The 258,328-nt window shown below is 42.3% G+C and overlaps 1 protein-coding gene across 3 annotated transcripts; it reads left to right on the forward strand.

The window, feature by feature from the left end:
• Positions 1-40,710: 40,710 nt before the first annotated feature.
• LOC140211990 (casein kinase I) lies at positions 40,711-232,150 on the forward strand. Of its 3 annotated transcripts, XM_072282315.1 has the most exons (13): positions 40,711-40,852; positions 88,617-89,039; positions 128,460-128,500; positions 144,818-144,887; positions 164,024-164,175; positions 180,119-180,353; positions 184,484-184,569; positions 196,639-196,723; positions 199,665-199,813; positions 211,032-211,130; positions 212,431-212,541; positions 215,429-215,535; positions 229,137-232,150. In XM_072282315.1, the coding sequence occupies exons 2-13, from the start codon at positions 88,844-88,846 to the stop codon at positions 229,189-229,191; spliced, it is 1,386 nt and encodes a 461-aa protein (XP_072138416.1). In that variant the 5' UTR covers positions 40,711-40,852; positions 88,617-88,843; the 3' UTR covers positions 229,192-232,150. The 3 variants fall into 3 exon arrangements, with proteins under 3 accessions (XP_072138416.1, XP_072138417.1, XP_072138418.1); XM_072282316.1 differs by lacking the exon at positions 212,431-212,541 and having other exon boundaries at positions 40,713-40,852; XM_072282317.1 differs by lacking the exons at positions 40,711-40,852; positions 88,617-89,039 and adding an exon at positions 99,960-100,080.
• The last annotated feature ends 26,178 nt before the right edge of the window (positions 232,151-258,328 follow it).

Below are 258,328 nucleotides of genomic sequence, written 5' to 3' on the forward strand. Positions count from 1 at the left end.
ACTTCAGGTCTTGGACCTTAAGCTGGGATAATTTCCTAATAAGAATTCCTGAATCATTCCTAGAGTAGTGATCCAGAACTAGAATCAGGTTTATTATTGCTGCTTTATACAATATGACTTGAAATTTGTTGATCTTGTGCCACTAGTATTTCACTGCAAAGCTGGGAGATCCCACTTACCATTAAAAGGTCTCGTAGTCCAATTCTTTGTCACTGAAAAGTGCCACCCGTACAGGAGCAAGGTCATTATTCAGTGGGTAGCACCTACTTAGTACGAGTGCAATCACTCGAGTTGAGTATGACGTTCTCCTAAGGGGTTGTCTGTTAGTGGGTCCTCAGGTGGTTGTAGAGGCCAGTTGGGATCCACATATTCTGTTGCATTGTGGGCAAGTGGTTGGGTCTTTTGGTTGTTTGGTGTCTCCCTTCACAACCGCCGCTTGTTCTCAGTGGCACAGGGGAGGTTCAGCTCATGTAGCTCAGCTCCCTCTTGAACAGATTTCCTCTGGGTTTTTCTATTGAGTGCAATGTCTTCTCAGTTTTTAGATGTAATAACCATATAACCATAAAACAATTTCAGCACGGAAACAGGCCATCTCGGCCCTTCCAGTCCGTGCCAAACGCTACTCTCACCTAGTAATGTTGAATTTCTTCAGGCTGATTTTGATGTTCTCATTTTCTTTGCCCACCAGGGGCTCACTGACTTCCTTCGACCGGGAGTAAAGTATCTGGTTGAGGAGACGTGAGCTTGGCATCCAGGTGACATGACTTATCTATTGCAGTTGGCGTTGCTTTATCGTGGTGGGGATGCTGTTCACATTGGCCTCCTCCTGTGTGCTGGTGTTGGTGTGTCTGTCCTTCCACCTGAGCCTCAAAATCTTTTGTAAGGTTTTTTGGTGGTGTTGTTCCAGAGCGTTCCAGGTGTCTGCTGCAGGTGGTCCATGGTTCAGCTCCCCGTTGGAAGGAAGACTGCTCTACAGATCAAAAGTTTTGTTTCAACCTTTTGTGATCTTCAAAGACTCTTTCCTTTAACCTTGCATAGGCCCCACCAGCATTACTCAGGGGGTGGTTGATCTCTGAGCCAATGTCTGCTTTTGAGGAGTGAATGCTGCCTTGGTAGGGAACATGGTTTACATTTTCATGGGCAATATTGTTGACTTTTATGGAGGGCTGGATAAATGGCTGGTTGGGCAGTGGCCGATATAGGACCTGTGTCTTTTTTATATTGAAAACAAGACCAAGGGCTCTATATGCCTTGTCAAAGGCACTCAGGATACATTGGAAGTCTTCTTCGACTAAGCTGTGGTGGCATTTGTTATCCACATACTGAAGCTCCATGATAGTGCTGGTGATTACCTTGTTCTTGGCCTCGAACAGGTTGAGGTTGAAAAGCCTGTTGTTCATTCTACACATAATTAAGATTCCCTGTGGCGGGTCTTGGCCAATGAGTTGAAGGGTGTCAGCCATAAAGATGGCAGATAGGGTGGGTGTAATGATGCAGACCTGCTTCACCTGTCCTGACAGTGAAGGCAAACACGAGGAAATCTGCAGATGCTGGAGTTTCAAGCAATATACATAAAAGTTGCTGGTGAACGCAACCGGCCAGGCAGCATCTCTAGGCAGAGGTTCAGTCGACGTTTCGGGCTGAGACCCTTCGTCAGGATGGAAGTGACAGTGAAGGGTTCGGATTCAGCACCACTATTGCTAAGTACTGTGGCTGACATGTCATCATGTAGTAGCCTTAGTATTCGTAAGGACTTGTCAGGACAGCCATGTCTTGATAGTATATGCCAGCGAGCTTGGCAGTCTACTGTATCAAATGCCTATGTCAAGTATATGAAAGCCAAGTATAAGGGTTGGATTTGTTCATGGCATTTTCCTGTAATAGGTGTGCTGTGAGGATCATGTCTGCTGTATCTCTAATTTGGCAGAAGCAACACTACGATTCAGGGAGTAAGTCTTCAGATAGCAGAAGGGGTCTGTTGTCAGAAATATGGGCAAGCACTTTGCCTGCTGTTGACAGAAGGGAGATGCCTCTGTAACTGCCGCAATCTGCCTTATCACCCTTCTCGAATATGGTGAGCATCCCTGAGCTCAAGGAGCTGTTGTTCCTTTTCCCAGACCTTCAGAAGCAAGGCTTGTATGTGGTGCAGGAGTATTGGACCACCTTCTTTGAGGATATCTGCTGAGATCCCATCACGACCAGTGGTTTTTGTTACTTTTCAGGCATCACGGACCTCTTTGATCCCGGGAGCTTCCCCCTATGTCTTCTCTCTGGAGGATTTGGCTAGCAACACCTAGTTCAGCAATGCTGTCGTAGTTAAGGAGTTCTCGAAAGTGTTCTCTCCATCAATTGTTTATATCCTTCTGACCCTTTAGCAAGTTCCTCCTGTCTTTTTTTAGCTTAGGGGAGATAATCTGGTGGAACATGGACCACACACTGCCTTGGTAGCACTGAAGCAGCCTTCTGTGTTAGCAGAGTCTCTCAGTCTCTGGATTTCTGGGTTTTCTCAGTCCACCAAGAATTCATTAGCTCCCTCACCCTGCACTGGACATTTGACTTGGCTCTGAAGTAAGCTTCTGTTTTGGCCTTGTTGCCAATGTCACTCTGCCAGGCACAAAAGGCTTTCCTTTTCTTGGAGATGAGCTGCTCTATCTCCATGTCATTATCATCAAACCAATCCTAATGTTTTCTGGACTTGTACCCGAGGATGGTTTTGCAGGCATTGAGGATAGTGGTTTTAAGCAGACCCAAATGTTCTTCGATATCCTTTGGATACTTCCATTGGAAGTTTTCCCCAAATGGGGCCTGAAGGCGCTATTGGGTGGCAGCATCAAGCAAGCTCTTGAGATTCTTACTGAAGGTGAGACACATCAGATACTTTTGAGTTAGGACTTCAGAGACTCTCACATGATCCCAATGAGAAGGTGTGAGGAAGTGAGTTTAGAGTGGAAGAGGGGAAAGGAGGATGGAGAGAGCAGGGAAGGACTGAAGATGGAGAATGAGGAAGATGCATTCAGAATCCCAAAAGGGCAGAGAGTAGACTTTGAAAAGGGGGCTTTATTGGATGCACGGTTGACGTGCAGGGTGTGCTTTTATTAAGCTAGCCGCTGCGTATTGTGAGTAAAGTCTGCAGTGAAGAAGGGAGCAACAAGAGTTGGACTCGCTCACAGTCCCCGGAGAGGGCAGAAAGCACAGGCAAGACCTGCCTTAAAACAACACCACCGGCTTCCCGGGATGGACACGAGGACTTTGTGTAACTAATGCCAAGTAAGTGGAGCTGAAAGGTACCCACCCTGGTGCAGGCTGACATGTGCATGTCTGTGTGATGCATAAAATGACTTCCTTGCATTTAAATTCTTGAGAATATTTATTTGAGCTCCCTCGCTGCCACAGTAGGATTCTGTTTGTATCTCCAGGCAAGGAATCCAGGCCTCTGCTGATTAGTGCAGTAACCTGACCACTGTGCTACCATTTCTGTGTCAGTGCTGATGATTAATGAATATTAGTCGAGATGCTTGAAGCCTCCTGTGCTGTCCTTCATAGAGTCTTTAGGATCCTTTACAGTCTGCTTAGTGGAAAAGCAGTGATCTCATCTAATAGACAGCCACTATCTCCCCAACACTCTGCAAATAGAGATTCATCTATCCCCTAAATGCAAGGTTCAAATGCCTCAACTCACCCGGAAAATTCTGGCCCTATCATAACCTTAACAGCCCCATCCCTGCCTCTCTGTAACATACATAGACAGACACAGCTGTCAAACTGGGCTGGGCCTCGAATAAGCAATTAGCCCAATCAACTGAATCAAAAATAGGCAGTGATGTAAAGTGGGATGGTGTCTCCCTTATGAAACCCCACTGACTTCGTTGGCTGCATAAGTCTAGGGAAGACACACTCTGGTCCTGCTGAAACCATGAGACTGAGACCTGGTTTGTGTGGCCACTGTGTAACTTGCTACCCTGTTATAACTCAGTGCCAAGAAACAATAGACAGCACACTGCATACGATTAAAGGAATTATATTTATGAATCTTAACGTAACTAAAGGGTTAGTAAAGAAAAAAAACAAAAGGGTCTATTATAATTAAACAGTCAAATATGCACAAGCTGGGGCTCAACTCTTCCCAAAACTCATATTCACCAATCCTTAGTCGATCTTGGCACCTGGCTCTGTCGAATCACGGTCCCCCACCGGGTCGAATTCCACAACTGATTCTCTCCAGCGTCTTCCCTCTTCATCTCCTGCCGAACAAAGGACCCAGCTCCCATTCCAAAGCACCCATAACCCAAACACTGCTTCTACAGAAAGACTATTACGTAAGCAGTGAAACCTTTCCCAGGGTGTTACACATACTTTGCACCATCAAGCACAGTCCGATTCTGCTCCGCTGGTGCCTGAGCTGACAAATTCATCCAGAACTGGACCTAGTTTAAGAGCAGTAAAAGTAAATTACATTGGAAAACCAAAGTTCAAAGTAAATTTATTATCAGATTTACTTATTATTTACTTTACTTATTATTTATTATCAAATTTATATGGTATGTCACCATATAAATCCTGAGATTAACTTTCTTGTGTGTATACTCAATAAATCCAGTATAGAATAGTAACCATAATACAATCAATGAAAGACTTGGGCATTCAACCAGTGTGCAAATAACAAAAATAAATAATAATAATAAAAAAATAAGCAATAAATATTGAGAGCATGAGATGACGAGTCCTTGAAAGTGAGTCCATAGGTTGTGGAAACAATTCAGTGAGGGGAAAGTGAAGATGAATGAAGTTATCTCCACTGGTTCCAGATCCTGATGGTTGAGGGGTAATAACTATTCCTGAACCTGATGGTGTGAGTCCTGAGGTTCCTGTACCTGATGGCAACAGTGAGAAGAGAGCCTGACGATGTGGTGAGGGTCCCTGGTGATGGATGCTGCTTTCCTGCAACAACATTTTGTGTAGATGTGCACGATGAGGCTCCGGAGGGTTACTGTGCTGTGGAAGACGTCCTGCCTTGTCCCTGTGCCAAAGACGCGGCGCCCCAGTGGCCTCAATGACTACAGACCGGTGACATTGACTTCCCACATCATGAAGACCCTGGAGAGACTTGTTCTGGAGCTGCTCCGGCCTATGGTCAGGCCACACTTAGATCCCCTCCAGTTTGCCTACCAGCCCCGACTAGGAGTTGAGGATGCCATTGTCTACCTGCTGAACCGTGTCTACGCCCACCTGGACAAGCCAGCGAGCACTGTGAGGGTCATGTTTTTTGACTTCTCCAGTGTGTTCGACACCATCCGCCCTGCTCTGCTTGGGGAGAAGCTGACAGCGGTGCAGGTGGATGCTTTCCTGGTGTTTTGGATTCTTGATTACCTGACTGGCAGAGCACAATACGTGTGCTTGCAACACTGTGTGTCCGACAGAGTGATCAGCAGCACTGGGGCTCCACAGGGGACTGTCTTGTCTTCCTTTCTCTTCACCATTTACACCTCGGACTTCAACTACTGCACAGAGTCTTGTCATCTTCAGAAGTTTTCAGATGACTCTGCCATAGTTGGATGCATCAGCAAGGGAGATGAGGCTGAGAACAGGGCTACGGTAGGAAACTTTGTCACATGGTGTGAGCAGAATTATCTGCAGCTTAATGTGAAAAAGACTAAGGAGCTGGTGGTAGGCCCGAGGAGAGCTAAGGCACCGGTGATCCCTGTTTCCATCCAGGGGGTCAGTGTGGACATGATGGAGGATTACAAATACCTGGGGATATGAATTGACAATGAACTGGACTGGTCAAAGAACACTGAGGCTGTCTACAAGAAGGGTCAGAGCCGTCTATATTTCCTGAGGAGACTGAGGTCCTTTAACATCTGATGATGCTGAGGATGTTCTACGAGTCTGTGGTGGCCAGTGCAATCATGTTTGCTGTTGTGTGCTGGGGCAGCAGGCTGAGGGTAGCAGACACCAACAGAATCAACAAACTCATTCGTAAGGCCAGTGATGTTGTGGGGATGAAACTGGACTCTCTGACGGTGGTGCCTGAAAAGAGGATGCTGTCCAAGTTGCATGCCATCTTGGACAATGTCTCCCATCCACTACATAATGTACTGGCCATCCACTACATAATGTACTGGGTGGGCACAGGAGTACATTCAGCCAGAGGCTCATTCCACCGAGATGCAACACAGAGCGTCATAGGAAGTCATTCCTGCCTGTGGCCATCAAACTTTACAACTCCTCCCTTGGAGGGTCAGACACCCTGAGCCGATAGGCTGGTCCTGGACTCATTTCCTGGCATAATTTACATATTACTATTTAACTATTTATGGTATTATTACTATTTAATTATTTATGGTGCAACTGTAATGAAAACCAATTTCCCCCCGGGATCAATAAAGTATGACTATGACCATGACTATGGTGGGGAGGGCTTTACCCGTGATGGACTGGGCCGTATCCACTACTTTTTGCAGGATTTTCCATTCAAGGGCATTGTAATGCAGCCGGTCGATATACTCTCCACTACACATCTATAGAAGTTTGGCAACATTTTGGATGTCATGCAAAATCTTCACAAACTCCTAAGGAAGTGGAGACACTTTTGTGCTTTCTATGTAATTGAACTTACATGCTGGGTCCGGGACAGTCCTCTGAAAAAAACCAAGAACTTTATTCCATCTCTGTATTTCACAACAAACATTTGATGGTACCAGAATAGTGAAGCCAATTGCTGGTCCAAATGAAATATAAAATTATTCATTACAAACAAAGTAAAAAATTGATTGACACTGCAGTAGAATATAAATCAATTATGCTGTAAAATTTTTATAAGCTGGTTGTTGGTGCTGGACACACAAACTATTGGATTACTCTCAGTAATAACCCAGTACACTTTTAATTTGTTTTTTAGATGTTAGACAGTTGTTTAATAAGTTTTCTGGTGAACCAGCTGGGGATGAGGGTCAGGTTGGGGGTGGGAAATTGGGCCTTAATGAATTGATTTCAAGAGGTGTATGAGAACAGGTTTAAGATGAGCTGATCGAGGGCTGGAGTCTGAACTTTGAGTCCTAGTTTCAGTTCTTTGTTCACCCCTGTGCCTCAGTTGCCGGAGATGCTCTGGTGTTTATCGGCACACGAGGTGGAATCAAATTCTGGACGGAAGTCTTGGTTTTGCTTCAAGTGGAGTGCTTGTGGGACATCTTTTAACCATGTCAAAAGATGAGTCCTGGTGAGCTTAGGGGCAGCACAGAAACCGGGACCCTGGTGATTTTAAGGGAAGCACAGGCACCAGGAGTAAATAACCCAGATACCAAAACATTGGGATTCATTGGATTATTGAACTTTTACTGTATATTGAGGATACGGATGTCTGTACAGCGATCAGTTCTTCAAGAAAGTGAAAACCAAAATAAAAAACTGCAGATGCTGGAAATCTGAAATAAAATCAAAAATTCTGGAAACATTCGGAAGGTCAGACAGCATCAGTTGAAATAGTAACAATATTAACATTTCACGACTAGACTAGATGAAGGCTGTTGGATCTGAAACTTAAATCTGTAGTTAATTCCACCGATGCTGGCTGACTTGCAGAGTGATTCCAACATTTTCTGATTTTTTTAAAAATGCAGTTGTCAAACGCAATCATGGCACAGCTTAGAAGTGTTGTGAGGAAGACACCATAGATGAGCGGAAGTGCGGAGCCATATGACAGATTAAGTATTACACAGAAAGATGCAGCAATGAAAATCAAAATAAACCAGAGGGCACAATACCAAAATGAGATCTGGGGGTGTCTGCACGTCTTTGGAATGGGGTCAGATTGAGAAGGCAGACTGAAAAGCCTGATATTTATAGATAGTGGCATAGAGTGGAGTCATGGAGCACCACAGCACAGAAACAAGCCCTGCTCGTCTGAGCTGTACTGTAATTCTGCCTGGTCCCATCAACCCACAACTGACCGTACCCCTCCCATCCCCCTCCCATCCATGTAATTTCCAAACTTCTCTTAAATGTTGCAATTGAGCCCGTACCCACCACGTCTGCTGGCAGTTCATTCTACACTCGCACCACCCCCTGAGTGAGGAAGGTTCCCCCCCAGGGTCACCTTTCACCCTTAACTATAACCTCTAGTTCTAGTCTCATCCAACCACAGTGGAAAAAACCTGTTTGCATTTACTCTATCCATACCCCATGTAACTCTGGATACAAAGGAATACTTTCAAAGAGATTTTTCACAGTGCTCAGCAAAAGTATATTCCAGTCAAAAGTAAGTGTGGGGAGAGCCAGCCTTGGATAACTAAGGAAATAAAAGAGAGCATCAAATTAAAAGCTCATGTGTACAAAGTCGCAAAGAGTAGTGGGAGACTGGAGGATTGGGAAAACTTTAAAAAGCAACAGAGGACAACTAAACAAGAAATAAGGAAAGGGAAGATAGGTATGAAAGTAAATTAGCACAAAATATAAAAACAGATAGCAAAAGTTTTTATGAATATGTGAAAAATGGTGAAAGATTGCAGCATGCTGTTGTGCAGAGGGACTTGGGAGTGCTTGTTCATGAATCGCAAAAAGTTGGCTTACAGGTGCAACAATTTATTAAGAAGGCAAACAGAATGTTGGCCTTCATTGCTGGAGGGATTGAATTCAAGAGAAAGGAGGTCATGCTGCAACTATACAGGGTACTGGTGAGGCTGCACCTGGAGTACTGTGTGCAGTTCTGGTCTCCATACTTGAGGAAGGATATACTGGCTTTGGAGGCAGTGCAGAGGAGGTTCACCAGGTTGATTACAGAGATGAAGAGGTTAACCTATGAGGAGAGATTGAGTTGCCTGCGACTATATGCTCTGGAATTCGGAAGAATGAGAGGGGATCTTATAGAAACATACAAATTTTGAAAGGGGTAGATATGATAGAGGTAGGAAAGTTGTTTCCATTGGTAGGTGAGACTAGAACTAGGAGACATTGCCTCAAGATTCGGGGGAGAAGGTTTAGGACGGAAATGAGGAGAAACTGTTTTTCCCAGAGAGTGGTGAATCTGTGGAATTCTCTGCCCAGGGAAGCAGTTGAGGCTTCTTCACTAAATATATTTAAGATACAGTTAGATAGATTTTTACATAGTAGGGGAATTAAGGGTTATGGGGAAAAGGCAGGTAGGTGGAACTGAATTTACAGACAGATCAGCCACGATCTTATTGAATGGCAGGGCAGGCTCGATGGGCCGGATGGCCTACTCCTGCTCCTATTTCTTATGTTCTTATGTAAAAGGAAAAGGTCATGAACTGTAAAAGGTACAATCATATTAGATACGGAGAAATTTGAGGCCCCAGCGGCCTCAATGACTACAGACCGGTGGCATTGACTTCCCACATCATGAAGACCCTGGAGAGACTTGTTCTGGAACTGCTCCGGCCTATGGTCAGGCCACACTTAGATCCCTTCCAGTTCGCCTACCAGCCTTGACTAGGAATTGAGGATGCCATCGTCTACCTGCTGAACTGTGTCTATGCCCACCTGGACAAGCCAGCGAGCACTGTGAGGGTCATGTTTTTTGACTTCTCCAGTGCGTTCAACACCATCTGCCCTGCTCTGCTGGGGGAGAAACTGACAGCAATGCAGGTGGATGCTTCCCTGGTGTTTTGGATTCTTGATTACCTGACTGGCAGAGCACAATACGTGTGCTTGCAACACTGTGTGTCCGACAGAGTGATCAGCAGCACTGGGGCTCCACAGGGGACTGTCTTGTCTCCCTTTCTCTTCACCATTTACACCTCGGACTTCAACTACTGCACAGAGTCTTGTCATCTTCAGAAGTTTTCAGATGACTCTGCCATAGTTGGATGCATCAGCAAGGGAGATGAGGCTGAGAACAGGGCTACGGTAGGAAACTTTGTCACATGGTGTGAGCAGAATTATCTGCAGCTTACTGTGAAAAAGACTAAGGAGCTGGTGGTAGACCTGAGGAGAGCTAAGGTACCGGTGACCCCTGTTTCCATTCAGGGGGTCAGTGTGGACATGGTGGAGAATTACAAATACCTGGGGATACGAATTGACAATAAACTAGACTGGTCAAAGAACACTGAGGCTGTCTACAAGAAGGGTCAGAGCCATCTCTATTTCCTGAGGAGACTGAGGTCCTTTAACATCTGTCGGACGATGCTGAGGATGTTCTACGAGTCTGTGGTGGCCAGTGCTATCATGTTTGCAGTTGTGTGCTGGGGCAGCAGGCTGAGGGTAGCAGACACCAACAGAAACAACAAATTCATTCGTAAGGCCAGTGATGTTGTGGGGATGGAACTGGACTCTCTCAAGGTACTATCTGAAAAGAGGATGCTGTCTAAGTTGCATGCCATCTTGGTCAATGTCTCCCATCCACTACATAATGTACTGGGTGGGCACAGGAGTACAATCAGCCAGAGACTCATTCCACCGAGATGCAACACTGAGCGTCATAGGAAGTCATTCCTGCCTGTGGCTATCAAATTTTACAACTCCTCCCTTGGAGGGTCAGACACCCTGAGCCAATAGGCTGATCCTGGACTTATTTCATAATTTACTGGCATAATTTACATATTACTATTTAACTATTTATGGTTCTATTACTATTTATTATTTATGGTGCAACTGTAACAAAAACCAATTTCCCCTGGGATCTATAAAGTATGACTGTGACTATGACTATGACTAAATTGTTCAGAGACATACAGTACAGTGCATAAGTCTTAGACACATACTATATATACAGCTAGGGAGCAGAAGACATATGCACAGTACTGTACTATTACTGCAAAAAAAAACAAATTTCATGATGTGTCTGAGTGATAATAAACTTGATTCTGATATAGGTCTCTGTTATGGACTGGGAGTGGGGAAAGGGGCAGGAAGAGGGGAATCATGGTTTGGAAAGGGGGAAGGGAGAGTAAAACATCAGAGAGACATTATGTAATGATCAATGAACCAATTGCTTGGAATCAAATGGCCTTGCCTGGTATCTCAAGGCTGACCCATCTCCCGCCCCTGGCACTTCTTCTCTGCTTTCTGTCCCACACCTCTCCCATGGTGCTGCACCCTCACTATTCCCAACTTCCTTTGTTCCCACCAGACTTACAAACTCGCTCTCCATTCCACGTTGACAAAGACAGTACCGTGCAAAAGTCTTGGGCACCTTAGCTATATATGTATGTGCCTGAGACTTTTACCCAGTACTGTAGAATGAAGGCAAAAGAACCAAGAGCGGGCATAAAATAAAACTTTTTGATGAGAAAGTGGTTAGAATCTAGAATGTAATACAGAAATAGGATGGAGATTCAAAAGTGGCCATCAAAAGATACCTACGTGTCTCAAAGGAATGAATTTCTGGGGCTTTGGGCAGTCTGACAATCTACAGCTGGGCAACAGAGTGGTGCAGCTAGTACAGTTTCTACCCCGCAGCACCAAAGATATAGGTTCAATCCTGCCCTTGGGTGCTATCTGTGTGGAATTTCCACCTTCATAGAACATAGAACATAGAATAGTACAGCACAGTACAGGCCCTTCGGCCCACAATGTTGTGTTGACCCTTAAACCCTGCCTCTCATATAACCCCCCACCTTAAATTCCTCCATATTTCTCCCTGTGACTACCCGGGTATCCTCCCACATCCCAAAGACATGTGGGTTGGTAGATTAATTGGACACTGTAAGTTACCCCCAGTGTGTAGATGAAGGACGGAATCAGGGGAGAGTTGAAGAGAATGGGGAAGATTTAAAAAGAGTGTGTGGTGAAGAATTAGTGTGGAATGGGTGGTTAATGATATGAATAGCCTGAATGGGTCAAAGGGTCTACTTCTACACTGCTTGTCCGTATGGAAAATTTGATCAACACACATAAAAGTTGCTGGTGAACGCAGCAGGCCAGGCAGCATCTCTAGGAAGAGGTGCAGTCGACGTTTCAGGCCGAGACTCTTCGTCAGGACTAACTGAAGGAAGAGTGAGTAAGGGATTTGAAAGTTAGAGGGGGAGGGGGAGATCCAAAATGATAGGAGAAGACAGGAGGGGGAGGGATGGAGCCAAGATCTGGACAGGTGATAGGCAAAAGGGATACGAGAGGATCATGGGACAGGAGGTCCGGGAAGAAAGACAAGGGGGGGGGACCCAGAGGATGGGCAAGGGGTATATTCAGAGGGACAGAGGGTGAAAAAGGAGAGTGAGAGAAAGAATGTGTGTATAAAAATAAGTAACAGATGGGGTACGAGGGGGAGGTGGGGCATTAGCGGAAGTTAGGGAAGTCGATGTTCATGCCATCAGGTTGGAGGCTACCCAGACGGAATATAAGGTGTTGTTCCTCCAACCTGAGTGTGGCTTCATCTTTACAGTAGAGGAGGCCGTGGATAGACATGTCAGAATAGGAATGGCATGTGGAATTAAAATGTGTGGCTACTGGAAGTGGTTACTGGAAAATTTGATGATGTGACTAAATCTTCGAGAAAAACACATCTAACTCATGGAAAACACTATCTTAAAATTGACCTGTCTCTATTCCCCACCCCATGCAAAGAATTATGACAATTTTCAAACAAACTTTCAAAACTGAAAGCAAGCTGTGAACGGAGTCACACTAACCCAAGGGCACAATCCATGTGGTTTCTCCACAGACCTTCTGGGATATGAGTGCAGAATTTTCTCGTCAACATATAAGTGTTCACTGGAGTCACATCAACCAAGTTGACAGCAAGGATTAATTTAATCGAGCAGCTCCTGGTGATTGCAGGCTTATTTGGGTACAGGTGGTATCAGCAAGTGGCAGGGATTTGTGTCAATCCGTCGTCACATTTTGAATTATGGAAGTTGTACTTTGGGAGCAAGCCTTCAGAAAAATGCAGTGAAGCTGCAGATTGATTTCTTGCACAGGTGGGAATAAGCTTCTCGAGTGATTTCCAGGATGGGCTCTGTTCAGAGTCAGAGAGACGTTCATGTGAGTTGAACTTAGAGCTAAGAGTTTAAGTTATATTTCAACATTAGAATATGGTGGTCAAATCAGTAATAATGACTTGTAATAATATAGCATATAATTCTGTGACTTTGTGACATTTTTGTTATTATTTGTAGTGGTTTATGTTTTACTAGTTGTAGTGTTAATTCAGTTTTAACAAACTTTTAAAAGAGCTTTGGCTGTGCTGCTTTATGAACTTCAGCTGGTCTTACTCTACCTAGATGAGCTCAGGACAATAGGGAATAGATATAAGGAACAACTTGGTTGTTCCTCCATCGTCGTCGATGTAGGCCTTGACACCATTATGATGATGATGATTGTGTCGAGATTAAGTGAGGGAAAGTTGCACAGCGACAGCCTCTCTCTCTCTTCCCAATTCCCATCTGGATCCAGTGGCAAGACGAGAGTCTAGACGGCTGGAGATGGGACTAGGCACAGTGGATGACCAGGACGTCTTCTGTGCCTTGTCCTGCTCTACACATTCCACAACGCTTGCAGAGACCGCCTTCTTGACTGTTGGACCTACCATTGGTCTCGTCCGCTCAATCCGCCGGAGTCTGTCTTCACATGCTGGGATAGACAACTCCCTATCTCACCGAGGGATTGAGACCCGCCGGCTACCCTCACCTGGTTTAGCCGGCTTGTTGAAGCCGTTGCCAGGGGTGTGGCTGCTGTCACATGCAAACAGCTACGGGGTCACAGGTGAGAGCTGAGTGCCAGCTGGGGACCAAAGGTGGACTAACCGCCTGAAAAGGACGCAACATATTCCCCCACCAGAGGTGCTACCCCTCCCTGACACCCCATACAACTTATTAAAAGGACAAATGGCCTCCTTTGTCATAATTTTCCTGTGATCCTCAGTTTGGTTTAACATTAACACCAAAATGAACAGCTTCACTCACTTACCCCCATGTTTCAGTTGTTGGAGAGTTGTACATAATCTGTGGAAAGATGGAATGGATCCCAGTGTTCAGAAGGTAGGAACAATTTTCTGTGTCAACAAACCATGCCCCACCTTCGTCTTTCTCCACCGGAATCACAGCTTGAACAACTGAGTGAAAGAATCTCTGCTTTCCGCTGTCTGGTTACAGTGACTGACTGACTACAAATCAGGACCCCCAGTGGATTTCATAGTTCAGATATTAGCAACAGTAAGTATCCTTACTGTGCTAGATTATGTATGTGCCTAGATGTTAAATCATTAGATTCTCTGCTCTGTAATGAACTGTTAAATTTTAAAATGATAATCTATGTATATCACCTTGTGATGTTGTATAATGCCCCTGGTCTAAAGTCTGAAAGGTTTACCATTACTGCAAAGATCACTCAGCTTTGAAACAGGTTGGTCGCCTGAAATAACTTGTGCCAAAGATTGTCGTAACTCCCGCCCCTCTGAATCTCAACATAGTCTTTTTGAACAGTTCCTGATTTGCAAATAAACACCTTTATACAGTTTGAACTGGAATTTCAAATGTTTGAGAATTGTATTTTGAATTGTATTCAATTAGCTAGTGAATTCTGTATAGTGAAACCTCTCAGCCACCTACTGTTATGGTATTTAACGTACACACTGGGGTAAAGCAGACAGTGTCATTTGGATCCGACAGCTAGTATTCAGTCCTCTGTTCCACACATCTCCACAGCAACACGGTTGACAATGGGAAACCAAGGCTATTGGGAAGCACTAGAGATTTCCTTATTGTAGCTTTTTAATCAAACCTCCGTTGTCAACCCTACCTGGATACCCAGCCATGAAATGTAACTGTCCATGAAATCAGACCCTGTTTGCTTCTCTGCTTCTGCTGTTTGCATTTATTCATAATCCGTTCCTCTAATTACTATATCTAGCAAAATGTTGGCAAGTTTAAACACCTTGTGCTATAAATTTCCACCAGCACCAAACAGTACAAATTTCCCTGATAAAGACAAGAGATTCTGCAGATGCTGGAATTTGTTTTGCGGCTTTACGCAATGCCCCAGTCTAAAGTAAGAAAGATTTACCAGCATTGGGAAAATCAGACAGCTGTGAAACAGCTCAGTTGCCTGAAATAAATACAGCTAAGATTTGTCATAACTCTTGCTCTACCAAAAATCCACTGATAATTGTTTCTTAAACTTTTAAGTGTTTAATTAAAAAGTGGGCTTTTAAATTTTGAAAGGTGGAGAGAAATTCCACGAACAGGATCAAGTTGTGCTGTCTCTCAAATGATGGACATTACTCCTGTTGTCTAGTTGCTCTTCTGTTCATGAAGAAGCTTCTCCAATGGCCATTTACTGTAACGGTTTGGTGAGCTTGGATTGCGTTTGGAATGTTGGTACGTGTGATGTCTGCACTGTAGTCGCGGGAAGTGGCGCCACTTGAATTCATGCCTATGGCCTTCCACACTTTGAGTGGAGAGCTGCCAGGCAATAGCTTTCTCAGCAGGACTTTGGGAATCAGTCCAAGGAATGTGGATCTGCTGCCAGACAACTTCAGGAAAGAGTGAGGGGCAGCCAGTGAGCAGGGGAACCCTGTCTTCCACCGCAGACGAAGATAACAGAGTGAAAACCTGTACTCTTTCTCTTTCCCTCTGAAAGGAGACCAGCAAACATTCATTGTGATTATACTGTTTTCACAACAAATATATAATATCCCTGTATATTAAATTCTACTTCCTGGCAACTCATTGATTTAGCTTCTGTTGCATTGTAAATTCTACAGTTACAAATGCTTTATATAGTAAAAACTGAATTTTTGTTTTGAAATGTTTTCTTCCTCTCGGGGTATTTCAAGTGGGCAGATTTAAACTGGAACTCAGGACTAAGGTGTGGGCGGGAAGAGTTGCAGAGGGATGAATTTATATTTTGACGAGGAATGCAAGTGGGTGTCTGCGCATCCACATAATATAAGACCAGCACCTCCCAGTGCACTCTCATCAAATATATTTAACGTAAGTTCTCCTCGGCCAGCTCATCGATGCAGGGTGGGAAGCTGCTGCCACACAGTTCCCACTCACAACCTGGGTTCTATCCTGATCTCTGCCTGGAAGTCGAACGTTCTCCCATGTGGAATTCCTCTTGGTGCTTCACTTTTCTCTGACCTGCCAAGGGTGTTTGTGTTGGTAGGTTATATGGCCACAATAAATTGCTCCTGGTGTGTAGGTGGGTGGTACAATTGACGGGGATGCAGCGATATAGTTTATAGAGATAATTAGCGAGGAACAGGATGAGCTCTGTGAATTTGTATAGACTTAATAGGTCAACTAATAGGTCACTTGGAGTTTTGGGCCCCTTATTTAAGAAAGGAATTGCTGACATTGGAGAGGGTCACGAGAATGATTCCAGGAATGAAAGGTTTACAATATGAGGAGTGATTGATGGTTCTGGGCCTTTACTTCCTAGAATTTAAAAAAAAATGATGGGGGATCTCATTGAAAGCTAACAGAACTAAAAAGTCTAGATAGAATATCTGTGGAGAGGATGTTTCTTATGGTGGGGAAGTCTAGGACCAGAGGGTACAGCCTCAGAATAGAGGGATGTCCATTTAGAACGGAGATGAGGAGGAATTTCTTTAGCCAGAGGGTGGTGAATCTGTGAAATTCTTTGCCACAGGCAGCTGTGGAGGCCAGGTCATTAAGGCGGAGGCTGAGAGGTTCGTGATTAGTCAGGGAGAGAAAGGTTACAGGGAGAAGGCAGGAGGATGGGGTTGAGAGGAAGATGAATCAGTAACGATGAAACGGTGGAGCAGGCTCGATGGGCCAAATGGCTTAACGGTGCTCCTTTGCCTAATGGTCTAACTAGAAGGAAAAAAACATAGAAATAAAGAATACCTAGTGGTAAATAGGCAGTGCTTGCTATACATTTACTATTGTCTGTCCGCAGACTTGTGCAGTTTTCTGAGAGAACATTTACTATACAGCATGGTGCTGAGTTGCAACAGTGTGTTGGCTCCTCAACCAATCCTTGCTGAAGTATACTGAGGGTGAACTGGAAGATCTTAATTCAGTGTGGAATTATGAACAGAAGTGAAATGAAAAGGCAAAGAAAGGTGGGGGGGGGTTGTGAACAATGCAAGAGTAATAACATTTAAATGTATTTTTTTTACAAAACTGAAACTATAATTCAGAAAGAAGGAATATCTAAGTGCAATATAAATCCCTGATAATCTTGTACCCTGGGCATTTGGTAGTGCTGGACTGGGAGATGATTTGGACCCTTGGATGTTATTTCTCATAGAATTATACTTACTGCCCGTTACCCCGCTGGCATTGGGGGCAGCAATGATGGTCCTCCATCTCTGGTGGTGTTCAGGCCTTCCTTCATCATGTCAGGAGCTTCCTCTTGGTTTTCACTACTGCTGGCTGGAGGCTCAGGAATACCGTCACACTCAGATGTAGAAGGAATCTTCATTGTTCATACAGCGCAGAAACAGGCTCAACAGCCCAGCTTGTACATGCTGATTGAGGTTCCTTCCAGAACTGGAATCACTTGCTTACGCGCCTTCATTATTTTCCTGTCCATGTACCTGTGTGAATGCCTTTTACATGTTGTAATATTGTACTCACCCATCTCCTCTGGTAACTTTACCATGTACCCAAGTGGAAAAACCCACCCCTTGGGGTTCCCTTTAAATATTTTCCCTGTCGTCTACAACCCGTGTGCTCCAGTTTAGGACTCCTCTACCCTGGGGTGGCAGGCAGTCTTTCCTTCTACTAGCCTGCAGGTCACCCTTGAGCAGGGTGTAGTGCCCGCTTAGCCCATCACCCCTCCCCGCCCCCCCGGATCAGAGTCACGTGAAGCCATGGGAGCAGGTGGTGGATGGTTGTGTGAGCAGCTGGTGCACATCACAAGTCCTGGTTATGCGACCACTGACGCCAGGCAGACAATCTCTGAAGAGTATTGATAATGGCTGGGGGGAGGGGTGGTGTCACCTGTCTGGTAAAGACACTGCCAGGAAGAAGGCAATAGGCCAACCACTTCTGTAGAAAAGTTTGCCAGGATCAATCATGGTCATGAGACCATGATCACCCTTGTCATATGACATGGCATATGATGATGACAACCACCCTGGGGAAAAAGACTATGACTGTCCATCTTATGTTCCCCCATAATTTTAAATTCCTCTGTAATAAGATCACTCCTCAACCTCTCACACTCCAGGGGAAAAAAAATCAAGCTTATTGTGCCTCTCCTTGTAACTCAAGCCCTCCAGTCCTGGTAAAATTCTTGTTTAATTTTTTTGCGCCCTTTCCAGCTTAATGACATCCTTTCAGAGCCGGGCAGTCAGAACTGCACAGAATACTCCATCAGTTTTATATCAATACTCCACTACATTTTCCCAAGAACATGGAAATGATAATGTGTGTAACAGAAAAATAAAGCATAGTACGTTTAAAGGGAGTGTGGGGACCAGAGTTCCAGTGAGTGGAAAGGAATCATGTGGTGAACCAGATGCCAAAACGTATTTCTAAATAGTCCGAGTTGTACATCTCGTATATCTATAAGTAATCAATGTCTAAGTGGTTTGAGGGACTAGTAATTTCAGAATATAAGTATGACCCTTTAGAATGGAGATGAGAAGAATTTTTTTTCAGCCAGAGGGTGAATCAGTGGAATTCATTGCCACAGACAGCTGTGGAGGCCAAGTTATTGGGTACATGTAAACCAGAGCTTGATAGGTTCTTGATTAGTGAGGGTGTCTAAGTTACAGGGAGAAAGCGGGAGGATCGAGTTTAGAGGGGAAATAAACGAATCATGATGGAACAGCAGAGTAGAATAGATGGGCCGAATGGCCTAATTCTGCTCCTATGTCTTATGGTTGCTTCGCATCAGTGGCAATATCATTTAAACTTCACATAGCTGAATGCATGAAGCCCTGTTTTGTTTGGCCAGCTTAACTGGTTAGTTGGTGCTAAAACCGGCAACTTTACTTTCTTACCCCCGAGTGTTGAACTTTGAGCATGATGTGATTCTGCCATAGAGAAACTGTACCCACAACGTCCTGATTCCTGCATTTAATTTGTGTGTCTATGCTGCAGGATGCTGTCTGGTTCACACTAGATTAATAATGAACACAGACAGCCTCTCCACTTATTATCCAAGCAAAATCAGGGCCAATATATTTCAGAAAAATTATTCAGATGCTTGCAAATGCTTTTGTTTCTGGCATGTGGTGCCTCGGGAGTGAGGGGTGTTACATTGGCAGAATGAGTAGAATGCTGTGTGGGTTATCACGTAGGTGGAGTTTAATGCAAAAGACTGAAAATTCATCTTGAATTTGACGGGGACTGCAGCTTTAATTTACACTTCTGACTATTGTTTCCAGAGGTTGCATTATTATCCTGACACATGCCATGCTGCCTACCTGAAATTAGTCAGTCGTGATTTAGGTACTCACTTTGAGCAGAGCAGCAAAGAGCTTCTACTTCATTGGAAAGGAAAGTGAACATGTTATTCCCGATCGTGATTACCTCCATTAGGTAGCGTGGGTGTAAAGTGATTTCAGAAGTAAATTAACCTAATGTAATGCATTCGGTTCCTTTCAGCAATGCTGGAGATTGGCAGTGGGGGTGGGGTGGTAAGATATCATGTCAAACTCTGCCTGCAGATGGGAGCTGACGTTCCCTTTCCAATAGTAATGACTTTATTTTCTGAAAATGTGGGGATTAACAGTGTAGTGGTAATGTTGTCAAGCTAGTAAACTCTATAATTGATCAATGTTCCAGAGATTTTTGATTTTAGATCCTACTACAGCAATTGAAGAATAATCTGCAATTCAGTAATTTACCTATTCTGATGAAGATTGTCCAACTTGAAATGTTAAACAACTTCAACTGTACCTCTTCCTATAGATGCTGCCTGGCCTGCTGCATTCACCAGCAATTTTTATGTGTGTTCCTTGAAATTCCAGCATCTGCAGATTTCCTCATGCTTGCGTTGAAATGTTAAATCTGCTTCTCTTTCCACTGCTGAGTTTTCTGAGCATTTTCTGTTTTTATTTCTAAAACCTGAGGCCCCCTGTTGGTCAGTTTGACCATAGATGTTGCGTCCCAGCTGTCTACATGATACACGAGCCTGGCCAGTACGATATGGAGAGCGAGCTGTTGCCCATGCAATGGGCTCCCCCTCTCCACGCAGCTGATGAACCCAAAGGAACGGCAGAGACCGATACAGTTTGGCACCAGCAGTGTCACAGGAGTTGCCAGTCAGTGTTAATCTCAATGTAGGACTCCAGCTCTAGATTTTCCCTGGAGGTTTACTCCCAAAGCCTTCCTCTTGAGTGGAGGCTGCGGAGGTTTGAGAACAGTGTTTTCCCTCTAGATTAGCTGCCAACTATGGGTGACGTGCCCCATCTCCCCGAAGCGACTGGGTTTAGGCATCAGTTGCTCACCTTTGCCCCTCCTCCCCTCGGTAGAAACGGTTCCACCAGGGTTAGTAGCTAAGCCACATGTGAAGGCCAGGAGATTGACTTGGTTGTCAGAAGCTATCTGAGTTGCACGCCTTTGAGAGCATTTCATTGGTAGCGGGAACTTATCCCCACTACCCACCCCAGCTATGGCAACCTTGAAAAAACCTTATTTCAGCAACTGTAGTGCTTATAATATTGGTAATGAGCAATAATTGATGCTTTAAACCTGTCCAACCTTTAAGGGTTGCACCATATGACTAAATGTTTTCTGGTTTACAGGAGTACAGGAGTACATTCAGCCAGAGACTCATTCCACCGAGATGCAGCACAGAGCATCATAGGAAGTCATTCCTGCCTGTGGCCATCAAACTTTACAACTCCTCCCTTGGAGGGTCAGACACCCTGAGCCAATAGGCTGGTCCTGGACTTATTTCATAATTTACATATTACTATTTAACTATTTATGGCTCTATTACTATATTATTTATGGTGCAACTATAACGAAAACCAATTTCCCCTGGGATCAATAAAGTATGAGTATGACTATGACTATGTTTGCTACAATATATGTAGGAAGACAACATGGATAAAATATTGAATGGGATCCTTACGGTACACTGTGATGGATTTCATTAGAGGTAAAACTGCATTCTGCACGGACAATGACGATAGTGTAGCAAAGTGACAAAATTATTGAAGACATCGAGTGACAACATGAGTGTGTGAGTCTGAAGGATCTGTGCTTAATTACTGGCTAGCCTCTCACCTGATGACAAGTATATCGATTCCTCCTTCAGGTTAAAAAAAATTCTCTCCCTCTCTGCTCTTTTTTTATTCTCCACTCTGAACCCATACCTCACCTCACCTGCCTATCACCTCCCCCTGGGTCCTCTACTCCTTTTCTTTCTCCAATGGTTCTCTCTCCTCTCCTGTCAGATTCCTTCCTGTCCTGTCCTTCACACTTCCCACCCAACTGGCTTCACCTATCACCTTCTAGCCACCCTCCTCCTCCCACCTTTTTATTCTGGAACCTTCTACCTTCCTTTCCTGTCCTGATGAAGGGTCTCGGCCCAAAATGTCAGAGGTTTATTCATTTCCGGATGCTGCCTGACCTGCTGAGTTCCTCCTGTGTGTTACTTTGGTATATTCCCAGATTAATTGATGAACATATCCAGTCCAAGTTATTAATCTCGCTGAAGCCTCCTGTGGAAGTGGCTTCTAAAACTGAAAAGCTCTTTTGGCTGGCGTGTAGTGTTACTGTAAATGTGCAATGCTGACCGTAGTCAGGGGCAATGGTAGGAACTTGAGTATCAGGCCTGGTTCATGGGAGTGGTGCAAACAGGGAGAATCACTCAGCTCAATGTGTTAGGTCAGGGCAGCACATTCTTTCAGTACGTATGTAATAATTTTTGAGTATTTAGCCTTTGTACGTCAGAATCAGAACAGAATTATAATCAGGTTTGTTATCACTGTCATGAAATTTCTTGTTCTGCAGCAGAACAGTGCAAGAAAAAGTTTACTGTACATTACAAAATAGAAACTAGTGCAAAAGACAAATAACGAGGTAGCATTCACGGGTTCACGGACTGTTCAGAAACCTGATGGCAGAGAGCAAGAAGCAGTGTGGGTCTTCACGCTCCTGTATCCTCTCCCTGATGGTGGTAATGAAAAGAAGGCTTGGGCTGGTTGGTGAGGGTCTTCAATGAAGGATGTCCCCTTCCTGAGGCAATGCCTCTCAAAGATCCTCGACTGCAGGGAAGGTTGTGACCACGATGGAGCTGACTGAGTCTTCAACCTTTTGCAGACTCTTTTAACCCCGTGCACTGCAAGCCCCTCACCGGGCACTGATGTAACCAGCCAGAATGCTCTCCACCTGTTGAAATTTGCAAGAGTTTTTGGAGATATAGCAACTCTCCTTAAACTCCTCATGAAGTATCGTCACTGGTGTGCCTTCTTCATAATTGAATTATTGTGTCGGGCCCAAGATACATAATCTGACGTGTTGACGCCTAGGAACTTGAAACTGCTCACCCTTTCCACCACTGACCCCTCAATATGTGTTCTCCTGACTTCCCCTTCCTGAAGTCCACAATCAATTCCTTGGTCTTGCTGATATTGAGTGCAAGATTGTTGATGTGACACCACTCAAGCAGCCCATCTGTCTTGCTACTCTGTGCCTCCTCGTTGCCATCTGAGATTCTACCAACAACAGTGGTGTCATCGGTGAATTTATAGATGGCATTTGAGCTGTGTCTAGCCACACAGTCATGAGGGTAGAGAGGAGAGAGCAGTGAGCTAGGCACCTATGTTCCCTCTAAGCTGTGCGCGTGCGCATGCGCACACGTTTTTCAACCAGCGCACAAAGGAAATTAATGTGCGCACAAAAGGTTAGTTACCTAAAAATAATGTAGTAATTAATAATTATACTTACTGAAAATAATCTTTTAGCTAAATGTTTCTGTTAACTAGTTAGTCGGTTTTTCAAATACCACAATGTACGTCACTGTTACTCTGTGCAGTTTTATGTCAAATATTTTGTAAACCTACATAAACTGTGCCATGTGTGCATTCAGTGCACATATAGTTTTGTCACAGGAAAAATATTTGCAGAACCTAAGATTTTTGTGCACTGAGGCTCAGTGCCAGTGGTCACAGACCACAGCTACAGAGGCAGTTCAACACTGAGGTGAGTGCCAATGGTTGCAAACCATAGCTACAGGGGCAGTTCAACACTGAGACAAGTGTCAGTGGTCGCAGACCACAGCTACAGAAGCAGTTCAACACTGAGATGAGTGTCAGTCAGCAGGCCACAGCTACAGAGGCAGTTCAACACTGTGACGAGTGTCAGTGGTCGCAGATGACAGCTAGAGGCAGTTCAACACTGAGACGAGTGCCAATGGTCGCAGACCACAGCTACAGGGGCAGTTCAACACTGAGATGAGTGCCAATGGTCGCAGACCACAGCTACAGGGGCAGTTCAACACTGAGACGAGTGTCAGCGGTCACAGACCACAGCTAGAGGGGCAGTTCAACACTGAGGCAAATGCCGATGGTCGCAGACCACAGCTACAGAGGCAGTTCAACACTGAGATGAGTGTCAGTGGTCGCAGACGACAGCTACAGAGGCAGTTCAACACTGAGGCAAATGCTGATGGTCGCAGACCACAGCTACAGGGGCAGTTCAACACTGAGGTGAGTAAATCTGATGGAGTAGCGAGCTGAACACCGGTTTCTCCTTTGCCCTCGGCCTTGTCACCTTAATCTTTTTAACCTGACTTGCACTTAAATTGGTCAAACATTGGTTCATCTCTTGCTCTCAGGTGCAGGCCCTGCCATTCCAATCCAGCCCCAGGTGCGCTCCAGCAATGGCGGAAACATCAGTTCATTTTTCATTCTCGAGAGTCCAGTTTGCTGATTCCTTAGGATACCACAAAAACTCCAGGTGGTAAAGATGTCTTAAAAGCGCAACTCCTAAATGGAAATTACAGGCTGTGCGTTGCAGTGATCGTAGTCCAGAAACAGTGTAATTGATAGAATAGTTAGTAGCTTTGTTTGCTGCCTGTAAAGCGCACCGTGTTTCGCCAGCATCATCTTTACCCATCCCCACAGCTCTGTGGAAAAGTACTGAGATTGCATCCACTGTAGACCTGTTGTAGTGATCAATAAATTGCAGTGGGTTCAGGTCCTCGCTCAGGCGTGGTTAATTCTAGCCATGACGAAGCTCTCAGCACACTTCATTACTGTAGATATGAGTGCAACACACATCTACAAGAGTCTTTGAAGCACCTTACCCTGCTCTTCCTGAGCACTGCACTGGTATGACTGATGCTCTTTTGAAGCGTGTGGGAACCTCTGCAGTAAAGAGAGATTGAAGTTGTTTTTGAACACTCCAGCCAGTGAAACGGTTACAGTAAAAAATAACACACACTTAAGATTCCACATAATACTGAGAAGCAGCATTGTCAGAAGTCACTAGATGATTAATAAAATAGCCATTTCAAAACATATTGATTAATATCTAATACTGTACATCAATATGTATGGCTATGCAAGCTGCTAATTGCTTCATTGTGAATTAAGAAATTACCTCATTCAACATGGAAAAAAAGCTGAAAATGCTCAGCAGCTCAGGCAACATCTGTGGAAGGGTCTCCAACATGAAGCATTAACTCTGTTTCTCTTTCCATAGATGCAGCCTGACTTGTAGAGTGTTTCCAGCTTTTTCTGCTTTTATTTCAGATTTCCAGCATCTTCAGGTTTCTTTGATTTTCATGCTGCAACCCAAGTCTTTGCAGCTTTGCGAAGATTATAAAATAACTCCCTAAAAGAGGGGAGAGTAAGAAACAGTATCTTCTGCCTACCCCTTGAGATCTATATGCCAAATCAGCAGGGCAACATGTACGTTTGGTATGCCACATCTAGCTAAATGTAAATTGAAGAAGAAAGCCAATGCAAATTGAAAGCTAACGCCAATGGGAGTTGTACTTGTATGCCAAGTTCTCTATGGAAATGCTGTTTACCAGCAATGTTCCCGATGACTATGGGTATGATGCTACAGGGGTCTAGCATAAAACATAGAACAATACAGCACAATACAGACCCTTCAGCCGGTAAGATGCTGACCTTTTAACCTGCTCCAAGATCAATCTAACACTTCCCCCTTGCACAGCCCTCCATTTTGGTTTCATCCTTGTGACTATCTAAGAGTCTCTTAAATGTCTCCAAAGTATCTGCCTCTACCACCACCTGAAAGCAAGTTCCAGGTACCCATCACCCTCTGTGCAGAAAGCCTACCATTTACGTTCCACCAATCATCTTAAAATTATGCCCTCTGTAACTGGCACTGGGAAAATGCACTTGCTGTCCACTCTATGTATGCTTCTTGTTATCTTATACACCTCTGTCAAGTCACACTCCTCCTCCTTTGCATTAAAGAGAAAAACTCTAGCTAACTCAACCAGTCCCCAGCATCCTGGTAAATCTCCTCTGCACCCTCTCTAAAGATTTCACATTCTTCCTACAAAGAGGCAGCCGGAACTGAACACGATACTCCAAGCATGTGCATTGCCATCAGACGCCATTCTAGTTGCAATTGCTAAGGATAAGGGAAACCTCTGGATATCTGAGAAAATGTTTGGAACATTAATGTCGAGTTCAAAGAAAGAAAATATGCTTTCCTGAATCAAATACACTTGTAAGAAAATGAAAATAGCTGCCGCCAGTTGAAAGTAAAGTGGAGCCGTGATTAATTTCAGTAAGCAGGAGAAGTGCACTTGAGCTCTGGTCATTTCTGGGCACAATCTAAACCTGCAGGAGATTTCAACCTCACCTGCCACAGTATTGACTCCTCTTCATCTGCTGTTACAGGCTAAACCAGTGTGGTGAGGAGAAGGCCAGCGAAGAGTTTATTATTGGAGCATTAAACCCCAGACGGAGCATCTTTTCTAATCCATTACATCTGTTGTGTGCTCAAGTCTGCTGGAGATGCTTCTAGCTAAGGAGTAGGGAGGGGGTCGGCCACATCTTGGACAGCAGCCTCGAGAAACTTCTTATTTTATATACACACACTGACCAAAGGTGAAAATAAAAACCCTCAGATGAAGAGGAATCATCAGAAATGATGAAGTTTCACCACCAGTTCTTGGTGAGAAGACTATTTATACTAGTAGCAAACAACAAGCCTTGGTTGCCTTTTTCAGAGCTAATATCTGCTATTCCTAAGAGGTGAGCCATTCTACTGTCTCAAAACAATTATGACATCGAGTGCAGAACATACAAACAGAAGTCTGCTGAGTACCTCATGGAGAAGTAAATACAGAAAGCATACGTTATATTCTACAGGTGGAGGAAGGCATACATATTTCCTGTGTCTGCAATGGAAATAGCCAGAGCTAACATTAAGACCTAACTTTAAAGGAAGTGTATAAACATATGTTAAACGCATCGACTGTTCAGACACTGGATTGAACGAAGACACAGACCATAAGAATCATACACCAATTGAGAATGCATAAAAGGGGTCAGAGAATAGTGACTGAAGAAATTGCAAAGCAAGACTATGGAGGAACCACACACACAAAATGGTGGAGGAATTCAGTAGGTCAGGCAGCATCTATGGAAAGGAATAAAGAATCAAAGTTTCATTGACTCTTTGATGATCGGAATGCTGATCATCTGGTTGTCCTCCTCCTACCTGCATACAGGCAGAGGCTGAAGAGCACGGCACCAGAGGTAAGGATAACAAAAACGTGGTTGCTGGAAGCAGAGGAGCGGATATGGGATAGCTCCAAGTCTGTGGACTGGGCCATATTCCAGGACTCATCAGAGGATCTGAATGAAAATACCACAGTTGTCATGGACTTTATAAAAACACTCATGAATGAGTGTGCCTCCACAAAATTATCCAGAAGCCCTGGATGAGTCATAAGATCATAAGACATAGGAGAAGATTTAGGCTACTCGTACCATTGAGTCTGCTCCGCCAATCTATCATGGCCAATTTATTATCCCTCATAACCCTATTCTCCTGCCTTCTTCCCATAACATTTGACATCCTGACTAACCGAGAACTTAACAACCTCAGCTTTAAATATACTCAATGACTTGGCCTCCATACCCATTCATGGCAATGAATTCCACAGATTCACCACCCTCTGGCTAAATAAGTTCCTTCTCATCTCTGTTCTCAGTAGTTGTCCTTCTACTCTGAGGCTGTTCCCTCTGGCCCTCTGGTCACCCACTATAGGAAACATCCTCTCCACATCCACTCTGTCTAGGCCTTTCAGTATCAGATAGGCTTCAAAGAGATCCCCCTCATTCTTCTGAGCTCCAGTAGATACAGGCCCAGTGCCATCAAATTCTTCTCATAAGTTAACCCTTTCATTCTCAGATTCAGCCTCGTAAACCTCTTCTAGACCCTCTCAAATGCCAGCACATCTTTTCTTAGATAAAGGGACCAAAAACTACTCAAAATACTCCAGCTACAGTCTGATCAATGCTTTATCACCGCATCCTTGCTCTTATATTTTAGTCCTCTTGAAATGAATGCTATCATTCAGATTCACTTTATTGGCAGCATATGAACATACCAGAATGGATTGTGGTTCGGTGCCAAACATAGAACACAGGACAATACCACAGCTGACAACCCAATAGCAACTAATTTACAAGACAATAGTGCAAACAGCCTTGAGCAAATCAACAATTAGCAGAAAGGTCATGTAAAGAATAAATGTGAACATATGAACAGACTAAATAGGTATCAACAGAACAAGGAGAGCACGAAAGACCACTTAATAGATGGTGTACAGGGACAGTGAGGGTATTACACATGAATGAGCTTTGATGAGAAGCTGGATATGAACAGGAAAGAAGCTTCAGAGATGACGTGTAGTCACCGTGGTGATGGACTTGTAGCATTTCCCTGATGGCAATTTGGGGAATAGGTGAGTGCTAGGATGGGTGGAGTCAGCAGGAATTCTTTTTCAGCTTTGTTCTTCACTCTGGCAGCGAACAGGTCTTTTAATGTCGATAGCTGAAAGCCAGTGATCTTCCCCGCTGAGTGGACCTGGACTTGGAGAGGGAGGAGGTGGTGGGAACACCAAATGGTGGTAGAGGTGGCAAAACACACAAGATGGTGGAGGAACTCAGCAGCTCAGGCAGCATCTGTGCAAGTGACTAAGCAGTCGACATTTTGGACCAAGACCCTTCATCAGGACTGGAAAAAAAGATGAGAAGTCAGAGCAAAAGGTGAGGGCAGGGGAGGAAGAAGCACAAGGTGGTCGGTGATAGTTTAAACCAGGAGAGGGGGAGGGGTGAAGTAAAGAGCCGGGAAATTGATTGATGATATAGATAAAGGGCTGGAGAAGGGGGACTGATAGGAAAGGGTAGAAGACGAGGGAAGAAAGGGAAGGAGGAGCACCAGAGGGAGGTGATGGGCAGGTAAGGAGAAAAGGTGACAGAGGGAAACAGGGGTGGGGAATGATGAGGTGGGGGGGGGCAATTACCAGAAATTAGAGAAATCAATGTTCATGCCATTAGGTTGGAGGCTACCCAGATGGAATATAGGGTGTTGCTCCTCCAACCCAAGTGTGGCCTCATCACGGCAGCAGAGGAGGCCATGGACTGATATGTCGGAATGGGAATGGAAATGGAAATAAAATGGGTGGTTAGTGGGAGACCCTGCTTTTTCTGGTGGATGGAACATAGGTGCCCAGCGAAGCGGTCTCCCGGTCGGGTGTCACCAATATACAGTAGATGACCCCAACAGAGTCACAGGTGAAGTGTCACCTCATCTTGAAGGACTGTTTGAGATCCTGAATGGTAGTGAGGGAGGAGGTGTGGCACTTTTTCCCACTTGAAGGATAAGCACCAGGTGGGGAGGGAGTCGGGTAGGGAGCGATCACTGTGGAAAGTGGAAATGGGGGGGGGAGGGGAAGATGTGCTTGGTGGTAGGATCCCATTGGAGATGGTGTAAGTTATGGAGAATTATGTGCTTGTCATGGAGGCTAGAGGGTAGTAGGTGAGGACAAGTGGAACCCAATCCCTGGTTTGACAGTGGGAGGATAGGGTGAGGGCAGCATTGATGCTGGAAGAAAGAAAGCCCATTTCTTTGAAGAAGGAGGACAGCTCTTTAGATCTAGAATGAAAAATCTTATTCTGAGAGCAGATGTAGTGGAGGAAATTGAGAGAAGGGATGGCATTTTTACAAGTGACAGAGTGATAGGAGGTATAGTCCAGGTAGCTGTGAGAATCAGTGGGATTATAAAAGTTATCAGTAGATAGACGGTCTCCAGAGATAGAGACAGAGCAATCGAGAAGGGGGAGGAAGCTGCCGGAAATGGACCAAGTAAATTTGAGAACAGGGTGGTAGTTGGAGGCAAAGTTGATGAAGTCAATGAGCTCAGCTTGCGTGTAGGAAGCAGCACCAATACAATCATCGATGTAGTGTAGAAAATGCTGAGTTCCTCCAGCATTTTGTGTGTTTTGCCTCGGAATTCCAGCGTCTGCAGATTTTCTCGTGCTGGTGATAGAGGTGGTCATAACATTGCATTTGCCTTCCTTATCACTGACTCATCCTGCAAGTTGACCTTAGGGAATCCTGCACGAGGACTCCTTTGCGCCTCTGAGTTTTGAATTTTCTCCCCATTTAGAAAATAGTCTACACTTTTATTTCTTCTACCAAAGTGTATGACCATACACTTCCCTACACTGTATTCCATATACCACCTCATTACCCATTCTCTCAATCAGTCCAAGTCCTTCTGAAGACCCCCCTACTTCCTCAGCAAAGAAAAATGAAATAGACAAGTACAGCCCAGCTCCTGTGTTTTTCTTTCGATTAGTTTCTGGAATTATAAAGCATAACAGAGGTGAGGAGGTTTTAAAACAAACCCGAGAAGACTACCTACCTATTGAAGTACAGAATATTTTTCTTCAGAAGGGGAGAGAGAAAGACAGATACGTTTGAGTTAAAGAAAAGAGCAGTGCGTTTTTCTTCGGAAGAGAAGAGAAACATCTGAGTTAAAAATACAGCACAACACATTTTTATTCAGAAGGGTAGAGAGACATTTGAGTTTTTAAAAAGTCAGAAAAATGGACATTATTAACAAGCAATGAGTAAGGCCACAATGTTCATAAACAGTGAGTACCAGGTGATAATAATAATAATTTTTTAAAAAGCTGGCTAAAAAGGTAGATGCATTTGATTGCAGAAAAGATAACTGGATGAGGTACACTGGAATGAATTGAACAGTATTTTGAAGCAAATGAAATAGCAGATGAAAACCGAATGCTAGTGTTGCTGAGTGCAATGAGTGAAAAAGCACACAGTTTGCTTAGAAGTTAAACTGCTCCAACCAAACCAGCCAAAATGAGCTTATCTTATATCATGAATGTAATGCAGGAACATTTAGAACTGAAACCATTGCTGAACGCTTTAGGTTTCATAATTGGAATCAACAAAGGGGGGTGGGTCTATTTCAGCTTATTGGCTGAAATGAAGAAATTGTCTGAGCATTGTCAGTTCAGCGATGGGCTTAATGATGCACTGAAAGATCATGTAGTTTGTGGAATCTTACAAGAAAGCATTCAAAAATGGCTCCTAACTAAAATGCAATTCAAATTTAAAACAGCAGTTGAAATTGCTGTATTAATAGAAACAGCAGTCAGAGACACAATTATGCTGCAGTCCAGAATGAAAGTGAACATGAACAAAATTGCAACATCATAAGCAGAAACCAGCCTGGCTGAACAAATTGCGTTACTGTTGTGGCAGGGGCTCACATACACCAGATCAATGCAGATTTAAAGGCAAGCTTGCAGAAAATACAACAAAGTAGGACACATACAAACAGCATGTCAGGTAGGCAAAAATAAATGGACCGCAAAGGAAGAGTAAAAGATAAAAAGTCAAGATGCAGTTTCAAAAACAGCATTAATCTGCATGCTGTTGATGAAAAATCAGACAATGACACATGACTGGGTAGCCTTGAGATTTACAATATGAAAACTAACAATAAACAGGCAAGATGGCTTACGCCAGAAGTGAACGGTAAATTAACTAAAATGGAATTGGACACTGGCTTGGTTGTTTCAATCATTCCACAAAATGAGTTTGAACACTATTTCAACTGAAGACTGCATATATCCAACTAAGAACTTATACTGAAGAAAAGATAACTCCTGTGGAATGTTATTCATAGAAGTGAAAGACAACAATCAACAAGCTACATTGGGTGTGTATGTGGTAAAAACAGGAGGGCCAGCATTGCGGGGCTGTGATTGGCCGAGACAACTCAACTTGATTGGAGAGCCATCCACCATTTGCATGCCACATCCCCTGCGACCGAAAGCAAATTAAGGAAGGTACTGGATGATGCCACAGCAGCACGCACAAAGCGCTGGAGGAACTCAGCAGGTTGGGCAGCATCCGTGGAAACGAACAGTGAACGTTTCGGGCTGAGACCTTATGTCAGGACTGAAGGGGGGGGGCAGGGACCATATAAAGAAGGTTGGGGGAGGGTGGGAAGGAGAAGGCCGGTAGGTGCCAGGTGAAAAACCAGTAAGGGGAAAGATCAAGGGGTGGGGGAGGGGAAGTAGGGAGGGGATAGGCAGGAAAAGTGAAGAAGGAACAGGGGAAAGCACGGGTAGTAGAAGAGCCTCATTACCCATTGTGCTTTCTCCTATTCCTTCTTCACCCTTCCTGCCTATTCCTTCCCCCACCCCTTGATCTTTCCCCTTACTGGTTCTTCACCTGGCCGCTGGCACCAACCAGCCTTCTCCTTCCCACCCTCCCCCCACCTTCTTTATAGGGCCCCTGCTCACTCCCTCTTCAGTCCTGACGAAGGGTCTCAGCCCGAAACGTTGACTGTTTGTTTCCACGGATGCTGCCCGACCTGCTGAGTTCCTCCAGCGTTTTGTGCGTGCTGCTTTGACTCCAGCATCTGCAGAATATTTTGTGCTTGTGATGCCACAGCAGTGTTCAAGGATGGAATTGGGAAACGCAAACATGTCAAGGGTGAAATAGTGTTAAAACTGCCACACCCAAGTTTTACAAAGCCTATCGAGCTCCTTATACCATCCGTAATAAAGTAGCCAGTGAACTAGTCACATGGGGGCTGAAGGAATTCTTTCCAGCGTTGAGTGGAGGCCATGGGCAATACCAGTGTAGCCTAGCAGGATGGGTCTGTCAGCATCAACCCAGTACTGAAAGTAGATCAATACCCTCTGCCCAGGATAGAGCATATCTTTGCAAACATTTCTGGAGAGCAACACCAGCAAAGTGTCTTAGCTCAGAAATCCTACAGATGGACATGGAAGAAGATTCCAAAATGTTTCTCGCCATAAACACTAACAAAGGGTTTTGTCACTATAACAGGCTTATTTTTGAAGCAACATCTGCACCTGCACTCTGGCAGAAAGCTATGGACTCAGGCACTCAGTGTTACATGAGTGATCTCATTGCTACCAGTGAGGAACATCTCCAAAATCTCCAGACAGTGTTAAAAAGATTAGAATATTATGGGCTCAGAGAACAATGCAACAGGTGTAAATTCTTCAAACCACACATTTCTTACTGTGGTCACACCTTTGACACACATACAGTATATATAACACGAGGGCTGAGAAAACTCAAGCAGTGCTGGATGCCTCAAGGCCAAAGGGTGTATCACAGTTGCGGTCTTTTCCAGGATTTCTCAATTACTATAACAAGTTCCTGCCTAACCTGGCTACTGTGCTCCACCCCTCGAACTCATTCTACAGATCAGGAAGAAATAGCAATGAACAAAAGGAAAAGGAAGTGATGACGTCAGACACTGTACTCACACATTATGATCCACATCATCCAGTAAAGCTCGCCTGTGATGCCTTGCCTTACGGTGTAAGTGCAGCCATGTCATGAGTCATGGGAGTGAACGCCCCATAGGTTTTGCATCACATTCCCTTATTACTGCAGAGAAACATTACGTACAGATTGATAGATAGAGGTCTGGTTTGGGGTGTAAAATGTTTCAACTAGTACTTGCGTGGGAGAGAGTTTACCCTCATTACTGGTCATCAAACACTGGTGCCCATTTTCAATCCACAGAAGGGTGTTCCACTAACAGCAGTAGCATGAATACAGAGATGGGCTCCATTTCTTGAAGGATACAATTACAAGATCAAATTCAAGATAACAACTAATCATTGAAATGCTGATGGATTGTCCTGTTTAACCTTGGAAAGGAAATACCTGAAAAATTTACAAAAGAGGACACTTCTCTTGATATGTTCTCCCTTTTATGGCAGAGATGATCCAAAGGGAAACCAGAAAAGACCCCACATTGTCACAGGTCTAAATGGCAACCAAAAATGGCTGGAATGAACAGCAGAAATCCCAGTTTCCCCATTTTTACCAGTGCCGGAATGGTCTTGCCCTTGATGGAGGTTGCCTTATGTGGGGATTGAGAGTTGTTGTACCATCCAAGCTGAGAGCTAAAACATTTGAGGAGCTACAGTACATGCCGGTCATCTGCACATGGTCAAAATGAAAGCACTAGCTCCAAGATTTGTCCGGTGGCAGATCGAGCAGCTCAAGCAGCTCGCTGTGCACCGTCAGGATGCCAACACAATCAGAAGATGCCAAGGGCAGTGCCCCTCCATCCCTGGGAATGGCCTGAATTGCCCTGGTAGACGTTTCATGTGGATTTTACCAGATACCATTGATGGGCACAAATTTCTTGGTAGTGGTGGATGCAGCTACAAAGTGTTCCTCCACTACAGCCACACACTCTTGATGTGTTGAGAAGCCTTTTCACAAGGACTGGTGTTCCAGAACACTTAGTCAATGACAAAGGACCACAGTTTGTGGCAGAACAGCTTCAGTCATTCCTGAAAATAAATGGAATATGACATATTGCATCTGCACCATACCACCCAGTTACAAATGGCTTAGTGGAAAGGTTTGTCCAGAGTCTAAAGAAAGCATTACGAGCAATGTCAGTAGAACACACTATACTGATTCAGAAGCTCACCAATTTCCACCTTGTATATTGCAATGTAGCACACTCCACAACCAATATCTCACCAGCTATGCTGTTCCTGGGTCACCCCTTCTGCTCACACTTGGATCTCCTCAAACCCAATCTCAGAAGGAGTATGCAGCACAAACAGCTGAGACAAATTGAGGATCCTCAAGCCAGGAGGTTGAGCATTTCACTCCTGGACAAGCAGTTATGGTGAGGGACAACAAGATGATCAAAAGTAGGTATTCAGAAAGACTAAGGACAGAACTGGACCACTCTCCTACACAGCGAAGATTGCATCTGATATCATCTAGAGATGACAGATCTATCAACTGAGGAAAGCAGGGTCAATTGTTGGAGAAGAAAGATGGCCAGAGCTGTCAGAACCACTTCCTGCAATTCCAGAGTCAACTCCTAGAACCACCACAGAGGAGGCCCCAGAACGTAAGATTGTTTCACAGCCACAAGTCTCACCCGCCAAACCGAGTGACCCCTCTGGTCAGGAAAGATGTTATCCCACAAGAGTAAGAAATCCAGCACAGTGATTAAATCTCTAGGCCTGAATGGGACAATTTAAAATTTACTATGCTGTGGATGTCTATATAGTAGGTGTATTTTATATATGTATAAATGTTGATTAGAGAGCAATATGTTACATATTTGAGTTGAAATACATTCTAGATTGAGCTGGAGTTTATAGCTAAACGGGGAGGAGTGTAATGTATTCAATAGTTCAGTAATATTTGAGTAATATTGTAAACACATTGTTTAGGCATTCTTTGTTCATTTACATAATTCATTAGGGGTTATATGTAAGAAGTACATGAATGGCATATGTCATTATGACATAATGTCATATATGAGAGCCTCACTAAAAAGAAAATATAAACTAAGTAGACAAGTTCAGCTCGGCTCCTGTGTTTTTCTTTCGGTTAGTTCCTGGAGTTACAAAATATAACAAAAGGCCTTCTGAAAATCCAAGTAAGCAACATCCACTGACTCTCCTTTGACTATCCTGCCTGATATTTCCTACAGAATTCCAGGCAAGATTTCCCCTTAAGCAAACCATGCTGACTTTGGCCTGCTTTATTTGTGCCTCCAAGTACCCCCAAACCTCATCCTTAATAATGAAATACAACACCCCTCCAACCACTGAGGATAGGCTAACTGGTCTATAATTTCCTTCCTTCTGCCTCCGTCCCTTCTTAAAGAAAATTTGCAATTTTCCAGTTCTCTGGAACTATTCCAGATCTAGCAATCCTTGAAAGATCATTATTAATGCCGCTACATCTCTTCAGCTACCTCTTTCAGAACCCTGGGGTGTAGTCTATTTGGTCCAGGCGATGTATCTACCTTCAGACCTATCAGCTTCCTTCTCCAAGTAGCTTCTCCTTAGTAATAACAACTACACTCACTTCTGCCCCCTTGGACTTCTGGCAAACTACTAATGTCTTCCATAGGGAAGGCTGATGCAAAATACTTATTAAGTTCATCCACCATTTCTTTGTCCCCATTACTACCTCTCCAGCATCATTTTCTAGCGGTCCAGTATCTACTCTTGACTTTCTTTTACTCTTCATATGTCTGGAAAAAACTTTTGGTACCCTCTGATATTTTAGGCTTGCTTACCTTCACAATTCATCTTTTCTCTCCTTATAGCTTTGTTTAGTTGCCTTCTGTTGATTTTTAAAGCTTCCCAATCCTTTAATCATTTTTTTTGCTATATTATATGCCCTCAGTTTCACTTTTATGCTGTCATTGACTTCCCTTGTCACTCGTGGTTGCCTCGTCCTCCCATTAGAATACTTGTTCTTCTTTAGGATGTATCTATCCTGTGCCTTTGGACTGCCTCCTGAAACTCCAGCCATTACTGCTCTGTTATCATCCCTGCTAGAGTCCCCATCCAATCCATTTTGGCCAGCTCCTCTCACATGCCTCTGTAATTTCCTTTATCCACAGTAATAATTGATACGCCTGACTTTATATTCTCCTGCTCAAACTGCAGAGTGAATTCTATCATATTTTGATTGCTGCCTCCCAAGGTTTCCTTTACCTTAAGCTCACTAATCATATCTGGTTCATTTACACAACACCCGTCCAGGAATGTCTTTCCCCCTCGTGAGTTCAACCACAAACTGCTCTAAAAAGCCATCTCATAGGCATTCTACAAATTCCTTCTCTTGGGACGCAGCATCAACCTGATTTTCCCAATATATTGTACCAGCGTATTGGGTTTAGTGACCAAGGAAAGTACAACAGGTCCAGGTATGACTTTCAAAAAGACATCTCTCAAGCATGAATTGCAAGTCCAGTCCATACTTGAATCACTGAAGGATGCTTGACAGCTGTGACAGGGCTTGAATGCTATTACTTCTTACAACGTAAAACAAGTGACACAGGTGACAACAGGGTTTCGCTCCCAGATGAGCTCAATGCCTTTCATGCTCACTTTGACCATCAAAACCTTCACAAGCTTCTCCAGCCCCCAAAGACCTTGTGATTTCAGACTCTGAGACTGATATGAGACCATCCTTCAGGAGAGTGAACCCATGGAGGGCATCTGACCAGATATTGTACATGGCTGACTACTGTAGACTCGGGCAAATCAACTGCCTGGAGTATTTACTGTCATCTTTAACCCCTCGCTTCGGCAGTCTGAGGTACCCACCTGATTCAAACAGGCTTCAATCATACTGGAGCCCAAGAGGAGTGTGGAGACCTGTCTCAATGACTGTCATCCAGCAGCACTTACAGTACATCTACTTCGTGATGAAGTGCTTTGAGAGGTTGGTCATGAAACATCAAATCCAGCCTGAGGAGTGACCTGGATCTGCTCCAATTTGCCTGCTGTCACAACAGGTCAACAGCAGATGCTATTTTATTGACTCTTCACTTATCCCTGGAACATCCGCACATAAAAGATGCATACATGAGGATGTTTTTCATTGACTCCAGCTCAGCATTCAACACTATCATCCTCTCAAAACTAATCAATAAGCTCCAAGACCTTGGTCTCAATACCTCCCTGTGCAACTGGATCTTCAATTTCCTAATTTGCAGACCCCAGTCAGTTTGGATTGGCAACATCTCCTCCACAATCACCACAAAGCTGTGTGCTTAGCCCTGTTCTACTTGCTTTATACTTATGACTGTGAGCCTAAAGTAGTTCCAAAGCCATATTCAAGTTTGCTGATGACACCACTGTTGTTGGTCGAATCAAAGGTAGTGATTTAGGAGGGAGATAAAAATCTGGCCGAATGTACCACAACAACAATCTCTCATTCAATGTCAATAAAACTAAAATGCTTATTGACCATAGGAGGAAGAAACCAGAGGTCCATGAGCTAGTCATCATCAGGAGAGGGTCAGTAACTTTAAATTCCTCGGTGTTATCATTTCAGAGGATTTATCATTACAGGTGCCATTACAAAGAAGTGACAAAGAGCCTCTACTTTCTTCGTTGTTTGTGCAGATTCGTCATTTCATGTAAAACTTTGATGAGCTTCTGTAGATGCACAGTGGAGAGCATCCTGACAGGTCGGATCACGGCCTGGTATGGAAACACCAATGTCCATGAATGGAAAAGCCTACAAAATGTAGTGGATACGGCCCAGTCCATCACAGGAAAACCCTCCCCACCACTGAGCACATCTACAAGAAAGCAGCATCCATCATCAAGGACCCCCACCATCCAGGCTGTGCTCTGTTCTCAATGCTGTCATCGCAAAGGAAGTACAGGAGCTTTAGGTCCCACACCACCAGGTTCAGCAACAGCTATTACCCTTCAATTATCAGGCTCCTGAACCAGCATGGATAACTTCACTCACCTCAACACTGAACTGATTCCACAATCTATGGGCTCACTTTCAAGTTCTCTACAACTAGCATTTTCAGTTTTATTTACTAATTTATTATTGTTACTTTTTTGTGTTTGCAGTTTTGTCTTCTTTTGTACACTGGTTGTTTGTTCATCTTTATTGTGTTTCTTTGCGTCTACTGTGAATGCCTGCAAGAAAACGAATCTCAGTGTAGTATTTCATGACGTACAGTTTATGCACTGTGAGAATAAATTTACTTTAAATGCCTGGAGTGAAACGGGGACACCTCTTTTTCCCTTATTAGGGAGAGAGAGAGCCTGTGGTATGTCGAATACCAGGTGAACGAGTAGTCTTCGGGGTACTGCAAGTCTGTGTCTTTAGTGATGCTTTGCTGCATGCTTGAGTGCTCGGTGGAGGGTGCAGATGCTTTTTTGCTGGAGGGAAGGGGGAGGGTCGTCGTTTTGCTGCTGCTTACGCGTGAGGGGGGAATTTGGGGTTCCAACATTTAACTGTCATTCATTCTTTAAGGCACTCCTCTGTTTTTGTGGATGTTTGCGAAGAAAAAGAATTTCAGGATGTATATTGTATGTATTTCCCTGACATTAGAAAACAATCTCTTAAAGCAACACTCCAGGCATGGAAATTGTCTACAAGGTAATTCCAACAGGTCTATATGGATTATTATGAAAAAGGAATGAATACCATTTGGCAATCATTCAGAGCTGTTAAAAATCGCTCCTCCTGAAAGCATGCAAGGAATAATGCACCAGTTCACTTTTCCAGCTTCAAATGGCGAAGCGTGTCAGATCAAGAACCATTTGTCAGAAACACAAAATTTAGGGCCCTCAGCCAAAAAGTTGACAGATACGTTGCAAACAAATCTACTCTTATTTTTTTAAACTCCAGCAGATACAAGCCCTCCTCCTAAGATAACCCACCCAATCTGTAACTGGAGTCCAAGCAACAATGCTTGCTTGTCATAGCCTGACAAAATGAGAAAGATCCATTTTTTCTCAATGTTTTCTTTCAATTCTGTTTGCAATTATCAACCAAATAGTTAGCAAATTACTCATTGCAACCACAGCCTAGTCTTTTGCAAAATATGAAATACGACACTGGGATCCTTCTGCGTCTCAAGAACTTTGTGATCTGTCCAGTTAGATGCTTTCGAAAAAGTTCTCCTAAAAGGACAATTTCATATTTTGCCACTTTGTATTTAATTTTTCTGGGGTGTACGGTGTGTCCAGGGAGGAGTAGCACCTCTGGTGAAGGGGCTTGTCGTGTCCAGTCTGTGGCAGCTCACTCACCTCTCAGCTCCAAGTAACTGTTTGTACACGACAGCGGCCATATCAACTGCTTCGACAGGTGGGCTAAACCAGGTGAAGTTAGCCAACGGCGTCATATCCCAGTGAGACAGGGACATGCCCGCCCTAGCATGAGAAGTCAGACTGGGTGGATGCAATCTACAGTGAGATCCAACAGTTAGGAAGGTGGTACTGCCAAGCTCCATGGAGAGTGAAGAGCATGACAAGGCACAGAGACATCATAGTCATCCACTGCTACCAAGGTAGATCCCAGTTTGTGGCACTTGTTCATACCACTGGACTCGGACTTCTGAGGTCGGGGGAGTGGAAGTGCCCCAGTACAATGGCTTTTCCATTTTAAAAACTTTACCACACAGGTTTCCTGTCATCGTCGGACATGATGGATAACCTCCACCATTTCATTTGCTAGATTTCTGTCTCTTCCCTCATAGCCTCATTATGCTCTCAATGTCAGTTACATCTTTATGTGAGGAGACCTGAACTTTATTAACCAAAACCAGATAGACTTTTTGCCATTAGAGTTCCTCCTTGATATTAATTGATATCCTCATGTTGTTGACCCAGAATGTCCATAATTAACATCATAATTTATGGTGTAAATGTTAGTTGTACATTAAAAGAAAAGCTGAGGTAGGTGGAGAGTGAGTTCTATTGAAGGAAGCCTCCATGCCAGCAAATCAACTTCTGCTTCTTGTAAAATTTAATGGTGTGTCGTTCTACCTATTGATATGGAGTGTGGAGCAACGAGACAGGATCCCCTCCTCCTTCCCTTTCTCCTATGGTCCACTCTCCTCTCCAACCCTTTATCTTTCCTGCCCACCTGGCTTCACCCATCACCTTCTAGCTATTTCCCCACCTCCCCATTTCATTCTGGCATTTTCCTTCTTCCTTTCCAATCCTGAAGAAGGATCTTGGCCCAAAACTTCGATTGTTTATTCATTTTCATAGATGCTGCATAGTTCCTCCAGCATTTTGTGTGGGTTGCTTAGGAAATATACACATTAGTTGCCCCCCTCACCAAACTCAAATATCAAAATGTCTAATGCTTTACAGACGGTCAACTATGCACATACATACATTACAATGGCAATGATATCCTGACAAACCTTCCATGTTAACCTGTGCCTGTCCCAAAGGTCTCAATTTAGCAATTAGATATTTCCTTTGCACTTCATAGAAACTGCATTCAAACAATGTATGCTGCACCGTCTTCACTAGTGCACTACCCACAAATGTCTGTATCATGCATATTAATTCAGAACAAGGAATTAATCAACTTATTATTTCCAATATGTAAATGTTTAAGTATAACTGTTCTCTGCTTTTATACCCATCTCCCAGTTGAATCCCCACCATTCTGAATTTTATATAAATACTTTCTTTGCATTATCCAAACTTTGCTGCCACAGCGATCAAATTGACATTTTAATTATGGCTTTCAACTCCTCTTTATGCAAAGGCACCACATTTATATCCTTAATTTTCAGTGATTGATTGCCTAGTATGTCCGCCACTTTGTTTCCTTTAACCCCAAACTTAGACAGAACCAACACAGATCTGGACAAGCCTAGACCCGGCAGCATTACCAGATGGTGTCCGATCTCAAGAAGAACGTCTCACTTACAAACCAACAAGTCAAGGTAGACTTTGGTGACTTATGACGCCATGAAGTGATGTGACGTCACTGAACACGGGGACTCTGATCCGGAAGCGGTTGCGTCCCAGCGGTCGGTATAGCAGAGCCACTTCCGGTTTGACTGCTTTGGTTTTTGCTTTTCTTCCGGAGGAGGAAAAAACAGAAAAAGCGGAGGGAAAGATCGGCGGAGAGCGGCAGGCGGCAGACCCGGCCCCACAGTACCGTTCACGGTGAGAGCCCGCCGATCGCAGCACGGCCCGGGAGGGAACGCGATGCGGACAGTATTGGGAGCAGGCGGGTGTGGGAGGGACACGGGGACGGGGAGTCCGGGTTGAGGAGTGAGGTTGGTGGGGGAAAAGGAAAGGGGGAGAAGCAGCGGCGGCGGCGAAGGAGAGGCGAGCGGATTCGGGGTAGGAGGTGGAGGAGATGGGGTATGTGACAGGAGAAGGAGTAGGAGGCGAGGGAGAGGGAGGACGGGTGTAGGAGAGGGGTTGGTGGCTGGAGACGAGGAGGAGAGGGGAAACGGTGGCTGGGAGAGGGGGAAGAGAGCAGGAGAAGGAAGCGGTGGGGAGAGAAGGGCGGGTTCAGGCGGAGGAGGAACGGGGTACGGGCAAGAGAAGGAGGGGTGGGTAGGGGTATGGGGGCAGGTGGTGGGGGAGAGGGGGCGGGGGTGAAGGAGAGGAAGGACAGTCAGGAGGCGGAGGTGGTGTGGGGTGAAGGGGGCAGGAGGAGGCCGTAGGGGTAAGGGGGCAGGGGGGCAGGGGGTGGAGAGGAGCGGGAGGAGGAGAGAGGTACGGAATCGGAGTGGGGAGAGAGATTGGGTAATAGCAGAGGGAGAGAAAGTTGAACAGTGCTGTGTGGGGAGCATCTGTGGGATGGTATGGGTGGGTATAAAGCGAGGAGACAATATGGAATGAGAAGGGGAGTGAAGAAATGAGAATGGCAAGGTGGTGGAGAAGGGTGTAGCGGAGGTGGGCTAGTTTAATAATGGACTGCTGGAGGAGAGTATATGGATGAGGAGGGTGCTGTTGGGACATGGCGAGCTGAATGAATAGGGTGGAACATAAGTTTGGGGTGTGTGAGGGAATGGGGGTGTTTAAGAGGTGAGTGGCTTGTCCAGAGTGGTGGACAGCATTAGGATGGTGGTGGCAGGTTGCAATTTGTGGGAGGGAGGGGCAGGTGGAGGAAGTGTGGATGTGAGATGCTGGCAGAGGTGGAGGAGGAGCTGGTTGGGCTGCTGGAGGTGTAGGGTAGGCAGTGGAGGACTGTCGTGGGGCCGGTGGAAGAGAAAATGAAGATGGGATATGAGCAAGTGGTGGTGTGGGGAGAAAAGGAGGTTGGAAAGGGAGCAGGGAGAGGAGAGCAAAGCATAATAGAAAGAGAGATGGAAGGAAAGGTATGTGGATTCTGGCAGCAAGGAAGGAGAAGGACACAGAACTGAAATGAAGATGGGGGAGGGAGAGGAGATGAATCAGGAATGATTTGCCTGACGACTAAATGCTCTTATGTTATGTAAATGAGCTTATGACAGGGCTGTAGAAATAAATTGGACTGTGAATAGAGAGCAAAGAGAGTTGGAATGGGCTGTGATGGGTGAGGGGTGTTTGGGTGCAGTAGGGTGAAGGGAACAATGTGCAAGTGAGTTGGCTCGCCTGAGAGAGGGCAGATGGCGTGCGGGTGGTCTGGGAATAGGGATGGAAAATGGTTGGAAGCACAGAGTGTTCAGGTTGGGGAAATGTCTGCGATGAGGATGGTAATGTTGAAGCAATGAAAATGGTGATCTTGAGCAACACATACACAAAATGCCGGAGGAACTCAGCAGGTCAGCAGCATCTATGCAAATTAATAAATAACAGTCAATGTTTCGGGCCAAGATCCTCCTTCAGGACTGGAAAGGAAAGGGAATGGTGCCAGACTAAAAAGGTGGGGGGGGGAGGGATGGGGGACAAGCTAGAAGATAAGTGATGCCAGGTGTGTGAGGGAGACTGCTTTCCGCAGGGATCACTTCCTCCAAGATTCCCTTGTCCATTCGTTCTTAACCCTGCAAGTGACAAAAATGCTACACCTGCCCATTCACCTCCTTTCAGGGCCCCAAACAATTCTTCCAGATGAGGCAAAAATTCACCTGCGAATCTGCTGGGGTCGTCTGTTGTATCCGGTATTCCCGATGTAGCCTCTACATTATTGAGACCCAATGCAAATTAGGGGACCACTTTGTTGAGCACCTCTGCTCCATTTGCTAAAAGTGGAATTCCCCAGTGGCCAACCATTTTAATTCTTATCCCTATTCTTGTTCCGACACATCAGTGCATGACTTCCTCTTCTTCCACGACGAGGCAGCTCTCAGGGTGGAGGACCAACACCTCGTATTCTGTCATGTTCACCTCATATCCTCCAACCTGATGGCATGAACATTGATTTCTCCTTCTGGTAAAATGTTTTTCCCCTCCCTTCTATTCTCCACTCTGGCCTGTTACCTTTTCTCTTCATCTGCTTCTTCCCTCCCTCCTGGGTCCATTCCCTTTTTCCTATATGGTCCACCTCCCCTCTTCTCTTCTCAGATTCCTTCCTCTCCACCCTTTATTATTTCCACTCACCTGGCTTCACCTATCACTTTCCAGTATCCTCCTTTTCCCCCCACTTTTTTATTCCAGTGTCTTCCTCCTTCCTTTCCAATCCTGAAGAAGGGTCTTGGCCCAAAATGTCGACTTGTTTATTTGTTTCCGTAGATGCTGCCTGACCTGGTGAGTTCCTCCAGAGTTCTGTGTGTTGCTCTGCATTCCGGCATCGGCAGAATCTCTTGTGTTTAGGTGTCGTTAACTTGCAATGCAGCTTCTTTCAAACCAACCGGATTGGAACCTAATGGGCATGATGTGCCGTGTTTAAAGTTTTGTATTTACAAAAAGAACACTAAATTGATTTGAAACCATTTCGGGAAACGTGAGAAGTATGAAGTGAGCTGCTTCATGGTCTTTGATTCTTTTATTTAACTGAGGCTGGGGAGGCGCTCCGCAGCAGGGTCCTGCTGTTCTTGTCTCTTTGATGTGCGTGTTGGAAAGTGGGCTGTTCTTTGGTACAAGATGCATTGGCATTTAACTGGCAGCACCAAAGGTATGTTTTCTTCACACTGCTAGTGGTGAGCTGGCTGTCAGTGATTTGATGGGGCGATTAGAGGATATACTGTATAGTCAGCCTAGCTATATATGACATTTGCAGAGTACTGTAGTAATTTTATGTATTGCACTGTACTGCTGCTGCAAAAAAAGCAAATTTCGTGATGTGTGAGTGATGATAAACCTGATTCTGATGTGGGTCTGTATTGTGGACTGAGAGTGGGAAGTGGGGAAATCATGGTTGGAAAAAGGGGAAGGAAGAGGGCAGGGAGCGGAGTGCACCAGAGAGACATTCTGGAATGATCAATAAACCAATGGTTTAGACTCAAACGACCTTGCCTCGTGCCTCCGGGCTGGGCATGTCTCTGCCACCAGTCCCCCACCCTTCCCGCGGCGCTCCACCCTCACCATTCCCAACATCCTTTGCTCCCGCCAGATTTGCAAACTTGCTGTCCGCTCTACATTGACAAATACAGCACTGTGCAAAAGTCTTAGGCACCCTGGCTCTCTATATATACTAAGACTTCTGTACAATACTGTAGATGTAACAGCAGGGGGGTTTCATTTAAGGTTTATTCTGATTTAAACACTAAATAAAATTCTTTTTCAAGGTGAAACGGTTCAGAATTTGAAAAGTACAATTCCTTACGGTGATTCAGAAGGAGATCACATCAGCTCTCACAGGATCAATCCTGTTAGTCCTAGTCCCCCTCTAACTCTCTGTAAAGTAGAGCTCATTTTCCCTCATACATGGCTGTCAATATTCCTTTGATTCATTTTTCTGTTAGGCCATGCTGAGGGGTAGTTTACACTCACTAATTAACGTCTCTGGGATGTGGGAGGAAAGTGGAGGGCCCAGGGGAAGCCCATGTGGTTATGAAAAACATGCAAATGCCGTACTGATAGAATCTGGAGCAGAGAGGCAGGAGCACTCTGCTCCCTGTGCCATCCAAATTACTAAGCTTGAGTAGATAGGTTTCTGTCAGAGATTCGTTTAAGTGCTTGACAAGGTTGGTCTGATGGGTTTATGGAGAAAATTGAGAAGAGGATATGTATACCAGCAGAGATCATTTGAGCTCAGGGACCTTTTGTAGGATAGTGAGTGATGGATTTTAGCAGCTAAACGGAATTTGTAAATACTAAATTTGTAAATTGAAAACATTCCAAAAAATCTTTAAGGTTCAAAGTCACCATTTATAACCATGAGATTTATTTGCTTGCGGCCATACCCAATAAATCCAATAATGATAATAGAATCACCAATTGGGTGGACATCCAGTGTGCAAAAGATAACAATATGCAAATGCAAAAAGAAAGAAAAATAATAATGAAGCAATAAATATTGAGAACATGAGATGAAGAGTCCCTTGAAAGTGAGTCCATAAGCTGTGGGAACATTCCAGTGATGGGGCAAGTGATTTTTGAGTGAAGTTATCTCCTCTGTTTCAAGAGCCTGGAGGCCGAGGTGTAATAACTATTCCTGAACCTGGTAATGAGAGTCCTGAGGCTCCTGTACCTGCACCAGCAGCGAGAAGAGAGCATGTCCTGGGTGGTGGGGGTCCTTGCTGATGGAATCTGCTTTCCTGCGACAACACTCGGTGTAGATGTGCATTGTGGTGGGGAGGGCTTTAAACATGATGGATTGGACTGTATCCACTACTTTTTGTAGGATTTTCCATTCAGGGGCATTGGTGTTTTCATTCCAGGCTGTGAGACAGCCAGTCAATATATTCTTCACAAGTGTTTCGAGGTTTTAGATTTGGGCTGAAACTCTTCATCACGAATCCTGATGAAGGGCCTCGTCCTGAAATGTTGACTGTTCATTCATTTCCATAATGCTGTTTGACCTGCTGAGTTCCTCTAGCATTCTGTGTTTTGCTCTGGGTTTCCAGCAAATGCAGAACATCTCTGTCCTAAAAAATTTACTACCATTTCCATTCTATTCTATTATCTTGAAGGTGAGTCTTGCCAAGTGTTAGTAGTTAATGTTGATTGTTTGAGTTGTAAATTGAGTTTTGACTAATTGCTCATAATTACTTCCCACTCAATCTTTAGATCCAACTGCCCCGCCTTACATTTTTAGAAGTAGTTATATGCAGTCTAGTCAAGATTGATGACAGCATTGGAAAATGGAACTTTATTTAATAATCACAGGGATATGTTATATTCTTCCTGAGCATTTAATTATAGCAATTTGTAGGCCTTTCTTTCACTCCACAACTTCTTTAATCAGAACAGGTTCTTTTATTTCCTTTAGCTGGTGATTAGAAAGTCTGGTTGGTGGTAGATGATATGACATTTCCAGTAGGTGGCTGGAAGAGATTCTTGTATGTCACCTGTTTCCCACGAATTTGAGCTCAACAACCTGTATCCACATTGTGTATCTAAGGCTTGAGGAGTTCACATATGTGTTTTAATCAATGTGTGAGGAATGGTTCTTTTAAGGATGTTGCTAGACTTCCATGCATGGGCTTGCTGCTCGTTGCACACCCCAGTGCCTTGTTTGCTGAAGCAGAGCACGGCAACGGATATCAGAGGACTGGCAGTCGTGGCCAGGTTGGCTTCAATGGCGGTGTGTGGGCATGGGGAAAGGCAAGCTTACAGACGGGTGGCAGACATCGTTGTGTGCACATGGCTGCCTAATCAAGTTTTAAGCAGACTGGTGATTAGGTTGATAAGATGTTCTGGCAGTGTTAGCAAGATGTAAGGGATGTGATTAAGGGGCTTGCTGCTCTGGACTGAGTTAAATTCTGCTGATAGCTCTCTGAAGAACTTTTAGCTCAGATTGTTATAAAGACACATTTATGTAGTGCCATGCAAGCTATGGGGATGTATGTATTTGTGCACATCTCATTTCATATCTTTACTTTAACCTCCAACTTTATATTTTATCTAATTCTTTATGCTTTGTAATGGTTGATTTTGTATTTTGTTGCATGACGCACCAGCATAGCAAATTCCTGTGATGAATAACGTTGATCGTTGAGGTGGCACGATGCTACTTATTGCTGTGGATCTGTCTCTAGCTTGCTGTCATGAACGCTGGACCACTTAAAGTCAGGAGTTCTCTGGAGTTATAATTCAGTATTAATTATACATTTATCAAGTTGATAGTGATTTGTTCTCTCTGGTGAAATGGAATGACAGTATCTCTGCCAGGACTGTTCTGTACCTTGACTGTACCACAATTTGGACTAACACTGGATCTATTTAAAATAGCAAAATTAACCAAAGTCAGCATGGTCATTTTACTAAGGTCAGAATTTTCTTCATTATTTGGGTGCAAAATATATTTGCCAACTTCTTGGAAGAACTTCAGGTGATTGGTGAGTTGCATGGCATGATTTTATGGGATGTGGCTAGAATGGCTCAGAGCACAAGATTGAGTTGGTATGATGCAACTTCACATGATTTGCTCACGTTGTTTCCTCTGCATTTGCTATGTGTAGGACAGTTTTATATATGGCATGGAGTTATACAGAACAGAAACAGGCTCTTCAGCTCAACTCACCAAGATGCCTTCCTGAGCCTAGTCGCTTGTGCCCGCGTTTGATCTATGTCCGTCTAACCTTTCCAACATTTGTACTTGTCTAAATGCCACTGGGTGGTGCACATTACTGTGGCTAAACTTGACCATGATTGTGCTTGGTTTGTGTTAGCTTGTGGAGATGTGGTGAAGGTTGTGGCTTAAAATCACGTCACTGTTACTCTGCAGATTTACATAATACTTGGGTTTCTGATTGTCACTTGCTTCTGGTCACTGTGTCTGCCTGCGGACTTGTAGCGTCATAGAGAGCTATGGCACAAAAACAGGCCTTTTGACCCATCTAGTCTGTGCCAGACTATTCTGTCTACTCCCATTGACTTGCACCTGGATCGTAGCCTTCCATACCCCTCCCATCCATGTATTTATCCAAACTTCTCTTAACTGTTGAAATTGAACCCGCATCCATCACTTCCGCTGGAAGCTCATTCCACACTTGCCACGCTCTGAGTGAAGTTCCCCTTAAACTTTTTCACCTTTCACCCTTAACCCATGATGTCAAGTTCTAGTGTCACCCAACCTCAGTGGAAAAAGCCTCCTTGCATTTACTCAATCTATACCCTTCATAATCTTGCAGATATCCATCAAATCTCCTCTTATTCTCCTATGCTCCATTAAGTAAAGTTCTAACCAATACAACCCTTCCCTATAACTCGATTCGCAAGACTCAGAAACATCCTTGTAAATTTTCTCTAGACTTTCAATCTTAATGATATCTTTCCTGTAGGTAGCTGACCAGAACTATACAGAATAATCAAATTAGGCCTCAGTAATGTCTTGTATAACTTCAGCATAACATCCCAATTCCTGTACTCAGTATTTTGATCTCACAAAGGCCACTTCTGAGTACCAGGTTTCCCGTGAGAAGGAAGCATGCAGACTTAAGCCTCCACTATAAAACAGAAGTTGTTTCTTCTGTAGGTTTCTCACAGAAGTGGCCTGAAGATTCATCCTGACTTCAAAGTTGAAATTAAATTTATGATGAAAGTACATATATGTCATCACATACAGCCCTGAGCTTTGTTTCCTCGCGGGCTACTCGGTAAATCCAAGGACCATGATAGAATCAATGAAAACCGCGCCGAACAGGGCAGACAAACAACCAGTGTGCAAAAGGCAACTGTGCAAATACAAAAAAAGAAAAAAAATTAATATGAAGAGCTCCAGGATAATCAAGCAACACTTATTTTAATGATATAGTAGCTGGAGGTTTTGCTTACAGTTTTGATCTTCTTACCTAAGAAAAGATTTGCTTGTTATCATTTTGCACTTTATTGTTTACCTGCAGTGCATTTTTTGGTAGCTGTTACACTTTATTCTGTATGTTATAGTTTTACTTTTTCTATCTCAATGCACTGTATAATGAATTGATCTGTATGAATAGTACACAAGGCAAGCTTCTCACTGTATGTCAGTGCAGGTGACAGTAATAACCAATACTCATACCAATTTACTTGTCATAGGAGGAGGGAAGTAGAGGTCCTCTGGACCGGTTGCAGGGAGGCTAGCTTTGCAGTGTGAGGAGAGGTGGAGTAGACTGTGACTGTTAGGTAGTATTTAGTGAAATGAGAAGAGGTCTCACCAGCGGTGCGGCAGGTGCTGGCTGTTCTTTCCTTCCACGTCCTAAAGCAGACTTCTATGAGTATAGCCCTGGTATGGATGTGTGGAAGGGGAATAACTGTAGGATGGGGAAGGGGTGGTGGTAGGAGAGGGGAAGTATTTTATTTATTTTTATCTGGGGATACAGCATGGTAACAGGCCCTTCTGCCCTAAGGAGCTTGCACCACTGATTTACACTTGTGTGACTGATTAAGCTACTAACCCATACGTCTTTAGGTTGGAGCACCAGGAGAACACCCTCGTGGTCACGGGGGACAAGCATGCAAACTCCTTATAGACAGCGTTGGAATTGAACCTGGGCCGCCGGTGCTGTCATAGCATTCCATTAATCACTGTGCTGCTGTGATGGGCATGGATGACAGAGAAATAAGTACAGGAGTGGAATTGATGGGAGCTAGCATAGACTTGATCTGCAGAATGGTCACCAGTGCCAGCTATAAATATGAGAAGAGTGTAGTTCTTACAGAGCTGGATACAGGAAAGCTGATGGCCCTGGCTGAGGAGTTCAGGTCTGGGACACAGTCTCAGCATGAAGGGTAGACCATCTTGGATTCTGGTGGGTCTCTGAAGCCTTCTGTCCCAGAGGCTGTGGAGGCTCGGTTGTTGTGTACATTCAAAACTCAGGTCAGTGAATTTGTAAATGTTAAAGGAATCAATAGTTATGGGAATCGTTCTGGAAAGTGGCGCTGAGGTTGTGATCTTTACAAATGGCAGAGCAAGCTTGAAAGGTCCTGTGACCTTATCCTGACAACACAGGGGTGTCATAGTTTCTCAGCAGAAATAATGCCTGAGTCACTTTTCAAGGCTTTGCCCTGTGAGGGACCACCAATGCACAGGATGGTTGTATTTAACAAAGCTGACACTGCTCCTTTGAAGGTGCCCAAGATGATGTGGACGAGGAAGAACAGTCAATTTGAATTTCAGAAAGCTTTTGACAAGGTTTCAGTGATAGTTAATAGCTGAAATAAAATGTCACAGGGAAGTCCAAGTGTAGTGTAAGATTGGACTTTGGTTTAAAAACAGGAAACTGAGAAATCAAGTAGATGCCCGAGGGATCAATTACTGGATCCTCTATTTATTATTGACCCAGCGGCAGTGACTCTTCTATTGAATATAAAAGCTTCCTGGTTAACTGTTGAGAAACCAGAGCCGAACTAGCCTGCAGTGAGCTTCTGTTAGCATGGATATTCATTCCAACCTACATAACATGAGTGCTTGGTGTCATGTTGTGGGTCTGTGAGTCAATGGATCTTGTCTTCTTGAGGTAACCTGATGCCAGTCTGAGATTTCTCCCACAGCTGGTATTGATTGAATCCAGTAAGGAATGTCAAATATGTTCACAACTAGGAATGGTAATTCTGAGCGATAGATCAGATATTTGAAAGATTGCCCACTTGCCTTAGTTGGCCATACTGCTGGTACTGAAGTAAGGAATGATCTGGTGTTGATGGCAGTAAGTGAGGGAGAAGGCTTAAAGGGGTTGTGCTGGGCAAGTGTTTTATGTAGTGAGTGTTATGTTCCTTGAGAGATAGCGGTAAATAAGAAAAAATATTGGCATTTAAAAGCTTTTCGACAGACAAGAATAAGCAGGGGAAGAAGAGATATGGATCATGGGTAGGCAGAAGAGACCTAGTTTAATATGGCAGTGCCTTTGCAAAGACATCGTGGACTGAAGAGCTTATTTCTGTGCTCTCTGTTCCATGTTCTTATGCCATAATGTAGTAGTAGTACGATCACTTGAGTCTGATATTCTCCTGAGGTGTTGTTCCCTTAATGGAGAATGCTGTGCGTGACTTTATTTAATGTGGGCAGCCACCATGGTCCTTGACAGATTGGGGTTAGGTTTCAGTGGCGTGGGATGTAAGACCACTGGGAACCCTTCACTACTGCAGCCTTTCTTCCCCTTCACTGCATTGTGTGTGTCACCATCTTCCACCAGCTCCATTGTTAATGAAGTCTTGGTTGAATCGCTGTTTGTCTGGAGCATCCCCCTTGACCTTACTGCTATAGGTGACCCTACCAGGTGCTAAGCACCAGATGGCTAAACTCCAGATGCCATCGCTCTCAAAGTGTCCTCTTTAGGGGTACAGATGGATCTTTTGTGACAGATTTTAATTTCTCTCCTGTGTCCAACATTACTGCCATGTCTTGAGAGTTTCGATATTGTAAACAGCAGGTTGCTGAATCCTAGTGAGAGAAGGAAAGTGTCATAATTCATTCAGGAATGAACTTTGACATTCACAATGAGTTATTACATTCTAAATTAATCCAAGAACAGGCAAGTGTGAGCGAAAGTGCTGACAACAGGAAAACAATTTGAAAGCACCAAATATCTTTGCTAAAAGATTTGTAGTCTAATACAAGCTCCAGATCTCACGCTGATAGAGACTGCGGTCAACAAACTGATGTGAGAATGCTGCTGATGAAGCCACGTGCGCTGCTTTCTGAGCACAAGTGATGGATCTGCTCAGTAGTCACCCAAATGCGTTGCGTGCGGTTCATTGGGAAGCACTTTCAGCTCATGGTTAGTTCTAGGCTTGAATCGAGCAAAGGCTGACACTTCAGTACTGAGGGAACACAGATCGGGTGAGAGGACACTGAAGACCTCTCCCCTCCCTCAATGTGAATGACCATACAGCATTGTTTTGAAAAGACTAGGGAAGTTCCTTATTGGCCAGTATTTATTCCTCAAGCACCGTCAACAAAATGGATTATCCAATTACATTTTTCTGTTTTCTTCCTTTCGTCTTTGATTTTTACTTATTTCATGTTAAAGATGTTTTATATTCGTAATTAATTTTTTAAAATTTTAAATGTGATTGCACAAATTTTGGACCCATTTTAAGGCACTATCATCAGAAAAGTGAAATGAATTTCTTGTTTCAAGTATGTGAGAATGTATTAATTGTTTAGAAAGGACTTGGATACTGAGCCTTCTTGATCCGGACAAGCTTGCCTTTCTCTTCCTTACAAAATATATCTGATTATATATTTGGTTAATAATGTGTGTAAACATTTCTTAACTGTGTTTTCATTAAAATTAATGTGAAACTGTGCCAGTTGCTCTAAATTTTTTGAAAAATATGGTGCATTACTGTATATATAAAAGGAATGGATATGAAGGACAAACAACAGGAATTCTGCAGATGCTGGAAATTCAAGCAACACACATAAAAGTTGCTGGTGAACGCAGCAGGCCAGGCAGCATCTCTAGGAAGAGGTGCAGTCGACGTTTCAGGCCGAGACCCTTCGTCAGGACTAACTGAAGGAAGAGTGAGTAAGGGATTTGAAAGTTGGAGGGGGAGGGGGAGATCCAAAATGATAGGAGAAGACAGGAGGGGGAGGGATAGAGCCAAGGGCTGGACAGGTGATTGGCAAAAGGGATACGAGAGGATCATGGGACAGGAGGTCCGGGAAGAAAGACAGGGGGGGGGGAACCCAGAGGATGGGCAAGGGGTATATTCTGAGGGACAGAGGGAGAAAAAGGAGAGTGAGAAAAAGAATGTGTGTATAAAAATAAGTAACAGATGGGGTACGAGGGGGAGGTGGGGCATTAGCGGAAGTTAGAGAAGTCGATGTTCACGCCATCAAGTTGGAGGCCACCCAGACGGAATATAAGGTGTTGTTCCTCCAACCTGAGTGTGGCTTCATCTTTACAGTAGAGGAGGCCGTGGACAGATACGTCAGAATGGGAATGGGATGTGGAACCAAAATGTGTGGCCACTGGGAGATCCTGCTCTCTCTGGCGGACAGAGCGTAGATGTTCAGCAAAGCAGTCTCCCAGTCTGCGTCGGGTCTCGCCAATATATAAAAGGCCACATCGGGAGCACTGGACGCAGTATATCACCCCAGCCGACTCACAGGTGAAGTGTTGCCTCACCTGGAAGGACTGTTTGGGGTCCTGAATGGTGGTAAGGGAGGAAGTGTAAGGGCATGTGTAGCACTTGTTCTGCTTACACGGATAAGTGCCAGGTGGGAGATCAGTGGGGAGGGATGGGGGCGAGGAATGGACAAGGGAGTTGCGTAGGGAGCGGTCCCTGTGGAATGCAGAGGGGGGGGGAGGGAAAGATGTGCTTAGTGGTGGAATCCCGTTGGAGGTGGCGGAAGTTACGGAGAATAATATGTTGGACCCGGAGGCTGGTGGGGTGGTAGGTGAGGACCAGGGGAACCCTATTCCTAGTGGGGTGGCGGGAGGATGGAGTGAGAGCAGATGCACGTGAAATGGGGGAGATGTGTTTAAGAGCAGAGTTGATAGTGGAGGAAGGGAAGCCCCTTTCTTTAAAAAAGGAAGACATCTCCCTCGTCCTAGAATGAAAGGCCTCATCCTGAGAGCAGATGCGGCGGAGACAGAGGAATTGTGAGAAGGGGATGGCGTTTTTGCAAGAGACAGGGTGAGAAGAGGAATAGTCCAGATAGCTGTGAGAGTCAGTAGGCTTATAGTAGACATCAGTGGATAAGCTGTCTCCAGAGACAGAGACAGAAAGATCTAGAAAGGGCAGGGAGGTGTCGGAAATGGACCAGGTAAACTTGAGAGCAGGGTGAAAGTTGGAGGCAAAGTTAATAAAGTCAACGAGCTCTGCATGCGTGCAGGAAGCAGCGCCAATGCAGTCGTCGATGTAGCAAAGGAAAAGTGGGGGGCAGATACCAGAATAGGCACGGAACATAGATTGTTCCACAAAGCCAACAAAAGGGCAGGCATAGCTAGGACCCATACGGGTGCCCATAGCTACACCTTTAGTTTGGAGGAAGTGGGAGGAGCCAAAGGAGAAATTATTAAGAGTAAGGACTAATTCCGCTAGAGGTAAGAGGTTTTAGTTTAAAAAAAAATTGGTAAGCTCTTGCTTCCCTCCCTGTGCCGTCCCCTTCAGGATAAATGCAAGTAGTTTTGTGTAAACCGTCGTAGTTATGGAGGAGCCTCCTAATAGTGAAGGTGAGTAATGTGTAATTGATTAAATATTAAAAGGTATGAAGGGAGGGGAATTTTAGGGGAATTTTGACCTTGCTCTTTGTAATTATCTTAAAGGTGAACCAGACTCTGATTGCTCAGCAGGTGCCTCGAAGCCCGCTAACATTGCACAGTAGTGTATGCCCAGTCTGAGGAATAGGTCTAATTATTTACCTTGGTTCTTCTGCTCTTTTGAATGAAGTTCCCTTGCTGTGGTTTTTGCATCTAGTAAGTAGCTGTAAATCCTTGTCGATTGGTAACTGAGCATGGCCTTGTGTCTGTTATGGGGAGTTAGTCATTCACACTACGGACTGTGCTCGAAGACCATGTTGGTCTATGTATTTCTGTGTCTGTTGCTGCAATAGGGAGGATATTGCACTTCTCATTTCTCTTCTTCCTTGTTAAAATACATTGGCCTTCCCTGTAATTTCACTGTCATTCTGATTTAAATGAGAACCAAGATGTGGCCGGCATTTTCTATTTTTGCTGTTGAAACTGCCGAAGCAAAGGAAGAATGAAAAACAAAAACGTTGCTTATTTTGGGGTTATAAAATTTTTGGGGTTGTCTCCCTACATAAATAGAAGCTGCCTTCACTTACGCATGGCTTTTTACTGCCGGGATTTCAGTCATTAGAGTATAGATGAATGAGAAGGGATCTCATAGAAACATTTTGAATGTTGAAAGGGTTGGACAGAGTAGATGTGGAAAGCTTGTTTCCCTTGGTGGGTGAGTCCAGGACAAAGGGCCATAGTCTTAGAATTAGAGGGTACCCAGTTAAAACAGAGATGAGGAGAAATTTTTTTAGCCAGAGGGTCATGGATTTTTGGAATTCGTTGCTACATGCAGCTGTGGAGGCCCGATCATTGAGGGTGTTTGAGGAGGAGATTGACGGGTATCTAATTAGTCAGGGTATCAAGGGATATGGGGAAAAAGCCGGAAATTGGAACTAGATGGGTGAATAGTTTAGCTCATGGGGGAACTGCGGAGCAGACTCGATGGGCCGAATGGCCTACTTCTGCTCCTTTCTCTTGTGATTACAGAAAGGCATCGGATGAAAATTACTGATTTGCAATCACTTCCTTCAACTTTTGAGTGTTTTGCTGTCTGAAATTTTTAATATTTATTGAGCTGTGGGATGTTAGCTTAGTGAGTCTTTTCTCACTATGAACATGGTGTTAGGAGTGGAGAACAAAGCTTGCTGCTCTGCCCTCAGGTAATATCTGTCAGCCACCGTGTCTCAGGAGTGAGTGTGAATTTTCCCACTTCTCACACCAGTCATTTGGCTGCCCCTTTCTGAGCAAGACTTGTCAGTTTCTTTTGGTTGTGAAAATTTGTGTACCTGGTTAAAAGATCTAAAACTAAACCACAGGGGGATTTCTCATCTTGTATTTGGTTTTTAAGTCTTCTTATGCCTTTGCCTGCAGAATTGTGTTTTTCTCTGCTCTCCTTGCTGGCACCCACTCTTTGATTTGGGATCATTTGGAACTCTGTTCAAAGTGCGTATATGTATCCAAGCTGGCTGGTGGTGTAGTGGCATCAGCACCGGACTTTAAGGCGAATGGTCCCAAGTTCGAATCCGGCCGGCTCCATGCTAGATTGAGCGAGCAACTCGACCTCGTTAAATGCTACGGAAATGGCAAAAATACAGCCCATTGCGCCACAAGGTGTGAAAAGGAACAACGAAAACGTATGTCACCATAAACTACCCTAAGATTCATTTTCTTGCAGGCATTCACAGTAGAACAAAGAAATACAATAGAATAAATGTAAGAACTATGCACAATCAAAGACAGGCAACCAGTGTGTGAAAGAACACAAATCATGCAGACATAATAAATAATATTTAGAACATATGTAGAATCTTTGAAGGCACGTTAGCGAAGTGGTTAGCACAACACTTTACAGTATAGGTGATCAAGGGTCAATAGCCACTGCTGCCTATAAGGAGTTTGTACGTTCTCCCCGTGACTGCGTGAGTTTCCTCTGGGTGCTCTGGTTTCCTCCCACAGTCTAAAGACGGACTGGGTTGGTGGGTTAATTGGTCATTGTAAATTGTCCTATGATTAGGTCAGAATTAAGCTGGGGGTTTGCTGGCCAGCGTGGTTCAAAGGGCTGGAAGGTCCTGTTCCACACTGTATCTCAATACATAAATGAGTCCGTAGGTTCCCTGTATCAGAACTTGTGCAAGATCTGTTCACCCTCCACCTGCTGTCTTGCATTGGCTCTTGGTTCTGCATTGTGCATTTTCATATTCTTGTTTCTGATACCATAGATCTTTAAACTGGTTGGTAAAGTGATCGTAAGTGCATGCAGCTTGACTTCCTTTATTTATTGAGAGAATATAACAGCATAGAGGTTATGTTTGAATTATATGCAGTGTTTATATAAAACTTGCACAAAATGCTGGAGGAACTCAGCAAGTCAGGTAGTATCTGGTGGGCAATATGGAGGAGAATAAAGAGTCGACCTTTCAGACTGAGACTCTTTATTAGATCTAGGTCTGAAATGTCGACTGTCTACTCTCCTCCAAGATGCCCCCTGACCTTCTGAGTTCCTCCAGCATTTTGTGTGTGTTGCTCAAGATTTCCAGCATCTGTAGATTCTCTTGTGTTCTGTATTATATACAGTTTTTGTCACCATATAGGAAAGATGTCAATGCACTGTAAAGATTGGAATGGAGGAGGCTGAGGATGGACTTGTAGAGATTTGCAACATGAGGGATATAGATAAGGTGGATGATCAGTCTTTCCCAGGAAAGGGAAGTCTAAAACTAGAGTGCACAGATTTAAGGTGAGAGGGGAGAAGGTTTCAAGGGAATTGAATTTTTTATTGTTGTCACAGATGGTGAAAAGCTGGTCTTGTATACTGTTTAGACAAGTTTAATCATTACACAGTGCATTGAGATCATACAGGTAAAAATAACTGAATGCAGAATAAAGTGCAGTGTAAGTAGACACGGTGCAGGATCATAAAGTAGATTGCGAGGTCAAGAGCTCATCTTGCCGTACTTGGGAACTTTTCAGTAGTTGTTTGACAGCCAGGTAGATAGTACATGCTTTCAGTCTTTTGTATTCTCTGCTCAGTGGGAGAGGGGGAAAACAGAAGTGTAAGGTGGGCTGGCAGCATTCCTCGCTCAAAGACCCCTCCCACCTTGCAATTCTCTTTGAGACAGCAAGAGAACGATGGAGTCCATTGAACGGAGGCTTGTTGATGTGATGTGTTGAGCTGTGCCTATAACTCTCTGCAGTTTCTTCTGGTCTCGGGCAGAACACTGTGGGCACGCCAAGCCATTTTGCATCCAGATAGGATGCTTTCTATGGGGTATCAATAAAAATTCGTAAAGGTTGACAGGAAATGAACACCAAATTGCTTTAACCTCTTGGGGAAGTAGATGCATTGGTGAGCTGTTTTGCACTGATTGGATCAGGACAGGCTCTTGGTTATGTTCACTTCTAGGAACTAGAAGCTCTCATTATAACACTGATGTAGACAGGACCAGTCACAACACGTTGGAGGAACTCAGCAGGTCGGGCAGCATCCGTGGAAACGATCAGTCAATGTTTCGACCCGGAACCCTTCGTCAGGACTGAAGAGGGAAGGGGCAGAGACCCTATAAAGAAGGTGGGGGGAGGGTGGGAAGGAGAAGGCTGCTTAGATTCCAGGTGAAAAACCAGTAAGGGGAAAGATAAAGGGGTGGGGCAGGGGAAGCAGGGAGGTGATAGGCAGGAAAGATGAAGAAGGAATAGGGGAAAACACAATGGGTAGTAGAAGGAGACGGAACCATGAGGGAGGTGATAGGCAGCTGGGGAAGGGGGCTGAGTGAAATAGGGGTAGGGGAAGGGAGAGGGAGGGAATTACCGGAAGTTGGAGAATTCAGTGTTCATACCAAGGGGCTGGAGACTACCTAGACGGTTGACTGATCATTTCCATGGATGCTGCCCTACCTGCTGAGTTCCTCTATGTTGTGAGTTTTGCTTTGACCCCAGCATCTGCAGAGTATATTGTGTTTAGACAGGACCATGTGTATCGCATCTCTCCCCACCTCCCCCACTGAAGTCAAAGATTGGCTGACATTGAGGAAATGTCATGACACCATATTACTAAGCGTTCTCTCTTGTCTCTCATTGTTGGAGATGTGGCCCACTGTGATGGTATCATCTGCAAACTTATAAATCAGGAGTGTAGGAGAATGAGGCGGGATCTCATTGAAACCTACTAAATATTGAAAGGCCTAGATAGGTGGACACAGATGTTTCCAACAGTGGGAGAGTCTCGTTCCAGTGGGCATAGCCTCAATAGAAGACGTTCCTTTAGAATGGAAATGAGGAATCTTTTTAGCCAGAGGGTGGTGGTGAATGTGTGGAGTTCATTCCCACTGCTGTGGAGGCTAAGCCATTGGGTATATATAAAGTGGAGGTTGATACATTTTTCATTAGTAAGGATGTCAAAGGTTACAGGGAGAAGGCCGGAGAGTGTGATTGAGAGGGAAAAATCAGCCATGATGAAATGCTGGCGCAGACTCAATGGGCCGAATGTTCTTGTGATAGTCGATGTCAGAGCCCTTGGCCGGTGATCATTAAGGCATGTTACCTTGTTTTTCTTAGGTATTCTGTTGCCTTAAAGCAAGTGGGAGCCTCAAGCTTTTCACATAGGGTCGTGGAAATACGGAGCAAGTTGCCAAAATAAACAGTAGAGGCTGTTACAATTGCAACATTTAACAAGCATTTGGACAGCTTCATGGATTAGAAAGATTGAAAGGGTTATTGGCCAAGTGTAGGCAAGTTCCAGGCGAAATCAGCTTAAGGGCCTTCTTCAGTGCTATATACTCTATGCCTCTGTGGCCCTTTTATTAAGTATACTTGCTCATTAATGCAAATATCTATCAGCCAGTCATGTGGCAGCAGCTCAATGCATAAAAGCATGCAGACATGGTCAGACCAAACTTCAGAATGGGGAAGTGCCTTTGATTGTGAAATGATTATTGGTGCCAGACAGGGTGGTTTGAGTATCTCACTATGCTGATCTCCTAGGATTTACATGCACAACAGTTTCTAGAGTTTACAAAGAATAATTAAGTTCAAGTTTAATTATCATTCAACCATACATGAATAGAGCCAAACGAAACAGTTTTCCTCCAGGGCCAAGGTGCAAAATACATTACAAGTAGCACGCAGCTTGCTGTAAATAGCACATGTGGTTGCGATTTCAGAAAGACATACAACCATAAAGAAAAAAAATATAGCCCAAATCCCTGAGAGGGATGACTGTCGATTGTCCTGACCCAGCTTGTTCTGCCACCGAGTGAACACTGGAGGGCAGCACTGAGAGGAGGGGCCGGCCCCCAACCCAGCATGATTCCAGTGTGCCCAGGACAGGTCCCTGCTCTCTTCCCTGGGTAGCTGTAAAAGGCTGATATGTCCTAGGCAACCTTGCCATCAAGTACTCCCCACCATTTGGGTCTCGCCCCCATTTCATTGCTACCATCAAACAGGATGTACAGACCCTGAACACTAGCCTTCGAACTCTGGCCTCATTGATTCACATAGCTTAGGGATCACTGTCGCTTGTTCGTCTTGTCCACATGGACCTCTGATCCCAGAACCCACTGATGACTTGCTGACATAGGGAAGGGGTGGGGGCACTATCCCTCATCCTCATTGATCCACTGACATGACATCTGACCAAAGATGCCCATGTCGGTAGCCTTTGAATGTGGAGTGGAGGCCTGGATTATGGGCTGACCTCTAATTCCCCCAAATCCCTAAACCCTAACCTGACCCCTAACGCCACGCATGACTCTTTAACTTTAATTGTTTTTTAACACACTAGGACTGCAGTCTTAGTTCTCTTTTTTCCTCTCTTTATTGTTTTGTATAATTTATATTCTGTGATCTCTGTAGCTCCATGCGCATGATGTACTTGTGCACATGACAATAAGCTTGAACATAAATATGAGGGGTAATTCGATAGGCTGGTCTTGTTTTCTTTGCAATGGAGGGCACTGAGAGGAAACAAATTTGAGTGTAAAAGCGTTGAGGGACCTAGGTGGCATTTAGAAGGACCAGCTTCCCCTGGTTGAGGGACAAGAGGTTGGGAACATTAATTCAGAGTAATTGGTTGAAGGATTGGAAGTGTGGTCAGGGATTTGAACCCTGAGGGTCGAAGTGGAATGTGTGTGGCAGAAGAAGCCACATTACATTCCTATCTGCAAGTATATTTCAAGGGATGTGATTAAGCGCTAGGTTGTAGGAATAGGTTGGTTGGCTCTTTTTTAAAAAACGTACTATACGGCCAAATAATCATCTTGTGTGTTGTTAGCTTTCCAGTATTTAGGGTGAGGTAATATTTGGCAATGCCAGTATTTATTGTTCATCCCTTGCCAGGTTTGAAGTTAACCATTCCATTCCTGGTTAAGGTGCTCTCAGTTGGGTAAATAGTTTAAAAGTTTAGTTCAAGCAACTTTGAAGGATGGTGTTGATAGGAAATCTGCAGGTGATATATCCATATGCCTGATGCTCTTGTCTGATTTGGAGTGGTTGACTTTACAGGAATGTAAGAGTAGTCTGTGCATGCAACTATGCATGTATGCATTTTTCAAAGGTGGTGGGGGGGTGGTTAAGAGTTACCGGATAAAACCTCTTCTGGGTTGGAAACTATACAGCCATGAATGAGTGGTGGAGCAGACAGTGCTAAATGGCCCTTTATTTTGTGGTCTTTGGATATTAGGACTTTTCCCTGGCTGATTTTAACTCTTGAAATGGAAGCAAGTGGAGTGTATTCCATTGCATTCCTGACTTAGTCATTAATGAGAAAGGAATAGTTTTGGGGTGTCAGATTTCGGGTCACTTGTTGCAGGCTGGTCATAGGTTCCTGGCCAGTGGCAATTGGAAACAGTAGTGCTAATGCTCACAAAATGCTGGCCGGCTCAGCCTGAAACATCAACTGTTCCCCTCCATAGATGCTTCCTGACTTGCTGAGTTCCTCCATTTTGTGAGTGTTGCTCAAGATTTCTAGCATCTGCAGAACCTCTTGTATCTATATAGCAATGTTAATGCTATAGAGTTTCAAAGGTAGACATTTAGAGTGCTTTTTGGATTGGAGATGGTCATTGTCTAGCACTGTGTGATGCATATGTTTTTGCCACATAAATAGCTAAATGTCAAGTCAAGTCGTCACTTTTATTGACATTTCAACCATAGCTGCTGGTACAGAACATAGTAAAAATGAGATAACGTTTTCCAGGACCATGGTGCTACATGAAACAATACAAAAACTACACTGAACTACGTAAGAAAAAACACAAAAACTACCCTAGACTACAGACCTATCCAGGACTGCATAAAGTGCACAAAACAGTGCAGGCACTACAATAAATAATAATAAATAATAAACAAGACAATAGGCATAGTAGAGGGTCTGGTAGGTTGGTGTCAAGCCAGGCTCTGGGTATTGAGGAGTCTGATGGCTTGGAGGAAGAAACTGTTACATAGTCTGGTCGTGAGAGCCCGAATGCTTCGGTGCCTTTTTCCAGATGGCAGGGGGGAGAAGAGTTTATATGAGGATGCGTGGGATCCTTCATAATGCTGTTTGCTTTGTGGATGCGGCGTGTGGTGTAAATGTCTGTAGTGGCGGGAAGAGAGACCCCGATGATCTTCTCAGCTGATCTCACTATCCTCTGCAGGGTCTTGCGATCTGAGATGGTACAATTTCTGAACCAGGCCGTGGTGCAGCTGCTCAGGATGCTCTTGATGCATCCTCTGTAGAATGTGGTGAGGATGGGCGGTGGGAGATAGACTTTTCTCAGCCTTCGCAGAAAGTAGAGACGCTGCTGGGCTTTCTTTGCTATGGAGCTTTGCTATGTTTATGTCTTCTACTGGGTAGAGAGTATCTGTTTCAGGAATCAGGGTTATGGTCAACATTGCGTGCCTAACATCAAAATGTGTAATTAGGATCCCGATGGGCATCAGTCTGAGAACTAATAATTGCAATTGTTTGTTTATTGTTGGTCCCTTCCTATTTTGTTGAGGTGCCTGCTGAAGGTGGTTGAAGGCTCAGAAATGCACAGGAGGATAAGTATTGCTGCTGCCTGATGAGGGTTTTCTGATAAGCTTTAGGTCTTGATCTCCAACATCCTGCAATTGTTCAAAGCATCCATAGAGGGAAATGGAGAGTTGACATTCAGGTTGAGACCCTTCAGAATTACACTGACTGTCCACTTCCTTCCATAGACACTACCTGACCCGCTGAGTTATTTCAGCTTGTGTGTGCTCAGCATCTGTGGTCTCTTGTCTCAATTGGTCAAAGGTTGTGGCTGGGTTATTTAAACATAACACCTACATGATTTCAAACATTATCATGTATGTCCCCTGAGGTTTTACCATGGTTCCTTGAAGCCACACTGGTTAAATGTTATCCAAGGCACTCACACTTGCCTCACCTGTGATCCACCTATTTTGACCATATTTGTGCTGAAATTCTGATGGTATGGAGCTGTAGTCTTCGTGGAACCTAAACTGTACATTAGGGAGCTCAGCGTTACAACAAAATGTTGCCTGTTAGCATTTAGGCATTCTGTGACATAACCCATCAAGAAACAACACTGGAAGAACTTGGAGGCAAGTGGTGGATGTCATTATCTTTGGTCAAGAGGACTGTAGTGTCTTGATCCAAAATGTCAACATAGATCTTTTGCCTCCAAAATGCTGCTCAAGCCACTAAATTCTTCCAGAGCCAGGCAATTGTCATGTAGATTCCAGTTTGCTGATTGTACAGGAACAACTTGGTTAGTAATGTGGCTTGTTCTGATGTGCGCTACGTGTCATGGGCTTTGCCGCACTGTTTCTTGACTTGTGGGGAGATTTGAATTGGCTTAAGACTGGTTTCTGTGATGGTTGGGATCTCAGCGAGAAACTGAGATGGAATATCCACCAGCCACTTCTGGCTGAACAAGGTTGAACATCCATTACCCTTTGCCCTTTGCACATTAGGTCCTGTCATAGTTGAGGAACCCTTTCTTCTCATGGGATGTTTAATGGTCCAGCATCTTTTACAGCTGACTGTGGTAGGACTGTAGAGCAATGATCTAATCTTTTGGTTGTGAATCACCTAGCTCTACTACTTGCTGATTGTGATGTTTAGCATATCATTTAACTCTAGCAGTTTTGCCAAGTTGACTTTTTTTATGTGTGACTGGTGCTGTTCTGGACGTGCCTTTCCATAGTCCTTATTGAGTAAGGATTGATCCCTTCTGTGATTGTAGTTGACAAGCTAGGAAATATATCAGGTCTCGAGTTTGCTGCTGATGCGATGCCCAGCTTAGAGCTATCTGGTCAGCTCTGAGTCTTTGGCACAGCGGTAATGCGCATAACACAAATAATCGGAATTATTGTTACTGACTTGTACGAAAGCAAGAATATCCAATCGGTCCTGTCATGGACAGATGCATTTTCAGTAGGTAGGTTAGTTGAGTTGATTCATCCCTTCCTGATTCATTCATTCCCTTCTTTCCCTCTCAACTGGATACAGACGTAATCTTGCAACTGTGACTTTCATGATTTGACTGGCTCACTCAGTGGTTGATGCTAGATTATGGTTTAAGAGATTTCACCTTTTTGAAGTGCTGCTCAACATGAGAATATAATTATAAAGTTGAGTCCTCCCATGTTTGACTTAATGCTGTGGAAATACATGCGGTCGAGATTTCTCAGATCACCCACTACATTCTTGTTTTATCTATTTTCTGTTTAAACATAATGGTGCAGATACACCTGGTCTTCTGGGCCGTTTTTGAGCATAGCGTTATACTTCATGATATTATTGAATCAGGTGGGATTTTACAACAACTTGTCAGTTTTGACACCTATTTTTGAAAAGACTGGAAGATATTTAGGGATGGACCATAAATGTCATCTTTGTAACCGTTAAGTGTTCCATATCATACGAATAAATATCAAAATTCTCCTCTGAAATTTACATAGAACTGCCAGATTCTACAGGAATCATCTGCAGGTGATAGAACCCCTGTACTCCCACTGACCTGTCCACAAGGCAGGTTCTGTCTTTTTGCATCATCTAGTTCCCATTACAAGTTAATTGTAAATGATTGGATTAATTAATTTTCCTGGCAGCCCATTCTGTACACTGAGAGGTGTGTGTGGGTTCTAACTGGCAACAATGCCCATTTCCCAATTCTTCTTAAAAACACTGGCACTCGTATGCTTTACTGAAATCCTCAATCACACGAGCACTTACTGTCCCTGTGAATTTGTGCGTGAAGGAGATGCAATTATCGGTGAATATTTAGCAAAGCATCAAATTTAGAGGACTTTAAAAAAAATTCCTCAAGATGTGCAGTGATGAATATGGTGACGCTGTTTTGCATGATAATATCTTTGGCTTGTGTATACGTCATTCCCCATGTATTGTTGGGTCTCCCCATGGGAAGTGTAAGTGTTTCTCAGAAATATCCTGGCTAGTCAGTGGTTCTTTAAACTGTTCAGTTCCAACTATCTTAACTTATTTTAGCATTGAGCTGTGGGGAACTGTTTGGAATGGAAACCCCTAGATATCCGAGAGGCATTGGAGAAACATCCGGCCGTCATCTGGCGGCCAGACGGTTCTGATGCTGTGATGGATGAGCTCGTCTGGCGATTCCCCTGTAAGCAGCTTCTGGACCAGCTGAAACCTAACCCGAGCCTTTAGCGAACACACCATCGGTTTCAGAACTGAAAGCAGAGCAGCTGTGCTCTTGGGAGAGATGACAGTTGAGCAACCCTGTTTATGCCGGAACTCTACAAATATTCCTATTGTGCTAGGCGTCATCACTACACAGAAGAATGCTGCCAGGATGCTCTGTGAAGCTCTCAATCTGGCTACTGCAAAGTGCAGGACAGTAGTCTAGAGGGTATTTTTCCCCAGCCCTTCATTTCTTTCACCTTTACATATTTCTTTCCTTCTTGATCTGTCAGACATTTTCTCTGATGTTTACTCCTGTTTTCTCTCAGTGCCCCCTCGTTCCCACCTTTCTCCCCTCTTCCCTTGAGGACCTTCCTTTTCCCCTCAAGGCAGGTCAACCACGGACCTCCTGCCCTCGAGGGGCGCCTCCATCCTTTCACTGCTCCTCACCCTCCTTTGTAATATGGTCCTTTCAGTTAGAAGCTCTTTGCCTCTGTACTGTTTATGAATTCAGGGTTACCTTCAGCATTTTTCTATTGGAACAGTCCATATTGGAAGATGCGTGTGTATATAAATCCCCAGTCTAGCTTATTTTGCACACCCTTTAAAAGACTCTTTGTTCCAAGCCTCTGAAGAAATTGCATTGCTCTTTGAGGTGAAAGAGTACTAGAGGCAGGTAAATTTAACAAGGATCTATATTTGAGAAGGTAAACTATGTGAATGGAGCAGAATAGTGGGCTGTTGGTTAGTGCTTGTACAGTATATGTTGTAGGCTGAATGATCAAGATCACCTCTGTTGGTTCCTGTGATTTCATAGCCAGGTTTTACCACTTCTGGTTTGAAAATGTCTTTATTATAAAAATGGCAGCTTATTTTCTTTAGACTGAGGTTTTGGAAAAGATCTTGGTCTTTGTTTAAAAACTGCAAAACTAAATGAATGTCTTAAGATGTTTTGGACTTGAGTTTTAATTTGTCCATCTTCATATTATTGTGCAGTCATTTCTTGTTTCTTGGAAGAAATCTTCATTTCAGGTTTTAGTGCAGACTGCTTTCCTTAATTTTGCTGTATTGGGTTTTAGTGAGATTTTAATTCTGATTTGGTTATTTGAAGTCTAAGCTGATTTGCCACTTATCTGTAAGTCAAAATAAAAATCTTAAATCTGAAAGTACTCAGCAGGTCAAACAGCAACAGAGATGTGTGTGTGTGTTTAATTTAAGATAGTGCAATTTGTAGACCTGAAATTGTAACTCCATAGATGTTATCTGACCTGCTGAGTGTTTTGACCACTTTATTTTTAACCATACTTCCTTGTGTTTGGTTATGCATCTCAGGGCATTTGAATAATGCATCACAAAATCATGTTCTTATTGTAGAATAGTAACACAAATTACTTAGTTCTGGTTTGCTTGAGTAAAGAAAATCTGATAGCATTAGCCTAGGCAATATGTGACCTCAGGTCTGTAATGCCCTCTGAAGCAGCCTTGCAGGGAAGGTTCAGAAGGCCGTAAAATGTTGGCCCTGCCGGTGGAACACAGGCCCTGGAAAAAGAATAATTTCAAATGAACTCTCAAAAAAAAATGTAGGAGGTGAAACCCTTGAAATCATTCAAGAAGCAACTAAGTGTGGAATGTCAGACACAAGTATAATTCTAAAAGTATGAATTTGGATGTAAAGGGTAGCCTCTTCATTTGAAATTACTTTGTGAATGCCTTTAGTTATGTTTTGTAACTCCAGAAACTAATTGTAAGAAAAACACAGGAGCTGGGATATTTGCCTACTTAGTTGATGTGGTTGTGTAATGGCGTATGCCATTCACTATAACCCATAATGATTTATGTAAATAAACAAAGAATGCTTAATCAAACAATATTTACAATATTACTCAAATATTACTGAAATATTAAATGCACTACACTCCTCCCTGCCTAGCTATAAACTCCAACTCAATGAAGAAGCAACTCAACTCAAATATGTCAAGTATTGCCCTCTAGTCATCTTATATACACAGTATACTGTAGCAGTGGTCCCCAACCACCGGGCCGTACTGGGCCGCGAGGAAATGATATGATTTGGTGATATGAGTCACCTGCACCTTTCCTCATTCCCTGCCAAGCCCACTGTTGATCCATTATGCACGGTAGGTCATTACCCACGCGTCATCCATGTCAACGCAGGAACAAGTTCAACTCCTTGAGCTTGCAAATGACGGTGGGCAGCAAAGTATGTTTGACATAACATCTCTGCCAATATTCTGGATCAAAGTCAAGGCTAAATATTCTGAGATAGCCACGAAAGCACTGAAAACGTTGCTTCCATATCCAACATTTTTCTGCGAAGCGGAGTTTTCTGCAATGAATGCAACGAAAACTAAATTGCGGAGTAGACTGGACATAAGGAACCCCGTTTGAGTATCGCTGTCTCTCATCACCCCTCGATAGGACCGTCTTGTTGCAGGAAAGCAAGTATTCAGCTCAGGGCTCCCACTGATTCAGCGATATTGGTGCGTTGCAATGATTTTATATGTTCATATAGGGAAAATATGTGCTGTGTGTTTAATATCCAAACGTTACATAAAATGTTATGATACTATTGACTTATAAAACCATATAACTATTACAGCATGGAAACAGGCCATCTCGGCCCTTCTAGTCCGTGCCGAACGCTACTCTCACCTAGTCCCACCGACCTGCACTCAGCCCATAACCCTCCATTCCTTTCCTGTCCATATACCTGTCCAATTTTTCTTTAAATGATAATATCGAACCTGCTTCTGCCACTTCTACTGGAAGTTCGTTCAACACTTCAAACTCCCCATCCTCCCCTGATAATTGACTTATCACTATATTCATGCGAGGAAAATATGCGCTGTGTTTAATATTAAATTCATTAGATAAACCCTTTTAGAAACGAAATTGAGTGTATTAACCACCTACCACTTGTATTCCGGTCGTGATTAACATCCCTGCCCCCCCCCCGAACAGAGTTGCCAAAAACAATTTGCAGGAAAAAAATCGGCAGGTACACGCATGCGCACTGGTGCCCGCGCAAGGCTTCATGGTCATTGTAGTCTTTTCTGGGTAAACACAACGTATTTGACTGCTACTCTTGTCCGTTGGCAACCCTACCACCCCCCACCTCCCCCGGTCGGCCGGTCTGCAAGAATATTGTCAATATTAAACTGGTCCGCAGTGCAAAAAAAGGTTGGGGACCCCTGAACTATATAATATAATTACTATATAGAAATCCACAGCATAGTAAATTTTAAATTGTCCCATTCATGCCTAAAGATTTAATCATTGTGGAGGATTTCTTACTCTTGTGGGGCAGCGGCTTTCTTGACAACAGAGGTCACTTTGCTTGGCAGGTGAGACTTGTGGCTGTGAAACAATCTCAGGTTCTGGGGCCTCCTCCATGGTGGTTCTAGGAGTTGGCTCTGGGACTGCAGGAAGTGGTTCTGACAGCTCTGAACACCCTTCTTCAACAATTGACTCTGCTGTCCTCAACTGATCGATGTGCTTGATGACATCTGGAAATGACACAGTCTCCACTGTGTAGGAGAGTGGTCCAGTTCTGCTGTTAATCTTTCCAAGTACCTGCTTTTGATCACCTCTGTAGTCCCTCGTCAGGACTGCTTGTCCAGGCGTGAAACATCAACAGACATCCCACCTCTCCCGGAAGTTCCGGGAGTCTCCCGCATATTAATAGTGGCTCCCTGATGCCCGCAAATTATACACAATATCACGGAAATCAATTTTTTTGAGAGAAAGCAAGAGAGAGTGAGAGCAAGCAATCAAGTGAGCGAGAGAGAGAAAGCGAGCAAGAGCGCACGAGCGAGAGAGAGCGAGAGAAAGCAAGCGAGAGTGAAAGCAAGAGAGAGAGAGCGAGAGAGAGAGAGAGCTTGAGAGCGTGCGAGCGACCACGAGAGAGAGAGAGAGCGTGCGAGTGAGAGCACGCCATGGCAGAGAGTTCCAAAAAAAATATAAAACGTACGTCACCTCTGACTACACTAAAGTGTACCCCTGTCTAATAGGGGTCAAAGTAATGACAGTGTTGCTGGCTGCACTGTTTGCAACAGTGATTTTTCTATTGCCCATGGTGGGTTAAGACTGTAAAAGTCATGTTGAGGTGAGTTTAACAGGTGTCATTCATTCATTAGCATAGCTAACGTTATTTAAACTAGCTGGCTAGCTGCTAAGGAGCTACTCTATTGCAGACATCCCACCTCTCCCTGGAGTCTCCCGCAAATTGATGTGCTACCTCCCTGAAATGAGTTTTTGCAGGATGGGATGTCTGCATCAAGCCTCCTTGTTTGAGGACCCTTCAATTTGTCTCAGCTGTTTGTGCTGCATACTCCTTCTGAGATTGGGTTTGAAGAGATCCAAGTGTGAGCACAAAGGGCGACCCAGGAACAGCATAGCTGGTGAGTTGTTGGTTGTGGAGTGTGCTGCATTGCGATTTGCAAAGAGGAAATTGGTGAGCTTCTGAGTTAGTGTTTAGTGTAGTGTATTTTACTCACAATGCTTTCTTTAGACTGGACAAACCTTTCCACCAAGCCATTTGTAACTGGAAGTATGGTGCAGATGTAATGTGTCTTACTCCATTAATTTTCAGGAATGACTGAAACTGTTCCCCAACAAACTGGTCCATTGTCACTGAACTAACTGTTCTGGAACACCAGTTCTTGCAAAGAGGCTTCTCAATACATAAACTGTGTGAGGCTGTAGTGGAGGCCATTGGAAACACTTCTGGCAGCTTTGTAGCTGCATTCACCACTATCAAGAAATTTGTGCTCATGAATGGTCTGGCAAAATCCACGTGAATCCTCTGCCAGGGCAGTGCAGGCCATTCCCAGGGATGGAGAGGTGCTGCTGTTGGCACCTTCTGGATGTGTTGGCATCCCAAACAGTGTATGGCAAGCTGCTCAATCTGCTAGATAACTGGCATGTAGCTCCTCTAACATTTTCTCTCAGCTTGGATGGTGCAACCACTCTCAATCCCCATAAGGCAACCCTCATCAAAGTCAAGTTCATACCTGCGCTGGTACAAAGGGGGAACTAGAATTTTTGCTGCATATTCCAGTCATTTTGGTTTGTCTTGTAAACCTGAGACAGTGTGTGGTCTTTTCTGGGTTCCTGGAGAGTTTCAATTTGCATTAGGGAGAATATGTCAAGAGGAGTGTCCTTTTTTGTAAATATTTCTGGTATTTCTTTTTCCAAGGGTAAATGGGGCAATCCATCAGCACTTTCATGATCAGTTGCCCTCTTGAATTTGATTTTGTGATTGTGTCCTCCAAGAAACAGCCCACCTCTGCAGTTTTCCTGCTGCTGTTAGTAGAACACCCTTCATAGATTGAAGATAGACACCAGTGCTGGATGATCAGTAATCAAGGTAAACTCTCATCCATAATGGGTGACTTCAATCTACATGTAGATTGGGTGAACCAAATTGGTAAAGGTGCTGAGGAAGAGGATTTCTTGGAATGTATGCGGGATGGTTTTTTGAACCAACATGTCGAGGAACCAACTAGAGAGCAGGCTATTCTAGACTGGGTTTTGAGCAATGAGGAAGGGTTAATTAGCAATCTTGTCATGAGAGGCCCCTTGGGTAAGAGTGACCATAATATGGTGGAATTCTTCATTAAGATGGAGAGTGACATAGTTAATTCAGAAACAAAGGTTCTGAACTTAGAGGGGTAACTTTGAAGGTATGAGACGTGAATTAGCTAAGATAGACTGGCAAATGACACTTAAAGGATTGACGGTGGATATGCAATGGCAAGCATTTAAAGATTGCATGGATGAACTACAACAATTGTTCATCCCAGTTTGGCAAAAGAATAAATCAAGGAAGGTAGTGCACCCATGGCTGACAAGAGAAATTAGGGATAGTATCAATTCCAAAGAAGAAGCATACAAATTAGCCAGAAAAAGTGGCTCACCTGAGGACTGGGAGAAATTCAGAGTTCAGCAGAGGAGGACAAAGGGCTTAATTAGGAAGGGGAAAAAAGATTATGAGAGAAAACTGGCAGGGAACATAAAAACTGACTGTAAAAGCTTTTATAGATATGTAAAAAGGAAAAGACTGGCAAAGACAAATGTAGGTCCCCTACAGACAGAAACAGGTGAATTGATTATGGGGAGCAAGGACATGGCAGACCAATTGAATAATTACTTTGGTTCTGTCTTCACTAAGGAGGACATAAATAATCTTCCAGAAATAGTAGGGGACAGAGGGTCCAGTGAGATGGAGGAACTGAGCGAAATACATGTTAGTAGTGAAGTGGTGTTAGGTAAATTGGTTGGCAGACAGGAAGCAAAGAGTGGGAATAAACGGGACCTTTTCAGAATGGCAGGCAGTGACTAGTGGGGTACCGCAAGGCTCAGTGCTGGGACCCCAGTTGTTTACAATATATATTAATGACCACAGTAAGTGTAGTTTGGTTTAAAGAATTCCACTTGGCACATTGTTCTCTGAGCTCATAACCTTCTAACCTCTTTAGCACTGTCTTGAGATTTTGGAGATGTTCCTTGTCATCCTCACCAGTAATCCAGGTAACAGTGAGTTCTGGGACAACCTTCCAGCATTTGGTCAATTGCTTTCTGCCAAAGTGCAAGTACAAATGCTACTCCAAAAATAAGTCCGTTATAGCAATTAAAGCTCTTTGAGTGCTTAGGGTGAGAGACGCTTTGGACAATTCTTCCATCTCCTTGAATACTGGTGTGGCATCATCCAGAACCTTTCTTAATTTGTTTTCAGTTGACTCTATTGTAGCGGTATGGCATGCAAATCTGATCTCCAGTCAGAGTGTAGTTCTGAGGGAATTACACTCCACAATGCTGGCCCTCCTATTTTTACAACATATGAGTTCAATGTGGCTTGTTGGTTGTTGTATTTTACTGTTACAAATGTCATTTTCACAGGAATTATTTTTTCTCCAATATAAGCTTTTAGTTGGCTATCTGCAGGCTTCAGTTCAGTATCTTTGAATTGGCATTCAAACTCACGTGGAATGACTGAAACAGCCAAGCCAGTGGCCGATTCTATTTTAATTAATTTGCTGTTCACTTCTGGGGTAAGACATATTGCTTGTCTCTTGTTTTCACTTTATAAATCTTAAGGCTACTTAGTCCTGTGTCACCCTTATCATTATTAGATTTTTCATCAACAGCGTGCAGATTAGTGCTCTTTTTTTGAAACTTCAATTTGTCTTTATCTTTCTCTCTTCCCTGTGCGGTCCATTTACTTTTGTGTGCCCAACATGCTGTTCGTATGTGACCTACTTTGTTGCATTTTCTGCAAGTTTTGCCTTTAAATCTGCATTGGTCTGGTGTATGTGAGCCCCTGCCACAACGGTAACACAATTTGTTTGGCCAGGCAGGTTTCTGTTCAGACGTTCATGCTCGCTTTTGTTCCTGACTGCAACTCAATTGCGTATCTGGCTGATGTTACCATTGATACATTTAAAAAAGCAGTTAAAATTGCTGTGAGTTCTGCTTCAATTAGGAATTGTTTTTCAGTGGTTTCTTGTAAGATTACACACACTAAATAATATCTCAGTGCACCATTAATCCCATCACTGAACTAACAGGCTGGGACAATTTCTTCAATTCAGCCAGCCAATCTGAAATAGACTCCCCTTCCTTTTGATTCCACTTCCGAAACCTAAAGTGTTCTGCAATCAACAATGGTTCCAGTCCTAAATGATCCTGCATTACGTTTGCAATATAGCAAAGCTCATTTTGACTGGTTTGTTTGGAGCAGTTGAACTTCTAAGTAAACTATGCTTTTCCACCAATTGTACTCAGCAGCACTGGCACTCGTTTTTCATTGGCTATTTCATGTGCTTCAAAATACTGCTCAATTTGTTCAGTATACATCATCCAGTTATCTGTTGTGCACTTGAATGTGTTATTCTTTATGATGTAGCCAGCCATTTCTGCTTTATTTTTTATTGTTATCACCAAGTACTCACTGTTTATGAACCCTTGGCCATACTCGTTGTTTGTTAATTTCTTCCATTTTCTGCTTTTTGTTTTAAATACTCTAATGTGTCTCTGCCCTTCCAAGGGAATCAGCAGATCAGTAGTTGTCTTAGGTTTGTTTTAAAACTTCCTGGTTGTCACTGTTATGTTTAGTAACTCCAGAAACTAATTGAAAGAAAAACATAGGAGCTGGGATATTTGTCTACTTAGTTTATCCTTTTTTTATTGAGGTGCTCATATGACATGGTGGCGTAATGATGTACGCCATTCATGTAATTCATACATATAACCCGTAATGAATTATGTAAGCAAAGAATGCTTATTCAAAGAATATTACTCAAATATTACAGAAATATTAAGTACACTACATTTATGTTTGCAAAGGATGGAAGGTAGGTGTTATTTATACAGAACACTTTGCAAAAAGCAGAAGAAACTGGTGTTGGAAATCTAAAATAAAAACAAATTTCTGGGAATACATGGTAGATGGAAAGATGGAGATTGGTGTTTCAGTCTGATCACCCTCTTCCCTTGTGTTTAAATTGCATTTTTTTTCTTTGGATGTACTATAGTCTTTTTATAATAGTCACGCAGTCAGAAATAGAACAGAGTTAAAATTTTGCTGCATTGAAATTCTGTAAGTTACTTAACATTCATATATATATTCCTGTAGTTCTAGCTGTTATTTGTTGGAGTTACATTCATGATCACCATTTTAAATATTAAAATTGGGAAAGACTGTTTCTGATTCAGGTTAAATGGGTAAATTGGTTTATTGTCGCATGTACCTAGGAACAGTGGAAAAGCTCGTCTTACATACCAGATCAATTCATTATAACAGTGTGTAAATGTGCAGGTAAGGTGGAAGTCACACTGAGGTAGATAATGAGATTGAATATATCTTGTACAAGAGGACAGTTCAAGAGTCTGATAACAGCAGAATGGAAGCTGTCCTATAAGCTTTCAGGCTTCTACTATAACCATATAACAATTACAGCATGGAAACAGGCCATCTCGACCCTTCTAGTCCGTGCCGAACTCCTACTCTCACCTAGTCCCACCGACCTGCACTCAGTCCATAACCTTCCATTCCTTTCCTGTCCATATAGTTGTCCAATTTAACTTTAAACGACAACATTGAACCTGCCTCAACCACTTCTGCTGGAAGCTCGTTCCACACAGCCACAACTCTCTGAGTAAAGAGGTTCCCCCTCATGTTACCCCTAAACTTTTGCCCTTTAACTCTCAACTCATGTCCCCATGTTTGAATCTCCCCCACTCTCAATGGGAAAAGCCTCTCCACGTCAACTCTATCAATCCCCCTCATAATTTTAAACACCTCTATCAATTCCCCTGTCAACCTTCTACGCTCCAAAGAATAAAGACCTAACTTGTTCAACCTTTCTCTGTAACTTAGGAGATGAAACCCAGGCAACATTTTAGTAAACCTCCTCTGTACTCTCTCAATTTCATTGACTTCTTTCCTATAATTTGGTGACCAGAACTGTACACAAAACTCCAAATTTGCCCTTACTAATGCCTTATACAATTTCAACATTATATCCCAACTCCTATACTCAATGCTCTGATTTATAAAGGTCAGCATACCGAAAGCTTTCTTCACCCTATCCACATGAGATTCCACCTTCAGAGAACTATGCACCATTATTCCGAGATCCCTCTGTTCTAAAGCATTGTTCAATGCCCTACCATTTACCATGTATGTCCTATTTTGATTAGTCCTACTAAAATGTAGCACCTCACATTTTTCAGCATTAAACTCTATCTGCCATCTTTCAGCCCACTCTACTAACTGGCCTAAATCTCTCTGCAAGCTTTGAAAACCTACTTCATTATCCACAATGCCACCTATCTTAGTATCATCTGCATACTTACTAATCCAATTTACCACCCCATCATCCAGGTCATTAATATATATGACAAACAACATTGGACCCAGTACAGATCCCTGAGGCACACCACTACACACTGTCCTCCAATCTGACACACAGCTATCCACCACTACTCTCTGGCGTCTCCCATCTAGCCACTGCTGAATCCATTTTACTACTTCGATATTAATGCTTAACGATTGAACCTTCCTAACTAACCTTCCATGTGGAACCTTGTCAAAGGCCTTACTGAAGTCCATATAGATAACATCCACCACTTTACCCTGGTCAACTTTCTTAGTAACCTCATCAAAAAATTCAATAAGATTTGTCAAACATGACTTTCCACGCACAAATTCATGTTGACTGTTCCTAATCAGACCCTGTCTATCCAGATAATTATATATTCCATCTCTAAGAATACTTTCCATCAATTTACCCACCACTGACGTCAAACTCACAGGCTGATAATTGCTAGGTTTACTCTTAGAACCCTTTTTAAACATTGGAACCACATGAGCAATACGCCAATCCTCTGGCACCATCCCCGTTTCTAATGACATTTGAAATATTTCTGTCAGAGCCCCTGCTATTTCCACACTAACTTCTCTCAAGCTCCTAGGGAATATCTTGTCCGGACCCGGAGACTTATCCAGTTTTATATTCCTTAAAAGCGCCAGTACTTCCTCTTCTTTAATCGACATACTTTCCGTAACTACCCTTCTTCCTTTCAACCTAACAGGAACATAAAGATCCTGTGCCCTCAAAATTTCACCTTTAATTGACTTCCATTTCTCTATTACATCCTTCCCATAAAACAAATTGTCCCAATTCACTCCTAAATCCTTTCGCATCTCCTCAAAGTTAGCCTTTCTCCAATCAAAAATCTCAACCCTGGGTCCAGTCCTATCCTTCTCCGTAATTATATTGAAGCTATTGGTATTGTGATCACTGGACCCGAAGTGCTCCCCAACACATACCTTCGTCACCTCCCCTATCTCATTCCCTAACAGGAGATCCAACACTGCCCCTTCTCTAGTTGGTACCTCTATGTATTGCTGCAAAAAACTATCTTGCACGTATTTGACAAACTCCAGACCATCCAGTCCTTTTACAGAATGGGCTTCCCAGTCCATGTATGAAAAAATAAAATCTCCCACAATTGCAACCTTGTGCTTACTACAAATATCTGCTATCTCCTTACAAATTTGCTCCTCCAGTTCTTGGTCCCCATTAGGTGGTCTATAATACACCCCTGTAAGCATCACAACACCTTTCCTATTCCTCAATTCCACCCAAATAACCTCCTTGGATGAGTCCACTAATCTATCCTGCCAGAGGACCGCTGTTATATTTTCTCTGACAAGCAATGCAACACCTCCCCCTCTTGCCTCTCCTGTTCCATCAAACCCGAAGCAACGAAATCCTGGAATATTTAGTTGCCAATCACATCCCTCCTACTACCCGACTGAAGAACAGGGGTGAGAAGAGAATGTTGTATATGGGTGGGATCTTTGATTATGCTGGATGCTTTCCAGCACTGAAAGCTTTATATATTGGTGGAATCTTTCTTCTGTACTGCTCTTCATTACTAATCACCTCTGACCCCAGTCAGGTCAGCCCTCGATCCCCTGCAGTTTGCTTACCAGGAGCACATTGAAGTTGACGATGCTGTCATCTACCTGCTGAACAGAGCCTACTTCCATTTGATATGCAAGGCAGTACAGTAAGGATCATCTTTCTTGATTTCTCAAGTGCCTTCAATATCATACAGCCCTCCTTACTGGGGAAAGAGCTCCATTCAGTGCAGGTTGGCACTTCCATTGTATTCTGGATAACAGACTACCTAATTGGCAGACCACAGTTTGTGTGGCTTCAGAGCTGTATGTCAGACATGGCTATAAGCAGCACTGAAAACCTACAGGGGACTGTACTGGTTCCCTTCCTGTTTTATCCTGTATACCTCAGACTTCAGGTATAACACTGAGTCATGCCATCTGCAGAAATTCTCTGATGACTCAGCAATAGTTGAGTGTCTAAAGGGAGGACAGGGCCCTCGTGGAGGACCTTGTCAAATGGTGCAAGCTGAATCATCTGCAGCTCAACATTAGTATGACAAAGAAGTTGGTGATGGACTTTAGGAGGACGAAGCCTGCACTGTTCCCTATTACTATTGATGGTGAGGACCTACAAGTATCTTGGGGGTGCACTTGGATGACAGACTTGAATGGAGCGCCAACACAGAGGCTGTGTACAAGAAGAGCCAGAGTTGCCTCTACTTTCTGAGGAGATTGATGTCCTTTGAAGTATGCAGGCCTGTCCCTCACATGTCCTACCAGTCCGTTGTTGCCAGTACGATCTTCTATGCAGTGGTGTGCTGGGGCAATGGCATCAACCAATTATAGGAGTCAAGCTGAACACACTGGGGGCTGTAGTGGAACAAAGGACCCTACGAAAAATCCTGGCAATTCGGGACAATGTTTCTCACCCTCTGCATGCCACCTTGGCTGAACAGAGGAGCATTTTTAGTAATATACTAAGACAACTGTGCAGCTCCAAAGAGCGCTATACGAGGTTATTCTTACCCTCGGCCATTAGGCTCTGTACTGAGTCAGCCTATAGCCAGGGAAGTGATGACTGCTCCTGTTAGGCTGTTTGGGGTAACTTATTTTTTATTCTTTCTACCTCTCTTCTAATATTATTTCTGTGCACTTGTAATACTACTGTGACACTGTAATTCCCTTTGGGATCAATAAAGTATGTATCTAGCTAGTTTGACACCATCTCCCTGATTTCTTTTCAGATTGAGTTGATTTGTGTTTTTTCTCCCAAGTTCACACATTAGTTCGTGGCTTTGATTGGCATATGGCCTGCAGTATGGCAATTTTCGCCAGTACTCTTTGTACTTACCAACTAGCCTTTTTGGGGAAAAGTCATTTCAAAGGTAATGAAGCCTAATATCTGTCTGCCCAACTATCTCAATGTCTCAGTACTCATGATCATTGTTCCCAAATTCCCGAATTCCTTCCTTGTTGGTCTTTCTTATTAAACTTTCATTTAAATAATCAATTTATCAATGTAATTTATATGCTAGAGTCTATAAACTAAGCTGCAGTGTCTGTGAGATTATCTTACAGATGCCAGACTGATTCCCATGTGAGAACCATGTGTCAGTTTTAAAGATACTTGCTAACTTTTGGGTGATGTCCAAGTATGTTACCAATGCTGTCAATAGTTGGATGTTGTCAAGGCAGCTGAACTATATGGAAGAAATGTAGTAGCTAATAAGAGTTTCAAATTGATCACTGGGCCTTTCCAAAGTATTCAGCTGGCAGCTGTGGCCACTTTATAATGAGGGTGTTGGTTATGATGAATCTTGACATGCTTGCCTGTGTGTGGGTCTCGCCTTTCCTCATTCTATTCTCAAATCTCTCCCCTTCCTTTTTACAGTGAAAGCCCTTTGTCCAAATGTCATCTCTCTTAAACTAGTTTAAGATATGTTTTTTCAACAACTCTGACGTGTTTTATGTTGCTGCTCAGATGGTAGCAATGTTTGCTTCAGGCATCATCCTTGGTTTGAAACCCCACTCAGCTGATACTATAGTGCAGTATTCCAGCGGGGGGGTCTGCTGCCTACATTCATGGCTCCCCACTCTCCACTGTGTTCAGTATTGATGCAGTGCTACACCTCATCTCCAGCAAATGTCTCACTAGATTTACTGACAAATGGGGAGACTGTTCAACCTATGTTGCCTCCACTCCAGAGCCAAGGTCATCAAACTGCAGAAGCTGCTCATTGTTTGAGTGTATTTTGAGAGGGGCCTCCAAATCAGCTTCAGTTCTTTCACTGGAGCATCCAAGCATATGGGACTTCTATTTAACATCTGCAAAGCAAGTTCTACTGCAATCTTTCTATCTAACGCTGCCATTTGTCGAGGAAGGTTCATAGAAAATGTGGATCACTTCACCTATCTCTAGAGTGACCTCTCACTAAAGGTAGATGTTGGCAAAATTCACCATTGCTGATCTTGAACAAGCTGGAAATAATGAAAAGACTGTAGATCAAGAGGGCCAAGTTCATGGTCTACTAGGCAGTACCTGGCTTCCTACATGCTTCTGAGACATGGATTATTTACAACGCTGGAGTGCCATCGCCAATATTGAAAAGAGAATACATCCCTGCTTTACCAATCCACCAGAAAGGTAAATGAACCTCTCTTCCAAGCCACATCACCAACGTTGAGGTAATTGCAATCAAGATTGTTTAATATAATTTTCTAAGCGCAAACGTACAGGAGAACAAAATAATTCTTTCTCCAGATCTAATGCGACACAAAAAAACACCAAGTTAAAGAAGACAATAATAAACAATAAATATATAAGCTAGCTTGTATATTTTAATTGTATATCCATAAAGTGGCGTATGAGTGTCTGTACATAAGGTGACTGACAGGAAATGATAAAGTAGTGGTGATGTGGATTAGAGGGTGGAGGTGTTGAGCAGCCTTTCTGCTTGGGGGAAGTAACTGTTTTTGAGTCTGATGCTACATAGCCTCCTCTCTGATGGGACAGGACAAACAGTCCATGATCAGGGTGGGTGGGATCCTTCATGATGTTGCTGGCCTTTCTGTTTATATGTTCTTGGTGGTGGGTAAGCTGCTGCCGGTGATGCATTGGGCAGTTTTTGACTATCTGTCTATGTTCAAAGTTCTGTTGGGCAGCCCGTGTTGGTGGCTAGCTCTACGCAGGCTCTTTATTCTTTACATTTGCAGCAAGAAGTAGCAAGATGGATGGAGGAAAAGATTCAAGTGTATTCTTAAAGTCCTCTGGAAAAAGAATGAAATTCTCACTGAAGTCCAGGGTTATCAGGCCCATGACTCTTCAAAATGGAGCATCAGGATTGGTGATGACATTGATGACCTTGAGTTCAGTGCACCAGGAACCAAAATCAAGTTTGTCGTGTGCTAAAGCACATGTGTGCACAGGTGCAATGAAACACTTATGACAGCTTCACAGCCACATAGCAAAAGATTAGCAGCATTTACAAAAAAAAAGGAATTAAAAAAACAATCATACACAAATTTTCCAAGAACTTCTGTTCCGCCATCATCAGAGTTACAATTGGTCTTTGAATGCTTCCTTCCTCCTTTGGACTATTTATTTTTGTAATTCACACTAATTCTGTGTCTCGCAGTGTACTGTTGTGGCAAAACAACACATTGGTCATAAATCTGATTTTAAAAGAATACAGTTGGAACCAAAAAAATTCCATTTTAGTGCATAGTGTTCAAATTGGGCATTAGGTTGGTTCAAGAGCTAAATGGTTGTGGGAAAGTAGCAGTGTGGGACTTAAGGCTACTATACAGCCTGCCTTAGAGTGACTGTGAGAAGAGTGCATAACCTGTGTGCTGGGAGATCTTTACATGCCCTGAAACTTGGTATAAATGGTGAAAGGAGACTTTTCTGCCCTCCCACCACATGGACTAGACTATGGATCCCACATAGACCTTGACAGCGATCTTAAAGGCACCCCAGAACTGTTACCTCAGATTATGAAGAAGAGAAAGAAACAGAAGTGGGATTCTTTTTTAAATTTGGGTGTATGGTGAGGTGTTGTCATATAAAAGATTCCTTCTTGCTCTTTGAAGAAAAGCAGTGAAATTATGGAGAATAAAAAAAACTGCAGATGCTTGAAGGTGATAGAAAGAAAAATGCTGGACAGAAGGGTCACAACCTGAAGTGTGGACTATTTATTCCCCTCCATAGATGCTGCCTGACTTGCAGAGCTTCTTCAGCATTTTGTGTGTGTTGCTGATATTTCATGTCGAACGTCCTTTGTGAGAAGACTCTGATTCTGACCTGCTGAGTTCTTCTGTTATTTTCCAGTAGGAAATTTCCCTCCATTTCCTGGCCAAGATTTTATATATCAACCAATGTTGTAAAAATAGACTACTTTGCCATTAATTTTGTTGTCACGCCTAAACTACTTAGCCGTGTTTCCCACATAACAATAGTGTTGACAGTCCATTAGCTTTTCAGTGGCTGTGAAACGCTTTGGGATTCCCTGAGGTCATGATTGCATTGTATGAATATATCTCCTTGTGCCTTGTTCTGTGGCTGCTTCTCACTGTGCAGCTGGAGCACCAATTTATGTAATTGCTGTGCCTTTGGCCACAGAGGTTTTTATGTTGCGCTGTGCAGTGATGATCATCATCTGACTCTCATACCTCTGTAGCCTCCCTGTCCTCATAACTTTGGAGCTAATTTTTTCCTATGAGTCATTTAAGCATAACAGAAAAAGGTCAAATCTCTTTATAACAATATAACCATCCAGAGTGGAAGAGGATGGGCAATTCCCATGTCAATCAAACCTGGTCTCTGCTTAGCAGTTAGCAACTGAGCTTGATTTTGTGCTCAACTTAAATTGTAGCTACATATCTTCCAATCAGTCATTAATAAATTACTTTGCTGTTATTGGTAGAAGTGTCTGTCGTTTTGGTTGTATTTCCTCCATTTTGAGACTATTTTGTCTAAGTTGATGGCTGTTTTGCCTGTTCTGAGAACTCTGGGTGAATGATATGTTGTCAGTAGGCACTGTTAATAATGTTGTAGATATGCAGTAGATTCCAGTTACTTGGGCCGTCGGTTAATTGGGACGGCCATATACTTGGGACAGCTCTTAAAGAGCAAAAACTAAATTGAGAAAATAGCTGGGATTCCCTTCATTTATTTAGGATTTTATGCTACTTAATTGGGACAGGAGATTGTTGCCAAAGATTTTCTAACTAGCGTTAGTGAAGTACACTTGCGTAGCCTTAAGATAGGGGTCCCCAACCTTTTTTGCACTGCGGACCGATTGAATATTGACAATATTCTTGCGGACCGGCCGACCGGGGGGGGGGAGGGTTGCCAACGGACAAGAGTAGCCGTCAAATACGTTATGTTTACCCAGAGAAAGACGACGATGACCATGAAGCCTTGCGCAGGCGCCAGTGCGCATGCGTGTACCTGCCGATTTATTTCCCCGCAAATTGTTTCTGGCGATTCTGTCCGTGGGGGGGGGTGTGGTGGGGGTGTTGTTAATCACGACCGGAATATCGATGATAAGTGGCTAATACACTCAATTTTGTTTCTGAAAGGGTTTATCTAACGAATTTAATATTAAACACGCAGCGCCTACTTTCCTCGCATGAATATAGTGAGAAGACAGGGGAGCTTGAAGTAAGTGTTGAACAAACTTCCAGTAGAAGTGGTAGAGACAGGTTTGATATTATCATTTAAAGAAAAATTGGATAGGTATATGGACAGGAAAGGAATGGAGGGTTGTGGGCTGAGTGCAGGTCGGTGGGACTAGGTGAGAGTAGCGTTTGGCACGGACTAGAAGGGCTGGGATGGCCTGTTTCCGTGCTGTAATTGTTGTATGGTTATATAAGTAAGTCAATAGCATCATAACATTTTAAGTAACGTTTGGATATTAAGCACACAGCACGTATTTTCCCCGTACGAACATATAAAATCATTGCAACACACCAATATCGCTGAATCAGTGGGAGCCCTGGGCTTGTTTTCCTGCAACAACACGGTCCTATCGAGGAGTGATGGGAGACAGCGATACTCGAAGGGGGTTCCTTGTGTCCAGTCTATTCCGCAATTTAGTTTTCGTTGCATTCATTGCAGAAAACTTCACTTCGCAGAAATATGTTGGAAATGGAAGCAACTTTTTCAGTGCTTTCGTGGCTATCTCAGGATATTCAGCCTTGACTTTGATCCAGAATGCCGGCAGAGATGTTATGTCAAACATACTTTTCAGCCCGCCGTCATTTGCAAGCTCGAGGAGTTGATCTTCTTCCCGTGCTGACATGGATGACGCGTGCGTAATGACCTTGCGTGCATTCAAGCTCAACAGTGCGTGACAGGGAATGAGGAAAGGTGCAGCTGACTCATATCGCCAAATCATATCGTTTCCTCGGGGCCTGGTAGTGCATGCTTTGCGGCCCGGTGGTTGGGGACCGCTGCCATAAGACACCACACCGTGCTTAGAGCAGTCAGTTTCTAAATCGTTGCGTGTGCTTGTGTTCAAAAAACAGTGATTTTTGTCACTGATAATTGGTGAGAAATAAGTAGTAAGACATTTTGCTCGCTGCAGTTTCAAGCATTTAGGCTGGAAGTTAAAATGAATCAATTTCACTATTTCAACAAGTAGAATTACGAAGGTTTTGAAGATTCCTTGAATGTTACAATGAAAATGTAGATTTGCAGGATACAGTCATCTAAAGCATTATATGAGGAAAGTCCATTGCACCAGATGTCTGCGCTGGATGTGTTCATTTACAATCAATCATAAGAACAGGACAGATGAATTCCTCTGTCAATAACTATCAGAAACATGCACAGTTTTATTGTACTGTAGAGGTATTGGTAGTTTGTCAATTTGTTCTGTATTTCATTTAAGTACATGAATTGTTACCCAGTTAAACAGTAATTTGTCTTTTTAACTAGTTCCAAGGAACTTCAGATAATTGGGGCAGCCAATTAATTGGACCAAAATGTACTGATCTTGATGTGTCCCAATTAACTGGAATCCACTATATTTATATAGTTAAGCATTTTACAAAGAGCTAGAAGAACTCAGTGGGTCAGACAGCATCAGTTGAGGGATGTGGACAGCCAACATTTTGCTCGAGATCCTTCATCTAGTCTCGTGAATGATTTCAACTTAAAATGTCAACTCTCCCTTTCCCTCCATAGATGTGTGTTGCTTCATATTTCTAGCACCTGCAGTCTTGTGTCTCTATTCGAGCATTTTAACCTGCTCTTTTTTTTCAGTAAAATATTAGACCATAAAATGTAGGAGCAGAATTAGGCCATAAGCCGCATCGAGTCTGCTCCGCCACTTCATTGCTGATCCGTCTCCCTCTCAGCTCCAGTCTCCTGCCTTCTCTCCATATCCCTCCATGTCCTGACTAATCAAGAACCTATCAGCCTCTGCCTTAAATATACCCAATGACTTGGCCTCCACAGCTGCTGTGCAACAAATTTCACAGATTCACCACTCTCTGGCTGAAGGAATGCCCCCTCATCTCCCTTCTAAATGGATGCCCCTTCCATTCTGAGGCTGTGTCCTCTGGTCCTAAACTCCTCCACCATAGGAAATGTCCTCTCAACATCCACTCTATTGAAGCGTTTCAACATTTGATAAGTTTCAATGAGATCCCTCTGCCTCATTCTTCTGAATTCCTGTGAGGATAGGCCCGGAACCATCAATTCATCCTCATATGGTCACCCTTTCATTCCCGGAATTACTCTCAGGGACCTCCTTTGAAACATATCCAATGTCAGCACATCTTTGGATAAGGGGCCCAGAACTCCTCAGTACTCCAAGTGAGGCCTTAGCAGCACCTTGTATAGCCTCAACAATACATCCTTGCTTTCATATTCTCGTGCTCTCAATGACGCTAATATTGCATTCCTTACCACTGACACAACTTGCCAATTAACCTTTAAGGAATTTGGCATGAGGACTCCCAAGTCCCTTTGCAACTCAGATTTTTAAATTTCTTTCTCCATTTATAAAATAGTCTACGCTTTTATTTCTTATACCGAAGTGCACAACCATACACTTCCATCTGCCAATTCTTTGCCCATTCTCTTAATCTAAGTCCTTCTGCAGCCTCTCTGCTTCCTCAACACCACCTGCTCCTCCACCTATCTTCATATGCCCTGAAAACCTGGCCACAAGCCATCAATTTGGTCATCCGAATCATATAACCTAAAAAAAAAGCAGTCCTAACAGCATATTATTTGATATCTAGTTCAATTCAGTCACCCATACCTCTTTTGATCCAGTGATTATGCAAAATTTGGAGGTGAATTGCATTTAGATAGCACACAGTTAGCAGAATTCTGATTGATGCATCAATGTATCCTTTCTGCAAAACTCAATCTGTATTATTTGGAAATGTAAGACTTGATTTTGCAAGACTCAATTCAAAGAGGCTGCATTTGGAATAATTTTAGTTTGTATCCAAAGCAGTTGTAAGGTTTGCCAGCATACAAAATGCAGGTGAATTTCTGTGCTGGTTATATTGCTTGAATGCTAATAAGTTGTTGCCATTTAATTTGGCAAAGGTGTATGCATAGCCATACATTCCCAGTTCAGAGCTCTACATATGACCAGTGAAGGGATCATAAAATAGCTTCCTTAGGTTGTATAGTCATCTTATCTGCTGTCCTATTGTTGGAATTTGTATTCCCAGTGTAGTTTGGTACTGGGTAGTGGTGACCGGGGGGTGGGGGAGGTAGAAAGTTATTTTCCTAATTGCTGTCTTCATTTTGTTATCCTAATATTGCTGCATGTTTGGCTTTTGGCTGTTGTAGAGTGATAGGGCTGCAGTATAATACGGATGTAGGGCCTTTGGCCCGAGAATCTGTGGTGCCCACCCAGCTAATCCCAATTTCCTGTGTACCTTTGCATTCTGTCCAGAAGCAACAAAAACTATGAAGCAAGATTGCATTGGTTCTGGTTTTAATCCTGTGGGTGCTTAATGCCCCTAATGCAGCTGGTCCTCCATTGCTGTCTGTATAGAAGGACTCTGCATTTCTATGTCCATTACAATTGCTTTTTGACAGTCACAGCTGTTAGCCCTGAGCTGAACCCCTGAACCTGGAGGACCGGTGGACCACTCGTAATCTGGCTACTACCCTTTGACCTGTTTGGCATGGGTACCCTACCAAGAGCCGAGCACAAACCCCCTGACCCCAGTCAACATAGTTCTCTGGGTCATTGAGGCACGCAAGCCTCTTAAACCCTTCTACAAGGTTATGTTTCTTTTGGAGGAATCCTTTTGAATGCTATTAACAAATAACTGAGGAAATTGAGACAATGAAGTATGTGATAATTGTCTTAAAGACATCATCCTCCCTGTTATCAAGATTAGTCCTTGGAAAATTATGACTGTTCTGAATTATGAGGAATTTACTTAAATGGACTACAGAAGAGAATGGATGTTCAGGTAATTTTAGGCATGGTCTGCTGTTTAAAAATGTTCCTGTTGAAGCTTGAGTCAAAACATAGCAATACCAATGGGGAATTCTAATTGCAACGTAAGTAACAACGAAATGGGATTCTGGTTTAAAACTGTGTAGTTCAAAAATTTGAAACATTAAAAGGTTAGATGATCTAATCCAGTGGTATACCATCACCCCATTTTGAGCTCTGCCATGAGAAGAGATTGCTATGTGGACAGAATATTCAAGGTTGTGCTGAGAACAACATCCCTACTGACTCCTGGAAATCTCTGGCCCATGACCATTCAGCTTGGAGCAGGAGCATTTGCGAAGGTATTGAGAACTGAGCCCAAGGATCAGCAGCAATCTGCAATCCTAGGTGAGCAGCAGAAGATGCATACTATCCACCCACCTGCCCCTTCAACCTTCTGCCCCATCTGCAGCTCCACATTTTCCCCAGTGGCCAATTCAGAACTCTCAAAATTGCATTGGAAGCAAGTTGTTTTGGTCTTGATCCCAAGAGACTGCATAGTATTTCATAGAAAATGAGTCAAAAGCATTTTGAGACATCCCAAGGTTGTGAACGGTATTTAAATGAGATGTCTTTTGTCAAGTCAGGGAAGCCTTCCATTTAGTTTTGGAATGAAGAACACTCTTATTTCATTAAACATTACAAATAACAAATATGGAGAGGTTTACTGCTTAGTATGTCACTTGTGGTTTGAGAAGTATGAATAGATACTGAGGTTGCAGGTGAAGAACTTTAAAAGAAAACAATTCTAACATGCTTAGCAGACTGGCCTTGCTGAGGTATCTCTCTGGCAACCTCTGTTACTGACGTATTGGTAGAATGTGGCCACTTTAACTCCTCTGTCCTTTTAGAGGTCTCTCATGCAGGTGGTACAGGACCATCACCAAATCTGTATAATATTTCTGTTGTGAAGCGTGACTCACTATTTTTCAGTGGCCCTTAGCTGGCTTAAATTTGATTTGTATGGAGGTCATCAAAATAACATGCAAGTTATCAGAAATTGCAACGTTGCATATTGTGCCTGTCGAGCCGGCTGGTGGCATAGTGGCATCAGCGCCGGACTTCAGAGCGAAGGCTCCCAGGTTAGAATCCAGCCGGCTCCCCTGACACACTTTCCATCCGTGCTGGGTTGAGCGTCGAGCTAGCAACTCGACTTCGTAAAAAAGAAATTGCCTGCTACAGAAACATCAACAGCAAAGAGTTGATGGCCTATGTTCTCTCGTGAGTTTAAGGGCAATTTCTTCTTCTCCTATATTGTGCCTGTATCTGTTGCATTTCCTCAGAAATAGAACCTTTAAATCACTTTTTCCCTCTAAGTATTGAATTCCTCCGACACAGCAAAAATAGAAATCCTGATTTAAAGAAGTGTTAACCAAGTTTTGAAAGGCAGCATCTTGAGCAGGGTTGTTGGATATGACACAAGGTATCCCAGCAAAACTGGCCACTATCACTCAAAGATTGAAGTACTTTGAAAAGTTTAAATTAGTGGATAAATGGGAGAAAATCTATAGATTCAAATGATTGTCTTAACCACCTGATGAGCATAGCCAGCTTATTGGTTTCATCTCTATACACTTTTCCACTTTAAATATGGATAGTGTTGCTGCTTATTATATCATTTCTGGTGTGGGAAGTATCAATAGATACTGAGTTGCAGTTGAGAAACTTTATTTACAGCAACTTTTCCATTTCTCATATAATTCATGTGGAAATCATTAGGTTGTGATATGAATTTTCCTTGCTGTAGCTTTGGTATTAACCCACAGGTTGGTGGGTAGATTTTATCATTTTTATAACCTTTAACAGCTGAGGCTTGGGGGAGTGTTGTGGGAAGGTGTGGATACCAACTTGGAATTCAGTGGTAAAGCTTTGTTTTCAATTACTGGGGCAGTAGAGGGTCGAATACCCAATTTTTCCATCATGTGGTCAAAGCCATGCCCCAGAACCCAGCTCGAGGCATTTGTTATTTCAATCGTTTGGAATCCCTAACTGTCTCAAGACTTGTCACCTAACTGACGTTACTGGGGAATGATAATTCCAGAATGCTTGACAATTGGCAGACAATTTGCTCACATGTCCATTTCCTGTTATGGTGCAGTGCATCACAGAAGAAGGTAATTTGGCCCAGTGGGCCTTTCAATGGTCTTTATTAGAATTCACACTTAAAGAGCTGTAATATACAAGGCAATAGACCAATAAGTAGTGTGAGGAATCCTAACTCACTCCATTTTTTGGCTAGTATTGACACTGGGGCTGAATGAGGTCCTTCTGTGCTATAGATTTTCTTCTATGATGCTCTCTGAACTAATACTGAATATTAACATTGTTCCGGTCTCTAATTTGAGATTTGCGGTGAGCCTATAGTGGTATTTTAGTTGCTAACCCCATTGCTTTCTCCTTCATTCTACTTGAATAGGTCTGTTGTTATGGGAGAATGTCACATTCTAATCACTCTGGTAACAGGAGTTTCTTCCTGATTCTTAATGGGATTTCAAATTATCCTTGCGACAGGTCCAGAAGGAGGATCTCAGCCCAAAATGTCGACTGTCTATTCCTTTCCATAGAATCTACCTGACCTGCTGAGTTCCTCCAGCATTTGGTGTGTGTTGCTTGGATTTCCAGCATCTGTAGACATTCTCGTGTGTATATGTAGCTGGGGTGCCTAAGACTTGCACAGTACTGCAGTAATTTTATGTTTTGCAATGTAATGCTGCTGCAGAAAAGACAAATTTCATGACATGTGAGTGATGATAAACCTGATTCTGATGTGGGTCTCCACTGTGGACTGAGAGTGGGAAAGGGGGCAGGGAGAAGGGAATCATGGTTGGGAAAAGGGGAAGGGAGCAAGAAGTGCCAGAAGGACATTCTGTAATAATCAAAAAACCAGTTGTTTGTAATCAAATGACCTTGCCTGGTATTTCAGGACTGCGTGTGTCTGCACCCATGCCAACCCCTACCCCTGGCACGCCTTCTCTGTCACCTGTCCCACACCCCTCTGGTGGTGCTCCACTTTGACAAATGCGGTATATGTGCCTAAGACTTTGCACAATATTGTACAAGGGGTATGCAAATGTTGTTCTAGCAACGTGCATTGTCCAAATAGAATGCTTTAAATGTAGCTCTGATTTAGTAGTGTATTTGGATAAAGAATTGTGAACTCATTGGATTTTCTTTCGATTTCCAGGATTTATTTTCATGTCTTCAATGTGAATAGGAAGCACCCATGAAGACAGAAGCAATCAATTTGTTTTCTGACAGTAAGGGAATGGATGGCTATCGAATCTGAAGACAGCCATGCTATTCAATGACTGCCTTTGACTGCACTAAGGGACTCAGCATTGCCCACCAGTTTGGCAGCTTTAACACAAACGCTCTAGACTTCTGTCGTTGAGCTGTGACCCTCCTGCTGCTATGGAATCTAGTCGGGCAAGCAGAGAGCGAGAGAAGGAGAAAGCTGAAGAACCTCGACGGTCGAGTAAACAGTCTGGACGGAGTCCGTATGGCACTCGCCCTGGCTCTAACCAGTCGTCAGGGGTTCTTATGGTTGGACCAAATTTTAGGGTTGGCAAGAAGATTGGATGTGGCAATTTTGGAGAACTTCGATTAGGTAAGAACTTCATTGACTGTCTAGATATTCTCAGTTACTTTTACAATCGTGATTTGGTACTTGTGTTCAAAATCTTGGATAAACAGGCTGCCATTTGGGGCCTCAAGTCATTAGATTGCTTAACTTTTTAACACAAACTGTTTTAACAGGAATTTTAAACACTAGTTGAAAGAACTTGCACATTGATTTACTTTTGTGGCCCTTATTTCTATTTGAGATTTTTCTTTTTTAATATTCTCCTTCCTGTAATTTTTTATGTTGCATTACATCCATAACCAAGGAGAGATTACCAAGGGGATTGGAAATGACGGCTTCTGCCAGTGATGCCCTTGGAAATGTCCAAACCTGCACTGAGTGACTACTAAATTAGTCTACAAGCTGGTCCAGTCTTGCAATGCGGCTTCATTCCTGTGATGTGTGTGCATCTCTATCCCACCATCAGGGTAGAGCTTCCTCCCCAAGCACCACCGTGTGTTAAAAATGCTTCAGAAGCCCATTTCCAAAACTTTAGCACTAAATCGCCCTTCCTTAAATCTTTCTTATTTGGTATTTCCGTTCACTGTTCCAATGTAACTGCAAGAATTATTCAAGGACAGGAGCTATTCTTTGTAATATGACTACAATATCAGTTCTGGGTGAGTGCCTGTACTTCCTCCTCTGAATCAAAAAGTTATGGGCTCGTTCCCCACTTTTTCCTGGGGATATAGTATAAATGCTAAATTACTAGGCCAGCAGGCAGAGTTTGGGATCATTCATATGGAAATATAAATGTACATTCCTCCCTGGCAGCTGGGAATTTGTATTCAAGCAATTAAACTAAACCTCAGAGTTCAAAGCAACTAGATCTGTCAGTTTTACTGACATCCTGACCTGGTCTAGCCGGTGGGTAACTCCAGCTTAATCAGTATGATTTGACTCTTCCCAATTCAGGTTCACATGGTGATAGACAATAATTTTTAGCATTGACAGCATCTCATAAACGACCAAGTAAAAACATTAGCTGTTAAGGTGCTGAACTCAACTATGGTAAGGAAAGTTTAAGTCATCTAAAATGAAATGATGAGCCCTTGAAGAGCTGTAACTTACAAGGCTATAGACCAATAGATAGTGGAGTCTTAGAGCACAACAGCGTAGAAACAGGCCATTCAGCCCATCTAGTGTGCTGAACTTGCATCATTATTGCCCAACATGGGCACAATGGGGTGAATGGGCACCTTCTGTGCCACAGATTTCTTTGTGATTTGATTGACATTGCTCCTTTGAATAAATACTGATCTACATCTTGCCAATCTCTTGCAATCTATGGTATCTTATAATCATACCAAATACTTATTGTCCATGCCAACAGTGATTCCTGTCTATGTTAATCCCATTTGTCTGTATTAGAATTGTATCTCTACACCTTTCTTGGCTAAATACCTTTCAAACATTGTAATTGTATCTGTCTGTCCTACCACTTCTGGTAGCTTGGGCTGGATGACCACCACTGTGTGTGTATGAGATAGAGAAACTCCCTGACCTAACTGAGCATGACAGAACTTTTACATGTTAAACAACAAAGTTGTTATTTATAGTTGCAGTACCTTCATAATGCTTCTTTCCAGTTAGATGTAATTTTTCAAATCCCTGGATCTTTCCACCAACACACCCAAAACAAGTGTTAATTATTGTGGGGTCTGAGTCATATTCATGAATGGGGTCTTAATTGTATTCATGCACGCAAGTCAATTGGGTGTTTCCTGTTTTGAGCTGCATTTTAAACTTAATCTACGACCCATGTTCGGATCTGAAGGTTAATATTTCAAATCTCTTACTAACTCTTCCTTCAGTTAGTCCTGACGAAGGGTCTCGACCTGAAACGTCAACTGTACCTCTTCCTAGAGATGCTGCCTGGCCTGCTGCGTACACCAGCAACTTTGATGTGTGTTGCTTGAATTTCCAGCATCTGCAGAATTCCTGTTGTCTATGTGTGTTGCGTTAATATTTGCTATATTGCATCTCCAAAATACGCCCTAACAGTAGTCATTAGCAAAACTAAATCTGAGTAGACCTGTCTGTGTTGCACTGTTTCTGTGGTGCTGCTCCAGTGTAATAGCAGTGCCTGATTGCTGTCTGTCTTGCTTTTGCCTTCAATATTTGTAACTTCCTCCTATTTGTTAATAACTTCTGTTAATTTGAGGTGTTATGCTCTGTTAAATCCATTTTCGAAATGGAAATTGTTTTACCTGGACCTTAGGTACTGATCTTCCTTGTACCTCATATTTGAAGAATAGATTAAAAATATGTATTTGGAGGGGAAGGTTAACAAATGTATGAAGGAGAAAAGAACAGAAGATTGTTGAATGGCTAATGTGGAAGAGGGTGGGTGAGTTCTTGTGTGGAGCTGAAGTTCTGTGAGGCCAGTAGGTTGATTGGCCTGTTTCTGAGTAGTGCATTCGCTTTAATCCTAAGCAAACATTATTTGCCTCATTCAAGTCTGTAAAACGGCTTCATGAAATGGTGGAATGTTATTGACTCCTGTTTCTAATAGTTACTATATACTCAATTTCTATTCAAAGTCCAATTCTTCTTCCTTCAGCAGCTAAGAGACACACCTAGATTTTTAAAAGTCATAAATAATTGAATGCTTAGATCAAGATTCAAACCAGCTGTCATGTTATCTTGTTGCAGAATGCCAGCTCTCTTTTAGAATTTTTATTTCTATCCTTTGGCTTTGCTCCTGTCATGACAACAAACCTGTTTAGGAGCTGCATTCTAGCCTTTTCCATATGTTTCATGTATATCTTGCCTGGAGGTTTTGTACAAGCTTTGCATTTAGCTAGGCAAGGTATAATTTCCGTGGTTACTGAATGTCAAGTGTAAGTATGCAATATGTAACTGAAGGCTCGCCATTAACATCGAGCTGCGATTCGGTTGGAGCACTTCAGTACTTGGAGCAGGGGTTTAGATCTGGCTCCAGAGACCTGACTTCCATTGTAGACCCTGTTTTCCAGTGTAGCGTTGAGCAAGTGTAGCACAATCACAGCTGCAGTTATCCTGGGTGGGCTTTTAAAACAAAGAAAAATTACCAAAAAAAGAATTGCTCTTGCAGTCTTTGAGGAAAAGAAAAGCAGAAAGGTTGTACATAGGACATTACAGCACAGTCAGTGTAGGCCCTTTGGTCCACAATGTTGTGCTGACCCTCTATCCTACTCCAAGATCAATCCAACCCTTCCCTCTACATGGTGCTTCATTTTTCTATTGTCCATGTGCCTAAGTATTTTTTTAAAATGTCGCTAATAAATCTGCTTCTGCCACTACCCTTGGCATGGCATTGCACACACTCACCACTGTTTTTTTTAAAAGAGACTTACATCTAAGATTTCCCCCCCCCAATACTTTCTTCAATTCACCTTAAAATTAAGCCCCCTCACATTAGCCACGGTGAATGGGTTGTCCCATGTCGGTGAACTGCTCAACCCTGAGTTGGATTGTAAAAAGAATTCTAATGGAGGATCATTGTTTTCTTCAGACTGCCTGTTAACCCGAAAGCCCTTGCAGCCCTGGTGAACTGAGTGACTGCAGCCTATAGCGCATCCTCTGTGTGCGTGAGAACAGAGCTCTCAGGGCAAGAGATCGTGGTGCCCTGCGCAAGAGGTACAAAGACTAACTTAAGCAGTAGCTCTCTCAGACAAATATCGAGGTCAACGAGTGGCAGTAGCTGACACGTGACAGAGACTGCTGGAGCACACTAATCCATGGAGCAGCCAGGAATTTTGAGGAATCCAGAAGAGTGACTGCTGAAGAGAAGAGATGCAGGAAGGATCCTACTACCCAAGTGCCTGCATCCTACCTGTTCCCATGTCCCTACTGCACCAGAGTCTCTGCAGATCCAGAACTGACCTCTACAGTCACTAACGATCATGCTGTTGCTCCTGAGGACTCTTCTTCCCTTGTGATCTTCACAAGTGAAGAACCAGTTTTAATAGGGTGTCCAGGGAGGGGTAGCTCCTCTGGTGAAGGGGTTTGTTGTGTCCATTACAGGGTAGCTCGCTCATCTCAGTGCTCTCCTGTGATTCCAGATATCTGTTTGCATGCAAATGCAGCTACACCCTGATACAGCACTTCAACAGGCGGTCTGAAACAGGCTAGGGTAGCCAGCACCACCTACCCCTAGTGAGATAGGGACATACCTGTCCTAACATGTGAAGTCAGCTCCAGTGGATTGGATGGATGAAATCTATAGTGAGCTTCAACGGCCGGAAGTTGGCTCTGCAATGATCCATGGAGAGGGAAGGGCATGGCAAAGCACAGAAGTCATGGTCATCCAGTGCAACAAGGAAGACCACAGTTTATGACGCTTGTTCATACCACTGGAACAAGACTTCCAAGGTCGAGAGAGTGGCACTTGCCCCAGTGCAACAGCTTTTCCACTTTAAAAACTCTCCTGCACAGGTTTCCTGTCATTGTCAGGCATGATGGACGACAACCATTAGTCATTTCTGCCATGGGAAAATGTCTCTGGCTATCCACTCGATCGATACCTCATATCAGGAAGGACAGCAGAGCAGCAATGGCAGGAGTTTCTGCGAAAAATGAGGGAAGTGCAAGACATATATTCCAAATAAGAAGAAATTTTCGAATGGAAGAAGGAAACTACCATGGCTAACAAGTGAAGTCAGAGCCAAAGTGAAAGTAAAAGGGAGGACATACAAGGAAGCCAAAGCTAATGGGAAGATAGAGGATTGGGAAGCTTTTAAAAACTTGCAGAAGGAAACTAAGAAGGCCGTTAGGAAGGAAAAGATGAATTATGAAAGGAAGCTGGTGACTAATATCAAAGAAGATACTAAAAGCTTTTTTAAGTATATAAAGGGTAAAAGAGAGTTGAGGATAGATATAGGACCAATAGAAAATGACGCTGGAGATATTGTAATGAGAGACGCAGAGATGGCAGAGGAACTGAATGTGTATTTTGCATCAGTCTTCACAGTGGAAGACGTGTGCAGTATACTGGACATACAAAAGTATCAGGGAAGTGTCAGTGTGTGCAGTGAAAATTATGGCTGAGAACGTGCTCAGGAAGCTTAATGGACTGAGGGTGGATAAGTTTCCTGGACCTGATGGAATACACCCTCGGGTTCTGAAGGAAGTAGCTGGAGAAATTGCGGAGGCATTAACAATGATCTTTCAAGAATTGATAGATTCTGGCATTGTACCAGATGATTGGAAAATTGCAAATGTTACTCCGCTATTTAAGAAGGGTGGGAGGCAGCAGAAAGGTAACTATAGACCTGTTAGCCTGACATCAGTGGTTGGGAAGTTGTTAGAATTGATTGTTAGAGATGAAATTATGGAGTACCTGGAGGCACATGACAAGATAGGCCAAAGCCTTCATGGTTTCCTGACAAACCTATTGCAATTTTTTGAGGAAATTGCAAGCAGGATAGACAAAGGAGATGCAGTAGAGATGGTGTACTTGGATTTTCAGAAAGTCTTTGACAAGATGTCGAACATGAGGCTGCTTAGCAAGATAAGAGCCCATGGAATTACAGGGCAGTTACTAGCGTGTGTGGAGCATTGGCTGATTGGCAGAAAACAGTGGGAATAAAGGAATCTTATTCTGGTTGGCTACTGGTTACCACAGCGGTCAGTGTTGGGACTGCTGCTTTTTACAATGTATGTCAATGATTTGGACTATGGGATTAATGGATTTGTGGCTAAATTTGCTGATGATACAAAGATAGGTGGAGCAGTGGGTAGTATTGAGGAAACAGAGAGACTTAGTTTAGGGGAATGGGCAAAGAAGTGGCAAACGAAATACAATGTTGGCAAGTGTATGGTCATGCACTTTGGTGGAAGAAATAAACGGGCAGGCGATTAGTTAGATGGAGAGAGAATTCAAAATGCAGAGATGCAAAGGGACTTTGGAGTCCTTGTGCTGGATACCCTAAAGGTTAACCTCTAGGTTGAGTCGGTGGTGAAGAAGGCAAATGCAATGTTGGCATTCATTTCTAGAGGTATAGAATATAAGAGCAGGGATGTGATGTTGAGGATCTATAAGGCACTCGTGAGACCACACTTGGAGTATCATGTGCTGTTTTGGGCTCCTTATTTTAGAAAGGATATACTGACGCTGGAGAGGGTTCCGAGAAGATCCACAAGAATGATTCCAGGAATGAAAGGGTTTCTGTTTGAGGAATGTCTGGCAGCTCCTGGGCTGTATTCCCTGGAGTTCAGGAGAATGAGGAGGGATCTCATAGAAACATTCTGAACGTTAAAAGGCCTGAACGGATTAGATATGACAAAGCTATTTCCCATGGTAGGGGAGTCGAGGACAAGAGGGCACAACTTCAGGATCGAAGCATGTCCATTTAGAACAGAGATGAGGAGAAATTGCTTTAGTCAGAGGGTGGTAAGTCTGTGGAATTTGTTGCCACGAGCGGCTGTGGAGGTCAAGTCATTGGGCATTTGAGGCAGAGATAGATAGGTTCTTGATTAGCCAGGGCATCAAGGGCTATGGGGAAAAGGAACGGGAGTGGGGATGACTGGAAGAATTGGATCAACCCATGATTGAATGGCGAAGCATACTTGATGGGCCAAATGGCCTACTTCTGCTGCTATATCTTATGGTCTTGTATCATTTTCTCCACCTCTCTTCCTCTGCTCTAAAGAGAAAAGCCCTAACTCGCTCAACCTATCTTCATAAGAAAAGCTCTCTAATTCAGGCAGCATCCTGGTAAATCTCCTCTTCACCTCCTGTAAAGCTTTCACATCCTTCTGATTATGAGGTGACCAGAACTGAACAAAATATTCTAATTGTGGTCTAAACAAGGTTTTGTATAACTGCAACATCACATTGTGACTCTTAACTAGATGGTTTGACTGAAGGAAACTAATACACCATACACCACCCTTAACAGTCCTATCAATTTGTGTGACAACTTTGAGGGATCTATGAACTTGGACCCAAGTTTCTCCACGTTACTAAGAATCCTGCCATTAACCCTGTATTTTGTCCTGGTTCTGGCTGATATTTAAATTAAATATCCAAAAACAGTATACAGTAAAAGCCTGCTGCCTGACAGTTCAGAAGTTCTGATATTTGAGTGTTTGGCTCACCAGCTTCAAGATATTTTGCTTATGTTGGAAATCTTGAGCAACACACACTCAGAATCCTGGAGGAACTCAGCAAGTCTCCTGAGACCTCCTGAGTTCCTCCACCATTTCGTGTGTATGGCTCACTGGGTAACATTTTCTATTCTCCTTTCCAACTCAAGGAGACACTGATCCCTGCACTCCCTTCTGAGTTGCCAGAGTGTGTTGGAGGTATTAATGGATAGGAATAATATCCAGTAATCTGGAAAACATTGGTTCAGTGTTGCACCTTGACAGCACAGTGTATAACAGTTTCCATCATTTCTATCATTTACCCGTTGATTGAGAGTGGAGTGATCAGGCGGGGAGGTCAAGTGAAGCCTTCAGTAACATCCGGAGGTGAAAATATTTTAATCTAACAAAACAAAGAAAAAATAATTTTGATGTAGTGTAACCTGGCCAAAGATTGTGTACAAAGTTAATTATCACCCCATAAATGTGGTATCTGAAACTTTCGTACATTGGGTGAGTTAAACTTCAAAGTGCTTATTATTATCATCCAGTCTTGGTGCTTTGTTCTTGGTATAGGATTAATGTTGGTGAGGCTACGGTACCCATTCCTGAGTGTCTTGAGAATTGCTCCTGGAACTGCAGGGGTGTCTCCCAATGGTGTTGAGCAGGTATTTTCATTGTGACAGAAGTATATGCTGTGGTGAGGGTGCTGTCTATGTGAAGGAAACTCTAAGCTAATAAGTAATCAAGGGGATGGGAAGTGTCTGTGCACGTGGAGTTGCTATTTTATAGGCATTAGGAGGAGGAAGGTTGAGAGGTGATGTAATAGGTATCATCAGACGTTTTAGCTACATAGGGTAGATATGCAAAGAATACTGAGTTGAAAACTAAAAGATTCAAATATAAAGTAGTTACTGGTAAATCATATACAGAAAGTGGAATGAACTCCATAAGCAGCAATTGAGCTGATGATTTTTCATGTCTGGGCAGCTAGAAAAGAGGTACTTGAAGGTTATGGTGACAGTGAGATAGGAGGAGACTTGTGTGGAGTATAAATACCAGCTGAGCACTGTTGACCCTGTAATATAAGTGTTAATATTTTGTTTGCCTGTGCAATTTTTGTCCATATTCTCTCTTGCTCTACTGCAGATGGAAGCTCCAAGGGCACTGATTATCAAAGAGTGCTTATTTTTATGTGAACTTGATTATGTGGGGGCTTGTTGGATGCAGAGATGGAGATGACACAGTTTATCGAGGCTGTTTGAGAACAAAGAGGAAGCTTCCCGGTTGTTTTTTTCACCCACAACTCTGTCCTTCCCTTAAACTCACCTCCAATCTTAAGGTACAGGAAGAGGTTGTAGCACCATCAACGTGGGCAAGGAGCTGAACAGTGTACGAGTGATGGAAGTAAATGAATGGGGCATATAGTGTATGAATCTGTGCTGTGAGTGGTTCACAATGACCTGGCTGTGACATAAACCTAACAATGGATCAGAAGAAGACTGGGTTTGATAGAAGAAGACTGGGTTTGATAAAAGAAGGGCAAAAGTATTTGTGGAGGCTTGAGGCAATAATCAAATGGAGGCTGGAGAAACATGAGAAATATGAAACCTGAAAGAATTTGGCATAAAAGACTCCAGTTATATATATTTTTTCCTTATGACTTGTTTCTTTTTCAGTTTCAATGTCCTTTGCTGTACCGTGCCTCTTCTTTAAAAACCTAAAACTTCAGGGGGAAAAAAAGTCATGGTAAAATACAGAAAACAGAATGTAAAGTCAAAGTAACAAACACAAAATGCTGAGGGAGCTCAACAGGTCAGGCAGCATCGATGGAGGGGAATGAGAAGTCGATGTTTGGGGCTGAGACCCTTCATCTGGACTGGAAAGGAAGGGGAAGATGTCAGAGTAAGAAGATATGGGGAGAGGAAGGAGTACAAGCCAGAAGGTGATGGGTGAAGCCAGGTGAGGGGGAAAGTAAGTGGGTGGGGGAGGAGGGATGAAGTGAGAAGCTGAGAGGTAATAGGTGGAAAAGGCAAAGGGCTGAAGAAGAAGGAATCTAATAGAGAGTGCACCATGGGAGAAAGGGAAAGAGGAGGGGTACCAGAGGGAAGTTATAGACAGGTGAGGAGAAGAGAACGGGTTAGAGAGGGGTAATGGGGAATGGAAAAGAAGAGAACAGGAAGTGGGGAGAAATTACCCGAAGTCGGAGAGATCGAAGTTCATGCCATCAAATTGGAGGCTACCCAGACGGAATGAGATGTTGCTCCTCCAACCTGAGAGTGGCTCATCGTAGCAGTAGAGGAGGCTGTGGGCTGACCTGTCAGAATGGGAATGAGGAATGGAATTAAAATGGTCGGCCACAAGAAATCCTTCCTGTGAGGACAGAGGGGTGCTCAACAAAGCTATATCAGGTCTCACTGATACAGAGGAAGCCTCTTCAGGAACACTGTATATGGTAGATGACCCTGACAGACGTAAATGGGGAGTGATGCCTTACCTGGAAGGACTGTTTGGGGCCCTGAATAGTGGTGAGAGCAGGTGTAGTACTTGTTTAAGGTAGTACATTTTGACTATAGGGTCCTAGCATTTGTAAAGTGGAGGTCGAATATAGAATACAACAGTCTAGAGTTGTGGAGAGATACAGAATAGAAACGAGCCTTTTGTCCAACTGACCGTCACACAGACTGTCAGCCACCCATGTACAACAATCCTGTATTAATCACATTTTTAAAAAAAAACTTCCCATATTCTCCCCTCCAGTTCTCCCCCAGGTAAGATTCTACCACCTATCTACCTACTTGGGGCAATTTACAGAAGGCAATTAACCTACCAAGGTAGAGGAAACCTATCTAGTTAGAGACACCGACCACAACAACTCCACGCAGCCAGCATTCATTCACTGAAAGAGTGATGACTCAAAAATGCAAGATTATTGAACGAAAAGTTTAAAGATAAAGATTAGCTTTGTCATATGTACAGGTATCCCCCACTTTGCGAAAGTTTGCTTTACGCCACTTCGCTTTTACGAAAGACCTACGTTAGTACCTGTTTTCGCTAACCAAAAGAAATCCGAAGAGGATTTTTGCTTTTATGAAAAAAGGCGAAAAGCAAAAATAGCGTTCAGCGTTTGTTTTGCAGCAAACCGTTATAGAAGCAGCACGCACCCCGAGTAGCGGGACTGGCGAAAAGCGAAAATACCGTTCAGCGTTTGGTTTGCAGCAAGCCGTTATAGAGGCAGTGCGCATCGGGAGTGGCGTCGCCAAGCTTCTTCCCTGGGAACTACACGCAGTATCAAGCCGCCATAGCTTTGAACTGCGTGAGATTTTCGCTACGATTGACAGTGCTGCAATGATTGCAGAAAAGTATGACTTTAATTTTGAAAGGGCACATAGGTTTAGGGCAGGTTTGCAAGGTGTTTTGAGTGCTTACAAAGAACTGTGTGATAGAAAAATGTGTGAACCTTCCAGTGTGTTCGCTGTCTTCCTGATTCTGGTAGGTGAAAGTACATTGCACATACATTATTTGTACTTTATATAGGCTGTGTATGTATCATATAATTCCTGCTTTTACTATATGTTAGCATTATTTTAGGTTTTTTGTGTTATTTGGTATGATTTGGTAGGTTATTTTTTGGGTCTGGGAACGCTAAAAAATGTTTCCCATATAAATTAATGGTAATTGCTTCTTCACTTTATGCCATTTTGGTTTACGAAAGGTTTTATAGGAACGCTCTACTTTCGGATAGCAGGGGAAACCTGTACTTCAAAACATACTGTGAATGCATCGTTTGCGTCAATGACCAACAGCTCTGGATGTGCTGGACAAGTATTGCCGTACTTCCCACATGCAACATGGCATGCCCACAACGTACTAACATGTACTCCTTTGGAATGCGGGAGGAAACCCGGCAAAGTGACGGGAAGACACAAACAAATTGCTGGAGTCATGGGGAGAGGTAGCATAGCAGTTAATGTGACACTTTTATAGTTCAGGGTGTTCTGGAATTCTGAGTTCAATTCTAGCACCGTCTGTAAGGTGGTTGTCCATGGCCTTATGAGTTTCCTCCTATAGGCCAAAAGATATGCTAGTTGGTCGGTTAATTGGTCATTGTAAATTATCCTGTGATTAGGCTGGTGTTGCTGGGCAGTGTGGCTTGTGGGGCCGGAGGGATTTATTCTGTGCTCTATCTTTAAATAAGATAAATCATTCAAGCACCTTACAGATACCGGCAGTTAACACTGGTAAGAGCTGAGGCTGAAGCCTTACTTCACTACAGAAGCCAGTAAGGTCATTGGATTAAAATCTGCAGCGTTAACCTTCAGACATGGCCTAGCAAGCTCTTTAGTTGGATGGGCAATAAATTGTGCCCTCATCAGTAACTCTGTGATCTAGAAAATAAAAAAAAATCTTCCTCCCTGCTCCCTTCCCCCTGTTTTGTCCTGCTATTGTCAAGTGGTAGCAGATGTAGTATTATGTGGGCTGTGGGGGTGTGATGAGCTGCAAGTTTTATTCACACATATGTGATTGAATTGCAGTAAAATGGCACATCTTTTGCTACATGGGGAGTGTGCTGATTTACAGGGTTGCCATATAATGTGTTATATTTATTTATATCTTGAGTTATATTTTATTTGCCCTCTTCCTTAATCATTGACATGTTATAAATTAAATGCTGCCAGCATTAATTGTGGCTATCACCTCTCCATTAAGCGAGTGCTTACTGCGAGGGACAGTGTCAAGTGCTTTGTACAAGGCAGAACCTCCTGGTTGAAAACCTTTGCAATCTTTGAAGTACTACAAGCTTGACTCAGACTGTACTTAAAGAGGCAACATCAGGCATACACAGTAGCCTTTGTTATGCTGTTGTAGCTGCTCATTTCAAAGTTCAAAGTATAAACGTAAATATATTATCAAAGTTACATATATGTCACCATATACAACCCTGAGCTTTAGAGCTACACTATGAAAACCAACCCTACTTGGCAATAGTTTTTTTTGCTTATTTATGGAGATCTACAGATAAGCCTGAATGGAAAAGAACATTTAAAAAAAATCAATAAGTATATACCACTTGTCTGTTTTAATGGGCATCATATCAGCTATAAAATATACATTATTGGCAACACTCACAATATGCTGGAGGAACTCAGCAGGTCCGGCAGCATCCGTGGACACGATCAGTCGACGTTTCGGGCTGGAACCCTTCGTCAGGACTGTAGGGGGAAAGGGCAGAGGCCCTATAAAGAAGGTGGGGGGAGGGTGGGAAGGAGAAGGCTGGTAGGTTCCAGGTGAAAAACCAGTAAGGGGAAAGATAAAGGGGTGGGGGAAGGGAGGCAGGGAGGTGATAGGCAGGAAAGGTGAAGAAAGAATAAGGGAAAACACAACGGGTAGTAGAAGGAGGCAGAACCATGAGAGAGGTGATAGGCAGCTGGGGGAGGGGGCAGAGTGACATCGGGATAGAGGAAGGGAGGGGGAGGGAATTACCGGAAGTTGGAGAATTCTATGTTCATACCAAGGGGCTGGAGATTACCTAGATGGTATATGAGGTGTTGCTCCTCCAACCTGAGTTTAGCCTCATCATGGCAGTAGAGGAGGCCATGTATGGACATATCTGAATAGGAGTGGGAAGCAGAGTTGAAGTGGGTGGCTACTGGGAGATCCTGTCTGTTTTGGTGGACGGAGCGGAGGTGCTTGACGAAGCGGTCCCCCAATCTGCGTTGGGTTTCACCGATGTAGAGGCCGCAGCAGGAGCACCGGATGCAATGGATGACCCCAACAGACTCACAAGTGGAGTGTTGCCTCACTTGGAAGGACTGTTTGGGGCCCTGAATGGTGGCAAGAGAGGAGGTGTAGGGACAGGTGTAGCACTTGCGCTTACAGGGATAAGTGCCAGGTGGGAGATCCTTGGGGAGGGACATGTGGACCAGGGAGTCGCGGAGGGACCGATCCCTGCGGAAGGTGGAGAGGGAAGGATGTGCTTAGTGGTGGGGTCCTGTTGAAGGTGACGGACGATGTCCATACATGGCCTCCTCTACTGCCATAATGAGGCTAAACTCAGGGTGGAGGAGCAACACCTCATATACCGTCTAGGTAGTCTCCAGCCCCTTGGTATAAACATAGAATTCTCCAACTTCTGGTAATTCCCTCCCCCTATCCCTATGTCACTCTGCCCCCTCCCCCAGCTGCCTATCATCTCCCTCATGGTTCCGCCTCCTTCCACTACCCATTGTGTTTTCCCTATTCCTTCTTCACTTTTCCTGCCTGTCCCCTCCCCCACCCCTTTATCTTTCCCCTTACTGGTTTTTCACATGGAACCTACCAGCCTTCTCCTTCCCACCCTCCCCCCACCTTCTTTATAGGGCCTCTGCCCCTTCCCTCTACAGTCCTGATGAAGGGTTCCGGCCCGAAACGTCAACTGATCGTTTCCACGGATGCTGCCCAACCTGCTGAGTTCCTCCAGCGTGTTGTGAGTGTTGCTTTGACCCCAGCATCTGCAGATTATTTTCTGTATACAGTATTGGCATCTGGATGAAGGGTTGACCTGAAACATCAACTGAAGGGTCCTGAAGAAGGATCTCGGCCTGAAGTATTAGCTACTTACTCTTTTCTGTAGATGCTGCCTGGCCTGCTGAGTTCCTCCAGCATTTTGTGTGTGCTGCTTGGATTTCCAGCAACTACATATTTTTTCTTGTTTGTGCTGAAACATCATCTGTCCATTTTCCTGCACAGATGTTGCTTGGCCGACTGAGTTCCTCCAGCACCTTCTTTGTTACTCTAGAATCCAGCAAATGCAGACTCTCTTCTCTCTGTCTACTGCTGTTAAAGCCATTGTCTTGTGTGTGGGGTTGGGGGTGTATCTTTGTGTCATGCAACCTGCAGTTAAATTGGCCAATATAGAAAATGTCCAAAAATTTATGCCACTGAGGAAAACATGACCAAAGAAGAGACACCAAAAAGATAACATTGTAAGGAGATTTTTACCATTTGGCTGTAATTGCTTAACTGCCTCCCTTGTTACTTTGAGAAGGTGTATTAGGGCCAGAGGGGCAAACAATATTATGTACTTTTTGCCAAATAAATTGCAACAGTCATCTAAGAATCACAAAAGGTTGGTTCGCAGGTGCAGCAGACTATTAAAAAGGCAAATGTGATGTTGCTAGAGGGATTGAATTTAAGAGCAGAGAGATCATGCAACTGTACAGGGTACTGGTGAGGCTGCACCTACAGCCCTCTGTGCAGTTCTGGTCTCCTTACTTGGGGAAGGAGATACTGGCTTTGAAGGCAGTTCAAGGGAGGTTCACCAGGTTGATTCCAGAGGTGAGAGGGTTAGACTATGAGGAGGGATTAAGTTGCCTGGGATTCAGAAGAATGAGAGGAGATCTTATAGAAACATATAAAATTATGAAAGGGACAGATAAGGTAGAGGCAGGAAAGTTGTTTCCACTGATAGATGAGACTAGAACTAGGGGACATAGCTTCAAGATTGGCAGTTTTAAGACAGGATTTAGGTTGGAGATGAGGAAGAACTGCTTTTCCCAAAGGGTGGTGAATCTGTGGAATTCTCTGCCCAATGAAGCAGTGGAGGCTACCTCAGTAAATATATTTAAGACAAGGTTGGATAGATTTTTGCATAGTAGGGGAATTAAGAGTGATGGGGAAAAGGCAGATGGGTGAAGATGAGTCCATGGCCAGATCAGATATGATTTTATTGAATGGCAGAGCAGGCTCGACGGGCCAGATGGCCTACTCCTGCATCTATTTCTTGTGTTCTTATGTAAGTATAGTCATTGTTTTGGATTTTAAGGTTGGTTAACATAGTTGCCACATACGTAGTGATTTAAATAATTGCAGGTATCATTGCATGTAATCACTGCAATAACCAACACAATGAATCAGCTAGAGTACTGGGTGCATTGTGGTATATCAAGTAAATGTAAAGCTCCAGTAACACAAGAATTTCTGGCAGTGTGGTTAGAGGATGGATTGTTTTTATAGCATTACAGCTGCAAAATCTGTTCACTTTTAAGTTCAAAAATCAGATCTTCATTCCTTTCTTCCTTATACTTACCTGTTTTCCTGTTTTGAAGGTTTCAGTGCTCTTTGCTTTAATCCTTGCAGTAAAGGCTTACACCTTTATGCTATACAAATTTTTCCTTCTACATCTTGCATTGTCGAATGTCTCACAACAGCTGAAACTTGAGGAATAGTTAAAACTTTTCTCCAACGTGAAGGTCTTTTCATACACTGCTTGTTTAATATGTGCCTGAGTCTTACAAACTGCAGGCTGCCCCTTTACATTCTGATGGTTTAAAATATTCTTTCTCAGTGCCAGAACTCCAAAATAAATACCTGCTGTTATGTACCAGAGCTACTATCACACTGCAGAATCTCAATCACAGTCATTGGCTGCCAACAGCAACAATGATGAATGCGACTATGAACAAACTCTATCGTGGTTTCCACCATGTAGTGTAGAATATCCATTTTAAGAAGTTCAAAGTAAATTTTATTATCTGAGTGTATATATGTCGCTACATACATTCCTGAGATTCTTTTTCCTGTGAGCAAATCTATAGAAAGTAACTGTAAACTGGATCAATGAGTAGAGCATAGAAGTCAACAAAACTGTGCAAGTGCAAATATAAATTGTAATAAATAACGAGAGCTTGAAATAGCAAGATAGAGTCCTTAAAGTGGGATCATTTGTTGTGGGAACATCTCAGTTAATGAGTATAGTTATCCTCTTTTGTTCAAGAGCCTGATGGTTGAGGGGTAGTAACTGTGCTTGAACCTGGTGGTGCGAGTCCTGAGGCTCTTGTACCTCTACCTGATGGCAGCAGTAAGAAAGGAGCATGGCCTGGATGGTGAGGATCTTTAATAGATGGTGCTTTCGTATGACAGTGTTTCATATAGATGTGCTCAATGGTTGGGAGGGCTTTACCATTGATGTACTGGCCCAAGTAAGTACAGGTGCTGTCGTGCTTTCTTTGCAGTACATTTATGTGATGTGTCCTGGACAGACCCTTTGAGATGGTAGTGCCCAGGAATTTAAAGTTACTGACCCTCTTCTCCTCTGATTTTGCCGGTCTGTACTGACTGGGGTCTACAAGTGAGGAAATCAAGAATCCAATTGCACAAGGTGGTATTGAGGCCCAGATCTTGGAGCTTATGAGGGCATGATAAGTATTCAATTTTTTAAGCTGCTTAAAAATCCATTTTTGCCAAATATATAAATAAAAGTGTATGAAAGTTCAGTCACACTTTTAAGCAAGAATGGATGATATTTTGAGTGCAATCTAAACCTTTTTGACCAGGTTCGAAGGCCATTCAGGAACCTGGATGCATTCCTGGCATTGTATTTCTCTCTCTCTCTCTGACCTGTGATCCTTAAAGGCCTTGCCAACTAAAACAAAATCTCAGGTTTGAAATTTTTGATATGTCTCTTTTGTCAACAGCTTTTTAAGACAGGATTCCAATTTCATTACTCTAGCCGATGGCCTACTGGTTCATGGATGTTTTTCAGAGCATTCCTAATCTACATATTAATACACACTGACCTAGCAAGTCATTCCATGAAAACCCATCACTGCTCTAAGGGCAATCATGTCTTGGCTGTAAACACTGACTCAACTCCCTATTCTATCAGTTAATTTTTGAAATAAAATTGTACATAGGAGCATTTTATTGTATGCTGTCTTGTGTGGTATATGCATATGCAATTTTTACTGAATTGACATTTGGCTTATTGAAATGGTGTCAGAGTTGGTTATGCAGACACTAGCTTAATGAACTGAGTGACTGCAAAAATCACTTCTATAAGGCTGCACCCTTTGTGGGAGCTTCTGCCTTGCTGTGCTGTTGGATTTGGGGATACGTAGGTTCTGCAGCTGTTTAGTCACAGGGTAGAAGGCTGCCCTGGGTGAAGCAGAGGATATAGTGCTGGTGAAAGGAGGAAGGGATTAATTTGATTCAAAGCGTGCTCAGTCAGGGATACTAATGGACGAAAAATGTGGAGGCCAACTCGTGTGCACAAGTTCAAGGTAAATTCAAGAACTGAGTGATGTAATTGACAATTGGAAGTTGCAGAAAACAGGGAATTGCTTCATTTACTGACATTGTCTAATTTAGAGTGAAATGGACAGAAATGGATAAATGGGCAGCTGTGATGTAATATTAATCAGGAAATGCTGCTTGTACCATTGTATCAAGGGAAATAAATAATTGCCGCTTTTGTTTCTTTGTAGCAAGTTTAATGTATTGAAAATCAGGATGAAGTTAATTATCTTTGACGTACGCTGTGAAGTTTGTTTTGTGACAGCAGTACAGTGCAAGACATAGAAATTACTATCAGTTTAAAAAGTAAAAGGAAAGGTACGTCGCATCTGGAGTTTCTCAGGTTAGCAGATGATTTCCCTCTACACCTCTCTGACGTAGTGGGGGAACCGCGAACGAGGCAAGTTACAGCAGTGGTTTGCCATTGCCTTCTGCCGGGTGAGTTTCCAAAGAGATCACCAGCTCGTAACCCAGCACGGATGGAGAGCGTGCAGGGGAGCCGGCTGGATTCGAACTCGGGACCTTTCGTCCTGAAGTCCGACACTGATGCCACTACGCCATCCGCCGGGTCGCTTCAAAAGTAAATGGTGCAAAATATGAATGTTGAGTAGTGTCTGTTCAGAAATCAGATGCTGGAGGGGAAGAAGCTTTTCCTAAATCATTGAGTGTGGGTCTTCAGGCTCCTCTATCACTTCAGTAATATGAAGAGGAATGGTGAGGGTTTTGATGATTAAGGCACCGCTTCTTGACGCGACCTTTAATGGTGGGGAGGGTTGTGCCCTTGGTGGAGCTGGCTAAGTCTATAAATCTGTAGTCTTTTACGATCTTGTTCCTTGGATCCTCCATGCGTCTATATTGGTGACATACCAAATCTCCTCACAGTCCGAATGAAATAGAACTGCTGGCATGCTGCCTTTGCGATTAAATTAATATGTTGTATCCATGATGCCGAGGACTTGAAGCTGTTTCCACCACTGGCCCCGCAATAAGGACTGGTGGGTGTTCTCCTGACTTCCCCTTCCTGAAGTCCACAGTCAATTCCTTGAGCTTGCTGATATTGAGTGAGAGGTTATTGTTGTGACACTCAACCAGACGATTGTCTTACCCCTTTATGGCTCAGCACCATTTGAGGTTCTCCTAACAACAGAAGTTCAATAGGTTGAATAGGTACATTTAATGTCAGAGAAATGTATACAATACACATCTTAAGATTCTTTTTCTTTGCAAACATCCATGAAAGCAGAGGAGTGCCCCAAAGAATGAATGACAGTTAAACATTAGAACCCCAAAGCTCGCCCCCCCCAGCTCCCCCTCCCATGCACAAGCAGCAGCAAGGCAACGACCCCTCCCCTCCCACCAGCAAAAAAGCATTGGCGCCCTCCACCAAGCACTTAAGCGTGCAGCAAAGCATCAATAAAGACACAGACTTGCAGTACCCCAAAGACTAATCATTCACCCGGTAATTCGACATACCACAGGTTCTCGTTTGTTCTCTGTCTCTGTCTCTGTCTCTGTCTCTGTCTCTGTCTCTGTCTCTCTGTCTCTGTCTCTCGCGCTCTCTCTCTCTCCCCCCCACCTCCCTCCTCCTAATAAGGGGGAGAAAGGTGTCCTCGTTTCACAGCGAGAGGGGAGACATAACAAACAACTCACTGATTTGTGATGATAAAAGTCTCTTGTGTTGCTTCTTCTGATCTCTGTGCCCTGAGAGTTGGCCCTAGTGCTCAGGTCTCTGAACACAGCCCATGGCAACTAACCTGCTGCGCCCGATGTTCCGTGTTCTCCTGTGATGCCTCAGTCAAGGGCACTGGCCTTGAAGCAGTTCATCTCCAGAGCCATGAAAATCCGGCACCCTGAAGGCACACTAATCTTCCAGGCCACATCCTTGGGATATCAAAAAGCGGCCGGTTTTGAGGCCGTGAGAGCGTGTCCTATTCCTCAAAAGAACCAAGGTCAAGAGTGCAACTCCAGGTCAGGGTCTTCCCAAAGAACCTTAAAAAGGAAAGAAAAAGTGACAACAGTGGTGTCATTGACAAATTTATATATGGTGTTTAACCATAATTTATTTTAATTCCCCTTCAATTTCTCTATGCTTAAAAAAAAAGATGATGCAGCAATTTTTAAGACACCAGTGAACCTGTACCCAGATACTTTCTGAATGTTTTTGGAGCATCAGTTAACAACTCTTGCCAGCCAACAACCATTAATTGTGAAATAAAGAAAGGAAGCAACAAAAAAAAACTTTGTACCAGGTAAGTATTTAGACAAATTCAGTGAGTGGAGGGTGGTGACATGCTTCTGTTTGATTTTGGCTACAGCTCTGTAGTCTCTAGCTTTGATTGATAGCGTGATGACCTAATCGCCATCTTTCTGTCTTGAACACCTTTTGCCACTATTACCATCCACTGTAAAATTGACTCATTCTGCTCTCTTTGGATACTTATGCATGTAATTTATGTTGTCTTTTCTATAGTAAGTTGTGGACTTTAAAGATGAAAGATTGGCTTTATTTGTCACATGTATATCGAAACATACAGTGAAATGCGTTGTGCTTGGAGCAGACCACAAGGGTTGCCATGCTTCCTGTGCCAACATAACTTGCCCATAATTTACTCACCCTAAAGGCTGATTTATGCTTGTGCGTCAAATGTACGCTGTACTCTACGCCGAACCCTACGTCGTAGCCTAACGCGCATCTCTCCCAAAATGTAACTACGCGTCACAGCAACGCAGACTGAAACAACTGTGATTGGTCCACTTGGTAGCATCGCATTTCCTCCTATGCTGCAATAGCTTGCCATTGGGCGACTGAAGGGCAGGGAAGGAACTCTAGCTGCAATGCTTTCCATAAAGCTTTACAGACCTCCGAAATTATGGAGGACCCTGTGCTTGATGCCAGTTTGTAGCTAGCTGCTACAGCCTCTTGACTTTCACCTGAAGCTAAAACTCGAATGGTGATTGCCAGTCTCTGAGTATACTGTGCGTACACTGATGCGAAATAAGTGGTTGGAGACAATGAACCAAATTGTCAAATCTACTTGCCGACATCCGAAAATATTTGAAATGCATTTCCTCATCCATGTCTCTCAGTGGCCGGACAAGCACAGAAAATTCACCCTCCTTCAGTTTCAGTTGCCATTGTTTGAAGTTTGAGTTTCTTCATGTTGAGCTTCAACACGAAGAAGCTCAACACAGTGGCATAGAAACCCCACCGCCAAATAGCGTTTTGGCAGTGAATTGCAGAGCAATGCAGACACACCAAAGCACAAGTATAAATGCTCACAACGGTGTAGCTGACTTGCGTAGGCTACGGCGTAAGCTGGTACGCACAAGTATAAATCAGCCTTTACTGTACATCTTTGTAATGCGGGAGGAAGCCAGACCACCTGGTAAAAACCCACATGGTCACTGGGAGAGCATACAAACTCCTTACAGACGGCAGTGGGAATTGAACCTCAGTAACTGCCACTGTAATAGCGTTATGGTAACCGCGACACTACTGCGCCGACCCCTAGTCTTGCCAGCCAAAGGCAGGGCACCTATTCTGATGTAAAGAATGGAAGAAGACCCCTGTGCAGTCTGTGTAATATGCAGAATATCAAGTACAGCAGTTTAATGTTCAACTTGTTCGAGTGCCTCTGATATCGCAGCATTTGCTCCATAATTCATTGAAGCAGCAGCTTACATTACGCCACTCTGTGTTGAGCTTGATAAGCAGTGTCCGAATCTGAAGCAAGATACTACTGAGCAAAAGCTTATTATCCAGATCAAAGTACGTTCATGCTCCTGGTGTTATTGATATTTGCACTAAAATACCAACTTCATCCTCACAATTACAAGCCACTTAAGTCTGTGATCCAGAGGTGAATGGGTGATATACTAATTTGCTGCAACCTTTCATTTTCTGTGTAGTGTATTGAATGAGAACTGTTATGAAATTGTGCCCGAGCTTGTGATGCCTTGCATGCAGAGCAGTATAAAAATCGTGAATTATTTTCTTCTGGTTGACAAAGGAGAAAATACAATGAAGAGCTCCTCTCTTTCATATTGATTAAAGTTGCTGTAACTTTCATATGCATTGATTGCCCAGTAGTTACTGCCATTGTTTATCAGCCTTTGACTTTTGTCAAGTGTTCACACTCTACACTTCTAGCAGGGATCTCTGGAAGGATTTTTTTTCACTCAATCAATTGTATCAAGGCTTGACAGATGAACCAGTAGAATTTTTATGTTCAATATCTTGTATCAATTCCAATTACAAGATGGCAAAATATAGGCGAACACATTTGACAATGCATTGAGGCGTGATCAGAGTGTATGTGGTTGGTTAGATGAGGTATTGAATTAAAGCCCTTCCTGTCTTGTTGGGTGATTGAAAAATGATAACATGATCATTTTTAAAGGTCTGCCCTGATACGGTGGCTAGTATTTTCTCATTGACCAACATTACTAAGGCACCGTCTTTGGTCATTATCACATTCTTTTTTACGTGGCACCATGCTGAGTCCTAATTGGCTACAACCATCCTTCCACTACAGTTAGTTACATCTCCAGAGTACTCGAGGGCATCCAGAAACATTGAAAAAAGCAACAAAAATTCCAGATTTTGTTGTCTGCAATGAAATGGAGTGTTTGAATTTTTGTTGCCTTGAAAATAGCAGGTACTGATTCAAGAGATTCTACAGATGCTTAAGACCTTGAGTAATACATACAAAAATGCTGGAGAAACTCAGCAAGTCAGGCAGCATTTATGGAAGGAAATGTACAAGTTTCTGGCTTCCACACCTTCATTATAAATTGTCCTGTGATTAAGCTAGGATCAAATCTGGGGATTGCTGGGCACTGTGGCTTGAAGGGCTGGAAGGGCCTATTCTGTGCTGTACCTCAACAAGTAAAAGATCAGTCATAATGGAATGGCAGAGCGGACTGGTTGGGCTCAAGACAGATTGGAGAGTTTGTCTACTGAGGCCGTAGGGGTGGAACTGAGGAGTAAGAAAGAGGGGACTATGTTAATGGGATTATATTATGGATCACCCACTAGTCAGTAGAAGAGCAAATTCAGCTGTATTCATGTCCTTCTACAGATGCACAGTAGAGAGCATGCTAACATGCTGCATCACTGCATGGTACAGAAACTATACTGCAAAGGACAGAAAGGCTCTACAACAGGTAGTCAAAACTGCCCAATGCATCACCTCCCTTCAAGGACGTATATCCAGAAAGGTGCTGGAAAAGGGCCCGTATCATCATGAAGGATCCATCCACCCTGCTCATGGACGTTTTATCCCATACTCATCAGAAAGGCTATGTAGCATCTGTACCAGGACCTCCAGGCTCAAAAGCAGTCATTTTCTCCAAGCAGTAAAGCTGAATAACAACTCTATCCACTAAACCCCTCCCCAACACCCCACATCACCAGTACTTTTTCATTTTCTGTCAGTCACCTTATGTACAGACACTCATACGTCACTTTATGTACATACAATCAACCTATGTATATAAGCTATCTTATGTATTTATATTGTGTTTTTTATAATTATGTTCTTTATCTTATTATGTTTCCTTTTGTGCTGTACCAGCTCTGGAGTAGCAAGTACTTTGTCCTGTATACTTGTGTACTGGAAATGACATTAAACAATCATGAATCTTGAAATTTGTAGAGAGATCACAGTTGCAAGAAACATTGATGGTATCTGTTAGTCTTGTGAGACCGTGGATCTGCACCTGGAAAGTCTTGCTTCAGTCTGTGTTGGTAGAGCAGTGGCTGTAGAGGCCCACATGGGAGTGACAGTCTCGGCTGCAGTGACTGCAGTTGAAGGCACTGTCCTCCAGTGTTGTCTTGGTGCTGTTTTTTCAGTGAGTGTGCTTTTCTTCAGCAGCAAGCCTCAGCTTCTCTTCTCCTCTTTTTAGACCTCTGCGTAGCTCCAGCCTCCAGTGAGAGCGATCGCTTGTAATGTCCTCCCACCTCTCGACGTTCATGTTCAGTGACTTCATGTCTCTCTTGCAGACAGCTTTGAAATGAAGATGGGGCCGCCCTTGTGCTCTCTTGACGGAAGTCAGTTCCCCGTACAGCAGGTCTGACATGCGGTGTACATGGCCCATCCAGCGGAGACGGCGTTGTTGGAGTAGGGTGAAGAGGCTGGGTATCTGGGCGTGGGCCAGGACCTCATTGTTGGTGACTGGATCAATCCACTTGATGTCCAGGATGCATCTCAGGCTGCTAAGGTGGAAGGCGTTGAGACGCCGCTCTTGTCTGGAGTAGAGGCTCCAAGTCTGGCTGCCATAAAGCAGTGTGCTGAGGACGCAGGCCCAGTAGACTGCAACCTTGGTGTGTGTCGTCAGCTTTCTGTTCTCCCAGACTCTCTTTGTCAGCCTGGAGAATGCTGAGGGTGCTTGTCCAATCAGTCTGTTGATCTCGAGGTCTAGGGAGAGACTATCCATGATGGTGGAGCCAAGGTATGTAAACTCGTGAACTACCTCCAGCTCTAGGTTGTTGATGGTAATGGCAGGGGATTACTCAACGCCTTGGCCCAACACGTTGGTCGTCTTCAGGCTGATGGTCAAGCTGAAGTCCTGGCAGGCTCTTGAGAAGCTGTCCATGAGGCGTTGTAGTTGCCCTTCAGAGTGTGTTGCCAATGCCGCGTTGTCTGCAAACAACATGTCCCTGATGAGTACTTCATGACCTTGGTTTTTGCCCTCAGCTGAGACAGACTGAACAGCCTCTCTCTGATCTGGTGTGGAGGAAGACACCATCTGTTGATGTTCCAAAGACATGCTTCAGCATGACTGCGAAGAAGATGCTGAACAGAGTGGGGGCAAGCACACAGCCCTGCTTAACACCGCTGCGGATGTTGAAGGCCTCCGAAGAAAAACCGTCAAACTGAACGACGCCCTTCATGTCTGTGTGGAATGTCTGAACTCTCCTGAGGAGCCTCGGGGGACAACCAATCCTGGCAAGGATTTTGAACAGGCCATCTCTGCTCACGAAGTCGAAGGCCTTCGTGAGGTCAATGAAAGCAATGTAGAGTGGTTGTCTTTGCTCTCTGCATTTCTCTTGTAGCTGTCGAAGGGAGAAGATCATGTCGATTGTGGAGCATTCTGACCTGAAACTGCACTGAGACTCGGGATATACCCTTTCAGCTATTTTCTGCAGTCTGTTCAGGACCACGCGGGTGAAGGCCTTCACAATGATGCTCAGCAAGGAGATTCCCCTGTAGTTGTTACAGTCACTTCTGTCCCCTTAGTTCTTATATATGGTGACAATGTTGCAGTCTCTCATGTCTGGTGGCACTGCTCCCTCTATCCAGCACTGGCACAGTAGTTCATGCAGGTGGTTTAGCAGGACGCCCTTTGTGCATTTGATGGCCTCTGGTGGAATGCCATCCAATCCTGGTGCCTTCCCAGTGGGCAGACTGTCGATGACTTTATTCAGCCCTTCGGCAGTCGGCAATGCATCAAGTTCCTCCATGACAGGCAGGCATTCCACAGTGTCTAGCGTGCTGTCCGAGATGCTGTTTTCTCTGGAGAAGAGTTCAGAGTAAAGCCTGATTTATACTTCTGCGTCAATGCGTTGCCGCAAAGCCGACGCAGAAACCTACGCGAGAGCCTGTGTTGCTGTGACACGCACCTCTCCCAAAATGTAACCGCGTGTTGCGGCAACATAGACCATTAGAACTGTGATTGGTCCGCTTGGTAGCATCGTATTTCATCCTACGCTGCAATAGCTTCCCATTGGGCGACTGAAGGGCAGGGAAGGAACTCTGGCTGCAATGCTTTCCATAAGGCTTTACAGACCTCCGAAATTATGGAGGGCACATTTCACTTTTACAAAAAAAGACGCTCTCTTCTTGTTTACTCCGAGAAAGATTACCATGACCGTGAACACGAGGAAGTCTGCAAATGCTGGAATTTCAAGCAACACCGATAAAAATTGCTGGTGAACACAGCAGGCCAGGCAGCATCTGTAGGAAAAGGTACAGTCGACGTTTTGGGCTGAGACCCTTCGTCAGGACTAACTGAAAGAGCTAGTAAGAGATTTGCCTTTCAAAGAGATCACAGTTTCAAGAGACATAAAGTTGTGATAATAGGTGATATTTAGCTTTTCACATATTGACTGGGACTCCAATACTGTAAAGAGGCTGGATGGCATAGTTTGTCAAATCTGTTCAAGAAAGTTTCCTTAATCATTATATAGAGGTCTCGCCTAGAGAGGATGCATTACTGGATATCCTATTAGAGAATGAGCAAGCGGGTGACTGAAGTTTGTGTAGGGGAACACTTTACATCTAGTGATCATAATGCCATTAGTTTTAAGTTAATTATGAAGAAGAATATGTCTGGTCCTCGGGTTGAGATAGATCCTAAATTGGAGAAAGGCTGATTTTGATGGTATCAGAAAGGACCTGGCAAAGTAGATTGGGACAGGTTATTTTCTGGCGAAGATGTACTTGGTAGGTGGGAGGCCTTCAAAAGTGAACATTTGAGAGGATGGAGTTTGTATGTTCCTGTCAGAATAAAATGCAAGGAGAACAGGTTTAGGGGATCTTGGCTTTTGAACTTGTTGGAAAAAAATTCGCATGAAATCTTGGCTAGAGTTTGCCAGAAGGCATGTGGGAGACTCTGAAGTCAGCAGAAAGAAGATGTAACAAAAATTGAGCTTTTTTAGCCATCAGACTAAATGCTATGTTTGACGCGAGCCAAACACTACACATCAAAAACAAACTATCCCTCCCATGAAGCACGGTAGTGTCTGCATCATGCTGTCAGGATGCTTCACGGCCACAGGCCCTGGAAGGCTTGTGAAGGTAGAGGATAAAATGAATGCAGCAAAATACAGGGAAATCCGGAGGAAAACCTGATGCAGTCTGCAAGAGACCTGCGACTTGAGAGAAGATTTATTTTCCAACAAAACAATGACCCCAAGCATAAAGCAAAACTACACAGGACTGCCTCAAATACAACAAAGTTAATGTCCTGGGGAAGCCAAGTCAGAGTCCAGACCTTGATCCAATTGAGAATTTATGGCTGTACTTGAAAAGGGCTGTTCACTCATGATCCCTATGCAATCTGACAGAGCTTGAGCAGTTTTGTAAAGAAGAATGGGGAAAAATTGCAGTCTCTAGATGTGCAAAGCTGATAGAGACTCAAGGCTGTAATTGCTGCCGAAGGTGCATCTACTAAATACAATGCATCTACTAATGCAATTGATTATTTTGTGTTTAATAATTGTAATAAATTTAGCCCAGTTGTAGAAATTTGTTTTCACTTTGACATGAAAGAGTCTTTTCTGTTGATCAGTGTCAAGAAAGCCAAATTAAATCCATTGTGATTCAATGGTGTAAAACAATAGAACATATAAATTTCCAAGGGGAGTGAATACTTTTTATAGGCACTGTATATCTTTCCTGTAGGTGGATAACCAGAACTGCGCACAATATTCCAAATTAGGCCTCAACAACGTCTGATACAACTTCAATTTAACATCCCAAGTCTTCTACTCAGTACTTTAATTTTTGAAAGCCAATGTACCAAAAGTTCTCTTTCCAACTCTGTCTACCTGTGATGCCACTTTCAAGGAACTACGGATTTACATTTCCAGGTCCCTCTGTAGAATAGCTGGGATGTTGTGCTGGACAAGGATATTTGGACTCTGCCACAGGATATAGATAAGTTGAGTGAGTGGCTGGAAACTTGGCAAATGGAGTCTAATGTGGGAAAGCATGAGGTCTTGCATCTTGATAAGAGGAATCAAAAGGTAGATTATCTAAATGGAAGAGATTGCAAATGTGTGGGGTACAGAAGGATCCCAGTGCTGTTGTACATAAAACACAGCAGGTTACCGTGCAGCTGTAGCAAGTACTTGAGAAGGCAGATGGCATATTGGCATTTATTACAAAGGGCATGGAGTTTAGTGATAGACAGCAAGAGTCCATGGCACTGGTGAGGCCACACCAAGAGTACTGTGCAATTTTAGTCACCCTATTTAAGAAACAATATACTGTAATTGAAGGCTGTATTGAAGAGATTGCATCAGTTAATTATTCTGGTGAGAGAGTTGGCCTGTATATGAAGGTGGCTGTATAGGAAGTTAGAGCTGTATTATTTTGAGTTTAAAAGAATGAAGGCTGTTTTTATTGAAATATAGAATAATATTGCCAGTTGCTCTTTCAAATTTCAAATAATACAGGGTAGATATTGAGATGCTTCTATTAGTGAGGGCGTCAGCAGACACATATGGCATAAAACTAAAGAACAACTTTTCTGGGGGCAGTTAATCTCTGGAATTATCTATCCCACAGGTTGTAGAGGCTGAATCAGTCCAGGGTATTTGAAGAAGGGGTAGATAAATGTTTGAAAGATTAGAGAATTAAGGGTGGTGTGGTACTGGCACAGAAGAGAGAGTCATGATCATATTGAACGGTGGGCCAGGCTCGAAGGGTTAGCTGACCTAGTCTTACTGCAATGTTTTTTGATATTCTTTGGTACAAGATCTGATTTGATGTTCATTAGGTGCTTGACGACTGGATGACAACTTGTCGAAGATGCATTGAAAATCTTCGCTGTTGTTTATCCAGATAATTTAAACCAATTGTAATATGGCACTGAGTTGCCACATCTATATAACATCTGAGTTTGTACATCTGTTCCTCTAAGTACCAAGCATGCATTTTAATATATTAGTTGTGATGGCTGAACAAATGTTTTGTGTTGTAGCTGCCAGTCTGTGAGGTGTATTATCATTTATAAAAGAATTTGTTAATCCTAAATATTAGGGGTTAGTCAGGAGTAATGGAATTATGTGGATAGCCTGAATTATTCAGAAGTGAGAGCCAGTCTTCAAAACCTGTTGGAATGCAAATGACAAGCAGTAATGTTTTTAAATTAAAAAGGCAGCTATGTAAACAAACAGTCCTGTCTACAAAGCACAGGCTACTGGCTGACAGCAGGAGACTGGCTGCTTAAAAATATGGTTTGTAAACTGACGTGGTCTCACATTCATCAGCAAAATGTAAGACAATGGAATATGTTAATCAATGTACTAAAAGCCAGACATCAGATGCCTGCGGTTGAATTACTTTAGCATCAGTGTGACTGAGATCAGTAGGCAGTGCTTGTATCAAAATCATTTGGCATCTTGGCTTCTGATTGGGTGTAGATAATGGTTGTTACACAACAGAAAAAAAGCACCAGGCAATACTTTATACTTTATTGTCGCCAAACAATTGATACTAGAGCGTACAATCATCACAGCGATATTTGATTCTGCTCTTCGTGCTCCCTGGAGTACAAGTCGATAGTAGATATTAAAAATTTAAATTATAAATCATAAATAGAAAAATAGAAAAGGGAAAGTAAGGTAGTGCAAAAAAAACCGGGAGGCAGGTCTGGATATTGGAGCTAATAGCTAATAACTTAGCTATATTGTGTGGAAGTGGAATGAATATGATGTGCAGGTACTTTGTAACATTGACATATAATACCAGAGGTTCACAATGGTAATCTCTCTCAATTTTAGTTCCTGATCCTTAGGTTGCCAAATGGAGGGCAGCTGTTGAAGAATTGCGCATTTCCAAGGGCAAATGGTTACCCTCTCCCTTAGATTTTTTAAAACTCATTCCAGCTGAAGTGGCCAACATCCTCAAAATATTCATCAATAGTAATGGCATTGAGAAAGATGATTTAGAGAAGCTACACAAAAATTGTTACTAGTTTCAGTAAAAAGGCATATTTTAGATGTCTATCAATAGGCATGATCGCTGCATGTTGTGAGAATAGTTTGAATTTTTGGATAAATTCTGCTCTGTGGTATGCTTGTGGCTTCTGCATTGAATTTTTGGTGTTAGCTGCTAAGGTTTTGTGTGGAGATCCGTTGCCACCTTTGGTGGAATAAGGGGAAAAGAACTACTGCTTGAAGCAGGATAGCTTTGATCTCTCACTCAAGGGTTTCAAATTTATTCAGTTTTTTGGATTTGGGAATTACAGGCAAGGCTCTTCCAAATTATACTTGAGGTAGTAATGAACCACCACCTTGAACTGCTGTAGTCATCCACAGAAAGTATTTCCACAATATTATGGTTAGATATTCAAAAGTCAAAGTAAAATTTATTGTTGCCATACACCTACTTACAGGCATTTATAGGAAAATAGAGGCAAGAATTGTAAAAAAAAATAAATCCTTGGAAGTGAACCTGTAGGTCAGAGTTTGGAATCATTTCCAGTATTTAGACCCAGTGATGGTGCCAGTCAAAATGCTGTATGATTTAGAGGAGAGCAGTGGTGTTCCTCATGAATATATCCCCTTGGTAGTGGGGATTATAGGTTTAAGAGGTGGTGTTGGAACAACCTAACCAAGTAACTACAGTTTATTTTGTAGATAGTGCACACTGGACAATGTTCCCTCTAATTTTTAGTAGTCAGTGTGCCCAAAAATCTTACATTGTGCACATTTTTTTCCTGTGACAAAAGTATGTGCGCACTGAATGCACACATGGCACAGTTTATGTAGATTTACAAAATATTTGACATAAAACTGCACAGAATAACAACAAAATAACATACATATTTAAGTCACTCAGTTATTTTTTCTCTCTCCTGTCTTTGGCATTTACCCATTCTTTGTAAACTCGATCTAGACTAATAGAATTGTTTTAGGTAACTAACCTTTTGTGCACACATTAATTTTCTTTGTGCGCTGGTTGAAAAACATGTGCGCATGCGCGCAGCTTAGAGGGAACATAGGCTACAGCATGTACTGGTGATGGGGTGAGTTAATATTTAGGGTGTTGGATGGGCATTGGTCAATCAAGTTACTTTGCCCTGAATGCTGTTGTGTTTCAGAGTTGTTAGAGTCTTATTCATCCAGGCAAATGGATAATATTCCATCAGACCCCTGACTTTTAATTTCTAGATACTGGGTGAGTCATTCTCAGCAGTGTTTTATGGTTGATGTTCTTAAAGTTATTTTGGATAGAAAACGCAACACCAACACAAAAAAGGTGACATGGAGGTAAAGGATTGAATACAGAGCAATGGACCAATGCCATTAAGCAAGGGGTCCATGAACCCAGGTCGGGAACCCCTGCTCTACACTGAAATATCAGACACTCACAAATGAAGGGACATATAGGGGCCAAGGTTCCTGTCCAACCAGTTTCTTCAAAGATTCATTTATTATCAAAGCGTGTATCCGTATACAACAATGAAATTTGTCTTCTCCAGATAGCCAAGGAAACAAAGAAAGAACATGAAAGTTGTTCAGAGAGAAACTTCAAACCCACCCCTCTCTGCACAAAAAAGAACAGCATCCTGATCATCAACCCCCCCCAAATTCCCCTCCCCCCACACAAAATGGAAGAGGAACATCGCGCCCCCCCCCCCGAAAAACAACCAGTTATATTTGTTTCTAATTGATGATGGCCTGTTGGATAGAAAAGTACTTGATGATATATATAATCTCGACACATTCATTTGCACAATCTCTCTTTGGATTCTGGTTAATTGGGACACATCGGGACCAGTACAATTTGACCCAATTATGCAGCTGCCCAATTAGCTGAAGTTTCATGAAAATAGTTTTAAAAAGTATTTAAAAATAGCAAACTACCATTTAGCTGAATAACAATTAATTTAGAGATACAGCGCGGGTAGGCCCTTCCGTTTCTTTGAGCCACGCTGTCCCAGCAACCCTGACAAGTTCAATTAACCTAACCAGTCACAGGACAATTTACAATGATGAATTAACCTACTTAAGTACATCTTTGGACTGTGGGGAAAAAACCAGAGGTCCTGGAGCAAGTTCATGTATTCAATGGGGAGGACATACAGAGGCTCCTTATAGAATGGGTGTGGAATTGAACACTGAAACACACTGAGTTATAATAGCATCGCTTTATCCACTATGCTAATGTATTTAAATGAATTACAGAACATGACCTATACCTCTATAGTTTTATAAAACTGTGTATTAGTTTCTAGTAGTTATCAACAGAGGAATTCATCCAGTGTTTGCTGCTGTTTTCTTTTGATTAACTGTTATCAGCAAAATCAGCCTTCGTACAATGCTTTTGATGCTTGCATCTTCCAAATCTGCACTTTCATTGTAATGTTCAAGATCGTCGATACCTTCAAACTGTTCATAATTCCTAACTTGTTGAAGTAGTGAAATTGTTTCATTTTCATTCCCGGCCACTTTTGGCATCTCCAAGCCTGAATTCTTGAATCTGTAGTGAGCAAAACAGTTTCGGATTGTCTTGCTGTTTATTTCTCACCAACTCTCAGTGACAAATATCACTGTTTTTTGAACATAAACACACACAACTGATGTTATTTAAAAACTGTTTGCTTCTTAGTACAGTGTAGTGTCTAACATCCACACAAGCACACACAACTAATGCTAGTTAGAAATTGTTCAGCAATAGTCTCCTGTCCTAATTAAGCAGCACAGTGTCCCAAATAAATGAAGGGACTCCCAGCTAATTTTCTCAATTAGCTCTTCTGTTGTCCCAAATAAGCGGCTGCTCCAATTACCAATGACAATGCAATTACTGGAATCCACTGTATATGGGAAATTAATATTTGGGGAAAATGCAGAATGAAGAAATGCAAGTTGGAGGAAGAAAAAGCATTGAACAGAATTAGGACAGTATTTAAAGATCTTAGCTCTGATTGCAATGCATATAAGAAATCAAAGAAGCTGTTGCTATTTCCCCTCCTACCACCTCTGACACAAGCGTACTTATGCACAAGGACTAACGGAGACTTGCAAAAAGCAATATTCTTGGGCAATGTTAATTTTCGCATGGATCTGACAATCAAATTGGGGAAAGAATATCTTTGAGTATCAAGTCTTTTTACCTCTTGCTTCCTACCATCTGGGCATCCAAATAGGTGGAGCAGCAATTCACTTGTACCTCCAACTAAATGCACAGCATTCAGTGCTCTGCACTTGGAGAGGCTCAACACTGGGTGACACTTTTGTGGAACACCTCTGTGCCTACAGGGATGGGGCCAGAGTTTTCATTTGCCGGTCATTCTCCATTCCACTTTTACTCTTGTCCACAAACCCTATCTTCAAACTAGGCCTGTTACAGCTATCACAACTCAGCAATGGTTTTGGTCGTCTTCTTATCGTGTCCACGGGCAGTCTATACATGACCCAGCCAGAACTGGACACATTTTTGCGCCTTGTTGAATTCGGCAAGATTTGCAACAGTACAGGGTTTCTCTAGCGATGGGCATTGCAGGAGATGTTGCATAGTTTGTGGCTCAGTTCCACATTCACATGTTGTCAGGCTGGTTGTATATCCCTATTTGCTTAGTGACACCTTTGAACGACCTACACCAGTCCTAAGTCTGTTAAGGCACTTCCAAGTTGCCCAGTTGCAATTAGTTCCTGGTGGAAGGCTTTCATCCAGTGGAATTTCCATCGTTGGGGGTTGTTTGAGACTGGCGAGCTGGTCTTTCCACAAGGCGATGCGGGCTTCAGATGGGGTTGGTTGTAATGGAACAACACTGTTCATGAAGCTCTTCCTTGACTTTAGGCGGCTGGGTATAGGTGTATGACCATGTAGAGGGTGCCTCTCATATGATGTTTGACAGAGTTGTTCTTTCTTGCTGGCTACCGTTCTTGTATCAGGGGAAGCGATACCTGCCAGGATATATAGGCTGTTGGTGTTTGTTGGTTTTAAACAACCTGTGATAAGTCAGCAGCTTGTATTCAGAATGGCATCCATCTTTCCCATGCAGGACAGGCGTATTCCACCACGCGCAGCAAGTAGTGTATTCAACATTTTTGTACCATTGATTTAATGGTTTTGGTGATTTCAGCTAACTAGCCTTTCCAGTTCTGATGGAAAGGTAAACAGTGGGAAGTGGAATTAAAGTGGTTGGCCATTGGGTCCCACATTGGCATGTCTGTCTGTGGCCTCCTCCACTGCCACAATGCAGCCGAGGAGGGGCAACACTTAATATTCCATCTTGGTAGTCTCCAACGTGATGGCATAAGCCATCAATTCTCTAACTTCTGATAACCACTCCTTCTTTCTTCCTCCCTCCCCTGCCTCCATTCTCACCTCCTCATCCTCCCCATCCTTATGGCCCTGTTACCCTCTCTGTTCCCCCCCCCCCCCGACATTCACCTCTCATCTGGATTCACCAATCACCTGCCTGTTCCTGCTGTTCTCACTCCCTCTCCCTTTTTTTTTCTGGCTTCTGATCTCTTCCCAGTCCTGATGAAGGGTCTTGGCCTGAAATGTTAGCTGTTCATTCCCCTCTATAGATCCTGCCGAGTTCCTCCAGCATTCTGTGTGTTTTGCATTTCCAGCATCTGCAGATTTTCTTGTGTTAATGATTAGCAACGCAGCTTTGAAGGCCAACATGCTGCTCAACTCCAAGAGCTCTTGTACTAACTCTATGGATAAACTGGCATTCACCAGTTCCCAGCAATCCTACCCAATTTGGAATTAGACTGTTCCTACCACCCCCTAAACTGAGTCAGCTGAACCTAAGCTTTGCCAATCAGTTCATGTACATTGCTGGTGTCAGATCTCAATTTTATTGCATCCAGATGGCTTCAGAATAGTTTGTTTTAATTAAGAGTGCCTCAGTATATGTACACTAAGAAAAAGTACAGTGATCTGAAATCTATGTGCATTTGATTCTATGGTTGCAAAACAACTCTCAGCTGACTACCAGTCAAACCAGTACAAAACTGACAGCAAATGAATTGCCTTTGGTTTTGTGCAGCTTAAGTAGCTAAAGCTCGAGCAGGAGGTGCTTTCGCTAAATTGCAGGTGATATTGAATTAGGCTATAATCAGAATGTCAGCTGAGATAAAGGTGTTTTTGTCTTCAGGAGAATGATTGGTGTACTTAAACCAACTAAATGTGTGTTTAACGGCTCATTAACACTTACTGGGATCTTCTTGGCACATTCATGAATGCCTGACAGTATTGCCTGCAAAGTGATGAGGCATTAACAGTGGAGCAAGGCTGTCTCTCCCTCTCCCACCCCCCCACCCCCATTTTGAATGCTGCATATAGACTTGTTTTGCAAGTCTCATTTCCCTCACTTTTCCTTGACGTCTGTGGGTCAGGAAGTTGGACACGATGATACTTTGAGAGTCGTAAGAGCACAATGGTGTCATGTCCTGAATGCAACAAAATCCTTGGCAAGCTCTTTGCAATCAAGCTTCGCCTTTGTCATAGACCGTTAGACCAACACACAGAGATGGTCATGTCTGTGATGTAACTCGCTGATTCACAGGGTTTAAGCTACGTTCACAGGCCCCTCCAGCTGTGTTCATGGTTTTGTGATAGCTTATTCCAAATAAAATTTCTCTAAAATCATCTACATCTTCTTTTAAAACCAAATTTCCAGCTTAAAAACAAACTTGTGGTATTGGTTTATTATTGCATGTAGGATGATACCATGAAAAACTTGTCTTGTATTCTATTCTATTCATACAGACCAGATCATTACACAGTGCGATGAGGAAGAATAACAATTCAGCAGAGAATTTAGATTTAGAAGAGTAGAATTTTATAATAGAAGTAATGAGTAGATCTGCAGTGAGCAGCTTGCAGTGAGTGTGGAACGTGGGATGTTAAAACTTTTTTTTAGTAGCACATACGGTGAAATCAGATAAATAGAATGTAAAGATATTGAACAAAATAAATATCCATATCTGGGCTGGGGATATTATGATGGTCAGTCCTGTCAGACAGGGATATTAATAATGAAATGGTGGAAAGGACATTTTCTATCTGGTTAATATAAAAACCTGGTATTTCAATAGTAATGTGGCTATTGTTTACAACCAATGAATTAGTTTAACTGCAGTTAACATTGGCAAGAAAAAAAATAACAAGAATTCTGGAACCATGAATAATGACAAGCAGTTTTCCATTAGCTGCTAGTTTGACAAGACTTGTTAGCAAGAACAGCCAGGAGCATCATGTTTGTTAATATCTGTAGGACCATTGGATGAATGTTTAAAGCACAGCACAGTAGGCTAATCAAACATTGTTTACAACTTTTTTAGCATTGCAGGGTAGTGTTGCCTCGATGTGCCCAAGGTTGCTTCTTTGTACATTTTAATTGCTTCCGTTTGCAATATTTTGACACAAAAGGCCTTAAGTTATAATCATCTTTTGACATTTTTATAGTCATGGGATCGCATTGCAGAACTAAACTATTTGCACCTAAACTACAGTGTGTTTTTGTTCGGTGATTTTACGTTGGGTTGCTTTGAATGTTTAGTTTTTACAATATATTTTGTGCATATTAGGTAAAAGTGATGGTACAGTGTGCTGTAATTGTTGATGGTCACGTCTTATTGTCTAGTGAGAGGTATCTGCAGAAACTTTCCATTATGCATTCTGTCAGCAGAATCCAGCAACTACATAAATTCAATTACATGATTAACTGTAGGCGAGAAATGGTACAGAAATATTGGACAGCTGTTGCTTCAGTGTCAGCTACTTATAATTGTATTTCAGAATCAATCATTTGTGAAAGTTCTTGTAGGATGCAAGGAGGCTTTTTTTGGACCATAGACCATTGAGACTGAATGTCGGTTTTGGCAGCTTTTGTGGAGGCAGAAGGGTGGGAAACGATGATTAATGGTACAAGATTGAGGAGGGATGATAGGCAGGTGGAACCAGTTGAAGAGGGGATAGGAGACCTGTTAGGAAACGCGTGTGGGTGACAGCTGGATGGAGGAGAGAAATGAAATAAGCTGACAGGGTCCTGGAGGAGAGAAGTGAGTGAGAATATCTAGGTAGACCAGGAAGAAAGAGAATCAGTGAGTCATAGAGAAAGCAGTCCATGTAGCAAGGAGAAGGAGAGCATTGGTTACTTGAAATTGGAAGATTCAGTGTTCATGCCTTCAGCTTGTAAACTACCCAAGTGGTGTTTGCACCTGCGGCCTCTTGCCTCCATTTATCACGTTCCGGCCTCTACTTCCACCCTCCCCCCTGACTCCATCTGCTCCCCTTTCCTCTCTCCTGACCTGTTTCCATATAACATCCACTGCTACTGCCTCCCAAGTCCACCCCTCCCCATTTCGTCCCACTCTACCCCCTCTAAACCTGGTTCCAGCTGCCCATTATCTCCCTGACTGAGTTCCATCTATCCCCTGCCTTGTCCCCCATCCCCTCCCCCTCCCCCAAACTGGTAATCTTTTCTCCACATTCCCAGTTCTGATGCTGGACCCCAACCTGAAACACCGACAGGCCGCCTTGCAGCTTGTTTTTTGCTCTGGAAACTGTTTCATTTACTAGAAAACACACCTTTTTTAAAAGCCTATCAGGTCATTTCAAGAGTTCCTCTCTATGTAACCAGTCTTGTATATCATACTTTTAGATATATGATTGAAGACCCTCATGAGGATTTGTATCTTTTTCAATGATCGGACTGGGTCTATTGTCATTCACAATTTTTTTTAAAAAATGCTTAAATAGTGGCATTATTTTCATCTGGGTAATGTAAAGTAGGTCAATAGGAATCTGTAGCTACTTACTGATTTGAATATTGAGGCTTCTCAACGTTTACAAGGTAAATTGAAATGAGTGTTTTTCTGATTCATCTAGACTTTATATGGAAGAAAAGTAGCTCTCCAGAACTACATCTCCTTTTCTGCTCCCAAGGCATGCATACACGAATGCACAAACATACGTTTACCTAACTGGTTCATAAATGAATTAAATATTGTTTTTTTAATTTAACTAGTTAGAGTAGCAGTTAGCCTAACTGTTACAGCGGTAACAACCTGGGAGGGTTCAGTTCCGCTGCTGTCTGTAAGCAGTTGGTACATTTTCTCTCTGACCATGCAGGTTTCCTGCAGGTGATCTGGTTTCCTCCCACACTCCAAAGGATGTACGGATTTGAAGGGTACATGTTTGATTGGACGTTGCGGGCACTCTACCTAGAGGGCTTGTTAACATGCTGTACATCTAAAGAAATAAATTCAGACCCACTCCCATTGATGGATAACTTTTGGAGACTGATATTGCCATTGTGGATATTGTTTATTCATGCACAGGATGACTGGGCTCCATCTACCCATCACCTCTTCCTCATCTGGTTCCACTCATTGCTTGCCAACCCTGGCTGACAAAGGATCACAGGTTCAAATCTCTTCCCACAGATGCTGCCTGACCTGATGAGTTTTCCCACGAATTTCTGTTTTTGTTTGATTTCCAGCATCCATAGTGTTTTTTTTTACCATTTCACCTTTATTGCTCTTCCTTTATCTTTCTCTGTGATATTGGCCTCAACTTTTTTGTTGGTAAATGTCACAAGTTCCCAAGGGGTGCCAGCATATGTACTTATTTGCATATTGGCAAATGTAGAGCCTTCACAGAAAGACAGAGGTTTGAAAGTTCCTAAGCAGTACCAGGTAGCATGTCAGTTAATATATTTCACTGCTGGACCTGGTTCCACCTGGCTTTGGGTCTATGGAATGGCGCAACTTCACTGGGGATTATAGGGTTATGAAGCATACGAAAGGGAAGTCATGCTCCTTTTTCATTTGACTTTATTTAATGTTTTTAATTATTAGACTTTTGATGCTTTTAGCCAATAATTTTTAAACATTTATAATTTTGAAAAGGTTAAGTTATTTCATTTTTAGTATTCATAAATGTTTCTTGCATTCAGAAATGCATTAATACCCCTCACAGCTTTGACTTTTGGAAGTGGGATTTCCCTGCTATGTCTTTCAGTTGTCTTTAAGATGTTTCAGAGGTGGATAAAATACCAAGGAAGCTTTGCGCATTTGTATTCCAAGGATTGGTTAGTTTATAAGCCTGTATGAGGAATGCGGAGATTAGATTATTAAGTTACCGTGGGAATAATGAGGGCTAATTTCCAGTTTATGCTAGTGCACTGCATGTTTGGGTCACACAATGGTTCCATATTTGTGTTAAAAGAGAAATGGTTGAATAAGTTTAAGAAGTGCAATTTCCTAAATTCAGAATTAGGTTTATTAACACTCCCTTGTGTGACCTGGATAATGAGATAGTGTTCATGGACCATTCATAATTTTTGTGGAAGGGATTTTTGCTGTTTCTATGGGTCTTTTGGCTCCCTGAAGGTAGTAATGAGAAGAGAGCATGTAATGGATAAGAGGGTCCTTAATGGTAGATGTTGCTGCCTTAATGTACTACTCATAAAGATGTTCTTGATGGTGGGAAAAGTTTTGGCTGTGATGGAGCTGGCTAGGTTACTCCTCTGGACAATGGCTGCTTTTTTTTTCTGACTCTGCAGTTGTAGTCTTCAGTTATGTGCAGGATAAAGTTTCTTTGATATTGCCTATCAGGCACTTACAGGTCAGGTACAGACTGAAAACTCTTCTGCATTGCCTTCATGGTATTTTATCCAAGTTAGAAAAGATCTTGATATAGACTAATAGTGTGATGTTTCCTTCTCCCATGTTGACCTTTGTGTTTATGGGAAAACTGATACAACTTCAAATCCCAGTTAATGCCTCCTGTGGATTGGCCATCTGCATCATGATATATCAGGTTATTCTGGCCAGATTCCTTGAAGATCCCAGTGATGCCTGGGCACCTTTCATGTCATCCAGTCATATGATATTATACCTCTCAGACATGTCAAAATAATCATCTCCAGGCTTAATATCCTGGTAATGCACAGCCCTCTTAGTCATATACTGATTTGTTGGATCTGTAAGGTTAGAGTTAGCAAAGATGTCAGAATTCGTTTTATTTGTCACATATGCATCAAATCATCGAAATGTGCAGTGTTTTATGTCAACATCATACAGTCCGAGGATTGTGCTGCACAAAGTCTGAGATTGTCACCACACCCTTCTGGCGCCAACAAAGCATGCACACAACTCACTGACCCTATCAGTATGTCTTTGGAATGTGAGAGGAAATTGGGGCATGTGGAGGAAACCTATGCACTCAAGGGGGAGAACATACAAACTCGTTACCGACAACAGTAGGAGTTGAACTTGGAAGGGTGATCACCGGCACTGTAACACATTGCATTAACTGCTATGCTATTGCACTGACCACCGTCTTATTTCTTAAGTTTTAATACTTTGATGTAGATTGAGTCAAATAGTCACTCTGGCAATATTAATGAGACAAAATAGCCCCTCTTGCCCTATGAAGGAACATCAGTTTTACTGATTTTTTTTTTAGATGCATTGTTTTTAATACACTATCTCGTGACTATGCTAAATGTAGAGAAGTATATGTAAATGCATGTGTGTCTGAGAAGAATATTCTGAAAAAATGATTTTTTCTTTTTCAGGTAAAAATCTCTACACGAATGAGTATGTAGCAATCAAACTGGTAAGTGCACTTTTCTCCTAATGAACATTTTGGGATGTATTTTAACGGTTTAAAGTAGACACTGGTAGTTGGGGGATTTAAATTAATTCATATGTTGCTCTTGGGTTACCTTGAGGTCTCTGTGGGTTTTTGTGTTTAGTGATCTCGTTAACGCATGGCGTGTAGTGTTCTGCATTTTATAGTACATTCCTCTGTGAAATACCCCTAAAGATATTTGCTATGAATAAACAAATTAAATTATATGTTTAACTTCCTTTTTTGTCCTCATTTCTGGTGATAACCTTGTATTTTTTTGTCTTGGATTCTAAAAATTACAGCCTGGTAGCAATGGTCTCTTTACAACATTTACCTTTCTCTACCTGTGTATGATATTTGACAGTTCAGGAGCACTGTGGGTTCATACTGAAAGAATTTGTTTCCCTAGCATCCCTTTGCATTTCCTGCGGAGCCGGCCAAGGGCATCCCAAGTAGGGAATGTGACTGACATCCTTGAGCAGGATATCAATACTTCCCTATTGCTCTCGTCCTACAAAGTTCAAATTAAATTTGTTATCAAAGTAATACGGCACAAATGCAGAACCTTTTGGCTCAAAAGACTTTATAAGACACTGGCTGACCTCTGGAGTATTGTGAGCAGTTTTAGGCCTCTTATCTATAGAAATAATGTACTGACATTGGAGAATGTATTGGTTTATGAAGATGACCTCAAGAATGAAAGGGTTAATGCATGAGGAGCATTTGATGGCTCTGGGTCTGTATTCACTGGAGTTTAAAAGAATGGGGGTGGGGAAATTTCATTGAAACCTACTGGATAGTGAAAGACCAAGATGGAGAGGAATTGGAGAGGATGTTTCTGATAGTGGGAGGGTGTAGGGCCAGAGGGCATAGCCTCAGAATAGACAGACGAAGAGTGGTGCATCTGTGGAATTCATTGCCGCAAATGCAGTGGAGGCCAAGTTATTAGGTATACTTAAAGCAGAGGTTGATAGGTTCTCAACTAGTAAAGGTGTCAAAAGTTACAGAGAGAAGGCAGGAGTATGGGTTTGAGAGTATTGGTTTATTATAGTTACATGTACAGTGAAAAGATTGTTTATATAGATTAAATTATTACACAATGCAGGCAAAACAAAAACAAAGCAAAACAAAGTGTAAATGCTGGCAAAAATGTTCATTGCCAACAAACGATAAAATGCAAGATCATAACGAGACAGGTGTGAGGCCGAGAGTCCATCTTATTGTATAAGAGGTCCATTCAAGAGAGAAAATAGATCAAGCATGATCAAATGATGGAACAAACCCAATGGGCTGGAAGGCCTAATTCTGCTCCAATGTCTTGTAGAGTTTGCGCTAGCCATGAATCTCCTATTTTTATTCTTCCCTCACTTCCGTCTGTTCCACTCAGTTTTTATCACTCACCAACACAGTTCACAGTTCACCTACTAACCTGAACACCTTCGTGATGTGGGAGAAACTCCACTCTGCTAACTGCAGCACAATGATACCCGACAAGGTGCGTGAGCAGTTAGCTGGCTATGTGTTGATGTCCCTTATCCATAGCGTTGTCTTGGAATGTAACTACAGACAGCCGCCATGTTGGGTAAGGATTCCTTTCCTCAGAAATGCCCAACAGCCAAATTTCTCCATGTTTGTTTTCTATAGTAACCCATAACATTTCACTCTATACAATTGGTATAATTTAATTTAATTTCATTGACCACCTCACACCATGCAAACTGTGTGGGGAATTTGCGTAAAGTCATATTCCAAAAGTCTGATGATTTGTAACCTGGGTAGCCCTTGTTCCTGAGGATTTGTTGCAGAAGGTATAGAGAACTCTCAAATCACTTCTCTCTTTGAGGATAATATGGTTTTTTATCTTGTGGGTGAATAAAAATGATATGCATTATCCTAATGGAGTGCTTTGGGCAGTTGGTTCCCGACTAGAGAGAATGAAATTCCCTCAGGAGAGAGTGTAAAACAGATGCATTGATTTATTTTTCTTAATGGAGGGACAGGTAGTTTCACAGCCATGGTATTATTTTCAAAATACCCTCACTTTTATGAGCTAAACAAATGTAGCACTTAACCTTTCAGAAAAAGGCTCAGAAGTTCAAAAAAAACCTAAAATTAAATACTCAGCAGGCCAGCCAGCATCTGTGAAGAGAGAAATCGAGTTCATGTTTTTAGGTCATTAACATTTCTTTAGAAATGAGGAAAATGTGAAATAAACATGATTTGTGTTGCAGAGAATAGGCAGGTATGGAAAGAACAGGGGCAATGATGGTTGGTGTGGAGACCAAGGAAACTGAATGACACCAATAGTAGCCACAGCTGCTGAGAGGAGATGTGAAAGCTTGCTAATCACGGATGATTGGATTGGACAGGGTGCAAGTAGAAGGAGATGATTAAAACCATTTAGGGAAAGAGGGGGAAGACGTAAGAGCTTTGTTACAAAAAAATATTGTAGATGCTGCATTAAAAACAGTGCTTGAAATACTTACCACTCAGGTAGCACCTAAGGAGAGTTAACAATACAATTTGATCTTCTATAATCAGCAAAAGGCATCCAACAACTTTGTTCTTCATAAAATGCTGCAGGCTTTCCCCCTCCTTGTCTGTCAGCTTCTCGGGGTCAAAGACAATTTGCTTCTACTCCAGTACTGAGGATACCTGTGTACGAATTCTTTATTTATGAGATGGCTGTTGCTTTGCCAGCATGAAATCTTGGTCCAGTAGAAAGGGGGAGGAGTTCAAAGTGCACAGGTGTAAGTGGACACAATTTCACCTGCACACATTTATCTGCATGCTTGGATACGAAAGCACACTTGTCCAGACCCCTTTCCTCAGCAACCACACTATTAACACTTCCCACTCTTCCACTCCCTTCCCCAATTGCCTTCTCACTACTTGGTTAATCAGGGTGTGAAAGGTTATGGTGAGAAGGCAGGAGAATTGGATTGAAAGGGAAATGGATCAGCCATGATCAAATGGTGGAGCAGACTCGATGGTTCAAATGGTCTAATTCTGCTCCAGTGTTTTATGGTCTTTGTTAATTCCTGCATAGACTACTGAGTCAAACCAATTCAAAAGGAGATAAAGACCTGGCCAGAAGGAGCAACCTCAGAACTGCAGGACTGATTTGAAAACCCTGCCTACTGGCTACTTATGACCATCACATTAACATCAATGAATATGTGTGATCTGTGTCTGTGTATGTAGAGAAGTAAATTGAGGACAACATTATTATTAGACACATCTGTGAGGAAAATCAGAAACCATGGTTGACAGCAGAGGTCCGGGCACTGCTGGGATATTGGGATGCTGTGTTCAAATCAGTGGCTATGAGGACTCTCAGGTCACTCTCCTGTGTCCTCAGGGAAAGCAAAACAGGATTATTCACAGCGAATATGCATCTATTTCCGAGGTGCATGTGGCAGGGCATTCAGACTATAGTGGACTACAAGTCAGCTCTGTGATTTAATGGTAGTGACACCTCTCTTTCCTGAGAAGCTAAATGTCTTTTACACATGGTTTGATGCATAGAGCGATGTGCGGATGAGGAAGGCTCACCACTCCCCCCCCCCCCCCCCCCCCCCCGGAGGAGCAGGCATCCTGCTTGGCCACAGCTGATGTGAGGAAGACCCTAGCCAGAATCAAGCCCATGCAAAGATGCCTGATAATGTACCTGGTTGGGTGATGAGGAACTGTGCAGCTAACAGGTTCTAACAGACATCCTCAACATCTCTCTGGAACAGTCCGCTGACCCCTGCAGGCTTCAAGGCAGATACCATCATCCTGGCGCCCAAGAAGGCGACAGTAACCTGCTTTAATGACTACCATCCAATAGCACTGACCTCGACAACAATGAAGTGATTTGAGCAGCTGGTCATGAATTCCATTAAGTCCCCATCTTTTTGCTACATAGGGCCCTTTCTGGTTTGCTTATCGCTCAAATCTATCCACTGATGATGCCATAGCCTCTGCCCTCCACTCCATCCTATCTCACCTGGAAAATGGTGCCTCATATGTTAGGGTACTGTTTATCGACCAGCCTGATCATCTCTCAGAAGCTGGTGGGTAAACTGTCCTTGTTGGGTCTCAACACCTTTCTCTGTAATTAGAACTTGGACTTCTTGACAGAAGGGCCACTCTTATTCTGTGTTGGCAGCAACACCTCTAGCTTCATCATGCTGAATACTGGCACCCCCCAGGGCTATGTGCTCAGCCCGCTGTTGTTCATGATGCTGACGCGATTCACTGCCAACCAAATCATAAAGTTTGCAGCTGACACAACAGTGGTTGACCTCATCAACAGCAATGATGAGATGGCATACAGAGAGGAGGTAGAGCGGCTAATAGATTGTGAGCACAGCAACCTGGACTTGACCAAAGAAGTGATTGCAGACTTTAGCAACGTGCAAGCTGATCAGTGCTCACTGCACATAAACAGCTCCTCTGTGGAAAGAGTTAGGAGCGGCACGTTTCTGTGAGTGCACATAATGGATGATCTCACTTGGTCCCTCAACACTACCTCCTTAGTCAAGAAAGCACAGCTTTCGGCTCTTCACCTCCTGAAGAGATGGAGGCAAGCAAGGCTTCTCTTTCTCCTCCCCATTCCAATCAATTTTTACAGGAGCACCACTGAGACCAGTCCTATCACTCTCTGATATGGGCATTTCAAGCCATTTGACCGCAAGACCCTTCAAAGGGTTGCGAGGACTGCATTGGGATCTCTCTTCCACCCATCCAAGATACCAGGAGTGCTGCATACGCAGGAGCCTTAGTATTGGCAATGGTCCCTCCCATCAGTCCTAAATCTCTCTGTTTCCCTACCATCTGGCAGCCAGTACTGTAGCATTAGGACAAGGACTGCTCGGATGGGAAACAGTTTCTTCCCCCAGGCCCTGAGAGGACTGAGCTCCCTGTCATTACCCACGTCCCACCACATGTGAAGTGCCAGAGTGTTACACTGTTTACTTTTAAACTTATGGTGTAAATACTGCTCATTATTAATTTATTTTGTAGTAATATTATTTTGTTTAGTGTGAGTTATGCATACTATGTTGTGCATCTTGGTCCAGAGGAACGTTGTTTCATTTGGCAGTACACGTGGTATGATTGAAATGACAAACTTGAGTTTGAGCTTGAACGCACATAGCCTTCCATTTTTCCATTTGTCTCCATTTGTTTAGAAGAAGAAAAAACCTAGAAGAAAACCTACTGTGCAATACAGCCCCTTTGGCCCACAATGCTGTGCTGAACACATACTTTAGAGATTACCTAAGGTTATCCATAGCCCTCTATTTTTCTAAGCTCCATGTACCTGTCCAGGAGTCACTTAAAAGACCCTATTGTATCTGTCTCCACCACTGTCACCAGCAGCTCATTCCACACACTCCAAGCACCTTAAAACTGTGCCCTGTAGTGTTAGCCATTTCAGCTCTGGGAGAAAGCTTCTGGCCATCCACACGATCAACGCCTCTCATCATCTTGTACACCTCTATCAGGTCACCTCTCGTCCTCCGCCGCTCCAAGGAGAAAAGGCTGAGTTCACTCAACCTATTCTTATAAGGCACGTTCCCCAATCCAGGCAATATCGTTGTAAATCTCTTCTGCACCCTTTCTATAGCTTCCACGTCCTTCCTGTAGTGGGGTGACCAGAACTGAGCACAGTACTCCCAAGAGGGGTCTGACCAGGGTCCTATATAGCTGTAACATTACCTTTTGGCTCTTAAACTCAATCCCACGGTTGATGAAAGCCCATATGCCTTCTTAACAACAGAGTCAACCTGCGCGGCAGCTTTGAATGTCCTATGGACTCAAACTCCAAGATCCCTCCGATCCTCCACACTACCAAGAGACTTACCATTAATACTATATTTTGCCATCATGTTTGATCTACCAAAATGAGCCACCTCACACTTATCTGGGTTGAACTCCTTCTGCCACTTCTCAGCCCAGTTTTGCACCCTATCAATGTCCCGCTGTAACCTCTGACAACCCTTCACGCTATCTGCAACACCCTCAACCTTTGTGTCATCAGCAAATTTACTAACCCATCCCTCCACTTCCTCATCCAGGTCATTTATAAAAATCACAGAGAAAGGGTCCCAGAACAGATCCCTGAGGCACATCACTGGTCACCGACCTCCATGCAGAATATGACCTGTCTACAACCACTCTTTGCCTTCTATGGGCAAGCCATTTCTGGATCCACAAAGCAAGGTCCCCTTGCCTCCCTACTTTCTCAATAAGCCTCATGTGGGGTACCTTATCAAAGGCCGTGCTGAAATCCATACACACTACATGTACTGCTCTACTTTCATCAATGTCACATCCTCAAAAAAATTCAATCAGGCTCGTAAGGTGCGGACCTGCCTTTGACAAAGCCATGCTGACTATTCCTAATCATATTATGCCTCTCCAAATGTTCCTAAATCCTGCTGGTCAGGATCTTTTCCATCAACTTTCTAACCACTGAAGTAAGACTCACTGGTCTATAATTTCCTGGGCTGTCTCTACTCCCTTTCTTGAATAAGGGAACAACATCTGCAACCCTCCAATCCTCTAGAACCTCTTCCATCCTCATTGATTAAGTTAAGTGAATTTAATCCACGTTTTACTTGTAATATTGACTCTTGTGTTAAGGGTAACAAAACTAATTAGACTTTTATATTGCTGACTGGTAAACAAAATGCAACTGCAACATTATTTCTGACCATTAAAAGTAATCTCTAATTATTCTGCTGGTTCTCCAGGGGAGGAATGTTGCTTCTTTAGTAATAATAGGTGCCTAAGCTGTAATAAAAAAAACAGAAATCTATAAACCATTCAGAAATTTGCTACTTATATGTTCAAAGTCAAGAAATTTAAATCAACATCAAAGTTAACTTAGAAAATAAATTGACAGCAAAGCAAAATTATGAAAGGAAAATTATTGAAAGTACCTGAAGATCCATGTAGTTTGATCCATCAAATGTTATTCAGCTAAGATGAGCTATAAGTAACAATCAAAATGTTCCATTTAACTATCTTGGGGAAAATTTCTATTGGTGCATTGTTGTTGAAACTGAATATTTTCCATCCATCTGGAAAGGCAGTTGAAATCCTGGTTTAAGCCCTTCTATGAAAGAGAACAGCTTTCAATAAAGCAGCAGTTTGCCAAATATCCCTGCAAACCTACCCCTACATAGGTAGTTGAATTCTTCCCATCAAACTGAGACGCTAGATAGTCTGCCAGGAAGAATAGAGAGTTTCAACAGGGTGGTGGGTTTTTTTTTGCAGTTTAGTTGATTGAAGCAACAAATAGCTTCCAGTCTTTGAACTTTTGAGTAATGAATAAATTCTTTGCATCAACAAGTTGGAGGTAGTTTAATATCTCTGATTATTAATGAAAGGAAATCCCGGATGTTCCTCCCAAAATTCCATCTTTCTACCCATTTTAATTTTGCTCAATTCTCCTGCTTATTGCACAGGCCATTCTTCGCCACATAGCGTAGACATGTAGAAAGGTCGACTGTACTTTTTTCCATAGATGCTGCCTGGCCTGCTGAGTTCTTCCAGCAACTGGTATGTGTTGCTTGGATTTCCAGCATCTGCAGATTTTCTCTTGTTTGTAATCTTGTATTCTCACTGTAAGTTGACCCACATGCACGGAGTTTGCCTTTTACTGAGAGCCTTTCTGTGACTGGAAATTAGAGTTGCAGAACAAGAATCAGGCAAAATGAAGGACATACTTATCAAGAATTATTAGAAGTAGGGTAGCTTATATTTGGCTTCAATGGAGCAGAGTAGGAGGCCACAAAGATCAGACTGAGATGGAGACTTAATATGAGACATTAATATGAAATGTACTAAAACATATGAATTATAACAAATATTATAACGTCACACTTGGAGTATTGTGTGCACTTCCGGTTGCTTCATTACAGGAAGAATGTGGAGGCTTTGGAGAGAGTACAGAGGAGGTTTACCAGGATGCTGCCTGGATTAGAGAGCATGAGCTGTAGGAGAGGTTGGACAAACTTGGGTTCTATTTGATGGAATGTTGGAGGCTGGGGTGGGGGTGACCTGGTAGACGTTTATAAAATAATAAGAGCATATATAGGGTAGATGGTCAGAATCTTTCTCCCAGGCTAGAAATGTCAGTGCTGTCAGGGTTAGTGGTGGAAGCAGAGCCAATAGTGGAGTTGAACAAGTTTTAGATAAACACAAAAATATGCAGGGAATGAAGCGATATTGATCATGTACAAGTAGAAGAGTTTCAGTTTAATTTGGCATTTTGTTTGACAGAGACTTCATGGGTCATATGGTTGTTCCTCTGCTGTACTATCCTATGTTCTAATGTGACAAACTTGAAATTCATAGTGTTGCAGTAACTAGCTACACCTGCTTTCTCCACTGCTGAATAAACCACATTATGTGTATGGAATGCAGAACATTAGGCTGGAAGAAATGCAAGTAAATGGCATCTTCATTAATAGACTGGGACCATTAATGGTGTGAAGGGACAATGTAAAATAATAGGTGTTGCATCTCCTTATGGGAAAGTGCTCTGAAAGAGAGCAATTGGAGAAGGGAGAACAGACCAGGAAGTTTTAGGGAATAAACCCTCCCAAATACTGGAAGGAAGGCAACATGTATCCATTGGTGGATTCTTGCTGGAATTGGCAGATATTGAGAATGATCTATTGAATGTGGAGACTACGTGGGTGGAAGAAGGGTTCACTGTCTAGGAGAGGGGATGAGAGCAAAACTGTAGGAAAGGGAACGGAGGCCCCAGTTTAGAAAGGTACACAAATAACAGGACTGTTGTCATGGGTGACTTCAACTTCCCTCATACGGATTGACATGTCCTTAGTGTAAAATATTTAGATGAGATGGAATTTGTTAGATGTGTCCAGGAGTGATTCATTACACTATGTAGACATGCCAACTAGAGGAGAGGCTGTACTGGATCTGGTGCTAGGCAACAGACCAGGTCGGGTGTCAGTCCTCTCAGTGGGTGAGCATTTCAGAAACAATTCCCTGACCTTTACTGTAGTCTTGAACAGGGTTAGAAGCGGACAGTATGAGAAAGTATTTAATTGGGTGAAGGGAAATCATGATGCTATTAGACAGGAATTTGGGAGCATAAATTGGGAACAGATTCTCAGGGAAATGCACAATGAAAGTGTGAATGTTGTTTAGGGAGCACTTGCATGGGGTTCTGGTTAGCTTTGTGCCATTGAGACAACTAAGAGTGTAGGGTGAAGGAACCATGGTTGACAAAGATGTGAAACATTTTATCAAGAGGAAGAAAGAAGGTCTAGGAAGCAAGGATGAGACAGGGCTAGAGGGTAACAAGGTGGTCAAGAAAGTGCTGAAGAATTGATTTAGGAGAGATAAGAGGGGGCATGAGAAGTCCTAGGTGAGTAGGGTTAAGGAAAAGCCCAGATTGTTTTACACGTATGTGAAGAACAGGAACATGACTGGAGCGAAGATAGGACATATCAGGGTTAAGGGAGGAGACATGCCTGGAGTTGGGTGTGGGGTGGGGGTAAGTCCTGGGCTGACAGGATATACCCTAAGTTACTGTGGGAACTGAGGGAAGAAATTACTGTACCTTTGGCAATGATCTTTGTGTCCTCAATGGCCACAGGAGTAATACCAGATGACTGGAGAGTGTCAGAGTATTCCTTTGTTCTAGAAAAGAAGTAGGTGTAACCATGGGAATTATAGGCCTGTGAGTCCTACTTCAGTGGTGGGTAAATTATTGAAGAAGATTCTTAGAGACAAGACTTGCAAGCATTTGGAGAAGCATAGCCTAAATAGGGGAGTCAACATAGTTTTGTGAGGGGCAGGTCATGCCTCACGAGCCTGACTGTATTCTTCAAGGATGTGACAAAGCATATTGCTGAAGCTAGGGCAGTAGATGTGTATGTGGCTTTTAGTACGCTGTTTGATAAGGTTCTCCATGATAGGCTCATTCAGAAAGACAGGAGGCATGGGATCCAGGGAAGGTTGTGCGGATTTGGAACTGGCTTGTCCGCAGAAGGCAGAGGGTGGTTGTAGATGAGCATATTCTGCCTGGAGTTTGGTAATCAGTGGTGTTCCACAGGGATCTGTTCTGGGTCTCCTGCTCTGAGACTTTTATAAATTACTTGGATGAGGAAGTAGAAGGGTAGGTTTGTAAGTTTGCAGATGACATGAAGGTTTGTGGAGCCATGGATAGTCTCAGTTATCATAGGTCACATCGGAGCATTGAAAGATTGTAGAGCTGAGCAGAGAAGTGGCAAATGAAATTCAACCCAGAGAAGTGTGAAGTAATTCACTTAATTGCAATTTGAAGGCAGAATGAAAGGTTAATGGCAGGATTTAGTGTGGAGAAGCGGGGATCTTGGGGTTTACGTCCATAGATCCTGCAAAGTTGCCACACAAGTTAATAGGATGGTTAAGAAGGCATGTGATGTGTTGGCCTTCATTAGTTGGTAGGATTGAGTTCAAGAGCCACAAGGTAGTGTTTTAGCTGAATAAAACCCAGATTGTGTTCAGTTCTAGTCGCTTAATTGTAGAAAGGATGTAGGGGCTTTAGAGACAGTGCGGAGGAGATTTACCAGGATGCTGCCTGGACTAGAGGGCATGTCTTGTGAAGATGGGTTCAGTGAGCTAGGGCATTTCTCTTTAGAATGCAGGATGGTGAGGGTTGACTTGATAGAGGTGTATAAGATGATAAGTGTCTTAGAACGTGGATATCCAGACACTTTTTCTCAGTGTAGAAATGGCTAATACCAGGGGGCATAATTTTAAGGTGATTGGCAGGAAGTATGGTGGGGCTGTCAGAGGTAAGTTTTTTTTTAAACACGGAGTGGTGGGTGCATGAAACAATCTGCCAGGGGGTGGTATTAGAGGCAGATACACTAGAGAATTTAACAAACTCTTAGATATATGGATGATAGAAAAATGGAGGGTTATCTAGAAGAGTTAGATTGAACTTAGAGTAGGTTAAAAGGTCGGCAGAACATAGTGGGCTGAAGAGCTAGTACTGTGCTATAGTGTTCTACGTTAAGGATGAGAAAACATCTCAGAGCCACCTATATTCCTGGAGTGAAGGAGGCTGTGGGGTGATCTGATGGAAGTCTATAAGGTAATTAAAGATATAAATATAAGGCGGGAGGAGAAGATGGCGGCACAACGCAGTGCGCACAGCTCTCCGGTGAAATGATATCGTATTTGTAAGTAGGACACCGTGCACAATTCTGATTTGATGGAGACAGATGTGAGAAGCACAGAGGAACATCTGGAGAAATTTCTGAAATGCCCGGTTCGCTGCCGCTGCTACTGTGCGATTGAGAATCTCCGGAGGGAAGACCCCAAAATCCCCGGCTTTGCCTGCAGCTGGCAACCGAGGCTGGGGTTGAAGCGTTCGGCAGAGATGGTGCTCGGTACTCTGTGTCAGAGGACTGATCGGAGCTCAAAGTTTTCGGACAACTCAGAGTCGGACTGTGGTCGGGCATGGTAGGGAGAGTTTTCTTCCTTCTCCTGTGAAGGCGTGAGATGTGGGACTTTCGAGAGACTTTGAACTTTTTTACTGTGCCATGGCCTGTTCTTCATCAAGTTATGGTATTGTTGCACGGTTGTAACTATATGTTATAATTATGTGGTTTTTGTTAGTTTTTCAGTCTTGGTCTGTCCTGTGTTTCTGTGATATCACACCAGAGGAATATTGTATCGTTTCTTAATGCATGCATTACTAAATGACAATAAAAGAGGACTGTGTGTCCTCATAATCTAATAAAATAGGGCAGATAATTAAAATCTATTTCTCAATGTAGGAATACCTAGAGGACATAGGTTTAAGTTTTAGATGGGATCTTAGCAATAAATAGTTTTACAAAGTGGTTGCTATCTGAAACTTGCTGCCAGATGAGCCATGGAATCACATACAATTACCAGATTTAGACATTTAGACACTTCAGGCATAGAAAGATACAGATCTAATGTGGGCAATTAGGCTCAGTGTAGATGACAAAAAGGTTGGCATGGACATGCTGGGCTGAAGCGTCCGTTTCTATTCTCTACTACTCTATGCCTTGAGGACCTTGAAAGTTCTCCTAAAGCAGAAGGAATGCTATCTGACCGTGGCAGGGAGCTGCTGTGTAGTTCATTGTTTGTAATAAATTACTTGGAGAGCTTTAAATGCAATTGGGCAGTTGCCACTAATAACACTGAAGGGCAAATATTGAGGAGTAAGACAACATTAATTTAGATGCAGGTCGACCTTTTGGAGAGCAGTAACTTTAGTGCAATGTACTCAACATTAAATACATTGCAGAACCTAGAACTAAAATATTCAGTATTTTGAATGGGACATGTGGAGGAAAAAATAAAGCGGTTTCGTTTTGAAAGTACAGAACATTATTCATTAAACACTCACTCCAGACCATAACTATGAATTTATATTAAAAGTGAAAGAATTCCTTTTAGCAGTGGAGCAATAGATCAATCAATATTGTTTCAGGTTTTTGGATTTTGTCGAATTATTATTTTTCTTGTATTTTAACTTCCCTTTATAATCACCTATATATGTGTAGTTGTCAGTGAATTTTCCAGTAATTGTAGTATAGCTGCTTTTGTATTTTTCTAGAAGCTTGGTTTTTCTGCAGCAGCTGTCATGCCACTTGAATCTGACTAGTTTAGGTTAATAGTTATCGCTGGAATGTTGTTATCATGGCTAACTCAAACTGAAAAGATTTCTTTGTTCTCTGCTCATTTTGTTCTTCGTTCTTGTTGTTTAAGGCCACTTTATTAAGCGTTACAATTTTTTTCTCTCATTCCTGACTTCTAAAACACCAGGAATAGCAATCTTGACCTGGCGCTGCACTGTTAAAGCAAAATGTGTGGTTGATATTACAAAAATTCAATGCAGACCCTCAATAATTTCTCTTTTGAACCTTTCCACTTTCTACACATCAAGGAGTAGCCATGTTCATCTGTCTTTCATTGTGTGGAACAGTTCTTGTTTCAAGTCTCTTCAGGCAAAACCCCCAGCTTTCACCACTAAATGCTGCTGCTTACGCAGAACTTAACAATTTCATCATCTTTGTGAGTGACATCTACCCTATCTTAGAACCATAGAAAACTACAGCACAGAAAACAAGCCATTTGGCCCTTCTAGTCTGTGCAGAAACATTATTCGGCTAGTCCCATTGACCTGCACCCAGTCCATAACTCTCCAGTCCTCTCCCATCCATGTACCTATCCAATTTATTCTTAAAACTTAAGAGTGAGCCCACATTTACCACGTCAGATGGCAGCTCATTCCACACTCCCACCACTCTGAGTGAAGTTGTTCCCCCTAAACCTTTCCCCTTTCACCCTAAAGCCATGTCCTCTTGTATGTATCTCTTCTAATCTAAGTGGAAAGAGCCTATTTACATTTACTGTCTATACCCCTCATCATTTTGTAAACCTCTATCAAATCTCCCCTCATTCTTCTACACTCCAAGGAATAAAGTCCTAACCTGTTCAATCTTTCCCTGTAACTCAACTCCTGAAGACCCGACAACATCCTAGTAAATCTTCTCTGCTTTCAATCTTACTGATATCCTTCCTATAGTTAGGTGACCAGAACTGTACACAATACTCCAAATTTGGCCTCACCAATGTCTTATACAACCTCCCCATAACATCCCAACTCCTATACTCAATACTTTGATTTATGAATGCCAGGATGCCAAAAGCCTTCTTTACAACCCTGTCTACCTGTGACGTCACTTTCAGGGAATTATGTATCTGAACTCCCAGATCTCTTTGTTCCTCCGCACTCCTCAGTGCCCTACCATTTACTGTGCATGTCCTACCTTGATTTGTCCTTCCAAAATGCAACACCTCTCACTTATCTGCATTAAATTCCATCTGCCACTTTCTGGCCCACCCCTCCAGTTGATCCAGATCCCTCTGCAAGCTTTGAAAGCCTTCCTCGCTGTCCACACCACCTCCAATCTTAGTGTCATCAGCAAACTTGCTGATCCAATTTACCACATAATTATCTAGATCATTGAAATAGACAACAAAAACAACGGTCCCAGCACAGACCCTTGAGGCCATCACTAGTCACAGGCCTCCAGTCTGACAAGCGATCATCCACTACCACTCTCTGTCTTCTCCCACACAGCCAATTTCGAATCCAGTTTACAACCTCTCCATGGATACCTAGTGTCTGAACCTTCTGAACTAACCTCCCAAGTGGGACCTTGTCAAAGACCTTACTACATGAGCTACCCTCCAATCCTCCTTCTGTTACAGTTTATCAAACATCTAACTTTTCCAAAAACTTCTTATCCAAATCTACCTTAATGGTGATTGTTTTTAAGTTTGTGTCACTAGTTTCGGACCGAAGCTTCTCAAACTAAACACAGGATTTTATCAATGACAAGAGATCTTTAATTTTTCTTACTACTTGTGACAAGGTCTATAGTAGCCTTTTCCATAACACATTGTTTAATTTTTAAAAATAGCAGATACTAGAAAACTGAAGTAAATAAAAACACTCAATAGGTTAGAAAGTTAAACAGTGATAACATTTCAATCCGAGACCCGATACCAATCGTAAGGAAGATAAGAAGTGATTTAAAGTTTACGGAGCACAAACCTTCAGTCCACAGGAGTGTCCCTAAGCTTCCTGTTGCCTCAGTTCTGTTCTCCATCTCACCCCCACTCTGACCTTCTGCACTGGTTCAATGATATCTTCTAATTAACTGAAGTACTTCTCTTCCATTTCTGGATCTCTCAGTCTTTGAAGACAGACTTGTCACTTACATCTCCTGTAAACCAACTCTCACAGCCATGTGGACTATGCCTCCCACCTTGTCTGCTGTAAGGATACTTACCTCATTTTATTAGTTTCTTTGTCTCCATCACATCTTTTCTTCAGGTAAGAAAGCCCCATCTCGATGGATGGAACTTGGCTTCCATGGTTGATGGGGCGCTTACACCTGTTCTTTCATTTCATGCACATATACTCTGATAGCACCCCTCAGGCACAACAGGAATAAGGTTCCCTTCATCCTCATCTTTCGCCCCACTAGCCTCTGCATCCAACACAATACTCTGCCATTTCCATCAGGCGTATCACAATCTTACTACTTCCCCTCTCCTTCATACTTTCCACAGGGGATGCTCTCCAGGGGGCTCACTGGTCCTTTCATCCTTCAGTAGCCTCTTTCCATCCTCTGACACTTTGCCCTGCAACTGAAGGAGGTTTTTCACCTATCTTCTCAGTGTGAGGCATAGGTTGATGTGCAACTCTTCCATCCTGATCTGTCAATACTCATGATGTGCCCTCCTCCACACTGGTTAAACCAAACAAACTTTCTGCAGAGCACGTGTGATCTGTCCGCAATGGCCAGCCTGAGTTTCCAATTGCATGTTATTTTAGCTCTCCTTCCCACTCCCACACCGACCTGTCTGCCTTCTGTCTTCTCCATTGCTATGGAGAGGCCAGACAGGTGCAGTTTGGAAGAACCTCATTTACTCCCTGACTAGCTGACTAGCTTACAATATGTATATTGTATTTTCCAATTTCAGTTGACCTGCATCCTCGTTCTTCTACACACACTCACCTGCCCATCTGCCCATACCAGTCCCAATGTAGGACTGCCTTACGGATTCCAGCTCTGGATTTTTTTCTTGGGGTTCGCTTCCAGAGCCTTCCCCATGAGTGGGTATAGCCCCAAGGCAGTGGAGGTTTGAGATTAGAGTTTTCCTTCTCCTTGATGAGGTTCTGCCAACCATGCCTGATGTGTCTCTTGTGCCTGAAGCAGCTGTCTTTAAGGTGCCAGTCACCTGCCTTTGTCCCCTCTCCTGTCAGTAGAAACGATTTCACTGAACTTAGAAGCTAAGCCATGCATGAAGACCAGGAATTGGATTTATTGTCAGAGGCTATTTGAGATACAAGCCGCTGGGAGTTTTTAATAGGTACTGGGAAGCTTATCTACTCTACCAACCCAGGCTATAGCAACCATGTTTTAACTGAAATGTTAATTTTATACCTTTTGCCTCCATAGGTGCTGCTTGATCTGTGGAGTTGTTCCAGCATTTGATTTTGTTCATAATACCAACATAGTTTTATTCTTGTAAATGGATTCTTTTTCTAATGGGTCATTTGGGATGTTGTCATCATTGGTAAATCTGATATTAAAAAAAAAATCAAGTTCTATTTCTTGTGGATCTTTGTGGATTTAGTTCGCATGATTCTATTGTGTAGGTATCACTGGACCAGTTTGTAAGAACGTTTGTGGTAGCCTACAATAAATTTTGTTTTATGTTTTCTTTCAGGAACCTATTAAGTCCCGAGCGCCACAGCTTCATTTAGAATACAGGTTTTACAAACAACTCGGCAGCACAGGTAATGTGAGATTGATTATTTAGTTTGGGGCGGGGGGGACATCGACTCAGACCATGAGAGGCCTGTGTCGGGCATTTTCATGCCTTACAAGGCGCAGATTGGAAGTCTGTGTGGGGCGCCACTTCTCGCATAGACAGATTTAGTTTGTACTTGGAGGGAAATATTGGTGAATTCATTAAAGGTGTAAACAAAGGTGCAAACTCATTGGCAAGTGAACAGATAAAGCAATGCATTCCTGAATGATCTTACAAAAAATACCAGTTTGTTTTTAAATCTTAAACCTGTTCAGTCTTTTAGAGCACCAGCGATGTAGTAGACACAGTGGTCAAGTGATCAGTAATGTCCAATAATGCAGAGATGAGAGATGTAATCCTATTGTGGAAACTATAGCTCTATTAACCAGAGGATGGTGAATCTGTGGAACTCATTACCACAGACGGCTGTGGAGCCAAGTCATTGGGTATATTTAAACTGGAGGTTGATAGGTTCTTGTTTAGTAATGATCTCAAAGGTTATGGGGAGAGGACAGGAGAATGGGGTTGAGAAGGATAATAAATCAATCATGAGAAAACTCGGTGGGCTGATTGGGATAATTCTGCTCCTATGTCTTATGGTCTTGTATTCAACTTAAGAAAAGCAATTTAGAAATAGTTTTAATTATAGTGATATTAAAATTACTAGGTTGTCAAAATCCTATTAGGCTGCTTCATAACCATTCTGGATCATGTGGCCTAACACCTCCAGCAAAGTGATTGACTCAGCTGTCCACTGAAATGGCTTCTTGAGCCACGCAATCGTATCACGACGGCTACGTTAACGAAGTCGCATGAACAGAGTAGACCAGCTGGCATTGACTTCAGCACTGAGTAGCAGAATTGTATGAGGTCGGTTGATTTTGCAAGGTCCTCCTAGTGATCAGTTGCGGACTGGTGTTGGTTTAGGAGAGCGATATTACGGATTAGCCAAACAGCCCGTTGAAGTGGTACTTGGAAACATAGCACACACAATTTTTTGGCTATATCAGTCTTGTTCTACTTTGCAGTAATGAGGCAGTGCATATACAGGTGAGTGGAAGTAGTCCCAGGGGTTCTAAACATCATTGTGCATGAGGTCAAATGTGGGAAAAGCTACTTGCTGCAGAACACCACTTTCCTTCCCCTCTTAGCAGATGCGTCGGCACTCCTCCATGTTCAACAGTGCTGAGGAGGAGTACTGGTAGTAACAAGGGTGAAGTGTGTGTTTTCGGGAAATTCAGTCTCTGTTATTATGAGTAGCTTGGTGACACCACTTACTGATCAAGCAGATTGACTCCTGAAGGATAGATCTGCTGGATTGGATCTACAGTGTCAGGGAGCAAACTAACAGATGACCATTACACGCCCCTTGTGGAGACAAAGTCCTGTCTTCACATTGCCGTCATCCTCCATCGTGCTAGATGAGAGAGATGCAGAACAGATATCTAACTCAAAACCCAAGACGCAGATGTGACATGTACACCACCATAATTTATTGCCTATGTCCCACCATGTCCCTCATTCTGCACCACCACCTGTAGATCTCACCCAAATGACACTTTGCACTGACTTGGAGTTGTAGCATTGTTTTTGCATTGTTACTGCCTCCAATTCCTGTAAAGTCCCTACAGAATAGCATTATGGTAGAATCTTCACCATTCCTGGAAGGGTGACAATGGTTCAGGAGCATGACTCTCTACCACGTTCTAAAACAGGGGTTCCCAAACTGGAGGAGGGGTCTATGGTATAAAAAAGTTTGGGAACCCCTGCCTAAAGTATAATCAATTAATGAAATGCTGCCTTCTTGGTGACATCTGTTTCCGGAAAATAAATGCGTAATGGGCATCTCTCATGTCACTGTCATTTTTGATTTGGCATCGCATACAGGTTATTTTCTCTCAAATATTATTTGTATCATAATTTTTAAAAGTTGATGAAAATATGATGAGCCTACCACTCATTATTAAACCGTTTAAAGCTTTGGCTGCATTTTTTTTAAGACATGGGTCTTGAAAGGATAATTTAGCCGTTATCTGAGTGAGTTGTAAACAGGTCACAACATGTTATAAAGAGGGCTATTCATCATCTGAAACCATTAGAGTGTAATAGGTAGGCTTGAATAGGGGTAATAAAATCCTGCATCAAAATGATTGAGCCCACTGGGCATGATTATGTTTAATGTGTATTTATATGCAACACTTCAAATGCCAAGATTTCAACTGCAAGTCTTCAGACCCATATATGCCTGAATGTGTGTGGGTGTTGTATGTTTTGGCACCGTTTGAGATATGTTCATTGTGAATGTGCAGAAAACTAGTTGGAACCTCCCTTAATATTTAAGTTGTATTTCCTTAGAATATTAATATGATACTGATCCCACAGCATTGAATTGCAGTTTCTAATGCCAATAGATCCATTTCTCAATCATGTCTGAAATGTTTCCAATGGAATTTTTACTGAAATCTTGTAAATCTAATTGTTGAGTCAGTGTTTCACAGATGGAACAACTCTTTTTGACTTCATAGTTATTCAACATGTAGTAGCTGAAGTATTGTCCAAATATGGATAATGTTGTTCCATTGTTTTCTGGATGGGCTGAAAGGCCTGTATCCATGCTGTGTTGGTCTATGAACCCATTTCCTGTTGCTCAGTGACCCCAGAATATCCAAACTGCATTGGTGATATTCAAAATTGGCAATGCTATACTTTTTTTAAACACTTGGGAGGATGTTAAATGAGGTTAGATATATATAAAAAAATACAGTTTTATATTTCATGTTAGTTGTGCTCTTTCGGTACAGACAGACACCGCTCAATGCAAAATGAAACCAATAAAAATTGTGCATGAATTTTCTTTTAAAGTCATTTTATGTTGAGGAATATGCATCACTGACCAATAATGATGGAGATGAAGAACAAAATTGCTGACTTCCTGAGCAGTACATTGGACCAGCTGCATGGCTAGACAAGCCAGTTATGAGGTGGATATAGGAAAGCAATTGAGAACAATAGATCCGAAAGGGTAATAAATCTGAAAAATCTGAAATTGGCTATTTTGCCAGGAAAAATAGAGAACTGATTACCTAAATGGAGAGATTAGAGTTGTATCACAGAAGTCAAGTACCATAAGGAAAGGTACTGAATTTAGTTCTGAAAAGTTAACTGTTATTCTTTACTGCTAAGGGACTTAAATTCAGAAGTTCTGCTTCAGTTATATAGGGCATTAGTGACAACATCCTATTGTGTACTGTATGCATTTCCTTCAGGAAGAATGTAATGTTACCAACACATTTACATGGGAAAGTTCAGGGAAGCTTTACCAGATAATTTGTGGAATGAGTAGGTTATCATTTGAAGAAAGGTTAGACTAATGCGAGGAGACTTAATTGAAGCTTAGAAGATGTTTCTTCCTGTGGTAGAACAAAAAATTAGAGGTCACTGTTTAGAGTAACTTGTCACCCACTTACCACAACTATGGTGAAATTTTTGTATTTGGAGTAAGAAGCCTTTGTACCTCATTCTGAAAAAGCTGTGGAAGCAGAATAAATAATTTATTTAAACTGTTTCTTCATTAAGTGATTGAAATGTTGCCACAGGTAGAAGGGAGCAAAGAGTCGTGGTTACAATCATGAAATCCTATGAACAAAGTGACCACCTCCTCATTCATGTGTAGTGATTGCTGTAATTGAGAGTTGGATGTAAGCAAAAGTTTGCACATCCTAAAGGAACATTCAATATCCTGTGGATTTAGAGTGAATAAGAGCTTTGGTTATAGGGATAATCGTATTAAGCATGAGAGCATCAAGGTGATGGTAAAAGTTAAAGGTGTTGGACAGTACTCTAGCTGCAATGAAGACTGAAGAAACAATGATACTAGATGAAAGATCTCTGTAATGAATTGGGCATTTTCACTGACTTTGTGTCAAACATTCTTTGCTGTTGAATTGTGATATTCATATGTAAAACTTAAAAAAGGATTCCCCATCCATACTTGCCAGAAAATTTCATTCTTATAATGGAAGGTACCTTATAAAAACTGAATATGAAGATTAGTATGAATTTATATGAAGGTGTACTGTAAAATGACAGCCCAACATGATGGGAAAGGGATTTTTCTTTTTAATTTTCTCCTATTTTTAATACTCTGGTTTCTGACTTGGAGGTGGCGTAATCTTGAATCAAGAAAAGTTAACGTGTTAAAACTATATTGTACTCATTTGTTGATTAAGTGGGGATATTATCATCTTAAATATCAAACATCTATTCAGCTTAAAGTTTATGGTAAATATGTGGTTTAGAAATGGGTATTTTATGAAATGAACTTTTTAATTTGTGTTATCTTTTGGCATCTGAATTTTCACAATAACCCACTTCCACAATGATATTTGTCTGTGACCTTTCATTTTATTATGACCTGAAACTCAGTAAGATTCCCACGGTATGGTACCAGAGTCAGTATTGTCAGTACACTGTGCTGATTACATTGACCTTGTTTGAATCAACTAGGTTTTGAATGCTTTGGTAGAAATCCAACAAATGTCCATTTTCGTGGAATGGCTTTTACATTCACAGATAACATTGAGGATAACTGTTAGTGTGTTTTCTTCTCAGTTCTGATGAGTCTTCAACCTAAAATGTTTTACACAGATGTTGCCTGGCTTGCCACTTTCCTTGTTTCATTTTAAATTTCCAGCACTATAATTTTTTTTTGATTTTTCAGTACGTGTCTGGGTTGGTTGTGGAGGGGAGGAAGGACATTGAAATCCTGCCCAGAGACCACCACCTCATCAATTTATCAATTTATATCTATTCATGAAACACCTTGGATATTTCTAGGCAAGCATTGAATAGTTGCAACTGCACACAACACAAGCACAGTAAGGTGAATGTCTTTTTGATCTGTTTGTGGGTGTTAGTCGATAGACATTGCAATTCCCCTTTTTTAAAAAAAAAGTGGCATTACTCTTTCTCCTCAACAGCAAACAGGGCCTTGCTGAACAAGAGGTAAAAATAAATGTATTGATAAGTGCAGTCCAGTTGCTAGAGTCAACATGGACACCTGTAAGTCCTTGGACAACGTCCCACAGGGGAGACTGGTTCAACTGGTTAGAACCGTCGGGATCAAGGACTAATTGGAAATGGGATCTATAATTATTTCACAGTAGAAGACAAAGGATGATGGTGGATATTTGTTTTTGTGATTTGGAAGTCTGTGACCAGTGGTGTACACGGGGATCAATGCTGGAAATCTTATTCTGTTATAAATATTTACAATTTGGGTATTAGTATGAAAGTTGTGATTAGTAAGTTTGCAGGTGACACTCAAATTATTAGTGTTGTTGATTGGAGGATTATTGCATGGTCTAGGATGATATTGATCAGTTACTAAGATGGGCAAAGCAATGGCCAGTGGACTTTAATTCTGATTCGAAGTACATTTTATCAAAGTATATATACAGAAAATATATATGAAAATGTAGGTGGGTGGGTTAGTAAATTTGTGGATGACACCAAGATTGGTGGAGTTGTGGGTAGTGTAGAAGTCTGACAAAGAATACAGTGATCAGTTGATCAGTTATGGATATGGGAAAGAAATGGCAGATGGAGTTTAGCTCAGATTAATGTAAAGTGTTGAACCTTGGGCAAGTGCAAGGAGACAGTACGTTGTTAGGGTAAGATCCTTAACAATGTTGCTGAGCAGAGAGATATTAGGATCCTAGTTCATAGCTCCTTGAAAGTGACTACACAGGTTGATAAGGGGGTTAAGAAGGCTTATGGAATGCTTGCTTTTATTAGTTGAGGCATTGAGTTCAAAAGTCAGGAGTTTATGTTGTAACTTCATAAAACTCTGGTTAGGCCACACTTGGAGTGGTACATACAGTTCTGGTCGCCCCACTATAGGAAGGATGTTGAGGCTTTGGAGAGGGTGCAGAAGAGGTTTACCAGAATGCTACCTGGTTTAGAGGACACGTGGTTAGTAGGTTTAGTGTAGAGAAGTAGTTTATGGTTGGCATGAATACAGTACGCTGAACTGTATGCAAGTTCTATACTGTGTGACATTATAACTTCAAAAAGATGACACCCCCAACAGTGGAGCATTCCCTCAGTGCTCTATTGCCATGGAGCTGCAGAGAGCTGTAAACTCCAACAGCTCTGTTGTGAGTACTTGCCTCCCAGCATTGAGGACATCTTGACAATGTCTCAAGAAGCCGACATCCATCATTAAGGACCCTCGTCATCCAGGACATGCCCTCATCTCATTACTGCCATCAAGGAAGAGAGGTACGGGAGCCTGTAGACACATTCTTGACCTTTTAGGATTTCTGTACGGTCCATGAACACTAATTTCACTCTTTTTGCACTTTATTTTTTATATATATTTTTCACTCTTTTCACTGAAATTATACTATTTTCACTCTTTTTGCACTTTATTTTTTATATATATTTCTTATTGTAACGTTTTATGTACTGCTGCTGCAAAACAAATTTCATAACGTATGTCAGTGATAATAAACCTGGTCCTTATTCTGGAATTCCCTAATGGATTGAATTCATATGGAGTAGAATTTCAACCTGCAGCTTAGATGCCAAGTGAGCTGGTACTTTGGGTATTCCCAGGGAGCTGGGGCTAGTACTAATAGCGGGTGTACCACTGAGCGTTGACTGACTATGTTAACAAGCGTTGCCATTGAGTCAAGCCTGACACTACTGACAATTGTTATAATTTTAACAAGCCTATGCTGTTGACCAGTATCTTAGCATGTGCTGACCAAGCTACAACTACATCTTCCCCTTAATATATCCAGCTTTGTTTTTGAACATCTCCACGGTTTTGCTTTTTCATACCTCCCAGAAACTGTTCCAGCCTAAAGCACACTGAGTTCTCAGCGCTCTTTCAGACTGGTGTGCTTGAACGCGTCCAGCTTTTAAGCTACACACAGAATGCTGAAGGAACTCAACAGGTTGAGCAGCATGTATAGAAATGAATGAACAGTCAATGTTTTGGGCCGAGGCTCTTCTTCAGGACGTTCATTGTGTGTCTTGCCTTCCACTGCCAGCCCTGGCGTTCCCTCACTAATTCCTCTTTTAAACTCTGCTTTCCTTTTGAGTCTGTTCAGAATATGTCCCATCGCCCTTGATTTTGGTCACCTCTCCAATAAGTCTGGTTGGTGTCAAATTCCTTTTGATTATAGTCCTGTAAATCTGCTATAGACATATAGGTTTGTTTTCTTAACTTCTGTACTCGTTGCCAGCCGCCTCACACGAGAATGCTGTTGCCATCACTACTTGATTCCCAATGCTGTTCACACAGGATGGCTATTAATACAGCTTTATCACATATTAGCTTTGTAGTGAATGAGCCAAGTGGCTTTCATATTTTAAATTACTTTATCAAATATTACATTGTGTCAATGTCAGCTGCAATTTAGAACATTGTTCTGTCCAGAGCACCCTAAATTAAAACTGTAAACAAAGTAACAGATTCTTCCTAAATGTTAGCTCTTTCATATCTCCCAGAACCTCTTCCAGTCTGAAGCACATTGAATTCTTTGTGCTTCTCAGACTGGTGCTCTTGAACACTTCCTACATTTTCATGTCCTTGGACTTAAAATTGATTTAACAAGGTATAAGTGAAAGAATGCCTTTCTCATACATCTGGAACTTTATTGGTTCAATAATGTCCTGTACCTGGGGATGTACTTGCACATGTGCTGTGGCAGGTAGCGTTGGGGAAGAAGGTGGTCTGCAGAAAGACTTAGCCAGGTTAGAAGGATGGGCAAAGTGGCAGATGGAATATATTGTAGGCAAGTGTATGACCATGCACTTTGGTAGCAGGAACAAAAGTGTTGACTATTTTCAAAATTGGGGGAAAATTCAAAAATCAGGTGCAAATGGGACTTGGGCGTCCTCATGCAGGATTCCCTGAAGATTAATTTGCTGATTGAGTCTGTGGTGAGGAAGGCAAAGGCAATATTAGTATTAATTTTGAGAAGACTAGAATTTAAAAGCAAGGATGTAATGCTGAGGCTTTATAAAGCATTGGTCTACTGCATTTGGAGTATTGTGAGCAGTTTATGGCCTCTTATCTAAGAAAGGATGTGTTGGCATTGAAGAGAGTCCAGAGAAAGTTCACGAGAATGATTCTGAGAATGAAAGGGTTAACGTAAGAGAAGTGTTCGGCTCTGGGCCTGTAGTAGCCGGAGTTTAGAAGGTGGGGGGGGGTGGGGTGGAACACATTGTAAGGCTTAGATAGAGTGGATATGGAGAGGATGTTTCCAATAGAGGGAGAGTCTAGGACCAGAGGGCACAGCCTCAGAATAGAGGGTCGCCCCTATAGAACAGAGATGAGGAATTTCTTTATCCGGAGGGTTGTGTATCTGTGAAATTCAAAGGTCATGGGGAGAAGGCAGGAGAATGAGGTTGAGGGAGAGATATAGCAGTTAGCGTGACAGTATTACAGCTTGGAGCGTTGGAGTTCAATTCCAGTGTCATCGGTAAGGAGTCTGTACGTGTTCCCCGAGGTATGCATAGTTTCCTCTCACATTCCAAAGATCCATCGATTAGTTGGTTAATTGGTCATAGTAAATTGTCCCGTGATTGGGCTAGCGTTAAATCAAGGGATGCTGGGAGGTGTGGCTTGAAGGGCCTATTCTGCGCTGCAACTCCATAACAAAAAAAAGTATTTGCCGTGATGGAATGGTGGAGTTGATTTGATGGGCTGAATGGCCAAATTGTTCTCCTATGTCATATGGTCTTATGTTCAGTGGGTTTACTTTACTATCTTTTGGTGTCTAAGGCCAGCATTCTGCTTCATTCAATATTTTGTGGATGAATTGTTAATCCTTTCAGGCCCTCTGTCCAGATGAAAGATCTTGACCTGAAACATCGATCACACAAATTGCTGGAGGAACTCGGCAGGCCAGGCAGCATCTATGAAAAAAGTACAGTCGTTTCAGCCTGAAGCGTCGACTGTACTTTTTCATAGATGCTGCTTGGCCTGCTGAGTTCCTCCAGCATTTTGTGTGTGGTACTCAGATTTCTAGCACCTGCAGATTTTCTCTTGTTTGAAACGTTGATTGTCCACTTCCCTCCATGGGTACTGATACTTGCTGAGTTTTGTGTGTAGCTCTAGATTCAGCATCTGCAGTCTCTTGTATCCCCAAAGGTTGAGCATCATAGAGTTTTACATCATGGACACAGGCTCAACTTGTCCATGCTGACTAAGGTATCTATCCAAGCTAGTGCCATTTGGCTTATATCCCTCTAAACCTTTTCTTATGTATGTATCCTACCAATTTTTTTTTTTTTTTGGAACTGTAATTGTAACCACCTCTACCAATTCATCTGGCAGGTTATTCTACATAGCCAGCGCTGTCTGTGTGGAAAAAGGGAATTCCTGTCGTGTCCCTTTAAAATTTACCCCAAGTCCCAGCCTATTCAGCCTCTCTTTGTATCATAAGCCCTCCAGTTCTGGTAACAGCCTCGTGAATCTTTACACCATCCTTTCCAGTGCACTACCCAACTATGTATTTCAGTTTGGTTTTTTTTGTTGCTGTAGGGCTTTTTCCATTTAGGCTTTTGAAACAAACCATTTAAGAATCTCTGTTTATAAGTGAAGCTTAAATTGTTCTTGAAGCCAATCTACATTGCTGGTATTCAGCAGCCTTTTGCCAGTTCCCTTTTATACAGTGCTCTTCTTGGACTCAGTGAAGAAGATCTGCACAGATTTCAGCATACAGATTTGAAGTCAGCCCTAATATATTAGTTGGTAAATCCAATTATGTAGAAGCTTCAGTCAGAGGCTAAGTCTTGCCTCCAGTTTAGCTCGCTGTCAGAGAACCTTTCTGATATTCATAAGCTTTCAAAGGCTATTATAATAAAGACTAAATGCTATAAAATAATTTATTAAAATATATTAGAAGCTTTAAATTAAAAATTAAATTAGAAAAATATCTAAAATGGCTACACTTGCTTTTATACCTTAAATAGCTATTCTGCTCCATCGAAAGGAATGGTGAAGTTTCTCGTGAGCCACTTTTAAGCATAAATTGATGGGGATTCTTCATTGGAGATACCGCATTGCATTGTGGTCTGGAAAAAAAAATCCCCAATGAGCTGCCAGCAACTTGAACCCTTGCAAGGAAATCCCAAAGCTGCTTTCAGTTACAAAGGGAACGATCTGCAGTTACGAAAGTAATTGTTGAAACTTTGCTGAATTATCCCAGCCAAATCATTACCCTGTAATTGGGCTTTAGTTTTGACTTCAGAACAATAAGTATTCTCTTCCATCCTAGAACCATAAACGTCAATTTAATATTTCAAGAAAATATGTTTGGTGATAGGCTCCAGCTTGGAATTTAACTTGGGATTTATGGTGACCATCTGTTATCAAAGTGGGATGTACAACTGCATTAATATTTTGAGTGGTTAATATTCAGACCCAAAGGGCGGCAAACGGTACAGTATTTAGTGCATCTGCCTCAACTCCATGTACACAGGTTTGATTCTGATCTTGAGTACTATGTGTCAGTTCTGTGTGTTCTCCCCATAACTGCTCAAGTTTCCCCAGGGAACTCCAGTTTCCTCCCACATCACAAAACTGTGCTGGTTCATAGGAGCAGGAGTCAGCAATCTGGCCATCGAGCCAACTCTGCCATTCAGTAACATCATGGACTTAACTCCATCTACCTGCCTTTTCGCCTAGTACGCAAAAATCTATCTAACTGTGCTAGATGTATATTCAATGAGGTGCCAGCACATCTTTTCTCAAGTAGGTTAACTCGTTTCAATAATTTGCCGCTCAGTGTACAGAGGTGGGAAAGGAATCTAAGGGGAGCTGATGAGAACACGAGAAGAATAGTTGAAGGGAAATGAAACTGATGGGGTTGTCTTCCCGGAGGCTGCAGGGACACAGTGGACTGCTGTGTTCTGATAAGGAAGGGCTTTTTGCCACCTTTGCAAGAGTTATGCTAGAAACAATGTGGAATGGGTAAATCAGTATTTTTAAATTATTTATAGTACTTGCAAGCAACATGCACTTAATTCTATCATAATAGTCATAATTGATCTCCCTCTGGTTCTTCAGTGTTTTGTTCCTCCAAATGCCTTTTCAATGAGTATGAGTTTCTTTGAGTTTATTTTAGACCCGGAAAAATCTTGTCCATCGTGCGTAAGCATCACCTCCTGTGTCAGCAATCCCCATTAGGTGTTCTGTTGCATCCGTACCTTCCAAATTTATCTGAAAATATAAACGTGAACCTTGTATTCCATTCAGTCGATTTCCCAAAATTCTGCTTAAATGATGCAGAAATAGCATGATGATGTGGGTCTTTATTTAGTAACACTAAATACTGCTTGCATATTAACGCTGCTGTTAATAGTTTAGGTAAACACTTCCGACAGATAGTTTGTGAAACTAATTTTACAAACTACTGAACTAATTTTAGCAGACTTTTGTTTGCTCTGTCTCCTATATGATATCATTGTGCATCTATTATGGAGGTCAAACCATCTTAATTATAAAGAATACCATGATGCTAAAAATAAATAGAGCACTGGAAGAATTCAGCAGGTCAGTCAACATCTCTGGAAGCTTGAGGGGCAAGTCAACGTTTTGGGTTGAGACACTGCCTGAGGATTCTGATGGTATAGGATTAGCGATCTGACTCCCACTTCTGAACTTCCACTTTAGTGAAAAGTGAACAGTCCTGTCTGAGTTCAGGGAATGGCTTCTCATAGTTACCGTGTTCCAAATGTATAATCGTTCTCTGTATGAGACGTTGCGTGTTTTTCCACTGTGAAAATTACCATACTGAATAGCTTTCTGTGGAAGAGCTGAACGGCAAAGCCTAAAGGACCTGTTACTGCATTAGTCATACCCTCTTGATTTATCAGTAATTATACTTGCTGAACCACTAAGTTTTTCTGTTGTACACGTGACATGCTATTTGCAAGGTATGTCTCTGCCGCATTGAAGTTGAAATGGTGTGTAACAATATTTTGCAAATTGGCCAAGATAACACTTGACCTTCAAAAGGACTAAGCAGTTTGTTGTGTTACGTCAGAATGCAAGAGGAGATGCAAGAGATTCAGATGCTGGAACCTGGAGCAAGAACCAAACTCAGTGGGTGAGGTAGCATCTGCAGAGAGGCCTGGACAGTTGACCTTTCATTTTCTGATTACATTGCCTCCTGCCAGATTAAGTAAATGATCACGCTCTCTCAGCCAGTATTGCCACAGCCACTTGTGAAATTCCATGTTTGTTGACACATCTGTCACTTTCTCAATACCATCTCCATCCCCTTGCAATTTAATGCATTTGATTTCTAGCTTTGCTGCAAATCCACAGGCACTGCCTGAACTGCTGAATATTTACTGCAGTTTTAAAACTCAGATTTCCATTATCTGCATGCTTTTCTTTGTTTTTGCTCTATGACCATTTTGTTTTTGGCAGCCACTTATCAAAATTAGGGATATGCAAGAGACCAGAATTATAGGCAAGATTTAATTATTTGAGTATTAGAATTTAGGGGAATTATTCCTGAGATGGTTATGGGCCTTTTCTGCTTAAAAATGTTTGTGTCATGACTCAACAGGAGTAAGTTACCTGCAAGAATATTTCAAAACATAATTTATTTTAGCATCTTTCAAGCTGTGTACCTTGGGGTTTAAAATTTGGGTTCTGGATATCAGCAGATGCTTCTGTTCAAAAAGCCATCAGGGAAAACAACAGGAAGTACTTCAGACTGAAGTGATGGGCACCTGTTATCAGTACAATCTAAGAATCCGTGACAATAAGTAATGTACTATCACATGCCCCTATCCTAGTTGTGCATGGTGGCAAGTTGTGGCCAATTTAACAGACGACCTACATCTGGCAGTCTTGCTTCCTTCTCTGCTCTTACAATGTTGCTTTACCCGCTTGCACTGTTTCTCATGGGTGTACAGAATCATACAGCATGGGAACACTCTTTCGGCCCACTGTGTCTAAGTGAACTGTGGGTACCTATCTGTCTTTTCTCTGGTTCTCTGCCTGTAGCCTTCACTGTCCAGGCCATTGAGGTTTGCTAGACATTTCACAAATGCTGTTTGCAACTCTGCTTGCACCACTCTCTCAGGCAGTGCACTCTGGGTACTCCTCACTCTCTGAATGAAAAATGCCCCCCCCCCAAATTCTCTCTGAATCTCTTGTCCCTCATCTAAAATTCATGTCCTTTAGCTTTATTCAGCTGTGAGTGGAAAAGATTCCTGCAATCTATACCCCTCATAATTTTATGTATCTCAGTCATGTCTCCTCTTAACTACCTCTGCTCCATGGAGAATAGACTTATTTTCTTCAATGTCCCCTTGTAACTAAAATGTTCAATTCTAAAATTCAAAAGTTCAATGTAAATTTAGAATCAAAGTAAATATATGTCACCAGACACTACCCTGAGATTCACTTTCTTACAGGAATTCACAGTAAGTAAAAGAAACACAATAGAATTAATGAAAACTGCACACAAGTCAGACAAACAACCAAAGTGCAAAAGACAATAAACTGCAATTACAAAAGAAAAAGAAACAAAATAATAATAAGTAAACAATAGATATTGAGAACATGGAATGAAGAGTTCTTAAAAGTGAGCCCATAGGTGTAGGGTCAGTTCGTTGTTGGAGTGAGTGAAGTTATCTCCTCTGATTCAGGAGCCTGATGTTCTAGGAGTAATAACTGTTCCTGAAACTGGTGGTGCAGGTCCTGAGGCTCTTGTCCCTCCTTTCTGATGGCAGTGGTGAGAAGACAGCATGGCCTGGATGGTGGGGGTCCTTGATGATGAGTGCTGTTTTCCTGTGACGACACTCTTTGTAGACATGCTCAATTCTGGGAAACATCCTGTCCAATCTCCTCTGCTCTGCATGGTTTTGAAGTGAAGCTGGGAGATGGACAACCCACAAGAGTACAATCAGGTCTCCAAACATGGTATTTCTCCACTCAATGTCATACATGCATCAACATTTCAGAAGTGTCATCCAGTATGTACTGGTAAAATATATCCTATGTTTGTATTATCATTTCTGATAAAGTTACATTAGGAGTTTGTTTCTTTCCAATCCTGGACCATTTTAGTTCACAACTTATGATATCCCAGTATAAAATTAATATCATAATTTGGGTAGTTTAGATTAATCTGTATTCAAAGATTCTTAAAAATGCAGTACAGAAAGTTGTCTTGCTACTAAATTTGTATCATATTAAATTGGAAATATATTTGTGGAATGAAAAGATATTTCTGTGGAACTTAGTTGGCTGAAGGGTGGCTTCCAGAGCTCCACATATTTCAATGAGGGAATGTTCGCATAATATTGAATAGCTGAACTGTTCTACAAATTATCAGGAACAAAACACAGTCAAAACCATTTAAGTGTTAATAATTTCTATATTGGCCTTTCAAACCAAACAATATTCTTTTTGTTTTCCTTCTGGAAGTTTAATCCACTTACTGATCCCTGCCCAACAATTGCTTCTGAAGAGTCTTCTCAGTGACAACGGCATAGAAGAACTTCTCAAATTTGATATGTACTCAAGTGTGTGGATTCAGTGAGAAGGCGTAACCGGAATTTCTAAGAGATCCCAGAGTTGGATAGATTGCTGAATATTGTAAATGGCACGTTAAAATAGAAGGGATTCCAAATGCATACTGTAAATATGTCATTAATATGGGGAGCACTTTACAAAATGTGGTTTCAGAACTCAACAATGGCACTGTTATTATCAACTGTTGACTGTAAATAATCTTCCAGCCTTTGCTGCTGGACAATACTCCTGCCAATCCTGGAGTATTTTAGTTCCCTAGTAGATTTCTCTGTAGATTCATATTCATTTTAATTATCACATGGACATCAAAACAGACAGTGAGTGAAATGTGTTGTTTGCTGTAACAGCTAACACAACCTAAGGATGTGCTGGGGGCAGTCTGCAAGTGTTGTCACAAAGACAGAATGCACGGCAGAACACAGAACGCAAGAAATCAGAACACAAAAAGCAACAAAGCAAGGCCCAAGGCCCGTTGCTCCCTCTCACATACACAGTCCTTCAGCCCTCCAACAGGCCATCTCCAGCCTCCAGTGAAATCGTGGACTCTCAGACATTGAGCTTTGATTCCTCCAGTAGACTCTCAAACTTGGAGCTCCAGCCATCAGACCTCAACTTCTGGACTTCTGATCAACCTCCAGTATCAACACCAGGACTTGGCGCTGACGACGAGTGCAGCCCCTGGATGAGGGCCCTCTCAAACTAAGTGATATTTCCATCTAGTCTTGCCCCTGAAGTCCGATGGTCATGCTTCCTCAGAGCAGTCACTTGTGTTATCGCATTGATGCTATTTTGCTTTCTAAACTCCCCAAGGATTTTGCTGAATTTTAAAATGATGCAGAGACAATGAGTGAGGTATTAGAAGGCCTTGGTGGTGGAGGATTATTTTCAGCAAGGAAGTGTGTACTATGGCTGGTGAATTTTAGAACGAATTCTTGACCTTGATGCTTATGAACAGCATCTGGACCACAAGACCAGAAACGATATGGGCAATGTCTTCAAGGGATTTAAGTATTAGAATATAAGTTGAAGTAGTAGGTGGAGGAGCAATGCCGGTCAATTTCATGGTGCAACGTAGCACAAGAGAAATGGAAAAAGTTGAATATTGAGCATCTTTCAATATTTTAATTCAGTATTCATTTGTATCTTATCCATTTAACTTTTGAAGTCTCACTATTATTGGGAAGAAATATTGCTTGAGTGTTCTAACAGTAATTTTGAGATTTGGGTGATATTCCAAGCACGAATGCAATTTGTTATATTTCAGGATTAAGTTGCAATTTTTCTTCCATTCAGCTTCAAACTATTTATGTAAACCTGTCAGTGCCTATGATAGCAATGCCATTTGAACAATTAATAAGTAAAGTTACAAGTGATTGATGTCTTTGCTTAATTAAGCAATTTTTAAAAATTATTTTCTCTGGCCCTGGGGTTTGATTGGGCAATGTTTGTGTAGCAGTGAGACAGGAGCACGATTACTGAATTCTGCTATCTGTGGTAAGTGCTCAATAAAGAGGATGGGACATTATTAATCATTTCACTGAATATTTATTTATTGATTTTATTTAGAGATACAATGTGGAACAGGCCCTTCCAATGCAGTGAGCCATGCTACCCAGCAACCCACGTATTTAACCCTCGCCTAATCACGGGACAATTTACAATGACCAATTAACCTACTAACCAGTGCATCTTTGGACTGTGGGAGGAAAGCGGAGGAAACCCACACAATCACGGGGACAACATATAAAAAATCCTTACAGATGACGCTGGAATTGAGCTCTGAATTCCACACCGAGCTGTAATCGTGTCGCACCAACTGCTACACTACCGTAGCACCCAATATACATCAGGATTGTAGGCTGCAGTAGGTGCTTTGCTCATGCAGTCAATCAGCAAAACTTGTGATTAACCTAAGACAATTACTTAGCACACGGTCTGCTACTTGGAAGAACCTATTCCTGTTAGAGACCTTTTGTTGAATTTGCTGGATGTCTCCTCCCCATGGCTTTCTCTAAAGAGTTGTTGCCTTCACAGTGGCTGTAATTTCGTGATCTCTCTACTTTGCCCTCACCCTTACACCCACCAAAGAATCCCAGGCCACTTGCCAATGTGATACCTAAGCCTACTGAAAAATGCCAGCAGAACTTGCGGTCCTGCAAGCAGAGGTTGCCAGCCAGTGCGAAGGCTGGCAGATGGCTTCACTCCCAGCAAGGGACAGGCAAACAGCTCATAGAGGGTCATCATCTTAGCGTGTGTGAGCAACTCCGCCAGCCTTTGGACGAAAAGAAAGTAGCAAGTGCCTGACTGGCAGGTTGGACATCTTGGCCTGTTACATATTTTGTAGGCTGTTTTAATATGCAACGAAAGCCTAGCTGTTTATTGATAGAGGTATCAGCCAAATCCTGCTACCCACAGAGCAGCCTGCGCAATCAGCTAGCATAATAGTCAGCTTTCATGAATGCTGAATGCACAAGGATGCTGAAAGATTGCTGTCATGTCCCAGCCTGTTTACACAATCAGTAGCAGTGTCACCAGGACTGTGTACACTTCAACAGTTCACCAGAGGCTAATTTGAATTGATGCTTCACTTGGAATTAATCAGTCCTTTCACTCCAGTGAGGCTTCAGTTTTCAATGTGGCGTGCCAGCCGGCCTGTTATACACCCAACGTTGTTTGACCCAGTCACGGGTAGTGAAAGATACAGGGATGTTTGAATCTATCATCCTGCTTGCTTGCCAATTGCTAAGTCTGGGTATTGCTCTTATGTGATGGACCATCTGTAAAGGTTACCCCCCACACTTTGTCTTAAGGTTGGCACATGATGGATGGTGTTTACGTCCTGTTGGTAGTAAATGAGAAGTCCTTCCCAGTACTCCTGGCTGCTACAGAAAACGCTCTGATTTTAGTGTACCATGTCCGATGAGGTCCAGTCACTAGTGAATATAGGCAGCACTGATTACAAACTGCAGGAATTGATGGTGGCTCTGGCAACAACAGAGGATCAGATAGCTTGTGAGTACAGTTCATTGAGGCACATTGGGACTATATTTAACATTTTTCTACAAATGTGGTTGTCAGTGATGCAGGCTACTGTCACCATGCTGTATTTGCAAGAATAAAATGGGTTCACTTCCTGGGCTCAATATGCAGGAATGGAATCATGACCATTTGGCAACTTCTGCTATGAAATCATTTACCAATATTTGGTTTGGCAGACAGACTTTTGAAGATACCTTAGGGCAAATTAGCTTCTGAACCTTATGGTTTAGATTCATGTGAGCCATTTCCAGCAGGATTTAGTCCACCTGCCATTGCAAACCTCAGGATCTAAGGCACCAGGAGAAAGGGAAACATTAGGGAGATTAGAATAAGTTTCTCCCTGAAGGTATTCAAACTTTAGTCAAACTCCTCATGTGTGCCACAACTACTGTACAGAGAAAATGTGAGAATATCTCAAAATGGAAAAAATATGTTCTGAAATTAAAATTATTCTGTAAATCTGAATCGTTAAATGTTAAAATAATTTGAGAGCATTACTCTGTGCCCATTGGCAACTCAAGACAAACTGGATCAAATAATATTGCAAGTTTGCAACACAGGAAGCAATTTGGCTCATCAACTCTTGTCGGTGGCCGATGTTAATTAATTTTGACTGCTGGTGTCGTCACTGAGTGGCTCCCTGTTATGTTCAACCCTGCACTACTTCTGTCTTTCACTTTTTTCTAATATGTTTTATCCTGTTTATATTTACATCTACATTTTTGATGTTAATCGTCTTGTGTTTAAAATTAATTATTGATTAAGCTGACACCAAAGCAATGCCTACTATGTAATGGTTAAGAACCTTGAGTTTTTAAAGTTAACTGTATATTAGAATAAATTTCCCTGCTGTCGTCTTTTCAAAGTAAGATTGTTTCGAGCACTTAGAAGTATGATCCCTTCAAAAGTTCTTTTAAAATCCCTTCAAGAGTTGAAGAGATATACTTTGGAGGCTTTGGAGCGGAGCAGAGGAGGTTCACCGGGTTGATTCTAGCAATGGGAGGGTCAGCCTTTGAGGAGAGATTGAGTTGCCTGGGATTATACTCACTTCTATTCAGAAGACCGAAAAGGAATATTATAGAAACATATAAGATTATGTGAGAGAAAGATGTGATAGAAAGGTAAGTAGGAAAGTTGCCTCCACTGACAGGTGAGACTAGAACTAGGGGACGTCATCTCAAGATTTCAGAGATGAGATTTAGGATGAAGATGAGGGAAAAACTACTTTTCTCAGGGAGAATTGAATCTGTGGACTGCTCTACCCAGGAAAATAGGAGAGCCTACCTCATTAAATATATTTAAGGCAGAGTTAGATAGATTTTTGCATAACATGGGAATAAATGGTTGTGGGGAAAAGGCAGGTCGGTGGAGTGGAGTTCACAGCCAGGTCAGCCATGATTTTATTGAATAGTGGAGCAGACTCAATGGGCCAGATCCTGCTCCAATTATATTTCTTAAAAAAAGTCTCTTTGTATTTTTTTGGTAAATTGTGTTTTGTTTTCTTTCAGCTGAAGGAATTCCTCAGGTTTATTACTTTGGACCATGTAGTAAATATAATGCTATGGTACTGGAGCTGCTCGGACCAAGTCTGGAGGACCTCTTTGACATATGTGACCGAGCGTTTACACTGAAGACTGTGCTAATGATTGCCATTCAGCTGGTGAGTGTGATGCAAGTAATTCCTGAAATCTCTTGTTCCCTGGCCACACAAGGAATTAATACTTACAGTTTTAGATGTGGTTTAAATTATAAGATTTCGTTAATGGTAATGAACAAGATATTGTGTCTGCACTGTGCACTTGTGTAGAGGCGTGTGTGTGTGTTCCAATGCTCTGAAACAAAAAATATTGTCTGCAAAGTGTTTTTCAAGATTGTCTGTCTATTTATGCTGAGGTTCTGAATCAGGGTTCTGAGGCCATCATGTTTAAGCCTCTGGGATGATTACAATTCCTGTGTCTCATTGTTTGAAGAGACTGCAGATGCTGTCATCTTGAACAACTAGCAATGTGCTGGAGGAACTTGGCAAGTCGAACAATGTCAGTGAAGGGGTGGGGGAGATTGTCATTCACTGTTTTGACCTGAATCATCCACAGTTCCTTCCCACCCCCCTCCACCCCCACAGATGCTGCTCGACCCACTGAGTTCCTGCAGGTTTTATTTCCTGAAGACTGGTTCACATTTTAATTAATGTACAATTGTACTATTCATAATTTCATAACTCCAGAAGGATCCCTAACAGTCGCCTTCAGTGTATGACTTGTGGGAGCTGGTAAAATTGGCTTGGAGGATTGAGCAGAATATAGCGGTGATTGTTAATGCTTAAAATAAGCCCATAAGATACAGGAGCAGAATTAGGCCATTTGGCCCATCAAGTCTACTCCGTCAATTCATCATGGCTGATCCATTTCCCCCTCAGCTCTAATCTCCTGCCTTCTCCCCTTAACCCTTCATGCCCTGACTAATCAGGAACCTATCAACCTCTGCCTTAAATATACCCAATGACTTGGCCTCCCCAACCTCCTCTGGCAACAAATTCCACGGACTCACCACTGTCTGGCTAGAGAAATTCCTCCTTATCTCCATTCTAAATGGACATTCCCCGATTCTGAGGGTGTGCATTTCGGTCCTAGACTCCCCCACCATAGGAAATATCCTCTCCTCATCCACTGTATTGAGACCTTTCAATATTTCATAGGTTTCAATGAGATACCCTCCCCACACCCCCCAAACCAACATTCTTCTGAATTCTAGTGAGTACAGGACCAGAGCTATCCATCAGTCCTCATAAGATAATCCTTTCATTCCTGGAATCATTTTCATGAACCTCCTTTGTACCCTCTCCAATGTCAGCACATCACTTCTTAGATAACGGGGCCCAAACTGCTTATAATACTCTAAGTCAGGCCTTGTCAGTGCCTTATGTAGCCTCAGCATTACATTCTTTCTTTTATATTTTAGTCCTCTCAAAATGAATACTAACATTGCATTTGCCTTTCTTGCTACCAACTCAACTTAAAATTAAATTAACCTTTAGGGAATCCTTCAGGAGGACTCCCAAGTCCCTTTGCACCTCAGAGTTTTGAATTTTCTCCTGTTTTAGAAAATAGTTTATGCTTTTATTTCATCTACCAGGATGGCTCGGAGTGGGGAAAGAGGAAATCGTGCTGAGGCTATAGACTTCCAGTTACCTATAAAACTAGACATGGGTTTGGGCTGTGGGTGGCTGGGGAAATATCATTGAGAGGGTGGTTGTTTGCTTACTGTAGCGCATACAAGATTGTCCCTGTTTCAGTGAGTATCCTTATTAGCAAACTTTCTTTGAATAACATATTGACATTAGGTGAAAAAGCACGATTGTACGAAGTACATTTTAAGCAGGAGATCACAATCGCAAGCGAGATGCTGTCCATGTCCCTGTCTCTATTATGCAAGAGGTTTCTGCCCTCTCCTATCTTATTGCTGTATTGTACAGAGCAACTAGGGAAAGAAAATTAGATACAGATGTGGTCTTCTGATATTGAACATCCAGGTGATCACATTATTTACCATATAGTGGAGATGTATATCTGCAATTGGAAGCTAAGTGGCATTCCTTTGCACAAGCTTTGCAGAAAATACCGTGTGTGTACATAGGGTTTCATTTATTTAATGCGGGATTGTTTATAACCCCTATTTATGCCCAAGAATTTGAAAGTCCCAAAAGAGGAAAGATTTGCATTTGTGGTAAGTGAAAATCAATAAGAGCTAAGCAGTAGTTAATTCTTCTCCTGGAAGACTCTTGGTATTTGCTGATAAAGGAGTTTCAAGCTTGTACACCAAGGGGCATAATTAGCTGTCATTATTTATGTCTGTGAAATTTGAACTTCGAAACATCTGTGACAACACCAAACCAAGTGTTCCCTGAATTTCTCTGCTTTCATCACTTTTGGGTGAGGTATTCAGTCCTTGCTTTCAAAGTTAAAAACTTTCTATTGGACCAGACAAAACGTAAAAGCAAAATTTCACTAGCAAATGTGAAAGAGCCTTTTCCATTGCTTCTGCAACTGATGATGGTCACCACACTGATAACTGCAATGTTGTTGTCAAGGGTGGTGTTCATCTGATACAGTCTATAGATCAACCTTTCTTGATGTTACAGCTTGCTGCATAGGGAAATAACTTTATGCATACATTACTTTTTCTTATTTTTAATATTAGTAGTGTATTATAAATATTTCCATATTGTATTATTTTGTGTAGATTAATAATGTTAAAAATAATATGGGAAACTTTGCACAAATGAACACCATAATTATAATAATTTTGATTTCCTCATAAGTAAGATTAAACTCACTCATCTGCACAGTATCAACTAGGCTGTTACGGCACCACTTGTTCCTTGACTCATAAGATCAAATCACACACCACAGCAGAGTATTGCTTGCAACATGTTGTATCTTTTTTGGGTCACAAAGTTTCCCCACCTACAAACTGTCAACAATTATGGCAATAACCTAGCCCCAAGAAGACACTTCCCTTTGGGATATTGCTAATTGTGGAAAAGAGTTGGGCAATTCTTCCCCAACAATTGTGCCAGTTATGGAAAGTCTACAGCACCATTTTGATCTTTCACATCCATGTTCTCCAGAAATGCTTCATTATTGACAGCTCCATTGACTAAAGTGGTTATCCTTTCTTTAAGAATTTGTGGCATTGTTTACAAAAGATGAGGGAGCTTCCACTTGTCATTCCTCCCTCAACTAAGTAAGTCAGCTAATTGCTGTTCATGAAATTTTGCAAAATCTACAAACGTAATTGCACTTCATTGTTTGGTTAGGTGTGCAATACAGTGGATTCCAGTTAATTGGGGCATCTTATTTTTGACAACTCTTGAAGAGCAAAAACTGATTTATTAAATAGCCTTCGTTTATTTGGAACACTATGCCGCTTAACTGGAAAGGAAACTGTTGCTGAACAGTTTCTAACTTGCATCAGATGCATCCCCTTGTGTGGCCGTTAGACAAGACACTGTGATGAGAGCGAACAGTTTTTAATGGCATCAGTTGCATGTACTTGTGTTCAATAACCAGCAATTTTTGTCACTTATAGTTCATGAGAAATAAGGAGTAAGACAATTTGGAATCATTTTTGTTCATTACAATTTCAAGCATTCAGGCTTAGAGATGCCAGAAACGAGTGAAAATGGAACGATTTCACTACTTAAAGTTAGGAACTATGAAGGGTTTGAAGGTATCAACAATTATCTTGAATGTTAAATTGAAAATAAAGATTTGGAGGATGCAATTGTTGAAAATTGTATGAAGTCAATCTATTATCTACACTAGGTGTCTGCACTGATTTTGTTCATTTACGGTCAGTTAAAAGGACAGCAGTGTAATTCTTTCAAAAACTATAGGGAACTAATACAGTTTTATAGTCCTGTAAAGGTATGAATATAGTTCTAATATGTTCTGTATTTCATTTAAATACAGAAATTGTTACTCAGTTAAACTGTGGTTTGTCTTTTTTATACTTTTTTAACTAGTTCCATGAAACTTCAGCTAATTGGGGCAGCTGTTTAATTGTGCCAAAATGTACTTGTCCTGATGTGTCTCAATTAACTGTAATCCACTGTATTTGGAGTTAATCAGTATAAAACTGTTTTTGTCATTCTTGGGTCAATAGCTTTAATAAAGGCATCCGTTGGTCTTGCAAGACCATGGATCTGCGCCTGGAAAGTCTTCACTCTCCAGGGTGCAGGCCTGGGCAAGGTTGTATGGAAGACCAGCAGTTGCCCATGCTGCAAGTCTCCCCTTTCCACGACACCAATGTTATCCAAGGGAAGGGCATTAGGACCCATACAGCTTGGCACCAGTGTCGTCGCAGAGCAATGTGTGATTAAGTGCCTTGCTCAAGGACACAACACGTTCCCTCGGCTGGGGCTTGAACTCACGACCTTCAGGTCGCTAGTCCAATGCCTTAACCACTTGGCCACGTGCCCACAATAGCTTTATGTCACATTTATCTATATCTAAACCTGGATGAATGAAACTGCTGCAAGTAACTGTCACGTTTGGTCTGACTAAATCTTTAACTTCGAACTTTGGAGTTTTTCAGCTCCATTTTATGAGCAGATTGTAATTTTATCCACTACATTTGAATGCACAAACATAAGGGACTGGAAGAGATCCATCCAACCTACCCAGTACACGTAGCTGTAATACCAAAACTGGGGTCTCCATTGTATCCAGAGCACTGAAATCTGTGCTGGAGGTTGGAGTGAGTGTATAGAGACACAGCCCACTTCATCCATGCTAGCTTTTATACCCATCCTCACTAATCCCATTAGGCCTGCATCTCTCTACTCCTTTCCTATCCAAGTATCTGTTCAAATGTAATTTAAACATTGTCATTATAAGTGCTACCACTTCCCTTGGTAGCTCATTCTAGATGTCTACTACCCCCTGTGTGGAAGAATTTACCCTTCAGAGTCCCTTCAAATCTTTCTTCTCTCACTTTAAACCCATGCTATCTAGTTTTAGACCACGCTAACATGGGAGCGCACTAACACCTATGCCCCTCACGTCTTTAAAACGTCATCAGGTCACCTCTCATTCTCCTATGCTCTAGGGAAAGCAGTTCTCACCTATCCAGTCTCTCGTTATAATGCAAGTCCTCTAATCCAGGCAGCACCTCTTAAATCTTTTCTACACCCTATCTAGCTTAATCACATTCTTCCTGTAGCATAGCAAATAGAATGTGTGCGACACTCCAGTTGTCTAACTAGGTTTTTTACAACCAGCATGATGCCACAGTTTTTGCACTCAGTGCCACAGTCATGCCATGTGCCTTCTTCACCACCCTGTCTCCTGCATCTCCACTTTCAAAGAGCTATATACTTGTACCCTAAGTGTCTTTATTCAATAATACACCCCAGCACCTGCCATTCACTGTTTATGTCCTGTAAGGGTTAACGTCCCAAAATACATCACTGCACACTTGTCTGAGTTTGTCACAGCTGTGTGGCAAAGCTTACCCCTCAGATCTCCTTTAACTTTCTGTCCTCTCACTTTAAACCTGTGCCCTCTAGTTTTAGAACAACACACAAATGATTAAGGAACTCAGCAGGTCAGGTGGCATGATTGTTGATGTTTTGGGCCAAGACCCTTCATCAGGATTCACTCAGCTATTCACGTGTATCGTTGTTTTTAGAGAATTGTGAACTTGTATCCCAAGGTCTTTCTGTTACATAAACTCTCCCGAGATTCCTGCCATTTACTCCATATGTCCTGTTATTTGATATCCAAAGTGCATTATCTCTCACTTGTCTAGATTAAATACCATCTGCCACTGATCCACCCAATTTTCCAGCTAATCTATTTACCTCAACGTTCCTCACTATCTATTCTGTTAGTTTTTGTGTCAGCAGCTAGGGAAAGAGTAGGTTCCTTCAAGGATAAACAGGGATGCCTATGCGTGAGTCCCGCTTGGTGGTGCAGTAATATCAGTGTCGGACTCCAGAGCGAAGGCTCCTGAGTTTGAATCCAAGTCGGGTTGAGCAGTGAGCTAGCAACTCGGCCTTGTAAAAGCAAGAATAGCTTGCTACGGAAACACTGTCATGACAGGGCCCCGATAACTCCACTGCTGAGTTAAGAGCTATTCTTCTTCTTCTATGTGTGAAGCCAGCAGATACGAGTGAAGTCCTAAAGGAATACTTCTCATTAATGTTCACAGGGAAAATGATGTAGAAGATAGTGTTAGCAGATCCAAGATGGGCTTGGTGGTAAAAGGAAGAGGGTTGTGGTGGGGAACTGTTTTCCTGACTGGAAATATGTAACCAGTGGTTACATATTTCCAGTGCAGGAATGGGGGCTGTAACTTTTGTTGTTAGTGATATATATGTAACTGTCTTGAATGAGAATGTAATTGGTCCGATTAGAGTTAAATGTGCCACAGATCTACCCAACTTTCCTACTAATCTATTTATCTCAACCTTCCTCACTATCTACTTCCTTAATTTTCATGTCGGCAGCTGTTCCTTAGCATTTTTTCTAATAATTTCCCTACTGCTGATGTAAAGATAAATTTCCAATGGTTTCATGGCTTGTGCCTACTGTTCATTTTGAATATGTGAGCCTCAGCAATTAACTTCCTTGCTTCCCATCATATCCTGGAATAGGTTGTGTCAAACCGTTAATGTGTGCTAAAATCTTTAAAACAACTTCTTTTCTGGTGCAAAGATGTTTAGAAAGTCAGCACCTCCCTCTGCTAACCCTCCATCTTCCACAGCCTTCTCCCTGTTGAATAGCAATGAGAAGTATTCATTTAGGACTTCATTTGTATCCTGTGGTTCCACACATAATCATCCCTGTTTGTTCCTGAAGGGACCTGCTTTCCCTATCTGCCTTCTAATTTACTTATAAAAGTTGTTGGGTTTCTCCTTAGTCCTGCTTGGCAAGGCCATTTCAAAGATCCAAAGTGCCTTTATTATCAAAGAATGTATAAATTATCCAACCTTGAGACTTGTTTACTTACAGGCAGTTGCAAATGTCCCCATCTCTCCCTACTGACTTAAGATCTAACGTATATTGCATATAAATCTGCATTTGACACCAAATGCCTAAAAGTGACCTGATGACATGAACACTGATTTCTCTAACTTCTGGTAATATCTCCCCTCTTCCGCCTATTCCTTTTTCAATTCCCCATTCTGGCTCTCTTCTTAACCCTTCTCTTCTCCTCACCTGCCTATCACCCCTCTTTGGTCCCCTCCTACTTTCCTTCTCCCGTGGCCCATTTTCTTCTTCTATCAGATTCCTCCTTCAGCCCTTTACCTCTTCAACCTATCACCTCCCAGCTTTTCACTTCATCACCTCCCACCTCTTCACTTCATCACCTCCCACCTCAGGTCGTTTCATCTGTCACCTGCCATCTTGCACTCCTTCCCCTCCCCCCCCATCTTCTTCTGTCTCCTCCTTCTTCTCCAGTAATGATGAAGAGCCTCAGCCTGAAACATTCACTGTTTCTTGCTCTCCATAGATTCTGTGACCTCCAGCGTGTTGTGTAAATTCCAACTGAGATGCTTTATTTTTCAATTTTTTTTCAGTTAACCATTGTTCCCTAATCTTGCCCTCTTTGGATTTCCTGCTACAGGGTCTCACTGCCTTTAAACACTCCCATTTATCAGATGTCTTTCCTCTCTAGAAGCGGTTCCCAATCAACTTTTGTCAAATCCTGTCTTGCACTGTTGAAATCAGCCCACCTCAATTTACGCCCTAACTCTAGGACCAATCTCACCTTGGTCTTACGACTACCTTGAAACTTGATGAATTATGGTCAGCGTTCTTAATGGGTTTCTCTACAGACACTTCCACCACTTTGCATATTCATTCCCTAAGTTAGAATTGAATATAGCCCTTTCCCCAGTAGGACGCTACATACAGCTTCAAAAATCTCCTGGATGCATTTTACAAATACTACCTCATCTATGCCCCTTACACTAAGACAGTCCTGGTCAGTATTGGACATGGTAAAATCCTCCAGTATCACCACTCTGTTGCTTTTACACCCTATCATGATTTCCCTTCATTTCTGTTCTTATTCCTGTTGGCTGTTGGGAGACTTACAGCAATGGCTCCTTTCTTATTCAGCCTCATTGACTGAACCTTCCAGGATATCTTCTTGAGTGCTTAATTATCTTGCTGATGCTGTACAACACCCACACCCCTCTGTCACACCTGAAATTTATATATCCCAGAATATTCAGCTGCCAGTCTTGTCCTTCTCACAACCATGTTTCTGTGATTGCGACGTTATCATTATCCCATATGCAGTCATGGTGCCATTAACTTGGCTGCTGCTGTCATCTAAAAGGCACGCTCCCCCCATCCCACCCAACCATATCCAAAGTGGTATACCTGTTCTAGAGGAAAATAGCCACATGGATTGCTGCCTGCCTGTCTATTCCTCCTGGGGCTCACCTATCTACTCTGATTGAACCCGCAGTGTGACCATCTCAATGAAGCTCTTAGTCTGCATCCTTTATCCTCCTCAATGAATCCAGCTGACTGACACAGTTTGAGAGGAGCTACGGCTAGTCACACTTCGTGTGAACATTGTTGTTGTGACATTTGCTTTTTCACTGATCTCCCACATCTCATAGGAGGAGCAACTGTGTTGATCCTCTTTATTGACTGTCATTACTATCCCTTTGGTAACTATTGGGGAAAAGGAAAGACCTTGGCTTGCTTTATCAACTTTCACTCAGCTCTCCCATCAAAGCTCCTGCACTTTCAACCATTCTGCTTGACCTCAAGACAATAAGACGCAGGAGCAGAATTAGACCATTTGGGCCTTTCAGCTTGCTCTGGCATTCGAGCAAGGCTAATTTATTTTCCCTCTCAACCTCATTCTTCTGCTTTCTCCCCATAACCTTTGATGCCCTGAGTGAGTACTTGTCATCCTTCAATTTAAATATTCATGGCAATGAATTCCACAGATTTGCCATCCTTTGACTAAAGAAATCCCTCATAATCTCTTTTCTAAAGGGATGTCCTATTCTGAGATTGTGTCCTTTGGTCCTAGACTGTTCCATTATTGGAAGTACCCTCTACATGTCCACTCTGTGTAGGCCTTTCAATATCAGTGGATAACAATTTTTTTCAAGAGTTGCTTCCTCAGAAATGTTTTTGTTTATGATAAACCACTTGAAGCTAAACACATAATTTCAGATTACTTGCATCAGGTAGGAATTTGGAGAAAGAAGAAATTAACTTTTATTGAATATTGAATAATGCATAATTGTGCTGACGCTTTGCAATAGTTCAACTAAGCTAAAAATATTTTGTTGGTGATTTTCATTTGTACTCGGTGGTATGTGAGGCTTCTCGTTTAAGTGTCCCAACAATATTCAGCTAGCATTGATGGATTCTAGTTACCCTGTTTCTCCATCACTGCAATGCCCTAGTGAAACCTTCCACCTTGCTTGTCACTGACAGCGCCAAGATTTGCAGGGAAGAAGTCTAAATGGATATGCAGAAAATGAATCTTCAGTGACATGTTGTACTTCATGGTTTTGTATGCTTGAAGCACGTTGTCAACCAGCGGCACCACGTAGTTCGGTGCTCTGCAGTCGCCAAGAATATTTCCAATAACATCCTTGACTGCCTTTCATGTGATTCTGTCTGGTCTAACTGCAAGTTCTTCAAATTGCCTGTCATTGATGACCTGTTTGATTTGTGGACCAGCAGAAGTGCCTTCCTCGATCTTGGCATCAGTTATTCGTACTTGAATTATGAAATGAAATAAATATAGGCAATTAAAAAATGGTGCATGATAAGGAAATTTCATGGTGATTTTCATGATCAGCAGCCCAAAATCCGTAAGAAAGATCCAAAGGTAATCAGGAAGCAAAATCTTTGTTGTCGAGTGTTTTCAGTAGGTTTCAGTGAAATACTCCCTTCATTTTTCTAAACTCCCGCGAGTACATGCCATTTGACCTCAGTGACTAAACAGCAAAGTCAAAGATCATGGGAAATCTTTTTCCAACCACCGTAGATGATCAAAACTACCCCATCTTGGGTGATCCCTTAACACGTCCAGAAACTGGTAAATCTGCTCAACTGGCCAGAATTTACCAATTTGATTTATTCTGTGGGTTAAGAACCTTCTCCCATCAACCCCAATCTGACCTCATTAAACTATTTTTTTTTTAATTTGAGGAAGAAAACTTTAGTTACGGTATTAAGATTGCAACCCAAGATAGACTATTACAGAGTTTTACAATATCTCAATGGTGTCTGCAAAAAGATTCATAAATTGAAACCGTTATCTGGATAATCACTTCTCTGGTGCGTTTCTACAGTGCAATTTGTTCCTGCAGTATTTCAGTATTAAATACTCGAGTAGTCATTTTGTCAGCATGTGCAAGAAAAAGTGATATTTTTTTGGAACATGCAGACATTTATTGTATAAAATGCCAAATTGGAATGCACAGTCAAGGTTCTCGGATGTACAATTCAATTATGATTCTTATTAATGTGCATCCTGCCAGCTTTGAATATTGATCTGTTTGCTCTGATGTTTTCCTTTCTTCAGAGCCTCTGTTTGAACCTGTTGTCTGAATTTATTTCAAGCAATAACCTCTATAGCAAGCAGGAGATGAATTTCTTCTCATTTAGATGGTAATGAAAATTTGACAAATTGAAACACAGTGGGATAATCTGTGATGATGTCCCTGACAGCACAATGATTAGTTTGTTCCAGTTCAGATTTATTCAATTAAGCATTTGCACAAATCCTTTCTTAGCGTCCTTTTCAAGTGAGGATGAATGGAGGCATGTGTTTTTAATCTCTCAGTGTCATGAGCACAAGTGAGATTATTCTGGTTGTGGTTCGGCTTGAAACTTAACTGTTGCTTTTAAAATACAGATGCAAAATATTGTTGACATCTTAAACTTTTAAATAAGAGAAAAAATCCTATATGATCTTAGACTCAAGCACCACTTTTGGGGAGTGGGTTAATGCTTTAACTAACCTTTCACTGGATCCCCTCCAAGTCTTGACACCCTCTTTCAGACTGTGGAGCCAGTACCAATTGCCTGCCTTGGTTCACAATCTTCCAATCGTATTTTCTTCAAGCAAGATTACCCCCATCTGTGCTTAATTGTGCTTAATTGTGCTAATGTGACCTTCTCAGGGAATGAGTGGATTAACTACCAACTCGAGCACTGGTTCAATCAATTCCTTTAGGGTGGAGTTGTATCTTTTTTTTCTGATGGGGGCAAGGGTTATAAAAACACCCATCATTCAGTGAAGTGGAGTTACTGGAATAGTTTTGACCTGAGGTGATTGGAGAACAAGTGCTCAGATTTATCTTTTATTTGGATTAAGAACGGACAACTCTGAGTATAAAGATTATAACAGGCATAATTTTGTTTAGAAATGGGGTGGGGTCTTTAGATATTGATTTTTTGGAGCCCCTCCAGAGTTATGATGAGAGATTGGCATAACACTGGAAACTCAGCTGTTGCATCTGTTAAGAGTCCAGAGGAAGGTTTTGGAATTGGTTTATTACTGTCACATGTACTTAGATGCTTTTCTTACATGTTCTTCATGTAGATCAGATGTGATCAGATCACACAGTGAATTGAAGTAGAACAAGGTAAAACAATAACAATGCAGAATAAAGTGTAATAGTTACAGAGAAAATGCAGTTGTGAACTATAAGGTGTAAAATCATAGCGAGGTAGATTGTGAAGTCAAGTCCAACTTGTATAGGAAGGAGCTATTTAATAGTTTTACAACAGCAGAATAGAAGCTATCCTGGAGTCTGGTGGTATGTGCTTTCAGAATTTTGTATCTTCTGCCCGAAGGGAGAGGGGGAGCAGAAGAGAAAATGTTTAAGGTGGGTGAAGTCTTTGATTACGCTGGCTGTTGTACTGAGGCAGCAAGACGTACAGACAAAAGCTCAGAAGCTGTTAGTGAAATTGCAGGCAAAGTAAGTAAAGTTTATCTTTCTCTTTCCAGGCCTGGAGAGGTATACGCTTAACTCTCCGTGCTGAATTATAGCTATCTAATTTTTTCCCTTCACACTGTCTATCTTTGCCTCTCAGAAATTTCCTGCCTTATTCTCAACAGACTTGGATTACAAAGCTGTATTTCTTCATCTGAATCATTTACATGTAATAAAGCTGATGCACTGTTATAGATCGGAAGATGCTACTCATCGCATATTGTCAAACTGGGAATGTTCCCCCTTATCCTCATTGTGTCTCTAACCTCTACCCAGTTGCAGACCCTTCGAGCTCCACCCAGACAACCTATATACCATCTGGTGTCTATAATAGCACTCACAACTACTAATCCATGGCTTGATCTTTGCTGCTTCATTCCTATACTCCTGATGATCCTTCAACACTTAGGTTCCTATGTTGGTACTGAGAAGAAGTGGGTATTAAGTGGTGCGGGTGCGCTCTCAGTATCAAGGTGTTCTTCTGTTTCTGTGAATGCTGTGGACAAAAAGCCAAATGTTGGCAGTGCTCTATGCATTGCCTGCTAATCTCTGTGCTGCTCGTGCTCTGTGTTAGTCAGCCAGTAATACCAATTAACAATTCATGAGTGTGGTCTGCGTAGGTACAGCTTTAGAGACAGCACCAAAACAGGCACATCAGCCCACCTAGTTTGCAGCGACTATCAGCTACTCATAACCTCAGTGCACCTTTAGCTCAATATGGTCCTCATACGACAGGCCAGCAGCGCTGTTTCCTGCAGTTAAGAAGCTGCTCTGCACACAGTAACATTGACATACTGTATTGAGCATGAGCCATCTAAAGTTTGACGTACATTCACTGAAAAAGCAGTGACCTAGTTAACTGACTTGAAAGCAATTAATATCTAAATTCTTGTTTTGAACTCGTTTTGAGCACTTAATTGTTGCAATTTACTTAAATGGAAGAATAAAAATCTTGACATTCCATCTTTCTGGTTCTGAGGGAGGAGTAGAAAAAAGGAAAGTTAATATCGCCCTTGTAATGGCTTCAGGAAGTTTTTTGCAAAAGTAATTATATAAGTGAATTTATGCTGTGCATGCTGTCAATGACTTGGTTGTTGTTGTTAGGTGTATTATCTAAGGGATAAATGTTGAACGAGCTATTCCCTCTTCAGGCAATACTGTGATATTTGCATCCATCTAAAGGCGCAGGCAGACAGGTTTAGCAACTTAAGAAATTGCACCATTTTCTGTAGTGCAGTACTCCCTCAGTTTTGATCCTAACTACACTCTATTGTACGCAATCAAAGCTCTGAAGTGTGACTTCAATTCATAATGAACAGACCCTAAGAGTCAATACCATTGAGCCAAGGTTAACACCCCTGATATCTTCATAATACACTCGAGAATTCATGGATGACCTCAAGTGTTCTGGTAGCTGATGCTTATCTTGTAGGTTATTAATTCCTAACTAAATTTGAGATTTCTAGAGAGTTGCAATCATCTGGACATTGTGCTTTCTCTGGCAAAAGCTATTCCTTTCTCTAAATGTTAACCAGGCTAGATATTTAAACATTCTGTAAATTCTTCCTTTCTCCATTGCATGTCCTGCAATGCTTAGCTGTCAAATGGTCTTTACTTCCTCTTCCATCGCTCCACACCATAGTAAAGTGAGTGACCAGCTGCTCTGGGGTGTCACATTGCTGTAGTTTTTTTGACCATCTGGTATCGTTTAGGTGACCGGTGTCCATGTTCTGTCAGGTCCTGTTGGAACAAAAGCCCGGATCACTCATTCACTGAAAGCCAAGAGTGCATGGACAGTGTTCCCTTCACCTTGCCTTACATTACACAAAGATCTCTGTAAAATGTGTGCTTGATGCAATCACAGACCAGCTGCTTTGGGTAAAGTGTCATTTGCAAAGCCTTTGCGGTTGGGCAGTACTACTTCCAACAACTGAACCTAAGCTGATTCCGGGAAGCTGGTTTTTGCACTACGTTATGACCATGCACTGTATTGAAACTGCTCTGAATGGCTATTAACCCAGTTCACCTTCTGAAAGGTAGAACTTGTACCTAGAAGTACGAGAGATTCTGCAGATGTTGGAAATCTAGCCCAACACACAAAATGCTTGCGGAATTCAGCAGGTTAGGGAGTATCAATGGAAATGAATAAATAGTTGAAGTTTTGGGCTGAGACTCTTCTTCAAGACAGGAAAGGCAGTGGAAAGATGCCAGAATAAAAAGGTGGAGAGAGGGGCAGGAGAACTAGCTAGAAGGTGATAGGTGAAGGCAAGTGGGTGGGAAAGGTAAAGGGCTGGATAGTGATGTATTTCATAGGAGAGGAGACTGGACCAACGGAGAAAAGGAAGGAGTACTTGTATACTTCCAGTCTGCGCCTTGTAAGGCATGAAGATGCCCGACGCAGGCCTCTCATGGTCTGAGTCGATGTTCCCCCCATTTGTATACTGCTATTTGCAATTTCGGAACATCACAAAATGCATTGAGGTAGGTAATGTGAGAAACGTACAAATTGCTGATAGCAAGTTCCCATGAAGGGCAATAAAAATCAATTTTTGTGGTATTGCCTGAGAGCTTAAATGTTGCTAGGGTAATGGGGAGAAGTTCTGTGCATCTCCTCACATATGGCATAAGATTGTTTACAGCAACCTGAAATGAAAGAAAGGGTCTGGATCAACTGCAAGTCCATAAGATCACAAGTATTCAGTACTGTACTCCTTTAGTACAGCACTGGCATGTCAGCCTCGATATTAGAATCATAGAGAGATACAGCTGTGATCATTAAGTACCTCACCTTACACTACTCCCACCCTAACCCATTGAATTCTCCTGCATTCCCATCACCCTTTTCCAAGATTCTACACACACCTATACATTGGGAGCAATCTGCAGTGTCTAGCCTGCAGGTTTTAGAATGTGAGAGGAAGCTCCTGCAGTCTCAGGGATGGTGTGCAGACTCCAGGAGCCAGGTTTGAACTTGAGTTGCTGGACCCGTGAGTCGGCTGCTGCGCCACTGTTTCATATTTATGCTCCAGCTTGGATGATGAACTCCTACCTAACCCTCATTTAACTCTAGCAAATGATTCCCAAATTGGTGCTCTGGTACAGAGAGTGTACGTTAGCATAAAGGCAAATGTCATGAAGTCGCTGCCACAAGGTGAGTTTGAGGATGCCAGATATCATCACCAACTTTAAGGATGTTTTGTATTATCCCTGGCCTAATGAGGTCCTTTTCCTACTGAAAACACAATTAATAATACCTTTTTAAAAAGGGGAAGTGTTAAAGTGTCCAAAAATGAATGGGGAATAATCCTGAAGCTTTGAGAGCTGGCAATTGTGCTAAATGACTTCTGTTTGTGGTTTAAAAGTTCTGTGATTGTGTTGATTTTAATATGCCTGATAATTGCAGTTGTTCCCTCATTTAGTGCTTTCTGGGGTGTGTTTAGGCTAGGTATAGTGGAGAATAAATTCATCTTTAGGAGTAGCTATATTGTTTTTTAATCAGTAGTAACAATTAAGTTTCTTCATGTGTCAGCTATTGAAAGGAGAATTTATTCTGCTCTGAGTTCAAGCACTCTGTTGCTGAGATATGGCAATACCTTTGAAATACTGCTTTTTCAACTTCAGTGTTTTTCGCTTGTCAGTGTAACTAATTCAAATATGGCTAAAACTCAGAGTTCAGTTATGTAACTTGCTATTTCTATTCTCAGATGTAGATTACTCAAGCCCTACTTAATGTTGCATGGTAAAGTTGTAGATTAGCTCATATCTGTGAATTTCCTGTTTTTTTTAAGAGATGTGGCGCAGTAACAAGTTTATCTGGCCCAATGAGCCTCTGCTGCCCAGTTATACCATGTGACCAATTAACCTACTAACCCGTACGTCTTTGGAATGTGGGAGGAAACTGGAGCACCCAGAGGCAGCCCACGCCGTCACAGGGAGAACATACAAAGTCCTTACAGACAGTGGTGGGAATTGAACCCAGGTTACTGGCACTGTAACAGTGTTATGCAAACCACTATGCCACCGTGCTGCCCCAAGTCTTAAGGAGAGGGATTTCATAAAGTGAAATAGGGCCATGTTCCTTGTCATTAACACATCTCATCTCTTTTTGCAGCTTAACCGAATGGAGTATGTCCACTCAAAGAGCTTAATCTACAGAGATGTCAAGCCAGAAAACTTTCTAATTGGAAGGCAAGGCAATAAAAAGGATCACATAATCCACATAATAGACTTTGGTTTAGCCAAGGAGTATATTGATCCGGATACCAAAAAGCACATCCCCTACCGGGAGCACAAGAGCTTAACGGGCACGGCAAGATACATGTCCATCAACACTCACCTGGGCAAAGGTCTGTTTAGTCGCCTTGACATCATTTTGTTTGAATGGAACTTCTGATTTATTGTACCGTGGAATGTTAGTTTGTGGTAATTATGTGAGATATAAACACTGAATGTGGAGTAAATAGAAGAAAAAAAGGTATGACATGGAAATTAAATGTAACCTTTACAGTTTAAGTAAATGTAGCAATTTAAGTAACAATGAAGGATGCTTATCTAACTCATTTAATTCAACTTGGAATGTTTCTGTATTATATGAACAAACGGCTTTGTACGTAAAGCAAGCTCTCTTAGAGCTTCCATCTAATTAATTCCCAGTGATGTGATTTGAACATACTCATTGCAAAATCCAGGCTTTCTGCAGATGACGGTTATGGTCTGCTGAATGCAATTACTTTGAATGGTTTGCTGCTCCTGCTTTGTTCATTTTCCTGTCATTTCTCCTGAGAACAATAGCAGAATTAGAAGTAGTCTGCTGCTGTAATTGATTGCTCCAAGTGATGGCTCCTGTGATGTGTTGAGCTAGGTCCAGAACTCTGAAGTTTTTTGGGGACATATATAGAGTATAGAGTTGCCATACCAAGTCATCATACGTAAAGACAGAACGCTTTCTATGATACATCAGTAAAAATTGTTAGAGTTGACAGGGAAATGCCAGATTTCTTTAGCCTCCTGAAGAAGTCAAGGCATTGCTGAACTTTCTTGGCCATGACGTCAAGAGGGTTTGACTAGGAGGAATAAGTTGAACAGGACAGACATTAGTGAATATCCCCTCTTTTGAGATTATGATGGAAGGAAGGGCATCGATGAAGCAGCTGAAGATGTCTGGGCCTCGGACACAGTCCTGAGTAGCTCCTGCAGTGATGTACTGGCTGGGATGATTGACTGCCAACAACCACAACTGCTTGTGTCTTGCTTTGTGAGATATGATTGGAACCACAGGAGTACTTTTCCTCTGCTGATTGACTTCCATCTGTAATTGCATCTTGAATTCCAGCTGTCCATCTGGTGACGTACTCTATTGTGCTGTTGGGTAGGGAGTCCCAACATTTATAATGGTTGACAATGAAGGAAGTGTAGGGGGTGGTATTTCTATACTCCAGCAGCCCTTTCATCTTCTGTATTAGAAGTGTTGGGTTTCGGAGGTGCTGCTGCAGGTGGATGGTATGAATATTTAGGGTAATTGGTTGGGTTTCAGTCAAGCAGGCAGTGTCCTGGATGGTGTCAAACATCTTGTGGGTTGTTGAAGCTACATTTATTCAGGCAAGTGGAAAACTTTCCATCACTCTGCTGACGTGTCGTGTCATGTTGATGGTGGAAAAGCCTTAGGATGCCAGGAGGCATGTCTCTTGCTGAAAGGTACCCGGCCTCAGCCCTGCATTTGTAGCTACAGTATTTATGTGGCTGGTCCAGATGTGTTTCTGATTAATGGTGACCCCCAAAATATTGATGATGCAAAATGGTTTTGAGGCAGTCACATGCCTGATGAAGTCTTTTGTCTTTCTAATCAGCCCTCTCAACTTTTCATATTTGACCCCATCTGTTTCAGTCAACTAACTCTTGAATAATCACGGAGCAAAGAAAGAGCTTTCATTTTGTGCCCATAATTACAGACAGGAAGTGCTCTTTACAGTGTAGTTACTTCTGTAATTTAGGGGTGTGACTTGAACAAGTAATTCCCATTTCATAGGTTTCCTGGATTTTCAGAGGGTTGATCGATTTATTCTGTAAGAGTTGGGGATAAAAAGGAATTTCTAATGTTCCTTTAATGGAAAAAAAATTCTCTGAAACAAGTTGCTTTTTAAGATACGGCACCCAGTAGGCTTAATAGTGAACTTGCAATCCACAGAAGCAAACTACTGTCCTGGAATACCATCTTTTTAAAATAAGTCAAAATACAATCTGCTGGAGAAACTCTCGGTCAGACAGCATTTGTGGAGGGAAATGGTTAATCGATGTTTCAGGTCAAGACCCTTCATCTCGACTGAAAATGGAAGGAAAAGAGCTGGTGTAAGGAGATGAGGAGTGAGGTACGGGGTGAGAGTTGGCAAATGAAGTCAGGTGAGGGAGAGAAGGGTGGAGGTAACAATGGGAGCTGGGAGATAATAATTAGAAACATCTAAGGGAAGAAGGTGATTTGAATTTGATGGGAAAGGAAGGTGGAGCATGGAACCAAATAAGGTAGGGAAGATGCGTGGAAAGGAGCAGTAGGGGGAGGGGATGCAGAGAGCGCCGTATGATGTGTGTGCAGTTGATAAACAGATGGAAGAGAAGGAAACCAGGTGATAGGTTGGGGAGGTTTGCAAAGAAGGGTGTGTATAAGAAGACCTGAGTAGATCAGAAGGAGAAGGAGAGGACTCCTGGTTCCTTTGGTGTCACTAATCTTCTAGTATCCGCATAGTTTGAGGACTAATTAAAAAAAATCCTTGTGTTCCAACTGACCAAGCTACAGAGTACTGTCATTTACTGGTTTTAAGGGTTCTCTGTGCTGGGAGTCTCCTAATGATCTGTTAATCTTCTGCAATTCCTGGTACGTGGTTTTGGTGGGGTAGGAAATGTGATGCAAGACCCCCCCCCCCCCCCCCCACCATTATCTAGGTCTATTGGGAAAGGTTATCAAGTTCAAATTTATTGTCAATTCAACGGTAAGCCGCCGAACAAAACAACGTTCCTGTGGACCAAAGTGCAGACACAGTACCTATAACTCACAACATATAAAGTAATATTACCACAAATAAGTTAACAAATCTTAAGGTGCATTTGTGTGACAAGTTAAAAAGTAAACAGTATAAAGCTACTACGTGGTGAGACCTGGGTGGTGGCAGGGAGTTTAGTCTCACAGCCTCGGGGAAGAAGCTGCTTCCCATCCTAACAGTCCTTGTCCTAATGCTACGGGACCTCCTGCCTGATAGTAGCGGGTCAAAGATGTTATTAGACAGCTGGGAGGAATCATTGACAATGCTAAGGGCTCTGCGTATGCATCTCAGATGAGTGGAAGAAAGACCCAGATGATCTTCGCAGCACTTCTCACAGTCCTTTGGCCTTGCAATTCCTGTACCAGAGGGTGATGCAACTGGTCAGGCCACTAAATTGTTCTCCTGTCAAAATTGGATAGAATGGGGTGAGGTGGGGGCTAGTTTCGCTTGCCTCAATCTCAGCGGGAAGTGAAGAGCGCGGTATTTTCTTCACTAAAGAGGTGGTGTTGAGGGACCAACTGAGATCATCCATTAAGTACACTTCCAGAAACATGGCACTCCTAACTCTTTCCATGGAGGAGCCGTTTATGTGTAGTGAGGAGTGGTCAGCTTGAGCCTTCCTAAAGTCCACAATTAACTCTTTAGTCCTGCCCACATTGAGAGCCAAGTTGTCGTGCTCACACCATTCTACCAGCCTCTCTACCTCCTCTCTGTACGTTATCTTGTCGTTGCTGATGAGGCCAACTACTGTTGTCATCAGCGAACTTGATGGTTTGGTTGGAACTTGATCTAGCCATACAGTCATGTGTCTGTAATGTGAACAGCAGGGGGCTGAGCACACAGTCTGGGGTGCCGGGGGGGGGGGGGGTATATTGGGTGGTGCTGGTGCTCAGCATGATGGATCTAGAGGCATTGCCACCAACACAGACTGACTGTGGTCTTTCTGTCAAGTCAAAGATTCAGTTACAGAGAGGTGTTCAAACCCAACACAGCCAGTTTACCATATTTATGGAGGGGCATTGGGTGGGAAGCTGATGGGGTGTGAAATCATAGTTGTCTTTGTGGAGATCACTACAGCGCAGCTTAATGGAGATGGGAGGGTAAGGATAGCTGTGTGCAATTATGGATCCATTTTGAAATGGATTGAATGATTGAATAAGATTAAGTGTTCCCACTTGCAGATATGTTTTATTTCAATAATTGTCAGCTTTCAGAGAAACATTGGTATAATTGTAAAGTGCATTTTATAAATGACATCGAGGTGTATATTAAGTTTAAGATTGTAGTGCTTCATTTAGTTTTAATTAAGTTTGTCTTGTTTCCAACTTGTGTATTAGAATGTTAAATAATTTGTGATCTGCGTCACATTATGTACAGTTTTTATTACACTTCTCCCTCTTTAATGTATTAGCTCAATGGTAAGATTTATTCTCGTTTTCTCCTAGAGCAAAGCCGCAGGGATGACTTGGAGGCTCTAGGACACATGTTTCTGTATTTTCTACGAGGCAGCCTCCCCTGGCAGGGACTAAAGGTGAGGGGAATGTGAACCTTGCTGACTTCACTCAGAATTCACTGCCACAAATAAAGAATGACTTGTAAGAGCTAATCCACCACTTTTTCGAGATTTGAATGTAAATAAAGTCTCTGGTTAACACAATGTACAAGTTTAGAATTACCCTTAGACATCTCATAATTCTGATGATTAACAGGCATTCAGAAATTAGCACAAGAAATAGCATTCGTTTTGGCATTTAAATTGTGTTCTAACCTAGTACAACAAAATGGACCGTTTTGTCTGAATATTTGTAACAGCTGTGACTGAGGGCACAACTGGCTCAACATGTATTGTTTTTGAAGGATATCGACTATAAATTTCTATGTATTGCTGGAAAACACTTGAAGCTATCTCATTCCATAATTCCTAACCCATTCCTGTCTCAGGTGTTGTAATTTTTTAATTACACTGTATTAATGATTCTGGTTTTTATTCAGAATTTGATTCAAAATGTTAGGCTGACATGTTCTAATAAGCCCTGGCATTGTCCTTGATGAAACAGAGCTGGTACAGAAAGATGAAGAAACACATATCAAAGTTGCTGGTGAATGCAACAGGCCAGGCAGCATCTCTAGGAAGAGGAACAGTTGACGTTTCAGGCCGAGACCCTTCATCCTGAAACAGTTAGTCCTGACGAAGGGTCTCAGCCTGAAACGTCGACTCTACCTCTTCCTAGAGATGCTGCCTGGCCTGCTGTGTTCACCAGCAACTTTGATGTGTGTTGCTTGAATTTCCAGCATCTGCAGAATTCCTCGTGTTTGGTACAGAAAGATGGTGGTTTTTTCCTCTTTCTGGCTCTTTGCTAACTCGAAACTAATTCCAGTCCCCGATCTCCACATGTTTGCATTTATGTCGTTGCAAAGAATGGAATACTGTCTGCTACAAATAGTCACAGTGGCAAGATGTTTCATATCTAGAACATGAAATGCTTCTGAGTTTCAAATACCAATTCATAGAACATAGAACACTTCAGCACAGTACAGACCCTTTGGCCCACAGTGTGTGCTGATCTTTTAACCTACTCTAAGATCAATTTAACCCTTCCCCCTTCCAATTCAGAAAGTCTTTTACCTTGCTGTTTATTGATAATATTAAAGAGAGAGATTCTTTTGCCAAATGCATTCCCTTTGCCCTCTATATTCACTTGCCAGTGAACTCTGCAAATTAAATTAAAATTGATTTGTTTTTGCTCTTTCCCCTTGCTGGACGAAAGGTCTCAATGCGAAACATAAGCTACCGATTCCCCACTACGGAGGGAAATAGACAGTTGATGTTTTAGGTCAAGACCCTTCATCTGGAGTAAGAATGAAGGGGAAAGGGCTGGTGTACTGTTCTCCTTATGTGTGAAGTAGGAAGTGCACAATTCAGCTGTAAGCCCAGTTCCACTCAACTGAACACAGGAGTCAGGATATAGCGTCCAAGTTTTATTTGGGCAGCACACACACATACAATTGAGTAAGATTAAAAAGACGCTGATTTTGATGGTGCAAATGAAAGAAAGGCAACACAGGATTGTGTAATGTGCTTCGGTCTGGCTGAACAACTCCACCAAAACAAAGTGGCTATCCTCCTCACATGGTCCAACTGAATTTTAAATTTAAAGGGGGCAGTGCTATATTTTAAAATAAAACCCTGAACAGTTGTAATAAGGAGATGATGGGGGTGGGGGTAGGAGAGGGACCTTGCTGAGTTATGTTCCTCCAAGTAGTTTGTTTTCTGTTATAACTTGACGATTAGTATAATTGATAAGCAAACAGGAACATGAAAACACATGCACATTTGTAATTTCTGAAACCATTAGCATTATTCGTGAGTCCACAAAGTTCGTGATTTCTTGTTCTGGCATTTCCTGGCTTGCTGCTTTTCTGTTGTGACATGGAAACCTTTGAGTATTGGAGATGTATCAGTCTTGGGTCATGTTATATTTTATATTGTTGATTTAAAGTGAGCGTGTACAGCATTATAGATTGTCAATTGCATTCTCAATGAGTAGAGGAAGCAGTAATCTAAATGTTCCATTACATAGTCTAAATTATTGCTGATGTACTACTCCATGGATAAGCTCCCTCCGTTCTAATAGAACAGTGCCCTGGCATTTTAGCAATAATAGAACTTACTAGGGAGTCTTTCCATATGCTTCTGCACCTGTGCCCAGCCTTATTAGGAGTCCCCTGCCTTGCCATGTTTCTAACCATATGCTACCCTTGTGTCAAGCCTTGCTGGCAATTGTGAAACTGAGTAATCTCCGTTTGTTTATTTCTGTTATCTGGAGCCTGGCATCCTCACTCAATTCCAGACAAGTCCGTAACTCCAGTCATTATAGAAAAAGGACATCTTTTCAGAAAAGTAGATGTTATAAATGGGTGTTTTGCACATAATTTAAATTATTTACAGGCATTCAGTTGTTGTAAATTATTTGCATGGTGCAGTAAGAGGTATATGATATGAATGGAGGCATTCAGATTCTCGTGCAGTTTGTAATTGAAGTTGCATGTTAACACATGCTGGCAGTTAGTTCAGAACATATTGAATTTGGAGCATTTTGTGTTGCTAATGGTAGGGTTGCCCCAGGGTTGTAGGATGGAGTATTATTATCAAAGGGAGGAAGGAAGTTGTGGCTAAACAGCATAGCTGCTTCCAACTCTTCTGGTTCCCAGAACATGTATAATAAACCTTCCGTCTCTGACTGAGCTTCCTGGTTACCAAACCTTAATGTTACATCTTTTTTAAACAAGCTTTTGTTAACTTTTTTTTTCTGATAAAGTTCCTGTTTTATATTTACTACAAGGAATGCTGATGTAAAAGCCACATTCTACAGCATAATCAGTTATGAAGTTGTGATCTACCTAGCTTCTACATGTTATAAATCTAAAGGCAGTTATTTGTATACTGAATAATTTTCTGTATCTGCTTCAATTAATTGCTGCCCTTCCAAGTCTGGCACCTAAAGACTTCAGTATTATTTAACTCCCATGTTCTACATCATGGGAGAACAGTTAAAGTGTTTGAATTAGTTTCCGTGTTTCTGCTAGAAAGGTTTCAGGTGTTGAGACCAAGGGAAAAGAAATACTTGTGTTTTGTAGGAAATATAGTAAGCCTACATTTGTGTTGCCCATCCCTAAACTCAATCACAATCCCTAACTCCCCTTGAGAAGGGGTGTGAGCAGCATTTTAGAATTACTGCAGTTCTTCTGTTGAAAGTATACCCATAGTTCTGGTTGGCGTTGAGTTCCATGATTTCAACCCAATGAAGGGTCAACAACACAATTCCAGATAGTGATAAAGTACATTCTGGTGGAGAGCACGAAGATGCTAATAATCTCATAAGCATGTTGCCTTTGTCCTTGGTGATAGAGGTCACAGGCTTTGCTGGAAGCTGCTGTTGAAGTACCCAGAGTGAGTAAGTTTTGTAGATGGCACACATTGCAGCCACTGTATGCCAGTGGAGGAGGGAATGAATGAATAATTCATGGATCCAGTCAAGTGGACTACTTTCTCCTGCATGGATGATGTGAAACTATGGATTTCTCAACCACAGGAGATGGCAGGGGCAAAGTTACTAATGAAGGAAGTAGGATACAAGGGATAGCATGTGAGTGGCAATATGGTGTTGAGATAGAGTATCAGACATGATGGTGTTGAATGGCTTGCTGTTCTGTTACCTGCTATTGCCCATAAGGTCACAAGTTGTGGCAGTTGTCATTTCTGCTGCTGCTGATAGTGCATGGTGAATGTCCAGTTTTCAGCTTCCAATTCTCAATCCCATTCAGTACATTTGTAATACCAGTCCATGCATTGGACGGTGTTCTTTTAACAGATTGTCTTAACACACAGTCCATTGGCATACTGCTTCTGGAAGCTAAGCTTCTGAATTCATCGCTGCCTGACGTGTATTCATGGTCTCATTCCACTTAACTGAACTTTGAGTTCAGTTAATGATTTCGTTAATGCTTTGAGGTTCAAGGGAATTCCACTGGCAGGCTTCCTGTTGATCACACAGCCAGGGTGTTATATCCACTGCATCATCACTTATATGATATTCAAAGTGAAGCATCTCAGCTGGTGATGACTGCAGGTTCTGTTGGGAATGTCAGTTTGTCAGCTCTCAACACTTCTAGGTCAGCATGACTGCTGACGGATTGATGAGTCATAACTCATACCAGTATGTCATTATCACCTAACATCATCGAGATGTACCAACCTCAAACGTAGCTTGCTTCCTCAACCCCATCCTTAAGACAATGAAAACCAGTGAGTCATTAGCTATTTCACTTGAAGTGGAGTTCAATCAGAGCTAAGTAGAAAAGAAAACTTGTATTTATCCCGAGTCTATAAAAGTTCTGTGTGTTTTAAAACACTTTATAGATATTTTAAGCACTTGAAATTCCTGTTGAAATACAGGAAATAGAGCAGCTAGTATGCACACAGATGGCTCCTTTAAGCAACCAATAGTGATTTGGTTTGGGAAAGTACATTGTGATAGCTCTCCTTCGAAATTGAATGTGGGCTCTTTAGAGTCCATTTGAGAGAGTAAGGATGGATCAGTTTAACATCTCATCTGAACGACAACACCTCCAACAATGCCATACACCTGTCAGTGCTGTACTCATGGGTCACTTGTGTTCATTTTGAGCATTAAACATTGTTGTGGAGCTTCAACAAACAGTGGCAATGCAAGTTGTGCAGCAGTCTCTCCGTTCGTTCAATTGTGACCCTCAGTGCTGTCTGTTTATAGCTTGTACATTCTCCCTGTGATTAGGTGGGTTCCTCCTGGGTGCTCCAGTTTCTCTCTCATTCTAAAGGACTGCAGTTTGGGAAGTTAATTGAGAATAGCAGGTCTGTTAATGGACACGTGAGAAAGAAATAAGTGTGGTATGGCATTGTTCCAGTAACTGGTATAGGCTTGATGGTCTGAGTATCTTTTCATATAAAGAAACATAAAGCAGCTTTGCAGTTCTGATGAAGACCTCATAGACTGAGCCAAGGCTGCTAATGACCAAGAGCTAGATCTGCCCTGAGAAATGAATGGGTTGAATCATTTTGGATGTACACCAGTCTCCTTCTTCCCCGTGACCAATCTCAATAATATATAGTTACCTCCTTATTTAGCAGCTTCTGAAGCTCACTGAGAGTGACTGTTTTTCATAGTAGCCTCTCTTACAAATGCCGTTATTCTCCAGCAACTAAGTTTAGAGGGGCAGCCTGACCTAGGCAGTGTGACTGTGGTTTCATATTTCTTCCACTTTTTCCTTGATGGACTGCACTGAGCTCTGGAGTATCTGAGTGCCTTTGAGATGTACCCTTCCCCAGATTTATACTTCTCTATTATAATTTCCCTGAGTTGTCTTGAATCCTCTTTCGTCTTCATTTTGGTTTGGTCAGTTGAAAATCTATCATACTGTTGGACCTTACAGAGATGGGGGGATATTGATAACTGAATTCATTGAAAACAGGTGATTCTCCAATTTTCTACATCAACAAATTGGTAAGCTGGTAAGATAATATGTATATAGCACCTGAGGAAAGTTGGCGTAGTAATTACAAAGGGTAATTCAGCCTCACAATTTTGGTTTTTAATTTTTAGTAAATTGTTGACAGGCTTTGGAATTTTTCTTTTGACTTGACATGATGCACAATGTTTTGTAGATTAGCTCAAAAAATCATACTTCAGATTATTTTAAGTTTAGAAAATGAGATAGTAAAATGTGAAAATAGTTGTGGGGGCCGAATACCTTCTCAAGGCACTGTAAATGAGAATTTTGAGCACCCTGTCTGTTCTGTTATTACTCTCAAAGCTTGACCTGAAAGAGAATGTTCCCAGTGGTAATCTCTATCAAAGAAAAGTCTCTTATACATAAGCTTGCTTATCATATGACTGGTAAACACCAGCTGCTGAACGCCTTGAGCGTGGGCACACAACACTTTAATTTATTATTTCAAATTGTCAGGTTTATAATCCTGATTCTGCATTCACAGTTCACCTGCCTTAGTTGGAGCCCCACAGTGCAGTTATTTTCTATACTTGACCTGGTTGCTATGTGAAATCCACTGAAACAAATATAATTTTATTTTGGAATTTGCATGCAAAATATGGGTGTACGTGTTTGTAGAATATTTATTTCTAACACATTTTTTGCAAGATTCCTTTATAATTTCTGAGAGAGAACTGCTAGACTGAACCACACCCCAGTCATAGATGGTGAGATTGCAAACAGTAAAGGTCATATTAACACTGCCGGCTGCTCCACAGTTAACTAATAATCTCTCAGTGCAGGATCATTCAGCCTATTGATTCCACAGAATACTGAATGAGTTGTGGTGATGTAATTGCTTAACTAGAGCACATGCAATAAATATACCCCAAGAGTAAGTGGGAGAAAACAAGTGTGGGCAGTAAATTCAATTTACCAAGATGCTGTCTGAACTTTGTGTTTGGGTTTGAATGTGCTGTTGTGTGCTGGGGCAGCAGGCTGAGGGTAGCAGACACCAACAGAATCAACAAACTCATTCGTAAGGCCAGTGATGTTGTGGGGATGGAACTGGACTCTCTCACGGTGGTGTCTGAAAAGAGGATGCTGTCCAAGTTGCTTGCCATCTTGGACAATGTCTCCCATCCACTACATAATGTACTGGGTGGGCACAGGAGTACATTCAGCCAGAGACTCATTCCACCGAGATGCAGCACAGAGCGTCATAGGAAGTCATTCCTGCCTGTGGCCATCAAACTTTACAACTCCTCCCTTGGAGGGACAGACACCCTGAGCCAATAGGCTGGTCCTGAACTTATTTCCTGGCATGATTTACATATTACTATTTAATTATGGTTTTATATTGATATATTTATACTCTGTTCTTGGTTGGGACAACTGTAACGAAAATCAATTTCCCTTGGGACCAATAAAGTATGACTATGACTAAATAAATTAAGATATTAGTGAGTCTTTGTCACATAAACATCTGCTCAAGTGGTTAACTGGTTGGGTGCAAAAATTTTTACAACATTGATTTGTTTGAGTGTGAGGACATTTTGGATGTGGGTATTGGAATGTTTGTGAGAGAGACTTAAGTATGCGTTTAGGTTCTGTCTGATTTTAGCTTTGTTCTTCTGATTCTGGTTTGTGGCAATTCAACTCCTGATTCTGTTGTTGTGCTTGCTCCCAGTAACGTTTGATCAGGCAGATTAAGGATGGTAGCCTTGTGGTATGGGTTGTGTTATACTGAAATATAGTAGTGAGAGATGAGATTTCCCTGTGAGTCAATGTAATCAAAATAATCTCAGAGTTAAGCAGCGTGGTAACAAGTCTGCAGGTTTCCATCTGCTGAGTGTGCAACAACCATCAAGCACACATTTACACCAGTTCCATTTTACTCTCTCCGCAATCACACTTATGTCCTCCAGATTCCTCTTCTCATCTACATGAGAGGAGAAATTTACAGTGATCAATTTACTTACCAATCCTCATGTCTTTGGGAAGTGGGAACAAGCTGGAGTACCTGAGGAGTTCCCAACCAGTAACAGAGAGAATCGAGGTCAGGATTGAACATGGGTTACTGGAGCTATGAGCAGACATCCCACCTCTCCCGGAAGTTCCGGGAGTCTCTCGCATACTGATAGCAGCTCCCTGACGCCTGGAAATTATATACAATATCCCGGAAATCAAATTTTTGGAGAAGGGGAGGGTGGAAGGGCAGAAGAGGGGAACATCCTGATAGGTCTACTTAGCACGAAGAGAGGCCAATCAGTTTTCTCTGTGGGCAGGCTTTACAGTCGACCTCAAACATAATGACAGTGTTGCTGGCTGCATTGTTTGCAACAGTGACTTTTCTATTGCCCATGGTGGGTTAAAATGTAAAAGACATGTTGAGGTGAGTTTAACAGGTGTCATTTGTTCATTAGCATAGCTAACGTTATTTAAACTAGCTGGCTAGCTGCTAAGGAGCTACACTATTGATGTCGTACGTGATGAGGCGAAACTCCCTGTAGACTTGCTTAAAGTTGTAATAGAATAAACATGATAATATAATATAGGTACATATTTTAATGTCACATTTTCTGCATATACCCAACTTGGTTTACAGATGAGACAAAATCACTAAACAAAGTATCACATACGCCCTTGGAGGTCGACCTGGGGGTGGGGGGGGTGCTACCTCCCTGAAGTGAGTTTTTGCAGGGTGGGATGTCTGTATGAGGCAGCAGCTCCACAAGCTGCACCACTGTGTTGTGAAAGGCTGGTTAAAAAAATCACTACCTGTAATATTTATCCTTATTGAGTATTCCTTCATTTTACTGTAAAAGGTAGGAAGTAAGATTTCATACAATTTTCATACTCTATTTGGGGAGAATTGTAGACTGTGGGGTTCATGTTGGTTCTTGTACTGCTACACATAACTTTAGACAGGCTTGTTTGTCAGGGTGCTGGTGTACTAGAGATAGGGTGTGACCTGTTAGGATAATAATTAATATGATGCACCATTCACAATCCACGATCCCAAAGTGCTTTAGAGCCAGTGAAGCATATTGTGTTCTATTTTCTCTCGAAATGTTGGGAGCACAGCGATCTGGCACAGATACAGTGAACTGAATGACCTCTCTCACTAGTGTACCTTTTCTAAAGTGCTTCCACTGACAGCAGTATGGCAACGATCAGTAACGGCTTTTGCAGTAAATGGATAATGAAGGATGGAAACATTAATTTTCTGGAGCAAATTAGAAATAACCATAGGAAATGGGAGGAATTTGCACTTCACATCTGCCCTGCCATTGAGAATGATCATGGCTGATCCAGTCTCCATATCATATTTGTTCTTTTGCCATATCCTTTAATGATCTTTGCGTCTAGAAACTTTTATACTTTAACTACAGTATTTTCAGTGACTGAGCCTCCGCACCACTGACAAAAAGTCCACAGGTTTACCTACCATCTGAAGAAATTTCTCTTCATGTCGGTCCTAGGTTTGTTACCCCCATATCCTAAGATGGCGACAATTCGTTCAAGGCATTTGCACTCAGTAGAGACATCTGGAGGAAATCTGTGCAAGGGGGAGCTGTGCCACAGGAGAGCAATCTCTGCTGTGCTGCAGCAAACAAGAGGCAGCTGTGAAAGGAGACACTGAACAGCTGAAAGACCTAACCACTGACCACAGCCACCACTTACTCTTGCCCCCACTGAGAGAGAATATGTGGATCCTGGATCAGCCTCTACAGTCACCTCAGCACCCACCAATAGACAGCCCTTCATTCTCGACTCGAGAGATCGCACTACTGCTGCTACTGCTACAAGACAACTAGACTGAGGAAACATCCAGACTTTCTGGCTCTGACACGATTTTGTAGATTTCATAAGATCCCCTTTCATTCTTCTAACCTCTGGTATATACAGGCTTGGTCTTCCAATCTCGTACAATAGCCCTTGGAATCAGTCTGATGACCTTGTTGCATTCCCTCTGTGAATAAGTAATCTTCATGAGGTAAGCCCATCAAAACTGTACACACTAATCGAGATATGATCTCACCAAGGCTTCTTGTACTCAAAATCCCTCAATTTTGAAGGCCTACATACCATCTACTTTCTTTAACTCCTTTCTGCATTTGCTTTCATTGATGTCTAAGGACACCTAGGTCACTTTTTCAACACTTAGCCTTTCAGTTTTTTATGCCCAAGTGGATAACTTCACATTTATCTATGTTATTCCTGCATGTGCCTTGTTTTTTCCCCACTCACTCACCTGTCTAGATTGCTATGTATACTTGAGCCAGTGGATGTGTTATTACCATTGGATCCTGATGCTTTTGTGATCCAAAGGTTCTTCTGAAGTTAAGAATGAGGCATAAAAGTTACTTATGATCATTTTTAAGTGATTCAAGAGCAAAGACTAGAAAGAAAGAAGATGAAGGAAAGAGAAAGACTGGAAGTAGTGCGGTCTTCTCGTACCAGACTGATAACAAAAATTCCATTGATAACATTAACCAATCAGATAGCCAGATTCAAGTAATGTACCACCTGCCATTGAAACCAAGAAGTCTCCAGAAAAATATAGAGGGAACCGTTAACCACTGGATAACTCACTGAAAAGTTACATGTATATGGGTGATTACAAGCAAACTTATGAAAGTTAAACTACAAGAAAGATAACGGTTCTGCAGCCCATCTGACATTACCCTCACATCTGGTAGATTCAAAACTGGTCTGGAGCTAGGAAGCAAAGGTAATACTTGAGCTCTGCTTGAAGGCCAGTGACTAGTGATGTGCCACAGGGGTCAGTGTTGGGACCCTTGTTATTCATTACTTATATAAATGATATGGATGTGAATGCATGATGCTCAATCAGTAAGACTGCCAATGACACAAAATTAGGAGGTTTTGTTGAGAGTGAAGAACTTTATCATAGATTACAGAGGAACTTTGATCAGTTAGGGAAGTGGACTGAGGAGTGGCAAATCGATTTCAATGCAGGTAAGTGTTGAGGTGATGCATTTTGAGAAGTCTAACCAGCAGAGGACTTGTATTATGAATGGTGGACACGAGAGAGTGCAAAAGAACAGAGGGACTTGGGAATACAAGTGCATAATTTGTTGAACGAAGCTTCAGAGGTAGTCATGCCTGGGACATTATGTTGCTCTTATATAAATCATTGGTTAGGCCGCAGTTGAAGTACTGTGTACAGTTTTGATCACCCTGTTATAGGAAAGGTACAGTTAAACTGGAAAGTGTTGAAAAGATTTATGAGGATGTTGTCAGGGCTAGAGGGCCTGAGTTTTAGAGGGAGTTGGCCAGGCTTGGTCTTTATTCCTTGGAATGTAGGATAATAATGCATAACCTTATCGCAATGTTTAAATTTATGGAAGTGGACAGTAAGAGTCTTTTCCCCAGGGTAGGGGAGTCCATAACTAGGGAACATAGATTTAACATGAGAGTATTAAGGGGACCTGACAGGCAGTGTTTTCACAGAATGTGGTAGGTATGTGACTGAACTGCCAGCTGAAGTGGTTGAGGCAGGTACGTTAGCCTCATTTAAGCACTTGGATAGGGACATGAAGAGGAGGAGCTTTGAGGGATATGAGCGGAAGGCAGGAAATTGGAACTAGTTGGGTTGGCATGAACTAGTTGGTCTGAAGAGCCTGTATCTGTATTGCATTGCTCTGACTGACTCTAACAGCAAGGAATGCTTTAATCTAAAAGTAAACTCCTGTAGATGCTAGAAGTATGAAATAAAACAGAATGCTGGGGTACATAAGTCAGGTAGCATCTTTGGAGAGAGGGTTAGAGTTAACATTTCCTATCAATAACCTCTCGTGAGACTTGAGAAACATAACAGATAACAGAAACCTGAAATAGCGAGGAGAAGGGATGGAGTAAAGAAAGAGTAAGGTCTCTTGACAGTAGGCAGCAGGAGAATTTAAATTAATCTGGCACCAGCTAAAAGAGGATGGTAAAGACGAGTAAGTAACAAAAAACGTATCTGAGGCCCTTATAACTTGGAGAAAAATAAGGTGCAAGGCTGGTTTGGCTGATTAACTAATATCACTTGATGTGTACTATAATTTATTTTTAAAAGTTTGAACCAGTGATACCATAGACACTGTCAATGATTTCACTCTGTTGCTTCCATTCCCTCAAGGTATCCATTGGTTAGATTGTTCTGCTGGCTTTTAGATCTTGAATGCATGAAGGTTTAAAATTTGTTTCCCCAAGCAATGTTCATGAATATTTTATTATAGTTCTGCCTTGGAGAGATGTAAGAGCACTTGATACTCTTAACTCGATAGCCTCCAAATGCTTACATTTCTTTTCAGTATGTCTGCAAAAATATATGTGTAATGGCTTACAGGTAATATCTAAAGCAAATACCAAGATGTATTACTGATGCTATGCTGCACAATAATTGTCCTGATCTCTACTTAATCTGTATATGCAATCTTTGCCCAATGGAGTTTCCAGAACATGACTGGATTAACATTTTATTTGATTATGCCCAATTTAGTTTTCCAGTTTTATATGATCATCAGTCATATGAGCATAAATTGACTCTCTCTGGTTGCAGGCAGATACGTTGAAAGAACGCTATCAGAAAATTGGCGACACAAAGCGAAACACTCCCATTGAAGTTCTCTGTGAGAACTTTCCAGGTATGTTTTACTTGTGACTCAGTAAGTACCTGTTTAACTTGTAGACGTGTAGCTGCACAGTCATGGTTTATCACGTTGCTGTGTTTTCAGTTTCTTCAAATGATGGCACTTATAAAAAGCTCAGTATAATTTGATGCGTTTCTTTTATCTTTCTCCCCTCTTTAATAAAACATTTCCTGTTCAGTCCTCAATACTGCACTTCTCTAATTGCTATTATGACTGACAAAGTACTTTAACGTTGGACGTTGGGTGGCAGGGTGGAGATACATCTCTACCCAATGGAGGTGTAAGGCACTCCTTCCCTCTACCAGCCTGCAGGTCATCCTCGGGCAATGCGTATCACTTGCAGGTCATCCTCGGGCAATGTGCCCCCCCCACCAACCCCGATCAGGGTCATATGAAGCCGTGAGAGCAGGTGGTAGATGGTCATTTGAGCAGCTGGTGCATATCACAAGTCCTGGTTATGCGACCACTGACACCAGGCAGACAGTCTCTGAAGAGTATTTATAATGGCTGAGGTCACCCTTCTTGTAAGGACATGGGTCAGAAGAAGGAAATGCCAAGCCGCTTCTGTTGAAAGAAATTTGCCAAGAACAATCATGGTCATGGATAGAGAAAAGAATAAGAACAACAGCGTGAAGGGGGTCTTTGCTTCTCAGATTAAAGACAGATGGAAGACCACTATCACCCATGTTATATGACACTCCTCACGATGGTGAGTACTGGTCTGTACCACTTTTCATAAAACTATACACAGAAACACAGAAAACAGGGCAGGAGTGGGCTATTTGTCCCTTCTATTCAACACACCTGGCTGATCATCCAGTTCCCACCTTTTCCCCACTGCCCTTGATTGTTTTTAGCATTAAGAAATTTATTTTTTTCCTTCTTGAATATAATTATTGACTTAGTCAAAAATTCCACAGTTCACCTCCCTCTGAGTGAAGAAATTTCTCCTAATTTTGGTTATAAGTGATGTACCGTATACCACGAGGTTGTGACCCCTGGTTCTAGACCCCAGCCATCTGAAATGTCTTCTCTGTACCCAATATGTCTAGACCTGTGAGTAGTTCTTAGGTTTCTATGATAACCACTCTCACTCATTAACACATAGTGAATATTGCCCTTACCGACCTCGCATATTAGTCCTGCCATCTCAGGAATCAGTCTGGCAAACCTTTGTATTATCTACACTGCAAACACATCCTCACACACACAACATCAGATGGAGCCCCACTAGGTACTTGTATGTCTCAGCAAAAATATCCTTGTTCCTGTACTCAAATACTTCTTTGGTGTAGACCAACATACCAATACTTCCTGACTGCTTGCCTCATCTGAATACATGCTTGCTTTCAGCGACAGGAACTGGGGCATCCAGTCCTCATCTCATCTTTTCTCAGTCTTTACATCATCATTCTGTTTTAGAGTTAAAATGATAGCCTTACATTTAACTAACGTTCATCTGACAAACATTTACCCACTCTCCCTACTTTCCTAAGTCATATTGGAGGCTCCTTGCATTATTCTTACAGCTCATGTTTGGCCCCAGCTTTGTGCTATTTGTAAATAGCTGGTGTGAAGCTATGGTGTCACTGAAGAAGTGTATCCAGACCGTATCTCAGCTTGACTGAATTCTGTCCCCTGAATCTGCTGAGATCAGCACCAGAACAGGTCAGAAGCTAGGTGAAAAGGAACATGACTGGGACCATTGAAGTACTGATGTTGAAGTACTTTTTTTTAAAAGAGTTGGCACCCTTTCTGGTTTGAAGTTTAAACTCACTGCACATCGTCTGCTTCAAGGCCATTAAAATCTCAGCTCAGATTCGTGTCTAAAGAGAGTGGTACACTGTTCTACCACCACCATTGGCCACATCGCTATGTCCTATTTAGAGTGGCTGGTTATGTTAGTCCTTTTAGAAGACAATTGTAAACCTGATGCTCAAGGTTATAAAGATCTGTCTGCAGGAAGGAACATTTTTGATAACCTGCTGGTAGATTTGCAAAATTCCCTTTTGTGTGATTTGCAAGTACTGGGTTGTGTAGATACAGTGGAGAACAATATTTCAGATAAGCATTGTTGATTTGCATTATTAATAGCACCTCTAATTTGAAGCTTGGCAAACTGATAATTCATTTGTTAAGTTGCCTTGCAAGAATTCCTATATGGCTCTATTCAGTAGCTGTATACAGTAAATCTATTCAGTAACTGTAGACAGAGCTGTGCTCTTGGGTCCGGTACCATGCAGTATTTCTGCCAGTTGGATTTCAGCCCATTTCTTAAGGAAAAGAACACTGTTCCTATCAGGTCCTTTAGGTCATTACATAGTTGAGTGTATGTAATGAGGAAGCTATTTGGCCATCCAGGTGTTGTCTTGAGACAGTGCCTAATGAATGAGGGTTATTCTGTTCACAACAGTAGATTTCTCCCACACTAATTTCAGCACGTCTTGTCATTCAAACCTCTTTACTTTCCCCACCTCTGCCAAACTACCAACCCTGCGGTGCCATGGTTAAAAATTGGAGGAATTGGAGATATTTGTTTGTAAACTCAGAACAGCATTTTGTCTAAGTGTTAAATAGATACTTTGAAGGCTTCTTGGTTTAATTTGACATTCAACAGCTTCAGATAGACCCTGTTGCACTTTTGGACTGCTGGCAATAACAGGAATGAACTTGTACACCTCCTTTCGGCCCTTTCATTGTTTTGACTGTGTCCCAAATCACCATCTTTTTTTTTTTTGTCTTTCATCAGTGAATCACTTCTGATCTCGAGCTAAACATGAGCCTTTTATTTTGCACCATATGCTTCCTTCCATCCTTGTGCTTATCAAGCATTAAATTTGAAATTCTAGTTGTCATGAATGGTCATCGACATGAAGACTTGCCACACCCTCTCCATGGGACTGCTGTTTAAGTACCATGTCTGTTTTCTTTGCAGAGGAGATGGCAACGTACCTCCGCTACGTGAGGAGATTAGACTTCTTTGAGAAACCAGACTACCAGTATTTACGTACACTATTCACGGACCTTTTTGAAAGCAAGGGCTATGCATTTGATTACGCATACGACTGGGTTGGCAGGCAAATAGTAAGTATCGCAACCCATATCATGGTCTTGTAAATAGAGCATTAATCACTATTTCTGATAAAATATCGTGGAGATATGGATTCATTAAGCCCTCAGGAACAAAGTGTACAATTTTTAAAATAGTATTTTGGCAAAGTAACAATTTTTGCATTGAAATGAAAATTCGCTGTCATGATGATGACTCTTCAGAAATGCTTTACTTGTGAAATTAGTATTAGAGTCAGGAAAGATTAATGTCAGATTAATGTGTGCCAGCCTTTTCATAGATAGTTCTGAGATGATCAGTTTCTCGGTGATGCCAATGGGACAGTAAATATGGGTAGAACACATAGTGAACTCCACTGTCCCATCTCTGAATAGCTGAAGGAAAGTGTGAAAGTAATTGGCTTGTGACTGCAGTAAAAAGGCCTAACTCTAAATTACATTTCAGAACAAGAAAGGTATCTGCAGATACCCAAAACTAGATTAACTTCACAAAATTATAATACAGTATTATAAATAGTTGAAATCCAGTTCAGTAATTAAATAAGTTAAATTATGACAGATACAATCTTTTTAAACTGCAGATGCTGGAAATCTGAAATAAAAATAAAATGCTAGAAGCACTCAGCAGGTCAGACAGCATCTGTGAAAAGAGAAAACAGTGTATTGGGTCTGCATCCCTTTTATTAAAAAAGGCAAGTTGCAAGTTAGTTTTCAATGGTGTCACTATGCCACCTCCTTTCCGTCTCACGTTTCTATCCCATTTGTCAATTAATCACTTCTGATCTCCAGTTGATACTGGTGTCTTATTTTGTTCCGTGCCCCTCTCCTCCACTTTGTCTGAATCAAGGTGATAGAAAAACAAAAGAAAAGGAAAATACTGGAAAAATAAAGTAGGACAGGTAGCAGCTGTGGAAAGAGAAACAAAACTGAAGTTGAGGGTATTGTCTTATGCACAAGTACATATGTGCACAAGAGCAATAATGAACTTGTAGCAGCAACATGATCACAGACCATCATATAAGCAGTTGTTCACAAGGAAGGCATACTGTAAACATAAAATATACATAATGTTTACAAGAAAGAACAATCAGAACAAAAAATATTGAAGTCTGGTTTAGTGGAATATGATCAAAATTGTCATGGTATCACTAAACTGTAGTGGTTAGAGTTGTGCTGGGTTGGTTCAAGAATTGAATAGTGGTAGGGAAATAGTTGCTCTTGAACCTGGTGGGTGTGGGACTTCAGGCTTCAATACCCTTTGTCCGATGGTAGCTGCGAGATGAGAACGCGGCTGAATGAGGAACCACTCCTCAAACCTGAGAGAGGAGGGGAACCACATTTTTCTACATAGCAGTGAAGTGCAGATGAAACAAATCTCTGCCAATATCATGTGCCAGGTGGGATCAGATAACTTGTAACAGCTGTGTTGTTGATATACTTCTGGTACAGTGTGATGTGTCCAGCGGATCAACTATATATAAAGAGGAAAGAGGATAAAATGGCTGGCAAAAATGGTTCTCAAATGAATAGGAAGAAAGAACATGTTATCTAAAGTTGGATAGTTCAGTATTGAGTCTGGAAGGCTGTAGTCTGCCCAGCTGGAAGCTGAGGTATTGTTCCTCGAGTTTGCAATGGTTACAGCGGAAAAGGCCACAGACAAGAGAAGTCAGAGTAGGAGTTAAATGGTGAATGAAAGTGACAGGCAGGCAAAACCATAGGATCACCATTGCACACCGAGCATAGGTGCTCCAAAAATGTGTTCACCCGATCTGTATACAGTTTCTTCATTGTAGACGAGGCCACATTGCAAACAGTAAATGCAGAATTTTACAAAGTTCAAGTTTATCACAGCTTCACCTTGAGAGATTGTTTGGGTCACTGGATGGTGAGAAAGAAAGCGGTCAAAGGGCAAATGTTGCATTGCCTACAGTAGCACGCAAAAGTGCCAAACACCGGGGAGTGACAGAAGGGGTGGAAGAGCAGACAAGAGGGTTGTGAAGAGAATGATCCCTACAAATGCTGAAAGGAGAGTGGAGAGGAATATGTGTCTGGTGGTGGAATTGGAAGGGCTTGTTCCCTTGCTTGTATGACTTGACTTTATATAAAGAACATTTGAATGTGTATTGGAAATACTGTGACCTTCAAGGCTGCAGAACTAGTGGTAGAAGACAGGATTATGCTGGGTGGCTCTATTTCATCTGATGCAGACACAGGCAGTCTGCTGAGCTGGAAATAGTCTAAACCTTTATATACAGAAACGATCACTACAATTATTCTATTGACTAAAGTTTGTTATCTTGAAAAACAATGGAATTATGTTCATAAAATGAAACTAAGTTAAAATGTGGTATCAAATTTGTGAAATAATAAGATACCCAACCAAAACTATTTAAGTAGATTAAAAATTATGCAAAAAGGTAATTTATTTTGATGGAAACAAAATATTAAGAAGGGGAATAGGGATTGGAAAGCTGAAGATTCCAGAGAACAGAATTGTATTGAAACGCCAGGCAGGGAAGTCAACGTTAGGGCAAGAAGCTGCATGAAATTGGGACATTAGATCAATGACAATTTCACAGAAATTTTTCTGATTTACATGGGCACTTCTGAAGGTAGGAACATAGTAGGCATGGGATGGCATGAGAGAGTAGGAGATGTTTAGGCAAGCTTTCTTTTGAATAGCAGAAGTTGATAACCAAACTAGGAGAGCATTGGAATGATCACCTGGCAATAGCAGTGAGTATTGGCTCAGTCAGGGCTGGTACTGATGGTGGAAGGATAGTTTCAGGTGCAAGTTGGGTTTATCCCCACGTGGAAGTCGATGATGGGAAGGAAGGCAGTGGGGTAGGTCATGTGGGGTTTGACTTGTTGAGGAGAAAAGTGAAAGGACATCAATCGGTTTTCATTTGGAGTCGGAATCCTTTCAACATAGTTATGTCTATGTATGTATGATGTCTGATTGTCTGCTCCAGCTGTATGACTGTGTAGAATGAATGACAAAAGTTGTGGAGCTGAAAGGAAAAGAAATTGATGAGACCTGGACAATTTAAGTCAAAGAAAATTGCAGGGATTTTGAGTGTCTGTGAAAGCTTTAGTTAATTAATTTTTTTTGATGGTGCGTCATTTGAGGGCACACAAGAGTCAATAACATTTGTGTTCTGGAGCTATGCATTAGCAGATTTGTACGGCAGATTTTCCTCCCTAAAGGATGTTTTGGTGAATATCACCATTACTAATGCTTGCTTAAGTCCAGATTAATTTAGGTGACTAAGTTTAAATTCCCCAGCTGCAGTGTTTGGTTTTTGAGCTTGGAATTACTAACCCAGTAACGTATCCACTCTGCTGTTCATAATCCTTAGTGTCAGATGTACAGTCAGGCTTTATAAAATGGCTGGATGACATGCTAGAATAAGCAAGTGCCATTTTAACATGCAAAAATTGCAAAGTATTGGGTACTGAATGGGGAGAGTGCAGACTGAGCAGGCTAATACTGTGTTAGATGGTTTACTGTTCCTTATACTTCTATCGAAGGATGTGCTTATGTGCACACACCTGCCACACATGCATACTTTAAGGTAGGCTAAAAAAAAACCTCTATAAAGTTACTTTATTTGGGGCACTCCTGAATATAACATTTGCTATTAAGCCTCCAGCCATTCTACAGCATTAGTATTAGGTGCTAGAACTTTTCAGTAAAGTTTGTATCAAACCCAAACTCAACAACATAAACAACTTGTACATAATTTAATTAAACTTTGAATAGGTTTAGAATTAGCAGCTTAAGACTGCAAATTAAGGCTGGATTGAAGGCAGCACGTGTTTTTAATAATTGAAATCTGACTGGGACCGGATGTTTATAATTGGCACAGTTGGTGCCTTTGATATTAATCTATTGCTAACATCAAAAAGAAGCAAATCAGAATATTCAACATACTTACTGATTCAGAAGGAATGAAGAGAAGGTAGTTATTTTGCAGATGCTGAGATTTTTAAGCTCTAGTTCATTTTGGAAATGCAGAGTTGTTCAAGTGGCAGTGCTTTGAAGCATTTGATTATTTCATACTCTGCAGCCTCGATTGGATCAACAAATATATTTGCATGCATGAGATGGAGGATGAATGCTCGTTCACTTGCTGTGAGATGGTGGGAGATATGGTTTAAGTCTCCGTAATTAATACAGCAGGTTCCTAACTTAACTGAGAGGCATTTAGTGCAAGTTAGAGCTCTTCCAATGAAGAGGGATGGTGGAGGAATATTACAGTTTGTAGCAATTCATTTGAGTGCAATGTTAATGTTGGATCATGTAGAACTTGCAGAATGGAAATGGGGCATTTGTTCCAACAAGATCAAATGATTGCAATCACAAGCTAAAGTAGCTTTTTTCTTGGAATTATTGCTAACCACCTATTTATGGTTCCAAGCATACAATTTTTTTGTGATCCTGCCTTTTTCTAAAACACATACATTTAATTTGGGGCTCTCCTCCCGGGCCACCATCCTTCTGCCAGGACTTGCCTATGTTTCTCCAGGGAAACCTTTTTGTCCTGTGCTGGCACAGGCCTAAGCTGGCAGCAGCATCTTCCACTCTAGGTGGTGCTGGTGAGCTCTCTGTGGAGTTCAACAAGGCAGCAGGAACTTGTACAGACTTCCCTGCTCGTGAGCTGTCAGATCCATCTCCAGAACTCGGCCACCTGGCGTATGGACCTTTATATTTGACTTAACTTTGTAATCTTTTTATTGGTATTGATTTTTTTATAGTCTTGGTTTATTGTTGTCACATCCTGTACCAAGATACAGTGAAAAGCTTTTGATTGCATGCAATCTAGGCAGATCGTTTCAAACATAATAATATTGAAGTTGTAAAAAGAAAACAATGAAGAATATAATGCCATAGTTACAGAGACAGTGCACTGCAGGTGTGATGGTAATTAGATCCACTGTCTGCAAAGCCATAAATTCAAACGGAGGTTTTAAGCCGATCAGAATCAGGTTTATTATCACCGGCATGTGTCGTGAAATTTGTTAACTTAGCAGCAGTTCAATGCAATATAGAAGAAAAAAAATTATATAATAATAAATCAATCAATTACAGTATACGTATATTGAATAGGTTAAAAATTGTGCAAAAACCAAAACTAATATATATTTTAAAAAGTGAGGTAGTGTTCGAGGGTTCAATGTCCATTTAGAAATCGAATGGCAGAGGGGAAAAAGCTGTTCCTGAATCGCTGAGTGTGTGTGCCTTCAGACTTCTGTACCTCCTACCTGTTGGTAACATTGAGAAAAGGGCGCTGGAGGTCCTTAATAATGGACGCTGCCTTTCTGAGACACTTCTCCTTGAAGATATCTTGGGTACTTTGTCGGCTAGTACCCAAGAAGGAGCCGACTAAATTCTGCAGCTTCTTTCAGTCCTTTGCAGTAGCCTCCCCTTTCCAGGCAGTGATGCAGCCTGTCAGAATGCTCTCCACAGTACATCTATAGAAGTTTTTGAGTGTACTTTTTGACATACCAAATCTCTTAAAACTCCTAATGAAGTATAGTCGCTGTCGTGCCTTCTTTATAACTCCATCGAAGTGTTGGGACCAGGTTAGATCCTCAGAGATCTTGGCACCCAGGAACTTGAAGCTGCTCACTCTCTCCACTTCTGATCCCTCTATAAGAATTGGTGTGTGTTCCTTCGTCTTACCCTTCCTGAAGTTCACAATCAGCTCTTTCGTCTTACTGGCATTGATTGCAAGGTTGTTGCTGTGACATCACTCCACTAGTTGGCATATCTCACTCCTGTACGCCCTCTCGACACCACCTGAGATTCATTCTACCAACAATGGTTGTATCATCGCTAAATTTATAGATGGCATTTGAGCTATGCCTAGCCGCACAGTCATGTATATACAGAGAGTAGAGCAGTGGCCTAAGCACACACCCCTGAGGTGTGCCAGTGCTGATCATCAGCGAGGAGGATATGTTATCACCAACCCGCACAGACTGTGGTCTTCCAGTTAGGAAGCTGAGGATCCAATTGCAGAGGGGGGTGCAGAGGGGGGTACAGAGGCCCAGGTTTTGTAACTCTCAGTCAGGATTGTGGTCCAATAGAAGTATCGATGGGTACTTTCACTTAGGAGGTTATACTGCATCAACTTCCTCTCTGGACCACTGCAGGTTCAACCAAAGGTGTAATTGTTGGTCCTTTATGTCGTTTTTTTACAATCGCAAGACCCTGCTGGATATTAAGAACATCAAGTACTGCTGGTCTGCCTGATCAGTGAGTTGCTTGTTAGCAACGGAGTTGGGCTTGTGTACCGTGTAGTTGCTTGGATATCATGTACCGTTATGTGGAGTCAGTGCAAGGTCTATCAAACGGTGAAGATGATGATTTTGGATGTTTTTATTGTGATTGCAAGACCCTGGTGGGCATTGATAATGTAGAATGCTGCAAATCTGGTTCATTGGTAAGAGCAGTGGCAAGGGATCTGCTTTGCCTCAGTTGCTGTATGGACCAGGCCCTCATGCCGCAATAATGCCCATTGCAGTCGCACAGGAAAGGAGTGTGGGAGGAGCAGAGGCTTCTGTTGGTGCGCTGGGATCCGTACTGGGTTTGGGTTGGCCCCTCCTGTCAGTGCTCCCTTCAGTGTTCGCTTGGTGGAAGGCAAGCTAGACAAGGACAACATCTGACATACCATCAGTCTACAAGCCATGCCACTCAGGGACTTGAGCTATAATTCTTTTCTTGACTGTGTGTTTTCTACTATCATAATTATATGTGCTGTATCCTGCTGATACTGTTTGGCACCTTGGCCCTGGAGGAACACTGTTTCGTGTATCCATGTATGTTGAATGACAATTAAACTTGAATTTTAACTTCAAACACTAGCTTACTTCTCTGTCTAGACTCTGCGGCAAGGGCTAGTTGCCAATACCCATTGCTTACCCCTCTCCCTACCAAGGAGGAGATACTTCCAGCTAACTAAGTAGTCTAAACAGTCTATTTTATTTTTAATGGTGCACATTTAATTTTAGATAAGTAGTTCTTACCACGCATTTAAAACTAGAGTGTTTCTGATTTACAAAGGATTTCTGAATTGCAAAAGATTTATAAACTACAAAGGATTTTCAAACACAGGTACAATTCTTACAAACTAAAAGAACATACCAAGTGGTACAGATGAACGTGTCATCCATCATAGAAACCGAAGGTTGAGGAATAAATTCTATTTCTTCTTTCTGTCACCCTATTATCTTTCTGTTATTCACTTTGTCATTCCTAACTATCTTCAATAGTTTTTAACATTTAATTCAATAGTTCCATTTAATATCAGAGAATGTATACAATATACAGCCTGAAATTCTCACTCCCTGCAGATATCCTCGAAACAGAAGAAACCCCCAAAGAATAATTGACAGAAAAAACATAGGCACCCCAAAGCCCCCTGCCCCCTCCCATGGACAAGCAGCAGCATCAACCCTCCCCTCCCCCACTTATACTCGCATAAAGCATCAGCATACCCACCACGCAAACAGCAGCAAAACCCCCAGGGAGAGACCATGATCGACAGTACATCAGAAACTAACTATTCATTCCAACAATTCAATATTCCCTCAGGCTCTCTCTCACTAACAAGGGAGACACGTATGGCTCCTTCCACAGTAACGGGAGACAATCGTCACAATTTCCGCTGTTACCGTCAGTCTGAAGCATTGCTTTTTATTTTGAACTCCCTGAATTGAGAATTGGCAGCAAACTCTCCTTCACCATCAAGAGAGGGAAAGATTTATACTGTTTTCCTACGAGTTGACATTATCTGCATGTGTTGTTTGTCAGATAACTTTACTGGGACAAAGTAATTCACATAGATGGTCTAAAAAAAAGGGTTCCCAATCTTTTATGCCTAATCTTTTTTTATGCCGTGGACCCTTACCATTAACCAAAGAGTCCATGGACCCCAGGTTAGGAATCCCTGGTCTAAAAGCTTCTGGGGACAAAGATCTCAGACACCCAAAATTAATGCTTTGATGGTTTGCTCTCTGAGAACACAAGTATACCAACTATTGATCGATCAACTATACCTGTGACAAGTGACAAGATCAGTCTGGTCTGAATGCATCCTTGAACTTGGTCAGAATGGTGCAATGAGCTTAGCCAGAGTTGTCTGGTTTGATGTAGGCCAGTTAGCATAACCTCATTGCTTACAATGCAAAGCTGAGCAGGAATATTGGTGAGAAGTTTGTTTGTCAAAAAAGAACTCTGAACCTTTGGAAAGGTCAAGCCACTGTGCTGGAAAGCTGGGGTCAACAATAAGCCTCTCAGGTTCTGGAAAATATATGTCCATCACACAGGTAGACAAGTATAAGGCTCATGACGAGGTAGTCTGGGAACTCGAGTTCATCTTTTACCACATGAGTAGTCCATTCATGGGTCTGATAACAGTGGGGCAGAAGCTGTCCTTAAGTATTCATGAGTGCTTCCTTACTATTTTATTTAAGTTTACAATGACATCTCTGTTATGGGCCGAATCAAAGGTTGTGATGAATCTATATGTAGGAAGGAGGGAGATTGAGAATCTGGCTGAGTGGTGCCACAACAGCCTCTTACTCAACATCAGCAAGACCGGGGGCTGATTATTGACTCCAGGTGGAGGAAACCGGAGGTCCATAAGTCAGTCCTCATCAGGAGATCAGAGGTGGAGAGCGTCCTCGGTGTTATCATTCCAGACTATCTGTCCTGAGTCCAGCATGCAAGTGCCATTACAAAGAAGGCATGGCAGTGCCTCAACTTTGTTAGAAGTTTGCCAAGATTCAATCAGCAGTGTGTTATCTAGAACTTTGTCAGACTTCTATAGATGTGTGGTGAAGAGTATACTGACTAGTTGCATCATGGTCTGGTATGGAACACCAATTCCTTTGAATGGAAAAACCTACAAAAACTAGTGGACATGGCCCAGTCCATTACAGGTAAAGGAGCACATTATTGAGCACATTTGCAAAGAGCGCTGTTGCAAGAAAGCAGCATTCATTATCAAGAACCCCCACCATCCAGGCCATGCTCTCTTCGCACTGCTGCAATCAGGCAGAAGATGCAGGAGCCTCAAGTCCCACACCACCAGGTTCAGTTATTACACCTCAACCATCAGGCTCTTGAACCAGAAGGGATAACTTAATCACCCCAATATTGAACTAATTCCACAATCTGCGGACTCTCTTCTAAGGACTCTACAACTCGTGTTCTCAATATTTATTTCTTATTTATTATCATTTTTATATTTTGTTTTTGTATTTTCAGTTTGATTTTTTCCATATTGTTTATTTGTGCGTTTTTTATTGATTCTATTGTTTCTTTCTATTTACCGTGAATGCCCACAAGAAAATAAGTCTCATAGTATATAGTGACATATATGTACTTTGATAATAAATTTATTTTGAATTTTGATTATAATTTCCTTAAAAGTAATTGTAATTTTTAAAGTGGCCTCCGCTCAGGCTATCAATTTCATTGCCACTTTAACAAGCGGCAGGGCTTTGACAGTTGTCAAAGCTGCTCTGAGTGCAGCCAGTCTCCCATGGCAGACTACTCTGGGCAACACTGAACGAAGCAGTGTTGTCCAAACATGGCGGACGGCAAACTTGTCAACAGAAGATCCATCCCCTTATGTTGCAGAGCTGTGAGCGTATTATTCCTGGGTTGCACTTGGGTCCTGTTTTGGATGCCTGAAACAGGCAGTAAAACCTCTGAAATAAAAACAGAATAGAATGCAGAACAGTGCAGCTCATGAACAGGCAGTAATGTGCCAAATCGATTAAATTAGTAATCAAATAGCAGTAATAGAAGTACTGAGCAAGTCAGCCAACGTTAGTAGGTAGTGTGAGTGGGGTGGAGTTGGTGGAAATCAGTCATCGCTTTGGAACAAGATGATTCTGTCTGATCTGAGCATTTCCAGTATTTCCAATTTTTGATTAAGATTTCTAGTCTACACCCCAGCAAAAATAAAAGTTGAATTGATTATTGCAGTTCATAAGAACGGAAGCATGATGCTTAAAAGTTGGCCTTTGAAAGCAGCCTCCAGTAGGAAATTCTGTGATGTTTCGATCTCGGATTTATCATCTTCATTTACAGTTCTGGTTGTAAAATGGTGCAGGGTGATGCCACATACAGAATAAGACTTCATCTCATAAATTTCAAAGCTTTCATTGAACTTCTGTCATGTCACCACCAGTTTTAAATGGCAGGTCTGTCTTCTATGATGAAGCACTGGAGATTGTAGAAAGATACCTGTACTGCCACCTACTTTGTTTCTCAGTATGTTACAGGGTTTATGGATGTATTTTTCCTTAATATCAATACGGCCAAAAATTCTCACCTCTGTGGCTTTCAAATGCGTAGATTTTATGGTTTGTTCAGAAAAATGAGTTCCAGTCTCCTTTTGGATTAAGAATTTCTTAAAATAGTTTGACAAAAATGATCAAAATTCTCTGAAATAAAGTAAATGGAGTATAATCCCCAGATGTATTTGAATTAATTGAGCTCTATCATATAAAATAGATTTTAGTTGGCTTCCTAAGATAGAGCTGGAAGCTGTGTGCGTACGGATACTGGTGAATGTTCAGGTCTATGATTATAATCTTTGATTTTTCCCTTTAAGACAATTAAGTTTTACTGTAAATCCATTTGTGAAAAAAGCAGGAATGGTGAAGAGAACACAAGATGGGAAGGGAGGAGAGAGGAAATTATGTAGTGGAGCAGCTGGTAGTATCGCTGGGCTTACTCCTGCATTGATAAACCATGCTGTAAATTGCCCCAGATGGGAGAGCTGGGAGAAGTTGGCAGGTGTGAGAGAGAGTGGGCTGGAGGGAACTAAGGAAGTAGGATTTCTCTGAGAGCTGGCGTAGATTCAAATATGAAAAATGAGAGCAAGTGAGAAAGAGAATGATGGCATGCAGCAACTAACAAATGGAGCATCTGGAGAAGATGCAAAGAGGAGAAAAATATTTTGAAGAAATTTTGTTCACAATTAATGTCACGTCTGCCTCTGGAACACAAATGGAAGCTCTTAAGATTTCCTCTGCTAGCTTTTGGTCTGTCCTTCAGAAATGACCCAGTCACAGTGAGGGTGAGTGAGGTAATTAAGAGCCTAGTCATTTTCAGCATGTAAATTAGTGATCGCATCTACTCAAAGGAGGTTTTTATGCGCTATGCACATGAGTGGAAGAAATCACGGTTGTGTCTGTGTTCGATCCACAGCCCACACCGGTCGGATCCAGTCACACAGAGCATGGAATGAGCAGAGAAAGCCACGCACACCGGGAGAAAGCTACACTGCAGCAGCCACTTCGAAACCAGGTCAGTACCAGACTGGCACGTGTTTTTCACCTTTGCATTTTAATCTTTTATTCAGAGGATCATTACTTTTTTGGCTACTGCCTGTCTAATGAGTACTTGGATTTACTTTGTATACTGATTACATGAAGTAGCTGTTTTGACGATGTCTTCTATATTCCTAACGTCAAGACTCTTTATGAAAGGGAGGAGGGCTGTTTTGATTAAGAAATCCCCATGTAAGTAATTAAAAAATGAACTACTGCAATCCCTTCCTGGGACCATACCCTCCTTTGCCTTTCGATTTTTCCCGCAAAATCCTTGGATCTAAGGCTGCTCCCAGCTTTCCTTAGCGAGTGATGACAAGGGGCAGGAAAATGGGTTGAGTGAGTTAGTCTAATTTCAGGCCTTTGGCATCAGGGTGGTGCTATCCCAAGGAGATCAGGCATGGTTTCAATATGTAGCTGGCAGCAGTTGTTCCCCCTACTATGTGCATTTGGATCATGCACACTGATTCACCCATTTCAAGCGATTTCTTGACAATGTGAGTGGAGTGCTTCTCCAGGGAATTGGAGTGGCTGATCTCTTCACCATTCTAGTGCAGGTGAAATCCACAAAAGCAAACCTCGGCTTTGTCAATGATCTAGAATGGAACAGCAGTGGCTGTTCAATCAGTGCAAAAATTCACAAGTATATGTACAAACAGATTAAGTTGCTATGGTGTATTATTAGGTATGTTGGTGATCACAGGTATCTGGAATGCACTGCAATTGGCTCTAAGTTTGAAGCATCTGCCATACGCCTTCTCTCTGATTTTTGTTTCATTGTACACCTCCTTTGGCATCAGCCAGGCAGTCTTTTTGTCATCCGCTTTGCCAACTAGACTCGTGGAATATCTGTTCTGCTGGCAGGTCTGATGCTTTTCCAGCATTACTGATGCTACCTGTACACTTTTTGATGGAAATAGTATGACATTTTGTCAGCCTTGGATTTGGGAACGGGGTCAATTCCCCATGGGCTTCACCGGCGCCACCACCATCCTTTCAGCTTCCCTTTCTATTTTTGGGGATTGACTATCTAGAAGAATGTCATCCCTGTATTCACTTAATATTTTGTTGAAAGCAGATTCCTTTTGGTTTCCTTTCGAAGATATAATGGCGATCCTGTGTTATGGCATACCTAAGGAGTACACCAGTCATGCTTTGCTAACCAGTTTTACTAATCACTAATGACTAACTTTTTTGTTTCATTGCTTTGCTTGGGCCTGCTGTGCTGCATGGACCCCCATTTGTCATCCTCCCCCTCTGTTATAACCAATGAGTAGACAGGAGCCGCTGATCGCAGAGGAGCATGGGAAATTCAGCCTAATCGGCAGCAAAATCCTTCCTACCTGACCTCACAGCTGGCGTCTGACAGACACGGGGGCTCTGTCCAGGTATAAAATATTCTCGCGTGGAGATTTGCCGTTCAGGGTAAATCTAATATTTGGTGTTTTGTGCTCCCAGTGCAATAATATAGGATTGTCCTAAGCTTATGCTGCATGTTTGTGGTGAGGAGCGTGAGGGGCAGACCTTCCAAAGGTCGTAATTCCAATCTGTACACAAAAGTAGTCTTGTTCTCTCTGTCTACTGCGCGAACAGAGCAATGCATCCTTTTTGAGGTGCTCTACATTGAAAAGTTGGTTTATTATGGTCACGTGTCAAGGTAGAGTGAAAAAGTTTGTTTTGAATGCTGTCCATACAGATCATTTCATCCCATCAGTGCATTACAGGGGAAAACAATAAGAGAATGTAGAATAAGTTGTTAGTTACAGAGAAAGTGTCATGTAGGCAAACAGTAAGGTGCAAGGCCATGACGAGGTAGATTGTGAGGTCTTGCATGCTGTTCATACAGATCAAATCATTACACAGTGTATTGTAGAACAAGGTCAAAAGAATTTAAACAGAATAAAGTGTAACAGTTACAGAGAAAGTACAGTGTGGGTAAACAATGAAGTGCAAGATCATAACTCAAATAGTCTGCTTTACTGATGCTAGTTGAAGGATGAGGAGTTTCCAGGACACCAGGATAACTTGATGGTCAGTTTTGTAATTGAGCCAGGGTATCTCTTTATATTAACTTGAGGAGGGAGACGGGGCTTCAGTTTAGCATCTCACCAAAAAGACAGAACCTCTGACCAGTGCCAGCCAAGACTTGGTTCTTCAAGCTGGAACTTGAACCCATGATCTTCAGAATCTGAAGTGACAGCCGACTTCTGCAAGTGAAGCAACTGTAGACACCGTGAGAGAATATATGAAGTAGTGAGAGGAGGAGGAGGATCTGGTAAAGAGGGATCAGTCCTTTAAAAGGAAAGGTATAAAGTGCAAGGAAGAAATTACCTAACTGCTTGAAGGTAAGTTTATCCTGAAATGTGCAATTTGCTAACAACCCTAATGCTTAACTGCTTAATGTGGCACAAATCAATTACATATTGGTCTATTGTTTAATGCTGATGCATCAAAATCACTGCTCTGCCTTGCTTCTTTTTTCAAAAATCAAGTGAGATCTAAAATTATACATTCTTTAAATAAAAAAGACTTGAGTTCTGCCAGGTTGTTAGAATTAAGGTGGAAATTCAGGTTATGGAAATTCACTCTTCCAAGACGTGCTGAAAGTAAGAGAAATTCTCCACAGAGAGCTAGCAGAGTAATTTTGAATCACTGGTCTGCTTAAATGTTCAAGCACTTAGGTTCCCATCGTGCCTGCACTTTACCGGCACCCTGCTGTTAGATTTTCAGAACATAATTTTGGTAGGATCTTATGAATACCACACAATAAGCCAACTCCCATACCTTTTGGGAGGATGAGGGGCTGATAAACAATTAACAAGATCATAGTTAAAGGAACAACATTTAACCGTTTTTATAAAGATGTCCCTGGACAGTTCTCATTACCCAAAAACAAGATAATAACCTGCGTAAGGGTGGTTACTGTAAAATGGGTCTGGGGATCTACCTAAATTTAATACTTAGAATTCTCCACCGTGTTAGGCATTTTATTTTGTTCTGACAGTAGATATCCTCTTGAGACTATCTTCATTTGCTTTAAGAGTTTTTTTTTAATTCATCTTGATCTTAATGTAAGAAGAAACCCTAAATGGAGTTCTTTTTGGAATATTCATGTTAAAGAACCTACATTTATACTCTGACATGTGCATGCTTGGATCATGCTAAAGGGCTTTATAGCCATTAAGTATTTTCAAAATATAGTAATAAGGAAATATAGGATTGTAATAAGGAAAAGCAGTGGCAACATTTCACAAAGTAAAGCACCCGTGATGACAGAAATCTGTTCCTCTAAATGTTGGTTAAGATTAAGATCAGCAGGGCCAGTGCTAGTTTGAAAATGTGCCATATCATTTACATTGCTCTGACAGGAGGCAGGTGGTATCTGCAGCTGAGCAATGTTCCCACGCAAGTGTGAGCTTAGTTTCCAACCTGCATCAGGTTGATGAGCCAAGCTGATCATATGCAATGGACATAATGTGTATGTTATGGTATACCACACATGCACGTAACAATGACCTTCCTTGTGTTTCACTAGTAAAGTGCAGAAATTAATTAATGACTTGTTGGAAGTTAGCTTTTTCTTTCCCCTCTTAAAAGGGAAAACAGTAGATTCCCAAATTTCAGCTGTGGATCCAATATTGACATTGCTTACCCGTTATTATGGATAACAGCAGTGAAAACAAATTCCTTACCAAAATGAATTTTGTGCCCCAAAAAGGATATAATATTATGAATTAATTTTTAAAGCAACTAGATTAGAGCGTTTTGAATTTTATGTTAGTATTGGAATTGTATATAACTTGAATTTCTCTTGCTTTGAAAGGTGGGGGTATGATGGGTCAAGGTCCCTTTCTTCTACTGGGGGAACAGTGGGGAGGAACAACATTTCCACAGTGGCAAAAATCCACTCATGCAAGTTCTCTTCTCAGAAGCATTTCCACATTACAATTACTGGCAATCTATTCTATTTAGTCTATCAGCATGTTACCTTCAGGAAAGTGTTAATTTTCTACTGTTTCTATGCTTAAAAATTGGCAATTGCCTTTCGACGGGAGTCTAGCAACGATATCTAGATTTAGGACTCCACTTGAGTATCATCTTGAAATTGATAGAATGAGATGTAAGTAGTGGTGCAGGGTAGTGGGTAATAAAAGAGAAGGAAGAATGGTGGGGAAGAAAAATTAGGACATAACAGTATAAAATAGTACTGTTACTCTTCCACTGTGAACGCTGTGATCTGTAACGATATGTATTTATACCAATCCATCTTGACAGGTGGTTAGCTCAACCAATGGCGAGCTTAACATCGATGATCCAACAGTGGCACATTCCAGTGCACCAATTGCAACTCAGCCAGAGGTGGAACCTTCAGAAGATACCAAGTATGTGCCCCCTGAAGCATTGCGTGCCCTTGTGTTTGGTGAATGCTCCACCTTGCACAGTTCATTACCTCTTAGTAGTTACAGTATTAATATCCATATAGACTATTGAACAGAACTCCGAATAGACACAAGAGTCATCATTGAGCAGAATTTTTTTTGTCCTCGGGCAGGTTCAATTGTTCATAAGAAATTTGAAAATTTTACATGTTATCATTCATGATGCAAATTTTTGTGGTTGATCTTGAAAGTGTGGCGCATTCACCCTCAATGTATCTGGCTGACTACATGCACGGCAGTTGTAATTCTTGTGGATGGAACAGCAGTATCCCATACTCCTTTTAACCCTTTCACTGTCTCATATTGTGCTTTTCTGATTGAATTGTATTTTTCAACTAGTGTTTGAACTAGTGCATGCCCAGACTGGAAGTTGTGGATGTCAATCCAGGAAATCTGAATTGAGTATAGAGATTAGAGTAACTAAAGGTTCTGTCACCTTAACATTGAAAACTTATCTCAGGCTTCCTGACGTCTTAATTTTTTATCAAAAAATATTCTGGCAGAATTAACTGCAGCAGTTTAAGGAGTCTAAAAGGACTGCCTTAAGCTGCTGAGTAAGAAAGAGTATCTCCAAAGGTTCCAAATCTACTCTGTAAACAGTCCCCATCTCTTTCTCTGCTGTCTTCACCATGGACATCCAGGCCATATACACTTCCTTGCCCCATCGGGAAGGCCTAGGGTACTTGTTTTTTCCCCTAGAACATAGATTCAATACTAACACACCACCACCCTTGCCCTTAACAATGTCTCTCTTAAACTCCTCCCACTTTCCAGGTGTTGCCCCTACTATGTCTTGACTTTTCATTGGCTATGTAGAACACTCCTCGATCTTCTCCACTCAGAACACCTCTCACAAAATCAGAGTCTGCATGATAAAATGGTCAATTCAGCTGGATGCTCATTTTGCAGTTGATAGAGCTCAGTTGATGTGTTGGCACTTGAAACTATCCATTTTACTAATATTAAATGAGAGTTCAAAAAAACTGAGTCACTTGCAGTAATCTACTAGATCGTGTTTGACTTAATCAGCAAAAAACATTATTCAATTATTGCCTATCGTTGTGTATGGGGACAAGAAACAATGTATAAATGTTGGTGTGTGCCAGTGAAAGGGTTAATTATTCCTGCATTTCCATCATTTTCTCCTGATATGCTTTCATCCAAGTATAATTGGAACTTTCTAGATATATTTGTACCTTGAAGGAAATTGTATTGTCTACACTACAATTACCCTTTTTGACATGATTGCTCCTTATCAGATCATGTTTACCTTTGACTATCTGCATTTTAAGCTGTTTTGTTCTATACTTCAGCAGTACCCTCTTTCCTGTTCTCCTACTCAGTTCCCAGCTGTCGGGGGATATGACTGGAGTTTGACCAGTGAGTGTTTTAGAGCTGTACATATTTTACCATATCAAAGAAATTCTGCAGTAAAATAAAAGGATGGACAGCATAGCAAAGTACAGGAGGTTATCATGACAACGCCATTTTACACTTTAAGAAAGTAGTTACAAGTTTGGGGGAAACTGTTAAAATGGAAAATACTGGAAACACTCAGCAGGTTTGGCGCCATCTATGTAAAGGGAGTTAATGTTTCAAGTTGCCAATTCTGACGAACAGGCTTTGGCCTGAAGCATTAACCTTGCTTCCTGTTTCACAAATGCTCCCTGATCTGCCAATTGTTTCCGGCAAATATTTTTATTTCAGATTTCCAGCATCTGCAGTTTATTTTGTGTTTTTAATTTGCAATTAGAAAGCATCCCACTCAGGTTCTCTGGGATTCTGGTACCTGGTGATCTCTAGTTAGAGGAGCTCTGAGCTTATAAAATGTAATTGGACAGCTACATGTGAATCTTTTTGTGCTTCGGTTTCTAATGCCAGTGTATGCTGGATTAATAGCCAAGTTGCTTACTTTCCATATTCAGAAGATTAGCCTTGACACAGCCAAAGGAAGAGCAAGTCCTTGAGCACAATTCAGATTAAGGGCCTCTGGATCAGATGATTTGCTGGGATAAAGTTTATTTGCAGAATGTACACTACTGGAAGGACTTTTTGAATTCTTGTACTTTATGCTGGTGAAAACTTGCCAGTTAAATAGGAAATATTTCATTTATCATCCTGTCAGGAATGTTCGGGAGGGAAATGAAAAATTGAATTTAAAAAAAAATCTGATTTGTTGACACTCTCACTTGAGTACCAGGAATGGGTAAAGCAATTGAAGGAGAAATCAGAGTGTAGCCACTTAATCAAAATGGCCTCTGCCATGAATGTCAGTGCAGTCAAGTCATGCGATCAGCTTCATTCATTTCCGGAGTTGGGCGACATTTCATGTTTCTTTTGTGTTCGGGGATTTTGTTTAGTTAAATCCCTGTGCTTCCCTTCCTTATCTTGCTGTTTGCTTCCCTCATTCCACCTGGCTATTTATTCCCTGCTCTCCTCCTCAGCCCTCTTGCCCCACGGCTACTTCATCCTTTCACTGCCACAACCCCCCTCCCCCTTGTCACTCATGTGCATGATGAGCCTAACAGCAGGGCTTTCTCCTCTGATTAATCTGTTGTCTTTTCTCTTTAAACTCTGTAGCTGCATCAAAGTGCTCAACATGTGGTGAGTCCCTCGCGTTGGTCAGGGAAAGAGGGAGCAGACCAGGCTAGAATGATATAAGCAGAAAGGTTATAACCAATCCACTTGGTGATTGCAGTCTCAGCCAGTGACTTGCTTTTAGGGCCCAATCACCATGTAACTGATCAGATTCATTGACCTGTCCTTTTAAATTTATAGTTTAGCCTGCATCAACTACAGAAGGGAAGTCCATCATTTGACATTGAGAATTTCAGATTTTAGTAGACACAATCTTTTGAGATAAAGCAGTTTTTTTTGTGTAAAAGGTTAGATTTTGTCCAGATCCTGATTCATCTTTCAATCTTTCAAACTATTCCAAAGTAAGTTTCTGGTAGCCAGGTCCTTGAGAGAAAAGATGTAGCCATGACAGCTCTTTACTCATGAAAATAAAACTTAAAATTGTTCTGTTGAATCTCATGATCATAAAAGTGCCCCCAGAGTGCTTTTAGTCGCTATTGCTCTCAAATAGCATATGGTTAAGAATCAGAAGAGAATGCAGTAAAGATTATAAAGCCTTCAGACTGCATTTTTTAAGATTAGCCATGGTTGTGTGAGGATTCTGATTTGCATCTCCTCTGCATTTCAACATTGTTTTGGATTTTGTGTGGGGAACGTTCTGCCAGCTGTTCCCACTTACTTTGTCATCAAGTCTCTAATCGTGAAACAAATTATTGGACCATGACTTTAATTTCACGCAGAAGTCATGCTTGACTTTGAACACCTGGAGTCTAACAGATTTACAAGTAAATCTTGTGTTGGAATTGTAGGTTTTGATCTGCTTGCTTGCTAGAATATCTGCTTTATTTTTTTCCTTTTCCATAGTTAATAGTTTTGTTCTGTAAAAATGCCTTTTAGAGAACAAATACTTCACCCGTTTCTGTGTGTAGGATTTTATGTGCTTGAGCAATATGCATGGGTTTATGAACTGTTGCCCAGTACTGAAGTCCATTTGTAACAAGCGATTATTTTAGAAGTAGAAGTGATTTGTATATTACAGTAAAGCTGCTGCAATCTTTAAAAAATGGCTTCAAGTTTTGAAGTACTAATGTGCTTGGTAGTATTATGGAGCAAAAATAATCATACACCATGTGAAGGACTAAAATGCTGGCAAGAAAAGTTTGAGTAATCCTTGATGCTTCCTGGTAACTGCCCAGACTGGTCCTTGGCAATGAATGGACTTTGTATCCATCCCTCAGTAGCGGGGGACAGGTCAGTTGAACGAGTAAGAGGTAATTAGTACTAAGGCTGGGAGGGTGTGTGGGTGTTAGGACCAGATGGGAGAAAAGCTTGCAAACAGAAGAGGATTAGTGCTGTGTTGATTGATTTAGAAATCATTTAATTGCTTCTAAAACATGTGCATTCCTTCTGAGTTATCACAGAATAGATTTAATTTTATGACAGTATTTTCCAAAACACTACCTGAAAAGGAATAGAGTGAAATTCTCACACCACTGTCATATGTAAACATAGTTTGCTTTACTTAGGAGCATATTTCAAGGCTCTGTAGCACTGTAACTGTGATATATCTGATCCTCTTAAATCAATACATGCTCTAAGGGATGGCTCTCACTGAATCCATTTTAGTCTATGACAAAGGAGCCAGCACACCCACAGCAATGGATTCTTTTCTCCACACTGGAGCTTCTGAAAGTCATGGACCTATGACAGAAACGGGTCCCTTGGCCCATACAGTATACCTCAAAGCCTTTCTTATCAATATACCTGTCTGAATGCCTTTTAAACCTTGTAACTGCACATGCCTCTACACCACCTTCTGGTAGCTTGTCCTTTATATCAGCAACCCTTTGTTTCCTCTCAGGTCCCTTATAAGTCATTCCCCTCTCCATTTAAAGCTCTAGTTTTAGGTTCTTCTACCCTGGGGAAAAGACTTTCTTTCTTCTTAAATCTTTTTATTAATTTTTCAAAATTATAAACTCAATAACAAAGTTGGTACAAAGAGATTGGAAAAATGTTCATCAGCATATATAAAATGAATTTTAAGTAACATAGAAATAAAAGACTTCCAAACTCATAATGAGATTAAACATTAACAAGGAAATAAAAAGAAAAAAAAAAGTATAAACAAAAAAAACCCCAAAAGAAAAAGAGAAAAAAAACCCCCAAAAAAAGGCAAAACAGGACTAGACCAACAACTTGTATCAGACATGATCCATAATGTCGCTAACTCCGCTCCTCTCATCATATTTTAGAAAAAAGATTCGGAAAGGTCAGATTACATCATATGAAAATGTTGCATAAAAGGTTTCCAGGTATCTTCAAATTTAACTGAAGGGTCAAAAATATCACTTCTAATTTTTTCTAAATTTAAACTTAATATGGTTTGAGAAAACCATTGGAATGTAGTTGGAGGATTAATTTCTTTCCAGTTCAACAGGAAAAGACTGTGACCATCCACAATATATACTTCTCTCAAGGTTTTATATGCCTCCAAGGTCAAACCTTGACCTCCTATTCAGTTTCTCCTTATAACTCTAGCCCTCCTGTCCTGAATCTTTTTTGTGCCCTTTCCAGCTTAATGACATTCTTCTCATAGCTAAGTGAACAGAATTGTGAACAACTGTGACCAATGCTCTGTATAATTTTTATAAATGGCTTGGATGAGGAAAACTGAGTTATTAAGTTTGCAGATGACACAAAGGCTGGTGGTTGTAGGTTACAATGGAACATTGATGGGATGCAGAGCTGGGCTGAGAAGTGGCAGGTGAAGTTCAGTCTGGAAATGTGTAAAGTGATGCCCTTTGGAAGGTCAGATAAAGGTTTAAAGACAGGATTCTTAGCAGTGTGGAGGAACAGAGGGATCTTGAGGTCCATGTCCACAGATCCCTCAAAGTTGTTTAGAAGGTGTATGGTGTGAGCCCTTCATTAGTCAGTGGATTGAGTTCAAGCACTGAGATATATAGAAACCTCTGGTTACACCACACTCAGGAGGGCATAATTTTAACATTTGAAGAAAGTACAGGGGGATGTCTCTGAAGTAAGATTTTTACACAGTGGTTGATGCATGGAATGCACTGCCAAAGGTGCTGGTAGAGGCAGATGCATTAGGGACATATAAAAAAACTTACGTAGACACATGGATGATAGAAAACTGGAGGGCTATATAGGAGGGAAGGATTAGATTGATCTTAAAATAGCTTAAAAGGCCAGCACTGCATTGTGGGTTGAAGGGTCTGTACTGTGCTGTAATGTTCGATGTCCTAATATTCTTAATGTGGTCCTATCTGTGATTTGTGTGGTTGAAGCATAATGTCATGTACACAATGTCTGTCTATGGTCAACACCAACGTTCATGGACTTTGACATATAGTCCAGTGATAAAGACTACCTTTCCCATCCATACACTGGGTCCCTTGACTGGCCAGCCAAACTTCTTATTTGAGAACAATACTGAATCAATCAACATTTCATACAGTCACTCATGGGGAAGACTGTTCAGTCTCCATCTCATCTGGCTTCCTTACTGGTTTATTGTCACGTGAACCTAGGTACAGTAAAAAGCTTGCCTTGCATATTGTTCACACAGATCAAATCATTAGACCGTGTATTGAGGTAGTACAAGGTAAAAGAATAACATGCAGAATGAAGTGTAACAGCTACAGAGAAAGTTCAGTGCAGGGTCATAACAAGATGGATTGTGAGATCAAGTCCATCTTATTGCGCCAGGGAACAATTCAGTAGTCTTGTAACAGTGGGGTAGAATCTGTTCTTAAGGCTGTTGGTATGCGCTTTGTGCTTTTGTATCTTCTAGCAGGTGGGAGAGGGAAGAAGAGAGAATGCCCTGTTAGGTGGGCCTTTGATTTTGCTGACTGTTTCACTGAAACAGCAAGAAGTATAGAAAGAGTTCGCAGAGCGGAGGCTGTTTCCTGTGATATGATGAGCTGTGTCCACGACTCTCCAATTCCTTGTGGTCACGGACAGAGTAGTTGCCATACCAGGCTGCAAGGCATTGATTAAAAATTGGTAAGGGTCAATGGGAATATGCCAGATATCTTTAGCCAGCCAAGGAAGTGGAGGTGTTTGAGCTGCCTTGGCTGTGGAATCTACATACCCCACCTTTCCTAGGCATTAAGGCATAGTCAGACTTTTCAAGTTCTTGTGTTTTGTTTCACTGTTAAACTTCTCATACATTCATCACACCAGCAGATAACATTTCGTACTCCTGGATAAAACTTGTGCAAACAGTCAGGATGAGGTTTAATATCACTGACATACATCATGAAGTTTGTTGTTTTGAGGCAGCAGTATAGTGCAATACATTAAAAAAACAATATACGTTACAATAAGGACTGTACATAAAAATTAAGTAGTGCAAAACGAGAGCAAAAATAGCTTGGAACACACACAAAAAATGATAGTGGAACGCAGCAGGCCAGGCAGCATCTCTAGGAAGAGGTACAGTCGACGTATTGGGCCGAGACCCTTCGTCAGGACTAACTGAAAGAAGAGATAGTAAGAGATTTGAAAGTGGGAGAGGGAGGGGGAGATCTAAAATGATAGAAGACAGGAGGGGGAGGGATGGAGCTAAAAGCTGGAAAGCTGATTGACAAAAGGGATACAAGGCTGGAGAAGGGAGAGGATCATGGGACGGGAGGCCTAGGGAGAAAGAAAGGGCGGGGGGAACCCAGAGGATGGGCAAGGCGTATAGTGAGAGGGACAGAGGGAGAAAAAAAGGGGAAGGAGAAAAAAAAGGGGAAGGAAAAAAAATGATATAAATAAATAAGGGATAGGGTACAAAGGGGAGATGGGGCATTAACAGAAGTAAAAACAGCTTGATGGTGTTTATAGGTCGATTCATCGTCATTTCATAAAAATCTGATGGCGGGGGGGAAGAAGCTGTTCCTAAAATGTTGAGTGTGTCTTCAGGCTCCTGTACCACCTCCATGAAGGTAGTAATGAGAAAAGGGCACATCCTGGGTGATGAGGGGCCTTAATGATGGATGCCGCCTTTTTGAAGGTGTCCTCAATACTGAGGAGGCTGGTGCCATTCATGGAGCTGACAGTTTAATTACTTTGATGTTCAGCTTGCTGGCATTCCATCTTCTACCCACTGTCTTGTATCTTCTCTGCATCCAGTCTGCCCTTGTGCCTGCTGACCTCAGCTCATCCATTCACTCATAGATCCCATGTTCTCCATTCTTGATGTTTTAAAATTTCTGAATCATCTTTTCATTTCTGAAGTAAGGATCTTTGCTTAGAACACTTACTTGTATAGCTAAATAGTGTTGATCCTCTTTTTGCTTAACACCTTGAATGTTTAGATTGAAGCTTGTGTGTAATTTGCCTGAAATGTGTGTGACTCGGGCAAACTTTTGTTGTTACTTGTCCTTAACCAGGTAGGAAAGATAGTGCTAATGTTCCTAGAGATGGCCTGGCTTTGCAAATGATCTCAGTGGCCATGGAAGTGCAAACTTATGGCCCAGACTCAGTAGAGGAGTGTTTTATTTAAAGTTGATGGAAAACCATTTTGGTTTTTAATAAAATTAGTGTTTTTTTATTAATTTGATTGCATTCAGCCTTTGTGAGGTTTGCTTTCTCAGAGTCTATGACATGATTTTCAAGATCGACATCTGGGATTCTAATCCATTGCCGAAACCACATTTAAAATTAGAGTAGTTCATATTGATTTAGAATTACTGAAGTGAAAAACTAACAAATCTTTCAGCAAATATTTTTCTTAAGCCATTGTGCAATGAAACATTTCTTTTATAAAACAAAACATAAAGGTACACACAAGTAGTGAAAGCAATTTTGGTCACCACATATTGAAACAATGTGGTTGCACAGGAGACTTGCAGGAAGGCTGCCAGACTGGAAAAATTTAACTGAGGAAAGATCAGATAGACAGTGTTTTCTTTTTGCCACAAGAGACTGAACTGAAATTTGTGATATTCTGAAGGACTGTGTGTAAATGGGATCATAACATTGTCCCCATGACTGTGTGTGTTTCCTCCGGGTCCTTCAGTTTCCTCCCACAGTCCAAAGATCTACCGGTTGGTACATTAGTTGGTCATTGTAGATTGTCCCGTGATCAGGCTAGGATTAAATTGGGGGATTGTTGGACTGTGCAGCTCAAAGAGCCTACTCTGCGCTGTGTCTCAATAGGTAAATAAAAAATCAATATAGATTTAAAGTATAGCAGAATTTAGAAGGGGGATGCATTTGTTTCACTGTGTACAGATTGATGCCCAGTTTAAAATTCATCAATGTCCTATCTGGTGCATTTAATTAGTCCCAATACATGAGAATTCTTTTCAGCTTGCTATCTTCAGATTTTATAGGATATTCCTTTTCCACATTCAGTGTGAGTAGTTAAAATATTATGGATCCAGAGGGACACAGTTTCATTCATCGCTGCCCTTCATTTTGAAACTAATTTGCTTCACCCTCCATATGCAAGACTTCTTTTACACAATATGTTCACGCCCCACAAGAATGTAAAAAGTTTGTAATTAAGTCCTTTTTTTGCTGTGCCAAAGTTGCTGATTCTCACCAGAATTTAACTGTTAAATTGGGTATCAGTTACTCTTATCTACTCTTATCAGTTACACTCCATTCTATGCACTGGTGCTGATTTAACATGAATTTGAGTTAAAGGAGTACAAGCGCTTTTGTGTTTATTGTACAACTAGCTTGTAAATTCTTCTACTCCAGCTGGCTTAGAGAGAGCACCTGCAAATCAAACAGGCACCATTGATATTTTGATTTGTCTTTTGGTACAATTTTAATGCATTGAAATAATTTAAAATGCTATAATTTTAAGCTTTAGTTGCATCACTGATTATTTTCTGTGTAAGTAGGGGTTTAATCCCTTGAGCATGTTTATAAAGATTAGTTGAATTCCCTTATTTGCAAGTTTAATCACAGAATTGTAACGATTCAATGAACTATAATGGAGAATTTCACCATGACAAATGTAAAGAATTAATAGAAATTCAATACCAAGATCAAGCTGCTCAGATCTGTAATATTTCTTCTCAGAACATTTGAAATCTTTTATGGTGCAGTGACATGATTTTAACTGGTTTATGCTTCAGTCGGACCTGTCTGTATACTGCCCTGCCCGAGAAGAACTATTCATTTTCCCCGAATGACTAGTGACTTAATTTGTTGGTGGTACCATTTCAAAGATGAGCTAAGCTTGCCTTATTTATTTTTGACTTGCCATCTGTGAATAAAATCTGCACCAAATATCCCAAGAAGGAAGGAACCCATTGAATTTCTAAGAACTGCCGTTATTAGACTGACAATGTTTACCTTTACTTCCAAATAGTGCATCAGTACTTAGACATCTGTTTCTCTAGTGAACTGGTGTTTCTCAAATAAAACAAACAAGCAACCTAAAATGTAGACAAAGCTTACCCAATTGCTGGAAGTCAAAATATATAGGAAGCTGGGGTTTCCCTAAAGGGCAAATGCAATTAGCTAAGCCTATTCCACTGGTAATGAGATACTTTTCAGATGTTTATTTCAGTGGTAATTAAATACTTTGCAAATGGCCCCCACTCCCACTTGGGAGAAGGGTTGTTGTCTCTATTGAACATTATATTTTTTGAGCTTTAATACTTTGTGAAAGATCAACAGCGGGCCGAGGAAGTGTGATTTGAAATCTTATACTCCAGTTGATCAAAAATGCTGTGTCTTGTAAATTTTAAAATAGATTTTTCTGTCATCTATACTCTATTCTGGGGAATAGGTCAAAGGAAGTAATTTGTATCTGGCTTTTCTAATTTTACAAAATAGTCAAAAAAAAAACGAGCTCTTGGATAGTGATTTTTTAAGAATGTGCAGTGATATTTTAATGCTGTATACAGGGTCCTGCAAAAAATGCTAACAAGGTACCCAATGGGAAAGGAGAGATGACCCTTTATCTTTAAATTTTACCAGGACCTCTGTTGGGGAGATAAGTCAACATTAAAATGTCACTGTTTAAATGGAGACCTTGTTATAAACTTACAAAGCAGATTTGGCTTGGTGTAAAATGGTGGAGAAATGGTTTGTCTCACAGGTTTGCACAGAGGACCAAAGATCAATGCATACTATACTCAAAATGAGCTGTACCCACTTTGCAGTGTGTATAATATTGAGCACCGAAACCTCAGAAGCTGTAGGTGCTGGGCTCTAGTTCTGACTCTGACCCACTGTGACAGGTTAATGTATATGCAAAAACAAATAAAAATGATAATCAGCATATTTAAAGTCTTCTATGCAGTGCACACGGTCAGATTTTACACAAGTCACCTTGCAATCTCATATGTGCAGTTGAAGTTCTACTTATCCAGGTGACCCCCATGTTAGAGAGGGAGGAGTTGCATTCAGAGGGAAAACCTGTACTGCAATGATTTCTTCTCTCTCTCTCATTAACTTGCAGCAAGAAGCATGCAATGGAAACCTTTATTTGTTTGACAAATAAACCCTTCCTGGGCTTCAAGCCAGGTACAGGTATCAATTGTAACCGACATTTTGATGACAAGCTCTGCCATCTTCATCAGGGATATGATGCCTGGGCAGGTCTATAATCAAAGTGTCGGTTACAATTGATACCTGTATCTGGCTTTAAGCCTGAGAAAAGTTTATTTGTCATTTGTCAGGAAAGCACAACATCCTTCATATTTATTTATTTGTTTTTATTCCACAAGTTCGATAATAGCAAACTTTATTCCCTATCTCAAATTTTTGAGGTGTGATCTGTGAATTCTGTAACAGTTAATTCTTGTAACTTGAATGGCTATAACACAGAAGTCATCTGTTTGCACAAATAAATTGATACACAGCGCAAAGCACAACGGTTGCTTGATTTTAGTGTGGGGCTGTGCATTGTATTTAATTTAGTGACGTACTAAAATTGCTGTGTGGGGAATGGTTTGGGTGATGACAAAAGTGTTACTACTGAGTACTAGGTTAGGCATGGTGTATAAGTAAATGAGACAGCAGCGGTTGAGATTAATTGTTAATAATAGTAAAACGTGTACATAGTTTGTTTTTTATACTTGAGATACATGAACGGTGAGAAAGATACCAGCTTCTGTGTATCTCCAGACCTCACCCCAAACTGGGGCATGCAAATATGAAAGCAATAATTGACCATGGGAAAGTAAGGATAGATAATTGCATACCAGTGTAGGAACAAAGAAGGGTTTTTCACATAAGTACTAGTGGAAATGTGTCTGGGCACTTCAAGTCTGCGTCTGCCCCCTCAATGCTAGGGCTCCATTTGCAAGTACAGATGGGTGAGTGAATGGCCACTATAGTGTGAGATGGTGGGTGAAGGGGAGTGGAAGGGTGCTGGCAGAAATTATCCCCAGTTCCTTGCCCAATGTCGTCCTTCATACACTATTGTGTCTGAGCTGTTCTGGAAAGATAAACTCCCTTCATCCCATTATTATTGCTAGTCAGGTATACCATTCATCAGGAATCCCAGAAAGGTAGTCGTGAGCAGGCAACCTCATCGCCCTTCAGTCACCATAACCTCTACGGCTTGTAATAATTAAAGGTGCCTGAAATTTTCTGAACATTTGTGCATTGCTAACAAGCCTGACACTTGTCCATTTATTAGTTAAACTTATTGTGAGACTTGACTACAGTTGACATCAGTCCAGTCAAGAGTAGTAAGAGTCCTCTCAAGTACATTAGTGAATTGAATTTTTTTTTCTACCTTTGACTTTAAAAAGGTTACTTTTACTGACACCTGCTTTTGATTGACAGATTTTATTAGAATGAAATCGTATTCTGAAAATGGGGCTTTGTAATCATTGACCCAGAGTTTGTAGGATATTGCAGCATCTCCCCTGCTGAGGCACCAGTGTCTCTCCATATAAGTGCACCGTCAGGATTCCAGAGCGAGCAGAAGACCCCTATGTTCTGGCCAAAGACCCCCTGACTGTGCTCCAACAATGGACTCCTGTTGACAGTCCAGGTGAGGAGCTTGAACTTGCGCCAATCCCCCAGGACTTTATCTGCCCACTGACCTCTGAGTCAATTCATTTTGGTGGAGACTCACAGCTTTGAGGTAAGTACAGGGTAATCCCTATGTAAGCAGGGGTTTCAGCTACACCAGCTGTTTTCTCATATGTTCATAGTGCAAGTTCTGGGCTCACAGAGTGACCATGTTATTGTGCACAAACTGCTACCGCCATTTGTGGCCTCAGTTCAGATAAGAAGTCTGCAAGTAACAGGTCTCCCCCAGACTGTGACCACTAGCTTACCTCTACATACAAATGAAAGTGAGGGATGGACAATAGGTAGCTTCTGCTGGGTGGGAATGGAATAGGAATATATCTGCATCCTTTCCACCCTCACTTCCCAAACCCCCTCCCCCCCCACTTTCCGAACCCCCTTCCCCCCCCTCCTTCCGACCTCCCCTTCTCCCCCTTTCCGGGCTGCTTCTCTACCCCTCCACCCCTTTGCTCCCTCTCCCTCAACTGCAACAATCAGGGGCTGGGTGTTGCTGAACAGGGCTATTGTTGTCTATTTCTGTCTCACAGACAGTTTGAGTTATAATCTGTTTTTAGGGTGAAACCCTGTCGTAACCTGAGGGGACCTGTACTCTGAGAGTTGGTTGGTGGGGTTGGACAGCTTGTGTGTTCAGGCCTGCTCCCGAGAGCCGATCACTCTCCATCATAAGCTGTATGTTTTGTCTCCTGAGTCCCTGTGACCATTTGATTTCTGCTAGGGGCTAGTGGTCCAGTGATAACTCTGTGCCAGCTTACAGTTTTTTGGCAAGAGATTGCATATATGTATCTTCACACCTAAACCACTTTGAAGGGCTTGTAATTGATAATTCGATTCCTAATTGTCTGTAGATTGTTGTTCAGCTTGCCTGTCGAACTGTAGTGCAGTGGTGTAAGTGTATAAACTAAGGCTTCGATTGGTTATGTGGAATAATTTCTGTCTCCTTCTATGTCCAGGTGCTGCTGTTTTTTCAAGAGGAAAAGGAAGAAGAGTACAAATAGACATAAATGACTGCAGCTCTCCAGGGACTACGAGGCTCTGCTTGCATGTTCAGCTCCCTTCATTTCAGACGAAAATGCCACCTGACTGGTTGAGAGGCTTCAGACTGATCTTTGTTCTGTTTTGTTTTTGCCTGTGCCTACGTGTCCTCCGACTGGGAAAGGAATCCTCCTTTCAACACTCAGGCTCAATTGCACTTCTTCAATGGGATCGACTTCCCGCCCGCCCCGCCAGAAGCGGCCTGGAGCCCAGTTCCGGGCTTTCTTTTCCCAGTTTCCGTCGCCATGGAGAGGTGAGGGGAAGGAGAGAACCCCAGGAGATCTGTCCCGCCACAAACTGAGAGGCAAGAGACTTTAGTGGGTACAAGTGTACTCTGCACAGAGACTCCCACCTGGAGCAAGAAAAAATAGCCAAAGTGACAATGGCAGCACAGGTGGAAAAGGGTGCATTTGTTGCAAAAAAAAATGGTTGTTCTATTTTGTGATGTAGCATACAAGCTGTGAGAAACTTACAATCTGTTTTTTTTTCTCGCCAAGCCTTCATCCCATGCCCTGCCCTTCCACCCAACTATTAAGACTTTTCTTGACCTTGTTTGGATCTTTACAGATGCCGCCAGATGTGTTTTGTGCATGCCGTCTGAAATCAATTTTAAGAGAAGAGGTAGGCTCTTTTGCTTTAAGGTGCACTTAACGTAGGAGCGGGTGTGTGTGCGCGCGCGTGTCGTTGGTTTGTATGCGCGTGCTTTGTCATTGATATCAAAGATCAAACCCACCGCAGATAGTGTACATACGCTGTCTGCCGCAGTCACTTCCAAACCAGTACTGCCACTTTTAAATGTGTTTTTAGTTGAAATATTGATATTTATATCCAAAGAGCTGTGTTTCTATGGAAACAATACAAAGTGGAACAGCATTAATTCCCGTGAGATTTTTATTTATTTTCAAGTGGGATGTCTACAAATGTCACGAGCCTTCAACGAGCATCAGATTGTAAGGACTGCTGCAAATCCGTTGCCAAAATGAATGAACAGCTCATTACTTATGTTTTAGGTAGTTTCACTGGATTTAAACGACAAGTAGGTATTAGCACTGCAGGGTAGGTGTTCTCTCAAGGAACACACCCTTCTCGCCTCAGCCAGGTAGACTTTAAACTCTTCCATGTCCCTCTCCCTCTTTGTGGTAAATGTACAATTGGTCTTAATCTTTCTAGGGTCCTGTAGAGTAGCTTTCTTTTGATAACATTGCAGGGATCTTCCTGAAACAAATGAACTTATTGAGATAATGGGAGCAGACTTTTCCAGTGATTTGACAGGGATTGAGAGTGTGGGTGGGGTTGGGGTTTTGGGGGGTTGTTAAACAGAGGATTTACCCTCTGGTCTATTCTGAAATTCGATTCTTAAGCATAACTCCGTACCTGCTGGCCAGAGACTGCGGGGGATTTTTTTGCTTAAGGCAGCTGTATCCTCAGGAAGCCGCAAAGTGCCTGTGGCTTTACTCACCACCCTTGTATTGCCATGCCACAAAGTTGGCCAAGCATTGAGTCCTAAAGGTGTGCATGTGGAAACTGACCATTTGCCAGAAGCAGTCCTCTCACTTTCCAGGGGGTTTAAACTAAAATTCAGTTGATGCCTAACACTGATACAGATTGAGCATTGTGACATTGCCATAACATGGAGCCAATCGGTGGGCCTTGAGACAGTTTCTGAGATTAACCATGCCACAACAGGGGGCTTGGGCTGTGTACAATTCCGTAGTTTCCGTAGTGATGTGAATTCAACCAAAGTACTTCCAAAATGCAGTGAGCTTATCGAAATAAAGTTTGGATAGTTGTGCCCATTAGTATGTGATTCTTTGGAGTGCAAAATGTTGTAATTATTAGCTGCAATGTCGTTAATAATCTTGTTTCTCCCTCTGCGGTTGAAATGATGCAGTATCACTTTGGACTTTGAGGGCCAACACACTTCAGAAATCCAAATGAGCATGCCGAGGCGTCAAATGACCCTAAAGACCGACCTGTAGGTGGGACATTTGTAGTTACAATTCTGTATACGTGACTTGTCAGGATAAATATGTGTTGGCCTGGGACAAAAGCAGGCTTTGCACCCATAATTCAAATTCTTGAATGACAGAGAAGTCTTCTCCACCCAGAAGTATCTGGTACATGTCCTCAGGCTGCTTAACACTTCAACCTCCTGTCCATGTAGGGCACAACAAGAGCCAAACATTCCACAGTGTAGGAAGTAAAGGTTGGTGTTGGTCACCTTATGTTATCGTATGCACTCTTGAATATGTCCTGGAGTTTAGAGTTAGTAGACAGAAGCACAGAGCTGTGCTCAGGGTCAGGGGTGAAGCAATCTTACGTAACATTCTCAAGAGAGGTAGAACTATTTGATTGTCCTTTATTGGACTCATCATGCAAAAATGTTAACACTTATCTATTGAATATTCTTCTGTTTTTAACACGGAAAAGGCTGCTACTTTTAATTACCAGATTGTGCAGCAACACTTTTAATTGATTGTTGGAAAGTAATTATTTTAATTGACCATTTTTTTTGTGTGGGTGGTGGGGGAAGGAAATACAGCTTTTTAGAAACCAGATTTACAATGTTCCAAAAGAAGGTGTTCATGAAAACGGTCTGTTTTTTCTGGCCAGTAGCACATACACTTTAGAGTCTTTCCCCATTTGTGAAACCTCCACAAGTTGGAGAGTCAATAAAAAAACAAACTGGTCTGGTCAATAGTTTGCACTGCATAGTACTCCAAGCTGTTCTGGTATAGACAGTGGCCATCATCCAACCTTTTACAGTATCTAGGGATTCTACCAGGCTGTCAAATTAGCTTGTTATGCAGTTATATCCATACCCATTCTGCTTACCTAATGGGAACAAACTACTTGTTAATTCAGAATTGTGTAACTTGAATTTTGTTAGAGCAAATTTTATTTGAATAAAATTGTCTCCTGTTCAGTTTTATTTATATTGCTTAATTCAAACCATTGTTCGTACAACTTTCTTTTCAACCCTTAATGCAACGTTGAGGCAAGATGAGTAGACCATATTTCAGTATGAATGTTCTGGCCAGCTTGCTGCACTTCTTTTAGTCAATTTGTGCTGTATAACTGGAGAAGTAGGAAAAATGCAAAGTCGGGAAATAATGATAAATACAACCCTCAACAGCAGGAAAGAAAAATAAACATTGAATTTGGAAAGGTGATGCAAGTTTGTATACACATTCCAGTCAGCTCTGGAGGGTGATCAAAGTCTGGGATCTCAAAAGCACTCAGTCTTAAGAGCTTGATTCTTCATGGTTGCTGTTATCCCTCTGGATGTGATGTCCTAAACTAGTGGAGATATTTTGTGTCCTGTTAGAGATGAGCTGTGGATTGGCCTCCTGGAAGTTCTCTAACCACTTTTTTTAACTTTAGCCGGATTGCAAGGCAACTTAATGACTTCCCCTGCAATACAGAGAGATGAATAATCTATACTGCCCAGGAGCCAGCACTGCATGAGTCAAAAAGAACAGTGATTGTAATGGTCATTACCAGCACCTAATTTTTACTATCTGTAATTAGTTAAAAAAAAACTTTCCTTTGATCTTCCTATTGTTTCCAATTTTTACTTTTGTTGAAAACATTTATCTGCTTTATATGTTATCTTTGCATCTCAAAAAAGGTGATGTTCTCTTTTAAAACGTTCACACTTTCCCAGGAGTTTCTGTTTGTTCATGATTTACGTGGTACAATGGAGATGAATGCTGACTAAAATTCAAAAATAGATATCCTCTCTTTTTGACTTCCAGGCTCATGATGTTTCCTGGTGATTTCCACATTTGCAAAAGTAAATAGGGTTAAAATTGATGCCTGCTGAAACAACGTATAAAACTACCTTTTGAAAATATAGATTGCTAAGTTCTTTCAAAGCTTTTGAGCTTCTGGAAATGAAAAATGTCGTGAAATGTATGGTTCTGATGGAAGCACTGGCAATTGTCTCTTGAAGGGACAGATCAAAACAGTTGCACCAAGCAGCATTGGTGTCCATCTGATAATTCTCTCTGTGTGTTAAGTGATTTTTGTGTTTGTGGACACTAATGGCAATGGGCTATCAGTTGAGTTTTAATTTGGTAATTGTCCGTGGTTTAATAAAGACCCACCAGATGTATTTGAAATGTGCTTACTTGGAAAGGTGTTGTAAGGACACGTACTTGAATATAGTAGTACAACATTAAGCTTTATCAGTGAAGCACAGTGGTGGTGTAGTGGCATCAGCACCAGACTTAAAGGCAAATGGTCCTGAGTTCAAATTGAGCCAGCTCCTTGCACACGCTACAAAAACAGGAAAAATGCTGCCCGTTGCGCCATACAAGAAGCAACAACAATGGAGTGCAACCTTTAAAATCAGAAAGAAGCTGAGTCTACTGCAAGTTGCAGTTGTTAGGTGCAATATTTAGATTTCTCAGCCCTTATCTTCCTTCCTTCACCATCCTTACAACATTCCTCCCCCCCCTCCTCAGTGGTTGCTTATTCAGGACTAGACTTGGTTGCTTAGATGGGAAAGCAGTTATTCAACAAAAGTAGTGCACCTAGATTAACTATTGATAGGACTCCCTTTATCTTTGGTTGTATTCTGGGTAGAGTGAGTAAAAGTTGTGTTTTAATACTCTTTGGTGTTGTGATGCAGCTCAGGATCACTACCTGAGTACAAACAAAATTCATAAAGTTCAAAGCTAATAATTGCAAAGAAAAACTGGTATTTATTTTTAGGTTTGCATTCTTTTGTAATTATGTTGCCCCCTCTGCTGTTTGTTCTGTATTTACACAATGAGATAATGAGAGTTTGCCTACAGTGAAGTGTGTGAAATGCAGCCATGAAAGTTTTTTTAATTCATGGTTTACTGGATTTTGTTCTGCGTCTCTCTGTCTCTCCTATCCTCTTTTCTGCCTTTAGTATTTTTTCCACTGGCCTGACAAACCTGCTATGAAACTCGAGTGTTATGATAAAGATTCCACTTTCTAAGTTGTGTCTACACAAAAACGATAAGTAATAGCCCTCTATCTCTCAGCCTCTGGTGACCGTTATCATTCACGCACTTCTTTTTGAAGGATCTCACAATGGCAAGTTGACACTTTGGAGATTTCCCCCTAAATTCTGCATTACTTGCTCTCTTATAACCAAACAGATTAGTGGTACACCCACCCCAGTACAATTCTCAATAACATTCAATTCCTTTTTCTTGGGATTCGTTTGGGAATTTAGTGAGTCATGAGTAACTGTTGGCAGTGGCAGTGAACGTGCAAAAATATCCTGCTTTATTAATGCAAATCAGGAATATATTAAATTGCTTCAATGCCTGCAAAGATACTAATAAAATTTAATGTTCTATTAAGCGCACATTGACATCCTACACTCTAAAGGAAGCAATGTTAAAGACTTACCTGCTCACTGCGCAATTTTTGCACCTGGTGTCAGTTATGAGGCTTCTTTTTTGAGCACAGCAAGGACCAGATGAATAAATTGTCTCCCTTACCTTCAGGATGGGAAGCTTCAAAGCTGCTGTGCTGTGCAACATGTTGATTTCCTGCACAAGCTGTTGCCTGGAGATAACTCTAAGAAAGATAACCAGTTGGTACTCGCACCAATTTAGCATATTCTACTTCAAGGAGATGCCAGTGAAGATCTGAAATGGCCTTTAAACTCAGCCAAGTCACTCAGAAGCATTGGTTTGGGCTGATTTCAAGCCACACTCCACCGGGTGAAAGAGCAGGAAGAGTGATCTCTGCAAAAGTAAATTGGGTCAATGCACCAAAACTTCCTTGCCTCATCTTAGGAAGATCAGCTAGAGGTCCCTTAGTAGTAGTCCTTTAGTCTAGCCCCAGAAAAGTATTGTGTCATACCATAAATGCTGTCTTGACATTAAACCACTATTAAACTATGAAATAAATAAGGTTCTTATCAGCCATACTTCAGCCTGGCATTAGTTGTAGTATCTGCAGTGTCCACCTTAACACAATACCACAGATCCAGTGGTTGATCTTACACTACAAGTTCTTTACAGAAGCAAGTTACTGCATTTAGGAGCTGTGTGTTGCTATCTGGACAAATAAAAATGAATTTGGTTATTCCAGAAGTTTGGGAAACCAGACAACTGAGTGCTGGGCCTCCTCCAGCCCATTGCGGCTGCTTCTCTAGTCTGCTGAGCCTGTTGTCCACGTGACGATGCAGTGATTGGAACAGTTATTTACAGTTCTGCTACAGCCAATGTGTTGGTACTGAGGAGTAGGACTTGGACCAGTTTTACACCAAAACAAAAACCAAAGTGTTCAGAAAATGTTTCAGTGAAGGTTGCAGGAAACAAACTACATCTCCCAATAAAAACAGTGATAATTCTGAGGATGCAATGATTGGACGACGGTTGCATTTAAATTATGTGCATAAACAGTCTCAGCAGAATAGGCATCACTCCTGATTGATAGGGAAATTAGCCAATCATATCCACTCTGCCTTGCTGTAGGGTAGTCACTATATTCAGCCTAGTTGTACTGGGCTTGAGTTTGCAATAAGTTGCTATGCAGCTGATTGCACATTTCCCCAGGGTCTAATACCAGCCGAGGAGACAATTAACAGGATAGGGTTTGAAATTTCAAAACAATACTTTTTTTAAAAAAAAGTCAACTTCCTAAATAGTTGGTGGTGTGTTTGCCAGGCCAAGCTCATATGCCTCCATGTCTTCAAGCAGGAGTGTTTGACCTGAGGTTCCACTTGCAACTAGTGCTTTGTACTGGGCCGAATTCACACCTTTGGGCTCATTATGAGAAGATAGTACGCCTTTTAATTCCTGCTGGCTCCTCCTATCTGAGTGAGGGCCATGTTCAACACTTGCCAGAAAAATACTTTGATAAACTGGTTATTTCAGTCAATGGCTGTGAATGTGTAAAATATTTTACTTCTGTGTGGATCTACGTTGGTTTATAAAACAGGTCCCTAGGATTTGTATCGAAGTGACACACTAGGGCTGCAGGAGAGATCAGAAACAGGTTTTAAACCCCTGCAGGGTAAGAGCTGATTGCTGGGAAGTGTTTTTACATTCTGCCTACAGAAATGTCCTAAAAATACAATTATATATGTTTTAAGAATCCTGGCCCTTCCCAACGGCAGCATGTTATTTGCATGTCAGTAGTAGCTAACCCCAAGCTCAGGAACGCCAGCCTGCAGTATCATCGTGCCAAATACTTTCACAGGCATAGTTAAATAAGTCAGGAGATGGAAAAGCAGAGGAAATTTCTCAAAGTTGATCCTGCAGAAACATTAAGGAACTTTGCAACCACCCTTTCTTCCCCACCTCCTAAGTGTGTAATTAAAGGATAAATCTCTGCTGAATTGCAGCGTAATTATTATTATTAGTCATCTGTGTACTAATGCTTATCACCATTGGAGCAAAAAACAATCTGCTGGAGGAACTCGGGGGTCAAGCATCACCTGTGGGAGGAGAGGAATTGTCAGTGTTTCGACTGCAGTCCAGTCCTGCTGCAGAGTTTTGACCTGAAACACTGGCTGTTCCTGTCCTCCCACCGAGCTCCTTCAGCACACTGTTGCTCCAGATTTCAGCGTCTGCGGTCTCTCATGACTTTGTCATGTATTGCAATGACTTGTCTTAATATCCTTTACTTGGAGTAAGCGTCTTGAGGATCTATTTCTGATGCCCTAACCTGAGAGCCCCCTCCCAAACCTCCTGGAGGTCTGTCATGAGGCATTTAAAAGGTCCCCTAATTTACTGAAGTTATGAAGCTGTGGTAATGAAGACATTCAAGCTAACCCTGTTTGGGTTTGTTGTACAAACCACATTTTCAAATGCATTCTGGATTTCTAAAATATTTGCATCCTTAAGTTCCCTAGAACCTCCAGAATTAAGTCACAAGCATAATGTGCTGAATGAATTTGCTGAGCTAATTGTGGGTTGGCTGGCTTTACTTCAAGCCCTTTTAATCTTTGGCACTGTAGGAGCGAGAGAGGAGGTGGTGACACCACCAGGATATCAGCTATCCAGGATGTCTTCACTTCCAGCACCTTGCCTAGCCTACTTGCCTTCAGTGAATAATGAATACCATAGTCAGGTAACGTAGTATCCACAGCAGAGGGTTAGAGTTCACAAACCTGATGTTTCCTTTTGTATTGTTAGCTAAGCAATTATCCCAAAAGAATGTCATGCTCTCCTCTTTTATTTAAGAAGGAAGCAAGGCTGATGGGAACTGTGATAAAAGTGGAAAATCTGAAATAATAGGTAAAACTAAAACACATTCAAATCAGCACTTGTACCGGAAATCCTTGACTATCAAGAGCATGTTCTGTTTGAAGTTGGGAGTGGGAGTGCTCTTACTTTGTGATATTTAACTCCTGTCAGTGCTCTGTCATGCCAATTGAAAATCTAGTTGTCTCTACCACTCCAACCCAATAGCAGAGCTGAAAATGCTGGAAGGGGTTGTCAGTTCAGACAGATAACTGGGGAGAGGAGAAGAGAGTGAGCAGGGGTTGTATCAGTCCAACTGAGCTGCCTGTGTGCTTCTCTCTTGGATGAAGCATTTGATGATTATTTGTTTAAATTTCAGAATTCCAGCAGCTGCAGTATTTTGTGATAAGTCTGCTTAATGACCTTCACCACGACTTGACTTCCTGCATGTCTGGCATGGCCAGCACTCCTGCTTGTGGAGCCACAGTCTGTGTTTGAAGAGTGTCTTTGGAATGAACCTCACAGAACACCTTAGCTAAACCTACTTTGCGTCCATTTCTAGGTTTCAGCCAAGGGGAGGACTGCATGTGTTTCTGGTTGCAATGTTTCTTTCTCTGAGGCTCATGTGTGGGAGTGTACATTATTTCATCAGGCATAGAATATTTTTTTCCTGATTTCAGTATGTCAATCTGCACTGTCTTTGGTACTGTGATGTAAAGTGGCGCCTGAGACCCGGCCAGGCTTGACTGTGCCAGTTTCTCCTTACGTTTCTTGCCTCTACCCCTTTCAATTTGGATAGGACCTTCTGTATGTTTGGAAGTAGAAACTGCAGGGTTGCACAGTCTTATCATTGTACTGTAGAAATGTTCTACTGTAAAATTCCAATTAAAACTGACATTATTTCTACAGCACTTGATTTTTGTGATGATGTACCTCATGCAAATCAGTGGCAGTTGAGATTTTGATTTCCACTTTAAGTTGGTCCATGTTACTGTAAGTTTAACGGAGTCACCAGGAACAAGAGAGTTTGGAAAAAAGTTGCTCTGCCTTCTGCTGGCACATGAGATGATAAGGAAGGAAATTAAAACACTAAATGCCTTCCCCTTTATGATATTACATAGGTTGTTCTTCCAAATCTTTAAGAGATTGCAAGGTCTTTTCTCTCACCCTCCACCACAACTTCTGAGATTCCCTTTATTTTCCCTTAGTGCTTGTGTGTGAGAAGCTAAAATCAAAGCACTTTCACACGCCAGAACTTGCTGCCCCATTATATTTCACTTGAGCTCCTACTTCCTTCTGCTAATCATGATTTTAATAATGTTCAAAGTTCATTGTATTATCAAAGTATGTATACTTTATATAACCTTGAGATTCATCTCCTTACAGACAGCCATGAAACAAAGGACCCCAATAGACTCAGTAAAAACAAAAGAAGACCGTCCAAACACCCAATGTTTGTCAGCATGTATTTGTTAGACAATATGCATCATGGATTTCACAGGGGCCCTGGAAGTCTAAAATATTCCCCTCTGGACAATAATCTTCCAAATCCTCAGCCCTCAGTTCAGCAGCACCCTCTTAAAGAAAATCTTAATCACAAAAATTGGTTTCTTTTTAATGGAAATTATGAAGGGAAAGGGAAAAGATTAAATCATTTCTCCATTGGAACAATGAAGATGCAAGTGGAAATGGAACAAAAATAATGTCTGAAAACCATTTTGATCATTTGAACTTAGTATTAGTTTATTCCAACACAACCATGCCATATGAATTTAAAGTGTGTACTTAAAATGATAAGTAGATACATATTTACTCAGACTGGTAACCAGATGGTGAGGTGCTCTATATACAGTCGGTGATGTAGCAAGTTTGAGCATTGACCTTTGGAGATTGAATCACTTCTCTCATCCTTCATTATGATATTTTTGTGTATCATTTATCTCCCTTCTCCGTCAGTTTTCATGCTTTATCATTCACAGCCTTCTCTCCACATGGCCGCCTTGCTGTCCTGTCATCTAGTACAACCATGAAATCCCTCTGGGTTGGAGTTGAGACCATGCTGCGATATAATTTGTCCAAACAGCCCTTTGTGTTTTTGTGAAGTGACTGTCCATTTGTAACTGCGTCGATGCTTTCACTCTGACTTTGATGATGCTGAAACCACCTGAACTGGAGAAGTTCCAATCCATTGGGAAGGTGAGGTATTTACTATGCCACCTGCCGCTCATATGGACCCAGTCTCCTCTTTGGCTATTTAAGTTAACTACCTAACATTTTGCTTTGGAAGATGCTCTGATCTGTGTTTGTGTATTCACCAACACAGTTATCAGAACATCCCCCAAAGCAAAACATTAGGCAGTTTAAGAAACTGAGGAGACAATGCCAAAGAGAGCCTACATTTTAATACATTGCAGGCATGTTATGTGATGATCTTACATTGCAAATAACATCCAGTACCTCACTTTGTAAACCTGAAACTCAACTGTCATTTGTTTCTTTAGGGGAGAGAAGATCAAGCAAAAAACTGTGTAATCCATTCAACGACATCTCAAGGGATTATTGGAGGTTGAGATGATTTTCATTGATTAATGCCCTTGTGAAGAAGGCCAGTTGACAGATTTCATTTAGCTTTGATCTAAGCCTCTGGTTCCTCCCAAGGTAGACAATATTTGCAGAGTGTCCAACCAGTCTTGAGAAAAGCAGACTGGTGAATTTCCCCTACCTACTCTTTCTCTCTCCCCCCCCCCCCCCAATCATCTTCAAAGATTCAAGATTCAAAAAACTTTTTTCTAACCATACATCAGCTCTGCAGGGCAGAATGAGACAGCGTTTCTCAGGGGCAGTGAAATCATAACATAACAAACGCAACACTAAATAATAAACATAACAATAAATAGTAAAACACAACAGCCACATGTCAGTTAAAATCAGTTATAAGTGTCCAGTGCAAATTAAAAGTGTCCAAAGCAGAGTCAGGTAGAGCAGCTATTTAGCAGTCTGACTGCCTGTGGGAGGAAGCTGTTTAGTAGCCTTGTGGTTTTAGTTTTGATGCTCCTGTAACGTTTGCCTTATGGCAGAAGAACAAACAGTTCATGGAGAGTGTGTGAGAGGTCTTTAATGATGTACCATTATGTACCAATGATGTGGAGGCATCGACTCTGAAAGAGGTCTTGGACAGAAGGTAGGGAGACCCCAATAACCTTCTCTGCTCCCCTAACCACCCTCTGCAAGACTTTTTTGTCGACAGCACTGCAGCTGGAGTACCAGGTTGTGATGCAAAAGATCAGCACACTCTGAACCACGCCTCTGTAGAATGTAGTTAAGATGTTAGTGGCGAGTGATGCTTGTTTAAGCTTCCTGAGAAAGTGCAGTCTCTGCTGGGCCCGTTTCACAATCCCAGTGGTGTTGATGGACCAGGTGAGATTGTCCGAGATCTGCACCCCAAGGAACTTGATGTTTTCCACTCTCTCCACTGTGGAGCCTTGTGGGTTATGAGAGCTCAAAAGACCCTCAGTGTGGGGCTATTCATGTGTTTATAAGGAGGAAGAGTTGTCCACAACTCCTCTTTAAGATACTTAATTAACTGAGACTAAGATTGATCTGATTGGGCATCAAATCCATGTTCTGCCAAAATCTTTGACTCCTTCCATGCCAAAATCAAACTAAACTGTATTCAGTAACACTTCTCGCCAGTCCTCTGAGATAGTGAACTCTCAAAAGGGTTGCAACTCCCTGACCAAAGATGTTTCTCTTCAGCCTCATCATCTCAAACAGCTGCCCCTTCTTATGAAACTATTCCCTGGTTCTAGTCTGTATATGGTTTGTCAAACGCCCTCAATTTTGTATGTTTCAATAATATTGCCCCTCATTCTTCTAAAGGCCAATGAGAGTGGTCTCAATTGCCCAATTACCCCTCATCAGGCTCTTCATTCCACTAATTAATGCAAGGAAGCCACTCAAACGATGGTAGGCACAGTGCCTGTAATGTAGTTATTCATACTGAAGCACAGGCTAGGAATCCTTCCCTTACCCCACGCTGGATCTAGACTTGTTTTTCTTTGTCTCATTCAAACCACAATGAATATGCCACTTCTCAGTTACACAGTGCTGTTTCAGGCCAGATATTTCTTGGGAGCAAGGCGTACATTCATAAGCTGACCCGAAAACTAGAGTTGAAACACTTCATGCCATTGATTCTCAGTACCGTTCACATCTGTGTAGAAGTATCAACATAGTAAAATCATGTTCCAGGGGAATTGGTATTTGGATTTGTTTTGGCACTCAGATTGATGTCTATCCGTTTTGCAATAAACAATTCAACCTTGTGTCCCTAGTGCGGGAAAAAAGAGAACTCGAGCATAGATTTGGATTCTCATTGCCACCTTAAAAATTCCTGGTAAAAAGGTTCTTAATAATGCTTCTCGTGTTTATCTGTACTCTCCTTCAGTTTGCTAGGCCTCGGCTGTCTGGATAACTTGGTTCAACCTGGTTCTCTTCCTTTTGTATTTTTTTTATCAGATTGGAATTTTATTTCTTTCTACTTCTAGAAATGAAGTAGATGTCAACTGCAAATGAAATCTATTGAACCTGCTTCAATAAGCATACAGAATGTTTACCTTTTAGTTCTTTTAACACCACCCTTGTATTTGTTTTCCATCTGTGCATCAGAGTTGAATTCTTCTTTCCTGTCATCTTTGTTCAGGTGTTTGCATACTTTCAACTTTTATTGGTACTTTCTTTTGAATGTGCTTTGTCTCCTGATGGCCCTCCTTTGTATTTGGTCGCCAACCTTCCTTGGTACGTAAGAGGCTTCTTATTGGTGCCTTCAATCTCGGAGGCTGTCAATCAATACTCCAATGCCACCTTCAGCCATGGTGGGAAGGTCATAAGTTCAAGCATTTCCGCAGACATTTTGGGGGCAGAGTCTGGTTTGACATTCCTTGACATTTCCGCAGACACTTGGGGGCAGAGTCTGGTTTGACATTCCTTGAGAGCAGTCTGAGGTGCACAACCCAGAAGCAGATCACTCAGTCCACCTGTGCTGACCATCCAAAAGCCATTTACACTTAACCCATTTTTATCCTCTCCACATTCCCACCAACTGCCTCTTGCTTAGGTTCTACTACTCGCCTATGTACACACTAGGGATATGTACAGTAGCCTATTAATCTACCAACCTCTCAAAACGGCAATGTTTCAATAGTCAAGGTAAATTGGGAAAATCAATTTGGTGCTGGATTCCAAGAGAGAGAGAGTTTGGAGAATGCCTACGAGATGGCATTTTAGTTCAGCTTGTGGTTGAGCCCACTAGGGGGAAGGCTATTCTGGATTGGGTGTTGTGTAATGAACCAGATTTGATTAGGGAGCTTAAGGTAAAGGAACCCTTAGGTGGTGATCACCCTGCAATTTGAGAGGGCGAAGCTACAGTCAGATGTATCAGTATTACAGTGGAGTAAAGGGAATTATAGAGGCATGAGAGAGAAGCTGGACAAAGTTGACAGCAGAACAGCAGTGGCTGGAGTTCCTGGGAGAAATTTGGAAGGCACAGGATAGATGCATCCCAAAGAAGTAGTAGTATTCCAAAGTCAGACTCTTGCAGCCGTGGCTGATGAGGGAAGTCAAAAACAACATAAAAGCAAAAGATAGGATATACAATAGAGCAAATATTAGTGGGAAGGTAGAGGATTGGGAAGTTTTTAAAAACCAACAGAAGGCAAGTAATAAAGCCATGAGGGAGGAAAAGAAGAAATATGAAGGTAAGCTAGCCACTACTTGGAGTATTGTGAACAGTTTTGGGCCTCTTATGTACTGACATATGAAGAGATGTACTGATATTAGAGAGTTCAGAGGAGGTTCACAAGAATGATTCCAGGAATGAAAGGGTTATACATGAGGGGTGTTTGATGGCTCTGGTCCTGTACTTGTTGGAACTTGTATGAATTTGGAGTCTCAGTGAAACATTTCAAATGTTGAAAGGCCTTGATTGGATGTTTCCTTTGCTGTGGGAGTCCAGGACCAGAGGGCACAGCCTCAGAATAGAGGGAAGTCCATTTAGAGGTGAAGATAAGGAGGTATTTCTTTAGCCAGAGGGTGTGGAATTCATTGTGCCAGGCCAGGTCATTGGATGTATTTAAGTCAGAGGTTGATAGGTTCTTGATTAGTCAGGGCATGAAAGCTTATGGGGAGTAGGAGATGGTATATATGGTTGAGGGATGATAAATGATGAAATAGTGGAGCTGACTCGCTGGGCTCAATGGCCTAGTTCTGTTCCATGGAGGAAATCCACATGGTCAGGAAGAAATGCAAACTCCACACAGACGGGAATCTAAAGTCAAGATCGAAATTGGTTCACTGAAGCAATGAGGCAGCAGCACTACCTGCTGAGTTCAAAAGATTTTAGACCTGTTCCCACTTTTTCCATGAAGTAAAGGAAGATTATGGAAGTCTTTTGTATAGTGGGAGCTTTGTGTTAAATAAAAGAATAACCAACATCACAAAACTATCCTGTTCTCAGAGAGAAACAGTGATTAACTCAACGATAAGGTGGTCAGATGGTCATACTCCGTAGCATCTTCAATGCACCAACACGCCATTTGGTGCAATACGGAGAAGGGTAACTGAAAACTTCACCGCTGGCACAAAACTCGAGGTCAACCTGGCAGAGGATTTCTTCCTGTCTTCTGCTTTGGAGACCTGGCTTGCCTATCGCAGGCATTTCTGGGCTCCGCATAAACCGTCACCAATGCTATCACGGAAAGATCAAATGAAGCCGGGCCCACATCCCCACCAGGTCTCAATTCCCCTGGTGGGTTAACTGTGTGCACCGTCTCCGACAACAGCCACCTCCTGCCTAGTTTGTGGATGAACCTGCAGTTCCCTCATTAACCGCAAATCCAGAACGGAAGTCTCTTTCTGGACGCTGAGTAACTGCCACAGCATGAGGTGCTTCCTTGGAACAAAGGATGGGATCAAACTCACTCTCACTCTCACTCTCGCTCGTTCTCTCTCTCTCACTCTCACACGTTCGTTCTCGTTCTCTCTCTCTCTCTTCTCTCCTCCCCCCCCCCCCATGACCACCCGTACCCTCTTGCCCATTGGGGCAGTTACTTTCACAACTTTTGGAACAACGAAACACTTAAGTGAAAGGCGTTCGTCACACAACTTTGCCCTTGTAGGTCCATTGCTTCTGCTTGATTTTGTCCCAGATTCCCCCTTGTCCAGTTCCTTACCGCCGCAAACTGCCCCGTGATTAGGCTGGGGGGGGGGGGGGTGTTCGTGTGTTCGTTCAGCCAGAAGGGTTTCTTCCACTCTGAACCTTAATATAAAAATAGTTCAGGACACCTCACATGTCCTCCGCTATTTTGACAACTGCCGAAGGCCCCCAGCTTCCGCCTCCTTGTTTTCGCTAAACGCTCGGGTCTTTTTAGCGGATTTCAGCAAAACTTTAAAATTAGTTCTCCCCCACAGATACTGCTCGACCCGCCGAGTTCCTCCAGCAGCTCCTCGTGACTCCTCACTCCGTGTTCCCGATTCTGGATTCATTCATTACGTTTCGCGTACCTTCCTGGTCTTCGACACGACTTTCCACTGATTCCCTCCCCGGTACAGAGTGGGGCTGCTGGTGACGATGATTCGGACATTGTTAAAGATCTGCTGATCCACACCAACGTTTTTTAAACAAAGCTACAAAAGATCATTCACACAAAGTACAAACATTCAAATTAAATATGACTATTACTGTCTTTAAAACAATTTCCCAGAAATTCCCCACTGTACCCATAGTGACCGCATGCTCCGCTCCTTTCCAAGGACAGGCCATCACCAGTGTATCCTCGGAAGAAGGGCAGGCTGTCGGCGCTGGCAGAGCCCGCGACTGTCCACCGCATGGACGCGTGAATGGCTATCTTGGCCAGGCCCACCAGTAAATCTTCCTCACGACCCACCCCCTTCCGTACTGGGTGCCCGCATATCAGGAGCGCGGGACTGAAGTGCAACCAGAGCCGGAGCAGCAGCCGCTTCTGATACTGTGAGGGACTACAGCCTCTCACAGTCCATGTAAGCGTGGTACGCTGACTCCTCCCGGCCACAGAATGGACAGCTGGACGGGGTGTCCATGAACCTACTCAAAACCCTGTTGCCCAATGCAACAACTTCCACCCCAGGTCCCCAGTGTACAGGGGAACGGCCACTGGGGTCAGCCCCGCCGCCGGATGTTAAAACCGACCGCCAATGTTCGGGCACTTAGACCAGATGGTTGGGGCCCGTTCCCTTCTCTCTCAGGCCGTGGCAGGTTGTGTCAAATGCTTATCCAGGTGGGGTAAGGGGGCGAGGCTGGTGCTGGGATCCAGATGGTGGGGGTTGTGGGCTGCAGCGCCGCCGCACAGGCTCCAGGGTAGGTCGTAGCCGGTGTGGCCCCCACATGCTGAGCAGCGTGAGGACCCAGGTGTTACGGGGGTGACCCCCGAACAAGAGCGGGGTGGTGCTCTGGAAGCCCACCGTCAGTAGCTCCCAGCCGCCGAGGGGATGCGTGGCCCAGGCCGCCTGCGGGCGGCGGGCACTGCTAAGTGGAGCCAGTGCCACAGGTAACACTGCAGGTCGAACACGAGCAGGCCGGGCCGGCTGCGTTGCACCTTGCGCGGTGAGAAGAAGGGTAGGCAGGCCGACGCCTGCAAGGTGAAGCGGTGCTGCAGTAGGATGCAGTGGGAATCTGCCCCATCTTATTCAGCATTCCCTGGACTCGGTGACTTTATACTCTACCGGTGAGCACCGCTATCGTCCCAGTCACAAACCCCGCTGGACACGGATCCCGCGAATGGGTTTGTGGGTCCGATCCTGAATAAACTTACGTTTTATTCTCGCCAAGTGAACTGACTCGGGCATCTGGTGGAAGTAAGTTAGCCCGACTCTGTTGACACGGGAGATCTAACTATCTGCTGGAAGAAGTGGGCCGGTAGAGGAGCCGGTAGCCCGATCTCATGGTTTGGACAATTATTTTCACCTCCAGGGACGCTGCTCGACACACCGAGTCCCTCCAGCAGTTTACTGGATCCTCGCGCTGAGATCGCTCAAAGGCGACCTGATGAAATCGGGGCGCCGCGTTCCGGAGGCTTGGAAGCAGAATGTTTCCACTCACCTTTCCCCAGTTTGTGCAGTCTTTCCCTCCCTCGCGAACGCACAACTCGGTACCTCGGTACCGGCAGTGCAGGAGAACCGCGAACCAACCCCGTTCTTGCCTGGACACACTCCTCGGCGTCACTCTCTCACCTGCAGCTTCTGGTTTGGGAGCAACTCAAGACTGCGGCGAGTGAGCTGATTTCTGACTCAGTCTTCGAAACTTCCGCTCCTCCAGTTCCCAGCGGGAACCGGAGGTCGAGTGTCCCACACAGCCCCGCAGTTCTATCAGCGCCCTCACCGGTCCAGCCAGGGCGAATGGGGCAGAAGAGAAGACAGATGCTGGAATCTGAAGCAACAAAGCTTCGGCTGGAGGGAATCGGCGGGTCGAGCGGCATCTGTCGGGGGTTGGGGGGTTTCCGGTCGTCCTCCATTCGGGTCGCGACACGGACTGTGAACGGTACACGAAGAGTTGCAGAATTAACTTTCCAACTATATTTCCAAAATTTATGAAGAGAACATTTAATAAAAGAACAGTTCAAGTGTAATTTAAGTGGAATTTAGATTGGGGAATATTTAACCACAGCTTCAAATTTTTACTCATTTATTAAGAAACCGCGTGGAATAGGCCCTTCGTGCCGAGCTGCCCAGCAATCCCCCCAATTCAATCCTAATCTAACAAGGGACAATCAGTGCATCTTTGGGATGTGGGAGGAAACCCACGCGGTCACGGGGAGAACGTACAAACTCGTTACTGGCAGCGGTAGGAATTGAACCTGTGTGGCATTGTGCTAACCTCTTGAGAGCTTGAGGATGCTGGAAACCTGGAGCAACTCAGACTGCAGGAAATCAGCGGGCCAGGGAGGGTCAATGGAGGAAATGAACAGTTGATGTTTAGGTGGACTGTCCATGGCTGCAGCCTGAACTTCTGATTTCCTGCAGCGTTTTGTGTGCGTGTAGCTTCGGGCTCAGTTCACTAGCCCCGTAACTTCTGCTCACATGAAAAGGGATGGCAGGAGCTGAGTTCAACTGAGAATCGGCTTTACCCATCTAGGATCCTCCCATCCGAGGACAATTGAGGAAGAGTTGTGTTTCACCTCCCGGACTGGGCAATTGTCTCCATACCCTACTAAGGAGAGGACGCCTTTGGAGCATCAGTGGACCGCCAGTTTCCCGGGTTAGTAGTGGCACACTGGGACATGATGGAGAGTGGTGGTGGTGCTACGGATGGTACCGTTACGGTGTGGGGACGGCCAAAGTCTGCAGGACCTTGCCGGTGTCCGAGGCTGAAGGCCCACTGTGTGCGTCATGGGGTACAGCAGTTCATCTGATGGAACCGCCGCCAATTAATTGAACCTGAATGGGCTGTTCTGGCTTGCACCATTTGGATCCAAGTGAAGTAGTAATACTTTGTACAAAATAGAAACAGGTCCATCGGCCCAACTTCTCCATGCTGACCGCAATGCCCATTTACATCAATCCAATTAGTATGCATTGCCATATTCCTCTCTTTACTATCCCTGTACCTGTCCAAATGCCTCTACAACACAAATATACCTGTCAATCCCCCCTCCTCTGACTGCTCGATTCAGATATTCACCACAGTCTGTATGAAAATCCTACCCTTCCCCTCCTCACCTTAAAGCTGCACCAACTAGTTTCAGACCCCCTTACGCTGGGGGAAATACCTCGTTATAGAACACAGAACAGTACAGCACAGGAACAAGCCTTTTAGCCCACAATGTTGTACCAAACCACCAAAAAAAAACAAATCAAACCCTCACCCCCCAAAACTAATCCCTCCATCTTGCTTACGTTTGTGTGCCTAGCTAAACGTCTCTCAAAAACCTCCAATGTATTTGCCTCTATCACCATACCAGGCAGAGCATTCCAAGCATCCACCACTCTCTGAGTAAAAAACTTACCTCACATCCTCTTTGAACCTACCCCCGCTCACCTTCAATGCATGCCCTCTGGTATTAGACATTTCTACCCTGGGAAAAAGATGTTCCCTATCTACTCTATCTCTGCCTCTCACAAGCTTGTAAACCTCTGTCAGATCTCCCCTCAGCCTCCGACACTCTAGAGAAAACAACCTGTTTAGCCAACCTCCCATGAAATCACACGCCCTCTAAACCAGGCTGTATCCAGGTAAACCTCTTCTGCACCCTCTCCAAAGCCTCAGCATCTTTCCTATAGTGAGGAACCTGAACTGTGTAAAACTCTGGTTCGGCCACATCTGGAGAATTGCATAAAGTTGCAACATAACCTCTTGACTTTTGAACTCAATGCCTCAACTAATAAAAGAAACCATTCCATAAAGCCTTTTTAACCACCCTATTGACCTGTGTAGCCAGTTTCGTGGGCTATGAACTTGGACTCCAAGATCTCTCTGCTTAGCAACACTGTTAAGGATCTTGTCCTTTACAGTGTTCTGTCTCTTTGCATTTGCCCTACTGAGGTGCAACGCCTCATTTATCTGGGTTAAACTCCATCTACCATTTCTCTGCCTATATCTGCAACTGATCTACATCACACTCTATTCCTTGCCAGCCTTCTACACTATCCACAACTCCACCAATCTTGGTATCATTTACAAACTTACTAACCCACCCATCTACATTTTCATCCAGGTCATTTATATACAACACAAACAGCAGAAGTCCCAGCACAGATCCCTGCAGAACATCACTAATTACAGACCTCCAGCTAGAATAAGTCCCTTCAACCACTGCCCTCTGTCTTCTATGCACAAACCAGTTCTGAGCCCAAACAGACAATCCACATCTTAATCTTCTGGATTAGCCTCCCATGAAAGACATTGTCACACACCTCACTAAAATCCATGTAGACAATATCCACTACCCTGCCCTCATCAATCTCTCATCACCTTGTCAGAAAACTCAATGAAGTTGGTAAGACACAACCTGCCCCACACCAAGATGTGCTGGCTCTCCCTAATTAGGCCATGAGTTTCTAAATGCTCAAATATCCTATCCCTAAGTATTTTCTCCAGCAATTTCCATACAACTGAAGTGAGACTCATCAGTCTATAGTTCCCAGGAGTTTCCCTTGTTTCCTTCTTAAATAGAGGTACAACATCAGCCACTGGCAAGTTCTTCAGGACCTCGCCTGTGTCTAGAGAGGACATGGAGATAATGGTCAAGGCCCCATCAATCTTGTCTCCTTCAACAACCTGGGGTGAATCCCATCAGGCCCTGGGGACTTACCTCCTTAATACTCATTAGGAGGCCAAACACTTCCTCCTCCTTGACCTCTAAATGCCCTTAAATATTTATACACTCAGCACTTATCTCCTTGTCCTCCATGTCCTTTGGTAAATACTGAAGCAAAGTACTCATTTAGTACCTTATTCACATTCTCTGTATCCAAGCGAATGTTTCCCCACTTTATCCTTGAGTAGTCCTACCCTCTCCCTAGTTATCCTCTTGCTCTTAATGTATATATAGAATACTTTAATCCTACTTGCCAAGGACTTTCATGGTCCCTTCTGATTTTCCTAATTACCTTCTTTAGTTCATTTAGTAGATAGAGTTCAACCTGGATAAGTATGAAGTGGTTCATTTTGGTAGGTCAAATTTGAAGGCAGAATATAATATTAATGGTAAGACTCCTGGCAGAGATCTTGGGGTTCGTGTCCATAGGACACTGAAAGCTGCTGTGCAGGTTGACAATGTTGTTAAGAAGGTGCAAATTGTGTTGACATTCATCAACTGTAGGATTGAGTTCAAGAGCCGTGAGGTAATGTTACAGCAATATAAGACCTTTGTTAGACCCCAACTGGAGTACTGTGTTCAGTTCTGGTCACCTCACTACAGGAAGGATGTGGATACTATAGAGAAAGTGCAGGGGAGATTTATTAGGATGTTGTCTGGATTGGAGAGTGTGGTTTATGAGAGTAGATTGAGTGAACTTGGTCTTTTCTCCCTGGAGCGACGGAGGATGAGAGGTGACCTGATAGAGGTGTATAAGATGATGACAGGCATTGATCGTGTGGATAGCCAGAGGCTTTTTCCCAGGGCTGAAACGGCTAACATGAGGGGGCACAATTTTAAGGTGCTTGGAAGAAAGTACAAGGAGGATGTCAGAGGGAAGTTTTTCCACACAGAGTGTGGTGGGTGCGTGGAATGTACTGCCAGCGACGGTGGGAGAGGTGGATACAATAGGGTATTTTAAGAGATTCTTAGATAGGTACATGGAGCTTAGAAAAACAGAGGGCTATGCACTAGGGAAATTCTAGGCAGTTTCTAGAGCAGGTTACATGGTCGGCACAACATTGTGGGCCGAAGGGCCTGTAATGTGCTGGAGATTTCTGTCCTATGTTTTATTTCTGGCTTTGTTATACTCCTCATGTGCTTTATTTTATCCGAACTTCTGAAGCTTTATATACTTTTCCCTTTTCTTCTTGACTAAATTCATCATCTCTCTGGACATCCAAGGTTCTCTTGTCTTTCCATCTCTGTCCTTCTTTCTAATAGGAACATACTTTTCCTGTACTCTGTGCAATTGACCTTTAAACACCCTCCACATGTCTGATGTGGATTTGCCAGAAAAGAGGGTTTTCCCAATGAACGCTTTTTAGTTCCTGCCTAATGCCCTCATAATTTGCCCTAATCCAATTTCTGAAACTCTCCCACAAGGACCATACCTATCCTTACCTATAACTATCCTGAAAGTTAAGGAGCTGTGGTCACTGTTCCCCAGCTGCTCACCCACTGAAAGGTCAGTCTTGGCCAGGCTCATTACCCAACACCAGGTCTAGTATAGCCCCTCCTCACATTGGACCATCCACATGTAACCCCCCCGGCCACCCTCAGGGTCGCTTGGCTCGCTGTCGTCTAGGGAAACAGCTCTCGGCCCCGCCAAACTGGGTAATTAGTTTGTGTGGATGCTGTGTGATGTACCCCACCCCACCCAAATAACAGACATTACACCAGATACGATTAAATGATTTACAGTTTATAGATATTACTGGAACTATATAATTAATAGAGAATAAAATATAAAAGGAAAATAAAAGGCGCCACACTTATCAAAGTTCAATCTCTTCGTGCACAAAACAGTTGGAGCTCCGGCCCCTTCTTCTTCACCCTGCGACCCCTCCAACCACCTCGACCGGCCGCCTGGGACCAACAACGGTGGTCGACCAGACACTCCACACGAATCCGTCTCCGTCTCCTCTCCTCGCCGAACACCCTGCTCGGGGTCTGACCCCGTTAGCGGACATCACAGCACCTGGTCCATCCTCTGTCTATCCCACCTTCTGCCTCCAAAACCCCACGCATACAGTATCTTCAAATACACCAAAAACATAACAACTATCCCAATTGGTTCGTAACATATTCTTATCACACTCTAACCCAAAACAAGCTGCTAGCGCAAGAACTTTCTCAGCGTTTAACATAACAAAGAAGCATTCCCAAGTATAACATAGCAAAGAAGCCATTTTAATTAGCCTATGCAGTAACATAAAAGACGAAACCCCCTTACACACATATTGATTTAAGAAACCTTCCTGGATACACTTAACAAATTTGGTCCCATCTAAACCCCTTACACTAAGAAGGTCCCAGTTTATTAGGGAAGTTGAAATTCCCATGACAACAACCCTATTATTTTCACACATTTCTTTAATCTGACTACAATAGCTGTTCCTCAATGTCCCTGTGGCTATTGGAGGGTCTATAGTGGAATCCCAGTGTGATTGCACCCTTCCTATTCTTCAGTTCCACCCAAATGGACTCAGTGTCTGAACCCTCCATTATGTCTCCCCTGAGTGCAGCTGTGACATTAGTAGTGCAACTGATTAGTAGTGCAACTTCCCTCCCCCACCTCCTTCACGATTTTTTTCTAAAACTTTGAAAACCTGGTACATTAATCACCCATTCCTGCCCCTCTCTCAACCAAGTTTCAATAATGATGTACTGATCCATGCTCTAAGTTCATCACCCTGGCATAATACTCCTGGCATTAAAATATAGAAACTTCAAACTATCTAACACATCCTACCTACTATTTTGATTTTGCCTTTCAATACTTACCCCGACATCTACCTTCTGGTCCAATCCTTCCCTTACTGACCCAGTGCTCCAGTTCTCAGCAAAACTATTTGTATGCATTGTCTCTATCCCTCTCTTTCTTATCCATGTACCTGCCCAAATGCCTTTTAAATGCAATTATACCTGCCACAACCCACCTCCTCTGGCTGCTCAATCCAGATATTCACCACTGTCTATATAAATAACCTATCCTCACATTCCCTTTCGCTCCCCTCACCTTAAAGCTGCACCAACTGGTTTTAGACTCCCTACCCTGGGGTAAAAGACTCACTATGGCTTTGCACTTTGTTGTCTGCCTGCACTACACGTTGTCTGTAACTGTGACACTCTATTCTGCTTTCTGTTATTGTTTTCCCTTGTACCACCACAGTGAAATGATCTGTATGGTTAGCATTAAACAAAGTTGTTTCACTGTATGCCAGTACAGCAATAAACCAATTCACCTGTGTTGGCGCGTGGCCAAGTGGTTAAGGCGTTCGTCTAGTGATTTGAAGGTCACTAGTTCGAGCCTTGGCTGAGGCAGCGTGTTGTGTCCTTGAGCAAGACACTTAACCACACGTTGCTCTGTGACGACACCGGTGCAAAGCTGTATGGGTCCTAATGCCCTTCCCTTGGACAACATCGGCGGCGTGGAGAAGGGAGATTTGCAGCATGGGTAATTGCTGGTCTTCCATACAACCTTGCCCAGGCCTGCACCCTGGAAACCTTCCAAGGTGCAAATCCATGGTCTCATGAGACTAACAGATGCCTATTAAAGTCCCTTAATGAATACTTTGCTTCAGTATTCACCTGTGGCAGGGACATTGACAAATGTGAGGTCAGCACAAAAGGTTGATATGCTGGATGTGTTAGAACTTTTGAAGAACTTTAGGAGAGGTAAGTCCCCCGGGCCTGGATGAGATAAGTTGTCCTGTGATTAAGTTTGGATTAAATCGGGGGTTGCTGGGCTGTCCAGCTCGAAGGGCCAGATGGGCCTGTTCCATGCTGTATCTCAATAAAATAAAAATACCGCTGGTTTCTACGGGAAGTGAGGGAAGAAATTGCTGCGCCTTTGGCAATGGTCTTTGTGTCCGCACTGGCCACAAGAGTAGTGCATTAGGGTTGGAGGCAGCAAATGTTATTCCTTTGTTTAAGAAAGTTAATAGGAATAACTCTGGGAATTATAGACCAGTGAATCTTACATTAGTAGTGGGCAAACTCTCAGGGAGGGTTCTTAGAGACAGGATTTATGAGCATTTGGAGAAACAAAGTCTGATCAGAGATAGTCAACATGGCTTTTGCGAGGGGCATGGCCGCCTCACCGGCCTGATTGAATTCTTTGAGGAAATGACAAAACACACCAATGAAGGCAGAGGAGTGAGTGTGGTGTATGTGGATTTCAGTAAGGCATTTGACAAGGTTCCCCACAGGAGGCTCATTCAGAAAGTCTGGAGGCAGCTTGGATTGAGTTGGCTCACCCACAGAGAGCAGAGGGCAGTAATGGATAGAATGTATTCTGTCTGGAGGTGGTTGGCTGGAATCTGTTCTGTGACGACTGATTTTTGCATGAGGACGTGGGCTAGGCAGCTTCCAGATGCCACGGAGGTTGAAGTTGTGGACGGTGTGGAGGGTTGTTGTATGGGATATTAATAGACTGCAGAGCTGGGCTGAGAAATGGAGATGGATTTTAATCCAGAAAAGTGTGAAGTGTCTCACTTTGGAAGATCAAGCTTGAGGGCAGAATACAGGGTTAATGGCAGGATTCTACTAGTGTGGAGGAACAGAGGGATCTTGAGTTTTACATGCATAGATCATTCAATGTTGCAGTGCTTTCATAAGTTGGTTAAGAAGGAATATGGTGTATTGATCTTCATTAGTCAGCAGATTGAGTTCAAGAGCCACGAGGTAATGGTACAGTTCAATAAAGCTCTGTTTAAACCACACTTGGAGTGTTGTGTTACCTCTACTTGCCTCATTATAGGAAGAATGTGAAAGCTTTTAGAGAGGGTGCAGGGGACGTTTACCAGGATGCTGCCTAGATTGGAGAGCAAGTCTTATGGGGATAGGTTGGCGGGCTAGGGCTTTTCTAGGAGGAGGGTGTGAGGTGACTTGATAGAGGTATACAAAATGCTAAGGGACTTTTTCCCCAGGGCGGAAATGAGTAATATGAAGGGCATAATTTTAAAGTGTTTCAAGGAAAGTATGGGGGGAATGTCAAAGTTAAAGTTTTTTTTCAACATACAGGAAGTGGCAAGTGTATGGAATGCCTTGCCAGGGGTGGTGGCGGAGGCCGCTACATTAGGGACATTTAGAAGTCTCTTAGATAGGCAGACAGTTAGAAAGGAAATGGAGGTCTATGTGGGAGAGAAGGATTAGATTGATCTTGAAGTAGGTCAAAGGGTTGGCACAACATTGTGGGCTGAAGGGCCTGTGCTGTGCTGCATTGTTTCAGGTTCTATGTTTAAATGAAGCCTTTCTCAGAAGAGTATGCAGTAAATTGTCAGTAGTTGCATTCAGTGGAGCCCAATGCCATCCTTAAAGTAAGTTAGGTTAATTACCCAATCATTTCCAGGGGATTTATTGGGTCAGTCCTTAACACACCAATAGGGAACTCCAGTGTCAAGGCTCTGGTGCTTCCAGTAACAAAGGCTTTTCTCCAAATTCTACTTCATCAGATTCATTTGTAGTCGCCTCTCTCTCCAACCAAACATGCTCTGATTCGCAATGCTGTCCTCATAACAACGTGCAAGTGTTTCACTTAGGGAATTCCTCCATTTTGTTCTGTATATGGAAGTAGGAGAGTCTAGAATCCAAGAGCGCTGCCTCAGGGCAAAGGGAAGTTCCCTTAAAACTGGGGTGAGGAAGGATTTCTTCAGCCTGAGGTGGTGAATCTGTGGAATTGCTAGGATTAGCCTATCCCCGCAACGCTTGCTTGCCTTGACAGAGCAAAGGACGGATGGCTTAAATGTTAAACTACTAATTGGAAGCAAGTATGTTGAATTCTTATTGACTACAGGGTTTAAGCTAACATGTATAACCAAAACTATTGCCAAAGAATGTAAAGTTTACAAATGTGTTAGAGGAGAGGAATCATTTAAAGTGCAGACCAGTCAAAGTGCACCCTTGGAACATCTCACAACCTCTTCTTGGAATGGATGCTCCATTGACTCTACACCCCACATTTGAGTTTCTAAAGGGTAATATTGTCTGGAAGCTCTTATAGTTTGTCAAGTCTGAATTAACAAATCATCCAATATGGTCAAAAGACAAAAATGCCTGTGGCCTGCTGGAACTGGACTCTGTAAAGTTTACTGGAAAGGTGCCCCCACGTACTAAACAGTTCGTTCTCAGCAGAACATCAGTGGAAGATATTTTGTCAATCGTCAACCAGCTGGAGGGACAAGAGAGTTTTATCAAAATTGAAACCATCACACAAGTGGTTTACAGTTATTGGATTCTTGTTCTGTACCACTGGCACCTGAATGTCAACCATTGGTAGCTTTCACAGCTAATGGACAAGATCAGTGGACGGGACTACCTCAAGGGCTCCACAACAGCCCAACTGTCTACCACATGGATCTGAAACAACATCTAAGGGATTTATCAGCCATTGATCCAAACACTTTACAGTATATGGAGGATGCTGTGATTGCATCTGACACTGCAAAGCAGCATGAGCACAATGTGTTTTATTTACTCGGTTACTTATCCTCCAAGGGCACAATGGCAACAAAAAGTAATTAATGTATTTTGTTTAGAGATACTCCACAGAAACAGTCTCTTCCAGTCCAATAAGCCCATTCTGCCCAATTACATTCGAGACCAATTAACATATTAACCTGTGTGTAGGAAACCAGAACACCTGGAGGAAGCCCGTGCATTCACAGGGGCAATGTAGAAACTCCTTACAGACAGCGACAAGAAATGAAGCTGGGTCACTGGTGCTGTAATAGCATTACGCCAACCACCCTGCTACCACGCCACTAAAATATTTCCCAAGCTAAGTGGGAAGTCACTGAGGATCATACGAAGGCTATCAAATCAGCAAAATCACTCTCAACAGTTCAGCAAGCCCAATTATTTCTGAGTTTGTGTAACTACAACACAGCATGGGTGGATTGATATACTGATATTGTACAACCACACAACAATCTATTGAAGGGCAGCAACTGCTCAGACAACCCTGTGGCTCTCACTGAAGAACATTCCCAACTTATGAGGGCAACATTATGCACGGCACCCACATTAGGAATCCCTGACACAGGTAAACAGCTTATCCCGCATATCATCGGGAACCGTGGCTACATGGCGGAGGTCTTCACCGAGAACGTGGAGACTAACAGCATCCAGTCGGCTATTATTTGGGGTTTGTGTGAGAGCAATGCAGGCAACCTATCTGGCAGTCATGGTCGTTTCCAGTATCGTACTTGATCAGGTTTTGAACGTTTAATGGCTTCACTCAGTTAACAATGAATAGGGCCTCTCAAGTAACAGCTGCTCACTGGTTCAAACTGTCCACTGTTCTTGAGACACCTAACATTATCATCCAGTGAGCAAGTCCAGTGAATCCAGCTACACTGTTGCCAATGGACACAGAGGACTATCATGGCCATGACCATACATGGACGATAACATGTCAAAAAGATGCAAGCCATTGTAAAGACTTTCATTTATTGAACTAGGATTGGGTTCTGTTCACTGATGGCTCCTCAGTGGCCGAGGGAGGAGTTAAATTGGCTGGATGGGCCATTGTTTCTGAAACTGAAGTGTTGCCATCAGGAAGCATAGCTCCTGTACTCTCCGCACAACAGACAGAACTGAAAGCCCTGACTGAGGCCCACAAAATGGCAGAAGGAAAATCAGCTAATATCTACACTATTTGAGTTCATGATTTTGGAGAGTTATGGAGGTAAAGGGGATTTCTTATGGCTGTAAGAATGGTCAATTAGTACAAGAACTAACAGGTGTTGTCCAATTGCCGCCAGTATTAGCTGTATTTAAATGTGAAAGTCACTCCAAAATGAACACAATTGAAAGCCATGGAAATGCATTCTCAGGAGAAGCATTACAAGGAATAAATGAAATATATAAAATGAATCTGACAACTAAAGCTGTGGGACGAAACATGAACTCTCTATCACAGAGCAGTATACAGGATATTCAATAAACGCAGGCTCGATGCTTTAATGAAGGAGTGGTTCTGGATGGAGACTTTAACCGTGACAGAGTGTGGAGATATGGCAATAGTCACAGACTGGTAGTTCCAGCCACATTGCTTTCTTATCTAGCACAATGGACACACTCCCTAGTGGTGGGGGAATCCAAAGCTCAACAAATATTGGGAAGATGCACAACAAATCAGAAAACACATTCTGAAGCAGTGGAAAAGCTATCACAATTAAGTGCTTCTGACCCCACCTGGACCATTTTAAGATAGAACATAGGAACAGAAACAGGCCATTCAGCCCATAATGTTGTGCCCAATCAGCTAAAAAACAATCCAAGAACACCCAAACAATAATCACTCCTACCTACACCATGTCCATATCCTTCCATCTTCCTTACATCCATGTGCCTATCCAACTATCTCTTAAAAGCCTCTAATATATTTGTCTCTATCACCAGATCAGGCAGTACATTTCAGGCATCCACCACTCTCTGAGTAAAAAAAGCTTACCCTTCACACCCCCCTTGAACCTACCCCCTCTCAACTTCAATGCATGCCCCCTGGTATTAGATATTTCAACCCTGGGAAACAGA

The sequence above is a fragment of the Mobula birostris genome, chromosome 18, assembly GCF_030028105.1.
Source record: "Mobula birostris isolate sMobBir1 chromosome 18, sMobBir1.hap1, whole genome shotgun sequence".
In the NCBI taxonomy this organism is placed as follows: Eukaryota; Metazoa; Chordata; class Chondrichthyes; order Myliobatiformes; family Myliobatidae; genus Mobula; species Mobula birostris.

Excerpts from the sequence above, each read along its gene's own strand:
- LOC140211990 (XM_072282315.1), top strand. The coding sequence starts at position 88,844 with ATGGAATCTAGTCGGGCAAGCAGAGAGCGAGAGAAGGAGAAAGCTGAA. Across the intron at positions 184,570-196,638 it reads TCCCCTGGCAGGGACTAAAG|GCAGATACGTTGAAAGAACG; the intron begins GTGAGGGGAATG and ends CTCTGGTTGCAG. Across the intron at positions 215,536-229,136 it reads GAACCTTCAGAAGATACCAA|GTGCTGCTGTTTTTTCAAGA; the intron begins GTATGTGCCCCC and ends TTCTATGTCCAG.